Source organism: Eschrichtius robustus, chromosome 9, assembly GCF_028021215.1.
Source record: "Eschrichtius robustus isolate mEscRob2 chromosome 9, mEscRob2.pri, whole genome shotgun sequence".
In the NCBI taxonomy this organism is placed as follows: domain Eukaryota; kingdom Metazoa; phylum Chordata; class Mammalia; order Artiodactyla; family Eschrichtiidae; genus Eschrichtius; species Eschrichtius robustus.
This window is the reverse complement of record NC_090832.1, coordinates 80,419,605-80,707,962: the sequence shown is the minus strand read 5'-3', so window position 1 is coordinate 80,707,962 and position 288,358 is coordinate 80,419,605.

The following is a 288,358-nucleotide window of genomic DNA, read 5'->3' as shown; positions in this document are numbered from 1 at the left end:
CCGCCCATCAGCGTAGCAAGGCTCCCGTTTCTCCATGGCCTGTCCTGCATTTCTGGTTTTGACACTTTATTCAGCATGGCCCTTTTGACCGATGGGAAGCGAGACTTCTTTGTAGCACTGATTTGCCTTTGCAGGTTGCTTGGTTGGCCAATAAGGGCGTATGCGTTTTTTCCTGAATATATTCAGGAAAAAACGCATAGGCCCTTTTTGGCCAAGGGCATCATTGTCGAGGTTTGGCCGCTTTTCCTGTGCTTTAAAGGCGATTCGAATCTCCCTCCTGAAATCTGTTTCCTGCAATTCTGCCTTGCTTTCAAATCCTCTTCGTTGCCTTCCCTCAATATATTTGTGGACGAGAGTTATCATTTATAACTCTGCAGGTTTGTGAATTGCAGTGCCCCTGAGCTCCATTTTTCAACTCGCTTTCTTGGGAGCTGGCCGCAAAAACGCAGGATTGCTTCAGGCCCTATTCTCCTTCCGGGCGGCAGGCTGAGCCTGTGGTTAATTCTTCTTCCTGATGGGAAAATAGAGTGAGCTGTGCCTGTCCCAAGACCTAGAGCTAGTCTCTCATTGGTTCCCCCTCTTCCCGTTCCTCCTCAGGACAAATTGCAACCTGTACGGAACAGGAGGTTAAAGGTGCTGATTCTCCAAGGAGGGAGATTGCTAGGAAAGCGTCTGGAATGGCGAACCCGAGCACAAGGAGATGAGAAATGAGGTGCGTTTTAGAAACCTTTCCCGATCACACGGTGTACCATCTTCTGGGTTTCTCATGCATGTTTTCGATGTAGGAAGGTGCCCTTGAACCTGGAGATTTGGGACCCATGGGATGGGTACCACGCAGTATTATTTTAAAGGGTCTGCGTTTGCTCACCCAACCTCACCAAACCTCTAAGCCCCCAAAGGGGTCCACCCTTATGTCTCAATCAGCTGTGGGTCTAGATATGGTCAATCCAAGTGTCATCACAACCCCTGAACGAATTTTGTAAGAATTTCTCTCTCTTTCACTGTCTTTGCTTCACGGGTTTTTAAAAGTAATTGATTTTTATAATGGGGTTTAGCTGCTTATCACTGCTGTGTTTATGCCGCTTTACACCCACTTGACTCCCTTACAGAGAGATATCAACACATAGGTTTTAAGATTCTTACTAGTCAGATATATTCTTGGGCGGTGAATAGGGGGTGTTGGGTCCCGTTCACTGAGCAAGGAGTAGGTCTTGTCTATTACATATTGGGTTTATGGAACGGTATCTGAGCTAATTTGAAACCCTTGTTTTATGCATCACCCCACCTCACCTTTCCCGTTAAGCAGCCATAGTGTGTTTTCTAAACGTGTGACTCTCTTCTGTTTTGTAATTCAGTTCAAGTGTAGCGGTTTTTACATTCCCTCTATAAGTGATATCTTATGATAAGTGTCTTTTTCTGTGTGACTGATTTCACGTAGAATCGTCGTACCTAAATCCACTCATCATGCTGCTAAGAGCCTTATGACGTAGATTTCATGGCTGAGTGATATTCCATTGTACATAAGGACCACAACTTCTTTATCCATTTTTCTCTTTCCTGGGATATTTAAGGTGTAACGAAGTGGAGGTTGTTGTCAACAGAGCAGCCCTAAACTTTGGGGTGCCTGTGTCTTGCTGATTTTTAGTTTTCCCAATTTATAGGCCCACGAGTGGAAGTGCCCTATGCTCTCTAAGCTGAGTTGTTTAGATATTTCAAGACACACCGTACACCTCTCCACAGTGGCTGTTGGCAATTTACATCCCGCCCATCAGCGTAGCAAGGCTCCCGTTTCTCCATGGCCTGTCCTGCATTTATGCTTTTGACACTTTATTCAGCATGGCCCTTTTGACCGATGGGAAGCGAGACTTCTTTGTAGCGCTGATTTGCCTTTGCATGTTGCTTGGTTGGCCAAAAAGGGCGTATGCGTTTTTTCCTGAATATATTCAGGAAAAACGAATACGCCCTTTTTGGCCAAGGGCATCATTGTCGAGGTTTTGCCGCTTTTCCTGTGCATTAAAGGCGATTCGAATCTCCCTCCTGAAACCTGTTTCCTGCAATTCTGCCTTGCTTTCAAATCCTCTTCGTTGCCTTCCCACAGTATATTTGTGGACGAGAGTTATCATTTATAACTCTGCAGGTTTGTGAATTGCAGTGCCCCTGAGCTCCATTTTTCAACTCGCTTTCTTGGGAGCTGGCCGCAAAAGCGCAGGATTGCTTCAGGCCCTATTCTCCTTCCGGGCGGCAGGCTGAGCCTGTGGTTAATTCCTCTTCCTGATGGGAAAATAGAGTGAGCTGTGCCTGTCCCAAGACCTAGAGCTAGTCTCTCATTGGTTCCCCCTCTTCCCGTTCCTCCTCAGGACAAATTGCAACCTGTACGGAACAGGAGGTTAAAGGTGCTGATTCTCCAAGGAGGGAGATTGCTAGGAAAGCGGCTGGAACGGCGAACCCGAGCACAAGGAGGTGAGAAATGAGGTGCGTTTTAGAAACCATTCCCGATCACACGGTGTACCATCTTCTGGGTTTCTCATGCATGTTTTCGATGTAGGAAGGTGCCCTTGAACCTGGAGATTTGGGACCCATGGGATGGGTACCACGCAGTATTACTTTCAAGGGTCTGCGTTTGCTCACCCAACCTCACCAAACCTCTCAGCCCCAAGAGTGTCCACCCTTATGTCTCAATCAGCTGTGGGTCTAGATATGGTCAACCCAGGTGGCATCACAGCCCCTGAACGAATTTTGTAAGAATTTCTCTCTCTTTCACTGTCTTTGCTTCACGGGTTTTTAAAAGTAATTGATTTTTATAATGGGGTTTAGCTGCTTTTCACTGCTGTGTTTATGCCGCTTTACACCCACTTGAGTCACTTACAGAGAGATATCAACACATAGGTTTTAAGATTATTACTAGTCAGATATATTCTTGGGCGGTGAATAGGGGGTGTTGAGTCCCGTTCACTGAGCAAGGAGTAGGACTTGTCTATTACATATTGGGTTTATGGAACGGTATCTGAGCTAATTTGAAACCCTTGTTTTATGCATCACCCCACCTCACCTTTCCCGATAAGCAGCCATAGTGTGTTTTCTAAACGTGTGACTCTCTTCTGTTTTGTAATGCAGTTCAAGTGTAGCGGTTTTTACATTCCCTCTATAAGTGATATCTTATGATAAGTGTCTTTTTCTGTGTGACTTATTTCACGTAGAATCGTCGTACCTAAATCCACTCATCATGCTGCTACTAGCCTTATGACGTAGATTTCATGGCTGAGTGATATTCCATTGTACATAAGGACCACAACTTCTTTATCCATTTTTCTCTTTCCTGGGATATTTAAGGTGTAACGAAGTGCAGGTTCTTGTCAACAGAGCAGCCCTAAACTTTGGGTTGCCTGTGTCTTGCTGATTTTTAGTTTTCCCAATTTTTACGCCCATGAGTGGAAGTGCTCTATGCTCTCTAAGCTGAGTTTTTTAGATGTTTCAAGACACACCGTACACTTCTCCAGAGTGGCTTTGGGCAATTTACATCCCGCCCATCAGCGTAGCAAGGCTCCCGTTTCTCCATGGCCTGTCCTGCATTTCTGGTTTTGACACTTTATTCAGCATGGCCCTTTTGACCGATGGGAAGCGAGACTTCTTTGTAGCGCTGATTTGCCTTTGCAGGTTGCTTGGTTGGCCAAAAAGGGCGTATGCGTTTTTTCCTGAATATATTCAGGAAAAAACGCATACGCCCTTTTTGGCCAAGGGCATCATTGTCGAGGTTTGGCCGCTTTTCCTGTGCTTTAAAGGCGATTCGAATCTCCCTCCTGAAATCTGTTTCCTGTAATTCTGCCTTGCATTCAAATCCTCTTCGTTGCCTTCCCACAGTATATTTGTGGACGAGAGTTATCATTTATAACTCTGCAGGTTTGTGAATTGCAGTGCCCCTGAGCTCCATTTTTCAACTCGCTTTCTTGGGAGCTGGCCGCAAAAGCGCAGGATTGCTTCAGGCCCTATTCTCCTTCCGGGCGGCAGGCTGAGCCTGTGGTTAATTCTTCTTCCTGATGGGAAAATAGAGTGAGCTGTGCCTGTCCCAAGACCTAGAGCTAGTCTCTCATTGGTTCCCCCTCTTCCCGTTCCTCCTCAGGACAAATTGCAACCTGTACGGAACAGGAGGTTAAAGGTGCTGATTCTCCAAGGAGGGAGATTGCTAGGAAAGCGGCTGGAATGGCGAACCCGAGCACAAGGAGGTGAGAAATGAGGTGCGTTTTAGAAACCTTTCCCGATCACACGGTGTACCATCTTCTGGGTTTCTCATGCATGTTTTCGATGTAAGAAGGTGCCCTTGAAGCTGGAGATTTGGGACCCATGGGATGGGTACCACGCAGTATTACTTTAAAGGGTCTGCGTTTGCTCACCCAACCTCACCAAAGCTCTCAGCCCCAGGAGTGTCCACCCTTATGTCTCAATCAGCTGTGGGTCTAGATATGGTCAATCCAGGTGGCATCACAGCCCCTGAACGAATTTTGTAAGAATTTCTCTCTCTTTCACTGTCTTTGCTTCACGGGTTTTTAAAAGTAATTGATTTTTATAATGGGGTTTAGCTGCTTTTCACTGCTGTGTTTATGCCGCTTTACACCCACTTGAGTCACTTACAGAGAGATATCAACACATAGGTTTTAAGATTCTTACTAGTCAGATATATTCTTGGGCGGTGAATAGGGGGTGCTGAGTCCCGTTCACTGAGCAAGGAGTAGGTCTTGTCTATTACATATTGGGTTTATGGAACGGTATCTGAGCTAATTTGAAACCCTTGTTTTATGCATCACCCCACCTCACCTTTCCCGTTAAGCAGCCATAGTGTGTTTTCTAAACGTGTGACTCTCTTCTGTTTTGTAATTCAGTTCAAGTGTAGCGGTTTTTACATTCCCTCTATAAGTGATATCTTATGATAAGTGTCTTTTTCTGTGTGACGTATTTCACGTAGAATCGTCGTACCTAAATCCACTCATCATGCTGCTACTAGCCTTATGACGTTGATTTCATGGCTGAGTGATATTCCATTGTACATAAGGACCACAACTTCTTTATCCATTTTTCTCTTTCCTGGTATATTTAAGGTGTAACGAAGTGGAGGTTCTTGTCAACAGAGCAGCCCTAAACTTTGGGGTTCCTGTGTCTTGCTGATTTTTAGTTTTCCGAATTTGTATGCCCATGAGTGGAAGTGCCCTATGCTCTGTAAGCTGAGTTTTTTAGATGTTTCAAGACACACCGTACACTTCTCCAGAGTGGCTGTGGGCAATTTACATCCCGCCCATCAGCGTAGCAAGGCTCCCGTTTCTCCATGGCCTGTCCTGCATTTCTGGTTTTGACACTTTATTCAGCATGGCCCTTTTGACCGATGGGAAGCGAGACTTCTTTGTAGCACTGATTTGCCTTTGCAGGTTGCTTGGTTGGCCAATAAGGGCGTATGCGTTTTTTCCTGAATATATTCAGGAAAAAACGCATAGGCCCTTTTTGGCCAAGGGCATCATTGTCGAGGTTTGGCCGCTTTTCCTGTGCTTTAAAGGCGATTCGAATCTCCCTCCTGAAATCTGTTTCCTGCAATTCTGCCTTGCTTTCAAATCCTCTTCGTTGCCTTCCCTCAATATATTTGTGGACGAGAGTTATCATTTATAACTCTGCAGGTTTGTGAATTGCAGTGCCCCTGAGCTCCATTTTTCAACTCGCTTTCTTGGGAGCTGGCCGCAAAAACGCAGGATTGCTTCAGGCCCTATTCTCCTTCCGGGCGGCAGGCTGAGCCTGTGGTTAATTCTTCTTCCTGATGGGAAAATAGAGTGAGCTGTGCCTGTCCCAAGACCTAGAGCTAGTCTCTCATTGGTTCCCCCTCTTCCCGTTCCTCCTCAGGACAAATTGCAACCTGTACGGAACAGGAGGTTAAAGGTGCTGATTCTCCAAGGAGGGAGATTGCTAGGAAAGCGTCTGGAATGGCGAACCCGAGCACAAGGAGATGAGAAATGAGGTGCGTTTTAGAAACCTTTCCCGATCACACGGTGTACCATCTTCTGGGATTCTCATGCATGTTTTCGATGTAGGAAGGTGCCCTTGAACCTGGAGATTTGGGACCCATGGGATGGGTACCACGCAGTATTATTTTAAAGGGTCTGCGTTTGCTCACCCAACCTCACCAAACCTCTAAGCCCCCAAAGGGGTCCACCCTTATGTCTCAATCAGCTGTGGGTCTAGATATGGTCAATCCAAGTGTCATCACAACCCCTGAACGAATTTTGTAAGAATTTCTCTCTCTTTCACTGTCTTTGCTTCACGGGTTTTTAAAAGTAATTGATTTTTATAATGGGGTTTAGCTGCTTATCACTGCTGTGTTTATGCCGCTTTACACCCACTTGACTCCCTTACAGAGAGATATCAACACATAGGTTTTAAGATTCTTACTAGTCAGATATATTCTTGGGCGGTGAATAGGGGGTGTTGGGTCCCGTTCACTGAGCAAGGAGTAGGTCTTGTCTATTACATATTGGGTTTATGGAACGGTATCTGAGCTAATTTGAAACCCTTGTTTTATGCATCACCCCACCTCACCTTTCCCGTTAAGCAGCCATAGTGTGTTTTCTAAACGTGTGACTCTCTTCTGTTCTGTAATTCAGTTCAAGTGTAGCGGTTTTTACATTCCCTCTATAAGTGATATCTTATGATAAGTGTCTTTTTCTGTGTGACTGATTTCACGTAGAATCGTCGTACCTAAATCCACTCATCATGCTGCTAAGAGCCTTATGACGTAGATTTCATGGCTGAGTGATATTCCATTGTACATAAGGACCACAACTTCTTTATCCATTTTTCTCTTTCCTGGGATATTTAAGGTGTAACGAAGTGGAGGTTCTTGTCAACAGAGCAGCCCTAAACTTTGGGGTGCCTGTGTCTTGCTGATTTTTAGTTTTCCCAATTTATAGGCCCACGAGTGGAAGTGCCCTATGCTCTCTAAGCTGAGTTTTTTAGATGTTTCAAGACACACCGTACACCTCTCCAGAGTGGCTGTTGGCAATTTACATCCCGCCCATCAGCGTAGCAAGGCTCCCGTTTCTCCATGGCCTGTCCTGCATTTCTGCTTTTGACACTTTATTCAGCATGGCCCTTTTGACCGATGGGAAGCGAGACTTCTTTGTAGCGCTGATTTGCCTTTGCATGTTGCTTGGTTGGCCAAAAAGGGCGTATGCGTTTTTTCCTGAATATATTCAGGAAAAACGAATACGCCCTTTTTGGCCAAGGGCATCATTGTCGAGGTTTTGCCGCTTTTCCTGTGCATTAAAGGCGATTCGAATCTCCCTCCTGAAACCTGTTTCCTGTAATTCTGCCTTGCTTTCAAATCCTCTTCGTTGCCTTCCCACAGTATATTTGTGGACGAGAGTTATCATTTATAACTCTGCAGGTTTGTGAATTGCAGTGCCCCTGAGCTCCATTTTTCAACTCGCTTTCTTGGGAGCTGGCCGCAAAAGCGCAGGATTGCTTCAGGCCCTATTCTCCTTCCGGGCGGCAGGCTGAGCCTGTGGTTAATTCTTCTTCCTGATGGGAAAATAGAGTGAGCTGTGCCTGTCCCAAGACCTAGAGCTAGTCTCTCATTGGTTCCCCCTCTTCCCGTTCCTCCTCAGGACAAATTGCAACCTGTACGGAACAGGAGGTTAAAGGTGCTGATTCTCCAAGGAGGGAGATTGCTAGGAAAGCGGCTGGAACGGCGAACCCGAGCACAAGGAGGTGAGAAATGAGGTGCGTTTTAGAAACCATTCCCGATCACACGGTGTACCATCTTCTGGGTTTCTCATGCATGTTTTCGATGTAGGAAGGTGCCCTTGAACCTGGAGATTTGGGACCCATGGGATGGGTACCACGCAGTATTACTTTCAAGGGTCTGCGTTTGCTCACCCAACCTCACCAAACCTCTCAGCCCCAAGAGTGTCCACCCTTATGTCTCAATCAGCTGTGGGTCTAGATATGGTCAACCCAGGTGGCATCACAGCCCCTGAACGAATTTTGTAAGAATTTCTCTCTCTTTCACTGTCTTTGCTTCACGGGTTTTTAAAAGTAATTGATTTTTATAATGGGGTTTAGCTGCTTTTCACTGCTGTGTTTATGCCGCTTTACACCCACTTGAGTCACTTACAGAGAGATATCAACACATAGGTTTTAAGATTATTACTAGTCAGATATATTCTTGGGCGGTGAATAGGGGGTGTTGAGTCCCGTTCACTGAGCAAGGAGTAGGACTTGTCTATTACATATTGGGTTTATGGAACGGTATCTGAGCTAATTTGAAACCGTGGTTTTATGCATCACCCCACCTCACCTTTCCCGATAAGCAGCCATAGTGTGTTTTCTAAACGTGTGACTCTCTTCTGTTTTGTAATGCAGTTCAAGTGTAGCGGTTTTTACATTCCCTCTATAAGTGATATCTTATGATAAGTGTCTTTTTCTGTGTGACTTATTTCACGTAGAATCGTCGTACCTAAATCCACTCATCATGCTGCTACTAGCCTTATGACGTAGATTTCATGGCTGAGTGATATTCCATTGTACATAAGGACCACAACTTCTTTATCCATTTTTCTCTTTCCTGGGATATTTAAGGTGTAACGAAGTGCAGGTTCTTGTCAACAGAGCAGCCCTAAACTTTGGGTTGCCTGTGTCTTGCTGATATTTAGTTCTCCCAATTTATACTCCCATGAGTGGAAGTGCCCTATGCTCTCTAAGCTGAGTTTTTTAGATGTTTCAAGACACACCGTACACTTCTCCAGAGTGGGTTTGGGCAATTTACATCCCGCCCATCAGCGTAGCAAGGCTCCCGTTTCTCCATGGCCTGTCCTGCATTTCTGGTTTTGACACTTTATTCAGCATGGCCCTTTTGACCGATGGGAAGCGAGACTTCTTTGTAGCGCTGATTTGCCTTTGCAGGTTGCTTGGTTGGCCAAAAAGGTCGTATGCGTTTTTTCCTGAATATATTCAGGAAAAAACGCATACGACCTTTTTGGCCAAGGGCATCATTGTCGAGGTTTTGCCGCTTTTCCTGTGCTTTAAAGGCGATTCGAATCTCCCTCCTGAAATCTGTTTCCTGCAATTCTGCCTTGCTTTCAAATCCTCTTCGTTGCCTTCCCTCAATATATTTGTGGACGAGAGTTATCATTTATAACTCTGCAGGTTTGTGAATTGCAGTGCCCTTGAGCTCCATTTTTCAACTCGCTTACTTGGGAGCTGGCCGCAAAAGCGCAGGATTGCTTCAGGCCCTATTTTGGTTCCGGGCGGCAGGCTGAGCCTGTGGTTAATTCTTCTTCCTGATGGGAAAATAGAGTGAGCTGTGCCTGTCCCAAGACCTAGAGCTAGTCTCTCATTGGTTCCCCCTCTTCCCGTTCCTCCTCAGGACAAATTGCAACCTGTACGGAACAGGACGTTAAAGGTGCTGATTCTCCAAGGACGGAGATTGCTAGGAAAGCGGCTGGAATGGCGAACCCGAGCACAAGGAGATGAGAAATGAGGTGCGTTTTAGAAACCTTTCCCGATCACACGGTGTACCATCTTCTGGGTTTCTCATGCATGTTTTCGATGTAAGAAGGTGCCCTTGAACCTGGAGATTTGGGACCCATGGGATGGGTACCACGCAGTATTACTTTAAAGGGTCTGCGTTTGCTCACCCAACCTCACCAAAGCTCTCAGCCCCAGGAGTGTCCACCCTTATGTCTCAATCAGCTGTGGGTCTAGATATGGTCAATCCAGGTGGCATCACAGCCCCTGAACGAATTTTGTAAGAATTTCTCTCTCTTTCACTGTCTTTGCTTCACGGGTTTTTAAAAGTAATTGATTTTTATAATGGGGTTTAGCTGCTTTTCACTGCTGTGTTTATGCCGCTTTACACCCACTTGAGTCACTTACAGAGAGATATCAACACATAGGTTTTAAGATTCTTACTAGTCAGATATATTCTTGGGCGGTGAATAGGGGGTGCTGAGTCCCGTTCACTGAGCAAGGAGTAGGTCTTGTCTATTACATATTGGGTTTATGGAACGGTATCTGAGCTAATTTGAAACCCTTGTTTTATGCATCACCCCACCTCACCTTTCCCGTTAAGCAGCCATAGTGTGTTTTCTAAACGTGTGACTCTCTTCTGTTTTGTAATTCAGTTCAAGTGTAGCGGTTTTTACATTCCCTCTATAAGTGATATCTTATGATAAGTGTCTTTTTCTGTGTGACGTATTTCACGTAGAATCGTCGTACCTAAATCCACTCATCATGCTGCTACTAGCCTTATGACGTTGATTTCATGGCTGAGTGATATTCCATTGTACATAAGGACCACAACTTCTTTATCCATTTTTCTCTTTCCTGGTATATTTAAGGTGTAACGAAGTGGAGGTTCTTGTCAACAGAGCAGCCCTAAACTTTGGGGTTCCTGTGTCTTGCTGATTTTTAGTTTTCCGAATTTGTATGCCCATGAGTGGAAGTGCCCTATGCTCTGTAAGCTGAGTTTTTTAGATGTTTCAAGACACACCGTACACCTCTCCAGAGTGGCTGTGGGCAATTTACATCCCGCCCATCAGCGTAGCAAGGCTCCCGTTTCTCCATGGCCTGTCCTGCATTTCTGGTTTTGACACTTTATTCAGCATGGCCCTTTTGACCGATGGGAAGCGAGACTTCTTTGTAGCGCTGATTTGCCTTTGCAGGTTGCTTGGTTGGCCAATAAGGGCGTATGCGTTTTTTCCTGAATATATTCAGGAAAAAACGCATAGGCCCTGTTTGGCCAAGGGCATCATTGTCGAAGTTTGGCCGCTTTTCCTGTGCTTTAAAGGCGATTCGAATCTCCCTCCTGAAATCTGTTTCCTGCAATTCTGCCTTGCTTTCAAATCCTCTTCGTTGCCTTCCCTCAATATATTTGTGGACGAGAGTTATCATTTATAACTCTGCAGGTTTGTGAATTGCAGTGCCCCTGAGCTCCATTTTTCAACTCGCTTTCTTGGGAGCTGGCCGCAAAAGCGCAGGATTGCTTCAGGCCCTATTCTCCTTCCGGGCGGCAGGCTGAGCCTGTGGTTAATTCTTCTTCCTGATGGGAAAATAGAGTGAGCTGTGCCTGTCCCAAGACCTAGAGCTAGTCTCTCATTGGTTCCCCCTCTTCCCGTTCCTCCTCAGGACAAATTGCAACCTGTACGGAACAGGAGGTTAAAGGTGCTGATTCTCCAAGGAGGGAGATTGCTAGGAAAGCGGCTGGAATGGCGAACCCGAGCACAAGGAGATGAGAAATGAGGTGCGTTTTAGAAACCTTTCCCGATCACACGGTGTACCATCTTCTGGGTTTCTCATGCATGTTTTCGATGTAAGAAGGTGCCCTTGAAGCTGGAGATTTGGGACCCATGGGATGGGTACCACGCAGTATTACTTTAAAGGGTCTGCGTTTGCTCACCCAACCTCACCAAAGCTCTCAGCCCCAGGAGTGTCCACCCTTATGTCTCAATCAGCTGTGGGTCTAGATATGGTCAATCCAGGTGACATCACAGCCCCTGAACGAATTTTGTAAGAATTTCTCTCTCTTTCACTGTCTTTGCTTCACGGGTTTTTAAAAGCAATTGATTTTTATAATGGGGTTTAGCTGCTTTTCACTGCTGTGTTTATGCCGCTTTACACCCACTTGAGTCACTTACAGAGAGATATCAACACATAGGTTTTAAGATTCTTACTAGTCAGATATATTCTTGGGCGGTGAATAGGGGGTGCTGAGTCCCGTTCACTGAGCAAGGAGTAGGTCTTGTCTATTACATATTGGGTTTATGGAACGGTATCTGAGCTAATTTGAAACCCTTGTTTTATGCATCACCCCACCTCACCTTTCCCGTTAAGCAGCCATAGTGTGTTTTCTAAACGTGTGACTCTCTTCTGTTTTGTAATTCAGTTCAAGTGTAGCGGTTTTTACATTCCCTCTATAAGTGATATCTTATGATAAGTGTCTTTTTCTGTGTGACGTATTTCACGTAGAATCGTCGTACCTAAATCCACTCATCATGCTGCTACTAGCCTTATGACGTTGATTTCATGGCTGAGTGATATTCCATTGTACATAAGGACCACAACTTCTTTATCCATTTTTCTCTTTCCTGGTATATTTAAGGTGTAACGAAGTGGAGGTTCTTGTCAACAGAGCAGCCCTAAACTTTGGGGTTCCTGTGTCTTGCTGATTTTTAGTTTTCCGAATTTGTATGCCCATGAGTAGAAGTGCCCTATGCTCTGTAAGCTGAGTTTTTTAGATGTTTCAAGACACACCGTACACTTCTCCAGAGTGGCTGTGGGCAATTTACATCCCGCCCATCAGCGTAGCAAGGCTCCCGTTTCTCCATGGCCTGTCCTGCATTTCTGGTTTTGACACTTTATTCAGCATGGCCCTTTTGACCGATGGGAAGCGAGACTTCTTTGTAGCACTGATTTGCCTTTGCAGGTTGCTTGGTTGGCCAATAAGGGCGTATGCGTTTTTTCCTGAATATATTCAGGAAAAAACGCATAGGCCCTTTTTGGCCAAGGGCATCATTGTCGAGGTTTGGCCGCTTTTCCTGTGCTTTAAAGGCGATTCGAATCTCCCTCCTGAAATCTGTTTCCTGCAATTCTGCCTTGCTTTCAAATCCTCTTCGTTGCCTTCCCTCAATATATTTGTGGACGAGAGTTATCATTTATAACTCTGCAGGTTTGTGAATTGCAGTGCCCCTGAGCTCCATTTTTCAACTCGCTTTCTTGGGAGCTGGCCGCAAAAACGCAGGATTGCTTCAGGCCCTATTCTCCTTCCGGGCGGCAGGCTGAGCCTGTGGTTAATTCTTCTTCCTGATGGGAAAATAGAGTGAGCTGTGCCTGTCCCAAGACCTAGAGCTAGTCTCTCATTGGTTCCCCCTCTTCCCGTTCCTCCTCAGGACAAATTGCAACCTGTACGGAACAGGAGGTTAAAGGTGCTGATTCTCCAAGGAGGGAGATTGCTAGGAAAGCGTCTGGAATGGCGAACCCGAGCACAAGGAGATGAGAAATGAGGTGCGTTTTAGAAACCTTTCCCGATCACACGGTGTACCATCTTCTGGGTTTCTCATGCATGTTTTCGATGTAGGAAGGTGCCCTTGAACCTGGAGATTTGGGACCCATGGGATGGGTACCACGCAGTATTATTTTAAAGGGTCTGCGTTTGCTCACCCAACCTCACCAAACCTCTAAGCCCCCAAAGGGGTCCACCCTTATGTCTCAATCAGCTGTGGGTCTAGATATGGTCAATCCAAGTGTCATCACAACCCCTGAACGAATTTTGTAAGAATTTCTCTCTCTTTCACTGTCTTTGCTTCACGGGTTTTTAAAAGTAATTGATTTTTATAATGGGGTTTAGCTGCTTATCACTGCTGTGTTTATGCCGCTTTACACCCACTTGACTCCCTTACAGAGAGATATCAACACATAGGTTTTAAGATTCTTACTAGTCAGATATATTCTTGGGCGGTGAATAGGGGGTGTTGGGTCCCGTTCACTGAGCAAGGAGTAGGTCTTGTCTATTACATATTGGGTTTATGGAACGGTATCTGAGCTAATTTGAAACCCTTGTTTTATGCATCACCCCACCTCACCTTTCCCGTTAAGCAGCCATAGTGTGTTTTCTAAACGTGTGACTCTCTTCTGTTCTGTAATTCAGTTCAAGTGTAGCGGTTTTTACATTCCCTCTATAAGTGATATCTTATGATAAGTGTCTTTTTCTGTGTGACTGATTTCACGTAGAATCGTCGTACCTAAATCCACTCATCATGCTGCTACTAGCCTTATGACGTAGATTTCATGGCTGAGTGATATTCCATTGTACATAAGGACCACAACTTCTTTATCCATTTTTCTCTTTCCTGGGATATTTAAGGTGTAACGAAGTGCAGGTTCTTGTCAACAGAGCAGCCCTAAACTTTGGGTTGCCTGTGTCTTGCTGATTTTTAGTTTTCCCAATTTTTACGCCCATGAGTGGAAGTGCCCTATGCTCTCTAAGCTGAGTTTTTTAGATGTTTCAAGACACACCGTACACTTCTCCAGAGTGGCTTTGGGCAATTTACATCCCGCCCATCAGCGTAGCAAGGCTCCCGTTTCTCCATGGCCTGTCCTGCATTTCTGGTTTTGACACTTTATTCAGCATGGCCCTTTTGACCGATGGGAAGCGAGACTTCTTTGTAGCGCTGATTTGCCTTTGCAGGTTGCTTGGTTGGCCAAAAAGGGCGTATGCGTTTTTTCCTGAATATATTCAGGAAAAAACGCATACGACCTTTTTGGCCAAGGGCATCATTGTCGAGGTTTTGCCGCTTTTCCTGTGCTTTAAAGGCGATTCGAATCTCCCTCCTGAAATCTGTTTCCTGCAATTCTGCCTTGCTTTCAAATCCTCTTCGTTGCCTTCCCTCAATATATTTGTGGACGAGAGTTATCATTTATAACTCTGCAGGTTTGTGAATTGCAGTGCCCTTGAGCTCCATTTTTCAACTCGCTTACTTGGGAGCTGGCCGCAAAAGCGCAGGATTGCTTCAGGCCCTATTTTGGTTCCGGGCGGCAGGCTGAGCCTGTGGTTAATTCTTCTTCCTGATGGGAAAATAGAGTGAGCTGTGCCTGTCCCAAGACCTAGAGCTAGTCTCTCATTGGTTCCCCCTCTTCCCGTTCCTCCTCAGGACAAATTGCAACCTGTACGGAACAGGACGTTAAAGGTGCTGATTCTCCAAGGACGGAGATTGCTAGGAAAGCGGCTGGAATGGCGAACCCGAGCACAAGGAGATGAGAAATGAGGTGCGTTTTAGAAACCTTTCCCGATCACACGGTGTACCATCTTCTGGGTTTCTCATGCATGTTTTCGATGTAAGAAGGTGCCCTTGAACCTGGAGATTTGGGACCCATGGGATGGGTACCACGCAGTATTACTTTAAAGGGTCTGCGTTTGCTCACCCAACCTCACCAAAGCTCTCAGCCCCAGGAGTGTCCACCCTTATGTCTCAATCAGCTGTGGGTCTAGATATGGTCAATCCAGGTGGCATCACAGCCCCTGAACGAATTTTGTAAGAATTTCTCTCTGTTTCACTGTCTTTGCTTCACGGGTTTTTAAAAGTAATTGATTTTTATAATGGGGTTTAGCTGCTTTTCACTGCTGTGTTTATGCCGCTTTACACCCACTTGAGTCACTTACAGAGAGATATCAACACATAGGTTTTAAGATTCTTACTAGTCAGATATATTCTTGGGCGGTGAATAGGGGGTGCTGAGTCCCGTTCACTGAGCAAGGAGTAGGTCTTGTCTATTACATATTGGGTTTATGGAACGGTATCTGAGCTAATTTGAAACCCTTGTTTTATGCATCACCCCACCTCACCTTTCCCGTTAAGCAGCCATAGTGTGTTTTCTAAACGTGTGACTCTCTTCTGTTTTGTAATTCAGTTCAAGTGTAGCGGTTTTTACATTCCCTCTATAAGTGATATCTTATGATAAGTGTCTTTTTCTGTGTGACGTATTTCACGTAGAATCGTCGTACCTAAATCCACTCATCATGCTGCTACTAGCCTTATGACGTTGATTTCATGGCTGAGTGATATTCCATTGTACATAAGGACCACAACTTCTTTATCCATTTTTCTCTTTCCTGGTATATTTAAGGTGTAACGAAGTGGAGGTTCTTGTCAACAGAGCAGCCCTAAACTTTGGGGTTCCTGTGTCTTGCTGATTTTTAGTTTTCCGAATTTGTATGCCCATGAGTGGAAGTGCCCTATGCTCTGTAAGCTGAGTTTTTTAGATGTTTCAAGACACACCGTACACCTCTCCAGAGTGGCTGTGGGCAATTTACATCCCGCCCATCAGCGTAGCAAGGCTCCCGTTTCTCCATGGCCTGTCCTGCATTTCTGGTTTTGACACTTTATTCAGCATGGCCCTTTTGACCGATGGGAAGCGAGACTTCTTTGTAGCGCTGATTTGCCTTTGCAGGTTGCTTGGTTGGCCAATAAGGGTGTATGCGTTTTTTCCTGAATATATTCAGGAAAAAACGCATAGGCCCTGTTTGGCCAAGGGCATCATTGTCGAAGTTTGGCCGCTTTTCCTGTGCTTTAAAGGCGATTCGAATCTCCCTCCTGAAATCTGTTTCCTGCAATTCTGCCTTGCTTTCAAATCCTCTTCGTTGCCTTCCCTCAATATATTTGTGGACGAGAGTTATCATTTATAACTCTGCAGGTTTGTGAATTGCAGTGCCCCTGAGCTCCATTTTTCAACTCGCTTTCTTGGGAGCTGGCCGCAAAAACGCAGGATTGCTTCAGGCCCTATTCTCCTTCCGGGCGGCAGGCTGAGCCTGTGGTTAATTCTTCTTCCTGATGGGAAAATGGAGTGAGCTGTGCCTGTCCCAAGACCTAGAGCTAGTCTCTCATTGGTTCCCCCTCTTCCCGTTCCTCCTCAGGACAAATTGCAACCTGTACGGAACAGGAGGTTAAAGGTGCTGATTCTCCAAGGAGGGAGATTGCTAGGAAAGCGGCTGGAATGGCGAACCCGAGCACAAGGAGATGAGAAATGAGGTGCGTTTTAGAAACCTTTCCCGATCACACGGTGTACCATCTTCTGGGTTTCTCATGCATGTTTTCGATGTAGGAAGGTGCCCTTGAACCTGGAGATTTGGGACCCATGGGATGGGTACCACGCAGTATTACTTTAAAGGGTCTGCGTTTGCTCACCCAAACTCACCAAACCTCTAAGCCCCCAAAGGGGTCCACCCTTATGTCTCAATCAGCTGTGGGTCTAGATATGGTCAATCCAGGTGGCATCACAGCCCCTGAACGAATTTTGTAAGAATTTCTCTCTCTTTCACTGTCTTTGCTTCACGGGTTTTTAAAAGTAATTGATTTTTATAATGGGGTTTAGCTGCTTTTCACTGCTGTGTTTATGCCGCTTTACACCCACTTGAGTCACTTACAGAGAGATATCAACACATAGGTTTTAAGATTCTTACTAGTCAGATATATTCTTGGGCGGTGAATAGGGGGTGCTGAGTCCCGTTCACTGAGCAAGGAGTAGGTCTTGTCTATTACATATTGGGTTTATGGAACGGTATCTGAGCTAATTTGAAACCCTTGTTTTATGCATCACCCCACCTCGCCTTTCCCGTTAAGCAGCCATAGTGTGTTTTCTAAACGTGTGACTCTCTTCTGTTTTGTAATTCAGTTCAAGTGTAGCGGTTTTTACATTCCCTCTATAAGTGATATCTTATGATAAGTGTCTTTTTCTGTGTGACGTATTTCACGTAGAATCGTCGTACCTAAATCCACTCATCATGCTGCTACTAGCCTTATGACGTTGATTTCATGGCTGAGTGATATTCCATTGTACATAAGGACCACAACTTCTTTATCCATTTTTCTCTTTCCTGGTATATTTAAGGTGTAACGAAGTGGAGGTTCTTGTCAACAGAGCAGCCCTAAACTTTGGGGTTCCTGTGTCTTGCTGATTTTTAGTTTTCCGAATTTGTATGCCCATGAGTGGAAGTGCCCTATGCTCTGTAAGCTGAGTTTTTTAGATGTTTCAAGACACACCGTACACTTCTCCAGAGTGGCTGTGGGCAATTTACATCCCGCCCATCAGCGTAGCAAGGCTCCCGTTTCTCCATGGCCTGTCCTGCATTTCTGGTTTTGACACTTTATTCAGCATGGCCCTTTTGACCGATGGGAAGCGAGACTTCTTTGTAGCACTGATTTGCCTTTGCAGGTTGCTTGGTTGGGCAATAAGGGCGTATGCGTTTTTTCCTGAATATATTCAGGAAAAAACGCATAGGCCCTTTTTGGCCAAGGGCATCATTGTCGAGGTTTTGCCGCTTTTCCTGTGCTTTAAAGGCGATTCGAATCTCCCTCCTGAAATCTGTTTCCTGCAATTCTGCCTTGCTTTCAAATCCTCTTCGTTGCCTTCCCTCAATATATTTGTGGACGAGAGTTATCATTTATAACTCTGCAGGTTTGTGAATTGCAGTGCCCCTGAGCTCCATTTTTCAACTCGCTTTCTTGGGAGCTGGCCGCAAAAACGCAGGATTGCTTCAGGCCCTATTCTCCTTCCGGGCGGCAGGCTGAGCCTGTGGTTAATTCTTCTTCCTGATGGGAAAATAGAGTGAGCTGTGCCTGTCCCAAGACCTAGAGCTAGTCTCTCATTGGTTCCCCCTCTTCCCGTTCCTCCTCAGGACAAATTGCAACCTGTACGGAACAGGAGGTTAAAGGTGCTGATTCTCCAAGGAGGGAGATTGCTAGGAAAGCGGCTGGAATGGCGAACCCGAGCACAAGGAGATGAGAAATGAGGTGCGTTTTAGAAACCTTTCCCGATCACACGGTGTACCATCTTCTGGGTTTCTCATGCATGTTTTCGATGTAAGAAGGTGCCCTTGAAGCTGGAGATTTGGGACCCATGGGATGGGTACCACGCAGTATTACTTTAAAGGGTCTGCGTTTGCTCACCCAACCTCACCAAACCTCTAAGCCCCAGGAGTGTCCACCCTTATGTCTCAATCAGCTGTGGGTCTAGATATGGTCAATCCAGGTGGCATCACAGCCCCTGAACGAATTTTGTAAGAATTTCTCTCTCTTTCACTGTCTTTGCTTCACGGGTTTTTAAAAGTAATTGATTTTTATAATGGGGTTTAGCTGCTTTTCACTGCTGTGTTTATTCCGCTTTACACCCACTTGAGTCACTTACAGAGAGATATCAACACATAGGTTTTAAGATTCTTACTAGTCAGATATATTCTTGGGCGGTGAATAGGGGGTGCTGAGTCCCGTTCACTGAGCAAGGAGTAGGTCTTGTCTATTACATATTGGGTTTATGGAACGGTATCTGAGCTAATTTGAAACCCTTGTTTTATGCATCACCCCACCTCACCTTTCCCGTTAAGCAGCCATAGTGTGTTTTCTAAACGTGTGACTCTCTTCTGTTTTGTAATTCAGTTCAAGTGTAGCGGTTTTTACATTCCCTCTATAAGTGATATCTTATGATAAGTGTCTTTTTCTGTGTGACGTATTTCACGTAGAATCGTCGTACCTAAATCCACTCATCATGCTGCTACTAGCCTTATGACGTTGATTTCATGGCTGAGTGATATTCCATTGTACATAAGGACCACAACTTCTTTATCCATTTTTCTCTTTCCTGGTATATTTAAGGTGTAACGAAGTGGAGGTTCTTGTCAACAGAGCAGCCCTAAACTTTGGGGTTCCTGTGTCTTGCTGATTTTTAGTTTTCCGAATTTGTATGCCCATGAGTGGAAGTGCCCTATGCTCTGTAAGCTGAGTTTTTTAGATGTTTCAAGACACACCGTACACTTCTCCAGAGTGGCTGTGGGCAATTTACATCCCGCCCATCAGCGTAGCAAGGCTCCCGTATCTCCATGGCCTGTCCTGCATTTCTGGATTTGACACTTTATTCAGCATGGCCCTTTTGACCGATGGGAAGCGAGACTTCTTTGTAGCACTGATTTGCCTTTGCAGGTTGCTTGGTTGGCCAATAAGGGCGTATGCGTTTTTTCCTGAATATATTCAGGAAAAAACGCATAGGCCCTTTTTGGCCAAGGGCATCATTGTCGAGGTTTGGCCGCTTTTCCTGTGCTTTAAAGGCGATTCGAATCTCCCTCCTGAAATCTGTTTCCTGCAATTCTGCCTTGCTTTCAAATCCTCTTCGTTGCCTTCCCTCAATATATTTGTGGACGAGAGTTATCATTTATAACTCTGCAGGTTTGTGAATTGCAGTGCCCCTGAGCTCCATTTTTCAACTCGCTTTCTTGGGAGCTGGCCGCAAAAACGCAGGATTGCTTCAGGCCCTATTCTCCTTCCGGGCGGCAGGCTGAGCCTGTGGTTAATTCTTCTTCCTGATGGGAAAATAGAGTGAGCTGTGCCTGTCCCAAGACCTAGAGCTAGTCTCTCATTGGTTCCCCCTCTTCCCGTTCCTCCTCAGGACAAATTGCAACCTGTACGGAACAGGAGGTTAAAGGTGCTGATTCTCCAAGGAGGGAGATTGCTAGGAAAGCGTCTGGAATGGCGAACCCGAGCACAAGGAGATGAGAAATGAGGTGCGTTTTAGAAACCTTTCCCGATCACACGGTGTACCATCTTCTGGGTTTCTCATGCATGTTTTCGATGTAGGAAGGTGCCCTTGAACCTGGAGATTTGGGACCCATGGGATGGGTACCACGCAGTATTATTTTAAAGGGTCTGCGTTTGCTCACCCAACCTCACCAAACCTCTAAGCCCCCAAAGGGGTCCACCCTTATGTCTCAATCAGCTGTGGGTCTAGATATGGTCAATCCAAGTGTCATCACAACCCCTGAACGAATTTTGTAAGAATTTCTCTCTCTTTCACTGTCTTTGCTTCACGGGTTTTTAAAAGTAATTGATTTTTATAATGGGGTTTAGCTGCTTATCACTGCTGTGTTTATGCCGCTTTACACCCACTTGACTCCCTTACAGAGAGATATCAACACATAGGTTTTAAGATTCTTACTAGTCAGATATATTCTTGGGCGGTGAATAGGGGGTGTTGGGTCCCGTTCACTGAGCAAGGAGTAGGTCTTGTCTATTACATATTGGGTTTATGGAACGGTATCTGAGCTAATTTGAAACCCTTGTTTTATGCATCACCCCACCTCACCTTTCCCGTTAAGCAGCCATAGTGTGTTTTCTAAACGTGTGACTCTCTTCTGTTCTGTAATTCAGTTCAAGTGTAGCGGTTTTTACATTCCCTCTATAAGTGATATCTTATGATAAGTGTCTTTTTCTGTGTGACTGATTTCACGTAGAATCGTCGTACCTAAATCCACTCATCATGCTGCTAAGAGCCTTATGACGTAGATTTCATGGCTGAGTGATATTCCATTGTACATAAGGACCACAACTTCTTTATCCATTTTTCTCTTTCCTGGGATATTTAAGGTGTAACGAAGTGGAGGTTGTTGTCAACAGAGCAGCCCTAAACTTTGGGGTGCCTGTGTCTTGCTGATTTTTAGTTTTCCCAATTTATAGGCCCACGAGTGGAAGTGCCCTATGCTCTCTAAGCTGAGTTTTTTAGATGTTTCAAGACACACCGTACACCTCTCCAGAGTGGCTGTTGGCAATTTACATCCCGCCCATCAGCGTAGCAAGGGTCCCGTTTCTCCATGGCCTGTCCTGCATTTCTGCTTTTGACACTTTATTCAGCATGGCCCTTTTGACCGATGGGAAGCGAGACTTCTTTGTAGCGCTGATTTGCCTTTGCATGTTGCTTGGTTGGCCAAAAAGGGCGTATGCGTTTTTTCCTGAATATATTCAGGAAAAACGAATACGCCCTTTTTGGCCAAGGGCATCATTGTCGAGGTTTTGCCGCTTTTCCTGTGCATTAAAGGCGATTCGAATCTCCCTCCTGAAACCTGTTTCCTGTAATTCTGCCTTGCTTTCAAATCCTCTTCGTTGCCTTCCCACAGTATATTTGTGGACGAGAGTTATCATTTATAACTCTGCAGGTTTGTGAATTGCAGTGCCCCTGAGCTCCATTTTTCAACTCGCTTTCTTGGGAGCTGGCCGCAAAAGCGCAGGATTGCTTCAGGCCCTATTCTCCTTCCGGGCGGCAGGCTGAGCCTGTGGTTAATTCTTCTTCCTGATGGGAAAATAGAGTGAGCTGTGCCTGTCCCAAGACCTAGAGCTAGTCTCTCATTGGTTCCCCCTCTTCCCGTTCATCCTCAGGACAAATTGCAACCTGTACGGAACAGGAGGTTAAAGGTGCTGATTCTCCAAGGAGGGAGATTGCTAGGAAAGCGGCTGGAATGGCGAACCCGAGCACAAGGAGATGAGAAATGAGGTGCGTTTTAGAAACCTTTCCCGATCACACGGTGTACCATCTTCTGGGTTTCTCATGCATGTTTTCGATGTAAGAAGGTGCCCTTGAAGCTGGAGATTTGGGACCCATGGGATGGGTACCACGCAGTATTACTTTAAAGGGTCTGCGTTTGCTCACCCAACCTCACCAAAGCTCTCAGCCCCAGGAGTGTCCACCCTTATGTCTCAATCAGCTGTGGGTCTAGATATGGTCAATCCAGGTGACATCACAGCCCCTGAACGAATTTTGTAAGAATTTCTCTCTCTTTCACTGTCTTTGCTTCACGGGTTTTTAAAAGCAATTGATTTTTATAATGGGGTTTAGCTGCTTTTCACTGCTGTGTTTATGCCGCTTTACACCCACTTGAGTCACTTACAGAGAGATATCAACACATAGGTTTTAAGATTCTTACTAGTCAGATATATTCTTGGGCGGTGAATAGGGGGTGCTGAGTCCCGTTCACTGAGCAAGGAGTAGGTCTTGTCTATTACATATTGGGTTTATGGAACGGTATCTGAGCTAATTTGAAACCCTTGTTTTATGCATCACCCCACCTCACCTTTCCCGTTAAGCAGCCATAGTGTGTTTTCTAAACGTGTGACTCTCTTCTGTTTTGTAATTCAGTTCAAGTGTAGCGGTTTTTACATTCCCTCTATAAGTGATATCTTATGATAAGTGTCTTTTTCTGTGTGACGTATTTCACGTAGAATCGTCGTACCTAAATCCACTCATCATGCTGCTACTAGCCTTATGACGTTGATTTCATGGCTGAGTGATATTCCATTGTACATAAGGACCACAACTTCTTTATCCATTTTTCTCTTTCCTGGTATATTTAAGGTGTAACGAAGTGGAGGTTCTTGTCAACAGAGCAGCCCTAAACTTTGGGGTTCCTGTGTCTTGCTGATTTTTAGTTTTCCGAATTTGTATGCCCATGAGTGGAAGTGCCCTATGCTCTGTAAGCTGAGTTTTTTAGATGTTTCAAGACACACCGTACACCTCTCCAGAGTGGCTGTGGGCAATTTACATCCCGCCCATCAGCGTAGCAAGGCTCCCGTTTCTCCATGGCCTGTCCTGCATTTCTGGTTTTGACACTTTATTCAGCATGGCCCTTTTGACCGATGGGAAGCGAGACTTCTTTGTAGCGCTGATTTGCCTTTGCAGGTTGCTTGGTTGGCCAATAAGGGTGTATGCGTTTTTTCCTGAATATATTCAGGAAAAAACGCATAGGCCCTGTTTGGCCAAGGGCATCATTGTCGAAGTTTGGCCGCTTTTCCTGTGCTTTAAAGGCGATTCGAATCTCCCTCCTGAAATCTGTTTCCTGCAATTCTGCCTTGCTTTCAAATCCTCTTCGTTGCCTTCCCTCAATATATTTGTGGACGAGAGTTATCATTTATAACTCTGCAGGTTTGTGAATTGCAGTGCCCCTGAGCTCCATTTTTCAACTCGCTTTCTTGGGAGCTGGCCGCAAAAACGCAGGATTGCTTCAGGCCCTATTCTCCTTCCGGGCGGCAGGCTGAGCCTGTGGTTAATTCTTCTTCCTGATGGGAAAATGGAGTGAGCTGTGCCTGTCCCAAGACCTAGAGCTAGTCTCTCATTGGTTCCCCCTCTTCCCGTTCCTCCTCAGGACAAATTGCAACCTGTACGGAACAGGAGGTTAAAGGTGCTGATTCTCCAAGGAGGGAGATTGCTAGGAAAGCGGCTGGAATGGCGAACCCGAGCACAAGGAGATGAGAAATGAGGTGCGTTTTAGAAACCTTTCCCGATCACACGGTGTACCATCTTCTGGGTTTCTCATGCATGTTTTCGATGTAGGAAGGTGCCCTTGAACCTGGAGATTTGGGACCCATGGGATGGGTACCACGCAGTATTACTTTAAAGGGTCTGCGTTTGCTCACCCAAACTCACCAAACCTCTAAGCCCCCAAAGGGGTCCACCCTTATGTCTCAATCAGCTGTGGGTCTAGATATGGTCAATCCAGGTGGCATCACAGCCCCTGAACGAATTTTGTAAGAATTTCTCTCTCTTTCACTGTCTTTGCTTCACGGGTTTTTAAAAGTAATTGATTTTTATAATGGGGTTTAGCTGCTTTTCACTGCTGTGTTTATGCCGCTTTACACCCACTTGAGTCACTTACAGAGAGATATCAACACATAGGTTTTAAGATTCTTACTAGTCAGATATATTCTTGGGCGGTGAATAGGGGGTGCTGAGTCCCGTTCACTGAGCAAGGAGTAGGTCTTGTCTATTACATATTGGGTTTATGGAACGGTATCTGAGCTAATTTGAAACCCTTGTTTTATGCATCACCCCACCTCACCTTTCCCGTTAAGCAGCCATAGTGTGTTTTCTAAACGTGTGACTCTCTTCTGTTTTGTAATTCAGTTCAAGTGTAGCGGTTTTTACATTCCCTCTATAAGTGATATCTTATGATAAGTGTCTTTTTCTGTGTGACGTATTTCACGTAGAATCGTCGTACCTAAATCCACTCATCATGCTGCTACTAGCCTTATGACGTTGATTTCATGGCTGAGTGATATTCCATTGTACATAAGGACCACAACTTCTTTATCCATTTTTCTCTTTCCTGGTATATTTAAGGTGTAACGAAGTGGAGGTTCTTGTCAACAGAGCAGCCCTAAACTTTGGGGTTCCTGTGTCTTGCTGATTTTTAGTTTTCCGAATTTGTATGCCCATGAGTGGAAGTGCCCTATGCTCTGTAAGCTGAGTTTTTTAGATGTTTCAAGACACACCGTACACTTCTCCAGAGTGGCTGTGGGCAATTTACATCCCGCCCATCAGCGTAGCAAGGCTCCCGTTTCTCCATGGCCTGTCCTGCATTTCTGGTTTTGACACTTTATTCAGCATGGCCCTTTTGACCGATGGGAAGCGAGACTTCTTTGTAGCACTGATTTGCCTTTGCAGGTTGCTTGGTTGGGCAATAAGGGCGTATGCGTTTTTTCCTGAATATATTCAGGAAAAAACGCATAGGCCCTTTTTGGCCAAGGGCATCATTGTCGAGGTTTTGCCGCTTTTCCTGTGCTTTAAAGGCGATTCGAATCTCCCTCCTGAAATCTGTTTCCTGCAATTCTGCCTTGCTTTCAAATCCTCTTCGTTGCCTTCCCTCAATATATTTGTGGACGAGAGTTATCATTTATAACTCTGCAGGTTTGTGAATTGCAGTGCCCCTGAGCTCCATTTTTCAACTCGCTTTCTTGGGAGCTGGCCGCAAAAACGCAGGATTGCTTCAGGCCCTATTCTCCTTCCGGGCGGCAGGCTGAGCCTGTGGTTAATTCTTCTTCCTGATGGGAAAATAGAGTGAGCTGTGCCTGTCCCAAGACCTAGAGCTAGTCTCTCATTGGTTCCCCCTCTTCCCGTTCCTCCTCAGGACAAATTGCAACCTGTACGGAACAGGAGGTTAAAGGTGCTGATTCTCCAAGGAGGGAGATTGCTAGGAAAGCGGCTGGAATGGCGAACCCGAGCACAAGGAGATGAGAAATGAGGTGCGTTTTAGAAACCTTTCCCGATCACACGGTGTACCATCTTCTGGGTTTCTCATGCATGTTTTCGATGTAAGAAGGTGCCCTTGAAGCTGGAGATTTGGGACCCATGGGATGGGTACCACGCAGTATTACTTTAAAGGGTCTGCGTTTGCTCACCCAACCTCACCAAACCTCTAAGCCCCAGGAGTGTCCACCCTTATGTCTCAATCAGCTGTGGGTCTAGATATGGTCAATCCAGGTGGCATCACAGCCCCTGAACGAATTTTGTAAGAATTTCTCTCTCTTTCACTGTCTTTGCTTCACGGGTTTTTAAAAGTAATTGATTTTTATAATGGGGTTTAGCTGCTTTTCACTGCTGTGTTTATTCCGCTTTACACCCACTTGAGTCACTTACAGAGAGATATCAACACATAGGTTTTAAGATTCTTACTAGTCAGATATATTCTTGGGCGGTGAATAGGGGGTGCTGAGTCCCGTTCACTGAGCAAGGAGTAGGTCTTGTCTATTACATATTGGGTTTATGGAACGGTATCTGAGCTAATTTGAAACCCTTGTTTTATGCATCACCCCACCTCACCTTTCCCGTTAAGCAGCCATAGTGTGTTTTCTAAACGTGTGACTCTCTTCTGTTTTGTAATTCAGTTCAAGTGTAGCGGTTTTTACATTCCCTCTATAAGTGATATCTTATGATAAGTGTCTTTTTCTGTGTGACGTATTTCACGTAGAATCGTCGTACCTAAATCCACTCATCATGCTGCTACTAGCCTTATGACGTTGATTTCATGGCTGAGTGATATTCCATTGTACATAAGGACCACAACTTCTTTATCCATTTTTCTCTTTCCTGGTATATTTAAGGTGTAACGAAGTGGAGGTTCTTGTCAACAGAGCAGCCCTAAACTTTGGGGTTCCTGTGTCTTGCTGATTTTTAGTTTTCCGAATTTGTATGCCCATGAGTGGAAGTGCCCTATGCTCTGTAAGCTGAGTTTTTTAGATGTTTCAAGACACACCGTACACTTCTCCAGAGTGGCTGTGGGCAATTTACATCCCGCCCATCAGCGTAGCAAGGCTCCCGTATCTCCATGGCCTGTCCTGCATTTCTGGATTTGACACTTTATTCAGCATGGCCCTTTTGACCGATGGGAAGCGAGACTTCTTTGTAGCACTGATTTGCCTTTGCAGGTTGCTTGGTTGGCCAATAAGGGCGTATGCGTTTTTTCCTGAATATATTCAGGAAAAAACGCATAGGCCCTTTTTGGCCAAGGGCATCATTGTCGAGGTTTGGCCGCTTTTCCTGTGCTTTAAAGGCGATTCGAATCTCCCTCCTGAAATCTGTTTCCTGCAATTCTGCCTTGCTTTCAAATCCTCTTCGTTGCCTTCCCTCAATATATTTGTGGACGAGAGTTATCATTTATAACTCTGCAGGTTTGTGAATTGCAGTGCCCCTGAGCTCCATTTTTCAACTCGCTTTCTTGGGAGCTGGCCGCAAAAACGCAGGATTGCTTCAGGCCCTATTCTCCTTCCGGGCGGCAGGCTGAGCCTGTGGTTAATTCTTCTTCCTGATGGGAAAATAGAGTGAGCTGTGCCTGTCCCAAGACCTAGAGCTAGTCTCTCATTGGTTCCCCCTCTTCCCGTTCCTCCTCAGGACAAATTGCAACCTGTACGGAACAGGAGGTTAAAGGTGCTGATTCTCCAAGGAGGGAGATTGCTAGGAAAGCGTCTGGAATGGCGAACCCGAGCACAAGGAGATGAGAAATGAGGTGCGTTTTAGAAACCTTTCCCGATCACACGGTGTACCATCTTCTGGGTTTCTCATGCATGTTTTCGATGTAGGAAGGTGCCCTTGAACCTGGAGATTTGGGACCCATGGGATGGGTACCACGCAGTATTATTTTAAAGGGTCTGCGTTTGCTCACCCAACCTCACCAAACCTCTAAGCCCCCAAAGGGGTCCACCCTTATGTCTCAATCAGCTGTGGGTCTAGATATGGTCAATCCAAGTGTCATCACAACCCCTGAACGAATTTTGTAAGAATTTCTCTCTCTTTCACTGTCTTTGCTTCACGGGTTTTTAAAAGTAATTGATTTTTATAATGGGGTTTAGCTGCTTATCACTGCTGTGTTTATGCCGCTTTACACCCACTTGACTCCCTTACAGAGAGATATCAACACATAGGTTTTAAGATTCTTACTAGTCAGATATATTCTTGGGCGGTGAATAGGGGGTGTTGGGTCCCGTTCACTGAGCAAGGAGTAGGTCTTGTCTATTACATATTGGGTTTATGGAACGGTATCTGAGCTAATTTGAAACCCTTGTTTTATGCATCACCCCACCTCACCTTTCCCGTTAAGCAGCCATAGTGTGTTTTCTAAACGTGTGACTCTCTTCTGTTCTGTAATTCAGTTCAAGTGTAGCGGTTTTTACATTCCCTCTATAAGTGATATCTTATGATAAGTGTCTTTTTCTGTGTGACTGATTTCACGTAGAATCGTCGTACCTAAATCCACTCATCATGCTGCTAAGAGCCTTATGACGTAGATTTCATGGCTGAGTGATATTCCATTGTACATAAGGACCACAACTTCTTTATCCATTTTTCTCTTTCCTGGGATATTTAAGGTGTAACGAAGTGGAGGTTGTTGTCAACAGAGCAGCCCTAAACTTTGGGGTGCCTGTGTCTTGCTGATTTTTAGTTTTCCCAATTTATAGGCCCACGAGTGGAAGTGCCCTATGCTCTCTAAGCTGAGTTTTTTAGATGTTTCAAGACACACCGTACACCTCTCCAGAGTGGCTGTTGGCAATTTACATCCCGCCCATCAGCGTAGCAAGGCTCCCGTTTCTCCATGGCCTGTCCTGCATTTCTGCTTTTGACACTTTATTCAGCATGGCCCTTTTGACCGATGGGAAGCGAGACTTCTTTGTAGCGCTGATTTGCCTTTGCATGTTGCTTGGTTGGCCAAAAAGGGCGTATGCGTTTTTTCCTGAATATATTCAGGAAAAACGAATACGCCCTTTTTGGCCAAGGGCATCATTGTCGAGGTTTTGCCGCTTTTCCTGTGCATTAAAGGCGATTCGAATCTCCCTCCTGAAACCTGTTTCCTGTAATTCTGCCTTGCTTTCAAATCCTCTTCGTTGCCTTCCCACAGTATATTTGTGGACGAGAGTTATCATTTATAACTCTGCAGGTTTGTGAATTGCAGTGCCCCTGAGCTCCATTTTTCAACTCGCTTTCTTGGGAGCTGGCCGCAAAAGCGCAGGATTGCTTCAGGCCCTATTCTCCTTCCGGGCGGCAGGCTGAGCCTGTGGTTAATTCTTCTTCCTGATGGGAAAATAGAGTGAGCTGTGCCTGTCCCAAGACCTAGAGCTAGTCTCTCATTGGTTCCCCCTCTTCCCGTTCATCCTCAGGACAAATTGCAACCTGTACGGAACAGGAGGTTAAAGGTGCTGATTCTCCAAGGAGGGAGATTGCTAGGAAAGCGGCTGGAATGGCGAACCCGAGCACAAGGAGATGAGAAATGAGGTGCGTTTTAGAAACCTTTCCCGATCACACGGTGTACCATCTTCTGGGTTTCTCATGCATGTTTTCGATGTAAGAAGGTGCCCTTGAAGCTGGAGATTTGGGACCCATGGGATGGGTACCACGCAGTATTACTTTAAAGGGTCTGCGTTTGCTCACCCAACCTCACCAAAGCTCTCAGCCCCAGGAGTGTCCACCCTTATGTCTCAATCAGCTGTGGGTCTAGATATGGTCAATCCAGGTGACATCACAGCCCCTGAACGAATTTTGTAAGAATTTCTCTCTCTTTCACTGTCTTTGCTTCACGGGTTTTTAAAAGCAATTGATTTTTATAATGGGGTTTAGCTGCTTTTCACTGCTGTGTTTATGCCGCTTTACACCCACTTGAGTCACTTACAGAGAGATATCAACACATAGGTTTTAAGATTCTTACTAGTCAGATATATTCTTGGGCGGTGAATAGGGGGTGCTGAGTCCCGTTCACTGAGCAAGGAGTAGGTCTTGTCTATTACATATTGGGTTTATGGAACGGTATCTGAGCTAATTTGAAACCCTTGTTTTATGCATCACCCCACCTCACCTTTCCCGTTAAGCAGCCATAGTGTGTTTTCTAAACGTGTGACTCTCTTCTGTTTTGTAATTCAGTTCAAGTGTAGCGGTTTTTACATTCCCTCTATAAGTGATATCTTATGATAAGTGTCTTTTTCTGTGTGACGTATTTCACGTAGAATCGTCGTACCTAAATCCACTCATCATGCTGCTACTAGCCTTATGACGTTGATTTCATGGCTGAGTGATATTCCATTGTACATAAGGACCACAACTTCTTTATCCATTTTTCTCTTTCCTGGTATATTTAAGGTGTAACGAAGTGGAGGTTCTTGTCAACAGAGCAGCCCTAAACTTTGGGGTTCCTGTGTCTTGCTGATTTTTAGTTTTCCGAATTTGTATGCCCATGAGTGGAAGTGCCCTATGCTCTGTAAGCTGAGTTTTTTAGATGTTTCAAGACACACCGTACACTTCTCCAGAGTGGCTGTGGGCAATTTACATCCCGCCCATCAGCGTAGCAAGGCTCCCGTTTCTCCATGGCCTGTCCTGCATTTCTGGTTTTGACACTTTATTCAGCATGGCCCTTTTGACCGATGGGAAGCGAGACTTCTTTGTAGCACTGATTTGCCTTTGCAGGTTGCTTGGTTGGCCAATAAGGGCGTATGCGTTTTTTCCTGAATATATTCAGGAAAAAACGCATAGGCCCTTTTTGGCCAAGGGCATCATTGTCGAGGTTTGGCCGCTTTTCCTGTGCTTTAAAGGCGATTCGAATCTCCCTCCTGAAATCTGTTTCCTGCAATTCTGCCTTGCTTTCAAATCCTCTTCGTTGCCTTCCCTCAATATATTTGTGGACGAGAGTTATCATTTATAACTCTGCAGGTTTGTGAATTGCAGTGCCCCTGAGCTCCATTTTTCAACTCGCTTTCTTGGGAGCTGGCCGCAAAAACGCAGGATTGCTTCAGGCCCTATTCTCCTTCCGGGCGGCAGGCTGAGCCTGTGGTTAATTCTTCTTCCTGATGGGAAAATAGAGTGAGCTGTGCCTGTCCCAAGACCTAGAGCTAGTCTCTCATTGGTTCCCCCTCTTCCCGTTCCTCCTCAGGACAAATTGCAACCTGTACGGAACAGGAGGTTAAAGGTGCTGATTCTCCAAGGAGGGAGATTGCTAGGAAAGCGTCTGGAATGGCGAACCCGAGCACAAGGAGATGAGAAATGAGGTGCGTTTTAGAAACCTTTCCCGATCACACGGTGTACCATCTTCTGGGTTTCTCATGCATGTTTTCGATGTAGGAAGGTGCCCTTGAACCTGGAGATTTGGGACCCATGGGATGGGTACCACGCAGTATTATTTTAAAGGGTCTGCGTTTGCTCACCCAACCTCACCAAACCTCTAAGCCCCCAAAGGGGTCCACCCTTATGTCTCAATCAGCTGTGGGTCTAGATATGGTCAATCCAAGTGTCATCACAACCCCTGAACGAATTTTGTAAGAATTTCTCTCTCTTTCACTGTCTTTGCTTCACGGGTTTTTAAAAGTAATTGATTTTTATAATGGGGTTTAGCTGCTTATCACTGCTGTGTTTATGCCGCTTTACACCCACTTGACTCCCTTACAGAGAGATATCAACACATAGGTTTTAAGATTCTTACTAGTCAGATATATTCTTGGGCGGTGAATAGGGGGTGTTGGGTCCCGTTCACTGAGCAAGGAGTAGGTCTTGTCTATTACATATTGGGTTTATGGAACGGTATCTGAGCTAATTTGAAACCCTTGTTTTATGCATCACCCCACCTCACCTTTCCCGTTAAGCAGCCATAGTGTGTTTTCTAAACGTGTGACTCTCTTCTGTTCTGTAATTCAGTTCAAGTGTAGCGGTTTTTACATTCCCTCTATAAGTGATATCTTATGATAAGTGTCTTTTTCTGTGTGACTGATTTCACGTAGAATCGTCGTACCTAAATCCACTCATCATGCTGCTAAGAGCCTTATGACGTAGATTTCATGGCTGAGTGATATTCCATTGTACATAAGGACCACAACTTCTTTATCCATTTTTCTCTTTCCTGGGATATTTAAGGTGTAACGAAGTGGAGGTTCTTGTCAACAGAGCAGCCCTAAACTTTGGGGTGCCTGTGTCTTGCTGATTTTTAGTTTTCCCAATTTATAGGCCCACGAGTGGAAGTGCCCTATGCTCTCTAAGCTGAGTTTTTTAGATGTTTCAAGACACACCGTACACCTCTCCAGAGTGGCTGTTGGCAATTTACATCCCGCCCATCAGCGTAGCAAGGCTCCCGTTTCTCCATGGCCTGTCCTGCATTTCTGCTTTTGACACTTTATTCAGCATGGCCCTTTTGACCGATGGGAAGCGAGACTTCTTTGTAGCGCTGATTTGCCTTTGCATGTTGCTTGGTTGGCCAAAAAGGGCGTATGCGTTTTTTCCTGAATATATTCAGGAAAAACGAATACGCCCTTTTTGGCCAAGGGCATCATTGTCGAGGTTTTGCCGCTTTTCCTGTGCATTAAAGGCGATTCGAATCTCCCTCCTGAAACCTGTTTCCTGTAATTCTGCCTTGCTTTCAAATCCTCTTCGTTGCCTTCCCACAGTATATTTGTGGACGAGAGTTATCATTTATAACTCTGCAGGTTTGTGAATTGCAGTGCCCCTGAGCTCCATTTTTCAACTCGCTTTCTTGGGAGCTGGCCGCAAAAGCGCAGGATTGCTTCAGGCCCTATTCTCCTTCCGGGCGGCAGGCTGAGCCTGTGGTTAATTCTTCTTCCTGATGGGAAAATAGAGTGAGCTGTGCCTGTCCCAAGACCTAGAGCTAGTCTCTCATTGGTTCCCCCTCTTCCCGTTCCTCCTCAGGACAAATTGCAACCTGTACGGAACAGGAGGTTAAAGGTGCTGATTCTCCAAGGAGGGAGATTGCTAGGAAAGCGGCTGGAACGGCGAACCCGAGCACAAGGAGGTGAGAAATGAGGTGCGTTTTAGAAACCATTCCCGATCACACGGTGTAACATCTTCTGGGTTTCTCATGCATGTTTTCGATGTAGGAAGGTGCCCTTGAACCTGGAGATTTGGGACCCATGGGATGGGTACCACGCAGTATTACTTTCAAGGGTCTGCGTTTGCTCACCCAACCTCACCAAACCTCTCAGCCCCAAGAGTGTCCACCCTTATGTCTCAATCAGCTGTGGGTCTAGATATGGTCAACCCAGGTGGCATCACAGCCCCTGAACGAATTTTGTAAGAATTTCTCTCTCTTTCACTGTCTTTGCTTCACGGGTTTTTAAAAGTAATTGATTTTTATAATGGGGTTTAGCTGCTTTTCACTGCTGTGTTTATGCCGCTTTACACCCACTTGAGTCACTTACAGAGAGATATCAACACATAGGTTTTAAGATTATTACTAGTCAGATATATTCTTGGGCGGTGAATAGGGGGTGTTGAGTCCCGTTCACTGAGCAAGGAGTAGGACTTGTCTATTACATATTGGGTTTATGGAACGGTATCTGAGCTAATTTGAAACCGTGGTTTTATGCATCACCCCACCTCACCTTTCCCGATAAGCAGCCATAGTGTGTTTTCTAAACGTGTGACTCTCTTCTGTTTTGTAATGCAGTTCAAGTGTAGCGGTTTTTACATTCCCTCTATAAGTGATATCTTATGATAAGTGTCTTTTTCTGTGTGACTTATTTCACGTAGAATCGTCGTACCTAAATCCACTCATCATGCTGCTACTAGCCTTATGACGTAGATTTCATGGCTGAGTGATATTCCATTGTACATAAGGACCACAACTTCTTTATCCATTTTTCTCTTTCCTGGGATATTTAAGGTGTAACGAAGTGCAGGTTCTTGTCAACAGAGCAGCCCTAAACTTTGGGTTGCCTGTGTCTTGCTGATTTTTAGTTTTCCCAATTTTTACGCCCATGAGTGGAAGTGCCCTATGCTCTCTAAGCTGAGTTTTTTAGATGTTTCAAGACACACCGTACACTTCTCCAGAGTGGCTTTGGGCAATTTACATCCCGCCCATCAGCGTAGCAAGGCTCCCGTTTCTCCATGGCCTGTCCTGCATTTCTGGTTTTGACACTTTATTCAGCATGGCCCTTTTGACCGATGGGAAGCGAGACTTCTTTGTAGCGCTGATTTGCCTTTGCAGGTTGCTTGGTTGGCCAAAAAGGTCGTATGCGTTTTTTCCTGAATATATTCAGGAAAAAACGCATACGACCTTTTTGGCCAAGGGCATCATTGTCGAGGTTTTGCCGCTTTTCCTGTGCTTTAAAGGCGATTCGAATCTCCCTCCTGAAATCTGTTTCCTGCAATTCTGCCTTGCTTTCAAATCCTCTTCGTTGCCTTCCCTCAATATATTTGTGGACGAGAGTTATCATTTATAACTCTGCAGGTTTGTGAATTGCAGTGCCCTTGAGCTCCATTTTTCAACTCGCTTACTTGGGAGCTGGCCGCAAAAGCGCAGGATTGCTTCAGGCCCTATTTTGGTTCCGGGCGGCAGGCTGAGCCTGTGGTTAATTCTTCTTCCTGATGGGAAAATAGAGTGAGCTGTGCCTGTCCCAAGACCTAGAGCTAGTCTCTCATTGGTTCCCCCTCTTCCCGTTCCTCCTCAGGACAAATTGCAACCTGTACGGAACAGGACGTTAAAGGTGCTGATTCTCCAAGGACGGAGATTGCTAGGAAAGCGGCTGGAATGGCGAACCCGAGCACAAGGAGATGAGAAATGAGGTGCGTTTTAGAAACCTTTCCCGATCACACGGTGTACCATCTTCTGGGTTTCTCATGCATGTTTTCGATGTAAGAAGGTGCCCTTGAACCTGGAGATTTGGGACCCATGGGATGGGTACCACGCAGTATTCCTTTAAAGGGTCTGCGTTTGCTCACCCAACCTCACCAAAGCTCTCAGCCCCAGGAGTGTCCACCCTTATGTCTCAATCAGCTGTGGGTCTAGATATGGTCAATCCAGGTGGCATCACAGCCCCTGAACGAATTTTGTAAGAATTTCTCTCTCTTTCACTGTCTTTGCTTCACGGGTTTTTAAAAGTAATTGATTTTTATAATGGGGTTTAGCTGCTTTTCACTGCTGTGTTTATGCCGCTTTACACCCACTTGAGTCACTTACAGAGAGATATCAACACATAGGTTTTAAGATTCTTACTAGTCAGATATATTCTTGGGCGGTGAATAGGGGGTGCTGAGTCCCGTTCACTGAGCAAGGAGTAGGTCTTGTCTATTACATATTGGGTTTATGGAACGGTATCTGAGCTAATTTGAAACCCTTGTTTTATGCATCACCCCACCTCACCTTTCCCGTTAAGCAGCCATAGTGTGTTTTCTAAACGTGTGACTCTCTTCTGTTTTGTAATTCAGTTCAAGTGTAGCGGTTTTTACATTCCCTCTATAAGTGATATCTTATGATAAGTGTCTTTTTCTGTGTGACGTATTTCACGTAGAATCGTCGTACCTAAATCCACTCATCATGCTGCTACTAGCCTTATGACGTTGATTTCATGGCTGAGTGATATTCCATTGTACATAAGGACCACAACTTCTTTATCCATTTTTCTCTTTCCTGGTATATTTAAGGTGTAACGAAGTGGAGGTTCTTGTCAACAGAGCAGCCCTAAACTTTGGGGTTCCTGTGTCTTGCTGATTTTTAGTTTTCCGAATTTGTATGCCCATGAGTGGAAGTGCCCTATGCTCTGTAAGCTGAGTTTTTTAGATGTTTCAAGACACACCGTACACCTCTCCAGAGTGGCTGAGGGCAATTTACATCCCGCCCATCAGCGTAGCAAGGCTCCCGTTTCTCCATGGCCTGTCCTGCATTTCTGGTTTTGACACTTTATTCAGCATGGCCCTTTTGACCGATGGGAAGCGAGACTTCTTTGTAGCGCTGATTTGCCTTTGCAGGTTGCTTGGTTGGCCAATAAGGGCGTATGCGTTTTTTCCTGAATATATTCAGGAAAAAACGCATAGGCCCTGTTTGGCCAAGGGCATCATTGTCGAAGTTTGGCCGCTTTTCCTGTGCTTTAAAGGCGATTCGAATCTCCCTCCTGAAATCTGTTTCCTGCAATTCTGCCTTGCTTTCAAATCCTCTTCGTTGCCTTCCCTCAATATATTTGTGGACGAGAGTTATCATTTATAACTCTGCAGGTTTGTGAATTGCAGTGCCCCTGAGCTCCATTTTTCAACTCGCTTTCTTGGGAGCTGGCCGCAAAAACGCAGGATTGCTTCAGGCCCTATTCTCCTTCCGGGCGGCAGGCTGAGCCTGTGGTTAATTCTTCTTCCTGATGGGAAAATGGAGTGAGCTGTGCCTGTCCCAAGACCTAGAGCTAGTCTCTCATTGGTTCCCCCTCTTCCCGTTCCTCCTCAGGACAAATTGCAACCTGTACGGAACAGGAGGTTAAAGGTGCTGATTCTCCAAGGAGGGAGATTGCTAGGAAAGCGGCTGGAATGGCGAACCCGAGCACAAGGAGATGAGAAATGAGGTGCGTTTTAGAAACCTTTCCCGATCACACGGTGTACCATCTTCTGGGTTTCTCATGCATGTTTTCGATGTAGGAAGGTGCCCTTGAACCTGGAGATTTGGGACCCATGGGATGGGTACCACGCAGTATTACTTTAAAGGGTCTGCGTTTGCTCACCCAAACTCACCAAAACTCTCAGCCCCCAAAGGGGTCCACCCTTATGTCTCAATCAGCTGTGGGTCTAGATATGGTCAATCCAGGTGGCATCACAGCCCCTGAACGAATTTTGTAAGAATTTCTCTCTCTTTCACTGTCTTTGCTTCACGGGTTTTTAAAAGTAATTGATTTTTATAATGGGGTTTAGCTGCTTTTCACTGCTGTGTTTATGCCGCTTTACAGCCACTTGAGTCCCTTACAGAGAGATATCAACACATAGGTTTTAAGATTCTTACTAGTCAGATATATTCTTGGGCGGTGAATAGGGGGTGTTGGGTCCCGTTCACTGAGCAAGGAGTAGGTCTTGTCTATTACATATTGGGTTTATGGAACGGTATCTGAGCTAATTTGAAACCCTTGTTTTATGCATCACCCCACCTCACCTTTCCCGTTAAGCAGCCATAGTGTGTTTTCTAAACGTGTGACTCTCTTCTGTTCTGTAATTCAGTTCAAGTGTAGCGGTTTTTACATTCCCTCTATAAGTGATATCTTATGATAAGTGTCTTTTTCTGTGTGACTGATTTCACGTAGAATCGTCGTACCTAAATCCACTCATCATGCTGCTAAGAGCCTTATGACGTAGATTTCATGGCTGAGTGATATTCCATTGTACATAAGGACCACAACTTCTTTATCCATTTTTCTCTTTCCTGGGATATTTAAGGTGTAACGAAGTGGAGGTTGTTGTCAACAGAGCAGCCCTAAACTTTGGCGTGCCTGTGTCTTGCTGATTTTTAGTTTTCCCAATTTATAGGCCCACGAGTGGAAGTGCCCTATGCTCTGTAAGCTGAGTTTTTTAGATGTTTCAAGACAAACCGTACACCTCTCCAGAGTGGCTGTTGGCAATTTACATCCCGCCCATCAGCGTAGCAAGGCTCCCGTTTCTCCATGGCCTGTCCTGCATTTCTGGTTTTGACACTTTATTCAGCATGGCCCTTTTGACCGATGGGAAGAGAGACTTCTTTGTAGCGCTGATTTGCCTTTGCATGTTGCTTGGTTGGCCAAAAAGGGCGTATGCGTTTTTTCCTGAATATATTCAGGAAAAACGAATACGCCCTTTTTGGCCAAGGGCATCATTGTCGAGGTTTTGCCGCTTTTCCTGTGCATTAAAGGCGATTCGAATCTCCCTCCTGAAACCTGTTTCCTGCAATTCTGCCTTGCTTTCAAATCCTCTTCGTTGCCTTCCCACAGTATATTTGTGGACGAGAGTTATCATTTATAACTCTGCAGGTTTTGAATTGCAGTGCCCCTGAGCTCCATTTTTCAACTCGCTTTCTTGGGAGCTGGCCGCAAAAGCGCAGGATTGCTTCAGGCCCTATTCTGCTTCCGGGCGGCAGTCTGAGCCTGTGGTTAATTCTTCTTCCTGATGGGAAAATAGAGTGAGCTGTGCCTGTCCCAAGACCTAGAGCTAGTCTCTCATTGGTTCCCCCTCTTCCCGTTCCTCCTCAGGACAAATTGCAACCTGTACGGAACAGGAGGTTAAAGGTGCTGATTCTCCAAGGAGGGAGATTGCTAGGAAAGTGGCTGGAATGGCGAACCCGAGCACAAGGAGGTGAGAAATGAGGTGCGTTTTAGAAACCATCCCCGATCACACGGTGTACCATCTTCTGGGTTTCTCATGCATGTTTTCGATGTAGGAAGGTGCCCTTGAACCTGGAGATTTGGGACCCATGGGATGGGTACCACGCAGTATTATTTTAAAGGGTCTGCGTTTGCTCACCCAACCTCACCAAACCTCTAAGCCCCCAAAGGGGTCCACCCTTATGTCTCAATCAGCTGTGGGTCTAGATATGGTCAATCCAAGTGTCATCACAACCCCTGAACGAATTTTGTAAGAATTTCTCTCTCTTTCACTGTCTTTGCTTCACGGGTTTTTAAAAGTAATTGATTTTTATAATGGGGTTTAGCTGCTTATCACTGCTGTGTTTATGCCGCTTTACACCCACTTGACTCCCTTACAGAGAGATATCAACACATAGGTTTTAAGATTCTTACTAGTCAGATATATTCTTGGGCGGTGAATAGGGGGTGTTGGGTCCCGTTCACTGAGCAAGGAGTAGGTCTTGTCTATTACATATTGGGTTTATGGAACGGTATCTGAGCTAATTTGAAACCCTTGTTTTATGCATCACCCCACCTCACCTTTCCCGTTAAGCAGCCATAGTGTGTTTTCTAAACGTGTGACTCTCTTCTGTTCTGTAATTCAGTTCAAGTGTAGCGGTTTTTACATTCCCTCTATAAGTGATATCTTATGATAAGTGTCTTTTTCTGTGTGACTGATTTCACGTAGAATCGTCGTACCTAAATCCACTCATCATGCTGCTAAGAGCCTTATGACGTAGATTTCATGGCTGAGTGATATTCCATTGTACATAAGGACCACAACTTCTTTATCCATTTTTCTCTTTCCTGGGATATTTAAGGTGTAACGAAGTGGAGGTTCTTGTCAACAGAGCAGCCCTAAACTTTGGGGTGCCTGTGTCTTGCTGATTTTTAGTTTTCCCAATTTATAGGCCCACGAGTGGAAGTGCCCTATGCTCTCTAAGCTGAGTTTTTTAGATGTTTCAAGACACACCGTACACCTCTCCAGAGTGGCTGTTGGCAATTTACATCCCGCCCATCAGCGTAGCAAGGCTCCCGTTTCTCCATGGCCTGTCCTGCATTTCTGCTTTTGACACTTTATTCAGCATGGCCCTTTTGACCGATGGGAAGCGAGACTTCTTTGTAGCGCTGATTTGCCTTTGCATGTTGCTTGGTTGGCCAAAAAGGGCGTATGCGTTTTTTCCTGAATATATTCAGGAAAAACGAATACGCCCTTTTTGGCCAAGGGCATCATTGTCGAGGTTTTGCCGCTTTTCCTGTGCATTAAAGGCGATTCGAATCTCCCTCCTGAAACCTGTTTCCTGTAATTCTGCCTTGCTTTCAAATCCTCTTCGTTGCCTTCCCACAGTATATTTGTGGACGAGAGTTATCATTTATAACTCTGCAGGTTTGTGAATTGCAGTGCCCCTGAGCTCCATTTTTCAACTCGCTTTCTTGGGAGCTGGCCGCAAAAGCGCAGGATTGCTTCAGGCCCTATTCTCCTTCCGGGCGGCAGGCTGAGCCTGTGGTTAATTCTTCTTCCTGATGGGAAAATAGAGTGAGCTGTGCCTGTCCCAAGACCTAGAGCTAGTCTCTCATTGGTTCCCCCTCTTCCCGTTCCTCCTCAGGACAAATTGCAACCTGTACGGAACAGGAGGTTAAAGGTGCTGATTCTCCAAGGAGGGAGATTGCTAGGAAAGCGGCTGGAACGGCGAACCCGAGCACAAGGAGGTGAGAAATGAGGTGCGTTTTAGAAACCATTCCCGATCACACGGTGTAACATCTTCTGGGTTTCTCATGCATGTTTTCGATGTAGGAAGGTGCCCTTGAACCTGGAGATTTGGGACCCATGGGATGGGTACCACGCAGTATTACTTTCAAGGGTCTGCGTTTGCTCACCCAACCTCACCAAACCTCTCAGCCCCAAGAGTGTCCACCCTTATGTCTCAATCAGCTGTGGGTCTAGATATGGTCAACCCAGGTGGCATCACAGCCCCTGAACGAATTTTGTAAGAATTTCTCTCTCTTTCACTGTCTTTGCTTCACGGGTTTTTAAAAGTAATTGATTTTTATAATGGGGTTTAGCTGCTTTTCACTGCTGTGTTTATGCCGCTTTACACCCACTTGAGTCACTTACAGAGAGATATCAACACATAGGTTTTAAGATTATTACTAGTCAGATATATTCTTGGGCGGTGAATAGGGGGTGTTGAGTCCCGTTCACTGAGCAAGGAGTAGGACTTGTCTATTACATATTGGGTTTATGGAACGGTATCTGAGCTAATTTGAAACCGTGGTTTTATGCATCACCCCACCTCACCTTTCCCGATAAGCAGCCATAGTGTGTTTTCTAAACGTGTGACTCTCTTCTGTTTTGTAATGCAGTTCAAGTGTAGCGGTTTTTACATTCCCTCTATAAGTGATATCTTATGATAAGTGTCTTTTTCTGTGTGACTTATTTCACGTAGAATCGTCGTACCTAAATCCACTCATCATGCTGCTACTAGCCTTATGACGTAGATTTCATGGCTGAGTGATATTCCATTGTACATAAGGACCACAACTTCTTTATCCATTTTTCTCTTTCCTGGGATATTTAAGGTGTAACGAAGTGCAGGTTCTTGTCAACAGAGCAGCCCTAAACTTTGGGTTGCCTGTGTCTTGCTGATTTTTAGTTTTCCCAATTTTTACGCCCATGAGTGGAAGTGCCCTATGCTCTCTAAGCTGAGTTTTTTAGATGTTTCAAGACACACCGTACACTTCTCCAGAGTGGCTTTGGGCAATTTACATCCCGCCCATCAGCGTAGCAAGGCTCCCGTTTCTCCATGGCCTGTCCTGCATTTCTGGTTTTGACACTTTATTCAGCATGGCCCTTTTGACCGATGGGAAGCGAGACTTCTTTGTAGCGCTGATTTGCCTTTGCAGGTTGCTTGGTTGGCCAAAAAGGTCGTATGCGTTTTTTCCTGAATATATTCAGGAAAAAACGCATACGACCTTTTTGGCCAAGGGCATCATTGTCGAGGTTTTGCCGCTTTTCCTGTGCTTTAAAGGCGATTCGAATCTCCCTCCTGAAATCTGTTTCCTGCAATTCTGCCTTGCTTTCAAATCCTCTTCGTTGCCTTCCCTCAATATATTTGTGGACGAGAGTTATCATTTATAACTCTGCAGGTTTGTGAATTGCAGTGCCCTTGAGCTCCATTTTTCAACTCGCTTACTTGGGAGCTGGCCGCAAAAGCGCAGGATTGCTTCAGGCCCTATTTTGGTTCCGGGCGGCAGGCTGAGCCTGTGGTTAATTCTTCTTCCTGATGGGAAAATAGAGTGAGCTGTGCCTGTCCCAAGACCTAGAGCTAGTCTCTCATTGGTTCCCCCTCTTCCCGTTCCTCCTCAGGACAAATTGCAACCTGTACGGAACAGGACGTTAAAGGTGCTGATTCTCCAAGGACGGAGATTGCTAGGAAAGCGGCTGGAATGGCGAACCCGAGCACAAGGAGATGAGAAATGAGGTGCGTTTTAGAAACCTTTCCCGATCACACGGTGTACCATCTTCTGGGTTTCTCATGCATGTTTTCGATGTAAGAAGGTGCCCTTGAACCTGGAGATTTGGGACCCATGGGATGGGTACCACGCAGTATTCCTTTAAAGGGTCTGCGTTTGCTCACCCAACCTCACCAAAGCTCTCAGCCCCAGGAGTGTCCACCCTTATGTCTCAATCAGCTGTGGGTCTAGATATGGTCAATCCAGGTGGCATCACAGCCCCTGAACGAATTTTGTAAGAATTTCTCTCTCTTTCACTGTCTTTGCTTCACGGGTTTTTAAAAGTAATTGATTTTTATAATGGGGTTTAGCTGCTTTTCACTGCTGTGTTTATGCCGCTTTACACCCACTTGAGTCACTTACAGAGAGATATCAACACATAGGTTTTAAGATTCTTACTAGTCAGATATATTCTTGGGCGGTGAATAGGGGGTGCTGAGTCCCGTTCACTGAGCAAGGAGTAGGTCTTGTCTATTACATATTGGGTTTATGGAACGGTATCTGAGCTAATTTGAAATCCTTGTTTTATGCATCACCCCACCTCACCTTTCCCGTTAAGCAGCCATAGTGTGTTTTCTAAACGTGTGACTCTCTTCTGTTTTGTAATTCAGTTCAAGTGTAGCGGTTTTTACATTCCCTCTATAAGTGATATCTTATGATAAGTGTCTTTTTCTGTGTGACGTATTTCACGTAGAATCGTCGTACCTAAATCCACTCATCATGCTGCTACTAGCCTTATGACGTTGATTTCATGGCTGAGTGATATTCCATTGTACATAAGGACCACAACTTCTTTATCCATTTTTCTCTTTCCTGGTATATTTAAGGTGTAACGAAGTGGAGGTTCTTGTCAACAGAGCAGCCCTAAACTTTGGGGTTCCTGTGTCTTGCTGATTTTTAGTTTTCCGAATTTGTATGCCCATGAGTGGAAGTGCCCTATGCTCTGTAAGCTGAGTTTTTTAGATGTTTCAAGACACACCGTACACCTCTCCAGAGTGGCTGAGGGCAATTTACATCCCGCCCATCAGCGTAGCAAGGCTCCCGTTTCTCCATGGCCTGTCCTGCATTTCTGGTTTTGACACTTTATTCAGCATGGCCCTTTTGACCGATGGGAAGCGAGACTTCTTTGTAGCGCTGATTTGCCTTTGCAGGTTGCTTGGTTGGCCAATAAGGGCGTATGCGTTTTTTCCTGAATATATTCAGGAAAAAACGCATAGGCCCTGTTTGGCCAAGGGCATCATTGTCGAAGTTTGGCCGCTTTTCCTGTGCTTTAAAGGCGATTCGAATCTCCCTCCTGAAATCTGTTTCCTGCAATTCTGCCTTGCTTTCAAATCCTCTTCGTTGCCTTCCCTCAATATATTTGTGGACGAGAGTTATCATTTATAACTCTGCAGGTTTGTGAATTGCAGTGCCCCTGAGCTCCATTTTTCAACTCGCTTTCTTGGGAGCTGGCCGCAAAAACGCAGGATTGCTTCAGGCCCTATTCTCCTTCCGGGCGGCAGGCTGAGCCTGTGGTTAATTCTTCTTCCTGATGGGAAAATGGAGTGAGCTGTGCCTGTCCCAAGACCTAGAGCTAGTCTCTCATTGGTTCCCCCTCTTCCCGTTCCTCCTCAGGACAAATTGCAACCTGTACGGAACAGGAGGTTAAAGGTGCTGATTCTCCAAGGAGGGAGATTGCTAGGAAAGCGGCTGGAATGGCGAACCCGAGCACAAGGAGATGAGAAATGAGGTGCGTTTTAGAAACCTTTCCCGATCACACGGTGTACCATCTTCTGGGTTTCTCATGCATGTTTTCGATGTAGGAAGGTGCCCTTGAACCTGGAGATTTGGGACCCATGGGATGGGTACCACGCAGTATTACTTTAAAGGGTCTGCGTTTGCTCACCCAAACTCACCAAAACTCTCAGCCCCCAAAGGGGTCCACCCTTATGTCTCAATCAGCTGTGGGTCTAGATATGGTCAATCCAGGTGGCATCACAGCCCCTGAACGAATTTTGTAAGAATTTCTCTCTCTTTCACTGTCTTTGCTTCACGGGTTTTTAAAAGTAATTGATTTTTATAATGGGGTTTAGCTGCTTTTCACTGCTGTGTTTATGCCGCTTTACAGCCACTTGAGTCCCTTACAGAGAGATATCAACACATAGGTTTTAAGATTCTTACTAGTCAGATATATTCTTGGGCGGTGAATAGGGGGTGTTGGGTCCCGTTCACTGAGCAAGGAGTAGGTCTTGTCTATTACATATTGGGTTTATGGAACGGTATCTGAGCTAATTTGAAACCCTTGTTTTATGCATCACCCCACCTCACCTTTCCCGTTAAGCAGCCATAGTGTGTTTTCTAAACGTGTGACTCTCTTCTGTTCTGTAATTCAGTTCAAGTGTAGCGGTTTTTACATTCCCTCTATAAGTGATATCTTATGATAAGTGTCTTTTTCTGTGTGACTGATTTCACGTAGAATCGTCGTACCTAAATCCACTCATCATGCTGCTAAGAGCCTTATGACGTAGATTTCATGGCTGAGTGATATTCCATTGTACATAAGGACCACAACTTCTTTATCCATTTTTCTCTTTCCTGGGATATTTAAGGTGTAACGAAGTGGAGGTTGTTGTCAACAGAGCAGCCCTAAACTTTGGCGTGCCTGTGTCTTGCTGATTTTTAGTTTTCCCAATTTATAGGCCCACGAGTGGAAGTGCCCTATGCTCTGTAAGCTGAGTTTTTTAGATGTTTCAAGACAAACCGTACACCTCTCCAGAGTGGCTGTTGGCAATTTACATCCCGCCCATCAGCGTAGCAAGGCTCCCGTTTCTCCATGGCCTGTCCTGCATTTCTGGTTTTGACACTTTATTCAGCATGGCCCTTTTGACCGATGGGAAGAGAGACTTCTTTGTAGCGCTGATTTGCCTTTGCATGTTGCTTGGTTGGCCAAAAAGGGCGTATGCGTTTTTTCCTGAATATATTCAGGAAAAACGAATACGCCCTTTTTGGCCAAGGGCATCATTGTCGAGGTTTTGCCGCTTTTCCTGTGCATTAAAGGCGATTCGAATCTCCCTCCTGAAACCTGTTTCCTGCAATTCTGCCTTGCTTTCAAATCCTCTTCGTTGCCTTCCCACAGTATATTTGTGGACGAGAGTTATCATTTATAACTCTGCAGGTTTTGAATTGCAGTGCCCCTGAGCTCCATTTTTCAACTCGCTTTCTTGGGAGCTGGCCGCAAAAGCGCAGGATTGCTTCAGGCCCTATTCTGCTTCCGGGCGGCAGTCTGAGCCTGTGGTTAATTCTTCTTCCTGATGGGAAAATAGAGTGAGCTGTGCCTGTCCCAAGACCTAGAGCTAGTCTCTCATTGGTTCCCCCTCTTCCCGTTCCTCCTCAGGACAAATTGCAACCTGTACGGAACAGGAGGTTAAAGGTGCTGATTCTCCAAGGAGGGAGATTGCTAGGAAAGTGGCTGGAATGGCGAACCCGAGCACAAGGAGGTGAGAAATGAGGTGCGTTTTAGAAACCATCCCCGATCACACGGTGTACCATCTTCTGGGTTTCTCATGCATGTTTTCGATGTAGGAAGGTGCCCTTGAACCTGGAGATTTGGGACCCATGGGATGGGTACCACGCAGTATTACTTTCAAGGGTCTGCGTTTGCTCACCCAACCTCACCAAAACTCTCAGCCCCAAGAGTGTCCACCCTTATGTCTCAATCAGCTGTGGGTCTAAATATGGTCAACCCAGGTGGCATCACAGCCCCTGAACGAATTTTGTAAGAATTTCTCTCTCTTTCACTGTCTTTGCTTCACGGGTTTTTAAAAGTAATTGATTTTTATAATGGGGTTTAGCTGCTTTTCACTGCTGTGTTTATGCCGCTTTACACCCACTTGAGTCACTTACAGAGAGATATCAACACATAGGTTTTAAGATTATTACTAGTCAGATATATTCTTGGGCGGTGAATAGGGGGGGTGAGTCCCGTTCACTGAGCAAGGAGTAGGACTTGTCTATTACATATTGGGTTTATGGAACGGTATCTGAGCTAATTTGAAACCCTTGTTTTATGCATCACCCCACCTCACCTTTCCCGTTAAGCAGCCATAGTGTGTTTTCTAAACGTGTGACTCTCTTCTGTTCTGTAATTCAGTTCAAGTGTAGCGGTTTTTACATTCCCTCTATAAGTGATATCTTATGATAAGTGTCTTTTTCTGTGTGACTGATTTCACGTAGAATCGTCGTACCTAAATCCACTCATCATGCTGCTAAGAGCCTTATGACGTAGATTTCATGGCTGAGTGATATTCCATTGTACATAAGGACCACAACTTCTTTATCCATTTTTCTCTTTCCTGGGATATTTAAGGTGTAACGAAGTGGAGGTTGTTGTCAACAGAGCAGCCCTAAACTTTGGGGTGCCTGTGTCTTGCTGATTTTTAGTTTTCCCAATTTATAGGCCCACGAGTGGAAGTGCCCTATGCTCTCTAAGCTGAGTTTTTTAGATGTTTCAAGACACACCGTACACCTCTCCAGAGTGGCTGTTGGCAATTTACATCCCGCCCATCAGCGTAGCAAGGCTCCCGTTTCTCCATGGCCTGTCCTGCATTTCTGCTTTTGACACTTTATTCAGCATGGCCCTTTTGACCGATGGGAAGCGAGACTTCTTTGTAGCGCTGATTTGCCTTTGCATGTTGCTTGGTTGGCCAAAAAGGGCGTATGCGTTTTTTCCTGAATATATTCAGGAAAAACGAATACGCCCTTTTTGGCCAAGGGCATCATTGTCGAGGTTTTGCCGCTTTTCCTGTGCATTAAAGGCGATTCGAATCTCCCTCCTGAAACCTGTTTCCTGTAATTCTGCCTTGCTTTCAAATCCTCTTCGTTGCCTTCCCACAGTATATTTGTGGACGAGAGTTATCATTTATAACTCTGCAGGTTTGTGAATTGCAGTGCCCCTGAGCTCCATTTTTCAACTCGCTTTCTTGGGAGCTGGCCGCAAAAGCGCAGGATTGCTTCAGGCCCTATTCTCCTTCCGGGCGGCAGGCTGAGCCTGTGGTTAATTCTTCTTCCTGATGGGAAAATAGAGTGAGCTGTGCCTGTCCCAAGACCTAGAGCTAGTCTCTCATTGGTTCCCCCTCTTCCCGTTCCTCCTCAGGACAAATTGCAACCTGTACGGAACAGGAGGTTAAAGGTGCTGATTCTCCAAGGAGGGAGATTGCTAGGAAAGCGGCTGGAACGGCGAACCCGAGCACAAGGAGGTGAGAAATGAGGTGCGTTTTAGAAACCATTCCCGATCACACGGTGTACCATCTTCTGGGTTTCTCATGCATGTTTTCGATGTAGGAAGGTGCCCTTGAACCTGGAGATTTGGGACCCATGGGATGGGTACCACGCAGTATTACTTTCAAGGGTCTGCGTTTGCTCACCCAACCTCACCAAACCTCTCAGCCCCAAGAGTGTCCACCCTTATGTCTCAATCAGCTGTGGGTCTAGATATGGTCAACCCAGGTGGCATCACAGCCCCTGAACGAATTTTGTAAGAATTTCTCTCTCTTTCACTGTCTTTGCTTCACGGGTTTTTAAAAGTAATTGATTTTTATAATGGGGTTTAGCTGCTTTTCACTGCTGTGTTTATGCCGCTTTACACCCACTTGAGTCACTTACAGAGAGATATCAACACATAGGTTTTAAGATTATTACTAGTCAGATATATTCTTGGGCGGTGAATAGGGGGTGTTGAGTCCCGTTCACTGAGCAAGGAGTAGGACTTGTCTATTACATATTGGGTTTATGGAACGGTATCTGAGCTAATTTGAAACCGTGGTTTTATGCATCACCCCACCTCACCTTTCCCGATAAGCAGCCATAGTGTGTTTTCTAAACGTGTGACTCTCTTCTGTTTTGTAATGCAGTTCAAGTGTAGCGGTTTTTACATTCCCTCTATAAGTGATATCTTATGATAAGTGTCTTTTTCTGTGTGACTTATTTCACGTAGAATCGTCGTACCTAAATCCACTCATCATGCTGCTACTAGCCTTATGACGTAGATTTCATGGCTGAGTGATATTCCATTGTACATAAGGACCACAACTTCTTTATCCATTTTTCTCTTTCCTGGGATATTTAAGGTGTAACGAAGTGCAGGTTCTTGTCAACAGAGCAGCCCTAAACTTTGGGTTGCCTGTGTCTTGCTGATTTTTAGTTTTCCCAATTTTTACGCCCATGAGTGGAAGTGCCCTATGCTCTCTAAGCTGAGTTTTTTAGATGTTTCAAGACACACCGCACACTTCTCCAGAGTGGCTTTGGGCAATTTACATCCCGCCCATCAGCGTAGCAAGGCTCCCGTTTCTCCATGGCCTGTCCTGCATTTCTGGTTTTGACACTTTATTCAGCATGGCCCTTTTGACCGATGGGAAGCGAGACTTCTTTGTAGCGCTGATTTGCCTTTGCAGGTTGCTTGGTTGGCCAAAAAGGTCGTATGCGTTTTTTCCTGAATATATTCAGGAAAAAACGCATACGACCTTTTTGGCCAAGGGCATCATTGTCGAGGTTTTGCCGCTTTTCCTGTGCTTTAAAGGCGATTCGAATCTCCCTCCTGAAATCTGTTTCCTGCAATTCTGCCTTGCTTTCAAATCCTCTTCGTTGCCTTCCCTCAATATATTTGTGGACGAGAGTTATCATTTATAACTCTGCAGGTTTTGAATTGCAGTGCCCCTGAGCTCCATTTTTCAACTCGCTTTCTTGGGAGCTGGCCGCAAAAGCGCAGGATTGCTTCAGGCCCTATTCTGCTTCCGGGCGGCAGTCTGAGCCTGTGGTTAATTCTTCTTCCTGATGGGAAAATAGAGTGAGCTGTGCCTGTCCCAAGACCTAGAGCTAGTCTCTCATTGGTTCCCCCTCTTCCCGTTCCTCCTCAGGACAAATTGCAACCTGTACGGAACAGGAGGTTAAAGGTGCTGATTCTCCAAGGAGGGAGATTGCTAGGAAAGCGGCTGGAATGGCGAACCCGAGCACAAGGAGGTGAGAAATGAGGTGCGTTTTAGAAACCATCCCCGATCACACGGTGTACCATCTTCTGGGTTTCTCATGCATGTTTTCGATGTAGGAAGGTGCCCTTGAACCTGGAGATTTGGGACCCATGGGATGGGTACCACGCAGTATTACTTTCAAGGGTCTGCGTTTGCTCACCCAACCTCACCAAAACTCTCAGCCCCAAGAGTGTCCACCCTTATGTCTCAATCAGCTGTGGGTCTAAATATGGTCAACCCAGGTGGCATCACAGCCCCTGAACGAATTTTGTAAGAATTTCTCTCTCTTTCACTGTCTTTGCTTCACGGGTTTTTAAAAGTAATTGATTTTTATAATGGGGTTTAGCTGCTTTTCACTGCTGTGTTTATGCCGCTTTACACCCACTTGAGTCACTTACAGAGAGATATCAACACATAGGTTTTAAGATTATTACTAGTCAGATATATTCTTGGGCGGTGAATAGGGGGGGTGAGTCCCGTTCACTGAGCAAGGAGTAGGCCTTGTCTATTACATATTGGGTTTATGGAACGGTATCTGAGCTAATTTGAAACCCTTGTTTTATGCATCACCCCACCTCACCTTTCCCGTTAAGCAGCCATAGTGTGTTTTCTAAACGTGTGACTCTCTTCTGTTCTGTAATTCAGTTCAAGTGTAGCGGTTTTTACATTCCCTCTATAAGTGATATCTTATGATAAGTGTCTTTTTCTGTGTGACTGATTTCACGTAGAATCGTCGTACCTAAATCCACTCATCATGCTGCTAAGAGCCTTATGACGTAGATTTCATGGCTGAGTGATATTCCATTGTACATAAGGACCACAACTTCTTTATCCATTTTTCTCTTTCCTGGGATATTTAAGGTGTAACGCAGTGGAGGTTGTTGTCAACAGAGCAGCCCTAAACTTTGGGGTGCCTGTGTCTTGCTGATTTTTAGTTTTCCCAATTTATAGGCCCACGAGTGGAAGTGCCCTATGCTCTCTAAGCTGAGTTTTTTAGATGTTTCAAGACACACCGTACACCTCTCCAGAGTGGCTGTTGGCAATTTACATCCCGCCCATCAGCGTAGCAAGGCTCCCGTTTCTCCATGGCCTGTCCTGCATTTCTGCTTTTGACACTTTATTCAGCATGGCCCTTTTGACCGATGGGAAGAGAGACTTCTATGTAGCGCTGATTTGCCTTTGCATGTTGCTTGGTTGGCCAAAAAGGGCGTATGCGTTTTTTCCTGAATATATTCAGGAAAAACGAATACGCCCTTTTTGGCCAAGGGCATCATTGTCGAGGTTTTGCCGCTTTTCCTGTGCATTAAAGGCGATTCGAATCTCCCTCCTGAAACCTGTTTCCTGTAATTCTGCCTTGCTTTCAAATCCTCTTCGTTGCCTTCCCACAGTATATTTGTGGACGAGAGTTATCATTTATAACTCTGCAGGTTTGTGAATTGCAGTGCCCCTGAGCTCCATTTTTCAACTCGCTTTCTTGGGAGCTGGCCGCAAAAGTGCAGGATTGCTTCAGGCCCTATTCTCCTTCCGGGCGGCAGGCTGAGCCTGTGGTTAATTCTTCTTCCTGATGGGAAAATAGAGTGAGCTGTGCCTGTCCCAAGACCTAGAGCTAGTCTCTCATTGGTTCCCCCTCTTCCCGTTCCTCCTCAGGACAAATTGCAACCTGTACGGAACAGGAGGTTAAAGGTGCTGATTCTCCAAGGAGGGAGATTGCTAGGAAAGCGGCTGGAACGGCGAACCCGAGCACAAGGAGGTGAGAAATGAGGTGCGTTTTAGAAACCATTCCCGATCACACGGTGTACCATCTTCTGGGTTTCTCATGCATGTTTTCGATGTAGGAAGGTGCCCTTGAACCTGGAGATTTGGGACCCATGGGATGGGTACCACGCAGTATTACTTTCAAGGTTCTGCGTTTGCTCACCCAACCTCACCAAACCTCTCAGCCCCAAGAGTGTCCACCCTTATGTCTCAATCAGCTGTGGGTCTAGATATGGTCAACCCAGGTGGCATCACAGCCCCTGAACGAATTTTGTAAGAATTTCTCTCTCTTTCACTGTCTTTGCTTCACGGGTTTTTAAAAGTAATTGATTTTTATAATGGGGTTTAGCTGCTTTTCACTGCTGTGTTTATGCCGCTTTACACCCACTTGAGTCACTTACAGAGAGATATCAACACATAGGTTTTAAGATTATTACTAGTCAGATATATTCTTGGGCGGTGAATAGCGGGTGTTGAGTCCCGTTCACTGAGCAAGGAGTAGGACTTGTCTATTACATATTGGGTTTATGGAACGGTATCTGAGCTAATTTGAAACCGTGGTTTTATGCATCACCCCACCTCACCTTTCCCGATAAGCAGCCATAGTGTGTTTTCTAAACGTGTGACTCTCTTCTGTTTTGTAATGCAGTTCAAGTGTAGCGGTTTTTACATTCCCTCTATAAGTGATATCTTATGATAAGTGTCTTTTTCTGTGTGACTTATTTCACGTAGAATCGTCGTACCTAAATCCACTCATCATGCTGCTACTAGCCTTATGACGTAGATTTCATGGCTGAGTGATATTCCATTGTACATAAGGACCACAACTTCTTTATCCATTTTTCTCTTTCCTGGGATATTTAAGGTGTAACGAAGTGCAGGTTCTTGTCAACAGAGCAGCCCTAAACTTTGGGTTGCCTGTGTCTTGCTGATTTTTAGTTTTCCCAATTTTTACGCCCATGAGTGGAAGTGCCCTATGCTCTCTAAGCTGAGTTTTTTAGATGTTTCAAGACACACCGTACACTTCTCCAGAGTGGCTTTGGGCAATTTACATCCCGCCCATCAGCGTAGCAAGGCTCCCGTTTCTCCATGGCCTGTCCTGCATTTCTGGTTTTGACACTTTATTCAGCATGGCCCTTTTGACCGATGGGAAGCGAGACTTCTTTGTAGCGCTGATTTGCCTTTGCAGGTTGCTTGGTTGGCCAAAAAGGTCGTATGCGTTTTTTCCTGAATATATTCAGGAAAAAACGCATACGACCTTTTTGGCCAAGGGCATCATTGTCGAGGTTTTGCCGCTTTTCCTGTGCTTTAAAGGCGATTCGAATCTCCCTCCTGAAATCTGTTTCCTGCAATTCTGCCTTGCTTTCAAATCCTCTTCGTTGCCTTCCCTCAATATATTTGTGGACGAGAGTTATCATTTATAACTCTGCAGGTTTGTGAATTGCAGTGCCCTTGAGCTCCATTTTTCAACTCACTTACTTGGGAGCTGGCCGCAAAAGCGCAGGATTGCTTCAGGCCCTATTTTGGTTCCGGGCGGCAGGCTGAGCCTGTGGTTAATTCTTCTTCCTGATGGGAAAATAGAGTGAGCTGTGCCTGTCCCAAGACCTAGAGCTAGTCTCTCATTGGTTCCCCCTCTTCCCGTTCCTCCTCAGGACAAATTGAAACCTGTACGGAACAGGACGTTAAAGGTGCTGATTCTCCAAGGACGGAGATTGCTAGGAAAGCGGCTGGAATGGCGAACCCGAGCACAAGGAGATGAGAAATGAGGTGCGTTTTAGAAACCTTTCCCGATCACACGGTGTACCATCTTCTGGGTTTCTCATGCATGTTTTCGATGTAAGAAGGTGCCCTTGAACCTGGAGATTTGGGACCCATGGGATGGGTACCACGCAGTATTACTTTAAAGGGTCTGCGTTTGCTCACCCAACCTCACCAAAGCTCTCAGCCCCAGGAGTGTCCACCCTTATGTCTCAATCAGCTGTGGGTCTAGATATGGTCAATCCAGGTGGCATCACAGCCCCTGAACGAATTTTGTAAGAATTTCTCTCTCTTTCACTGTCTTTGCTTCACGGGTTTTTAAAAGTAATTGATTTTTATAATGGGGTTTAGCTGCTTTTCACTGCTGTGTTTATGCCGCTTTACACCCACTTGAGTCACTTACAGAGAGATATCAACACATAGGTTTTAAGATTCTTACTTGTCAGATATATTCTTGGGCGGTGAATAGGGGGTGCTGAGTCCCGTTCACTGAGCAAGGAGTAGGTCTTGTCTATTACATATTGGGTTTATGGAACGGTATCTGAGCTAATTTGAAACCCTTGTTTTATGCATCACCCCACCTCACCTTTCCCGTTAAGCAGCCATAGTGTGTATTCTAAACGTGTGACTCTCTTCTGTTTTGTAATTCAGTTCAAGTGTAGCGGTTTTTACATTCCCTCTATAAGTGATATCTTATGATAAGTGTCTTTTTCTGTGTGACGTATTTCACGTAGAATCGTCGTACCTAAATCCACTCATCATGCTGCTACTAGCCTTATGACGTTGATTTCATGGCTGAGTGATATTCCATTGTACATAAGGACCACAACTTCTTTATCCATTTTTCTCTTTCCTGGTATATTTAAGGTGTAACGAAGTGGAGGTTCTTGTCAACAGAGCAGCCCTAAACTTTGGGGTTCCTGTGTCTTGCTGATTTTCAGTTTTCCGAATTTGTATGCCCATGAGTGGAAGTGCCCTATGCTCTGTAAGCTGAGTTTTTTAGATGTTTCAAGACACACCGTACACCTCTCCAGAGTGGCTGTGGGCAATTTACATCCCGCCCATCAGCGTAGCAAGGCTCCCGTTTCTCCATGGCCTGTCCTGCATTTCTGGTTTTGACACTTTATTCAGCATGGCCCTTTTGACCGATGGGAAGCGAGACTTCTTGTAGCGCTGATTTGCCTTTGCAGGTTGCTTGGTTGGCCAATAAGGGCGTATGCGTTTTTTCCTGAATATATTCAGGAAAAAACGCATAGGCCCTGTTTGGCCAAGGGCATCATTGTCGAGGTTTGGCCGCTTTTCCTGTGCTTTAAAGGCGATTCGAATCTCCCTCCTGAAATCTGTTTCCTGCAATTCTGCCTTGCTTTCAAATCCTCTTCGTTGCCTTCCCTCAATATATTTGTGGACGAGAGTTATCATTTATAACTCTGCAGGTTTGTGAATTGCAGTGCCCCTGAGCTCCATTTTTCAACTCGCTTTCTTGGGAGCTGGCCGCAAAAACGCAGGATTGCTTCAGGCCCTATTCTCCTTCCGGGCGGCAGGCTGAGCCTGTGGTTAATTCTTCTTCCTGATGGGAAAATAGAGTGAGCTGTGCCTGTCCCAAGACCTAGAGCTAGTCTCTCATTGGTTCCCCCTCTTCCCGTTCCTCCTCAGGACAAATTGCAACCTGTACGGAACAGGAGGTTAAAGGTGCTGATTCTCCAAGGAGGGAGATTGCTAGGAAAGCGGCTGGAATGGCGAACCCGAGCACAAGGAGATGAGAAATGAGGTGCGTTTTAGAAACCTTTCCCGATCACACGGTGTACCATCTTCTGGGTTTCTCATGCATGTTTTCGATGTAGGAAGGTGCCCTTGAACCTGAAGATTTGGGACCCATGGGATGGGTACCACGCAGTATTACTTTAAAGGGTCTGCGTTTGCTCACCCACACTCACCAAACCTCTAAGCCCCCAAAGGGGTCCACCCTTATGTCTCAATCAGCTGTGGGTCTAGATATGGTCAATCCAGGTGGCATCACAGCCCCTGAACGAATTTTGTAAGAATTTCTCTCTCTTTCACTGTCTTTGCTTCACGGGTTTTTAAAAGTAATTGATTTTTATAATGGGGTTTAGCTGCTTTTCACTGCTGTGTTTATGCCGCTTTACACCCACTTGAGTCCCTTACAGAGAGATATCAACACATAGGTTTTAAGATTCTTACTAGTCAGATATATTCTTGGGCGGTGAATAGGGGGTGTTGGGTCCCGTTCACTGAGCAAGGAGTAGGTCTTGTCTATTACATATTGGGTTTATGGAACGGTATCTGAGCTAATTTGAAACCCTTGTTTTATGCATCACCCCACCTCACCTTTCCCGTTAAGCAGCCATAGTGTGTTTTCTAAACGTGTGACTCTCTTCTGTTCTGTAATTCAGTTCAAGTGTAGCGGTTTTCACATTCCCTCTATAAGTGATATCTTATGATAAGTGTCTTTTTCTGTGTGACTGATTTCACGTAGAATCGTCGTACCTAAATCCACTCATCATGCTGCTAAGAGCCTTATGACGTAGATTTCATGGCTGAGTGATATTCCATTGTACATAAGGACCACAACTTCTTTATCCATTTTTCTCTTTCCTGGGATATTTAAGGTGTAACGAAGTGGAGGTTGTTGTAAACAGAGCAGCCCTAAACTTTGGGGTGCCTGTGTCTTGCTGATTTTTAGTTTTCCCAATTTATAGGCCCACGAGTGGAAGTGCCCTATGCTCTGTAAGCTGAGTTTTTTAGATGTTTCAAGACAAACCGTACACCTCTCCAGAGTGGCTGTTGGCAATTTACATCCCGCCCATCAGCGTAGCAAGGCTCCCGTTTCTCCATGGCCTGTCCTGCATTTCTGGTTTTGACACTTTATTCAGCATGGCCCTTTTGACCGATGGGAAGAGAGACTTCTTTGTAGCGCTGATTTGCCTTTGCATGTTGCTTGGTTGGCCAAAAAGGGCGTATGCGTTTTTTCCTGAATATATTCAGGAAAAACGAATACGCCCTTTTTGGCCAAGGGCATCATTGTCGAGGTTTTGCCGCTTTTCCTGTGCATTAAAGGCGATTCGAATCTCCCTCCTGAAACCTGTTTCCTGCAATTCTGCCTTGCTTTCAAATCCTCTTCGTTGCCTTCCCACAGTATATTTGTGGACGAGAGTTATCATTTATAACTCTGCAGGTTTGTGAATTGCAGTGCCCCTGAGCTCCATTTTTCAACTCGCTTTCTTGGGAGCTGGCCGCAAAAGCGCAGGATTGCTTCAGGCCCTATTCTGCTTCCGGGCGGCAGTCTGAGCCTGTGGTTAATTCTTCTTCCTGATGGGAAAATAGAGTGAGCTGTGCCTGTCCCAAGACCTAGAGCTAGTCTCTCATTGGTTCCCCCTCTTCCCGTTCCTCCTCAGGACAAATTGCAACCTGTACGGAACAGGAGGTTAAAGGTGCTGATTCTCCAAGGAGGGAGATTGCTAGGAAAGCGGCTGGAATGGCGAACCCGAGCACAAGGAGGTGAGAAATGAGGTGCGTTTTAGAAACCATCCCCGATCACACGGTGTACCATCTTCTGGGTTTCTCATGCATGTTTTCGATGTAGGAAGGTGCCCTTGAACCTGGAGATTTGGGACCCATGGGATGGGTACCACGCAGTATTACTTTCAAGGGTCTGCGTTTGCTCACCCAACCTCACCAAAACTCTCAGCCCCAAGAGTGTCCACCCTTATGTCTCAATCAGCTGTGGGTCTAAATATGGTCAACCCAGGTGGCATCACAGCCCCTGAACGAATTTTGTAAGAATTTCTCTCTCTTTCACTGTCTTTGCTTCACGGGTTTTTAAAAGTAATTGATTTTTATAATGGGGTTTAGCTGCTTTTCACTGCTGTGTTTATGCCGCTTTACACCCACTTGAGTCACTTACAGAGAGATATCAACACATAGGTTTTAAGATTATTACTAGTCAGATATATTCTTGGGCGGTGAATAGGGGGGGTGAGTCCCGTTCACTGAGCAAGGAGTAGGACTTGTCTATTACATATTGGGTTTATGGAACGGTATCTGAGCTAATTTGAAACCCTGGTTTTATGCATCACCCCACCTCACCTTTCCCGTTAAGCAGCCATAGTGTGTTTTCTAAACGTGTGACTCTCTTCTGTTTTGTAATGCAGTTCAAGTGTAGCGGTTTTTACATTCCCTCTATAAGTGATATCTTATGATAAGTGTCTTTTTCTGTGTGACTTATTTCACGTAGAATCGTCGTACCTAAATCCACTCATCATGCTGCTACTAGCCTTATGACGTAGATTTCATGGCTGAGTGATATTCCATTGTACATAAGGACCACAACTTCTTTATCCATTTTTCTCTTTCCTGGGATATTTAAGGTGTAACAAAGTGCAGGTTCTTGTCAACAGAGCAGCCCTAAACTTTGGGGTGCCTGTGTCTTGCTGATTTTTAGTTTTCCCAATTTATACGCCCACGAGTGGAAGTGCCCTATGCTCTCTAAGCTGAGTTTTTTAGATGTTTCAAGACACACCGTACACCTCTCCAGAGTGGCTGTTGGCAATTTACATCCCACCCATCAGCGTAGCAAGGCTCCCGATTCTCCATGGCCTGTCCTGCATTGCTGGTTTTGACACTTTATTCAGCATGGCCCTTTTGACCGATGAGAAGCGAAACTTTTTGTAGCGCTAATTTGCCTTTCCAGGTTGCTTGGTTGGCCAAAAAGGGCGTATGCGTTTTTTCCTGAATATATTCAGGAAAAAACGCATTCGCCCTTTTTGGCCAAGGGTATCATTGTCGAGGTTTTGCCGCTGTTCCTGTGCTTTAAAGGCGGTTCTAATCTCCCTCCTGAAATCTGTTTCCTGCAATTCTGCCTTGCTTTCAAATCCTCTTCGTTGCCTTCCCACAGTATATTTGTGGACGAGAGTTATCATTTATAACTCTGCAGGTTTGTGAATTGCAGTGCCCCTGAGCTCCATTTTTCAACTCGCTTTCTTGGGAGCTGGCCGCAAAAGCGCAGGATTGCTTCAGGCCCTATTCTGCTTCCGGGCGGCAGTCTGAGCCTGTGGTTAATTCTTCTTCCTGATGGGAAAATAGAGTGAGCTGTGCCTGTCCCAAGACCTAGAGCTAGTCTCTCATTGGTTCCCCCTCTTCCCGTTCCTCCTCAGGACAAATTGCAACCTGTACGGAACAGGAGGTTAAAGGTGCTGATTCTCCAAGGAGGGAGATTGCTAGGAAAGCGGCTGGAATGGCGAACCCGAGCACAAGGAGGTGAGAAATGAGGTGCGTTTTAGAAACCATCCCCGATCACACGGTGTACCATCTTCTGGGTTTCTCATGCATGTTTTCGATGTAGGAAGGTGCCCTTGAACCTGGAGATTTGGGACCCATGGGATGGGTACCACGCAGTATTACTTTCAAGGGTCTGCGTTTGCTCACCCAACCTCACCAAAACTCTCAGCCCCAAGAGTGTCCACCCTTATGTCTCAATCAGCTGTGGGTCTAAATATGGTCAACCCAGGTGGCATCACAGCCCCTGAACGAATTTTGTAAGAATTTCTCTCTCTTTCACTGTCTTTGCTTCACGGGTTTTTAAAAGTAATTGATTTTTATAATGGGGTTTAGCTGCTTTTCACTGCTGTGTTTATGCCGCTTTACACCCACTTGAGTCACTTACAGAGAGATATCAACACATAGGTTTTAAGATTATTACTAGTCAGATATATTCTTGGGCGGTGAATAGGGGGGGTGAGTCCCGTTCACTGAGCAAGGAGTAGGACTTGTCTATTACATATTGGGTTTATGGAACGGTATCTGAGCTAATTTGAAACCCTGGTTTTATGCATCACCCCACCTCACCTTTCCCGTTAAGCAGCCATAGTGTGTTTTCTAAACGTGTGACTCTCTTCTGTTTTGTAATGCAGTTCAAGTGTAGCGGTTTTTACATTCCCTCTATAAGTGATATCTTATGATAAGTGTCTTTTTCTGTGTGACTTATTTCACGTAGAATCGTCGTACCTAAATCCACTCATCATGCTGCTACTAGCCTTATGACGTAGATTTCATGGCTGAGTGATATTCCATTGTACATAAGGACCACAACTTCTTTATCCATTTTTCTCTTTCCTGGGATATTTAAGGTGTAACAAAGTGCAGGTTCTTGTCAACAGAGCAGCCCTAAACTTTGGGGTGCCTGTGTCTTGCTGATTTTTATTTTTCCCAATTTATACGCCCACGAGTGGAAGTGCCCTATGCTCTCTAAGCTGAGTTTTTTAGATGTTTCAAGACACACCGTACACCTCTCCAGAGTGGCTGTTGGCAATTTACATCCCACCCATCAGCGTAGCAAGGCTCCCGATTCTCCATGGCCTGTCCTGCATTGCTGGTTTTGACACTTTATTCAGCATGGCCCTTTTGACCGATTAGAAGCGAAACTTTTTGTAGCGCTAATTTGACTTTCCAGGTTGCTTGGTTGGCCAAAAAGGGCGTATGCGTTTTTTCCTGAATATATTCAGGAAAAAACGCATTCGCCCTTTTTGGCCAAGGGTATCATTGTCGAGGTTTTGCCGCTGTTCCTGTGCTTTAAAGGCGATTCTAATCTCCCTCCTGAAATCTGTTTCCTGCAATTCTGCCTTGCTTTCAAATCCTCTTCGTTGCCTTCCCTCAATATATTTGTGGACGAGAGTTATCATTTATAACTCTGCAGGTTTGTGAATTGCAGTGCCCCTGAGCTCCATTTTTCAACTCGCTTTCTTGGGAGCTGGCTGCAAAAGCGCAGGATTGCTTCAGGACCTATTCTGCTTCCGGGCGGCCGGCTGAGCCTGTGGTTAATTCTTCTTTCTGATGGGAAAATAGAGTGTCCTCTGCCTGTGTCAAAACCTAGAGCTACTCTCTCATTGGTTCCCCCTCTTCCCGTTCATCCTCAGGACAAATTGTAACTTGTACGGAATAGGAGGTTAAAGGTGCTGATTCTCCAAGGAGGGAGTTTGCTAGGAAAGCGGCTGGAATGGCGAACCCGAGCACAAGGAGATGAGAAATGACGTGCGTTTTCGAAACCTTCCCGATCACACGGTGTACCATCTTCTGGGTTTCTCATGCATGTTTTCGATGTAGGAAGATGCCCTTGAACCTGGAGATTTGGGACCCATGGGATGGGTACCACGCAGTATTACTTTAAAGGGTCTGAGTTTGCTCACCCAACCTCACCAAACCTCTCAGCCCCAGGAGTGTCCACCCTTATGTCTCAATCAGCTCTGGGTCTAGATATGGTCAACCCAGGTGGCATCACAGCCCCTGAACGAATTTTGTAAGAATTTCTCTCTCTTTCACTGTCTTTGTTTCACGGGATTTTAAAAATAATTGATTTTTATAATGGGGTTTAGCTGCTTTTCAGAGCTCTGTGTATGCCGCTTTACACCCACTTGCCTCACTTACAGAGAGATTTCAATACATAGGTTTTAAGATTCTTACTAGTCAGATATATTCTTGGGCGGTGAATAGGGGGTGTTGAGTCCCATTCACTGAGCAAGGAGTAGGTCTTGTCTATTACATATTGGGTTCATGGAACGGTATCTGAGCTAATGTGAAACCCTGGTTTTATGCATCACCCCACCTCAGCTTTCCCGTTAAGCAGCCATAGTGTGTTTTCTAAACGTGTGACTCTCTTCTGTTTTGTAATTCAGTTCAAGTGTAGCGGTTTTTACATTCCCTCTATAAGTGATATCTTATGATAAGTGTCTTTTTCTGTGTGACTTATTTCACGTAGAATCGTCGTACCTAAATCCACTCATCATGCTGCTACTAGACTTATGACGTTGATTTCATGGCTGAGTGATATTCCATTGTACATAAGGACCACAACTTCTTTATCCATTTTTCTCTTTCCTGGGATATTTAAGGTGTAACGAAGTGGAGGTTCTTGCCAACAGAGCAGCCCTAAACTTTGGGGTGCCTGTGTCTTGCTGATTTTTAGTTTTCCCAATTTATGCACCCATGAGTGGAAGTGCCCCATGCTCTCTAAGCTGAGTTTTTTAGATGTTTCAGGACACACCGTACACTACTCCAGAGTGGCTGTGGGCAATTTACATCCCGCCCATCAGCGTAGCAAGGCTCCCGTTTCTCCATGGCCTGTCCTGCATTACTGGCTTTGACACTTTTTTCAGCATGGCCCTTTTGACCGATGGGAAGCGAGACTTCTTTGTAGCGCTGATTTGCCTTTCCAGGTTGCTTGGTTGGCCAAAAAGGGCGTATGCGTTTTTTCCTGAATATATTCAGGAAAAAACGCATACGCCCTTTTTGACCAAGGGCATCATTGTGGAGGTTTTGCCGCTTTTCCTGTGCTTTAAAGGCGATTCGAATCTCCCTCCTGAAATCTGTTTCCTGCAATTCTGCCTTGCTTTCAAATCCTCTTCGTTGCCTTCCCTCAATATATTTGTGGACGAGAGTTATCATTTATAACTCTGCAGGTTTGTGAATTGCAGTGCCCCTGAGCTCCATTTTTCAACTCGCTTTCTTGGGAGCTGGCCGCAAAAGCGCAGGATTGCTTCAGGCCCTTTTCTGCTTCCGGGCGGCAGGCTGAGCCTGTGGTTAATTCTTCTTTCTGATGGGAAAATAGAGTGACCTGTGCCTGTCCCAAGACCTAGAGCTAGTCTCTCATTGGTTCTCCCTCTTCCCGTTCATCCTCAGGAAAAATTGCAACCTGTACGGAACAGGAGGTTAAAGGTGCTGATTCTCCAAGATGGGAGATTCCTAGGAAAGCGGCTGGAATGGCGAACCTGAGCACAAGGAGGTGAGAAATGAGGTTCGTTTTAGAAACCTTTCCCTATCACACGGTGTACCATCTTCTGGGTTTCTCATGCATGTTTTCGATGTAGGAAGGTGCCCTTGAACCTGGAGATTTGGGACCCACGGGATGGGTACCAAGCAGTATTGCTTTAAAGGGTCTGCGTTTGCTCACCCAACCTCACCAAACCTCTCAGCCCCAAGAGTGTCCACCCTTATGTCTCAGTCAGCTGTGGGTCTAGATATGGTCAACCCAGGTGGCATCACAGCCCCTGAACGAATTTTGTAAGAATTTCTCTCTCTTTCACTGCCTTTGTTTCACGGGTTTTTAAAAGTACTTGATTTTTATAATGGGGTTTAGCTGCTTTTCAGTGCTGTGTTTATGACGCTTTACCCCCACGTGACTCACTTACAGAGAGATTTCAATACATAGGTTTTAAGATTCTTACTAGTCAGATATATTCTTGGGCGGTGAATAGGGGGTGTTGAGTCCCGTTCACTGAGCAAGGAGTAGGTCTTGTCTATTACAAATTGGGTTTATGGAACGGTATCTGAGCTAATCTGAAACCCTGGTTTTATGCATCACCCCACCTCACCTTTCCTGTTAAGCAGCCATAGTGTGTTTTCTAAACGTGTGACTCTCTTCTGTTTTGTAATTCAGTTCAAGTGTAGCGGTTTTTACATTCCCTCTATAAGTGATATCTTATGATAAGTGTCTTTTTCTGTGTGACTTATTTCACTTAGAATCTTCATACCTAAATCCACTCATCATGCTGCACCGAGCCTTATGACGTTGATTTCATGGCTGAGTGATATTCCATTGTACGTAAGGAACACAACTTATTAATCCATTTTGCTCTTTCCTTAGATATTTAAGGTGTAACGAAGTGGAGGTTCTTGTCAACAGAGCAGCCCTAAACATTGGGGTGCCTGTGTCTTGCTGATTTTTAGTTATCCCAATTTATACGCCCATGAATGGAAGTGCCCTATGCTCTCTAAGCTGAGTTTTTTAGATGTTTCAAGACACACGGTACACCTCTCCAGAGTAGCTGTTGGCAATTTACATCCCGCCCATCAGCGTAGCAAGGCTTCTATTTCTCCATGGCCTGTCCTGCATTTCTGGTTTTGACACTTTAACAGCATTGCCCTTTTGACCGATGGGAAGCGAGACTTATTTGTAGCGCTGATTTGCCTTTCCAGGTTGCTTGGTTGGCCAAAAAGGGCGTATGCGTTTTTTCCTGAATATATTCAGGACAAAACGCATACGCCCTTTTTGGCCATGGGCATCATTGTGGAGGTTTTGCCGCTTTTCCTGTGCTTTAAAGGCGATTCGAATCTCCCTCCTGAAATCTGTTTCCTGCAATTCTGCCTTGCTTTCAAATCCTCTTCGTTGCCTTCCCTCAATATATTTGTGGACGAGAGTTATCATTTATAACTCTGCAGGTTTGTGAATTGCAGTGCCCCTGAGCTCCATTTTTCAACTCGCTTTCTTGGGAGCTGGCCGCAAAAGCGCAGGATTGCTTCAGGCCCTATTTTGGTTCCGGGCGGCAGGCTGAGCCTGTGGTTAATTCTTCTTTCTGATGGGAAAATAGAGTGACCTGTGCCTGTCCCAAGACCTAGAGCTAGTCTCTCATTGGTTCCCCCTCTTCCCGTTCATCCTCAGGACAAATTGCAACCTGTACGGAACAGGAGGTTAAAGGTGCTGATTCTCCAAGGAGGGAGATTGCTAGGAAAGCGGCTGGAATGGCAAACCCGAGCACAAGGAGATGAGAAATGAGGTGCGTTTTAGAAACCTTTCCCGAGCACACGGTGTACCATCTTCTGGGATTCTCATGCATGTTTTCGATGTAGGAAGGTGCCCTTGAACCTGGAGATTTGGGACCCATGGGATGGGTACCACGCAGTATTACTTTCAAGGGTCTGCGTTTGCTCACCCAACCTCACCAAACCTCTCAGCCCCAAAAGTGTCCACCCTTATGTCTCAATCAGCTGTGTGTCTAGATATGGTCAATCCAGGTGGCATCACAGCCTCTGAACGAATTTTGTAAGAATTTCTCTCTCTTTCACTGTCTTTGCTTCACGGGTTTTTAAAAGTAATTGATTTTTATAATTGGGTTTAGCTGCTTTTCAGAGCTGTGTGTATGCCGCTTCACACCCCCTTGCCTCACTTACAGAGAGATTTCAATACATAGGTTTTAAGATTCTTACTAGTCAGATATATTCTTGGGCGGTGAATAGGGGGTGTTGAGTCCCGTTCACTGAGCAAGGAGTAGGTCTTGTCTATTACATATTGGGTTTATGGAACGGTATCTGAGCTAATTTGAAACCCTGGTTTTATGCATCACCCCACCTCACCTTTCCCGTTAAGCAGCCATAGTGTGTTTTCTAAACGTGTGACTCTCTTCTGTTTTGTAATTCAGTTCAAGTGTAGCGGTTTTTACATTCCCTCTATAAGTGATATCTTATGATAAGTGTCTTTTTCTGTGTGACTTATTTCACGTAGAATCGTCGTACCTAAATCCACTCATCATGCTGCACCGAGCCTTATGATGTTGATTTCATGGCTGAGTGATATTCCATTGTATATAAGGACCACAACTTCTTTATCCATTTTTCTCTTTCCTGGGATATTTAAGGTGTAACGAAGTGCAGTTTCTTGTCAACAGAGCAGCCCTAAACTTTGGGGTGCCTGTGTCTTGCTGATTTTTAGTTTTCCCAATTTATATGCCCATGAGTGGAAGTGCCCTATGCTCTCTAAGCTGAGTTTTCTAGATGTTTCAAGACACACCGTACACCTCTCCAGAGTGGCTGTTGGCAATTTACATCCCGCCCATCAGCGTAGCAAGGCTCCCGTTTCTCCATGGCCTGTCCTGCATTGCTGGTTTTGACCCTTTATTCAGCATGGCCCTTTTGACCGATGGGAAGCGAGACTTCTTTGTAGCGCTGATTTGCCTTTCCAGGTTGCTTGGTTGGCCAAAAAGGGCGTATGCGTTTTTTCCTGAATATATTCAGGAAAAAACGCATACGCCCTTTTTGGCCAAGGGCATCATTGTCGAGCTTTTGCTGCTTTTCCTGTGCTTTAAAGGCGATTCGAATCTCCCTCCTGAAATCTGTTTCCCGCAATTCTGCCTTGCTTTCAAATCCTCTTCGTTGCCTTCCCTCAATATATTTGTGGACGAGAGTTATCATTTATAACTCTGCAGGTTTGTGAATTGCAGTGCCTCTGAGCTCCATTTTTCAACTCGCTTTCTTGGGAGCTGGCCGCAAAAGCGCAGGATTGCTTCAGGCCCTTTTCTGCTTCCGGGCGGCAGGCTGAGCCTGTGGTTAATTCTTCTTTCTGATGGGAAAATAGAGTGACCTGTGCCTGTCCCAAGACCTAGAGCTAGTCTCTCATTGGTTCTCCCTCTTCCCGTTCATCCTCAGGAAAAATTGCCACCTGTACGGAACAGGAGGTTAAAGGTGCTGATTCTCCAAGATGGGAGATTCCTAGGAAAGCGGCTGGAATGGCGAACCTGAGCACAAGGAGGTGAGAAATGAGGTTCGTTTTAGAAACCTTTCCCGATCACACGGTGTACCATCTTCTGGGTTTCTCATGCATGTTTTCGATGTAGGAAGGTGCCCTTGAACCTGGAGATTTGGGACCCACGGGATGGGTACCAAGCAGTATTGCTTTAAAGGGTCTGCGTTTGCTCACCCAACCTCACCAAACCTCTCAGCCCCAAGAGTGTCCACCCTTATGTCTCAATCAGCTGTGGGTCTAGATATGGTCAACCCAGGTGGCATCACAGCCCCTGAACGAATTTTGTAAGAATTTCTCTCTCTTTCACTGCCTTTGTTTCACGGGTTTTTAAAAGTACTTGATTTTTATAATGGGGTTTAGCTGCTTTTCAGTGCTGTGTTTATGACGCTTTACCCCCACGTGACTCACTTACAGAGAGATTTCAATACATAGGTTTTAAGATTCTTACTAGTCAGATATATTCTTGGGCGGTGAATAGGGGGTGTTGAGTCCCGTTCACTGAGCAAGGAGTATGTCTTGTCTATTACAAATTGGGTTTATGGAACGGTATCTGAGCTAATCTGAAACCCTGGTTTTATGCATCACCCCACCTCACCTTTCCTGTTAAGCAGCCATAGTGTGTTTTCTAAACGTGTGACTCTCTTCTGTTTTGTAATTCAGTTCAAGTGTAGCGGTTTTTACATTCCCTCTATAAGTGATATCTTATGATAAGTGTCTTTTTCTGTGTGACTTATTTCACGTAGAATCTTCATACCTAAATCCACTCATCATGCTGCACCGAGCCTTATGACGTTGATTTCATGGCTGAGTGATATTCCATTGTACGTAAGGACCACAACTTATTTATTAATTTTTCTCTTTCCTGAGATATTTAAGGTGTAACGAAGTGGAGGTTCTTGTCAACAAAGCAGCCCTAAACATTGGGGTGCCTGTGTCTTGCTGATTTTTAGTTATCCCAATTTATACGCCCATGAGTGGAAGTGCCCTATGCTCTCTAAGCTGAGTTTTTTAGATGTTTCAAGACACACCGTACACCTCTCCAGAGTGGCTGTTGGCAATTTACATCCCGCCCATCAGCGTAGCAAGGCTTCCATTTCTCCATGGCCTGTCCTGCATTTCTGGTTTTGACACTTTAACAGCATTGCCCTTTTGACCGATGGGAAGCGAGACTTCTTTGTAGCGCTGATTTGCCTTTGCAGGTTGCTTGGTTGGCCAAAAAGGGCGTATGCGTTTTTTCCTGAATATATTCAGGAAAAAACGCTTACGCCCTTTTTGGCCATGGGCATCATTGTGGAGGTTTTGCCGCTTTTCCTGTGCTTTAAAGGCGATTCGAATCTCCCTCCTGAAATCTGTTTCCTGCAATTCTGCCTTGCTTTCAAATCCTCTTCGTTGCCTTCCCTCAATATATTTGTGGACGAGAGTTATCATTTATAACTCTGCAGGTTTGTGAATTGCAGTGCCCCTGAGCTCCATTTTTCAACACGCTTTCTTGGGAGCTGGCCGCAAAAGCGCAGGATTGCTTCAGGCCCTATTTTGGTTCCGGGCGGCAGGCTGAGCCTGTGGTTAATTCTTTTTTCTGATGGGAAAATAGAGTGACCTGTGCCTGTCCCAAGACCTAGAGCTAGTCTCTCATTGGTTCCCCCTCTTCCCGTTCATCCTCAGGACAAATAGCAACCTGTACGGAACAGGAGGTTAAAGGTGCTGATTCTCCAAGGAGGGAGATTGCTAGGAAAGCGGCTGGAATGGCGAACCCGAGCACAAGGAGATGAGAAATGAGGTGCGTTTTAGAAACCTTTCCCGATCACACGGTGTACCATCTTCTGGGATTCTCATGCATGTTTTCGATGTAGGAAGGTGCCCTTGAACCTGGAGATTTGGGACCCATGGGATGGGTACCACGCAGTATTACTTTCAAGGGTCTGCGTTTGCTCACCCAACCTCACCAAAACTCTCAACCCCAAAAGTGTCCACCCTTATGTCTCAATCAGCTGTGTGTCTAGATATGGTCAATCCAGGTGGCATCACAGCCCCTGAACGAATTTTGTAAGAATTTCTCTCTCTTTCACTGTCTTTGCTTCACGGGTTTTTAAAAGTAATTGATTTTTATAATGGGGTTTAGCTGCTTTTCAGAGCTGTGTGTATGCCGCTTTACACCCACTTGCCTCACTTACAGAGAGATTTCAATACATAGGTTTTAAGATTCTTACTAGTCAGATATATTCTTGGGCGGTGAATAGGGGGTGTTGAGTCCCGTTCACTGAGCAAGGAGTAGGTCTTGTCTATTACATATTGGGTTTATGGAACGGTATCTGAGCTAATTTGAAACCCCGGTTTTATGCATCACCGCACCTCACCTTTCCCGTTAAGCAGCCATAGTGTGTTTTCTAAACGTGTGACTCTCTTCTGTTTTGTAATTCAGTTCAAGTGTAGCGGTTTTTACATTCCCTCTATAAGTGATATCTTATGATAAGTGTCTTTTTCTGTGTGACTTATTTCACGTAGAATCGTCGTACCTATATCCACTCATCATGCTGCTACGAGCCTTTTGACGTAGATTTCATGGCTGAGTGATATTCCATTGTACATAAGGACCACAACTTCTTTATCCATTTTTCTCTTTCCTGGGATATTTACGGTGTAACGAAGTGGAGGTTCTTGTCAACAGAGCAGCCGTAAACATTGGGGTGCCTGTGTCTTGTTGATTTTTAGTTTTCCCAATTTATACGCCCATGAATGGAAGTGCCCTATGCTCTCTAAGCTGAGTTTTCTAGATGTTTCAAGACACACCGTTCACCTCTCCAGAGTGGCTGTTGGCAATTTACATCCCGCCCATCAGCGTAGCAAGGCTCCAGTTTCTCCATGGCCTGTCCTGCATTGTTGGTTTTGACATTTTATTCAGCATGGCCCTTTTGACCAATGGGAAGCGAGACTTCTTTGTAGCGCTGATTTGCCTTTCCAGGTTGCTTGGTTGGCCAAAAAGGGCGTATGCGTTTTTTCCTGAATATATTCAGGAAAAAACGCATACGCCCTTTTTGGCCAAGGGCATCATTGTCGAGCTTTTGCTGCTTTTCCTGTCCTTTAAAGGCGATTCGAATCTCCCTCCTGAAATCTGTTTCCTGCAATTCTGCCTTGCTTTCAAATTCTCTTCGTTGCCTTCCCTCAATATATTTGTGGACGAGAGTTATCATTTATAACTCTGCAGGTTTGTGAATTGCAGTGCCCCTGAGCTCCATTTTTCAACTCGCTTTCTTGGGAGCTGGCCGCAAAAGCGCAGGATTGCTTCAGGCCCTATTCTGCTTCCGGGCGGCAGGCTGAGCCTGTGGTTAATTCTTCTTTCTGATGGGAAAGTAGAGTGACCTGTGCCTGTCCCAAGACCTAGAGCTAGTCTCTCATTGGTTCCCCCTCTTCCCGTTCATCCTCAGGACAAATTGCAACCTGTACGGAACAGGAGGTTAAAGGTGCTGATTCTCCAAGGAGGGAGATTACTAGGAAAGCGGCTGGAATGGCGAACCCGAGCACAAGGAGGTGAGAAATGACGTGCGCTTTAGAAACCTTTCCCGATCACACGGTGTACCATCTTCTGGGTTTCTCATGCATGTTTTCGATGTAGGAAGGTGCCCTTGAACCTGGAGATTTGGGACCCATGGGATGGGTACCACTCAGTATTACTTTCAAGGGTCTGCGTTTGCTCACCCAAAGTCACCAAACCTCTCAGCCCCAAAAGTGTCCACCCTTATGTCTCAATCAGCTGTGTGTCTAGATATGGTCAATCCAGGTGGCATCACAGCCTCTGAACGAATTTTGTAAGAATTTCTCTCTCTTTCACTGTCTTTGCTTCACGGGTTTTTAAAAGTAATTGATTTTTATAATGGGGTTTAGCTGCTTTTCAGAGCTGTGTGTATGCCACTTTACACCCACGTGACTCACTTACAGAGAGATTTCAATACATAGGTTTTAAGATTCTTACTGGTCAGATATATTCTTGGGCGGTGAATAGGGGGTGTTGAGTCCCGTTCACTGAGCAAGGAGTAGGTCTTGTCTATTACATATTGGGTTTATGGAACGGTATCTGAGCTAATTTGAAACCCTGGTTTTATGCATCACCCCACCTCACCTTTCCCGTTAAGCAGCCATAGTGTGTTTTCTAAACGTGTGACTCTCTTCTGTTTTGTAATTCAGTTCAAGTGTAGCGGTTTTTTCATTCTATCTATAAGTGATATCTTATGATAAGTGTCTTTTTCTGTGTGACTTATTTCACGTAGAATCGTCGTACCTAAATTCACTCATCATGCTGCTACGAGCCTTATGACGTTGATTTCATGGCTGAGTGATATTCCATTGTACATAAGGACCACAACTTCTTTATTCATTTTTCTCTTTCCTGGGATATTTAAGGTGTAACGAAGTGGAGGTTCTTGTCAACAGAGCAGCCCTAAAGTTTGGGGTGCCTGTGTCTTGCTGATTTTTAGTTTTCCCAATTTATACGCCCATGAGTGGAAGTGCCCTATGCTCTCTAAGCTGAGTTTTTTAGATGTTTCAAGACACACCGTACACCTCTCCAGAGTGGCTGTTGGCAATTTACATCCCGCCCATCAGCGTAGCAAGGCTCCCGTTCCTCCATGGCCTGTCCTGCATTTCTGGTTTTGACACTTTATTCAGCATGGCCCTTTTGACCGATGGGAAGCGAGCCTTCTTTGTAGCGCTGATTTGCCTTTCCAGGTTGCTTGGTTGGCCAAAAAGGGCGTATGCGTTTTTTCCTGAATATATTCAGGAAAAAACGCATACGCCCTTTTTGGCCAAGGGCATCATTGTCGAGGTTTTGCTGCTTTTCCTGTGCTTTAAAGGCGATTCGAATCTCCCTCCTGAAATCTGTTTCCTGCAATTCTGCCTTGCATTCAAATCCTCTTCGTTGCCTTCCCTCAGTATATTTGTGGACGAGAGTTATCATTTATAACTCTGCAAGTTTGGGAATTGCAGTGCCCCTGAGCTCCATTTTTCAACTCGCTTTCTTGGGAGCTGGCCGCAAAAGCGCAGGATTGCTTCAGGCCCTATTCTGCTTCCGGGCGCCCTGCTGAGCCTGTGGTTAATTCTTCTTTCTGATGGGAAAATAGAGTGACCTGTGACAGTCCCAACACCTAGAGCTAGTCTCTCATTGGTTCCCCCTCTTCCCGTTCATCCTCAGGGCAAATTGCAACCTGTACGGAACAGGAGGTTAAAGGTGCTGATTCTCCAAGGAGGGAGATTGCTAGGAAAGCGGCTGGAACGGCGAACACGAGCACAAGGATGTGAGAAATGAGGTGCGTTTTAGAAACCTTTCCCGATCACACGGTGTACCATCTTCTGGGTTTCTCATGCATGTTTTCGATGTAGGAAGGTGCCCTTGAACCTGGAGATTTGGGACCCATGGGATGGGTACCACGCAGTATTACTTTCAAGGGTCTGCGTTTGCTCACCCAACCTCACCAAAACTCTCAGCCCCAAGAGTGTCCACCCTTATGTCTCAATCAGCTGTGGGTCTAGATATGGTCAACCCAGGTGGCATCACAGCCCCTGAACGAATTTTGTAAGAATTTCTCTCTCTTTCACTGTCTTTGCTTAACGGGTTTTTAAAAGTAATTGATTTTTATAATGGGGTTTAGCTGCTTTTCACTGCTGTGTTTATGCCGCTTTACACCCACCTGAGTCACTTACAGAGAGATTTCAATACATAGGTTTTAAGATTCTTACTAGTCAGATATATTCTTGGGCGGTGAATAGGGGGTGTTGAGTCCCGTTCACTGAGCAAGGAGTAGGACTTGTCTATTACATATTGGGTTTATGGAACGGTATCTGAGCTAATTTGAAACCCTGGTTTTATGCGTCACCCCACCTCACCTTTCCCGTTAAGCAGCCATAGTGTGTTTTCTAAACGTGTGACTCTCTTCTGTTTTGTAATGCAGTTCAAGTGTAGCGGTTTTTACATTCCCTCTATAAGTGATATCTTATGATAAGTGTCTTTTTCTGTGTGACTTATTTCACGTAGAATCGTCGTACCTAACTCCACTCATCATGCTGCTACTAGCCTTATGACGTAGATTTCATGGCTGAGTGATATTCCATTGTACATAAGGACCACAACTTCTTTATCCATTTTTCTCTTTCCTGGGATATTTAAGGTGTAACGAAGTGGAGGTTCTTGTCAACAGAGCAGCCCTAAACTTTGGGGTGCCTGTGTCTTGCTGATTTTTAGTTTTCCCAATTTATACGCCCATGAGTGGAAGTGCCCTATGCTCTCTAAGCTGAGTTTTTTAGATGTTTCAAGACACACCGTACACCTCTCCAGAGTGGCTGTTGGCAATTTACATCCCGCCCATCAGCGTAGCAAGGCTCCCGTTTCTCCATGGCCTGTCCTGCATTGCTGGTTTTGACACTTTATTCAGCATGGCCGTTTTGACCGATGGGAAGCGAGACTTCTTTGTAGCGCTGATTTGCCTTTGCAGGTTGCTTGGTTGGCCAAAAAGGGCGTATGCGTTTTTTCCTGAATATATTAAGGAAAATCACATAAGTCCTTTTTGGCCAAGGGCATCATTGTCGAGGTTTTGCCGCTTTTCTTGTGCTTTAAAGGCGATTCGAATCTCCCTCCTGAAACCTGTTTCCTGCAATTCTGCCTTGCATTCAAATCCTCTTCGTTGCCTTCCCTCAGTATATTTGTGGACGAGAGTTATCATTTATAACTCTGCAGGTTTGGGAATTGCAGTGCCCCTGAGCTCCATTTTTCAAATCGCTTTCTTGGGAGTTGGCCGCAAAAGCGCAGGATTGCTTCAGGCCCTATTCTGCTTCCGGGCGCCCTGCTGAGCCTGTGGTTAATTCTTCTTTCTGATGGGAAAATAGAGTGACCTGTGACTGTCCCAACACCTAGAGCTAGTCTCTCATTGGTTCCCCCTCTTCCCGTTCATCCTCAGGGCAAATTGCAACCTGTACGGAATAGGAGGTTAAAGGTGCTGATTCTCCAAGGAGGGAGATTGCTAGGAAAGCGGCTGGAACGGCGAACCCGAGCACAAGGAGATGAGAAATGAGGTGCGTTTTAGAAACCATTCCCGATCACACGGTGTACCATCTTCTGGGTTTCTCATGCATGTTTTCGATGTAGGAAGGTGCCCTTGAACCTGGAGATTTGGGACCCATGGGATGGGTACCACGCAGTATTACTTTCAAGGGTCTGCGTTTGCTCACCCAACCTCACCAAGCCTCTCAGCCCCAAGAGTGTCCACCTTTATGTCTCAGTCACCTGTGGGTCTAGATATGGCCAATCCAGGTGGCATCACAGCCCCTGAACGAATTTTGTAAGAATTTCTCTCTCTTTCACTGTCTTTGTTTCACGGGTTTTTAAAAGTAATTGATTTTTATAATGGGGTTTAGCCGCTTTTTAGTGCTGTGTTTATGCCGCTTTACACCCACGTGACTCACTTACAGAGAGATTTCAATACATAGGTTTTAAGATTCCTACTAATCAGATATATTCTTGGGCGGCGAATAGGGGGTGTTGAGGCCCGTTCACTGAGCAAGGAGTAGGCCTTGTCTATTACATATTGGGTTTATGGAACGGTATCTGAGCTAATTTGAAACCCTGGTTTTATGCATCACCCCACCTCACCTTTCCCGTTAAGCAGCCATAGTGTGTTTTCTAAACGTGTGACTCTCTTCTGTTTTGTAATTCAGTTCAAGTGTAGCGGTTTTTACATTCCCTCTATCAGTGATATATTATGATAAGTGTCTTTTTCTATTTGACTTATTTCACGTCGAATCGTCATACCTAAATCCACTCATCATGCTGCTACTACCCTTATGACGTTGATTTCATGGCTGAGTGATATTCCATTGTACATAAGGACCACAACTTCTTTATCCATTTTTCTCTTTCCTGGGATATTTAAGGTGTAGCGAAGTGGAGGTTCTTGTCAACAGAGCAGCCGTAAACATTGGGGTGCCTGTGTCTTGCTGATTTTTAGTTTTCCCAATTTATACGCCGATGAGTGGAAGTGCCCTATGCTCTCTAAGCTGAGTTTTTTAGATGTTTCAAGACACACCGTACACCTCTCCAGAGTGGCTGTTGGCAATTTACATCCCGCCCATCAGCATAGCAAGGCTCCCGTTTCTCCATGGCCTGTCCTGCATTGCTGGTTTTGACCCTTTATTCAGCATGGCCCTTTTGACCGATGGGAAGCGAGACTTCTTTGTAGCGCTGATTTGCCTTTCCAGGTTGCTTGGTTGGCCAAAAAGGGCGTATGCGTTTTTTCCTGAATATATTCAGGAAAAAACGCATACGCCCTTTTTGGCCAAGGGCATCATTGTCGAGCTTTTGCTGCTTTTCCTGTGCTTTAAAGGCGATTCGAATCTCCCTCCTGAAATCTGTTTCCCGCAATTCTGCCTTGCTTTCAAATCCTCTTCGTTGCCTTCCCTCAATATATTTGTGGACGAGAGTTATCATTTATAACTCTGCAGGTTTGTGAATTGCAGTGCCCCTGAGCTCCATTTTTCAACTCGCTTTCTTGGGAGCTGGCCGCAAAAGCGCAGGATTGCTTCAGGCCCTTTTCTGCTTCCGGGCGGCAGGCTGAGCCTGTGGTTAATTCTTCTTTCTGATGGGAAAATAGAGTGACCTGTGCCTGTCCCAAGACCTAGAGCTAGTCTCTCATTGGTTCTCCCTCTTCCCGTTCATCCTCAGGACAAATTGCCACCTGTACGGAACAGGAGGTTAAAGGTGCTGATTCTCCAAGATGGGAGATTCCTAGGAAAGCGGCTGGAATGGCGAACCTGAGCACAAGGAGGTGAGAAATGAGGTTCGTTTTAGAAACCTTTCCTGATCACACGGTGTACCATCTTCTGGGTTTCTCATGCATGTTTTCGATGTAGGAAGGTGCCCTTGAACCTGGAGATTTGGGACCCACGTGATGGGTACCAAGCAGTATTGCTTTAAAGGGTCTGCGTTTGCTCACCCAACCTCACCAAACCTCTCAGCCCCAAGAGTGTCCACCCTTATGTCTCAATCAGCTGTGGGTCTAGATATGGTCAACCCAGGTGGCATCACAGCCCCTGAACGAATTTTGTAAGAATTTCTCTCTCTTTCACTGCCTTTGTTTCACGGGTTTTTAAAAGTACTTGATTTTTATAATGGGGTTTAGCTGCTTTTCAGTGCTGTGTTTATGACGCTTTACCCCCACGTGACTCACTTACAGAGAGATTTCAATACATAGGTTTTAAGATTCTTACTAGTCAGATATATTCTTGGGCGGTGAATAGGGGGTGTTGAGTCCCGTTCACTGTGCAAGGAGTAGGTCTTGTCTATTACAAATTGGGTTTATGGAACGGTATCTGAGCTAATCTGAAACCCTGGTTTTATGCATCACCCCACCTCACCTTTCCTGTTAAGCAGCCATAGTGTGTTTTCTAAACGTGTGACTCTCTTCTGTTTTGTAATTCAGTTCAAGTGTAGCGGTTTTTACATTCCCTCTATAAGTGATATCTTATGATAAGTGTCTTTTTCTGTGTGACTTATTTCACGTAGAATCTTCATACCTAAATCCACTCATCATGCTGCACCGAGCATTATGACGTTGATTTCATGTCTGAGTGATATTCCATTGTACGTAAGGACCACAACTTATTTATTAATTTTTCTCTTTCCTGAGATATTTAAGGTGTAACGAAGTGGAGGTTATTGTCAACAAAGCAGCCCTAAACATTGGGGTGCCTGTGTCTTGCTGATTTTTAGTTATCCCAATTTATACGCCCATGAGTGGAAGTGCCCTATGCTCTCTAAGCTGAGTTTTTTAGATGTTTCAAGACACACCGTACACCTCTCCAGAGTGGCTGTTGGCAATTTACATCCCGCCCATCAGCGTAGCAAGGCTTCCATTTCTCCATGGCCTGTCCTGCATTTCTGGTTTTGACACTTTAACAGCATTGCCCTTTTGACCGATGGGAAGCGAGACTTCTTTGTAGCGCTGATTTGCCTTTCCAGGTTGCTTGGTTGGCCAAAAAGGGCGTATGCGTTTTTTCCTGAATATATTCAGGAAAAAACGCTTACGCCCTTTTTGGCCATGGGCATCATTGTGGAGGTTTTGCCGCTTTTCCTGTGCTTTAAATGCGATTCGAATCTCCCTCCTGAAATCTGTTTCCTGCAATTCTGCCTTGCTTTCAAATCCTCTTCGTTGCCTTCCCTCAATATATTTGTGGACGAGAGTTATCATTTATAACTCTGCAGGTTTGTGAATTGCAGTGCCCCTGAGCTCCATTTTTCAACTCGCTTTCTTGGGAGCTGGCCGCAAAAGCGCAGGATTGCTTCAGGCCCTATTTTGGTTCCGGGCGGCAGGCTGAGCCTGTGGTTAATTCTTTTTTCTGATGGGAAAATAGAGTGACCTGTGCCTGTCCCAAGACCTAGAGCTAGTCTCTCATTGGTTCCCCCTCTTCCCGTTCATCCTCAGGACAAATAGCAACCAGTACGGAACAGGAGGTTAAAGGTGCTGATTCTCCAAGGAGGGAGATTGCTAGGAAAGCGGCTGGAATGGCGAACCCGAGCACAAGGAGATGAGAAATGAGGTGCGTTTTAGAAACCTTTCCCGATCACACGGTGTACCATCTTCTGGGTTTCTCATGCATGTTTTCGATGTAGGAAGGTGCCCTTGAACCTGGAGATTTGGGACCCATGGGATGGGTACCACGCAGTATTACTTTCAAGGGTCTGCGTTTGCTCACCCAACCTCACCAAAACTCTCAACCCCAAAAGTGTCCACCCTTATGTCTCAATCAGCTGTGTGTCTAGATATGGTCAATCCAGGTGGCATCACAGCCCCTGAACGAATTTTGTAAGAATTTCTCTCTCTTTCACTGTCTTTGCTTCACGGGTTTTTAAAAGTAATTGATTTTTATAATGGGGTTTAGCTGCTTTTCAGAGCTGTGTGTATGCCGCTTTACACCCACTTGCCTCACTTACAGAGAGATTTCAATACATAGGTTTTAAGATTCTTACTAGTCAGATATATTCTTGGGCGGTGAATAGGGGGTGTTGAGTCCCGTTCACTGAGCAAGGAGTAGGTCTTGTCTATTACATATTGGGTTTATGGAACGGTATCTGAGCTAATTTGAAACCCCGGTTTTATGCATCACCGCACCTCACCTTTCCCGTTAAGCAGCCATAGTGTGTTTTCTAAACGTGTGACTCTCTTCTGTTTTGTAATTCAGTTCAAGTGTAGCGGTTTTTACATTCCCTCTATAAGTGATATCTTATGATAAGTGTCTTTTTCTGTGTGACTTATTTCACGAAGAATCGTCGTACCTATATCCACTCATCATGCTGCTACGAGCCTTTTGACGTAGATTTCATGGCTGAGTGATATTCCATTGTACATAAGGACCACAACTTCTTTATCCATTTTTCTCTTTCCTGGGATATTTACGGTGTAACGAAGTGGAGGTTCTTGTCAACAGAGCAGCCGTAAACATTGGGGTGCCTGTGTCTTGTTGATTTTTAGTTTTCCCAATTTATACGCCCATGAATGGAAGTGCCCTATGCTCTCTAAGCTGAGTTTTCTAGATGTTTCAAGACACACCGTTCACCTCTCCAGAGTGGCTGTTGGCAATTTACATCCCGCCCATCAGCGTAGCAAGGCTCCAGTTTCTCCATGGCCTGTCCTGCATTGTTGGTTTTGACATTTTATTCAGCATGGCCCTTTTGACCGATGGGAAGCGAGACTTCTTTGTAGCGCTGATTTGCCTTTCCAGGTTGCTTGGTTGGCCAAAAAGGGCGTATGCGTTTTTTCCTGAATATATTCAGGAAAAAACGCATACGCCCTTTTTGGCCATGGGCATCATTGTCGAGCTTTTGCTGCTTTTCCTGTCCTTTAAAGGCGATTCGAATCTCCCTCCTGAAATCTGTTTCCTGCAATTCTGACTTGCTTTCAAATCCTCTTCGTTGCCTTCCCTCAATATATTTGTGGACGAGAGTTATCATTTATAACTCTGCAGGTTTGTGAATTGCAGTGCCCCTGAGCTCCATTTTTCAACTCGCTTTCTTGGGAGCTGGCCGCAAAAGCGCAGGATTGCTTCAGGCCCTATTCTGCTTCCGGGCGGCAGGCTGAGCCTGTGGTTAATTCTTCTTTCTGATGGGAAAGTAGAGTGACCTGTGCCTGTCCCAAGACCTAGAGCTAGTCTCTCATTGGTTCCCCCTCTTCCCGTTCATCCTCAGGACAAATTGCAACCTGTACGGAACAGGAGGTTAAAGGTGCTGATTCTCCAAGGAGGGAGATTACTAGGAAAGCGGCTGGAATGGCGAACCGGAGCACAAGGAGGTGAGAAATGACGTGCGTTTTAGAAACCTTTCCCGATCACACGGTGTACCATCTTCTGGGTTTCTCATGCATGTTTTCGATGTAGGAAGGTGCCCTTGAACCTGGAGAATTGGGACCCATGGGATGGGTACCACGCAGTATTACTTTCAAGGGTCTGCGTTTGCTCACCCAAAGTCACCAAACCTCTCAGCCCCAAAAGTGTCCACCCTTATGTCTCAATCAGCTGTGTGTCTAGATATGGTCAATCCAGGTGGCATCACAGCCTCTGAACGAATTTTGTAAGAATTTCTCTCTCTTTCACTGTCTTTGCTTCACGGGTTTTTAAAAGTAATTGATTTTTATAATGGGGTTTAGCTGCTTTTCAGAGCTGTGTGTATGCCACTTTACACCCACGTGACTCACTTACAGAGAGATTTCAATACATAGGTTTTAAGATTCTTACTAGTCAGATATATTCTTGGGCGGTGAATAGGGGGTGTTGAGTCCCGTTCACTGAGCAAGGAGTAGGTCTTGTCTATTACATATTGGGTTTATGGAACGGTATCTGAGCTAATTTGAAACCCTGGTTTTATGCATCACCCCACCTCACCTTTCCCGTTAAGCAGCCATAGTGTGTTTTCTAAACGTGTGACTCTCTTCTGTTTTGTAATTCAGTTCAAGTGTAGCGGTTTTTTCATTCTATCTATAAGTGATATCTTATGATAAGTGTCTTTTTCTGTGTGACTTATTTCACGTAGAATCGTCGTACCTAAATTCACTCATCATGCTGCTACGAGCCTTATGACGTTGATTTCATGGCTGAGTGATATTCCATTGTATATAAGGACCACAACTTCTTTATTCATTTTTCTCTTTCCTGGGATATTTAAGGTGTAACGAAGTGGAGGTTCTTGTCAACAGAGCAGCCCTAAAGTTTGGGGTGCCTGTGTCTTGCTGATTTTTAGTTTTCCCAATTTATACGCCCATGAGTGGAAGTGCCCTATGCTCTCTAAGCTGAGTTTTTTAGATGTTTCAAGACACACCGTACACCTCTCCAGAGTGGCTGTTGGCAATTTACATCCCGCCCATCAGCGTAGCAAGGCTCCCGTTTCTCCATGCCCTGTCCTGCATTTCTGGTTTTGACACTTTATTCAGCATGGCCCTTTTGACCGATGGGAAGCGAGACTTCTTTGTAGCGCTGATTTGCCTTTCCAGGTTGCTTGGTTGGCCAAAAAGGGCGTATGCGTTTTTTCCTGAATATATTCAGGAAAAAACGCATACGCCCTTTTTGGCCAAGGGCATCATTGTCGAGGTTTTGCTGCTTTTCCTGTGCTTTAAAGGCGATTCGAATCTCCCTCCTGAAATCTGTTTCCTGCAATTCTGCCTTGCATTCAAATCCTCTTCGTTGCCTTCCCTCAGTATATTTGTGGACGAGAGTTATCATTTATAACTCTGCAAGTTTGGGAATTGCAGTGCCCCTGAGCTCCATTTTTCAACTCGCTTTCTTGGGAGCTGGCCGCAAAAGCGCAGGATTGCTTCAGGCCCTATTCTGCTTCCGGGCGCCCTGCTGAGCCTGTGGTTAATTCTTCTTTCTGATGGGAAAATAGAGTGACCTGTGACAGTCCCAACACCTAGAGCTAGTCTCTCATTGGTTCCCCCTCTTCCCGTTCATCCTCAGGGCAAATTGCAACCTGTACGGAACAGGAGGTTAAAGGTGCTGATTCTCCAAGGAGGGAGATTGCTAGGAAAGCGGCTGGAACGGCGAACACGAGCACAAGGATGTGAGAAATGAGGTGCGTTTTAGAAACCTTTCCCGATCACACGGTGTACCATCTTCTGGGTTTCTCATGCATGTTTTCGATGTAGGAAGGTGCCCTTGAACCTGGAGATTTGGGACCCATGGGATGGGTACCACGCAGTATTACTTTCAAGGGTCTGCGTTTGCTCACCCAACCTCACCAAAACTCTCAGCCCCAAGAGTGTCCACCCTTATGTCTCAATCAGCTGTGGGTCTAGATATGGTCAACCCAGGTGGCATCACAGCCCCTGAACGAATTTTGTAAGAATTTCTCTCTCTTTCACTGTCTTTGCTTAACGGGTTTTTAAAAGTAATTGATTTTTATAATGGGGTTTAGCTGCTTTTCACTGCTGTGTTTATGCCGCTTTACACCCACTTGAGTCACTTACAGAGAGATTTCAATACATAGGTTTTAAGATTCTTACTAGTCAGATATATTCTTGGGCGGTGAATAGGGGGTGTTGAGTCCCGTTCACTGAGCAAGGAGTAGGACTTGTCTATTACATATTGGGTTTATGGAACGGTATCTGAGCTAATTTGAAACCCTGGTTTTATGCGTCACCCCACCTCACCTTTCCCGTTAAGCAGCCATAGTGTGTTTTCTAAACGTGTGACTCTCTTCTGTTTTGTAATGCAGTTCAAGTGTAGCGGTTTTTACATTCCCTCTATAAGTGATATCTTATGATAAGTGTCTTTTTCTATTTGACTTATTTCACGTCGAATCGTCATACCTAAATCCACTCATCATGCTGCTACTACCCTTATGACGTTGATTTCATGGCTGAGTGATATTCCATTGTACATAAGGACCACAACTTCTTTATCCATTTTTCTCTTTCCTGGGATATTTAAGGTGTAGTGAAGTGGAGGTTCTTGTCAACAGAGCAGCCGTAAACATTGGGGTGCCTGTGTCTTGCTGATTTTTAGTTTTCCCAATTTATACGCCGATGAGTGGAAGTGCCCTATGCTCTCTAAGCTGAGTTTTTTAGATGTTTCAAGACACACCGTACACCTCTCCAGAGTGGCTGTTGGCAATTTACATCCCGCCCATCAACGTAGCAAGGCTCCCGTTTCTCCATGGCCTGTCCTGCATTGCTGGTTTTGACCCTTTATTCAGCATGGCCCTTTTGACCGATGGGAAGCAAGACTTCTTTGTAGCGCTGATTTGCCTTTCCAGGTTGCTTGGTTGGCCAAAAAGGGCGTATGCGTTTTTTCCTGAATATATTCAGGAAAAAACGCATACGCCCTTTTTGGCCAAGGGCATCATTGTCGAGCTTTTGCTGCTTTTCCTGTGCTTTAAAGGCGATTCGAATCTCCCTCCTGAAATCTGTTTCCCGCAATTCTGCCTTGCTTTCAAATCCTCTTCGTTGCCTTCCCTCAATATATTTGTGGACGAGAGTTATCATTTATAACTCTGCAGGTTTGTGAATTGCAGTGCCCCTGAGCTCCATTTTTCAACTCGCTTTCTTGGGAGCTGGCCGCAAAAGCGCAGGATTGCTTCAGGCCCTTTTCTGCTTCCGGGCGGCAGGCTGAGCCTGTGGTTAATTCTTCTTTTTGATGGGAAAATAGAGTGACCTGTGCCTGTCCCAAGACCTAGAGCTAGTCTCTCATTGGTTCTCCCTCTTCCCGTTCATCCTCAGGACAAATTGCCACCTGTACGGAACAGGAGGTTAAAGGTGCTGATTCTCCAAGATGGGAGATTCCTAGGAAAGCGGCTGGAATGGCGAACCTGAGCACAAGGAGGTGAGAAATGAGGTTCGTTTTAGAAACCTTTCCTGATCACACGGTGTACCATCTTCTGGGTTTCTCATGCATGTTTTCGATGTAGGAAGGTGCCCTTGAACCTGGAGATTTGGGACCCACGGGATGGGTACCAAGCAGTATTGCTTTAAAGGGTCTGCGTTTGCTCACCCAACCTCACCAAACCTCTCAGCCCCAAGAGTGTCCACCCTTATGTCTCAATCAGCTGTGGGTCTAGATATGGTCAACCCAGGTGGCATCACAGCCCCTGAACGAATTTTGTAAGAATTTCTCTCTCTTTCACTGCCTTTGTTTCACGGGTTTTTAAAAGTACTTGATTTTTATAATGGGGTTTAGCTGCTTTTCAGTGCTGTGTTTATGACGCTTTACCCCCACGTGACTCACTTACAGAGAGATTTCAATACATAGGTTTTAAGATTCTTACTAGTCAGATATATTCTTGGGCGGTGAATAGGGGGTGTTGAGTCCCGTTCACTGTGCAAGGAGTAGGTCTTGTCTATTACAAATTGGGTTTATGGAACGGTATCTGAGCTAATCTGAAACCCTGGTTTTATGCATCACCCCACCTCACCTTTCCTGTTAAGCAGCTATAGTGTGTTTTCTAAACGTGTGACTCTCTTCTGTTTTGTAATTCAGTTCAAGTGTAGCGGTTTTTACATTCCCTCTATAAGTGATATCTTATGATAAGTGTCTTTTTCTGTGTGACTTATTTCACGTAGAATCTTCATACCTAAATCCACTCATCATGCTGCACCGAGCCTTATGACGTTGATTTCATGGCTGAGTGATATTCCATTGTACGTAAGGACCACAACTTATTTATTAATTTTTCTCTTTCCTGAGATATTTAAGGTGTAACGAAGAGGAGGTTATTGTCAACAAAGCAGCCCTAAACATTGGGGTGCCTTTGTCTTGCTGATTTTTAGTTATCCCAATTTATACGCCCATGAGTGGAAGTGCCCTATGCTCTCTAAGCTGAGTTTTTTAGATGTTTCAAGACACACCGTACACCTCTCCAGAGTGGCTGTTGGCAATTTACATCCCGCCCATCAGCGTAGCAAGGCTTCCATTTCTCCATGGCCTGTCCTGCATTTCTGGTTTTGACACTTTAACAGCATTGCCCTTTTGACCGATGGGAAGCGAGACTTCTTTGTAGCGCTGATTTGCCTTTCCAGGTTGCTTGGTTGGCCAAAAAGGGCGTATGCGTTTTTTCCTGAATATATTCAGGAAAAAACGCTTACGCCCTTTTTGGCCATGGGCATCATTGTGGAGGTTTTGCCGCTTTTCCTGTGCTTTAAAGGCGATTCGAATCTCCCTCCTGAAATCTGTTTCCTGCAATTCTGCCTTGCTTTCAAATCCTCTTCGTTGCCTTCCCTCAATATATTTGTGGACGAGAGTTATCATTTATAACTCTGCAGGTTTGTGAATTGCAGTGCCCCTGAGCTCCATTTTTCAACTCGCTTTCTTGGGAGCTGGCCGCAAAAGCGCAGGATTGCTTCAGGCCCTATTTTGGTTCCGGGCGGCAGGCTGAGCCTGTGGTTAATTCTTTTTTCTGATGGGAAAATAGAGTGACCTGTGCCTGTCCCAAGACCTAGAGCTAGTCTCTCATTGGTTCCCCCTCTTCCCGTTCATCCTCAGGACAAATAGCAACCTGTACGGAACAGGAGGTTAAAGGTGCTGATTCTCCAAGGAGGGAGATTGCTAGGAAAGCGGCTGGAATGGCGAACCCGAGCACAAGGAGATGAGAAATGAGGTGCGTTTTAGAAACCTTTCCCGATCACACGGTGTACCATCTTCTGGGATTCTCATGCATGTTTTCGATGTAGGAAGGTGCCCTTGAACCTGGAGATTTGGGACCCATGGGATGGGTACCACGCAGTATTACTTTCAAGGGTCTGCGTTTGCTCACCCAACCTCACCAAAACTCTCAACCCCAAAAGTGTCCACCCTTATGTCTCAATCAGCTGTGTGTCTAGATATGGTCAATCCAGGTGGCATCACAGCCCCTGAACGAATTTTGTAAGAATTTCTCTCTCTTTCACTGTCTTTGCTTCACGGGTTTTTAAAAGTAATTGATTTTTATAATGGGGTTTAGCTGCTTTTCAGAGCTGTGTGTATGCCGCTTTACACCCACTTGCCTCACTTACAGAGAGATTTCAATACATAGGTTTTAAGATTCTTACTAGTCAGATATATTCTTGGGCGGTGAATAGGGGGTGTTGAGTCCCGTTCACTGAGCAAGGAGTAGGTCTTGTCTATTACATATTGGGTTTATGGAACGGTATCTGAGCTAATTTGAAACCCCGGTTTTATGCATCACCGCACCTCACCTTTCCCGTTAAGCAGCCATAGTGTGTTTTCTAAACGTGTGACTCTCTTCTGTTTTGTAATTCAGTTCAAGTGTAGCGGTTTTTACATTCCCTCTATAAGTGATATCTTATGATAAGTGTCTTTTTCTGTGTGACTTATTTCACGTAGAATCGTCGTACCTATATCCACTCATCATGCTGCTACGAGCCTTTTGACGTAGATTTCATGGCTGAGTGATATTCCATTGTACATAAGGACCACAACTTCTTTATCCATTTTTCTCTTTCCTGGGATATTTACGGTGTAACGAAGTGGAGGTTCTTGTCAACAGAGCAGCCGTAAACATTGGGGTGCCTGTGTCTTGTTGATTTTTAGTTTTCCCAATTTATACGCCCATGAATGGAAGTGCCCTATGCTCTCTAAGCTGAGTTTTCTAGATGTTTCAAGACACACCGTTCACCTCTCCAGAGTGGCTGTTGGCAATTTACATCCCGCCCATCAGCGTAGCAAGGCTCCAGTTTCTCCATGGCCTGTCCTGCATTGTTGGTTTTGACATTTTATTCAGCATGGCCCTTTTGACCGATGGGAAGCGAGACTTCTTTGTAGCGCTGATTTGCCTTTCCAGGTTGCTTGGTTGGCCAAAAAGGGCGTATGCGTTTTTTCCTGAATATATTCAGGAAAAAACGCATACGCCCTTTTTGGCCAAGGGCATCATTGTCGAGCTTTTGCTGCTTTTCCTGTCCTTTAAAGGCGATTCGAATCTCCCTCCTGAAATCTGTTTCCTGCAATTCTGACTTGCTTTCAAATCCTCTTCGTTGCCTTCCCTCAATATATTTGTGGACGAGAGTTATCATTTATAACTCTGCAGGTTTGTGAATTGCAGTGCCCCTGAGCTCCATTTTTCAACTCGCTTTCTTGGGAGCTGGCCGCAAAAGCGCAGGATTGCTTCAGGCCCTATTCTGCTTCCGGGCGGCAGGCTGAGCCTGTGGTTAATTCTTCTTTCTGATGGGAAAGTAGAGTGACCTGTGACTGTCCCAACACCTAGAGCTAGTCTCTCATTGGTTCCCCCTCTTCCCGTTCATCCTCAGGGCAAATTGCAACCTGTACGGAACAGGAGGTTAAAGGTGCTGATTCTCCAAGGAGGGAGATTGCTAGGAAAGCGGCTGGAACGGCGAACCCGAGCACAAGGAGGTGAGAAATGAGGTGCGTTTTAGAAACCATTCCCGATCACACGGTGTACCATCTTCTGGGTTTCTCATGCATGTTTTCGATGTAGGAAGGTGCCCTTGAACCTGGAGATTTGGGACCCATGGGATGGGTACCACGCAGTATTACTTTCAAGGTTCTGCATTTGCTCACCCAACCTCACCAAACCTCTCAGCCCCAAGAGTGTCCACCCCTATGTCTCAATCAGCTGTGGGTATAGATATGGTCAATCCTGGTGGCATCACAGCCTCTGAACGAATTTTGTAAGAATTTCTCTCTCTTTCACTGTCTTTGTTTCACGGGTTTTTAAAAGTAATTGATTTTTATAATGGGGTTTAGCCGCTTTTTAGTGCTGTGTTTATGCCGCTTTACACCCACGTGACTCACTTACAGAGAGATTTCAATACATAGGTTTTAAGATTCCTACTAATCAGATATATTCTTGGGCGGCGAATAGGGGGTGTTGAGGCCCGTTCACTGAGCAAGGAATAGGTCTTGTCTATTACATATTGGGTTTATGGAACGGTATCTGAGCTAATTTGAAACCCTTGTTTTATGCATCACCCCACCTCACCTTTCCCGTTAAGCAGCCATAGTGTGTTTTCTAAACGTGTGACTCTCTTCTGTTTTGTAATTCAGTTCAAGTGTAGCGGTTTTTACATTCCCTCTATAAGTGATATCTTATGATAAGTGTCTTTTTCTGTGTGACTTATTTCACGAAGAATCGTCGTACCTAAATTCACTCATCATGCTGCTACTAGCCTTATGACGTTGATTTCATGGCTGAGTGATATTCCATTGTACATAAGGACCACAACTTCTTTATCCATTTATCTCTTTCCTGGGATATTTAAGTTGTAACGAAGTGGAGGTTCTTGTCAACAGAGCAGCCCTAAACTTTGGGGTGCCTGTGTCTTGCTGATTTTTAGTTTTCCCAATTTATACGCCCATGAGTGGAAGTGCCCTATGCTCTCTAAGCTGAGTTTTTCAGATGTTTCAGGACACACCGTACACCTCTCCAGAGTGGCTGTTGGCAATTTACATCGCGCCCATCAGCGTAGCAAGGCTCCCGTTTCTCCATGGCCTGTCCTGCATTTCTGGTTTTGACACTTTATTCAGCATGGCCCTTTTGACCGATGGAAGTGAGACTTCTTTGTAGTACTGATTAGCCTGTCCGGCTTGCTTGGTTGGCCAAAAGGGGCGTATGCGTTTTTTCCTGAATATATTCAGGAAAAAACGCATACGCCCTTTTCGGCCAAGTGCAGCATTGTCGATGTTTTGCCGTTTTTCATGTGCTTTAAATGCGATTCGAATCTACCTCCTGAAATCTGTTTCCTGCAATGTTGCCTTGCTTTCAAATCGTCTTCCTTGCCTCCCCTCAATATATTTGTGGATGAGAGTGATCATTTATAACTCTGCAGGTTAGTGAATTGCAGTGCCCCTGAGCTCCATTTTTCAACTCGCTTTTTTCGGAGGTGGCCACATAACCGCAGGATTGCTTCAGGCCCTATTCTGGTTCGGGCGTCAGGCTGAGCCTGTGGTTAACTCTTCTTTCTGATGGGAAAATAGAGTGACGTGTGCCTGTCCCAACACCTAGAGCTAGTCTCTCATTGGTTCCCCCTCTTCCCATTCATCCTAAGAACAAATTGCAACCCGTACGAGACAGGAAGTTAAAGGTGCTGATTCTCCCGTAGGGAGATTGTTACTAAAGCGGCTGGAATGGCGAACCCGAGCACAAGGAGATGAGAAATGTGGTGCGTTTCAGAAACCTTTCCCGGTCACACTGTATACCATCCACTAAGTTTCCCATGCATTTTTTCACTGTAGGAAGATTCCCTTGAACCTGGAGATTTGGGACCCTTAGAATGGGTACCACACAGTATTACTTTAAAGGGTCTGTGTTTCCTCACCCAACCTCACCAATCCTCTCAGCCCCAAGAGTGTCCAGCCTTATGTCTAATCCAGCTGTGGGTCTAGATATGGTCAGTCCAGGTTGCTTCACTGACCCTGAAAGAAATATGTACGAATTTCTCCCTCTTTCACTCTCTTTGTTGGGTTTTTTTTTTTGTAACTGTGTTTAGCTGATTTTCACTGCTGTGTTTATGCCGCTTTACACCCACTTAATTAACTTACAAAGCTATATCAATACATAGGTTTTAAGATTCTTACTAGTCAGATATATTCTTGTGCCTTGAATAGGGTGTGTAGAGTCCAGTTCACTTAGAAAGGAGTAGGGCTTGTCTGCTACAATTGTGGTTTATGGAACGCTATCTGTGCTAATTTCAAACCCTTGTTTTATGTCTCACGCCACCTCACGTTTCCTGTTAAGCAGCCATAGTTTGTTTTCTAAATGTGTGACTCTGTTCTGTTTTGCAGTACAGGTCATGTGTAGCGATTTTTACATTACCTCTATAAGTTATATCTTATGATAAGTGCCTTTTTCTGTGTGACTTATTTCACTTAGACACATCGTACGTAAATCCACTCAGCCTTCTTCTACTAGTCTTATGACATTGATTTCATGGCTGAGTCATATTCCATTATACGTAAGTACCACAACTTCTTTATCCATTTTTCTCTTTCCTGGGATATTTAAGAGGTACTGAAGTGGAGGTTCTTGTAAACAGAGCAGCCCTAAACTTTGGGGTGCCCTTGTCTTGTTGATTTTTTAGATTTCCCATTGTATACACCTATGAGTGGAAGTGCCCTATGCTCTCTAGCTGTGTTTTTTTAGATGTTTCAGGAAACACCATATCCGATTGACCATTGGCAGTTTTCATCCCGCCCGTCAGCCTAACAATGCTCCCTTTTCTCCCTGGCCTGTCCTGCCTGCATGTCTGTTTTTTACACTTTTTTAGGACGGCCCTTTTGACCTATGGGAAGTGAGACTTCTTTGTAGTGCTGATTTTCCTTTCCGGGTTGCTTGGTTGGCCAAAAAGGGCGTATGCGTTTTTTTCCTAAATATATTCAGAAAAAAACGCATACGCCCTTTTTGGCCAAGTGCATCATTGTCGACGTTTTCCCGCTTTTCATGTGCTTTAAAGACGATTCGTATCTTCCTCCTGCAATCTGTTTCCTGCAATTCTGCCTTGCTTTCAAATACTGTTCGTTGCCTCCCCTTAGTATATTCTTGGATGAGAGTTGTCATTTATAACCCTGCAAGTTTGTGAATTACAGTGACCCTGAGCTACATTTTTCAAATGGCTTTTTTGGGAGCTGGCTGCAAAACCGCAGGATTGCTTCAGGCACTATTCTGGTTCCATGGGGCAGGCTGAGCCTGTCATTAATTCTTCTTCCTGATGGGAAATTAGAGTGACGTGTGCCTGTCCCAACACCTAGAGCTAGTCTCTCATGGGTTCCCCCTCATCCAGTTCATCCTCAGGACAAATTGCAAACTGTACGGAACAGGAGGTTAAAGGTGCTGATTCTCCAAGGAGGGAGATTGCTAGGAAAGAGGCTGGAATGGCGAACCCTAGCACAAGGAGATGAGAAATGAGGTGCGTTTTAGAAACCTTTCCCGATCACACGGTGTACCATCTTCTGGGTTTCTCATGCATGTTTTCGATGTAGGAAGGTGCCCTTGAACCTGGAGATTTGGGACCCATGGGATGGGTACCACGCAGCATTACTTTCAAGGGTCTGCGTTTGCTCACCCAACCTCACCAAACCTCTCAGCCCCAAGAGTGTCCACCCTTACGTCTCAATCAGCTGTGGGTCTAGATATGGTCAACCCAGGTGGCATCACAGCCCCTGAAAGAATTTTGTAAGAATTTCTCTCTCTTTCACTGTCTTTGTTTCACGGGTTTTTTAAAGTAATTGATTTTTATAATGGGGTTTAGCTGCTTTTCAGTGCTGTGTTTATGACGCTTTACCCCCACGTGACTCACTTACAGAGAGATTTCAATACATAAGTTTTAAAATTCTTACTAGTCATATATATTCTTGGGCGGTGAATAGGGGGTGTTCAGTCCCGTTTATTGAGCAAGGAGTAGGTCTTGTCTATTACATATTGGGTTTATGGAACGGTATCTGAGCTAATTTGAAACCCCGGTTTTATGCATCACCGCACCTCACCTTTCCCGTTAAGCAGCCATAGTGTGTTTTCTAAACGTGTGACTCTCTTCTGTTTTGTAATTCAGTTCAAGTGTAGCGGTTTTTACATTCCCTCTATCAGTGATATATTATGATAAGTGTCTTTTTCTATTTGACTTATTTCACGTCGAATCGTCATACCTAAATCCACTCATCATGCTGCTACTACCCTTATGACGTTGATTTCATGGCTGAGTGATATTCCATTGTACATAAGGACCACAACTTCTTTATCCATTTTTCTCTTTCCTGGGATATTTAAGGTGTAACGAAGTGGAGGTTCTTGTCAACAGAGCAGCCGTAAACATTGGGGTGCCTGTGTCTTGCTGATTTTTAGTTTTCCCAATTTATACGCCGATGAGTGGAAGTGCCCTATGCTCTCTAAGCTGAGTTTTTTAGATGTTTCAAGACACACCGTACACCTCTCCAGAGTGGCTGTTGGCAATTTACATCCCGCCCATCAGCGTAGCAAGGCTCCCATTTCTCCATGGCCTGTCCTGCATTTCTGGTTTTGACACTTTAACAGCATGGCCCTTTTGACCGATGGGAAGCGAGACTTCTTTGTAGCGCTGATTTGCCTTTCCAGGTTGCTTGGTTGGCCAAAAAGGGCGTATGCGTTTTTTCCTGAATATATTCAGGAAAAAACGCATACGCCCTTTTTGGCCATGGGCATCATTGTGGAGGTTTTGCCGCTTTTCCTGTGCTTTAAAGGCGATTCGAATCTCCCTCCTGAAATCTGTTTCCTGCAATTCTGCCTTGCTTTCAAATCCTCTTCGTTGCCTTCCCTCAATATATTTGTGGACGAGAGTTATCATTTATAACTCTGCAGGTTTGTGAATTGCAGTGCCCCTGAGCTCCATTTTTCAACTCGCTTTCTTGGGAGCTGGCCGCAAAAGCGCAGGATTGCTTCAGGCCCTATTTTGGTTCCGGGAGGCAGGCTGAGCCTGTGGTTAATTCTTCTTTCTGATGGGAAAGTAGAGTGACCTGTGCCTGTCCGAAGACCTAGAGCTAGTCTCTCATTGGTTCCCCCTCTTCCCGTTCATCCTCAGGACAAATTGGAACCTGTACGGAACAGGAGGTTAAAGGTGCTGATTCTCCAAGGAGGGAGATTGCTAGGAAAGCGGCTGGAATGGCGAACCCGAGCACAAGGAGATGAGAAATGAGGTGCGTTTTAGAAACCTTTCCCGATCACACGGTGTACCATCTTCTGGGTTTCTCATGCATGTTTTCGATGTAGGAAGGTGCCCTTGAACCTGGAGATTTGGGACCCATGGGATGGGTACCACGCAGTATTACTTTAAAGGGTCTGCGTTTGCTCACCCAACCTCACCAAACCTCTCAACCCCAAAAGTGTCCACCCTTATGTCTCAATCAGCTGTGTGTCTAGATATGGTCAATCCAGGTGGCATCACAGCCCCTGAACGAATTTTGTAAGAATTTCTCTCTCTTTCACTGTCTTTGCTTCACGGGTTTTTAAAAGTAATTGATTTTTATAATGGGGTTTAGCTGCTTTTCAGAGCTGTGTGTATGCCGCTTTACACCCACTTGCCTCACTTACAGAGAGATTTCAGTACATAGGTTTTAAGATTCTTACTAGTCAGATATATTCTTGGGCGGTGAATAGGGGGTGTTGAGTCCCGTTCACTGAGCAAGGAGTAGGTCTTGTCTATTACATATTGGGTTTATGGAACGGTATCTGAGCTAATTTGAAACCCCGGTTTTATGCATCACCGCACCTCACCTTTCCCGTTAAGCAGCCATAGTGTGTTTTCTAAACGTGTGACTCTCTTCTGTTTTGTAATTCAGTTCAAGTGTAGCGGTTTTTACATTCCCTCTATAAGTGATATCTTATGATAAGTGTCTTTTTCTGTGTGACTTATTTCACGTAGAATCGTCGTACCTATATCCACTCATCATGCTGCTACGAGCCTTTTGACGTAGATTTCATGGCTGAGTGATATTCCATTGTACATAAGGACCACAACTTCTTTATCCATTTTTCTCTTTCCTGGGATATTTAAGGTGTAACGAATTGGAGGTTCTTGTCAACAGAGCAGCCGTAAATATTGGGGTGCCTGTGTCTTGTTGATTTTAATTTTCCCAATTTATACGCCCATGAATGGAAGTGCCCTATGCTCTCTAAGCTGAGTTTTCTAGATGTTTCAAGACACACCGTACACCTCTCCAGAGTGGCTGTTGGCAATTTACATCCCGCCCATCAGCGTAGCAAGGCTCCAGTTTCTCCATGGCCTGTCCTGCATTGTTGGTTTTGACACTTTATTCAGCATGGCCCTTTTAACCGATGGGAAGCGAGACTTCTTTGTAGCGCTGATTTGCCTTTCCAGGTTGCTTGGTTGGCCAAAAAGGGCGTATGCGTTTTTTCCTGAATATATTCAGGAAAAAACGCATACGCCCTTTTTGGCCAAGGGCATCATTGTCGAGCTTTTGCTGCTTTTCCTGTGCTTTAAAGGCGATTCGAATCTCCCTCCTGAAATCTGTTTCCTGCAATTCTGCCTTGCTTTCAAATCCTCTTCGTTGCCTTCCCTCAATATATTTGTGGACGAGAGTTATCATTTATAACTCTGCAGGTTTGTGAATTGCAGTGCCCCTGAGCTCCATTTTTCAACTCGCTTTCTTGGGAGCTGGCCGCAAAAGCGCAGGATTGCTTCAGGCCCTATTCTGCTTCCGGGCGGCAGGCTGAGCCTGTGGTTAATTCTTCTTTCTGATGGGAAAGTAGAGTGACCTGTGCCTGTCCCAAGACCTAGAGCTAGTCTCTCATTGGTTCCCCCTCTTCCCGTTCATCCTCAGGACAAATTGCAACCTGTACGGAACAGGAGGTTAAAGGTGCTGATTCTCCAAGGAGGGAGATTACTAGGAAAGCGGCTGGAATGGCGAACCCGAGCACAAGGAGGTGAGAAATGAGGTGCGTTTTAGAAACCTTTCCCGATCACACGGTGTACCATCTTCTGGGTTTCTCATGCATGTTTTCGATGTAGGAAGGTGCCCTTGAACCTGGAGATTTGGGACCCATGGGATGGGTACCACGCAGTATTACTTTCAAGGGTCTGCGTTTGCTCACCCAACCTCACCAAACCTCTCAGCCCCAAGAGTGTCCACCCTTATGTCTCAATCAGCTGTGGGTCTAGATATGGTCAACCCAGGTGGCATCACAGCCCTTGAACGAATTTTGTAAGAATTTCTCTCTCTTTCACTGTCTTTGCTTCACGGGTTTTTAAAAGTAATTGATTTTTATAATGGGGTTTAGCTGCTTTTCACTGCTGTGTTTATGCCGCTTTACACCCACTTGAGTCACTTACAGAGAGATTTCAATACATAGGTTTTAAGATTCTTACTAGTCAGATATATTCTTGGGCGGTGAATAGGGGGTGTTGAGTCCCGTTCACTGAGCAAGGAGTAGGACTTGTCTATTACATATTGGGTTTATGGAACGGTATCTGAGCTAATTTGAAACCCTGGTTTTATGCGTCACCCCACCTCACCTTTCCCGTTAAGCAGCCATAGTGTGTTTTCCAAACGTGTGACTCTCTTCTGTTTTGTAATGCAGTTCAAGTGTAGCGGTTTTTACATTCCCTCTATAAGTGATATCTTATGATAAGTGTGTTTTTCTGTGTGACTTATTTCACGTAGAATCGTCGTACCTAAATCCACTCATCATGCTGCTACTAGCCTTATGACGTAGATTTCATGGCTGAGTGATATTCCATTGTAGATAAGGACCACAACTTCTTTATCCATTTTTCTCTTTCCTGGGATATTTAAGGTGTAACGAAGTGGAGGTTCTTGTTAACAGAGCAGCCCTAAACTTTGGGGTGCCTGTGTCTTGCTGATTTTTAGTTTTCCCAATTTATACGCCCATGAGTGGAAGTGCCCTATGCTCTCTAAGCTGAGTTTTTTAGATGTTTCAAGACACACCGTACACCTCTCCAGAGTGGCTGTTGGCAATTTACATCCCGCCCATCAGCGTAGCAAGGCTCCCGTTTCTCCATGGCCTGTCCTGCATTGCTGGTTTTGACACTTTATTCAGCATGGCCCTTTTGACCGATGGGAAGCGAGACTTCTTTGTAGCGCTGATTTGCCTTTGCAGGTTGCTTGGTTGGCCAAAAAGGGCGTATGCGTTTTTTCCTGAATATATTAAGGAAAATCACATAAGTCCTTTTTGGCCAAGGGCATCATTGTCGAGGTTTTGCCGCTTTTCTTGTGCTTTAAAGGCGATTCGAATCTCCCTCCTGAAACCTGTTTCCTGCAATTCTGCCTTGCATTCAAATCCTCTTCGTTGCCTTCCCTCAGTATATTTGTGGACGAGAGTTATCATTTATAACTCTGCAGGTTTGGGAATTGCAGTGCCCCTGAGCTCCATTTTTCAAATCGCTTTCTTGGGAGTTGGCCGCAAAAGCGCAGGATTGCTTCAGGCCCTATTCTGCTTCCGGGCGCCAGGCTGAGCCTGTGGTTAATTCTTCTTTCTGATGGGAAAATAGAGTGACCTGTGACTGTCCCAACACCTAGAGCTAGTCTCTCATTGGTTCCCCCTCTTCCCGTTCATCCTCAGGGCAAATTGCAACCTGTACGGAACAGGAGGTTAAAGGTGCTGATTCTCCAAGGAGGGAGATTGCTAGGAAAGCGGCTGGAACGGCGAACCCGAGCACAAGGAGGTGAGAAATGAGGTGCGTTTTAGAAACCATTCCCGATCACACGGTGTACCATCTTCTGGGTTTCTCATGCATGTTTTCGATGTAGGAAGGTGCCCTTGAACCTGGAGATTTGGGACCCATGGGATGGGTACCACGCAGTATTACTTTCAAGGGTCTGCGTTTGCTCACCCAACCTCACCAAGCCTCTCAGCCCCAAGAGTGTCCACCTTTATGTCTCAGTCAACTGTGGGTCTAGATATGGCCAATCCAGGTGGCATCACAGCCCCTGAACGAATTTTGTAAGAATTTCTCTCTCTTTCACTGTCTTTGTTTCACGGGTTTTTAAAAGTAATTGATTTTTATAATGGGGTTTAGCCGCTTTTTAGTGCTGTGTTTATGCCGCTTTACACCCACGTGACTCACTTACAGAGAGATTTCAATACATAGGTTTTAAGATTCCTACTAATCAGATATATTCTTGGGCGGCGAATAGGGGGTGTTGAGGCCCGTTCACTGAGCAAGGAGTAGGTCTTGTCTATTACATATTGGGTTTATGGAACGGTATCTGAGCTAATTTGAAACCCTTGTTTTATGCATCACCCCACCTCACCTTTCCCGTTAAGCAGCCATAGTGTGTTTTCTAAACGTGTGACTCTCTTCTGTTTTGTAATTCAGTTCAAGTGTAGCGGTTTTTACATTCCCTCTATAAGTGATATCTTATGATAAGTGTCTTTTTCTGTGTGACTTATTTCACGAAGAATCGTCGTACCTAAATCCACTCATCATGCTGCTACTAGCCTTATGACGTTGATTTCATGGCTGAGTGATATTCCATTGTACATAAGGACCACAACTTCTTTATCCATTTATCTCTTTCCTGGGATATTTAAGTTGTAACGAAGTGGAGGTTCTTGTCAACAAAGCAGCCCTAAACTTTGGGGTGCCTGTGTCTTGCTGATTTTTAGTTTTCCCAATTTATACGCCCATGAGTGGAAGTGCCCTATGCTCTCTAAGCTGAGTTTTTCAGATGTTTCAGGACACACCGTACACCTCTCCAGAGTGGCTGTTGGCAATTTACATCCCGCCCATCAGCGTAGCAAGGCTCCCGTTTCTCCAGGGCCTGTCCTGCATTTCTGGTTTTGACACTTTATTCAGCATGGCCCTTTTGACCGATGGAAGTGAGACTTCTTTGTAGTACTGATTAGCCTGTCCGGCTTGCTTGGTTGGCCAAAAAGGGCGTATGCGTTTTTTCCTGAATATATTCAGGAAAAAACGCATACGCCCTTTTCGGCCAAGTGCAGCATTGTCGATGTTTTGCCATTTTTCATGTGCTTTAAATGCGATTCGAATCTACCTCCTGAAATCTGTTTCCTGCAATTCTGCCTTGCTTTCAAATCCTCTTCGTTGCCTTCCCTCAATATATTTGTGGACGAGAGTTATCATTTATAACTCTGCAGGTTAGTGAATTGCAGTGCCCCTGAGCTCCATTTTTCAACTCGCTTTTTTCGGAGCTGGCCACATAACCGCAGGATTGCTTCAGGCCCTATTCTGGTTCCGGGGTCAGGCTGAGCCTGTGGTTAACTCTTCTTTCTGATGGGAAAATAGAGTGACGTGTGCGTGTCCCAACACCTAGAGCTAGTCTCTCATTGGTTCCCCCTCTTCCCATTCATCCTAAGAACAAATTGCAACCCGTACGAGACAGGAAGTTAAAGGTGCTGATTCTCCCGTAGGGAGATTGTTACTAAAGCGGCTGGAATGGCGAACCCGAGCACAAGGAGATGAGAAATGTGGTGCGTTTCAGAAACCTTTCCCGGTCACACTGTATACCATCCACTAAGTTTCCCATGCATTTTTTCACTGTAGGAAGATTCCCTTGAACCTGGAGATTTGGGACCCTTAGAATGGGTACCACACAGTATTACTTTAAAGGGTCTGTGTTTCCTCACCCAACCTCACCAATCCTCTCAGCCCCAAGAGTGTCCAGCCTTATGTCTAATCCAGCTGTGGGTCTAGATATGGTCAGTCCAGGTTGCTTCACTGACCCTGAAGGAAATATGTACGAATTTCTCCCTCTTTCACTCTCTTTGTTGGGTTTTTTTTTTGTAACTGTGTTTAGCTGATTTTCACTGCTGTGTTTATGCCGCTTTACACCCACTTAATTAACTTACAAAGCTATATCAATACATAGGTTTTAAGATTCTTACTAGTCAGATATATTCTTGTGCCTTGAATAGGGTGTGTAGAGTCCAGTTCACTTAGAAAGGAGTAGGGCTTGTCTGCTACAATTGTGGTTTATGGAACGCTATCTGTGCTAATTTCAAACCCTTGTTTTATGTCTCACGCCACCTCACGTTTCCTGTTAAGCAGCCATAGTTTGTTTTCTAAATGTGTGACTCTGTTCTGTTTTGCAGTACAGGTCATGAGTAGCGATTTTTGCATTACCTCTATAAGTTATATCTTATGATAAGTGCCTTTTTCTGTGTGACTTATTTCACTTAGACACATCGTACGTAAATCCACTCAGCCTTCTTCTACTAGTCTTATGACATTGATTTCATGGCTGAGTCATATTCCATTATACGTAAGTACCACAACTTCTTTATCCATTTTTCTCTTTCCTGGGATATTTAAGAGGTACTGAAGTGGAGGTTCTTGTAAACAGAGCAGCCCTAAACTTTGGGGTGCCCTTGTCTTGTTGATTTTTTAGATTTCCCATTGTATACACCTATGAGTGGAAGTGCCCTATGCTCTCTAGCTGTGTTTTTTTAGATGTTTCAGGAAACACCATATCCGAGTGACCATTGGCAGTTTTCATCCCGCCCGTCAGCCTAACAAGGCTCCCTTTTCTCCCTGGCCTGTCCTGCCTGCATGTCTGTTTTTTACACTTTTTTAGGACGGCCCTTTTGACCTATGGGAAGTGAGACTTCTTTGTAGTACTGATTTTCCTTTCCGGGTTGCTTGGTTGGCCAAAAAGGGCGTATGCGTTTTTTTCCTAAATATATTCAGAAAAAAACGCATACGCCCTTTTTGGCCAAGTGCATCATTGTCGACGTTTTCCCGCTTTTCATGTGCTTTAAAGACGATTCGTATCTTCCTCCTGCAATCTGTTTCCTGCAATTCTGCCTTGCTTTCAAATACTGTTCGTTGCCTCCCCTTAGTATATTCTTGGATGAGAGTTGTCATTTATAACCCTGCAAGTTTGTGAATTACAGTGACCCTGAGCTACATTTTTCAAATGGCTTTTTTGGGAGCTGGCTGCAAAACCGCAGGATTGCTTCAGGCACTATTCTGGTTCCATGGGGCAGGCTGAGCCTGTCATTAATTCTTCTTCCTGATGGGAAATTAGAGTGACGTGTGCCTGTCCCAACACCTAGAGCTAGTCTCTCATGGGTTCCCCCTCATCCAGTTCATCCTCAGGACAAATTGCAACCTGTACGGAACAGGAGGTTAAAGGTGCTGATTCTCCAAGGAGGGAGATTGCTAGGAAAGAGGCTGGAATGGCGAACCCTAGCACAAGGAGATGAGAAATGAGGTGCGTTTTAGAAACATTTCCCGATCACACGGTGTACCATCTTCTGGGTTTCTCATGCATGTTTTCGATGTAGGAAGGTGCCCTTGAACCTGGAGATTTGGGACCCATGGGATGGGTACAACGCAGTATTACTTTCAAGGGTCTGCGTTTGCTCACCCAACCTCACCAAACCTCTCAACCCCAAAAGTGTCCACCCTTATGTCTCAATCAGCAATGGGTCTAGATATGGTCAATCCAGGTGGCATCACAGCCCCTGAACGAATTTTGTAAGAATTTCTCTCACTTTCACTGTCTTTGTTTCACGGGTTTTTAAAAGTAATTGATTTTTATAATGGGGTTTAGCTGCTTTGCACTGCTGTGTTTATGCCGCTTTACACCCACTTGAGTCACTTACAGAGAGATATCAACACATAGGTTTTAAGATTCTTACTAGTCAGATATATTCTTCGGCGGTGAATAGGGGGTGTTGAGTCCCGTTCACTGAGTAAGGAGTAGGCCTTGTCTATTACATATTGGGTTTATGGAACGGTATCTGAGCTAATTTGAAACCCTGGTTTTATGCATCACCCCACCTCACCTTTCCCGTTAAGCAGCCATAGTGTGTTTTCTAAACGTGTGACTCTCTTCTGTTTTGTAATTCAGTTCAAGTGTAGCGGTTTTTAAAATTCCCTCTATCAGTGATATATTATGATAAGTGTCTTTTTCTGCGTGACTTATTTCACGTCGAATCGTCATACCTAAATCCACTCATCATGCTGCACCGAGCCTTATGACGTTGATTTCATGGCTGAGTGATATTCCATTGTACATAAGGACCACAACTTCTTTATCCATTTTTCTCTTTCCTGGGATATTTAAGGTGTAACGAAGTGGAGGTTCTTGTCAACAGAGCAGCCCTAAACTTTGGGGTGCCTGTGTCTTGCTGATTTTTAGTTTTCCCAATTTATACGCCCATGAGTGGAAGTGCCCTATGCTCTCTAACCTGAGTTTTTTAGATGTTTCAACACACACCGTACACCTCTCCAGAGTGGCTGTTGGCAATTTACATCCCGCCCATCAGCGTAGCAAGGCTCCCATTTCTCCATTGCCCGTCCTGCATTTCTGGTTTTGACACTTTAACAGCATGGCCCTTTTGACCGATGGGAAGCGAGACTTCTTTGTAGCGCTGATTTGCCTTTCCAGGTTGCTTGGTTGGCCAAAAAGGGCGTATGCGTTTTTTCCTGAATATATTCAGGAAAAAACGCATACGCCCTTTTTGGCCAAGGGCATCATTGTCGAGCTTTTGCTGCTTTTCCTGTGCTTTAAAGGCGATTCGAATCTCCCTCCTGAAATCTGTTTCCCGCAATTCTGCCTTGCTTTCAAATCCTCTTCGTTGCCTTACCTCAGTATATTTGCGGACGAGAGTTATCATTTATAACTCTGCAGGTTTGTGAATTGCAGTGCCCCTGAGCTCCATTTTTCAACTCGCTTTCTTGGGAGCTGGCCGCAAAAGCGCAGGATTGCTTCAGGCCCTATTCTGCTTCCGGGCGGCAGGCTGAGCCTGTGGTTAATTCTTCTTTCTGATGGGAAAATAGAGTGACCTGTGCCTGTCCCAAGACCTAGAGCTAGTCTCTCATTGGTTCCCCCTCTTCCCGTTCATCCTCAGGAGAAATTGGAACCTGTACGGAACAGGAGGTTAAAGGTGCTGATTCTCCAAGATGGGAGATTCCTAGGAAAGCGGCTGGAATGGCGAACCTGAGCACAAGGAGGTGAGAAATGAGGTTCGTTTTAGAAACCTTTCCCGATCACACGGTGTACCATCTTCTGGGTTTCTCATGCATGTTTTCGATGTAGGAAGGTGCCCTTGAACCTGGAGATTTGGGACCCACGGGATGGGTACCAAGCAGTATTGCTTTAAAGGGTCTGCGTTTGCTCACCCAACCTCACCAAACCTCTCAGCCCCAAGAGTGTCCACCCTTATGTCTCAATCAGCTGTGGGTCTAGATATGGTCAACCCAGGTGGCATCACAGCCCCTGAACGAATTTTGTAAGAATTTCTCTCTCTTTCACTGCCTTTGTTTCACGGGTTTTTAAAAGTACTTGATTTTTATAATGGGGTTTAGCTGCTTTTCAGTGCTGTGTTTATTATGCTTTACCCCCACGTGACTCACTTACAGAGAGATTTCAATACATAGGTTTTAAGATTCTTACTAGTCAGATATATTCTTGGGCGGTGAATAGGGGGTGTTGAGTCCCGTTCACTGAGCAAGGAGTACGTCTTGTCTATTACATATTGGGTTTATGGAACGGTATCTGAGCTAATCTGAAACCCTGGTTTTATGCATCACCCCACCTCACCTTTCCTGTTAAGCAGCCATAGTGTGTTTTCTAAACGTGTGACTCTCTTCTGTTTTGTAATTCAGTTCAAGTGTAGCGGTTTTTACATTCCCTCTATAAGTGATATCTTATGATAAGTGTCTTTTTCTGTGTGACTTATTTCACGTAGAATCGTCATACCTAAATCCACTCATCATGCTGCACCGAGCCTTATGACGTTGATTTCATGGCTGAGTGATATTCCATTGTACATAAGGACCACAACTTATTTATCCATTTTTCTCTTTCCTGGGATATTTGAGGTGTAACGAAGTGGAGGTTCTTGTCAACAGAGCAGCCGTAAACTTTGGGGTGCCTGTGTCTTGCTGATTTTTAGTTATCCCAATTTATACGCCCATGAGTGGAAGTGCCCTATGCTCTCTAAGCTGAGTTTTTTAGGTGTTTCAAGACACACCGTACACCTCTCCAGAGTGGCTGTTGGCAATTTACATCCCGCCCATCAGCGTAGCAAGGCTTCCATTTCTCCATGGCCTGTCCTGCATTTCTGGTTTTGACACTTTAACAGCATTGCCCTTTTGACCGATGAGAAGCGAGACTTCTTTGTAGCGATGATTTGCCTTTCAAGGTTGCTTGGTTGGCCAAAAAGGGCGTATGCGTTTTTTCCTGAATATATTCAGGAAAAAACGCATACGCCCTTTTTGGCCATGGGCATCATTGTGGAGGTTTTGCCGCTTTTCCTATGCTTTAAAGGCGATTCGAATCTCCCTCCTGAAATCTGTTTCCTGCAATTCTGCCTTGCTTTCAAATCCTCTTCGTTGCCTTCCCTCAATATATTTGTGGACGAGAGTTATCATTTATAACTCTGCAGGTTTGTGAATTGCAGTGCCCCTGAGCTCCATTTTTCAACTCGCTTTCTTGGGAGCTGGCCGCAAAAGCGCAGGATTGCTTCAGGCCCTATTCTGCTTCCGGGCGGCAGGCTGAGCCTGTGGTTAATTCTTCTTTCTGATGGGAAAATAGAGTGACCTGTGCCTGTCCCAAGACCTAGAGCTAGTCTCTCATTGGTTCCCCCTCTTCCCGTTCATCCTCAGGACAAATTGCAACCTGTACGGAACAGGAGGTTAAAGGTGCTGATTCTCCAAGATGGGAGATTCCTAGGAAAGCGGCTGGAATGGCGAACCTGAGCACAAGGAGGTGAGAAATGAGGTTCGTTTTAGAAACCTTTCCCGATCACACGGTGTACCATCTTCTGGGTTTCTCATGCATGTTTTCGATGTAGGAAGGTGCCCTTGAACCTGGAGATTTGGGACCCACGGGATGGGTACCAAGCAGTATTGCTTTAAAGGGTCTGCGTTTGCTCACACAACCTCACCAAACCTCTCAGCCCCAAGAGGGTCCACCCTTATGTCTCAATCAGCTGTGGGTCTAGATATGGTCAACCCAGGTGGCATCACAGCCCCTGAACGAATTTTGTAAGAATTTCTCTCTCTTTCACTGACTTTGTTTCACGGGTTTTTAAAAGTACTTGATTTTTATAATGGGGTTTAGCTGCTTTTCAGTGCTGTGTTTATGACGCTTTACCCCCACGTGACTCACTTACAGAGAGATTTCAATACATAGGTTTTAAGATTCTTAATAGTCAGATATATTCTTGGGCGGTGAATAGGGGGTGTTGAGTCCCGTTAACTGAGCAAGGAGTACATCTTGTCTATTACATATTGGGTTTATGGAACGGTATCTGAGCTAATCTGAAACCCTGGTTTTATGCATCACCCCACCTCACCTTTCCTGTTAAGCAGCCATAGTGTGTTTTCTAAACGTGTGACTCTCTTCTGTTTTGTAATTCAGTTCAAGTGTAGCGGTTTTTACATTCCCTCTATAAGTGATATCTTATGGTAAGTGTCTTTTTCTGTGTGACTTATTTCACGTAGAATCGTCATACCTAAATCCACTAATCATGCTGCACCGAGCCTTATGACGTTGATTTCATGGCTGAGTGATATTCCATTGTACATAAGGACCACAACTTATTTATCCATTTTTCTCTTTCCTGGGATATTTAAGGTGTAACGAAGTGGAGGTTCTTGTCAACAGAGCAGCCCTAAACATTGGGGTGCCTGTGTCTTGCTGATTTTTAGTTATCCCAATTTATACGCCCATGAGTGGAAGTGCCCTATGCTCTCTAAGCTGAGTTTTTTAGATGTTTCAAGACACACCGTACACCTCTCCAGAGTGGCTGTTGGCAATTTACATCCCGCCCATCAGCGTAGCAAGGCTTCCATTTCTCCATGGCCTGTCCTGCATTTCTGGTTTTGACACTTTAACAGCATTGCCCTTTTGACCGATGGGAAGCGAGACTTCTTTGTAGCGCTGATTTGCCTTTGCATGTTGCTTGGTTGGCCAAAAAGGGCGTATGCGTTTTTTCCTGAATATATTCAGGAAAAACGAATACGCCCTTTTTGGCCAAGGGCATCATTGTCGAGGTTTTGCCGCTTTTCCTCTGCTTTAAAGGCGATTCGAATCTCCCTCCTGAAATCTGTTTCCTGCAATTCTGCCTTGCTTTCAAATTCTCTTCGTTGCCTTCCCTCAATATATTTGTGGACGAGAGTTATCATTTATAACTCTGCAGGTTTGTGAATTGCAGTGCCCCTGAGCTCCATTTTTCAACTCGCTTTCTTGGGAGCTGGCCGCAAAAGCACAGGATTGCTTCAGGCCCTATTCTGCTTCCGGGCGGCAGGCTGAGCCTGTGGTTAATTCTTCTTTCTGATGGGAAAATAGAGTGAGCTGTGCCTGTCCCAAGACCTAGAGCTAGTCTCTCATTGGTTCCCCCTCTTCCCGTTCCTCCTCAGGACAAATTGCAACCTGTACGGAACAGGAGGTTAAAGGTGCTGATTCTCCAAGGAGGGAGATTGCTAGGAAAGCGGCTGGAATGGCGAACCCGAGCACAAGGAGGTGAGAAATGAGGTGCCTTTTAGAAAACTTTCCCGATCACACGGTGTACCATCTTCTGGGTTTCTCATGCATGTTTTCGATGTAGGAAGATGCCCTTGAACCTGGAGATTTGGGACCCATGGGATGGGTACCACGCAGTATTACTTTCAAGGTTCTGCGTTTGCTCACCCAACCTCACCAAACCTCTCAAACCCAAAAGTGTCCACCCTTATGTCTCAATCAGCTGTGTGTCTAGATATGGTCAATCCAGTTGGCATCACAGCCTCTGAACGAATTTTGTAAGAATTTCTCTCTCTTTCACTGTCTTTGCTTCACGGGTTTTTAAAAGTAATTGATTTTTATAATGGGGTTTAGCTGCTTTTCAGAGCTGTGTGTATGCCGCTTTACACCCACTTGCCTCACTTACAGAGAGATTTCAATACATAGGTTTTAAGATTCTTACTAGTTAGATATATTCTTGGGCGGTGAATAGGGGGTGTTGAGTCCCGTTCACTGAGCAAGGAGTAGGTCTTGTCTATTACATATTGGGTTTATGGAACGGTATCTGAGCTAATTTGAGACCCTGGTTTTATGCATCACCCCACCTCACCTTTCCCAATAAGCAGCCATAGTGTGTTTTCTAAACTTGTGACTCTCTTCTGTTTTGTAATTCAGTTCAAGTGTAGCGGTTTTTACATTCCCTCTATAAGTGATATCTTATGATAAGTGTCTTTTTCTGTGTGACTTATTTCACGTAGAATCGTCGTACCTAAATCCACTCATCATGCTGCACCGAGCCTTATGACGTTGATTTCATGGCTGAGTGATAATCCATTGTACATAAGGACCACAACTTCTTTATCCATTTTTCTCTTTCCTGGGATATTTAAGGTGTAACGAAGTGGAGTTTCTTTTCAACCGAGCAGCCCTAAACTTTGGGGTGCCTGTGTCTTGCTGATTTTCAGTTTTCCCAATTTATATACCCATGAGTGGAAGTGCCCTATGCTCTCTAAGCTGAGTTTTCTAGATGTTTCAAGACACACCGTACACCTCTCCAGAGTGGCTGTTGGCAATTTACATCCCGCCCATCAGCGTAGCAAGGCTCCCGTTTCTCCATGACCTATCCTGCATTTCTGGTTTTGACACTTTATTCAGCATGGCCCTTTTGACCGATGGGAAACGAGACTTCTTTGTAGCGCTGATTTGCCTTTCCAGGTTGCTTGGTTGGCCAAAAAGGGCGTATGCGTTTTTTCCTGAATATATTCAGGAAAAAACGCATACGCCCTTTTTGGCCAAGGGCATCATTGTCGAGGTTTTGCCGCTTTTCCTCTGCTTTAAAGGCGATTCGAATCTCCCTCCTGAAATCTGTTTCCTGCAATTCTGCCTTGCTTTCAAATCCTCTTCGTTGCCTTCCCTCAATATATTTGTGGACGAGAGTTATCATTTATAACTCTGCAGGTTTGTGAATTGCAGTGCCCCTGAGCTCCATTTTTCAACTCGCTTTCTTGGGAGCTGGCCGCAAAAGCACAGGATTGCTTCAGGCCCTATTCTGCTTCCGGGCGGCAGGCTGAGCCTGTGGTTAATTCTTCTTTCTGATGGGAAAATAGAGTGAGCTGTGCCTGTCCCAAGACCTAGAGCTAGTCTCTCATTGGTTCCCCCTCTTCCCGTTCCTCCTCAGGACAAATTGCAACCTGTACGGAACAGGAGGTTAAAGGTGCTGATTCTCCAAGGAGGGAGATTGCTAGGAAAGCGGCTGGAATGGCGAACCCGAGCACAAGGAGGTGAGAAATGAGGTGCCTTTTAGAAAACTTTCCCGATCACACGGTGTACCATCTTCTGGGTTTCTCATGCATGTTTTCGATGTAGGAAGATGCCCTTGAACCTGGAGATTTGGGACCCATGGGATGGGTACCACGCAGTATTACTTTCAAGGTTCTGCGTTTGCTCACCCAACCTCACCAAACCTCTCAAACCCAAAAGTGTCCACCCTTATGTCTCAATCAGCTGTGTGTCTAGATATGGTCAATCCAGTTGGCATCACAGCCTCTGAACGAATTTTGTAAGAATTTCTCTCTCTTTCACTGTCTTTGCTTCACGGGTTTTTAAAAGTAATTGATTTTTATAATGGGGTTTAGCTGCTTTTCAGAGCTGTGTGTATGCCGCTTTACACCCACTTGCCTCACTTACAGAGAGATTTCAATACATAGGTTTTAAGATTCTTACTAGTTAGATATATTCTTGGGCGGTGAATAGGGGGTGTTGAGTCCCGTTCACTGAGCAAGGAGTAGGTCTTGTCTATTACATATTGGGTTTATGGAACGGTATCTGAGCTAATTTGAGACCCTGGTTTTATGCATCACCCCACCTCACCTTTCCCAATAAGCAGCCATAGTGTGTTTTCTAAACTTGTGACTCTCTTCTGTTTTGTAATTCAGTTCAAGTGTAGCGGTTTTTACATTCCCTCTATAAGTGATATCTTATGATAAGTGTCTTTTTCTGTGTGACTTATTTCACGTAGAATCGTCGTACCTAAATCCACTCATCATGCTGCACCGAGCCTTATGACGTTGATTTCATGGCTGAGTGATAATCCATTGTACATAAGGACCACAACTTCTTTATCCATTTTTCTCTTTCCTGGGATATTTAAGGTGTAACGAAGTGGAGTTTCTTTTCAACCGAGCAGCCCTAAACTTTGGGGTGCCTGTGTCTTGCTGATTTTCAGTTTTCCCAATTTATATACCCATGAGTGGAAGTGCCCTATGCTCTCTAAGCTGAGTTTTCTAGATGTTTCAAGACACACCGTACACCTCTCCAGAGTGGCTGTTGGCAATTTACATCCCGCCCATCAGCGTAGCAAGGCTCCCGTTTCTCCATGACCTATCCTGCATTGCTGGTTTTGACACTTTATTCAGCATGGCCCTTTTGACCGATGGGAAACGAGACTTCTTTGTAGCGCTGATTTGCCTTTCCAGGTTGCTTGGTTGGCCAAAAAGGGCGTATGCGTTTTTTCCTGAATATATTCAGGAAAAAACGCATACGCCCTTTTTGGCCAAGGGCATCATTGTCGAGGTTTTGCCGCTTTTCCTGTGCTTTAAAGGCGATTCGAATCTCCCTCCTAAAATCTGTTTCCCGCAATTCGGCCTTGCTTTCAAATCCTCTTCGTTGCCTTCCCTCAATATATTTGTGGACGAGAGTTATCATTTATAACTCTGCAGGTTTGTGAATTGCAGTGCCCCTGAGCTCCATTTTTCAACTCGCTTTCTTGGGAGCTGGCCGCAAAAGCGCAGGATTGCTTCAGGCCCTATTCTGCTTCCGGGCGGCAGGCAGCGCCTGTGGTAAATTCTTCTTTCTGATGGGAAAATAGAGTGACCTGTGCCTGTCCCAAGACCTAGAGCTAGTCTCTCATTGGTTCCCCCTCTTCCCGTTCATCCTCAGGACAAATTGCAACCTGTACGGAACAGGAGGTTAAAGGTGCTGATTCTCCAAGGAGGGAGATTGCTAGGAAAGCGGCTGGAATGGCGAACCCGAGCACAAGGAGATGAGAAATGAGGTGCGTTTTAGAAACCTTTCCCGATCACACGGTGTACCATCTTCTGGGATTCTCATGCATGTTTTCGATGTAGGAAGGTGCCCTTGAACCTGGAGATTTGGGACCCACGGGATGGGTACCACGCAGTATTACTTTCAAGGGTCTGCGTTTGCTCACCCAACCTCACCAAACCTCTCAACCCCAAAAGTGTCCACCCTTATGTCTCAATCAGCTGTGTGTCTAGATATGGTCAACCCAGGTGGCATCACAGCCCCTGAACGAATTTTGTAAGAATTTCTCTCTCTTTCACTGTCTTTGCTTCACGGGTTTGTAAAAGTAATTGATTTTTATAATGGGGTTTAGCTGCTTTTCAGAGCTGTGTGTATGCCGCTTTACACCCACTTGCCTCACTTACAGAGAGATTTCAATACATAGGTTTTAAGATTCTTACTAGTCAGATATATTCTTGGGCGGTGAATAGGGGGTGTTGAGTCCCGTTCACTGAGCAAGGAGTAGGTCTTGTCTATTACATATTGGGTTTATGGAACGATATCTGAGCTAATTTGAGACCCTGGTTTTATGCATCACCCCACCTCACCTTTCCCGTTAAGCAGCCATAGTGTGTTTTCTAAATTTGTGACACTCTTCTGTTTTGTAATTCAGTTCAAGTGTAGCGGTTTTTACATTCCCTCTATAAGTGATATCTTATGATAAGTGTCTTTTTCTGTGTGACTTATTTCACGTAGAATCGTCGTACCTAAATCCACTCATCATGCTGCACCGAGCCTTATGACGTTGATTTCATGGCTGAGTGATATTCCATTGTACATAAGGACCACAACTTATTTATCCATTTTTCTCTTTCCTGGGATATTTAAGGTATAACGAAGTGGAGGTTCTTGTCAACAGAGCAGCCGTAAACATTGGGGTGCCTGTGTCTTGCTGATTTTTAGTTTTCCCAATTTATACGCCCATGAGTGGAAGTGCCCTATGCTCTCTAAGCTGAGTTTTTTAGATGTTTCAAGACACACCGTACACCTCTCCAGAGTGGCTGTTGGCAATTTACATCCCGCCCATCAGCGTAGCAAGGCTCCCATTTCTCCATGGCCTGTCCTGCATTTCTGGTTTTCACACTTTAACAGCATGGCCCTTTTGACCGATGGGAAGCGAGACTTCTTTGTAGCGCTGATTTGCCTTTCCAGGTTGCTTGGTTGGCCAAAAAGGGCGTATGCGTTTTTTCCTGAATATATTCAGGAAAAAACGCATACGCCCTTTTTGGCCATGGGCATCATTGTGGAGGTTTTGCCGCTTTTCCTGTGCTTTAAAGGCGATTCGAATCTCCCTCCTGAAATCTGTTTCCTGCAATTCTGCCTTGCTTTCAAATCCTCTTCGTTGCCTTCCCTCAATATATTTGTGGACGAGAGTTATCATTTATAACTCTGCAGGTTTGTGAATTGCAGTGCCCCTGAGCTCCATTTTTCAACTCGCTTTCTTGGGAGCTGGCCGCAAAAGCGCAGGATTGCTTCAGGCCCTATTCTGCTTCCGGGCGGCAGGCTGAGCCTGTGGTTAATTCTTCTTTCTGATGGGAAAATAGAGTGACCTGTGCCTGTCCCAAGACCTAGAGCTAGTCTCTCATTGGTTCCCCCTCTTCCCGTTCATCCTCAGGACAAATTGCAACCTGTACGGAACAGGAGGTTAAAGGTGCTGATTCTCCAAGGAGGGAGATTGCTAGGAAAGCGGCTGGAATGGCGAACCCGAGCACAAGGAGGTGAGAAATAAGGTGCGTTTTAGAAACCTTTCCCGATCAAACGGTCTACCATCTTCTGGGTTTCTTATGCATGTTTTTGATGTAGGAAGGTGCCCTTGAACCTGGAGATTTGGGCCCCATTGGATGGGTACCACGCAGTATTACTTTCAAGGGTCTGCGTTTGCTCACCCAACCTCACCAAACCTCTCAGCCCCAAAAGTGTCCACCCTTATGTCTCAATCAGCTGTGTGTCTAGATATGGTCAATCCAGGTGGCATCACAGCCTCTGAACGAATTTTGTAAGAATTTCTCTCTCTTTCACTGTCTTTGTTTCACGGGTTTTTAAACGTAATTGATTTTTATAATGGGGTTTAGCTGCTTTTCAGAGCTGTGTGTATGCCGCTTTACACCCACTTGCCTCACTTACAGAGAGATTTCAATACATAGGTTTTAAGATTCTTACTAGTCAGATATATTCTTGGGCGGTGAATAGGGGGTGTTGAGTCCCGTTCACTGAGCAAGGAGTAGGTCTTGTCTATTACATATTGGGTTTATGGAACGGTATCTGAGCTAATTTGAAACCCTGGTTTTATGCATCACCCCACCTCACCTTTCCCGTTAAGCAGCCATAGTGTGTTTTCTAAACTTGTGACTCTCTTCTGTTTTGTAATACAGTTCAAGTGTAGCGGTTTTTACATTCACTCTATAAGTGATATCTTATGATAAGTGTCTTTTTCTGTGTGACTTATTTCACGTAGAATCGTCGTACCTAAATCCACTCATCATGCTGCACCGAGCCTTATGACGTTGATTTCATGGCTGAGTGATATTCCATTGTACGTAAGGACCACAACTTCTTTATCAATTTTTCTCTTTCCAGGAATATTTAAGGTGTAACGAAGTGGAGTTTCTTGTCAACAGAGCAGCCCTAAACTTTGGGGTGCCTGTGTCTTGCTGATTTTTAGTTTTCCCAATTTATATGCCCATGAGTGGAAGTGCCCTATGCTCTCTAAGCTGAGTTTTCTAGATGTTTCAAGACACACCGTACACCTCTCCAGAGTGGCTGTGGGCAATTTACATCCCGCCCATCAGCGTAGCAAGGCTCCCGTTTCTCCATGGCCTGTCCTGCATTGCTGGTTTTGACACTTTATTCAGCATGGCCCTTTTGACCGATGGGAAGCGAGACTTCTTTGTAGCGCTGATTTGCCTTTCCAGGTTGCTTGGTTGGCCAAAAAGGGCGTATGCGTTTTTTCCTGAATATATTCAGGAAAAAACGCATACGCCCTTTTTGGCCAAGGGCATCATTGTCGAGCTTTTTCTGCTTTTCCTGTGCTTTAAAGGCGATTCGAATCTCCCTCCTGAAATCTGTTTCCTGCAATTCTGCCTTGCTTTCAAATCCTTTTCGTTGCCTTCCCTCAATATATTTGTGGACGAGAGTTATCATTTATAACTCTGCAGGTTTGTGAATTGCAGTGCCCCTGAGCTCCATTTTTCAACTCGCTTTCTTGGGAGCTGGCCGCAAAAGCGCAGGATTGCTTCAGGCCCTATTCTGCTTCCGGGCGGCAGGCTGAGCCTGTGGTTAATTCTTCTTTCTGATGGGAAAATAGAGTGACCTGTGCCTGTCCCAATACCTAGAGCTAGTCTCTCATTGGTTCCCCCTCTTCCCGTTCCTCCTCAGGACAAATTGCAACCTGTACGGAACAGGAGGTTAAAGGTGCTGATTCTCCAAGATGGGAGATTCCTAGGAAAGCGGCTGGAATGGCGAACCCGAGCACAAGGAGGTGAGAAATGAGATTCGTTTTAGAAACCTTTCCCGATCACACGGTGTACCATCTTCTGGGTTTCTCATGCATGTTTTCGATGTAGGAAGGTGCCCTTGAACCTGGAGATTTGGGACCCACGGGATGGGTACCAAGCAGTATTGCTTTAAAGGGTCTGCGTTTGCTCACCCAACCTCACCAAATCTCTCAGCCCCAAGAGTGTCCACCCTTATGTCTCAATCAGCTGTGGGTCTAGATATGGTCAACCCAGGTGGCATCACAGCCCCTGAACGAATTTTGTAAGAATTTCTCTCTCTTTCACTGCCTTTGTTTCACGGGTTTTTAAAAGTACTTGATTTTTATAATGGGGTTTAGCTGCTTTTCAGAGCTGTGTGTATGCCGCTTTACACCCACTTGCCTCACTTACAGAGAGATTTCAATACATAGGTTTTAAGATTCTTACTAGTCAGATATATTCTTGGGCGGTGAATAGGGGGTGTTGAGTCCCGTTCACTGAGCAAGGAGTACGTCTTGTCTATTACATATTTGGTTTATGGAACGGTATCTGAGCTAATCTGAATCCCTGTTTTTATGCATCATCCCACCTCACCTTTCCTGTTAAGCAGCCATAGTGTGTTTTCTAAACTTGTGACTCTCTTCTGTTTTGTAATTCAGTTCAAGTGTAGCGGTTTTTACATTCCCTCTATAAGTGATATCTTATGGTAAGTGTCTTTTTCTGTGTGACTTATTTCACGTAGAATCGTCGTACCTAAATCCACTCATCATGCTGCACCGAGCCTTATGACGTTGATTTCATGGCTGAGTGATATTCCATTGTACATAAGGACCACAACTTATTTATCCATTTTTCTCTTTCCTGGGATATTTAAGGTGTAACGAAGTGGAGGTTCTTGTCAACAGGGCAGCCGTAAACATTGGGGTGCCTGTGTCTTGCTGATTTTTAGTTATCCCAATTTATACGCCCATGAGTGGAAGTGCCCTATGCTCTCTAAGCTGAGTTTTTTAGATGTTTCAAGACACACCGTACACCTCTCCAGAGTGGCTGTTGGCAATTTACATCCCGCCCATCAGCGTAGCAAGGCTCCCGTTTCTCCATGGCCTGTCCTGCATTTCTGGTTTTGACACTTTAACAGCATTGCCCTTTTGACCGGTGAGAAGCGAGACTTCTTTGTAGCGCGGATTTGCCTTTCCAGGTTGCTTGGTTGGCCAAAAAGGGCGTATGCGTTTTTTCCTGAATATATTCAGGAAAAAACGCATACGCCCTTTTTGTCCATGGGCATCATTGTGGAGGTTTTGCCGCTTTTCCTATGCTTTAAAGGCGATTCGAATCTCCCTCCTGAAATCTGTTTCCTGCAATTCTGCCTTGCTTTCAAATCCTCTTCGTTGCCTTCCCTCAATATATTTGTGGACGAGAGTTATCATTTATAACTCTGCAGGTTTGTGAATTGCAGTGCCCCTGAGCTCCATTTTTCAACTCGCTTTCTTGGGAGCTGGCCGCAAAAGCGCAGGATTGCTTCAGGCCCTATTCTGCTTCCGGGCGGCAGGCTGAGCCTGTGGTTAATTCTTCTTTCTGATGGGAAAATAGAGTGACCTGTGCCTGTCCCAAGACCTAGAGCTAGTCTCTCATTGGTTCCCCCTCTTTCCGTTCATCCTCAGGACAAATTGCAACCTGTACGGAACAGGAGGTTAAAGGTGCTGATTCTCCAAGATGGGAGATTCCTAGGAAAGCGGCTGGAATGGCGAACCTGAGCACAAGGAGGTGAGAAATGAGGTTCGTTTTAGAAACCTTTCCCGATCACACGGTGTACCATCTTCTGGGTTTCTCATGCATGTTTTCGATGTAGGAAGGTGCCCTTGAACCTGGAGATTTGGGACCCACGGGATGGGTACCAAGCAGTATTGCTTTAAAGGGTCTGCGTTTGCTCACCCAACCTCACCAAAACTCTCAGCCCCAAGAGTGTCCACCCTTATGTCTCAATCAGCTTTGGGTCTAGATATGGTCAACCCAGGTGGCATCACAGCCCCTGAACGAATTTTGTAAGAATTTCTCTCTCTTTCACTGTCTTTGCTTCATGGGTTTTTAAAAGTAATTGATTTTTATAATGGGGTTTAGCTGCTTTTCAGTGCTGTGTGTATGCCGCTTTACACCCACTTGCCTCACTTACAGAGAGATTTCAATACATAGGTTTTAAGATTCTTACTAGTTAGATATATTCTTGGGCGGTGAATAGGGGGTGTTGAGTCCCGTTCACTGAGCAAGGAGTAGGTCTTGTCTATTACATATTGGGTTTATGGAACGGTATCTGAGCTAATTTGAAACCCTGGTTTTATGCATCACCCCACCTCACCTTTCCCGTTAAGCAGCCATAGTGTGTTTTCTAAACTTGTGACTCTCTTCTGTTTTGTAATTCAGTTCAAGTGTAGCGGTTTTTACATTCCCTCTATAAGTGATATCTTATGATAAGTGTCTTTTTCTGTGTGACTTATTTCACGTAGAATCGTCGTACCTAAATCCACTCATCATGCTGCACCGAGCCTTATGACGTTGATTTCATGGCTGAGTGATAATCCATTGTACATAAGGACCACAACTTCTTTATCCATTTTTCTCTTTCCTGGGATATTTAAGGTGTAACGAAGTGGAGTTTCTTGTCAACCGAGCAGCCCTAAACTTTGGGGTGCCTGTGTCTTGCTGATTTTCAGTTTTCGCAATTTATATACCCATGAGTGGAAGTGCCCTATGCTCTCTAAGCTGAGTTTTCTAGATGTTTCAAGACACACCGTACACCTCTCCAGAGTGGCTGTTGGCAATTTACATCACGCCCATCAGCGTAGCAAGGCTCTCGTTTCTCCATGGCCTGTCCTGCATTGCTGGTTTTGACACTTTATTCAGCATGGCCCTTTTGACCGATGGGAAGCGAAACTTCTTTGTAGCGCTGATTTGCCTTTCCAGGTTGCTTGGTTGGCCAAAAAGGGCGTATGCGTTTTTTCCTGAATATATTCAGGAAAAAACGCATACGCCCTTTTTGGCCAAGGGCATCATTGTCGAGGTTTTGCCGCTTTTCCTGTGCTTTAAAGGCGATTCGAATCTCCCTCCTAAAATCTGTTTCCCGCAATTCGGCCTTGCTTTCAAATCCTCTTCGTTGCCTTCCCTCAATATATTTGTGGACGAGAGTTATCATTTATAACTCTGCAGGTTTGTGAATTGCAGTGCCCCTGAGCTCCATTTTTCAACTCGCTTTCTTGGGAGCTGGCCGCAAAAGCGCAGGATTGCTTCAGGCCCTATTCTGCTTCCGGGCGGCAGGCAGCGCCTGTGGTAAATTCTTCTTTCTGATGGGAAAATAGAGTGACCTGTGCCTGTCCCAAGACCTAGAGCTAGTCTCTCATTGGTTCCCCCTCTTCCCGTTCATCCTCAGGACAAATTGCAACCTGTACGGAACAGGAGGTTAAAGGTGCTGATTCTCCAAGGAGGGAGATTGCTAGGAAAGCGGCTGGAATGGCGAACCCGAGCACAAGGAGATGAGAAATGAGGTGCGTTTTAGAAACCTTTCCCGATCACACGGTGTACCATCTTCTGGGATTCTCATGCATGTTTTCGATGTAGGAAGGTGCCCTTGAACCTGGAGATTTGGGACCCATGGGATGGGTACCACGCAGTATTACTTTCAAGGGTCTGCGTTTGCTCACCCAACCTCACCAAACCTCTCAACCCCAAAAGTGTCCACCCTTATGTCTCAATCAGCTGTGTGTCTAGATATGGTCATTCCAGGTGGCATCACAGCCTCTGAACGAATTTTGTAAGAATTTCTCTCTCTTTCACTGTCTTTGCTTCACGGGTTTTTAAAAGTAATTGATTTTTATAATGGGGTTTAGCTGCTTTTCAGAGCTGTGTGTATGCCGCTTTACACCCACTTGCCTCACTTACAGAGAGATTTCAATACATAGGTTTTAAGATTCTTACTAGTCAGATATATTCTTGGGCGGTGAATAGGGGGTGTTGAGTCCCGTTCACTGAGCAAGGAGTAGGTCTTGTCTATTACATATTGGGTTTATGGAACGGTATCTGATCTAATTTGTGACCCTGGTTTTATGCATCACCCCACCTCACCTTTCCCGTTAAGCAGCCATAGTGTGTTTTCTAAACTTGTGACACTCTTCTGTTTTGTAATTCAGTTCAAGTGTAGCGGTTTTTACATTCCCTCTATAAGTGATATCTTATGATAAGTGTCTTTTTCTGTGTGACTTATTTCACGTAGAATCGTCGTACCTAAATCCACTCATCATGCTGCACCGAGACTTATGACGTTGATTTCATGGCTGAGTGATATTCCATTGTACATAAGGACCACAACTTATTTATCCATTTTTCTCTTTCCTGGGATATTTAAGGTGTAACGAAGTGGAGGTTCTTGTCAACAGAGCAGCCGTAAACATTGGGGTGCCTGTGTCTTGCTGATTTTTAGTTTTCCCAATTTATACGCCCATGAGTGGAAGTGCCCTATGCTCTCTAAGCTGAGTTTTTTAGATGTTTCAAGACACACCGTACACCTCTCCAGAGTGGCTGTTGGCAATTTACATCCCGCCCATCAGCGTAGCAAGGCTCCCATTTCTCCATGGCCTGTCCTGCATTTCTGGTTTTCACACTTTAACAGCATGGCCCTTTTGACCGATGGGAAGCGAGACTTCTTTGTAGCGCTGATTTGCCTTTCCAGGTTGCTTGGTCGGCCAAAAAGGGCGTATGCGTTTTTTCCTGAATATATTCAGGAAAAAACGCATACGCCCTTTTTGGCCATGGGCATCCTTGTGGAGGTTTTGCCGGTTTTCCTGTGCTTTAAGGGCGATTCGAATCTCCCTCCTGAAATCTGTTTCCCGCAATTCTGCCTTGCTTTCAAATCCTCTTCGTTGCCTTCCCTCAATATATTTGTGGACGAGAGTTATCATTTATAACTCTGCAGGTTTGTGAATTGCAGTGCCCCTGAGCTCCATTTTTCAACTCGCTTTCTTGGGAGCTGGCCGCAAAAGCGCAGGATTGCTTCAGGCCCTATTCTGCTTCCGGGCGGCAGTCTGAGCCTGTGGTTAATTCTTCTTTCTGATGGGAAAATAGAGTGACCTGTGCCTGTCCCAAGACCTAGAGCTAGTCTCTCATTGGTTCCCCCTCTTCCCGTTCATCCTCAGGACAAATTGCAACCTGTACGGAACAGGAGGTTAAAGGTGCTGATTCTCCAAGATGGGAGATTGCTAGGAAAGCGGCTGGAATGGCGAACCCGAGCACAAGGAGGTGAGAAATGAGGTTCGTTTTAGAAACCTTTCCCGATCACACGGTGTACCATCTTCTGGGTTTCTCATGCATGTTTTCGATGTAAGAAGTTGCCCTTGAACCTGGAGATTTGGGACCCACGGGATGGGTACCAAGCAGTATTGCTTTAAAGGGTCTGCGTTTGCTCACCCAACCTCACCAAACCTCTCAGCCCCAAGAGTGTCCACCTTTATGTCTCAATCAGCTGTGGGTCTAGATATGGTCAATCCAGGTGGCATCACAGCCCCTGAACGAATTTTGTAAGAATTTCTCTCTCTTTCACTGCCTTTGTTTCACGGGTTTTTAAAAGTACTTGATTTTTATAATGGGGTTTAGCTGCTTTTCAGTGCTGTGTTTATGACGCTTTACCCCCACGTGACTCACTTACAGAGAGATTTCAATACATAGGTTTTAAGATTCTTACTAGTCAGATATATTCTTGGGCGGTGAATAGGGGGTGTTGAGTCCCGTTCACTGAGCAAGGAGTAGGTCTTGTCTATTACATATTGGGTTAATGGAATGGTATCTGAGCTAATCTGAAACCCTGGTTTTATGCATCACCCCACCTCACCTTTCCCGTTAAGCAGCCATAGTGTGTTTTCTAAACGTGTGACTCTCTTCTGTTTTGTAATTCAGTTCAAGTGTAGCGGTTTTTACATTCTCTCTATAAGTGATATCTTATGATAAGTGTCTTTTTCTGTGTGACTTATTTCACGTCGAATCGTCATACCTAAATCCACTCATCATGCTGCACCGAGCCTTATGACGTTGATTTCATGGCTGAGTGATATTCCATTGTACGTAAGGACCACAACTTATTTATCCATTTTTCTCTTTCCTGGGATATTTAAGGTGTAACGAAGTGGAGGTTCTTGTCAACAGAGCAGCCGTAAACATTGGGGTGCCTGTGTCTTGCTGATTTTTAGTTTTCCCAATTTATATGCCCATGAGTGGAAGTGCCCTATGCTCTCTAAACTGAGTTTTTTAGATGTTTCAAGACACACCGTACACCTCTCCAGAGTGGCTGTTTTCAATTTACATCCCGCCCATCAGCGTAGCAAGGCTCCCATTTCTCCACGGCCCGTCCTGCATTTCTGGTTTTGACACTTTAACAGCATTGCCCTTTTGAACGATGGGAAGCGAGACTTCTTTGTAGCGCTGATTTGCCTTTCCAGGTTGCTTGGTTGGCCAAAAAGGGCGTATGCGTTTTTTCCTGAATATATTCAGAAAAAAACGCATACGCCCTTTTTGGCCAAGGGCATCATTGTCGAGGTTTTGCCGCTTTTCCTGTGCTTTAAAGGCGATTCGAATCTCCCTCCTGAAATCTGTTTCCTGCAATTCTGCCTTGCTTTCAAATCCTCTTCGTTGCCTTCCCTCAATATATTTGTTGACGAGAGTTATCATTTATAACTCTGCAGGTTTGTGAATTGCAGTGCCCCTGAGCTCCATTTTTCAACTCGCTTTCTTGGGAGCTGGCCGCAAAAGCGCAGGATTGCTTCAGGCCCTATTCGGCTTCCGGGCGGCAGGCTGAGCCTGTGGTTAATTCTTCTTTCTGATGGGAAAATAGAGTGACCTGTGCCTGTCCCAAGACCTAGAGCTAGTCTCTCATTGGTTCCCCCTCTTCCCGTTCATCCTCAGGACAAATTGCAACCTGTACGGAACAGGAGGTTAAAGGTGCTGATTCTCCAAGGAGGGAGATTGCTAGGAAAGCGGCTGGAATGGCGAACCCGAGCACAAGGAGGTGAGAAATCAGGTGCGTTTTAGAAACCTTTCCCGATCACACGGTGTACCATCTTCTGGGTTTCTCATGCATGTTTTCGATGTAGGAAGGTGCCCTTGAACCTGGAGATTTGGGACCCATGGGATGGGTACCACGCAGTATTACTTTCAAGGGTCTGCGTTTGCTCACCGAACCTCACCAAAAGTCTCAGCCCCAAGAGTGTCCACCCTTATGTGTCAATCAGTTGTGGGTCTAGATATGGTCAACCCAGGTGGGATCACAGCCCCTGAACGAATTTTGTAAGAATTTCTCTGTCTTTCACTGTCTTTGTTTCACGGGTTTTTAAAAGTAATTGATTTTTATAATGGGGTTTAGCTGCTTTTCAGTGCTGTGTTTTGGACGCTTTACACCCACTTGACTCTCTTACAGAGATATTTCAATACATAGGTTTTAAGATTCTTACTAGTCAGATATATTCTTGGGCGGTGAATAGGGGGTGTTGAGTCCCGTTCACAGAGCAAGGAGTAGGTCTTGTCTATTACATATTGGGTTTATGGAACGGTATCTGAGCTAATTTGAAACCCCGGTTTTATGCATCACCGCACCTCACCTTTCCCGTTAAGCAGCCATAGTGTGTTTTCTAAACGTGTGACTCTCTTCTGTTTTGTAATTCAGTTCAAGTGTAGCGGTTTTTACATTCCCTCTATAAGTGATATCTTATGATAAATGTCTTTTTCTGTGTGACTTATTTCACGTAGAATCGTCGTACCTATATCCACTCATCATGCTGCTACGAGCCTTTTGACGTAGATTTCATGGCTGAGTGATATTCCATTGTACATAAGGACCACAACTTCTTTATCCATTTTTCTCTTTCCTGGGATATTTGAGGTATAACGAAGTGGAGGTTCTTGTCAACAGAGCAGCCGTAAACATTGGGGTGCCTGTGTCTTGTTGATTTTTAGTTTTCCCAATTTATACGCCCATGAATGGAAGTGCCCTATGCTCTCTAAGCTGAGTTTTCTACATGTTTCAAGACACACCGTACACCTCTCCAGAGTGGCTGTTGGCAATTTACATCCCGCCCATCAGCGTAGCAAGGCTCCCGTTTCTCCATGGCCTGTCCTGCATTGTTGGTTTTGATACTTTATTCAGCATGGCCCTTTTGACCGATCGGAAGCGAGACTTCTTTGTAGCGCTGATTTGCCTTTCCAGGTTGCTTGGTTGGCCAAAAAGGGCGTATGCGTTTTTTCCTGAATATATTCAGGAAAAAACGCATACGCCCTTTTTGGCCAAGGGCATCATTGTCGAGCTTTTGCTGCTTTTCCTGTGCTTTAAAGGCGATTCGAATCTCCCTCCTGAAATCTGTTTCCTGCAATTCTGCCTTGCTTTCAAATCCTCTTCGTTGCATTCCCTCAATATATTTGTGGACGAGAGTTATCATTTATAACTCTGCAGGTTTGTGAACTGCAGTGCCCCTGAGCTCCATTTTTCCACTCGTTTTCTTGGGAGCTGGCCGCAAAAGCGCAGGATTGCTTCAGGCCCTATTCTGCTTCCGGGCGGCAGGCTGAGCCTGTGGTTAATTCTTCTTTCTGATGGGAAAGTAGAGTGACCTGTGCCTGTCCCAAGACCTAGAGCTAGTCTCTCATTGGTTCCCCCTCTTCCCGTTCATCCTCAGGACAAATTGCAACCTGTACGGAACAGGAGGTTAAAGGTGCTGATTCTCCAAGGAGGGAGATTGCTAGGAAAGCGGCTGGAATGGCGAACCCGAGCACAAGGAGGTGAGAAATGAGGTGCGTTTTAGAAACCTTTCCCGATCACACGGTGTACCATCTTCTGGGTTTCTCATGCATGTTTTCGATGTAGGAAGGTGCCCTTGAACCTGGAGATTTGGGACCCATGGGATGGGTACCACGCAGTATTACTTTCAAGGGTCTGCATTTGCTCACCCAACGTCACCAAACCTGTCAGCCCCAAAAGTGTCCACCCTTATGTCTCAATCAGCTGTGTGTCTAGATATGGTCAATCCAGGTGGCATCACAGCCTCTGAACGAATTTTGTAAGAATTTCTCTCTCTTTCACTGTCTTTGCTTCACGGGTTTTTAAAAGAAATTGATTTTTATAATGGGGTTTAGCTGCTTTTCAGAGCTGTGTGTATGCCGTTTACACGCACTTGCCTCACTTACAGAGAGATTTCAATACATAGGTTTTAAGATTCTTACTAGTCAGATATATTCTTGGGCGGTGAATAGGGGGTGTTGAGTCCCGTTCACTGAGCAAGGAGTAGGTCTTGTCTATTACATATTGGGTTTATGGAACGGTATCTGAGCTAATTTGAAACCCTGGTTTTATGCATCACCCCACCTCACCTTTCCCGTTAAGCAGCCATAGTGTGTTTTCTAAACTTGTGACTCTCTTCTGTTTTGTAATACAGTTCAAGTGTAGCGGTTTTTACATTCACTCTATAAGTGATATCTTATGATAAGTGTCTTTTTCTGTGTGACTTATTTCACGTAGAATCGTCGTACCTAAATCCACTCATCATGCTGCACCGAGCCTTATGACGTTGATTTCATGGCTGAGTGATATTCCATTGTACATAAGGACCACAACTTCTTTATCAATTTTTCTCTTTCCAGGAATATTTAAGGTGTAACGAAGTGGAGTTTCTTGTCAACAGAGCAGCCCTAAACTTTGGGGTGCCTGTGTCTTGCTGATTTTTAGTTTTCCCAATTTATATGCCCATGAGTGGAAGTGCCCTATGCTCTCTAAGCTGAGTTTTCTAGATGTTTCAAGACACACCGTACACCTCTCCAGAGTGGCTGTGGGCAATTTACATCCCGCCCATCAGCGTAGCAAGGCTCCCGTTTCTCCATGGCCTGTCCTGCATTGCTGGTTTTGACACTTTATTCAGCATGGCCCTTTTGACCGATGGGAAGCGAGACTTCTTTGTAGCGCTGATTTGCCTTTCCAGGTTGCTTGGTTGGCCAAAAAGGGCGTATGCGTTTTTTCCTGAATATATTCAGGAAAAAACGCATACGCCCTTTTTGGCCAAGGGCATCATTGTCGAGCTTTTTCTGCTTTTCCTGTGCTTTAAAGGCGATTCGAATCTCCCTCCTGAAATCTGTTTCCTGCAATTCTGCCTTGCTTTCAAATCCTTTTCGTTGCCTTCCCTCAATATATTTGTGGACGAGAGTTATCATTTATAACTCTGCAGGTTTGTGAATTGCAGTGCCCCTGAGCTCCATTTTTCAACTCGCTTTCTTGGGAGCTGGCCGCAAAAGCGCAGGATTGCTTCAGGCCCTATTCTGCTTCCGGGCGGCAGGCTGAGCCTGTGGTTAATTCTTCTTTCTGATGGGAAAATAGAGTGACCTGTGCCTGTCCCAATACCTAGAGCTAGTCTCTCATTGGTTCCCCCTCTTCCCGTTCCTCCTCAGGACAAATTGCAACCTGTACGGAACAGGAGGTTAAAGGTGCTGATTCTCCAAGATGGGAGATTCCTAGGAAAGCGGCTGGAATGGCGAACCCGAGCACAAGGAGGTGAGAAATGAGATTCGTTTTAGAAACCTTTCCCGATCACACGGTGTACCATCTTCTGGGTTTCTCATGCATGTTTTCGATGTAGGAAGGTGCCCTTGAACCTGGAGATTTGGGACCCACGGGATGGGTACCAAGCAGTATTGCTTTAAAGGGTCTGCGTTTGCTCACCCAACCTCACCAAATCTCTCAGCCCCAAGAGTGTCCACCCTTATGTCTCAATCAGCTGTGGGTCTAGATATGGTCAACCCAGGTGGCATCACAGCCCCTGAACGAATTTTGTAAGAATTTCTCTCTCTTTCACTGCCTTTGTTTCACGGGTTTTTAAAAGTACTTGATTTTTATAATGGGGTTTAGCTGCTTTTCAGAGCTGTGTGTATGCCGCTTTACACCCACTTGCCTCACTTACAGAGAGATTTCAATACATAGGTTTTAAGATTCTTACTAGTCAGATATATTCTTGGGCGGTGAATAGGGGGTGTTGAGTCCCGTTCACTGAGCAAGGAGTACGTCTTGTCTATTACATATTGGGTTTATGGAACGGTATCTGAGCTAATCTGAATCCCTGTTTTTATGCATCACCCCACCTCACCTTTCCTGTTAAGCAGCCATAGTGTGTTTTCTAAACTTGTGACTCTCTTCTGTTTTGTAATTCAGTTCAAGTGTAGCGGTTTTTACATTCCCTCTATAAGTGATATCTTATGATAAGTGTCTTTTTCTGTGTGACGTATTTCACGTAGAATCGTCGTACCTAAATCCACTCATCATGCTGCACCGAGCCTTATGACGTTGATTTCATGGCTGAGTGATATTCCATTGTACATAAGGACCACAACTTCTTTATCCATTTTTCTCTTTCCTGGGATATTTAAGGTGTAACGAAGTGGAGGTTCTTGTCAACAGGGCAGCCGTAAACATTGGGGTGCCTGTGTCTTGCTGATTTTTAGTTATCCCAATTTATACGCCCATGAGTGGAAGTGCCCTATGCTCTCTAAGCTGAGTTTTTTAGATGTTTCAAGACACACCGTACACCTCTCCAGAGTGGCTGTTGGCAATTTACATCCCGCCCATCAGCGTAGCAAGGCTCCCGTTTCTCCATGGCCTGTCCTGCATTTCTGGTTTTGACACTTTAACAGCATTGCCCTTTTGACCGGTGAGAAGCGAGACTTCTTTGTAGCGCGGATTTGCCTTTCCAGGTTGCTTGGTTGGCCAAAAAGGGCGTATGCGTTTTTTCCTGAATATATTCAGGAAAAAACGCATACGCCCTTTTTGTCCATGGGCATCATTGTGGAGGTTTTGCCGCTTTTCCTATGCTTTAAAGGCGATTCGAATCTCCCTCCTGAAATCTGTTTCCTGCAATTCTGCCTTGCTTTCAAATCCTCTTCGTTGCCTTCCCTCAATATATTTGTGGACGAGAGTTATCATTTATAACTCTGCAGGTTTGTGAATTGCAGTGCCCCTGAGCTCCATTTTTCAACTCGCTTTCTTGGGAGCTGGCCGCAAAAGCGCAGGATTGCTTCAGGCCCTATTCTGCTTCCGGGCGGCAGGCTGAGCCTGTGGTTAATTCTTCTTTCTGATGGGAAAATAGAGTGACCTGTGCCTGTCCCAAGACCTAGAGCTAGTCTCTCATTGGTTCCCCCTCTTTCCGTTCATCCTCAGGACAAATTGCAACCTGTACGGAACAGGAGGTTAAAGGTGCTGATTCTCCAAGATGGGAGATTCCTAGGAAAGCGGCTGGAATGGCGAACCTGAGCACAAGGAGGTGAGAAATGAGGTTCGTTTTAGAAACCTTTCCCGATCACACGGTGTACCATCTTCTGGGTTTCTCATGCATGTTTTCGATGTAGGAAGGTGCCCTTGAACCTGGAGATTTGGGACCCACGGGATGGGTACCAAGCAGTATTGCTTTAAACGGTCTGCGTTTGCTCACCCAACCTCACCAAAACTCTCAGCCCCAAGAGTGTCCACCCTTATGTCTCAATCAGCTTTGGGTCTAGATATGGTCAACCCAGGTGGCATCACAGCCCCTGAACGAATTTTGTAAGAATTTCTCTCTCTTTCACTGTCTTTGCTTCATGGGTTTTTAAAAGTAATTGATTTTTATAATGGGGTTTAGCTGCTTTTCAGTGCTGTGTGTATGCCGCTTTACACCCACTTGCCTCACTTACAGAGAGATTTCAATACATAGGTTTTAAGATTCTTACTAGTTAGATATATTCTTGGGCGGTGAATAGGGGGTGTTGAGTCCCGTTCACTGAGCAAGGAGTAGGTCTTGTCTATTACATATTGGGTTTATGGAACGGTATCTGAGCTAATTTGAGACCCTGGTTTTATGCATCACCCCACCTCACCTTTCCCGTTAAGCAGCCATAGTGTGTTTTCTAAACTTGTGACTCTCTTCTGTTTTGTAATTCAGTTCAAGTGTAGCGGTTTTTACATTCCCTCTATAAGTGATATCTTATGATAAGTGTCTTTTTCTGTGTGACTTATTTCACGTAGAATCGTCGTACCTAAATCCACTCATCATGCTGCACCGAGCCTTATGACGTTGATTTCATGGCTGAGTGATAATCCATTGTACATAAGGACCACAACTTCTTTATCCATTTTTCTCTTTCCTGGGATATTTAAGGTGTAACGAAGTGGAGTTTCTTGTCAACCGAGCAGCCCTAAACTTTGGGGTGCCTGTGTCTTGCTGATTTTCAGTTTTCGCAATTTATATACCCATGAGTGGAAGTGCCCTATGCTCTCTAAGCTGAGTTTTCTAGATGTTTCAAGACACACCGTACACCTCTCCAGAGTGGCTGTTGGCAATTTACATCACGCCCATCAGCGTAGCAAGGCTCTCGTTTCTCCATGGCCTGTCCTGCATTGCTGGTTTTGACACTTTATTCAGCATGGCCCTTTTGACCGATGGGAAGCGAAACTTCTTTGTAGCGCTGATTTGCCTTTCCAGGTTGCTTGGTTGGCCAAAAAGGGCGTATGCGTTTTTTCCTGAATATATTCAGGAAAAAACGCATACGCCCTTTTTGGCCAAGGGCATCATTGTCGAGGTTTTGCCGCTTTTCCTGTGCTTTAAAGGCGATTCGAATCTCCCTCCTAAAATCTGTTTCCCGCAATTCGGCCTTGCTTTCAAATCCTCTTCGTTGCCTTCCCTCAATATATTTGTGGACGAGAGTTATCATTTATAACTCTGCAGGTTTGTGAATTGCAGTGCCCCTGAGCTCCATTTTTCAACTCGCTTTCTTGGGAGCTGGCCGCAAAAGCGCAGGATTGCTTCAGGCCCTATTCTGCTTCCGGGCGGCAGGCAGCGCCTGTGGTAAATTCTTCTTTCTGATGGGAAAATAGAGTGACCTGTGCCTGTCCCAAGACCTAGAGCTAGTCTCTCATTGGTTCCCCCTCTTCCCGTTCATCCTCAGGACAAATTGCAACCTGTACGGAACAGGAGGTTAAAGGTGCTGATTCTCCAAGGAGGGAGATTGCTAGGAAAGCGGCTGGAATGGCGAACCCGAGCACAAGGAGATGAGAAATGAGGTGCGTTTTAGAAACCTTTCCCGATCACACGGTGTACCATCTTCTGGGATTCTCATGCATGTTTTCGATGTAGGAAGGTGCCCTTGAACCTGGAGATTTGGGACCCATGGGATGGGTACCACGCAGTATTACTTTCAAGGGTCTGCGTTTGCTCACCCAACCTCACCAAACCTCTCAACCCCAAAAGTGTCCACCCTTATGTCTCAATCAGCTGTGTGTCTAGATATGGTCATTCCAGGTGGCATCACAGCCTCTGAACGAATTTTGTAAGAATTTCTCTCTCTTTCACTGTCTTTGCTTCACGGGTTTTTAAAAGTAATTGATTTTTATAATGGGGTTTAGCTGCTTTTCAGAGCTGTGTGTATGCCGCTTTACACCCACTTGCCTCACTTACAGAGAGATTTCAATACATAGGTTTTAAGATTCTTACTAGTCAGATATATTCTTGGGCGGTGAATAGGGGGTGTTGAGTCCCGTTCACTGAGCAAGGAGTAGGTCTTGTCTATTACATATTGGGTTTATGGAACGGTATCTGATCTAATTTGTGACCCTGGTTTTATGCATCACCCCACCTCACCTTTCCCGTTAAGCAGCCATAGTGTGTTTTCTAAACTTGTGACACTCTTCTGTTTTGTAATTCAGTTCAAGTGTAGCGGTTTTTACATTCCCTCTATAAGTGATATCTTATGATAAGTGTCTTTTTCTGTGTGACTTATTTCACGTAGAATCGTCGTACCTAAATCCACTCATCATGCTGCACCGAGACTTATGACGTTGATTTCATGGCTGAGTGATATTCCATTGTACATAAGGACCACAACTTATTTATCCATTTTTCTCTTTCCTGGGATATTTAAGGTGTAACGAAGTGGAGGTTCTTGTCAACAGAGCAGCCATAAACATTGGGGTGCCTGTGTCTTGCTGATTTTTAGTTTTCCCAATTTATACGCCCATGAGTGGAAGTGCCCTATGCTCTCTAAGCTGAGTTTTTTAGGTGTTTCAAGACACACCGTACACCTCTCCAGAGTGGCTGTTGGCAATTTACATCCCGCCCATCAGCGTAGCAAGGCTCCCATTTCTCCATGGCCTGTCCTGCATTTCTGGTTTTCACACTTTAACAGCATGGCCCTTTTGACCGATGGGAAGCGAGACTTCTTTGTAGCGCTGATTTGCCTTTCCAGGTTGCTTGGTCGACCAAAAAGGGCGTATGCGTTTTTTCCTGAATATATTCAGGAAAAAACGCATACGCCCTTTTTGGCCATGGGCATCCTTGTGGAGGTTTTGCCGGTTTTCCTGTGCTTTAAGGGCGATTCGAATCTCCCTCCTGAAATCTGTTTCCCGCAATTCTGCCTTGCTTTCAAATCCTCTTCGTTGCCTTCCCTCAATATATTTGTGGACGAGAGTTATCATTTATAACTCTGCAGGTTTGTGAATTGCAGTGCCCCTGAGCTCCATTTTTCAACTCGCTTTCTTGGGAGCTGGCCGCAAAAGCGCAGGATTGCTTCAGGCCCTATTCTGCTTCCGGGCGGCAGTCTGAGCCTGTGGTTAATTCTTCTTTCTGATGGGAAAATAGAGTGACCTGTGCCTGTCCCAAGACCTAGAGCTAGTCTCTCATTGGTTCCCCCTCTTCCCGTTCATCCTCAGGACAAATTGCAACCTGTACGGAACAGGAGGTTAAAGGTGCTGATTCTCCAAGATGGGAGATTGCTAGGAAAGCGGCTGGAATGGCGAACCCGAGCACAAGGAGGTGAGAAATGAGGTTCGTTTTAGAAACCTTTCCCGATCACACGGTGTACCATCTTCTGGGTTTCTCATGCATGTTTTCGATGTAAGAAGTTGCCCTTGAACCTGGAGATTTGGGACCCACGGGATGGGTACCAAGCAGTATTGCTTTAAAGGGTCTGCGTTTGCTCACCCAACCTCACCAAACCTCTCAGCCCCAAGAGTGTCCACCTTTATGTCTCAATCAGCTGTGGGTCTAGATATGGTCAATCCAGGTGGCATCACAGCCCCTGAACGAATTTTGTAAGAATTTCTCTCTCTTTCACTGCCTTTGTTTCACGGGTTTTTAAAAGTACTTGATTTTTATAATGGGGTTTAGCTGCTTTTCAGTGCTGTGTTTATGACGCTTTACCCCCACGTGACTCACTTACAGAGAGATTTCAATACATAGGTTTTAAGATTCTTACTAGTCAGATATATTCTTGGGCGGTGAATAGGGGGTGTTGAGTCCCGTTCACTGAGCAAGGAGTAGGTCTTGTCTATTACATATTGGGTTAATGGAATGGTATCTGAGCTAATCTGAAACCCTGGTTTTATGCATCACCCCACCTCACCTTTCCCGTTAAGCAGCCATAGTGTGTTTTCTAAACGTGTGACTCTCTTCTGTTTTGTAATTCAGTTCAAGTGTAGCGGTTTTTACATTCTCTCTATAAGTGATATCTTATGATAAGTGTCTTTTTCTGTGTGACTTATTTCACGTCGAATCGTCATACCTAAATCCACTCATCATGCTGCACCGAGCCTTATGACGTTGATTTCATGGCTGAGTGATATTCCATTGTACGTAAGGACCACAACTTATTTATCCATTTTTCTCTTTCCTGGGATATTTAAGGTGTAACGAAGTGGAGGTTCTTGTCAACAGAGCAGCCGTAAACATTGGGGTGCCTGTGTCTTGCTGATTTTTAGTTTTCGCAATTTATATGCCCATGAGTGGAAGTGCCCTATGCTCTCTAAGCTGAGTTTTTTAGATGTTTCAAGACACACCGTACACCTCTCCAGAGTGGCTGTTTTCAATTTACATCCCGCCCATCAGCGTAGCAAGGCTCCCATTTCTCCACGGCCCGTCCTGCATTTCTGGTTTTGACACTTTAACAGCATTGCCCTTTTGAACGATGGGAAGCGAGACTTCTTTGTAGCGCTGATTTGCCTTTCCAGGTTGCTTGGTTGGCCAAAAAGGGCGTATGCGTTTTTTCCTGAATATATTCAGAAAAAAACGCATACGCCCTTTTTGGCCAAGGGCATCATTGTCGAGGTTTTGCCGCTTTTCCTGTGCTTTAAAGGCGATTCGAATCTCCCTCCTGAAATCTGTTTCCTGCAATTCTGCCTTGCTTTCAAATCCTCTTCGTTGCCTTCCCTCAATATATTTGTGGACGAGAGTTATCATTTATAACTCTGCAGGTTTGTGAATTGCAGTGCCCCTGAGCTCCATTTTTCAACTCGCTTTCTTGGGAGCTGGCCGCAAAAGCGCAGGATTGCTTCAGGCCCTATTCGGCTTCCGGGCGGCAGGCTGAGCCTGTGGTTAATTCTTCTTTCTGATGGGAAAATAGAGTGACCTGTGCCTGTCCCAAGACCTAGAGCTAGTCTCTCATTGGTTCCCCCTCTTCCCGTTCATCCTCAGGACAAATTGCAACCTGTACGGAACAGGAGGTTAAAGGTGCTGATTCTCCAAGGAGGGAGATTGCTAGGAAAGCGGCTGGAATGGCGAACCCGAGCACAAGGAGGTGAGAAATCAGGTGCGTTTTAGAAACCTTTCCCGATCACACGGTGTACCATCTTCTGGGTTTCTCATGCATGTTTTCGATGTAGGAAGGTGCCCTTGAACCTGGAGATTTGGGACCCATGGGATGGGTACCACGCAGTATTACTTTCAAGGGTCTGCGTTTGCTCACCGAACCTCACCAAAAGTCTCAGCCCCAAGAGTGTCCACCCTTATGTGTCAATCAGTTGTGGGTCTAGATATGGTCAACCCAGGTGGGATCACAGCCCCTGAACGAATTTTGTAAGAATTTCTCTGTCTTTCACTGTCTTTGTTTCACGGGTTTTTAAAAGTAATTGATTTTTATAATGGGGTTTAGCTGCTTTTCAGTGCTGTGTTTTGGACGCTTTACACCCACTTGACTCTCTTACAGAGATATTTCAATACATAGGTTTTAAGATTCTTACTAGTCAGATATATTCTTGGGCGGTGAATAGGGGGTGTTGAGTCCCGTTCACAGAGCAAGGAGTAGGTCTTGTCTATTACATATTGGGTTTATGGAACGGTATCTGAGCTAATTTGAAACCCCGGTTTTATGCATCACCGCACCTCACCTTTCCCGTTAAGCAGCCATAGTGTGTTTTCTAAACGTGTGACTCTCTTCTGTTTTGTAATTCAGTTCAAGTGTAGCGGTTTTTACATTCCCTCTATAAGTGATATCTTATGATAAATGTCTTTTTCTGTGTGACTTATTTCACGTAGAATCGTCGTACCTATATCCACTCATCATGCTGCTACGAGCCTTTTGACGTAGATTTCATGGCTGAGTGATATTCCATTGTACATAAGGACCACAACTTCTTTATCCATTTTTCTCTTTCCTGGGATATTTGAGGTGTAACGAAGTGGAGGTTCTTGTCAACAGAGCAGCCGTAAACATTGGGGTGCCTGTGTCTTGTTGATTTTTAGTTTTCCCAATTTATACGCCCATGAATGGAAGTGCCCTATGCTCTCTAAGCTGAGTTTTCTACATGTTTCAAGACACACCGTACACCTCTCCAGAGTGGCTGTTGGCAATTTACATCCCGCCCATCAGCGTAGCAAGGCTCCCGTTTCTCCATGGCCTGTCCTGCATTGTTGGTTTTGATACTTTATTCAGCATGGCCCTTTTGACCGATCGGAAGCGAGACTTCTTTGTAGCGCTGATTTGCCTTTCCATGTTGCTTGGTTGGCCAAAAAGGGCGTATGCGTTTTTTCCTGAATATATTCAGGAAAAAACGCATACGCCCTTTTTGGCCAAGGGCATCATTGTCGAGCTTTTGCTGCTTTTCCTGTGCTTTAAAGGCGATTCGAATCTCCCTCCTGAAATCTGTTTCCTGCAATTCTGCCTTGCTTTCAAATCCTCTTCGTTGCATTCCCTCAATATATTTGTGGACGAGAGTTATCATTTATAACTCTGCAGGTTTGTGAATTGCAGTGCCCCTGAGCTCCATTTTTCCACTCGTTTTCTTGGGAGCTGGCCGCAAAAGCGCAGGATTGCTTCAGGCCCTATTCTGCTTCCGGGCGGCAGGCTGAGCCTGTGGTTAATTCTTCTTTCTGATGGGAAAGTAGAGTGACCTGTGCCTGTCCCAAGACCTAGAGCTAGTCTCTCATTGGTTCCCCCTCTTCCCGTTCATCCTCAGGACAAATTGCAACCTGTACGGAACAGGAGGTTAAAGGTGCTGATTCTCCAAGGAGGGAGATTGCTAGGAAAGCGGCTGGAATGGCGAACCCGAGCACAAGGAGGTGAGAAATGAGGTGCGTTTTAGAAACCTTTCCCGATCACACGGTGTACCATCTTCTGGGTTTCTCATGCATGTTTTCGATGTAGGAAGGTGCCCTTGAACCTGGAGATTTGGGACCCATGGGATGGGTACCACGCAGTATTACTTTCAAGGGTCTGCATTTGCTCACCCAACGTCACCAAACCTGTCAGCCCCAAAAGTGTCCACCCTTATGTCTCAATCAGCTGTGTGTCTAGATATGGTCAATCCAGGTGGCATCACAGCCTCTGAACGAATTTTGTAAGAATTTCTCTCTCTTTCACTGTCTTTGCTTCACGGGTTTTTAAAAGTAATTGATTTTTATAATGGGGTTTAGCTGCTTTTCAGAGCTGTGTGTATGCCGTTTACACGCACTTGCCTCACTTACAGAGAGATTTCAATACATAGGTTTTAAGATTCTTACTAGTCAGTTATATTCTTGGGCGGTGAATAGGGGGTGTTGAGTCCCGTTCACTGAGCAAGGAGTAGGTCTTGTCTATTACATTTTGGGTTTATGGAACGGTATCTGAGCTAATTTGAAACCCCGGTTTTATGCATCACCCCACCTCACCTTTCCCGTTAAGCAGCCATAGTGTGTTTTCTAAACGTGTGACTCTCTTCTGTTTTGTAATTCAGTTCAAGTGTAGCGGTTTTTACATTCTCTCTATAAGTGATATCTTATGATAAGTGTCTTTTTCTGTGTGACTTATTTCACGTAGAATCGTCGTACCTAAATTCACTCATCATGCTGCTACGAGCCTTATGACGTTGATTTCATGGCTGAGTGATATTCCATTGTACATAAGGACCAGAAATTCTTTATCCATTTTTCTCTTTCCTGGGATATTTAAGGTGTAACGAAGTGGAGGTTCTTGTCAACAGAGCAGCCCTAAAGTTTGGGGTGCCTGTGTCTTGCTGATTTTTAGTTTTCCCAATTTATACGCCCATGAGTGGAAGTGCCCTATGCTCTCTAAGCTGAGTTTTTTAGATGTTTCAAGACACACCGTACACATCTCCAGAGTGGCTGTTGGCAATTTACATCCCGCCCATCAGCGTAGCAAGGCTCCCGTTTCTCCATGGCCTGTCCTGCATTGCTGGTTTTGACACTTTATTCAGCATGGCCCTTTTGACCGATGGGAAGCGAGACTTCTTTGTAGCGCTGATTTGCCTTTCCAGGTTGCTTGTTTGGCCAAAAAGGGCGTAAGCGTTTTTTCCTGAATATATTCAGGAAAAAACGCATACGCCCTTTTTGGCCAAGGGCATCATTATCGAGCTTTTGCTGCTTTTCCTGTGCTTTAAAGGCGATTCGAATCTCCCTCCTGAAATCTGTTTCCCGCAATTCTGCCTTGCTTTGAAATCCTCTTCGTTGCCTTCCCTCAATATATTTGTGGACGAGAGTTATCATTTATAACTCTGCAGGTTTGTGAATTGCAATGCCCCTGAGCTCCATTTTTCAACTCGCTTTCTTGGGAGCTGGCCGCAAAAGCGCAGGATTGCTTCAGGCCCTATTCTGCTTCCGGGCGGCAGGATGAGCCTTTGGTTAATTCTTCTTTCTGATGGGAAAGTAGAGTGACCTGTGCCTGTCCCAAGACCTAGAGCTAGTCTCTCATTGGTTCCCCCTCTTCCCGTTCATCCTCAGGACAAATTGCAACCTGTACGGAACAGGAGGTTAAAGGTGCTGATTCTCCAAGATGGGAGTTTGCTAGGAAAGCGGCTGGAATGGCGAACCCGAGCACAAGGAGGTGAGAAATGAGTTGCGTTTTAGAAACCTTTCCCGATCACACGGTGTACCATCTTCTGGGTTTCTCATGCATGTTTTCGATGTAGGAAGGTGCCCTTGAACCTGGAGATTTGGGACCCACGGGATGGGTGCCTCGCAGTATTGCTTTAAAGGGTCTGCGTTTGCTCACCCAACCTCACCAAACCTCTTAGCCCCAAGAGTGTCCACCCTTATGTCTCAATCAGCTGTGGGTCTAGATATGGTCAACCCAGGTGGCATCACAGCCCCTGAACGAATTTTGTAAGAATTTCTCTCTCTTTCACTGCCTTTGTTTCACGGGTTTTTAAAAGTACTTGATTTTTATAATGGGGTTTAGCTGCTTTTCAGTGCTGTGTTTATGACGCTTTACCCCCACGTGACTCACTTACAGAGAGATTTCAATACATAGTTTTTAAGATTCTTACTAGTCAGATATATTCTTGGGCGGTGAATAGGGGGTGTTGAGTCCTGTTCATTGAGCAAGGAGTAGGTCTTGTCTATTACATATTGGGTTTATTGAACGATATCTGAGCTAATTTGAAACCCTGGTTTTATGCATCACCCCACCTCACCTTTCCCGTTAAGCAGCCATAGTGTGTTTTCTAAACGTGTGACTCTCTTCTGTTTTGTAATTCAGTTCAAGTGTAGCGGTTTTTACATTCTCTCTATAAGTGATATCTTATGATAAGTGTCTTTTTCTGTGTGACTTATTTCACGTAGAATCGTCATACCTAAATCCACTCATCATGCTGCACCGAGCCTTATGACGTTGATTTCATGGTTGAGTGATATTCCATTGTACATAAGGACCACAACTTATTTTTCCATTTTTTCTCTTTCCTGGGATATTTAAGGTGTAAGAAAGTTGAGGTTCTTGTCAAGAGAGCAGCCCTAAACGTTGGGGTGCCTGTGTCTTGCTGATTTTTAGTTTTCCCAATTTATACGCCCATGAGTGGAAGTGCCCTATGCTCTCTAAGCTGAGTTTTTTAGATATTTCAAGACACACCGTACACCTCTCCAGAGTGGCTGTTGGCAATTTACATCCCGCCCATCAGCGTAGCAAGGCTCCCGTTTCTCCATGGCCTGTCCTGCATTGCTGGTTTTGACACATTATTCAGCATGGCCCTTTTGACCGATGGGAAGCGAGACTTCTTTGTAGCGCTGATTTGCCTTTCCAGGTTGCTTGGTTGGCCAAAAAGGGCGTATGCGTTTTTTCCTGAATATATTCAGGAAAAAACGCATACGCCCTTTTTGGCCAAGGGCATCATTGTCGAGGTTTGTCCGCTTTTCCTGTGCTTTAAAGGCGATTCGAATCTCCCTCCTGAAATCTGTTTCCTGCAATTCTGCCTTGCTTTCAAATCCTCTTCGTTGCCTTCCCTCAATATATTTGTGGACGAGAGTTATCATTTATAACTCTGCAGGTTTGTGAATTGCAGTGCCCCTGAGCTCCATTTTTCAACTCGCTTTCTTGGGAGCTGGCCGCAAATGCGCAGGATTGCTTCAGGCCCTATTCGGCTTACAGGCGGCAGGCTGAGCCTATGGTTAATTCTTCATTCTGATGGGAAAATAGAGTGACCTGTGCCTGTCCCAAGACCTAGAGCTAGTCTCTCATTGGTTCCCCCTCTTCCCGTTCATCCTCAGGACAAATTGCAACCTGTACGGAATAGGAGGTTAAAGGTGCTGATTCTCCAAGGAGGGAGATTGCTAGGAAAGCGGCTGGAATGGCGAACCCGAGCACAAGGAGGTGAGAAATGAGGTGCCTTTTAGAAACCTTTCCCGATCACACGGTGTACCATCTTCTGGGTTTCTCATGCATGTTTTCGATGTAGGAAGGTGCCCTTGAACCTGGAGATTTGGGACCCATGGGATGGGTACCACGCAGCATTACTTTCAAGGGTCTGTGTTTGCTCACCCAACCTCACCAAACCTCTCAGCCCCAAGAGTGTCCACCCTTACGTCTCAATCAGCTGTGGGTCTAGATATGGTCAACCCAGGTGGCATCACAGCCCCTGAACGAATTTTGTAAGAATTTCTCTCTCTTTCACTGTCTTTGTTTCACGGGTTTTTAAAAGTAATTGATTTTTATAATGGGGTTTAGCTGCTTTTCAGTGCTGTGTTTATGACGCTTTACACCCACTTGACTCACATACAGAGAGATTTCAATACTTAGGTTTTAAGATTCTTATTAGTCAGATATATTTTTGAGCGGTGAATAGGGTGTGTTGAGTCCCGTTTACTGAGAAAGGAGTAGGTCTTTTCTATTACATATTGGGTTTATGGAATGGTATCTGAGCTAATTTGAAACCCCGGTTTTATGCATCACCGCACCTCACCTTTCCCGTTAAGCAGCCATAGTGTGTTTTCTAAACGTGTGACTCTCTTCTGTTTTGTAATTCAGTTCAAGTGTAGCGGTTTTTACATTCCCTCTATAAGTGATATCTTATGATAAGTGTCTTTTTCTGTGTGACTTATTTCACGTAGAATCGTCGTACCTATATCCACTCATCATGCTGCTACGAGCCTTTTGACGTAGATTTCATGGCTGAGTGATATTCCATTGTACATAAGGACCACAACTTCTTTATCCATTTTTCTCTTTCCTGGGATATTTAAGGTGTAACGAAGTGGAGGTTCTTGTCAACAGAGCAGCTGTAAACATTGGGGTGCCTGTGTCTTGTTGATTTTTAATTTTCCCAATTTATACGCCCATGAGTGGAAGTGCCCTATGCTCTCTAAGCTGAGTTTTCTACATGTTTCAAGACACACCGTACACCTCTCCAGAGTGGCTGTTGGCAATTTACATCCCGCCCATCAGCGTAGCAAGGCTCCCGTTTCTCCATGGCCTGTCCTGCATTGCTGGTTTTGACACTTTATTCAGCATGGCCCTTTTGACCAATGGGAAGTGAGACTTCTTTGTAGCGCTGATTTGCCTTTGCAGGTTGCTTGGTTGGCCAAAAAGGGCGTATGCGTTTTTTTCTGAATATATTCAGGAAAAAACGCATACGCCCTTTTTGGCCAAGGGCATCATTGTCGAGGTTTTGCCGCTTTTCCTGTGCTTTAAAGGCGATTCGAATCTCCCTCCTGAAATCTGTTTCCTACAATTCTGCCTTGCTTTCAAATCCTCTTCGTTGCCTTCCCTCAATATATTTGTGGACGAGAGTTATCATTTATAACTCTGCAGGTTTGTGAATTGCAGTGCCCCTGAGCTCCATTTTTCAACTCGCTTTCTTGGGAGCTGGCCGCAAAAGCACAGGATTGCTTCAGGCCCTATTCTGCTTCCGGGCGGCAGGCTGAGCCTGTGGTTAATTCTTCTTTCTGATGGGAAAATAGAGTGACCTGTGCCTGTCCCAAGACCTAGAGCTAGTCTCTCATTGGTTCCCCCTCTTCCCGTTCATCCTCAGGACAAATAGCAAACTGTACGGAACAGGAGGTTAAAGGTGTTGATTCTCCAAGGAGGGTGATTGCTAGGAAAGCGGCTGGAATGGCGAACCCGAGCACAAGGAGGTGAGAAATGAGGTGCGTTTTAGAAACCTTTCCCGATCACACGGTGTACCATCTTCTGGGTTTCTCATGCATGTTTTCGATGTAGGAAGGTGCCCTTGAACCTGGAGATTTGGGACCCATGGGATGGGTACCACGCAGTATTACTTTCAAGGGTCTGCGTTTGCTCACCCAACCTCACCAAACGTCTCAGCCCCAAGAGTGTCCACCCTTATGTGTCAATCAGCTGTGGGTCTAGATATGGTCAACCCAGGTGGCATCACAGCCCCTGAAAGAATTTTGTAAGAATTTCTCTCTCTTTCACTGTCTTTGTTTCACGGGTTTTTTAAAGTAATTGATTTTTATAATGGGGTTTAGCTGCTTTTCTGTGCTGTGTTTATGACGCTTTACACCCACTTGACTCACATACAGAGAGATTTCAATACTTAGGTTTTAAGATTCTTACTAGTCAGATATATTTTTGAGCGGTGAATAGGGGGTGTTGAGTCCCGTTTACTGAGCAAGGAGTAGGTCTTGTCTATTACATATTGGGTTTATGGAACGGTATCTGAGCTAATTTGAAACCCCGGTTTTATGCATCACCCCACCTCACCTTTCCCGTTAAGCAGCCATAGTGTGTTTTCTAAACGTGTGACTCTCTTCTGTTTTGTAATTCAGTTCAAGTGTAGCGGTTTTTACATTCTCTCTATAAGTGATATCTTATGATAAGTGTCTTTTTCTGTGTGACTTATTTCACGTAGAATCGTCGTACCTATATCCACTCATCATGCTGCTACGAGCCTTTTGACGTAGATTTCATGGCTGAGTGATATTCCATTGTACATAAGGACCACAACTTCTTTATCCATTTTTCTCTTTCCTGGGATATTTAAGGTGTAACGAAGTGGAGGTTCTTGTCAACAGAGCAGCCGTAAACATTGGGGTGCCTGTGTCTTGTTGATTTTTAGTTTTCCCAATTTATACGCCCATGAGTGGAAGTGCCCTATGCTCTCTAAGCTGAGTTTTTTAGATGTTTCAAGACACACCGTACACCTCTCCAGAGTGGCTGTTGGCAATTTACATCCCGCCCATCAGCGTAGCAAGGCTCCCGTTTCTCCATGGCCTGTCCTGCATTGCTGGTTTTGACACTTTATTCAGCATGGCCCTTTTGACCGATGGGAAGCGAGACTTCTTTGTAGCGCTGATTTGCCTTTCCAGGTTGCTTGGTTGGCCAAAAAGGGCGTATGCGTTTTTTCCTGAATATATTCAGGAAAAAACGCATACGCCCTTTTTGGCCAAGGGCATCATTGTCGAGGTTTTGCCGCTTTTCCTGTGCTTTAAAGGCGATTCGAATCTCCCTCCTGAAATCTGTTTCCTGCAATTCTGCCTTGCTTTCAAATCCTCTTCGTTGCCTTCCCTCAATATATTTGTGGACGAGAGTTATTATTTATAACTCTGCAGGTTTGTGAATTGCAGTGCCCCTGAGCTCCATTTTTCAACTCGCTTTCTTGGGAGCTGGCCGCAAAAGCGCAGGATTGCTTCAGGCCCTATTCTGCTTCCGGGCGGCAGGCTGAGCCTGTGGTTAATTCTTCTTTCTGATGGGAAAATAGAGTGACCTGTGCCTGTCCCAAGACCTAGAGCTAGTCTCTCATTGGTTCCCCCTCTTCCCGTTCATCCTCAGGACAAATTGCAACCTGTACGGAATAGGAGGTTAAAGGTGCTGATTCTCCAAGGAGGGAGATTGCTAGGAAAGCGGCTGGAATGGCGAACCCGAGCACAAGGAGGTGAGAAATGAGGTGCCTTTTAGAAACCTTTCCCGATCACACGGTGTACCATCTTCTGGGTTTCTCATGCATGTTTTCGATGTAGGAAGGTGCCCTTGAACCTGGAGATTTGGGACCCATGGGATGGGTACCACGCAGCATTACTTTCAAGGGTCTGCGTTTGCTCACGCAACCTCACCAAACCTCTCAGCCCCAAGAGTGTCCACCCTTATGTCTCAATCAGCTGTGGGTCTAGATATGGTCAACCCAGGTGGCATCACAGCCCCTGAAAGAATTTTGTAAGAATTTCTCTCTCTTTCACTGTCTTTGTTTCACGGGTTTTTTAAAGTAATTGATTTTTATAATGGGGTTTAGCTGCTTTTCAGTGCTGTGTTTATGACACTTTACCCCCACGTGACTCACTTACAGAGAGATTTCAATACATAGGTTTTAAGATTCTTACTAGTCAGATATATTCTTGGGCGGTGAATAGGGGGTGTTCAGTCCCGTTCATTGAGCAAGGAGTAGGTCTTGTCTATTACATATTGGGTTTATGGAACGGTATCTGAGCTAATTTGAAACCCCGGTTTTATGCATCACCCCACCTCACATTTCCCGTTAAGCAGCCATAGTGTGTTTTCTAAACGTGTGACTCTCTTCTGTTTTGTAATTCAGTTCAAGTGTAGCGGTTTTTACATTCTCTCTATAAGTGATATCTTATGATAAGTGTCTTTTTCTGTGTGACTTATTTCACGTAGAATCGTCATACCTAAATCCACTCATCATGCTGCACCGAGCCTTATGACGTTGATTTCATGGTTGAGTGATATTCCATTGTACATAAGGACCACAACTTCTTTATCCATTTTTCTCTTTCCTGGGATATTTAAGGTGTAAGGAAGTGTAGGTTCTTGTCAACAGAGCAGCCCTAAACTTTGGGGTGCCTGTGTCTTGCTGATTTTTAGTTTTCCCAATTTATACGCCCATGAGTGGAAGTGCCCTATGCTCTCTAAGCTGAGTTTTTTAGATATTTCAAGACACACCGTACACCTCTCCAGAGTGGCTGTTGGCAATTTACATCCCGCCCATCAGCGTAGCAAGGCTCCCGTTTCTCCATGGCCTGTCCTGCATTGCTGGTTTTGACACTTTATTCAGCATGGCCCTTTTGACCGATGGGAAGCGAGACTTCTTTGTAACGCTGATTTGCCTTTCCAGGTTGCTTGGTTGGCCAAAAAGGGCGTATGCGTTTTTTCCTGAATATATTCAGGAAAAAACGCATACGCCCTTTTTGGCCAAGGGCATCATTGTCGAGGTTTTGCCGCTTTTCCTCTGCTTTAAAGGCGATTCGAATCTCCCTCCTGAAATCTGTTTCCTGCAATTCTGCCTTGCTTTCAAATCCTCTTCGTTGCCTTCCCTCAATATATTTGTGGACGAGAGTTATCATTTATAACTCTGCAGGTTTGTGAATTGCAGTGCCCCTGAGCTCCATTTTTCAACTCGCTTTCTTGGGAGCTGGCCGCAAAAGCGCAGGATTGCTTCAGGCCCTATTCTGCTTCCGGGCGGCAGGCTGAGCCTGTGGTTAATTCTTCTTTCTGATGGGAAAATAGAGTGACCTGTGCCTGTCCCAAGACCTAGAGCTAGTCTCTCATTGGTTCCCCCTCTTCCCGTTCATCCTCAGGACAAATTGCAACCTGTACGGAATAGGAGGTTAAAGGTGCTGATTCTCCAAGGAGGGAGATTGCTAGGAAAGCGGCTGGAATGGCGAACCCGAGCACAAGGAGGTGAGAAATGAGGTGCCTTTTAGAAACCTTTCCCGATCACACGGTGTACCATCTTCTGGGTTTCTCATGCATGTTTTCGATGTAGGAAGGTGACCTTGAACCTGGAGATTTGGGACCCATGGGATGGGTACCACGCAGCATTACTTTCAAGGGTCTGCGTTTGCTCACCCAACCTCACCAAACCTCTCAGCCCCAAGAGTGTCCACCCTTACGTCTCAATCAGCTGTGGGTCTAGATATGGTCAACCCAGGTGGCATCACAGCCCCTGAAAGAATTTTGTAAGAATTTCTCTCTCTTTCACTGTCTTTGTTTCACGGGTTTTTAAAAGTAATTGATTTTTATAATGGGTTTTAGCTGCTTTTCAGTGCTGTGTTTATGACGCTTTACACCCACTTGACTCACATACAGAGAGATTTCAATACATAGGTTTTAAGATTCTTACTAGTCAGATATATTTTTGTGCGGTGAATAGGGGGTGTTGAGTCCCGTTTACTGAGCAAGGAGTAGGTCTTGTCTATTACATATTGGGTTTATGGAACGGTATCTGAGCTAATTTGAAACCCCGGTTTTATGCATCACCGCACCTCACCTTTCCCGTTAAGCAGCCATAGTGTGTTTTCTAAACGTGTGACTCTCTTCTGTTTTGTAATTCAGTTCAAGTGTAGCGGTTTTTACATTCCCTCTATAAGTGATATCTTATGATAAGTGTCTTTTTCTGTGTGACTTATTTCACGTAGAATCGTCGTACCTATATCCACTCATCATGCTGCTACGAGCCCTTTGACGTAGATTTCATGGCTGAGTGATATTCCATTGTACATAAGGACCACAACTTCTTTATCCATTTTTCTCTTTCCTGGGATATTTAAGGTGTAAGGAAGTGGAGGTTCTTGTCAACAGAGCAGCCCTAAACGTTGGGGTGCCTGTGTCTTGCTGATTTTTAGTTTTCCCAATTTATACGCCCATGAGTGGAAGTGCCCTATGCTCTCTAAGCTGAGTTTTTTAGATATTTCAAGACACACCGTACACCTCTCCAGAGTGGCTGTTGGCAATTTACATCCCGCCCATCAGCGTAGCAAGGCTCCCGTTTCTCCATGGCCTGTCCTGCATTGCTGGTTTTGACACTTTATTCAGCATGGCCCTTTTGACCGATGGGAAGCGAGACTTCTTTGTAGCGCTGATTTGCCTTTCCAGGTTGCTTGGTTGGCCAAAAAGGGCGTATGCGTTTTTTCCTGAATATATTCAGGAAAAAACGCATACGCCCTTTTTGGCCAAGGGCATCATTGTCGAGGTTTTGCCGCTTTTCCTCTGCTTTAAAGGCGATTCGAATCTCCCTCCTGAAATCTGTTTCCTGCAATTCTGCCTTGCTTTCAAATCCTCTTCGTTGCCTTCCCTCAATATATTTGTGGACGAGAGTTATCATTTATAACTCTGCAGGTTTGTGAATTGCAGTGCCCCTGAGCTCCATTTTTCAACTCGCTTTCTTGGGAGCTGGCCGCAAAAGCGCAGGATTGCTTCAGGCCCTATTCTGCTTCCGGGCGGCAGGCTGAGCCTGTGGTTAATTCTTCTTTCTGATGGGAAAATAGAGTGACCTGTGCCTGTCCCAAGACCTAGAGCTAGTCTCTCATTGGTTCCCCCTCTTCCCGTTCATCCTCAGGACAAATTGCAACCTGTACGGAATAGGAGGTTAAAGGTGCTGATTCTCCAAGGAGGGAGATTGCTAGGAAAGCGGCTGGAATGGCGAACCCGAGCACAAGGAGGTGAGAAATGAGGTGCCTTTTAGAAACCTTTCCCGATCACACGGTGTACCATCTTCTGGGTTTCTCATGCATGTTTTCGATGTAGGAAGGTGACCTTGAACCTGGAGATTTGGGACCCATGGGATGGGTACCACGCAGCATTACTTTCAAGGGTCTGCGTTTGCTCACCCAACCTCACCAAACCTCTCAGCCCCAAGAGTGTCCACCCTTACGTCTCAATCAGCTGTGGGTCTAGATATGGTCAACCCAGGTGGCATCACAGCCCCTGAAAGAATTTTGTAAGAATTTCTCTCTCTTTCACTGTCTTTGTTTCACGGGTTTTTAAAAGTAATTGATTTTTATAATGGGTTTTAGCTGCTTTTCAGTGCTGTGTTTATGACGCTTTACACCCACTTGACTCACATACAGAGAGATTTCAATACATAGGTTTTAAGATTCTTACTAGTCAGATATATTTTTGTGCGGTGAATAGGGGGTGTTGAGTCCCGTTTACTGAGCAAGGAGTAGGTCTTGTCTATTACATATTGGGTTTATGGAACGGTATCTGAGCTAATTTGAAACCCCGGTTTTATGCATCACCGCACCTCACCTTTCCCGTTAAGCAGCCATAGTGTGTTTTCTAAACGTGTGACTCTCTTCTGTTTTGTAATTCAGTTCAAGTGTAGCGGTTTTTACATTCCCTCTATAAGTGATATCTTATGATAAGTGTCTTTTTCTGTGTGACTTATTTCACGTAGAATCGTCGTACCTATATCCACTCATCATGCTGCTACGAGCCCTTTGACGTAGATTTCATGGCTGAGTGATATTCCATTGTACATAAGGACCACAACTTCTTTATCCATTTTTCTCTTTCCTGGGATATTTAAGGTGTAAGGAAGTGGAGGTTCTTGTCAACAGAGCAGCCCTAAACGTTGGGGTGCCTGTGTCTTGCTGATTTTTAGTTTTCCCAATTTATACGCCCATGAGTGGAAGTGCCCTATGCTCTCTAAGCTGAGTTTTTTAGATATTTCAAGACACACCGTACACCTCTCCAGAGTGGCTGTTGGCAATTTACATCCCGCCCATCAGCGTAGCAAGGCTCCCGTTTCTCCATGGCCTGTCCTGCATTGCTGGTTTTGACACTTTATTCAGCATGGCCCTTTTGACCGATGGGAAGCGAGACTTCTTTGTAGCGCTGATTTGCCTTTCCAGGTTGCTTGGTTGGCCAAAAAGGGCGTATGCGTTTTTTCCTGAATATATTCAGGAAAAAACGCATACGCCCTTTTTGGCCAAGGGCATCATTGTCGAGGTTTTGCCGCTTTTCCTCTGCTTTAAAGGCGATTCGAATCTCCCTCCTGAAATCTGTTTCCTGCAATTCTGCCTTGCTTTCAAATCCTCTTCGTTGCCTTCCCTCAATATATTTGTGGACGAGAGTTATCATTTATAACTCTGCAGGTTTGTGAATTGCAGTGCCCCTGAGCTCCATTTTTCAACTCGCTTTCTTGGGAGCTGGCCGCAAAAGCGCAGGATTGCTTCAGGCCCTATTCTGCTTCCGGGCGGCAGGCTGAGCCTGTGGTTAATTCTTCTTTCTGATGGGAAAATAGAGTGACCTGTGCCTGTCCCAAGACCTAGAGCTAGTCTCTCATTGGTTCCCCCTCTTCCCGTTCATCCTCAGGACAAATTGCAACCTGTACGGAATAGGAGGTTAAAGGTGCTGATTCTCCAAGGAGGGAGATTGCTAGGAAAGCGGCTGGAATGGCGAACCCGAGCACAAGGAGGTGAGAAATGAGGTGCCTTTTAGAAACCTTTCCCGATCACACGGTGTACCATCTTCTGGGTTTCTCATGCATATTTTCGATGTAGGAAGGTGCCCTTGAACCTGGAGATTTGGGACCCATGGGATGGGTACCACGCAGCATTACTTTCAAGGGTCTGCGTTTGCTCACCCAACCTCACCAAACCTCTCAGCCCCAAGAGTGTCCACCCTTACGTCTCAATCAGCTGTGGGTCTAGATATGGTCAACCCAGGTGGCATCACAGCCCCTGAAAGAATTTTGTAAGAATTTCTCTCTCTTTCACTGTCTTTGTTTCACGGGTTTTTAAAAGTAATTGATTTTTATAATGGGGTTTAGCTGCTTTTCAGTGCTGTGTTTATGACGCTTTACACCCACTTGACTCACATACAGAGAGATTTCAATACATAGGTTTTAAGATTCTTACTAGTCAGATATATTTTTGAGCGGTGAATAGGGGGTGTTGAGTCCCGTTTACTGAGCAAGGAGTAGGTCTTGTCTATTACATATTGGGTTTATGGAACGTTATCTGAGCTAATTTGAAACCCCGGTTTTATGCATCACCGCACCTCACCTTTCCCGTTAAGCAGCCATAGTGTGTTTTCTAAACGTGTGACTCTCTTCTGTTTTGTAATTCAGTTCAAGTGTAGCGGTTTTTACATTCCCTCTATAAGTGATATCTTATGATAAGTGTCTTTTTCTGTGTGACTTATTTCACGTAGAATCGTCGTACCTATATCCACTCATCATGCTGCTACGAGCCTTTTGACGTAGATTTCATGGCTGAGTGATATTCCATTGTACATAAGGACCACAACTTCTTTATCCATTTTTCTCTTTCCTGGGATATTTAAGGTGTAACGAAGTGAAGGTTCATGTCAACAGAGCAGCCGTAAACATCGGTGTGCCTGTCTCTTGTTGATTTTTAGTTTTCCCAATTTATACGCCCATGAGTGGAAGTGCCCTATGCTCTCTAAGCTGAGTTTTTTAGATGTTTCAAGACACACCGTACACCTCTCCAGAGTGGCTGTTGGCAATTTACATCCCACCCATCAGCGTAGCAAGGCTCCCGTTTCTCCATGGCCTGTCCTGCATTGTTGGTTTTGACACTTTATTCAGCATGGCCCTTTTGACCGATGGGAAGCGAAACTTCTTTGTAGCGCTGATTTGCCTTTCCAGGTTGCTTGTTTGGCCAAAAAGGGCGTATGCGTTTTTTCCTGAATATATTCAGGAAAAAACGCATACGCCCTTTTTGGCCAAGGGCATCATTGTCGAGCTTTTGCTGCTTTTCCTGTGCTTTAAAGGCGATTCGAATCTCCCTCCTGAAATCTGTTTCCCGCAATTCTGCCTTGCTTTGAAATCCTCTTCGTTGCCTTCCCTCAATATATTTGTGGACGAGAGTTATCATTTATAACTCTGCAGGTTTGTGAATTGCAGTGCCCCTGAGCTCCATTTTTCAACTCGCTTTCTTGGGAGCTGGCCGCAAAAGCGCAGGATTGCTTCAGGCCCTATTCTGCTTCCGGGCGGCAGGCTGAGCCTGTGGTTAATTCTTCTTTCTGATGGGAAAATAGAGTGACCTGTGCCTGTCCCAAGACCTAGAGCTAGTCTCTCATTGGTTCCCCCTCTTCCCGTTCATCCTCAGGACAAATTGCAACCTGTACGGAACAGGAGGTTAAAGGTGCTGATTCTCCAAGGAGGGAGATTGCTAGGAAAGCGGCTGGAATGGCGAACCCGAGCACAAGGAGGTGAGAAATGTGGTGCGTTTTAGAAACCTTTCCCGATCACACGGTGTACCATCTTCTGGGTTTCTCATGCATGTTTTCGATGTAGGAAGGTACCCTTGAACCTGGAGATTTGGGACCCATGGGATGGGTACCACGCAGCATTACTTTCAAGGGTCTGCGTTTGCTCACCCAACCTCACCAAACCTCTCAGCCCCAAGAGTGTCCACCCTTATGTCTCAATCAGCTGTGGGCCTAGATATGGTCAACCCAGGTGGCATCACAGCCCCTGAAAGAATTTTGTAAGAATTTCTCTCTCTTTCACTGTCTTTGTTTCACGGGTTTTTAAAAGTAATTGATTTTTATAATGGGGTTTAGCTGCTTTTCAGTGCTGTGTTTATGACGCTTTACACCCACTTGACTCACATACAGAGAGATTTCAATACTTAGGTTTTAAGATTCTTACTAGTCAGATATATTTTTGAGCGGTGAATAGGGGGTGTTGAGTCCCGTTTACTGAGCAAGGAGTAGGTCTTGTCTATTACATAATGGGTTTATGGAACGGTATCTGAGCTAATTTGAAACCCCGGTTTTATGCATCACCCCACCTCACCTTTCCCGTTAAGCAGCCATAGTGTGTTTTCTAAACGTGTGACTCTCTTCTGTTTTGTAATTCAGTTCAAGTGTAGCGGTTTTTACATTCTCTCTATAAGTGATATCTTATGATAAGTGTATTTTTCTGTGTGACTTATTTCACGTAGAATCGTCATACCTAAATCCACTCATCATGCTGCACCGAGCCTTATGACGTAGATTTCATGGCTGAGTGATATTCCATTGTACATAAGGACCACAACTTCTTTATCCATTTTTCTCTTTCCTGGGATATTTAAGGTGTAAGGAAGTGGAGGTTCTTGTCAACAGAGCAGCCGTAAACATCGGGGTGCCTGTGTCTTGCTGATTTTTAGTTTTCCCAATTTATACGCCCATGAGTGGAAGTGCCCTATGCTCTCTAAGCTGAGTTTTTTAGATGTTTCAAGACACACCGTACACCTCTCCAGAGTGGCTGTTGGCAATTTACATCCCGCCCATCAGCGTAGCAAGGCTCCCGTTTCTCCATGGCCTGTCCTGCATTGCTGGTTTTGACACTTTATTCAGCATGGCCCTTTTGACCGATGGGAAGCGAGACTTCTTTGTAGCGCTGATTTGCCTTTCCAGGTTGCTTGGTTGGCCAAAAAGGGCGTATGCGTTTTTTCCTGAATATATTCAGGAAAAAACGCATACGCCCTTTTTGGCCAAGGGCATCATTGTCGAGGTTTTGCCGCTTTTCCTCTGCTTTAAAGGCGATTCGAATCTCCCTCCTGAAATCTGTTTCCTGCAATTCTGCCTTGCTTTCAAATCCTCTTCGTTGCCTTCCCTCAATATATTTGTGGACGAGAGTTATCATTTATAACTCTGCAGGTTTGTGAATTGCAGTGCCCCTGAGCTCCATTTTTCAACTCGCTTTCTTGGGAGCTGGCCGCAAAAGCGCAGGATTGCTTCAGGCCCTATTCTGCTTCCAGGCGGCAGGCTGAGCCTGTGGTTAATTCTTCTTTCTGATGGGAAAATAGAGTGACCTGTGCCTGTCCCAAGACCTAGAGCTAGTCTCTCATTGGTTCCCCCTCTTCCTGTTCATCCTCAGGACAAATTGCAACCTGTACGGAATAGGAGGTTAAAGGTGCTGATTCTCCAAGGAGGGAGATTGCTAGGAAAGCGGCTGGAATGGCGAACCCGAGCACAAGGAGGTGAGAAATGAGGTGACTTTTAGAAACCTTTCCCGATCACACGGTGTACCATCTTCTGGGTTTCTCATGCATGTTTTCGATGTAGGAAGATGCCCTTGAACCTGGAGATTTGGGACCCATGGGATGGGTACCACGCAGCATTACTTTCAAGGGTCTGCGTTTGCTCACCCAACCTCACCAAACCTCTCAGCCCCAAGAGTGTCCACCCTTACGTCTCAATCAGCTGTGGGTCTAGATATGGTCAACCCAGGTGGCATCACAGCCCCTGAAAGAATTTTGTAAGAATTTCTCTCTCTTTCACTGTCTTTGTTTCACGGGTTTTTAAAAGTAATTGATTTTTATAATGGGGTTTAGCTGCTTTTCAGTGCTGTGTTTATGACGCTTTACACCCACTTGACTCACATACAGAGAGATTTCAATACATAGGTTTTAAGATTCTTACTAGTCAGATATATTTTTGAGCGGTGAATAGGGGGTGTTGAGTCCCGTTTACTGAGCAAGGAGTAGGTCTTGTCTATTACATATTGGGTTTATGCAACGGTATCTGAGCTAATTTGAAACCCCGGTTTTATGCATCACCGCACCTCACCTTTCCCGTTAAGCAGCCATAGTGTGTTTTCTAAACGTGTGACTCTCTTCTGTTTTGTAATTCAGTTCAAGTGTAGCGGGTTTTACATTCCCTCTCTAAGTGATATCTTATGATAAGTGTCTTTTTCTGTGTGACTTATTTCACGTAGAATCGTCGTACCTATATCCACTCATCATGCTGCTACGAGCCTTTTGACGTAGATTTCATGGCTGAGTGATATTCCATTTTACATAAGGACCACAACTTCTTTATCCATTTTTCTCTTTCCTGGGATATTTAAGGTGTAACGAAGTGGAGGTTCTTGTCAACAGAGCAGCCGTAAACATCGGGGTGCCTGTGTCTTGTTGATTTTTAGTTTTCCCAATTTATACGCCCATGAGTGGAAGTGCCCTATGCTCTCTAAGCTGAGTTTTCTAGATGTTTCAAGACACACCGTACACCTCTCCAGAGTGGCTGTTGGCAATTTACATCCCGCCCATCAGCGTAGCAAGGCTCCCGTTTCTCCATGGCCTGTCCTGCATTGTTGGTTTTGACACTTTATTCAGCATGGCCCTTTTGACCGATGGGAAGCGAGACTTCTTTGTAGCGCTGATTTGCCTTTCCAGGTTGCTTGTTTGGCCAAAAAGGGCGTATGCGTTTTTTCCTGAATATATTCAGGAAAAAACGCATACGCCCTTTTTGGCCAAGGGCATCATTGTCGAGCTTTTGCTGCTTTTCCTGTGCTTTAAAGGCGATTCGAATCTCCCTCCTGAAATCTGTTTCCCGCAATTCTGCCTTGCTTTGAAATCCTCTTCGTTGCCTTCCCTCAATATATTTGTGGACGAGAGTTATCATTTATAACTCTGCAGGTTTGTGAATTGCAGTGCCCCTGAGCTCCATTTTTCAACTCGCTTTCTTGGGAGCTGGCCGCAAAAGCGCAGGATTGCTTCAGGCCCTATTCTGCTTCCGGGCGGCAGGCTGAGCCTGTGGTTAATTCTTCTTTCTGATGGGAAAATAGAGTGACCTGTGCCTGTCCCAAGACCTAGAGCTAATCTCTCATTGGTTCCCCCTCTTCCCGTTCATCCTCAGGACAAATTGCAACCTGTACGGAACAGGAGGTTAAAGGTGCTGATTCCCCAAGGAGGGAGATTGCTAGGAAAGCGGCTGGAATGGCGAACCCGAGCACAAGGAGGTGAGAAATGTGGTGCGTTTTAGAAACATTTCCCGATCACACGGTGTACCATCTTCTGGGTTTCTCATGCATGTTTTCGATGTAGGAAGGTACCCTTGAACCTGGAGATTTGGGACCCATGGGATGGGTACCACGCAGCATTACTTTCAAGGGTCTGCGTTTGCTCACCCAACCTCACCAAACCTCTCAGCCCCAAGAGTGTCCACCCTTATGTCTGAATCAGCTGTGGGCCTAGATATGGTCAACCCAGGTGGCATCACAGCCCCTGAAAGAATTTTGTAAGAATTTCTCTCTCTTTCACTGTCTTTGTTTCACGGGTTTTTAAAAGTAATTGATTTTTATAATGGGGTTTAGCTGCTTTTTAGTGCTGTGTTTATGACGCTTTACACCCACTTGACTCACATACAGAGAGATTTCAATACTTAGGTTTTAAGATTCTTACGAGTCAGATATATTTTTGAGCGGTGAATAGGGGGTGTTGAGTCCCGTTTACTGAGCAAGGAGTAGGTCTTGTCTATTACATAATGGGTTTATGGAACGGTATCTGAGCTAATTTGAAACCCCGGTTTTATGCATCACCGCACCTCACCTTTCCCGTTAAGCAGCCATAGTGTGTTTTCTAAACGTGTGACTCTCTTCTGTTTTGTAATTCAGTTCAAGTGTAGCGGTTTTTACATTCCCTCTCTAAGTGATATCTTATGATAAGTGTCTTTTTCTGTGTGATTTATTTCACGTAGAATCGTCGTACCTATATCCACTCATCATGCTGCTACGAGCCTTTTGACGTAGATTTCATGGCTGAGTGATATTCCATTGTACATTAGGACCACAACTTCTTTATCCATTTTTCTCTTTCCTGGGATATTTAAGGTGTAAGGAAGTGGAGGTTCTTGTCAACAGAGCAGCCCTAAACTTTGGGGTGCCTGTGTCTTGCTGATTTTTAGTTTTCCCAATTTATACGCCCATGAGTGGAAGTGCCCTATGCTCTCTAAGCTGAGTTTTTTAGATGTTTCAAGACACACCGTACACCTCTCCAGAGTGGCTGTTGGCAATTTACATCCCGCCCATCAGCGTAGCAAGGCTCCCGTTTCTCCATGGCCTGTCCTGCATTGCTGGTTTTGACACTTTATTCAGCATGGCCCTTTTGACCGATGGGAAGCGAGACTTCTTTGTAGCGCTGATTTGCCTTTCCAGGTTGCTTGGTTGGCCAAAAAGGGCGTATGCGTTTTTTCCTGAATATATTCAGGAAAAAACGCATACGCCCTTTTTGGCCAAGGGCATCATTGTCGAGGTTTTGCCGCTTTTCCTCTGCTTTAAAGGCGATTCGAATCTCCCTCCTGAAATCTGTTTCCTGCAATTCTGCCTTGCTTTCAAATCCTCTTCGTTGCCTTCCCTCAATATATTTGTGGACGAGAGTTATCATTTATAACTCTGCAGGTTTGTGAATTGCAGTGCCCCTGAGCTCCATTTTTCAACTCGCTTTCTTGGGAGCTGGCCGCAAAAGCGCAGGATTGCTTCAGGCCCTATTCTGCTTCCGGGCGGCAGGCTGAGCCTGTGGTTAATTCTTCTTTCTGATGGGAAAATAGAGTGACCTGTGCCTGTCCCAAGACCTAGAGCTAGTCTCTCATTGGTTCCCCCTCTTCCCGTTCATCCTCAGGACAAATTGCAACCTGTACGGAATAGGAGGTTAAAGGTGCTGATTCTCCAAGGAGGGAGATTGCTAGGAAAGCGGCTGGAATGGCGAACCCGAGCACAAGGAGGTGAGAAATGAGGTGCCTTTTAGAAACCTTTCCCGATCACACGGTGTACCATCTTCTGGGTTTCTCATGCATGTTTTCGATGTAGGAAGGTGCCCTTGAACCTGGAGATTTGGGACCCATGGGATGGGTACCACGCAGCATTACTTTCAAGGGTCTGCCTTTGCTCACCCAACCTCACCAAACCTCTCAGCCCCAAGAGTGTCCACCCTTAGGTCTCAATCAGCTGTGGGTCTAGATATGGTCAACCCAGGTGGCATCACAGCCCCTGAAAGAATTTTGTAAGAATTTCTCTCTCTTTCACTGTCTTTGTTTCACGGGTTTTTAAAAGTAATTGATTTTTATAATGGGGTTTAGCTGCTTTTCATTGCTGTGTTTATGACGCTTTACACCCACTTGACTCACATACAGAGAGATTTCAATACATAGGTTTTAAGATTCTTACTAGTCAGATATATTCTTGGGCGGTGAATAGGGGGTGTTCAGTCCCGTTCATTGAGCAAGGAGTAGGTCTTGTCTATTACATATTGGGTTTATGGAACGGTATCTGAGCTAATTTGAAACCCCGGTTTTATGCATCACCCCACCTCACCTTTCCCGTTAAGCAGCCATAGTGTGTTTTCTAAACGTGTGACTCTCTTCTGTTTTGTAATTCAGTTCAAGTGTAGCGGTTTTTACATTCTCTCTATAAGTGATATCTTATGATAAGTGTCTTTTTCTGTGTGACTTATTTCACGTAGAATCGTCATACCTAAATCCACTCATCATGCTGCACCGAGCCTTATGACGTTGATTTCATGGTTGAGTGATATTCCATTGTACATAAGGACCACAACTTCTTTATCCATTTTTCTCTTTCCTGGGATATTTAAGGTGTAAGGAAGTGGAGGTTCTTGTCAACAGAGCAGCCCTAAACTTTGGGGTGCCTGTGTCTTGCTGATTTTTAGTTTTCCCAATTTATACGCCCATGAGTGGAAGTGCCCTATGCTCTCTAAGCTGAGTTTTTTAGATATTTCAAGACACACCGTACACCTCTCCAGAGTGGCTGTTGGCAATTTACATCCCGCCCATCAGCGTAGCAAGGCTCCCGTTTCTCCATGGCCTGTCCTGCATTGCTGGTTTTGACACTTTATTCAGCATGGCCCTTTTGACCGATGGGAAGCGAGACTTCTTTGTAGCGCTGATTTGCCTTTCCAGGTTGCTTGGTTGGCCAAAAAGGGCGTATGCGTTTTTTCCTGAATATATTCAGGAAAAAACGCATACGCCCTTTTTGGCCAAGGGCATCATTGTCGAGGTTTTGCCGCTTTTCCTCTGCTTTAAAGGCGATTCGAATCTCCCTCCTGAAATCTGTTTCCTGCAATTCTGCCTTGCTTTCAAATCCTCTTCGTTGCCTTCCCTCAATATATTTGTGGACGAGAGTTATCATTTATAACTCTGCAGGTTTGTGAATTGCAGTGCCCCTGAGCTCCATTTTTCAACTCGCTTTCTTGGGAGCTGGCCGCAAAAGCGCAGGATTGCTTCAGGCCCTATTCTGCTTCCGGGCGGCAGGCTGAGCCTGTGGTTAATTCTTCTTTCTGATGGGAAAATAGAGTGACCTGTGCCTGTCCCAAGACCTAGAGCTAGTCTCTCATTGGTTCCCCCTCTTCCTGTTCATCCTCAGGACAAATTGCCACCTGTACGGAATAGGAGGTTAAAGGTGCTGATTCTCCAAGGAGGGAGATTGCTAGGAAAGCGGCTGGAATGGCGAACCCGAGCACAAGGAGGTGAGAAATGAGGTGCCTTTTAGAAACCTTTCCCGATCACACGGTGTACCATCTTCTGGGTTTCTCATGCATGTTTTCGATGTAGGAAGGTGCCCTTGAACATGGAGATTTGGGACCCATGGGATGGGTACCACGTAGCATTACTTTCAAGGGTCTGTGTTTGCTCACCCAACCTCATGAAACCTCTCAGCCCCAAGAGTGTCCACCCTTACGTCTCAATCAGCTGTGGGTCTAGATATGGTCAACCCAGGTGGCATCACAGCCCCTGAAAGAATTTTGTAAGAATTTCTCTCTCTTTCACTGTCTTTGTTTCACGGGTTTTTAAAAGTAATTGATTTTTATAATGTGGTTTAGCTGCTTTTCATTGCTGTGTTTATGACGCTTTACACCCACTTGACTCACATACAGAGAGATTTCAATACATAGGTTTTAAGATTCTTACTAGTCAGATATATTCTTGGGCGGTGAATAGGGGGTGTTCAGTCCCGTTCATTGAGCAAGGAGTAGGTCTTGTCTATTACATATTGGGTTTATGGAACGGTATCTGAGCTAATTTGAAACCCCGGTTTTATGCATCACCCCACCTCACCTTTCCCGTTAAGCAGCCATAGTGTGTTTTCTAAACGTGTGACTCTCTTCTGTTTTGTAATTCAGTTCAAGTGTAGCGGTTTTTACATTCTCTCTATAAGTGATATCTTATGATAAGTGTCTTTTTCTGTGTGACTTATTTCACGTAGAATCGTCATACCTAAATCCACTCATCATGCTGCACCGAGCCTTATGACGTTGATTTCATGGTTGAGTGATATTCCATTGTACATAAGGACCACAACTTCTTTATCCATTTTTCTCTTTCCTGGGATATTTAAGGTGTAAGGAAGTGGAGGTTCTTGTCAACAGAGCAGCCCTAAACTTTGGGGTGCCTGTGTCTTGCTGATTTTTAGTTTTCCCAATTTATACGCCCATGAGTGGAAGTGCCCTATGCTCTCTAAGCTGAGTTTTTTAGATATTTCAAGACACACCGTACACCTCTCCAGAGTGGCTGTTGGCAATTTACATCCCGCCCATCAGCGTAGCAAGGCTCCCGTTTCTCCATGGCCTGTCCTGCATTGCTGGTTTTGACACTTTATTCAGCATGGCCCTTTTGACCGATGGGAAGCGAGACTTCTTTGTAGCGCTGATTTGCCTTTCCAGGTTGCTTGGTTGGCCAAAAAGGGCGTATGCGTTTTTTCCTGAATATATTCAGGAAAAAACGCATACGCCCTTTTTGGCCAAGGGCATCATTGTCGAGGTTTTGCCGCTTTTCCTCTGCTTTAAAGGCGATTCGAATCTCCCTCCTGAAATCTGTTTCCTGCAATTCTGCCTTGCTTTCAAATCCTCTTCGTTGCCTTCCCTCAATATATTTGTGGACGAGAGTTATCATTTATAACTCTGCAGGTTTGTGAATTGCAGTGCCCCTGAGCTCCATTTTTCAACTCGCTTTCTTGGGAGCTGGCCGCAAAAGCGCAGGATTGCTTCAGGCCCTATTCTGCTTCCGGGCGGCAGGCTGAGCCTGTGGTTAATTCTTCTTTCTGATGGGAAAATAGAGTGACCTGTGCCTGTCCCAAGACCTAGAGCTAGTCTCTCATTGGTTCCCCCTCTTCCTGTTCATCCTCAGGACAAATTGCCACCTGTACGGAATAGGAGGTTAAAGGTGCTGATTCTCCAAGGAGGGAGATTGCTAGGAAAGCGGCTGGAATGGCGAACCCGAGCACAAGGAGGTGAGAAATGAGGTGCCTTTTAGAAACCTTTCCCGATCACACGGTGTACCATCTTCTGGGTTTCTCATGCATGTTTTCGATGTAGGAAGGTGCCCTTGAACATGGAGATTTGGGACCCATGGGATGGGTACCACGTAGCATTACTTTCAAGGGTCTGTGTTTGCTCACCCAACCTCATGAAACCTCTCAGCCCCAAGAGTGTCCACCCTTACGTCTCAATCAGCTGTGGGTCTAGATATGGTCAACCCAGGTGGCATCACAGCCCCTGAAAGAATTTTGTAAGAATTTCTCTCTCTTTCACTGTCTTTGTTTCACGGGTTTTTAAAAGTAATTGATTTTTATAATGTGGTTTAGCTGCTTTTCATTGCTGTGTTTATGACGCTTTACACCCACTTGACTCACATACAGAGAGATTTCAATACATAGGTTTTAAGATTCTTACTAGTCAGAAATATTTTTGAGCGGTGAATAGGGGGTGTTGAGTCCCGTTTACTGAGCAAGGAGTAGGTCTTGTCTATTACATATTGGGTTTATGGAACGGTATCTGAGCTAATTTGAAACCCCGGTTTTATGCATCACCGCACCTCACCTTTCCCGTTAAGCAGCCATAGTGTGTTTTCTAAACGTGTGACTCTCTTCTGTTTTGTAATTCAGTTCAAGTGTAGCGGTTTTTACATTCCCTCTATAAGTGATATCTTATGATAAGTGTCTTTTTGTGTGTGACTTATTTCACGTAGAATCGTCGTACCTATATCCACTCATCATGCTGCTACGAGCCTTTTGACGTAGATTTCATGGCTGAGTGATATTCCATTGTACATAAGGACCACAACTTCTTTATCCATTTTTCTCTTTCCTGGGATATTTAAGGTGTAAGGAAGTGGAGGTTCTTGTCAACAGAGCAGCCCTAAACTTTGGGGTGCCTGTGTCTTGCTGATTTTTAGTTTTCCCAATTTATACGCCCATGAGTGGAAGTGCCCTATGCTCTCTAAGCTGAGTTTTTTAGATATTTCAAGACACACCGTACACCTCTCCAGAGTGGCTGTTGGCAATTTACATCCCGCCCATCAGCGTAGCAAGGCTCCCGTTTCTCCATGGCCTGTCCTGCATTGCTGGTTTTGACACTTTATTCAGCATGGCCCTTTTGACCGATGGGAAGCGAGACTTCTTTGTAGCGCTGATTTGCCTTTCCAGGTTGCTTGGTTGGCCAAAAAGGGCGTATGCGTTTTTTCCTGAATATATTCAGGAAAAAACGCATACGCCCTTTTTGGCCAAGGGCATCATTGTCGAGGTTTTGCCGCTTTTCCTCTGCTTTAAAGGCGATTCGAATCTCCCTCCTGAAATCTGTTTCCTGCAATTCTGCCTTGCTTTCAAATCCTCTTCGTTGCCTTCCCTCAATATATTTGTGGACGAGAGTTATCATTTATAACTCTGCAGGTTTGTGAATTGCAGTGCCCCTGAGCTCCATTTTTCAACTCGCTTTCTTGGGAGCTGGCCGCAAAAGCGCAGGATTGCTTCAGGCCCTATTCTGCTTCCGGGCGGCAGGCTGAGCCTGTGGTTAATTCTTCTTTCTGATGGGAAAATAGAGTGACCTGTGCCTGTCCCAAGACCTAGAGCTAGTCTCTCATTGGTTCCCCCTCTTCCCGTTCATCCTCAGGACAAATTGCAACCTGTACGGAATAGGAGGTTAAAGGTGCTGATTCTCCAAGGAGGGAGATTGCTAGGAAAGCGGCTGGAATGGCGAACCCGAGCACAAGGAGGTGAGAAATGAGGTGCCTTTTAGAAACCTTTCCCGATCACACGGTGTACCATCTTCTGGGTTTCTCATGCATGTTTTCGATGTAGGAAGGTGCCCTTGAACCTGGAGATTTGGGACCCATGGGATGGGTACCACGCAGCATTACTTTCAAGGGTCTGCGTTTGCTCACCAAACCTCTCAGCCCCAAGAGTGTCCACCCTTACGTCTCAATCAGCTGTGGGTCTAGATATGGTCAACCCAGGTGGCATCACAGCCCCTGAAAGAATTTTGTAAGAATTTCTCTCTCTTTCACTGTCTTTGTTTCACGGGTTTTTAAAAGTAATTGATTTTTATAATGGGGTTTAGCTGCTTTTCAGTGCTGTGTTTATGATGCTTTACACCCACTTGACTCACATACAGAGAGATTTCAATACATAGGTTTTAAGATTCTTACTAGTCAGAAATATTTTTGAGCGGTGAATAGGGGGTGTTGAGTCCCGTTTACTGAGCAAGGAGTAGGTCTTGTCTATTACATATTGGGTTTATGGAACGGTATCTGAGCTAATTTGAAACCCCGGTTTTATGCATCACCGCACCTCACCTTTCCCGTTAAGCAGCCATAGTGTGTTTTCTAAACGTGTGACTCTCTTCTGTTTTGTAATTCAGTTCAAGTGTAGCGGTTTTTACATTCCCTCTCTAAGTGATATCTTATGATAAGTGTCTTTTTCTTTGTGATTTATTTCACGTAGAATCGTCGTACCTATATCCACTCATCATGCTGCTACGGGCCTTTTGACGTAGATTTCATGGCTGAGTGATATTCCATTGTACATAAGGACCACAACTTCTTTATCCATTTTTCTCTTTCCTGGGATATTTAAGGTGTAAGGAAGTGGAGGTTCTTGTCAACAGAGCAGCCCTAAACTTTGGGGTGCCTGTGTCTTGCTGATTTTTAGTTTTCCCAATTTATACGCCCATGAGTGGAAGTGCCCTATGCTCTCTAAGCTGAGTTTTTTAGATGTTTGAAGACATACCGTACACCTCTCCAGAGTGGCTGTTGGCAATTTACATCCCGCCCATCAGCGTAGCAAGGCTCCCGTTTCTCCATGGCCTGTCCTGCATTGCTGGTTTTGACACTTTATTCAGCATGGCCCTTTTGACCGATGGGAAGCGAGACTTCTTTGTAGCGCTGATTTGCCTTTCCAGGTTGCTTGGTTGGCCAAAAAGGGCGTATGCGTTTTTTCCTGAATATATTCAGGAAAAAACGCATACGCCCTTTTTTGCCAAGGGCATCATTGTCGAGGTTTTGCCGCTTTTCCTCTGCTTTAAAGGCGATTCGAATCTCCCTCCTGAAATCTGTTTCCTGCAATTCTGCCTTGCTTTCAAATCCTCTTCGTTGCCTTCCCTCAATATATTTGTGGACGAGAGTTATCATTTATAACTCTGCAGGTTTGTGAATTGCAGTGCCCCTGAGCTCCATTTTTCAACTCGCTTTCTTGGGAGCTGGCCGCAAAAGCGCAGGATTGCTTCAGGCCCTATTCTGCTTCCGGGCGGCAGGCTGAGCCTGTGGTTAATTCTTCTTTCTGATGGGAAAATAGAGTGACCTGTGCCTGTCCCAAGACCTAGAGCTAGTCTCTCATTGGTTCCCCCTCTTCCCGTTCATCCTCAGGACAAATTGCAACCTGTACGGAATAGGAGGTTAAAGGTGCTGATTCTCCAAGGAGGGAGATTGCTAGGAAAGCGGCTGGAATGGCGAACCCGAGCACAAGGAGGTGAGAAATGAGGTGCCTTTTAGAAACCTTTCCCGATCACACGGTGTACCATCTTCTGGGTTTCTCATGCATGTTTTCGATGTAGGAAGGTGCCCTTGAACCTGGAGATTTGGGACCCATGGGATGGGTACCACGTAGCATTACTTTCAAGGGTCTGCGTTTGCTCACCCAACCTCACCAAACCTCTCAGCCCCAAGAGTGTCCACCCTTACGTCTCAATCAGCTGTGGGTCTAGATATGGTCAACCCAGGTGGCATCACAGCCCCTGAAAGAATTTTGTAAGAATTTCTCTCTCTTTCACTGTCTTTGTTTCACGGGTTTTTAAAAGTAATTGATTTTTATAATGGGGTTTAGCTGCTTTTCAGTGCTGTGTTTATGACGCTTTACACCCACTTGACTCACATACAGAGAGATTTCAATACATAGGTTTTAAGATTCTTACTAGTCAGAAATATTTTTGAGCGGTGAATAGGGGGTGTTGAGTCCCGTTTACTGAGCAAGGAGTAGGTCTTGTCTATTACATATTGGGTTTATGGAACGGTATCTGAGCTAATTTGAAACCCCGGTTTTATGCATCACCGCACCTCACCTTTCCCGTTAAGCAGCCATAGTGTGTTTTCTAAACGTGTGACTCTCTTCTGTTTTGTAATTCAGTTCAAGTGTAGCGGTTTTTACATTCCCTCTATAAGTGATATCTTATGATAAGTGTCTTTTTCTGTGTGACTTATTTCACGTAGAATCGTCGTACCTATATCCACTCATCATGCTGCTACGAGCCCTTTGACGTAGATTTCATGGCTGAGTGATATTCCATTGTACATAAGGACCACAACTTCTTTATCCATTTTTCTCTTTCCTGGGATATTTAAGGTGTAAGGAAGTGGAGGTTCTTGTCAACAGAGCAGCCCTAAACTTTGGGGTGCCTGTGTCTTGCTGATTTTTAGTTTTCCCAATTTATACGCCCATGAGTGGAAGTGCCCTATGCTCTCTAAGCTGAGTTTTTTAGATATTTCAAGACACACCGTACACCTCTCCAGAGTGGCTGTTGGCAATTTACATCCCGCCCATCAGCGTAGCAAGGCTCCCGTTTCTCCATGGCCTGTCCTGCATTGCTGGTTTTGACACTTTATTCAGCATGGCCCTTTTGACCGATGGGAAGCGAGACTTCTTTGTAGCGCTGATTTGCCTTTCCAGGTTGCTTGGTTGGCCAAAAAGGGCGTATGCGTTTTTTCCTGAATATATTCAGGAAAAAACGCATACGCCCTTTTTGGCCAAGGGCATCATTGTCGAGGTTTTGCCGCTTTTCCTCTGCTTTAAAGGCGATTCGAATCTCCCTCCTGAAATCTGTTTCCTGCAATTCTGCCTTGCTTTCAAATCCTCTTCGTTGCCTTCCCTCAATATATTTGTGGACGAGAGTTATCATTTATAACTCTGCAGGTTTGTGAATTGCAGTGCCCCTGAGCTCCATTTTTCAACTCGCTTTCTTGGGAGCTGGCCGCAAAAGCGCAGGATTGCTTCAGGCCCTATTCTGCTTCCGGGCGGCAGGCTGAGCCTGTGGTTAATTCTTCTTTCTGATGGGAAAATAGAGTGACCTGTGCCTGTCCCAAGACCTAGAGCTAGTCTCTCATTGGTTCCCCCTCTTCCCGTTCATCCTCAGGACAAATTGCAACCTGTACGGAATAGGAGGTTAAAGGTGCTGATTCTCCAAGGAGGGAGATTGCTAGGAAAGCGGCTGGAATGGCGAACCCGAGCACAAGGAGGTGAGAAATGAGGTGCCTTTTAGAAACCTTTCCCGATCACACGGTGTACCATCTTCTGGGTTTCTCATGCATGTTTTCGATGTAGGAAGGTGCCCTTGAACCTGGAGATTTGGGACCCATGGGATGGGTACCACGCAGCATTACTTTCAAGGGTCTGCGTTTGCTCACCCAACCTCACCAAACCTCTCAGCCCCAAGAGTGTCCACCCTTACGTCTCAATCAGCTGTGGGTCTAGATATGGTCAACCCAGGTGGCATCACAGCCCCTGAAAGAATTTTGTAAGAATTTCTCTCTCTTTCACTGTCTTTGTTTCACGGGTTTTTAAAAGTAATTGATTTTTATAATGGGGTTTAGCTGCTTTTCAGTGCTGTGTTTATGACGCTTTACACCCACTTGACTCACATACAGAGAGATTTCAATACATAGGTTTTAAGATTCTTACTAGTCAGAAATATTTTTGAGCGGTGAATAGGGGGTGTTGAGTCCCGTTTACTGAGCAAGGAGTAGGTCTTGTCTATTACATATTGGGTTTATGGAACGGTATCTGAGCTAATTTGAAACCCCGGTTTTATGCATCACCGCACCTCACCTTTCCCGTTAAGCAGCCATAGTGTGTTTTCTAAACGTGTGACTCTCTTCTGTTTTGTAATTCAGTTCAAGTGTAGCGGTTTTTACATTCCCTCTATAAGTGATATCTTATGATAAGTGTCTTTTTGTGTGTGACTTATTTCACGTAGAATCGTCGTACCTATATCCACTCATCATGCTGCTACGAGCCTTTTGACGTAGATTTCATGGCTGAGTGATATTCCATTGTACATAAGGACCACAACTTCTTTATCCATTTTTCTCTTTCCTGGGATATTTAAGGTGTAAGGAAGTGGAGGTTCTTGTCAACAGAGCAGCCCTAAACTTTGGGGTGCCTGTGTCTTGCTGATTTTTAGTTTTCCCAATTTATACGCCCATGAGTGGAAGTGCCCTATGCTCTCTAAGCTGAGTTTTTTAGATATTTCAAGACACACCGTACACCTCTCCAGAGTGGCTGTTGGCAATTTACATCCCGCCCATCAGCGTAGCAAGGCTCCCGTTTCTCCATGGCCTGTCCTGCATTGCTGGTTTTGACACTTTATTCAGCATGGCCCTTTTGACCGATGGGAAGCGAGACTTCTTTGTAGCGCTGATTTGCCTTTCCAGGTTGCTTGGTTGGCCAAAAAGGGCGTATGCGTTTTTTCCTGAATATATTCAGGAAAAAACGCATACGCCCTTTTTGGCCAAGGGCATCATTGTCGAGGTTTTGCCGCTTTTCCTCTGCTTTAAAGGCGATTCGAATCTCCCTCCTGAAATCTGTTTCCTGCAATTCTGCCTTGCTTTCAAATCCTCTTCGTTGCCTTCCCTCAATATATTTGTGGACGAGAGTTATCATTTATAACTCTGCAGGTTTGTGAATTGCAGTGCCCCTGAGCTCCATTTTTCAACTCGCTTTCTTGGGAGCTGGCCGCAAAAGCGCAGGATTGCTTCAGGCCCTATTCTGCTTCCGGGCGGCAGGCTGAGCCTGTGGTTAATTCTTCTTTCTGATGGGAAAATAGAGTGACCTGTGCCTGTCCCAAGACCTAGAGCTAGTCTCTCATTGGTTCCCCCTCTTCCCGTTCATCCTCAGGACAAATTGCAACCTGTACGGAATAGGAGGTTAAAGGTGCTGATTCTCCAAGGAGGGAGATTGCTAGGAAAGCGGCTGGAATGGCGAACCCGAGCACAAGGAGGTGAGAAATGAGGTGCCTTTTAGAAACCTTTCCCGATCACACGGTGTACCATCTTCTGGGTTTCTCATGCATGTTTTCGATGTAGGAAGGTGCCCTTGAACCTGGAGATTTGGGACCCATGGGATGGGTACCACGCAGCATTACTTTCAAGGGTCTGCGTTTGCTCACCAAACCTCTCAGCCCCAAGAGTGTCCACCCTTACGTCTCAATCAGCTGTGGGTCTAGATATGGTCAACCCAGGTGGCATCACAGCCCCTGAAAGAATTTTGTAAGAATTTCTCTCTCTTTCACTGTCTTTGTTTCACGGGTTTTTAAAAGTAATTGATTTTTATAATGGGGTTTAGCTGCTTTTCAGTGCTGTGTTTATGACGCTTTACACCCACTTGACTCACATACAGAGAGATTTCAATACATAGGTTTTAAGATTCTTACTAGTCAGATATATTTTTGAGCGGTGAATAGGGGGTGTTGAGTCCCGTTTACTGAGCAAGGAGTAGGTCTTGTCTATTACATATTGGGTTTATGGAACGGTATCTGAGCTAATTTGAAACCCCGGTTTTATGCATCACCGCACCTCACCTTTCCCGTTAAGCAGCCATAGTGTGTTTTCTAAACGTGTGACTCTCTTCTGTTTTGTAATTCAGTTCAAGTGTAGCGGTTTTTACATTCCCTCTATAAGTGATATCTTATGATAAGTGTCTTTTTCTGTGTGACTTATTTCACGTAGAATCGTCGTACCTATATCCACTCATCATGCTGCTACGAGCCTTTTGACGTAGATTTCATGGCTGAGTGATATTCCATTTTACATAAGGACCACAACTTCTTTATCCATTTTTCTCTTTCCTGGGATATTTAAGGTGTAACGAAGTGGAGGTTCTTGTCAACAGAGCAGCCGTAAACATCGGGGTGCCTGTGTCTTGTTGATTTTTAGTTTTCCCAATTTATACGCCCATGAGTGGAAGTGCCCTATGCTCTCTAAGCTGAGTTTTCTAGATGTTTCAAGACACACCGTACACCTCTCCAGAGTGGCTGTTGGCAATTTACATCCCGCCCATCAGCGTAGCAAGGCTCCCGTTTCTCCATGGCCTGTCCTGCATTGTTGGTTTTGACACTTTATTCAGCATGGCCCTTTTGACCGATGGGAAGCGAGACTTCTTTGTAGCGCTGATTTGCCTTTCCAGGTTGCTTGTTTGGCCAAAAAGGGCGTATGCGTTTTTTCCTGAATATATTCAGGAAAAAACGCATACGCCCTTTTTGGCCAAGGGCATCATTGTCGAGCTTTTGCTGCTTTTCCTGTGCTTTAAAGGCAATTCGAATCTCCCTCCTGAAATCTGTTTCCCGCAATTCTGCCTTGCTTTGAAATCCTCTTCGTTGCCTTCCCTCAGTATATTTGTGGACAAGAGTTATCATTTATAACTCTGCAGGTTTGTGAATTGCAGTGCCCCTGAGCTCCATTTTTCAACTCGCTTTCTTGGGAGCTGGCCGCAAAAGCGCAGGATTGCTTCAGGCCCTATTCTGCTTCCGGGCGGCAGGCTGAGCCTGTGGTTAATTCTTCTTTCTGATGGGAAAATAGAGTGACCTGTGCCTGTCCCAAGACCTAGAGCTAATCTCTCATTGGTTCCCCCTCTTCCCGTTCATCCTCAGGACAAATTGCAACCTGTACGGAACAGGAGGTTAAAGGTGCTGATTCTCCAAGGAGGGAGATTGCTAGGAAAGCGGCTGGAATGGCGAACCCGAGCACAAGGAGGTGAGAAATGTGGTGCGTTTTAGAAACCTTTCCCGATCACACGGTGTACCATCTTCTGGGTTTCTCATGCATGTTTTCGATGTAGGAAGGTACCCTTGAACCTGGAGATTTGGGACCCATGGGATGGGTACCACGCAGCATTACTTTCAAGGGTCTGCCTTTGCTCACCCAACCTCACCAAACCTCTCAGCCCCAAGAGTGTCCACCCTTATGTCTCAATCAGCTGTGGGCCTAGATATGGTCAACCCAGGTGGCATCACAGCCCCTGAACGAATTTTGTAAGAATTTCTCTCTCTTTCACTGTCTTTGTTTCACGGGTTTTTAAAAGTAATTGATTTTTATAATGGGGTTTAGCTGCTTTTTAGTGCTGTGTTTATGACGCTTTACACCCACTTGACTCACATACAGAGAGATTTCAATACTTAGGTTTTAAGATTCTTACGAGTCAGATATATTTTTGGGCGGTGAATAGGGGGTGTTGGGGCCCGGTTACTGAGCAAGGAGTAGGTCTTGTCTATTACATAATGGGTTTATGGAACGGTATCTGAGCTAATTTGAAACCCCGGTTTTATGCATCACCGCACCTCACCTTTCCCGTTAAGCAGCCATAGTGTGTTTTCTAAACGTGTGACTCTCTTCTGTTTTGTAATTCAGTTCAAGTGTAGCGGTTTTTACATTCCCTCTCTAAGTGATATCTTATGATAAGTGTCTTTTTCTGTGTGATTTATTTCACGTAGAATCGTCGTACCTATATCCACTCATCATGCTGCTACGAGCCTTTTGACGTAGATTTCATGGCTGAGTGATATTCCATTGTACATAAGGACCACAACTTCTTTATCCATTTTTCTCTTTCCTGGGATATTTAAGGTGTAAGGAAGTGGAGGTTCTTGTCAACAGAGCAGCCCTAAACTTTGGGGTGCCTGTGTCTTGCTGATTTTTAGTTTTCCCAATTTATACGCCCATGAGTGGAAGTGCCCTATGCTCTCTAAGCTGAGTTTTTTAGATGTTTCAAGACACACCGTACACCTCTCCAGAGTGGCTGTTGGCAATTTACATCCCGCCCATCAGCGTAGCAAGGCTCCCGTTTCTCCATGGCCTGTCCTGCATTGCTGGTTTTGACACTTTATTCAGCATGGCCCTTTTGACCGATGGGAAGCGAGACTTCTTTGTAGCGCTGATTTGCCTTTCCAGGTTGCTTGGTTGGCCAAAAAGGGCGTATGCGTTTTTTCCTGAATATATTCAGGAAAAAACGCATACGCCCTTTTTGGCCAAGGGCATCATTGTCGAGGTTTTGCCGCTTTTCCTCTGCTTTAAAGGCGATTCGAATCTCCCTCCTGAAATCTGTTTCCTGCAATTCTGCCTTGCTTTCAAATCCTCTTCGTTGCCTTCCCTCAATATATTTGTGGACGAGAGTTATCATTTATAACTCTGCAGGTTTGTGAATTGCAGTGCCCCTGAGCTCCATTTTTCAACTCGCTTTCTTGGGAGCTGGCCGCAAAAGCGCAGGATTGCTTCAGGCCCTATTCTGCTTCCGGGCGGCAGGCTGAGCCTGTGGTTAATTCTTCTTTCTGATGGGAAAATAGAGTGACCTGTGCCTGTCCCAAGACCTAGAGCTAGTCTCTCATTGGTTCCCCCTCTTCCCGTTCATCCTCAGGACAAATTGCAACCTGTACGGAATAGGAGGTTAAAGGTGCTGATTCTCCAAGGAGGGAGATTGCTAGGAAAGCGGCTGGAATGGCGAACCCGAGCACAAGGAGGTGAGAAATGAGGTGCCTTTTAGAAACCTTTCCCGATCACACGGTGTACCATCTTCTGGGTTTCTCATGCATGTTTTCGATGTAGGAAGGTGCCCTTGAACCTGGAGATTTGGGACCCATGGGATGGGTACCACGTAGCATTACTTTCAAGGGTCTGCGTTTGCTCACCCAACCTCACCAAACCTCTCAGCCCCAAGAGTGTCCACCCTTACGTCTCAATCAGCTGTGGGTCTAGATATGGTCAACCCAGGTGGCATCACAGCCCCTGAACGAATTTTGTAAGAATTTCTCTCTCTTTCACTGTCTTTGTTTCACGGGTTTTTAAAAGTAATTGATTTTTATAATGGGGTTTAGCTGCTTTTCAGTGCTGTGTTTATGACGCTTTACACCCACTTGACTCACATACAGAGAGATTTCAATACATAGGTTTTAAGATTCTTACTAGTCAGAAATATTTTTGAGCGGTGAATAGGGGGTGTTGAGTCCCGTTTACTGAGCAAGGAGTAGGTCTTGTCTATTACATATTGGGTTTATGGAACGGTATCTGAGCTAATTTGAAACCCCGGTTTTATGCATCACCGCACCTCACCTTTCCCGTTAAGCAGCCATAGTGTGTTTTCTAAACGTGTGACTCTCTTCTGTTTTGTAATTCAGTTCAAGTGTAGCGGTTTTTACATTCCCTCTATAAGTGATATCTTATGATAAGTGTCTTTTTCTGTGTGACTTATTTCACGTAGAATCGTCGTACCTATATCCACTCATCATGCTGCTACGAGCCTTTTGACGTAGATTTCATGGCTGAGTGATATTCCATTGTACATAAGGACCACAACTTCTTTATCCATTTTTCTCTTTCCTGGGATATTTAAGGTGTAAGGAAGTGGAGGTTCTTGTCAACAGAGCAGCCCTAAACTTTGGGGTGCCTGTGTCTTGCTGATTTTTAGTTTTCCCAATTTATACGCCCATGAGTGGAAGTGCCCTATGCTCTCTAAGCTGAGTTTTTTAGATATTTCAAGACACACCGTACACCTCTCCAGAGTGGCTGTTGGCAATTTACATCCCGCCCATCAGCGTAGCAAGGCTCCCGTTTCTCCATGGCCTGTCCTGCATTGCTGGTTTTGACACTTTATTCAGCATGGCCCTTTTGACCGATGGGAAGCGAGACTTCTTTGTAGCGCTGATTTGCCTTTCCAGGTTGCTTGGTTGGCCAAAAAGGGCGTATGCGTTTTTTCCTGAATATATTCAGGAAAAAACGCATACGCCCTTTTTGGCCAAGGGCATCATTGTCGAGGTTTTGCCGCTTTTCCTCTGCTTTAAAGGCGATTCGAATCTCCCTCCTGAAATCTGTTTCCTGCAATTCTGCCTTGCTTTCAAATCCTCTTCGTTGCCTTCCCTCAATATATTTGTGGACGAGAGTTATCATTTATAACTCTGCAGGTTTGTGAATTGCAGTGCCCCTGAGCTCCATTTTTCAACTCGCTTTCTTGGGAGCTGGCCGCAAAAGCGCAGGATTGCTTCAGGCCCTATTCTGCTTCCGGGCGGCAGGCTGAGCCTGTGGTTAATTCTTCTTTCTGATGGGAAAATAGAGTGACCTGTGCCTGTCCCAAGACCTAGAGCTAGTCTCTCATTGGTTCCCCCTCTTCCCGTTCATCCTCAGGACAAATTGCAACCTGTACGGAATAGGAGGTTAAAGGTGCTGATTCTCCAAGGAGGGAGATTGCTAGGAAAGCGGCTGGAATGGCGAACCCGAGCACAAGGAGGTGAGAAATGAGGTGCCTTTTAGAAACCTTTCCCGATCACACGGTGTACCATCTTCTGGGTTTCTCATGCATGTTTTCGATGTAGGAAGGTGCCCTTGAACCTGGAGATTTGGGACCCATGGGATGGGTACCACGCAGCATTACTTTCAAGGGTCTGCGTTTGCTCACCCAACCTCACCAAACCTCTCAGCCCCAAGAGTGTCCACCCTTACGTCTCAATCAGCTGTGGGTCTAGATATGGTCAACCCAGGTGGCATCACAGCCCCTGATAGAATTTTGTAAGAATTTCTCTCTCTTTCACTGTCTTTGTTTCACGGGTTTTTAAAAGTAATTGATTTTTATAATGGGGTTTAGCTGCTTTTCAGTGCTGTGTTTATGACGCTTTACACCCACTTGACTCACATACAGAGAGATTTCAATACATAGGTTTTAAGATTCTTACTAGTCAGAAATATTTTTGAGCGGTGAATAGGGGGTGTTGAGTCCCGTTTACTGAGCAAGGAGTAGGTCTTGTCTATTACATATTGGGTTTATGGAACGGTATCTGAGCTAATTTGAAACCCCGGTTTTATGCATCACCGCACCTCACCTTTCCCGTTAAGCAGCCATAGTGTGTTTTCTAAACGTGTGACTCTCTTCTGTTTTGTAATTCAGTTCAAGTGTAGCGGTTTTTACATTCCCTCTATAAGTGATATCTTATGATAAGTGTCTTTTTCTGTGTGACTTATTTCACGTAGAATCGTCGTACCTATATCCACTCATCATGCTGCTACGAGCCTTTTGACGTAGATTTCATGGCTGAGTGATATTCCATTGTACATAAGGACCACAACTTCTTTATCCATTTTTCTCTTTCCTGGGATATTTAAGGTGTAAGGAAGTGGAGGTTCTTGTCAACAGAGCAGCCCTAAACTTTGGGGTGCCTGTGTCTTGCTGATTTTTAGTTTTCCCAATTTATACGCCCATGAGTGGAAGTGCCCTATGCTCTCTAAGCTGAGTTTTTTAGATATTTCAAGACACACCGTACACCTCTCCAGAGTGGCTGTTGGCAATTTACATCCCGCCCATCAGCGTAGCAAGGCTCCCGTTTCTCCATGGCCTGTCCTGCATTGCTGGTTTTGACACTTTATTCAGCATGGCCCTTTTGACCGATGGGAAGCGAGACTTCTTTGTAGCGCTGATTTGCCTTTCCAGGTTGCTTGGTTGGCCAAAAAGGGCGTATGCGTTTTTTCCTGAATATATTCAGGAAAAAACGCATACGCCCTTTTTGGCCAAGGGCATCATTGTCGAGGTTTTGCCGCTTTTCCTCTGCTTTAAAGGCGATTCGAATCTCCCTCCTGAAATCTGTTTCCTGCAATTCTGCCTTGCTTTCAAATCCTCTTCGTTGCCTTCCCTCAATATATTTGTGGACGAGAGTTATCATTTATAACTCTGCAGGTTTGTGAATTGCAGTGCCCCTGAGCTCCATTTTTCAACTCGCTTTCTTGGGAGCTGGCCGCAAAAGCGCAGGATTGCTTCAGGCCCTATTCTGCTTCCGGGCGGCAGGCTGAGCCTGTGGTTAATTCTTCTTTCTGATGGGAAAATAGAGTGACCTGTGCCTGTCCCAAGACCTAGAGCTAGTCTCTCATTGGTTCCCCCTCTTCCCGTTCATCCTCAGGACAAATTGCAACCTGTACGGAATAGGAGGTTAAAGGTGCTGATTCTCCAAGGAGGGAGATTGCTAGGAAAGCGGCTGGAATGGCGAACCCGAGGACAAGGAGGTGAGAAATGAGGTGCCTTTTAGAAACCTTTCCCGATCACACGGTGTACCATCTTCTGGGTTTCTCATGCATGTTTTCGATGTAGGAAGGTGCCCTTGAACCTGGAGATTTGGGACCCATGGGATGGGTACCACGCAGCATTACTTTCAAGGGTCTGCGTTTGCTCACCCAACCTCACCAAACCTCTCAGCCCCAAGAGTGTCCACCCTTACGTCTCAATCAGCTGTGGGTCTAGATATGGTCAACCCAGGTGGCATCACAGCCCCTGAAAGAATTTTGTAAGAATTTCTCTCTCTTTCACTGTCTTTGTTTCACGGGTTTTTAAAAGTAATTGATTTTTATAATGGGGTTTAGCTGCTTTTCAGTGCTGTGTTTATGACGCTTTACACCCACTTGACTCACATACAGAGAGATTTCAATACATAGGTTTTATGATTCTTACTAGTCAGAAATATTTTTGAGCGGTGAATAGGGGGTGTTCAGTCCCTTTTACTGAGCAAGGAGTAGGTCTTGTCTATTACATATTGGGTTTATGGAACGGTATCTGAGCTAATTTGAAACCCCGGTTTTATGCATCACCGCACCTCACCTTTCCCGTTAAGCAGCCATAGTGTGTTTTCTAAACGTGTGACTCTCTTCTGTTTTGTAATTCAGTTCAAGTGTAGCGGTTTTTACATTCCCTCTATAAGTGATATCTTATGATAAGTGTCTTTTTCTGTGTGACTTATTTCACGTAGAATCGTCGTACCTGTATCCACTCATCATGCTGCTACGAGCCTTTTGACGTAGATTTCATGGCTGAGTGATATTCCATTGTACATAAGGACCACAACTTCTTTATCCATTTTTCTCTTTCCTGGGATATTTAAGGTGTAAGGAAGTCGAGGTTCTTGTCAACAGAGCAGCCCTAAACTTTGGGGTGCCTGTGTCTTGCTGATTTTTAGTTTTCCCAATTTATACGCCCATGAGTGGAAGTGCCCTATGCTCTCTAAGCTGAGTTTTTTAGATATTTCAAGACACACCGTACACCTCTCCAGAGTGGCTGTTGGCAATTTACATCCCGCCCATCAGCGTAGCAAGGCTCCCGTTTCTCCATGGCCTGTCCTGCATTGCTGGTTTTGACACTTTATTCAGCATGGCCCTTTTGACCGATGGGAAGCGAGACTTCTTTGTAGCGCTGATTTGCCTTTCCAGGTTGCTTGGTTGGCCAAAAAGGGCGTATGCGTTTTTTCCTGAATATATTCAGGAAAAAACGCATACGCCCTTTTTGGCCAAGGGCATCATTGTCGAGGTTTTGCCGCTTTTCCTCTGCTTTAAAGGCGATTCGAATCTCCCTCCTGAAATCTGTTTCCTGCAATTCTGCCTTGCTTTCAAATCCTCTTCGTTGCCTTCCCTCAATATATTTGTGGACGAGAGTTATCATTTATAACTCTGCAGGTTTGTGAATTGCAGTGCCCCTGAGCTCCATTTTTCTACTCGCTTTCTTGGGAGCTGGCCGCAAAAGCGCAGGATTGCTTCAGGCCCTATTCTGCTTCCGGGCGGCAGGCGGAGCCTGTGGTTAATTCTTCTTTCTGATGGGAAAATAGAGTGACCTGTGCCTGTCCCAAGACCTAGAGCTAGTCTCTCATTGGTTCCCCCTCTTCCCGTTCATCCTCAGGACAAATTGCAACCTGTACGGAACAGGAGGTTAAAGGTGCTGAATCTCCAAGGAGGGAGATTGCTAGGAAAGCGGCTGGAATGGCGAACCCGAGCACAAGGAGGTGAGAAATGAGGTGCCTTTTAGAAACCTTTCCCGATCACACGGTGTACCATCTTCTGGGTTTCTCATGCATGTTTTCGATGTAGGAAGGTGCCCTTGAACCTGGAGATTTGGGACCCATGGGATGGGTACCACGCAGCATTACTTTCAAGGGTCTGCGTTTGCTCACCCAACCTCACCAAACCTCTCAGCCCCAAGAGTGTCCACCCTTACGTCTCAATCAGCTGTGGGTCTAGATATGGTCAACCCAGGTGGCATCACAGCCCCTGAAAGAATTTTGTAAGAATTTCTCTCTCTTTCACTGTCTTTGTTTCACGGGTTTTTAAAAGTAATTGATTTTTATAATGGGGTTTAGCTGCTTTTCAGTGCTGTGTTTATGACGCTTTACACCCACTTGACTCACATACAGAGAGATTTCAATACATAGGTTTTAAGATTCTTACTAGTCAGATATATTTTTGAGCGGTGAATAGGGGGTGTTGAGTCCCGTTTACTGAGCAAGGAGTAGGTCTTGTCTATTACATATTGGGTTTATGGAACGGTATCTGAGCTAATTTGAAACCCCGGTTTTATGCATCACCGCACCTCACCTTTCCCGTTAAGCAGCCATAGTGTGTTTTCTAAACGTGTGACTCTCTTCTGTTTTGTAATTCAGTTCAAGTGTAGCGGTTTTTACATTCCCTCTATAAGTGATATCTTATGATAAGTGTCTTTTTCTGTGTGACTTATTTCACGTAGAATCGTCGTACCTATATCCACTCATCATGCTGCTACGAGCCTTTTGACGTAGATTTCATGGCTGAGTGATATTCCATTGTACATAAGGACCACAACTTCTTTATCCATTTTTCTCTTTCCTGGGATATTTAAGGTGTAAGGAAGTGGAGGTTCTTGTCAACAGAGCAGCCCTAAACTTTGGGGTGCCTGTGTCTTGCTGATTTTTAGTTTTCCCAATTTATACGCCCATGAGTGGAAGTGCCCTATGCTCTCTAAGCTGAGTTTTTTAGATATTTCAAGACACACCGTACACCTCTCCAGAGTGGCTGTTGGCAATTTACATCCCGCCCATCAGCGTAGCAAGGCTCCCGTTTCTCCATGGCCTGTCCTGCATTGCTGGTTTTGACACTTTATTCAGCATGGCCCTTTTGACCGATGGGAAGCGAGACTTCTTTGTAGCGCTGATTTGCCTTTCCAGGTTGCTTGGTTGGCCAAAAAGGGCGTATGCGTTTTTTCCTGAATATATTCAGGAAAAAACGCATACGCCCTTTTTGGCCAAGGGCATCATTGTCGAGGTTTTGCCGCTTTTCCTCTGCTTTAAAGGCGATTCGAATCTCCCTCCTGAAATCTGTTTCCTGCAATTCTGCCTTGCTTTCAAATCCTCTTCGTTGCCTTCCCTCAATATATTTGTGGACGAGAGTTATCATTTATAACTCTGCAGGTTTGTGAATTGCAGTGCCCCTGAGCTCCATTTTTCAACTCGCTTTCTTGGGAGCTGGCCGCAAAAGCGCAGGATTGCTTCAGGCCCTATTCTGCTTCCGGGCGGCAGGCTGAGCCTGTGGTTAATTCTTCTTTCTGATGGGAAAATAGAGTGACCTGTGCCTGTCCCAAGACCTAGAGCTAGTCTCTCATTGGTTCCCCCTCTTCCCGTTCATCCTCAGGACAAATTGCAACCTGTACGGAATAGGAGGTTAAAGGTGCTGATTCTCCAAGGAGGGAGATTGCTAGGAAAGCGGCTGGAATGGCGAACCCGAGCACAAGGAGGTGAGAAATGAGGTGCCTTTTAGAAACCTTTCCCGATCACACGGTGTACCATCTTCTGGGTTTCTCATGCATGTTTTCGATGTAGGAAGGTGCCCTTGAACCTGGAGATTTGGGACCCATGGGATGGGTACCACGCAGCATTACTTTCAAGGGTCTGCGTTTGCTCACCCAACCTCACCAAACCTCTCAGCCCCAAGAGTGTCCACCCTTACGTCTCAATCAGCTGTGGGTCTAGATATGGTCAACCCAGGTGGCATCACAGCCCCTGAAAGAATTTTGTAAGAATTTCTCTCTCTTTCACTGTCTTTGTTTCACGGGTTTTTAAAAGTAATTGATTTTTATAATGGGGTTTAGCTGCTTTTCAGTGCTGTGTTTATGACGCTTTACCCCCACGTGACTCACTTACAGAGAGATTTCAATACATAGGTTTTAAGATTCTTACTAGTCAGATATATTCTTGGGCGGTGAATAGGGGGTGTTGAGTCCCGTTTACTGAGCAAGGAGTAGGTCTTGTCTATTACATATTGGGTTTATGGAACGGTATCTGAGCTAATTTGAAACCCCGGTTTTATGCATCACCGCACCTCACCTTTCCCGTTAAGCAGCCATAGTGTGTTTTCTAAACGTGTGACTCTCTTCTGTTTTGTAATTCAGTTCAAGTGTAGCGGTTTTTACATTCCCTCTCTCAGTGATATCTTATGATGAGTGTCTTTCTCTGTGTGACTTATTTCACGTAGAATCGTCGTACCTATATCCACTCATCATGCTGCTACGAGCCTTTTGACGTAGATTTCATGGCTGAGTGATATTCCATTGTACATAAGGACCACAACTTCTTTATCCATTTTTCTCTTTCCTGGGATATTTAAGGTGTAACGAAGTGGAGGTTCTTGTCAACAGAGCAGCCATAAACATTGGGGTGCCTGTGTCTTGTTGATTTTTAGTTTTCCCAATTTATACGCCCATGAGTGGAAGTGCCCTATGCTCTCTAAGCTGAGTTTTCTAGATGTTTCAAGACACACCGTACACCTCTCCAGAGTGGCTGTTGGCAATTTACATCCCGCCCATCAGCGTAGCAAGGCTCCCGTTTCTCCATGGCCTGTCCTGCATTGTTGGTTTTGACACTTTATTCAGCATGGCCCTTTTGACCGATGGGAAGCGAGACTTCTTTGTAGCGCTGATTTGCCTTTCCAGGTTGCTTGTTTGGCCAAAAAGGGCGTATGCGTTTTTTTCCTGAATATATTCAGGAAAAAACGTATACGCCCTTTTTGGCCAAGGGCCTCATTGTCGAGGTTTTGCCGCTTTTCCTCTGCTTTAAAGGCGATTCGAATCTCCCTCCTGAAATCTGTTTCCTGCAATTCTGCCTTGCTTTCAAATCCTCTTCGTTGCCTTCCCTCAATATATTTGTGGACGAGAGTTATCATTTATAACTCTGCAGGTTTGTGAATTGCAGTGCCCCTGAGCTCCATTTTTCAACTCGCTTTCTTGGGAGCTGGCCGCAAAAGCGCAGGATTGCTTCAGGCCCTATTCTGCTTCCGGGCGGCAGGCTGAGCCTGTGGTTAATTCTTCTTTCTGATGGGAAAATAGAGTGACCTGTGCCTGTCCCAAGACCTAGAGCTAGTCTCTCATTGGTTCCCCCTCTTCCCGTTCATCCTCAGGACAAATTGCAACCTGTACGGAATAGGAGGTTAAAGGTGCTGATTCTCCAAGGAGGGAGATTGCTAGGAAAGCGGCTGGAATGGCGAACCCGAGCACAAGGAGGTGAGAAATGAGGTGCCTTTTAGAAACCTTTCCCGATCACACGGTGTACCATCTTCTGGGTTTCTCATGCATGTTTTCGATGTAGGAAGGTGCCCTTGAACCTGGAGATTTGGGACCCATGGGATGGGTACCACGCAGCATTACTTTCAAGGGTCTGCGTTTGCTCACCCAACCTCACCAAACCTCTCAGCCCCAAGAGTGTCCACCCTTACGTCTCAATCAGCTGTGGGTCTAGATATGGTCAACCCAGGTGGCATCACAGCCCCTGAAAGAATTTTGTAAGAATTTCTCTCTCTTTCACTGTCTTTGTTTCACGGGTTTTTAAAAGTAATTGATTTTTATAATGGGGTTTAGCTGCTTTTCAGTGCTGTGTTTATGACGCTTTACACCCACTTGACTCACATACAGAGAGATTTCAATACATAGGTTTTATGATTCTTACTAGTCAGAAATATTTTTGAGCGGTGAATAGGGGGTGTTCAGTCCCTTTTACTGAGCAAGGAGTAGGTCTTGTCTATTACATATTGGGTTTATGGAACGGTATCTGAGCTAATTTGAAACCCCGGTTTTATGCATCACCGCACCTCACCTTTCCCGTTAAGCAGCCATAATGTGTTTTCTAAACGTGTGACTCTCTTCTGTTTTGTAATTCAGTTCAAGTGTAGCGGTTTTTACATTCCCTCTCTAAGTGATATCTTATGATAAGTGTCTTTTTCTGTGTGACTTATTTCACGTAGAATCGTCGTACCTATATCCACTCATCATGCTGCTACGAGCCTTTTGACGTAGATTTCATGGCTGAGTGATATTCCATTGTACATAAGGACCACAACTTCTTTATCCATTTTTCTCTTTCCTGGGATATTTAAGGTGTAAGGAAGTCGAGGTTCTTGTCAACAGAGCAGCCCTAAACTTTGGGGTGCCTGTGTCTTGCTGATTTTTAGTTTTCCCAATTTATACGCCCATGAGTGGAAGTGCCCTATGCTCTCTAAGCTGAGTTTTTTAGATATTTCAAGACACACCGTACACCTCTCCAGAGTGGCTGTTGGCAATTTACATCCCGCCCATCAGCGTAGCAAGGCTCCCGTTTCTCCATGGCCTGTCCTGCATTGCTGGTTTTGACACTTTATTCAGCATGGCCCTTTTGACCGATGGGAAGCGAGACTTCTTTGTAGCGCTGATTTGCCTTTCCAGGTTGCTTGGTTGGCCAAAAAGGGCGTATGCGTTTTTTCCTGAATATATTCAGGAAAAAACGCATACGCCCTTTTTGGCCAAGGGCATCATTGTCGAGGTTTTGCCGCTTTTCCTCTGCTTTAAAGGCGATTCGAATCTCCCTCCTGAAATCTGTTTCCTGCAATTCTGCCTTGCTTTCAAATCCTCTTCGTTGCCTTCCCTCAATATATTTGTGGACGAGAGTTATCATTTATAACTCTGCAGGTTTGTGAATTGCAGTGCCCCTGAGCTCCATTTTTCAACTCGCTTTCTTGGGAGCTGGCCGCAAAAGCGCAGGATTGCTTCAGGCCCTATTCTGCTTCCGGGCGGCAGGCTGAGCCTGTGGTTAATTCTTCTTTCTGATGGGAAAATAGAGTGACCTGTGCCTGTCCCAAGACCTAGAGCTAGTCTCTCATTGGTTCCCCCTCTTCCCGTTCATCCTCAGGACAAATTGCAACCTGTACGGAATAGGAGGTTAAAGGTGCTGATTCTCCAAGGAGGGAGATTGCTAGGAAAGCGGCTGGAATGGCGTACCCGAGCACAAGGAGGTGAGAAATGAGGTGCCTTTTAGAAACCTTTCCCGATCACACGGTGTACCATCTTCTGGGTTTCTCATGCATGTTTTCGATGTAGGAAGGTGCCCTTGAACCTGGAGATTTGGGACCCATGGGATGGGTACCACGCAGCATTACTTTCAAGGGTCTGCGTTTGCTCACCCAACCTCACCAAACCTCTCAGCCCCAAGAGTGTCCACCCTTACGTCTCAATCAGCTGTGGGTCTAGATATGGTCAACCCAGGTGGCATCACAGCCCCTGAAAGAATTTTGTAAGAATTTCTCTCTCTTTCACTGTCTTTGTTTCACGGGTTTTTTAAAGTAATTGATTTTTATAATGGGGTTTAGCTGCTTTTCAGTGCTGTGTTTATGACGCTTTACCCCCACGTGACTCACTTACAGAGAGATTTCAATACATAGGTTTTAAGATTCTTACTAGTCAGATATATTCTTGGGCGGTGAATAGGGGGTGTTGAGTCCCGTTTACTGAGCAAGGAGTAGGTCTTGTCTATTACATATTGGGTTTATGGAACGGTATCTGAGCTAATTTGAAACCCCGGTTTTATGCATCACCGCACCTCACCTTTCCCGTTAAGCAGCCATAGTGTGTTTTCTAAACGTGTGACTCTCTTCTGTTTTGTAATTCAGTTCAAGTGTAGCGGTTTTTACATTCCCTCTCTAAGTGATATCTTATGATGAGTGTCTTTCTCTGTGTGACTTATTTCACGTAGAATCGTCGTACCTATATCCACTCATCATGCTGCTACGAGCCTTTTGACGTAGATTTCATGGCTGAGTGATATTCCATTGTACATAAGGACCACAACTTCTTTATCCATTTTTCTCTTTCCTGGGATATTTAAGGTGTAACGAAGTGGAGGTTCTTGTCAACAGAGCAGCCATAAACATTGGGGTGCCTGTGTCTTGTTGATTTTTAGTTTTCCCAATTTATACGCCCATGAGTGGAAGTGCCCTATGCTCTCTAAGCTGAGTTTTCTAGATGTTTCAAGACACACCGTACACCTCTCCAGAGTGGCTGTTGGCAATTTACATCCCGCCCATCAGCGTAGCAAGGCTCCCGTTTCTCCATGGCCTGTCCTGCATTGTTGGTTTTGACACTTTATTCAGCATGGCCCTTTTGACCGATGGGAAGCGAGACTTCTTTGTAGCGCTGATTTGCCTTTCCAGGTTGCTTGTTTGGCCAAAAAGGGCGTATGCGTTTTTTTCCTGAATATATTCAGGAAAAAACGTATACGCCCTTTTTGGCCAAGGGCCTCATTGTCGAGGTTTTGCCGCTTTTCCTCTGCTTTAAAGGCGATTCGAATCTCCCTCCTGAAATCTGTTTCCTGCAATTCTGCCTTGCTTTCAAATCCTCTTCGTTGCCTTCCCTCAATATATTTGTGGACGAGAGTTATCATTTATAACTCTGCAGGTTTGTGAATTGCAGTGCCCCTGAGCTCCATTTTTCAACTCGCTTTCTTGGGAGCTGGCCGCAAAAGCGCAGGATTGCTTCAGGCCCTATTCTGCTTCCGGGCGGCAGGCTGAGCCTGTGGTTAATTCTTCTTTCTGATGGGAAAATAGAGTGACCTGTGCCTGTCCCAAGACCTAGAGCTAGTCTCTCATTGGTTCCCCCTCTTCCCGTTCATCCTCAGGACAAATTGCAACCTGTACGGAATAGGAGGTTAAAGGTGCTGATTCTCCAAGGAGGGAGATTGCTAGGAAAGCGGCTGGAATGGCGAACCCGAGCACAAGGAGGTGAGAAATGAGGTGCCTTTTAGAAACCTTTCCCGATCACACGGTGTACCATCTTCTGGGTTTCTCATGCATGTTTTCGATGTAGGAAGGTGCCCTTGAACCTGGAGATTTGGGACCCATGTGATGGGTACCACGCAGTATTACTTTCAAGGGTCTGCGTTTGCTCACCCAACCTCACCAAACCTCTCAGCCCCAAGAGTGTCCACCCTTATGTGTCAATCAGCTGTGGGTCTAGATATGGTCAACCCAGGTGGCATCACAGCCCCTGAAAGAATTTTGTAAGAATTTCTCTCTCTTTCACTGTCTTTGTTTCACGGGTTTTTTAAAGTAATTGATTTTTATAATGGGGTTTAGCTGCTTTTCAGTGCTGTGTTTATGACACTTTACCCCCACGTGACTCACTTACAGAGAGATTTCAATACATAGGTTTTAAGATTCTTACTAGTCAGATATATTCTTGGGCGGTGAATAGGGGGTGTTCAGTCCCGTTCATTGAGCAAGGAGTAGGTCTTGTCTATTACATATTGGGTTTATGGAACGGTATCTGAGCTAATTTGAAACCCCGGTTTTATGCAACACCCCACCTCACCTTTCCCGTTAAGCAGCCATAGTTTGTTTTCTAAACGTGTGACTCTCTTCTGTTTTGTAATTCAGTTCAAGTGTAGCGGTTTTTACATTCCCTCTATAAGTGATATCTCATGATAAGTGTCTTTTTCTGTGTGACTTATTTCACGTAGAATCGTCATACCTAAATCCACTCACCATGCTGCACCGAGCCTTATGACGTTGATTTCATGGTTGAGTGATATTCCATTGTACATAAGGACCACAACTTCTTTATCCATTTTTCTCTTTCCTAGGATATTTAAGGTGTAAGGAAGTGGAGGTTCTTGTCAACAGAGCAGCCCTAAACTTTGGGGTGCCTGTGTCTTGCTGATTTTTAGTTTTCCCAATTTATACGCCCATGAGTGGAAGTGCCCTATGCTCTCTAAGCTGAGTTTTTTAGATATTTCAAGACACACCGTACACCTCTCCAGAGTGGCTGTTGGCAATTTACATCCCGCCCATCAGTGTAGCAAGGCTCCCGTTTCTCCATGGCCTGTCCTGCATTGCTGGTTTTGACACTTTATTCAGCATGGCCCTTTTGACCGATGGGAAGCGAGACTTCTTTGTAGCGCTGATTTGCCTTTCCAGGTTGCTTGGTTGGCCAAAAAGGGCGTATGCGTTTTTTCCTGAATATATTCAGGAAAAAACGCATACGCCCTTTTTGGCCAAGGGCATCATTGTCGAGGTTTTGCCGCTTTTCCTCTGCTTTAAAGGCGATTCGAATCTCCCTCCTGAAATCTGTTTCCTGCAATTCTGCCTTGCTTTCAAATCCTCTTCGTTGCCTTCCCTCAATATATTTGTGGACGAGAGTTATCATTTATAACTCTGCAGGTTTGTGAATTGCAGTGCCCCTGAGCTCCATTTTTCAACTCGCTTTCTTGGGAGCTGGCCGCAAAAGCGCAGGATTGCTTCAGGCCCTATTCTGCTTCCGGGCGGCAGGCTGAGCCTGTGGTTAATTCTTCTTTCTGATGGGAAAATAGAGTGACCTGAGCCTGTCCCAAGACCTAGAGCTAGTCTCTCATTGGTTCCCCCTCTTCCCGTTCATCCTCAGGACAAATTGCAACCTGTACGGAATAGGAGGTTAAAGGTGCTGATTCTCCAAGGAGGGAGATTGCTAGGAAAGCGGCTGGAATGGCGAACCTGAGCACAAGGAGGTGAGAAATGAGGTGCCTTTTAGAAACCTTTCCCGATCACACGGTGTACCATCTTCTGGGTTTCTCATGCATGTTTTCGATGTAGGAAGGTGCCCTTGAACCTGGAGATTTGGGACCCATGGGATGGGTACCACGCAGCATTACTTTCAAGGGTCTGCGTTTGCTCACCCAACCTCACCAAACCTCTCAGCCCCAAGAGTGTCCACCCTTACGTCTCAATCAGCTGTGGGTCTAGATATGGTCAACCCAGGTGGCATCACAGCCCCTGAAAGAATTTTGTAAGAATTTCTCTCTCTTTCACTGTCTTTGTTTCACGGGTTTTTAAAAGTAATTGATTTTTATAATGGGGTTTAGCTGCTTTTCAGTGCTGTGTTTATGACGCTTTACACCCACGTGACTCACATACAGAGAGATTTCAATACATAGGTTTTAAGATTCTTACTAGTCAGATATATTTTTGAGCGGTGAATAGGGGGTGTTGAGTCCCGTTCACTGAGCAAGCTGTAGGTCTTGTCTATTACATATTGGGTTTATGGAACGGTATCTGAGCTAATTTGAAACCCCGGTTTTATGCATCACCGCACCTCACCTTTCCCGTTAAGCAGCCATAGTGTGTTTTCTAAACGTGTGACTCTCTTCTGTTTTGTAATTCAGTTCAAGTGTAGCGGTTTTTACATTCCCTCTATAAGTGATATCTTATGATAAGTGTCTTTTTCTGTGTGACTTATTTCACGTAGAATCGTCGTACCTATATCCACTCATCATGCTGCTACGAGCCTTTTGACGTAGATTTCATGGCTGAGTGATATTCCATTGTACATAAGGACCACAACTTCTTTATCCATTTTTCTCTTTCCTGGGATATTTAAGGTGTAACGAAGTGGAGGTTCTTGTCAACAGAGCAGCCGTAAACATTGGGGTGCCTCTGTCTTGTTGATTTTTAGTTTTCCCAATTTATACGCCCATGAGTGGAAGTGCCCTATGCTCTCTAAGCTGAGTTTTCTAGATGTTTCAAGACACACCGTACACCTCTCCAGAGTGGCTGTTGGCAATTTACATCCCGCCCATCAGCGTAGCAAGGCTCCCGTTTCTCCATGGCCTGTCCTGCATTGCTGGTTTTGACACTTTATTCAGCATGGCCCTTTTAACCGATGGGAGGCGAGACTTCTTTGTAGCGCTGATTTGCCTTTCCAGTTTGCTTGGTTGGCCAAAAATGGCGTATGCGTTTTTCCTGAATATATTCAGGAAAAAACGCATACGCCCTTTTTGGCCAAGGGCATCATTGTCGAGGTTTTGCCGCTTTTCCTCTGCTTTAAAGGCGATTCGAATCTCCCTCCTGAAATCTGTTTCCTGCAATTCTGCCTTGCTTTCAAATCCTCTTCGTTGCCTTCCCTCAATATATTTGTGGACGAGAGTTATCATTTATAACTCTGCAGGTTTGTGAATTGCAGTGCCCCTGAGCTCCATTTTTCAACTCGCTTTCTTGGGAGCTGGCCGCAAAAGCGCAGGATTGCTTCAGGCCCTATTCTGCTTCCGGGCGGCAGGCTGAGCCTGTGGTTAATTCTTCTTTCTGATGGGAAAATAGAGTGACCTGTGCCTGTCCCAAGACCTAGAGCTAGTCTCTCATTGGTTCCCCCTCTTCCCGTTCATCCTCAGGACAAATTGCAACCTGTACGGAATAGGAGGTTAAAGGTGCTGATTCTCCAAGGAGGGAGATTGCTAGGAAAGCGGCTGGAATGGCGAACCCGAGCACAAGGAGGTGAGAAATGAGGTGCGTTTTAGAAACCTTTCCCGATCACACGGTGTACCATCTTCTGGATTTCTCATGCATGTTTTCGATGTAGGAAGGTGCCCTTGAACCTGGAGATTTGGGACCCATGGGATGGGTACCACGCAGCATTACTTTCAAGGGTCTGCGTTTGCTCACCCAACCTCACCAAACCTCTCAGCCCCAAGAGTGTCCACCCTTACGTCTCAATCAGCTATGGGTCTAGATATGGTCAACCCAGGTGGCATCACAGCCCCTGAAAGAATTTTGTAAGAATTTCTCTCTCTTTCACTGTCTTTGTTTCACGGGTTTTTAAAAGTAATTGATTTTTATAATGGGGTTTAGCTGCTTTTCAGTGCTGTGTTTATGACGCTTTACACCCACTTGACTCACATACAGAGAGATTTCAATACATAGGTTTTAAGATTCTTACTAGTCAGAAATATTTTTGAGCGGTGAATAGGGGGTGTTGAGTCCCGTTTACTGAGCAAGGAGTAGGTCTTGTCTATTACATATTGGGTTTATTGAACGGTATCTGAGCTAATTTGAAACCCCGGTTTTATGCATCACCGCACCTCACCTTTCCCGTTAAGCAGCCATAGTGTGTTTTCTAAACGTGTGACTCTCTTCTGTTTTGTAATTCAGTTCAAGTGTAGCGGTTTTTACATTCCCTCTATAAGTGATATCTTATGATAAGTGTCTTTTTCTGTGTGACTTATTTCACGTAGAATCGTCGTACCTATATCCACTCATCATGCTGCTACGAGCCTTTTGACGTAGATTTCATGGCTGAGTGATATTCCATTGTACATAAGGACCACAAATTCTCTATCCATTTTTCTCTTTCCTGGGATATTTAAGGTGTAACGAAGTGGAGGTTCTTGTCAACAGAGCAGCCGTAAACATTGGGGTGCCTGTGTCTTGTTGATTTTTAGTTTTCCCAATTTATACGCCCATGAGTGGAAGTGCCCTATGCTCTCTAAGCTGTGTTTTCTAGATGTTTCAAGACACACCGTACACCTCTCCAGAGTGGCTGTTGGCAATTTACATCCCGCCCATCAGCGTAGCAAGGCTCCCGTTTCTCCATGGCCTGTCCTGCATTGTTGGTTTTGACACTTTATTCAGCATGGCCCTTTTGACCGATGGGAAGCGAGACTTCTTTGTAGCGCTGATTTGCCTTTCCAGGTTGCTTGTTTGGCCAAAAAGGGCGTATGCGTTTTTTTCCTGAATATATTCAGGAAAAAACGCATACGCCCTTTTTGGCCAAGGGCATCATTGTCGAGCTTTTGCTGCTTTTCATGTGCTTTAAAGGCGATTCGAATCTCCCTCCTGAAATATGTTTCCCGCAATTCTGCCTTGCTTTGAAATCCTCTTCGTTGCCTTCCCTCAATATATTTGTGGACGAGAGTTATCATTTATAACTCTGCAGGTTTGTGAATTGCAGTGCCCCTGAGCTCCATTTTTCTACTCGCTTTCTTGGGAGCTGGCCGCAAAAGCGCAGGATTGCTTCAGGCCCTATTCTGCTTCCGGGCGGCAGGCTGAGCCTGTGGTTAATTCTTCTTTCTGATGGGAAAATAGAGTGACCTGTGCCTGTCCCAAGACCTAGAGCTAATCTCTCATTGGTTCCCCCTCTTCCCGTTCATCCTCAGGACAAATTGCAACCTGTACGGAACAGGAGGTTAAAGGTGCTGATTCTCCAAGGAGGGAGATTGCTAGGAAAGCGGCTGGAATGGCGAACCCGAGCACAAGGAGGTGAGAAATGAGGTGCCTTTTAGAAACCTTTCCCGATCACACGGTGTACCATCTTCTGGATTTCTCATGCATGTTTTCGATGTAGGAAGGTGCCCTTGAACCTGGAGATTTGGGACCCATGGGATGGGTACCACGCAGCATTACTTTCAAGGGTCTGCGTTTGCTCACCCAACCTCACCAAACCTCTCAGCCCCAAGAGTGTCCACCCTTACGTCTCAATCAGCTATGGGTCTAGATATGGTCAACCCAGGTGGCATCACAGCCCCTGAAAGAATTTTGTAAGAATTTCTCTCTCTTTCACTGTCTTTGTTTCACGGGTTTTTAAAAGTAATTGATTTTTATAATGGGGTTTAGCTGCTTTTCAGTGCTGTGTTTATGACGCTTTACACCCACTTGACTCACATACAGAGAGATTTCAATACATAGGTTTTAAGATTCTTACTAGTCAGAAATATTTTTGAGCGGTGAATAGGGGGTGTTGAGTCCCGTTTACTGAGCAAGGAGTAGGTCTTGTCTATTACATATTGGGTTTATTGAACGGTATCTGAGCTAATTTGAAACCCCGGTTTTATGCATCACCGCACCTCACCTTTCCCGTTAAGCAGCCATAGTGTGTTTTCTAAACGTGTGACTCTCTTCTGTTTTGTAATTCATTTCAAGTGTAGCGGTTTTTACATTCCCTCTATAAGTGATATCTTATGATAAGTGTCTTTTTCTGTGTGACTTATTTCACGTAGAATCGTCGTACCTATATCCACTCATCATGCTGCTACGAGCCTTTTGACGTAGATTTCATGGCTGAGTGATATTCCATTGTACATAAGGACCACAACTTCTCTATCCATTTTTCTCTTTCCAGGGATATTTAAGGTGTAACGAAGTGGAGGTTCTTGTCAACAGAGCAGCCGTAAACATTGGGGTGCCTGTGTCTTGTTGATTTTTAGTTTTCCCAATTTATACGCCCATGAGTGGAAGTGCCCTATGCTCTCTAAGCTGTGTTTTCTAGATGTTTCAAGACACACCGTACACCTCTCCAGAGTGGCTGTTGGCAATTTACATCCCGCCCATCAGCGTAGCAAGGCTCCCGTTTCTCCATGGCCTGTCCTGCATTGTTGGTTTTGACACTTTATTCAGCATGGCCCTTTTGACCGATGGGAAGCGAGACTTCTTTGTAGCGCTGCTTTGCCTTTCCAGGTTGCTTGTTTGGCCAAAAAGGGCGTATGCGTTTTTTCCTGAATATATTCAGGAAAAAACGCATACGCCCTTTTTGGCCAAGGGCATCATTGTCGAGCTTTTGCTGCTTTTCCTGTGCTTTAAAGGCGATTCGAATCTCCCTCCTGAAATCTGTTTCCCGCAATTCTGCCTTGCTTTGAAATCCTCTTCGTTGCCTTCCCTCAATATATTTGTGGACGAGAGTTATCATTTATAACTCTGCAGGTTTGTGAATTGCAGTGCCCCTGAGCTCCATTTTTCAACTCGCTTTCTTGGGAGCTGGCCGCAAAAGCACAGGATTGCTTCAGGCCCTATTCTGCTTCCGGGCCGCAGGCTGAGCCTGTGGTTAATTCTTCTTTCTGATGGGAAAATAGAGTGACCTGTGCCTGTCCCAAGACCTAGAGCTAATCTCTCATTGGTTCCCCCTCTTCCCGTTCATCCTCAGGACAAATTGCAACCTGTACGGAACAGGAGGTTAAAGGTGCTGATTCTCCAAGGAGGGAGATTGCTAGGAAAGCGGCTGGAATGGCGAACCCGAGCACAAGGAGATGAGAAATGAGGTGCGTTTTAGAAACCTTTCCCGATCACACGGTGTACCATCTTCTGGGTTTCTCATGCATGTTTTCGATGTAGGAAGGTGCCCTTGAACCTGGAGATTTGGGACCCACGGGATGGGTACCACGCAGTATTGCTTTAAAGGGTCTGCGTTTGCTCACCCAACCTCACCAAAACTCTTAGCCCCAAGAGTGTCCACCCTTATGTCTCAATCAGCTGTGGGTCTAGATATGGTCAACCCAGGTGGCATCACAGCCCCTGAACGAATTTTGTAAGAATTTCTCTCTCTTTCACTGCCTTTGTTTCACGGGTTTTTAAAAGTAATTGATTTTTATAATGGGGTTTAGCTGCTTTTCAGTGCTGTGTTTATGACGCTTTACCCCCACGTGACTCACTTACAGAGAGATTTCAATACATAGGTTTTAAAATTCTTACTAGTCAGATATATTCTTGGGTGGTGAATAGGGGGTGTTGAGTCCCGTTCATTGAGCAAGGAGTAGGTCTTGTCTATTACATATTGGGTTTATGGAACGGTATCTGAGCTAATTTGAAACCCTGGTTTTATGCATCACCCCACCTCACCTTTCCCGTTAAGCAGCCATAGTGTGTTTTCTAAACGTGTGACTCTCTTCTGTTTTGTAATTCAGTTCAAGTGTAGCGGTTTTTACATTCTCTCTATAAGTGATATCTTATGATAAGTGTCTTTTTCTGTGTGACTTATTTCACGTAGAATCGTCATAACTAAATCCACTCATCATGCTGCACCGAGCCTTATGACGTTGATTTCATGGTTAAGTGATATTCCATTGTACATAAGGACCACAACTTCTTTATCCATTTTTCTCTTTCCTGGGATATTTAAGGTGTAAGGAAGTGGAGTTTCTTGTCAACAGAGCAGCCCTAAACTTTGGGGTGCCTGTGTCTTGCTGATTTTTAGTTTTCCCAATTTATACGCCCACGAGGGGAAGTGCCCTAAGCTCTCTAAGCTGAGTTTTTTAGATATTTCAAGACACACCGTACACCTCTCCAGAGTGGCTGTTGGCAATTTACATCCCGCCCATCAGCGTAGCAAGGCTCCCGTTTCTCCATGGCCTGTCCTGCATTGCTGGTTTTGACACTTTATTCAGCATGGCCCTTTTGACCGATGGGAAGCGAGACTTCTTTGTAGCGCTGATTTGCCTTTCCAGGTTGCTTGGTTGGCCAAAAAGGGCGTATGCGTTTTTTCCTGAATATATTCAGGAAAAAACGCATACGCCCTTTTTGGCCAAGGGCATCATTGTCGAGGTTTTGCCGCTTTTCCTCTGCTTTAAAGGCGATTCGAATCTCCCTCCTGAAATCTGTTTCCTGCAATTCTGCCTTGCTTTCAAATCCTCTTCGTTGCCTTCCCTCAATATATTTGTGGACGAGAGTTATCATTTATAACTCTGCAGGTTTGTGAATTGCAGTGCCCCTGAGCTCCATTTTTCAACTCGCTTTCTTGGGAGCTGGCCGCAAAAGCGCAGGATTGCTTCAGGCCCTATTCTGCTTCCGGGCGGCAGGCTGAGCCTGTGGTTAATTCTTCTTTCTGATGGGAAAATAGAGTGACCTGTGCCTGTCCCAAGACCTAGAGCTAGTCTCTCATTGGTTCCCCCTCTTCCCGTTCATCCTCAGGACAAATTGCAACCTGTACGGAATAGGAGGTTAAAGGTGCTGATTCTCCAAGGAGGGAGATTGCTAGGAAAGCGGCTGGAATGGCGAACCCGAGCACAAGGAGGTGAGAAATGAGGTGCCTTTTAGAAACCTTTCCCGATCACACGGTGTACCATCTTCTGGGTTTCTCATGCATGTTTTCGATGTAGGAAGGTGCCCTTGAACCTGGAGATTTGGGACCCATGGGATGGGTACCACGCAGCATTACTTTCAAGGGTCTGCGTTTGCTCACCCAACCTCACCAAACCTCTCAGCCCCAAGAGTGTCCACCCTTACGTCTCAATCAGCTGTGGGTCTAGATATGGTCAACCCAGGTGGCATCACAGCCCCTGAAAGAATTTTGTAAGAATTTCTCTCTCTTTCACTGTCTTTGTTTCACGGGTTTTTTAAAGTAATTGATTTTTATAATGGGGTTTAGCTGCTTTTCAGTGCTGTGTTTATGACGCTTTACCCCCACGTGACTCACTTACAGAGAGATTTCAATACATAGGTTTTAAGATTCTTACTAGTCAGATATATTCTTGGGCGGTGAATAGGGGGTGTTGAGTCCCGTTTACTGAGCAAGGAGTAGGTCTTGTCTATTACATATTGGGTTTATGGAACGGTATCTGAGCTAATTTGAAACCCCGGTTTTATGCATCACCGCACCTCACCTTTCCCGTTAAGCAGCCATAGTGTGTTTTCTAAACGTGTGACTCTCTTCTGTTTTGTAATTCAGTTCAAGTGTAGCGGTTTTTACATTCCCTCTCTAAGTGATATCTTATGATGAGTGTCTTTCTCTGTGTGACTTATTTCACGTAGAATCGTCGTACCTATATCCACTCATCATGCTGCTACGAGCCTTTTGACGTAGATTTCATGGCTGAGTGATATTCCATTGTACATAAGGACCACAACTTCTGTATCCATTTTTCTCTTTCCTGGGATATTTAAGGTGTAACGAAGTGGAGATTCTTGCCAACAGAGCAGCCCTAAATTTTGGGGTGCCTGTGTCTTGCTGATTTTTAGTTTTCCCAATTTATACGCCCATGAGTGGAAGTGCCCTATGCTCTCTAAGCTGAGTTTTCTAGATGTTTCAAGACACACCGTACACCTCTCCAGAGTGGCTGTTGGCAATTTACATCCCGCCCATCAGCGTAGCAAGGCTCCCGTTTCTCCATGGCCTGTCCTGCATTGTTGGTTTTGACACTTTATTCAGCATGGCCCTTTTGACCGATGGGAAGCGAGACTTCTTGGTAGCGCTGATTTGCCTTTCCAGGTTGCTTGTTTGGCCAAAAAGGGCGTATGCGTTTTTTTCCTGAATATATTCAGGAAAAAACGTATACGCCCTTTTTGGCCAAGGGCATCATTGTCGAGGTTTTGCCGCTTTTCCTCTGCTTTAAAGGCGATTCGAATCTCCCTCCTGAAATCTGTTTCCTGCAATTCTGCCTTGCTTTCAAATCCTCTTCGTTGCCTTCCCTCAATATATTTGTGGACGAGAGTTATCATTTATAACTCTGCAGGTTTGTGAATTGCAGTGCCCCTGAGCTCCATTTTTCAACTCGCTTTCTTGGGAGCTGGCCGCAAAAGCGCAGGATTGCTTCAGGCCCTATTCTGCTTCCGGGCGGCAGGCTGAGCCTGTGGTTAATTCTTCTTTCTGATGGGAAAATAGAGTGACCTGTGCCTGTCCCAAGACCTAGAGCTAGTCTCTCATTGGTTCCCCCTCTTCCCGTTCATCCTCAGGACAAATTGCAACCTGTACGGAATAGGAGGTTAAAGGTGCTGATTCTCCAAGGAGGGAGATTGCTAGGAAAGCGGCTGGAATGGCGAACCCGAGCACAAGGAGGTGAGAAATGAGGTGCGTTTTAGAAACCTTTCCCGATCACACGGTATACCATCTTCTGGGTTTCTCATGCATGTTTTCCATGTAGGAAGGTGCCCTTGAACCTGGAGATTTGGGACCCATGTGATGGGTACCACGCAGTATTACTTTCAAGGGTCTGCGTTTGCTCACCCAACCTCACCAAACCTCTCAGCCCCAAGAGTGTCCACCCTTATGTGTCAATCAGCTGTGGGTCTAGATATGGTCAACCCAGGTGGCATCACAGCCCCTGAAAGAATTTTGTAAGAATTTCTCTCTCTTTCACTGTCTTTGTTTCACGGGTTTTTTAAAGTAATTGATTTTTATAATGGGGTTTAGCTGCTTTTCAGTGCTGTGTTTATGACACTTTACCCCCACGTGACTCACTTACAGAGAGATTTCAATACATAGGTTTTAAGATTCTTACTAGTCAGATATATTCTTGGGCGGTGAATAGGGGGTGTTCAGTCCCGTTCATTGAGCAAGGAGTAGGTCTTGTCTATTACATATTGGGTTTATGGAACGGTATCTGAGCTAATTTGAAACCCCGGTTTTATGCAACACCCCACCTCACCTTTCCCGTTAAGCAGCCATAGTTTGTTTTCTAAACGTGTGACTCTCTTCTGTTTTGTAATTCAGTTCAAGTGTAGCGGTTTTTACATTCCCTCTATAAGTGATATCTTATGATAAGTGTCTTTTTCTGTGTGACTTATTTCACGTAGAATCGTCATACCTAAATCCACTCACCATGCTGCACCGAGCCTTATGACGTTGATTTCATGGTTGAGTGATATTCCATTGTACATAAGGACCACAACTTCTTTATCCATTTTTCTCTTTCCTAGGATATTTAAGGTGTAAGGAAGTGGAGGTTCTTGTCAACAGAGCAGCCCTAAACTTTGGGGTGCCTGTGTCTTGCTGATTTTTAGTTTTCCCAATTTATACGCCCATGAGTGGAAGTGCCCTATGCTCTCTAAGCTGAGTTTTTTAGATATTTCAAGACACACCGTACACCTCTCCAGAGTGGCTGTTGGCAATTTACATCCCGCCCATCAGTGTAGCAAGGCTCCCGTTTCTCCATGGCCTGTCCTGCATTGCTGGTTTTGACACTTTATTCAGCATGGCCCTTTTGACCGATGGGAAGCGAGACTTCTTTGTAGCGCTGATTTGCCTTTCCAGGTTGCTTGGTTGGCCAAAAAGGGCGTATGCGTTTTTTCCTGAATATATTCAGGAAGAAACGCATACGCCCTTTTTGGCCAAGGGCATCATTGTCGAGGTTTTGCCGCTTTTCCTCTGCTTTAAAGGCGATTCGAATCTCCCTCCTGAAATCTGTTTCCTGCAATTCTGCCTTGCTTTCAAATCCTCTTCGTTGCCTTCCCTCAATATATTTGTGGACGAGAGTTATCATTTATAACTCTGCAGGTTTGTGAATTGCAGTGCCCCTGAGCTCCATTTTTCAACTCGCTTTCTTGGGAGCTGGCCGCAAAAGCGCAGGATTGCTTCAGGCCCTATTCTGCTTCCGGGCGGCAGGCTGAGCCTGTGGTTAATTCTTCTTTCTGATGGGAAAATAGAGTGACCTGAGCCTGTCCCAAGACCTAGAGCTAGTCTCTCATTGGTTCCCCCTCTTCCCGTTCATCCTCAGGACAAATTGCAACCTGTACGGAATAGGAGGTTAAAGGTGCTGATTCTCCAAGGAGGGAGATTGCTAGGAAAGCGGCTGGAATGGCGAACCTGAGCACAAGGAGGTGAGAAATGAGGTGCCTTTTAGAAACCTTTCCCGATCACACGGTGTACCATCTTCTGGGTTTCTCATGCATGTTTTCGATGTAGGAAGGTGCCCTTGAACCTGGAGATTTGGGACCCATGGGATGGGTACCACGCAGCATTACTTTCAAGGGTCTGCGTTTGCTCACCCAACCTCACCAAACCTCTCAGCCCCAAGAGTGTCCACCCTTACGTCTCAATCAGCTGTGGGTCTAGATATGGTCAACCCAGGTGGCATCACAGCCCCTGAAAGAATTTTGTAAGAATTTCTCTCTCTTTCACTGTCTTTGTTTCACGGGTTTTTAAAAGTAATTGATTTTTATAATGGGGTTTAGCTGCTTTTCAGTGCTGTGTTTATGACGCTTTACACCCACGTGACTCACATACAGAGAGATTTCAATACATAGGTTTTAAGATTCTTACTAGTCAGATATATTTTTGAGCGGTGAATAGGGGGTGTTGAGTCCCGTTCACTGAGCAAGCTGTAGGTCTTGTCTATTACATATTGGGTTTATGGAACGGTATCTGAGCTAATTTGAAACCCCGGTTTTATGCATCACCGCACCTCACCTTTCCCGTTAAGCAGCCATAGTGTGTTTTCTAAACGTGTGACTCTCTTCTGTTTTGTAATTCAGTTCAAGTGTAGCGGTTTTTACATTCCCTCTCTAAGTGATATCTTATGATGAGTGTCTTTCTCTGTGTGACTTATTTCACGTAGAATCGTCGTACCTATATCCACTCATCATGCTGCTACGAGCCTTTTGACGTAGATTTCATGGCTGAGTGATATTCCATTGTACATAAGGACCACAACTTCTGTATCCATTTTTCTCTTTCCTGGGATATTTAAGGTGTAACGAAGTGGAGATTCTTGCCAACAGAGCAGCCCTAAATTTTGGGGTGCCTGTGTCTTGCTGATTTTTAGTTTTCCCAATTTATACGCCCATGAGTGGAAGTGCCCTATGCTCTCTAAGCTGAGTTTTCTAGATGTTTCAAGACACACCGTACACCTCTCCAGAGTGGCTGTTGGCAATTTACATCCCGCCCATCAGCGTAGCAAGGCTCCCGTTTCTCCATGGCCTGTCCTGCATTGTTGGTTTTGACACTTTATTCAGCATGGCCCTTTTGACCGATGGGAAGCGAGACTTCTTGGTAGCGCTGATTTGCCTTTCCAGGTTGCTTGTTTGGCCAAAAAGGGCGTATGCGTTTTTTTCCTGAATATATTCAGGAAAAAACGTATACGCCCTTTTTGGCCAAGGGCATCATTGTCGAGGTTTTGCCGCTTTTCCTCTGCTTTAAAGGCGATTCGAATCTCCCTCCTGAAATCTGTTTCCTGCAATTCTGCCTTGCTTTCAAATCCTCTTCGTTGCCTTCCCTCAATATATTTGTGGACGAGAGTTATCATTTATAACTCTGCAGGTTTGTGAATTGCAGTGCCCCTGAGCTCCATTTTTCAACTCGCTTTCTTGGGAGCTGGCCGCAAAAGCGCAGGATTGCTTCAGGCCCTATTCTGCTTCCGGGCGGCAGGCTGAGCCTGTGGTTAATTCTTCTTTCTGATGGGAAAATAGAGTGACCTGTGCCTGTCCCAAGACCTAGAGCTAGTCTCTCATTGGTTCCCCCTCTTCCCGTTCATCCTCAGGACAAATTGCAACCTGTACGGAATAGGAGGTTAAAGGTGCTGATTCTCCAAGGAGGGAGATTGCTAGGAAAGCGGCTGGAATGGCGAACCCGAGCACAAGGAGGTGAGAAATGAGGTGCGTTTTAGAAACCTTTCCCGATCACACGGTATACCATCTTCTGGGTTTCTCATGCATGTTTTCCATGTAGGAAGGTGCCCTTGAACCTGGAGATTTGGGACCCATGTGATGGGTACCACGCAGTATTACTTTCAAGGGTCTGCGTTTGCTCACCCAACCTCACCAAACCTCTCAGCCCCAAGAGTGTCCACCCTTATGTGTCAATCAGCTGTGGGTCTAGATATGGTCAACCCAGGTGGCATCACAGCCCCTGAAAGAATTTTGTAAGAATTTCTCTCTCTTTCACTGTCTTTGTTTCACGGGTTTTTTAAAGTAATTGATTTTTATAATGGGGTTTAGCTGCTTTTCAGTGCTGTGTTTATGACACTTTACCCCCACGTGACTCACTTACAGAGAGATTTCAATACATAGGTTTTAAGATTCTTACTAGTCAGATATATTCTTGGGCGGTGAATAGGGGGTGTTCAGTCCCGTTCATTGAGCAAGGAGTAGGTCTTGTCTATTACATATTGGGTTTATGGAACGGTATCTGAGCTAATTTGAAACCCCGGTTTTATGCAACACCCCACCTCACCTTTCCCGTTAAGCAGCCATAGTTTGTTTTCTAAACGTGTGACTCTCTTCTGTTTTGTAATTCAGTTCAAGTGTAGCGGTTTTTACATTCCCTCTATAAGTGATATCTTATGATAAGTGTCTTTTTCTGTGTGACTTATTTCACGTAGAATCGTCATACCTAAATCCACTCACCATGCTGCACCGAGCCTTATGACGTTGATTTCATGGTTGAGTGATATTCCATTGTACATAAGGACCACAACTTCTTTATCCATTTTTCTCTTTCCTAGGATATTTAAGGTGTAAGGAAGTGGAGGTTCTTGTCAACAGAGCAGCCCTAAACTTTGGGGTGCCTGTGTCTTGCTGATTTTTAGTTTTCCCAATTTATACGCCCATGAGTGGAAGTGCCCTATGCTCTCTAAGCTGAGTTTTTTAGATATTTCAAGACACACCGTACACCTCTCCAGAGTGGCTGTTGGCAATTTACATCCCGCCCATCAGTGTAGCAAGGCTCCCGTTTCTCCATGGCCTGTCCTGCATTGCTGGTTTTGACACTTTATTCAGCATGGCCCTTTTGACCGATGGGAAGCGAGACTTCTTTGTAGCGCTGATTTGCCTTTCCAGGTTGCTTGGTTGGCCAAAAAGGGCGTATGCGTTTTTTCCTGAATATATTCAGGAAGAAACGCATACGCCCTTTTTGGCCAAGGGCATCATTGTCGAGGTTTTGCCGCTTTTCCTGTGCTTTAAAGGCGATTCGAATCTCCCTCCTGAAATCTGTTTCCTGCAATTCTGCCTTGCTTTCAAATCCTCTTCGTTGCCTTCCCTCAATATATTTGTGGACGAGAGTTATCATTTATAACTCTGCAGGTTTGTGAATTGCAGTGCCCCTGAGCTCCATTTTTCAACTCGCTTTCTTGGGAGCTGGCCGCAAAAGCGCAGGATTGCTTCAGGCCCTATTCTGCTTCCGGGCGGCAGGCTGAGCCTGTGGTTAATTCTTCTTTCTGATGGGAAAATAGAGTGACCTGAGCCTGTCCCAAGACCTAGAGCTAGTCTCTCATTGGTTCCCCCTCTTCCCGTTCATCCTCAGGACAAATTGCAACCTGTACGGAATAGGAGGTTAAAGGTGCTGATTCTCCAAGGAGGGAGATTGCTAGGAAAGCGGCTGGAATGGCGAACCTGAGCACAAGGAGGTGAGAAATGAGGTGCCTTTTAGAAACCTTTCCCGATCACACGGTGTACCATCTTCTGGGTTTCTCATGCATGTTTTCGATGTAGGAAGGTGCCCTTGAACCTGGAGATTTGGGACCCATGGGATGGGTACCACGCAGCATTACTTTCAAGGGTCTGCGTTTGCTCACCCAACCTCACCAAACCTCTCAGCCCCAAGAGTGTCCACCCTTACGTCTCAATCAGCTGTGGGTCTAGATATGGTCAACCCAGGTGGCATCACAGCCCCTGAAAGAATTTTGTAAGAATTTCTCTCTCTTTCACTGTCTTTGTTTCACGGGTTTTTAAAAGTAATTGATTTTTATAATGGGGTTTAGCTGCTTTTCAGTGCTGTGTTTATGACGCTTTACACCCACGTGACTCACATACAGAGAGATTTCAATACATAGGTTTTAAGATTCTTACTAGTCAGATATATTTTTGAGCGGTGAATAGGGGGTGTTGAGTCCCGTTCACTGAGCAAGCTGTAGGTCTTGTCTATTACATATTGGGTTTATGGAACGGTATCTGAGCTAATTTGAAACCCCGGTTTTATGCATCACCGCACCTCACCTTTCCCGTTAAGCAGCCATAGTGTGTTTTCTAAACGTGTGACTCTCTTCTGTTTTGTAATTCAGTTCAAGTGTAGCGGTTTTTACATTCCCTCTATAAGTGATATCTTATGATAAGTGTCTTTTTCTGTGTGACTTATTTCACGTAGAATCGTCGTACCTATATCCACTCATCATGCTGCTACGAGCCTTTTGACGTAGATTTCATGGCTGAGTGATATTCCATTGTACATAAGGACCACAACTTCTTTATCCATTTTTCTCTTTCCTGGGATATTTAAGGTGTAACGAAGTGGAGGTTCTTGTCAACAGAGCAGCCGTAAACATTGGGGTGCCTCTGTCTTGTTGATTTTTAGTTTTCCCAATTTATACGCCCATGAGTGGAAGTGCCCTATGCTCTCTAAGCTGAGTTTTCTAGATGTTTCAAGACACACCGTACACCTCTCCAGAGTGGCTGTTGGCAATTTACATCCCGCCCATCAGCGTAGCAAGGCTCCCGTTTCTCCATGGCCTGTCCTGCATTGTTGGTTTTGACACTTTATTCAACATGGCCCTTTTGACCGATGGGAAGCGAGACTTCTTGGTAGCGCTGATTTGCCTTTCCAGGTTGCTTGTTTGGCCAAAAAGGGCGTATGCGTTTTTTTCCTGAATATATTCAGGAAAAAACGTATACGCCCTTTTTGGCCAAGGGCATCATTGTCGAGGTTTTGCCGCTTTTCCTCTGCTTTAAAGGCGATTCGAATCTCCCTCCTGAAATCTGTTTCCTGCAATTCTGCCTTGCTTTCAAATCCTCTTCGTTGCCTTCCCTCAATATATTTGTGGACGAGAGTTATCATTTATAACTCTGCAGGTTTGTGAATTGCAGTGCCCCTGAGCTCCATTTTTCAACTCGCTTTCTTGGGAGCTGGCCGCAAAAGCGCAGGATTGCTTCAGGCCCTATTCTGCTTCCGGGCGGCAGGCTGAGCCTGTGGTTAATTCTTCTTTCTGATGGGAAAATAGAGTGACCTGTGCCTGTCCCAAGACCTAGAGCTAGTCTCTCATTGGTTCCCCCTCTTCCCGTTCATCCTCAGGACAAATTGCAACCTGTACGGAATAGGAGGTTAAAGGTGCTGATTCTCCAAGGAGGGAGATTGCTAGGAAAGCGGCTGGAATGGCGAACCCGAGCACAAGGAGGTGAGAAATGAGGTGCGTTTTAGAAACCTTTCCCGATCACACGGTATACCATCTTCTGGGTTTCTCATGCATGTTTTCCATGTAGGAAGGTGCCCTTGAACCTGGAGATTTGGGACCCATGTGATGGGTACCACGCAGTATTACTTTCAAGGGTCTGCGTTTGCTCACCCAACCTCACCAAACCTCTCAGCCCCAAGAGTGTCCACCCTTATGTGTCAATCAGCTGTGGGTCTAGATATGGTCAACCCAGGTGGCATCACAGCCCCTGAAAGAATTTTGTAAGAATTTCTCTCTCTTTCACTGTCTTTGTTTCACGGGTTTTTTAAAGTAATTGATTTTTATAATGGGGTTTAGCTGCTTTTCAGTGCTGTGTTTATGACACTTTACCCCCACGTGACTCACTTACAGAGAGATTTCAATACATAGGTTTTAAGATTCTTACTAGTCAGATATATTCTTGGGCGGTGAATAGGGGGTGTTCAGTCCCGTTCATTGAGCAAGGAGTAGGTCTTGTCTATTACATATTGGGTTTATGGAACGGTATCTGAGCTAATTTGAAACCCCGGTTTTATGCAACACCCCACCTCACCTTTCCCGTTAAGCAGCCATAGTTTGTTTTCTAAACGTGTGACTCTCTTCTGTTTTGTAATTCAGTTCAAGTGTAGCGGTTTTTACATTCCCTCTATAAGTGATATCTTATGATAAGTGTCTTTTTCTGTGTGACTTATTTCACGTAGAATCGTCATACCTAAATCCACTCACCATGCTGCACCGAGCCTTATGACGTTGATTTCATGGTTGAGTGATATTCCATTGTACATAAGGACCACAACTTCTTTATCCATTTTTCTCTTTCCTAGGATATTTAAGGTGTAAGGAAGTGGAGGTTCTTGTCAACAGAGCAGCCCTAAACTTTGGGGTGCCTGTGTCTTGCTGATTTTTAGTTTTCCCAATTTATACGCCCATGAGTGGAAGTGCCCTATGCTCTCTAAGCTGAGTTTTTTAGATATTTCAAGACACACCGTACACCTCTCCAGAGTGGCTGTTGGCAATTTACATCCCGCCCATCAGTGTAGCAAGGCTCCCGTTTCTCCATGGCCTGTCCTGCATTGCTGGTTTTGACACTTTATTCAGCATGGCCCTTTTGACCGATGGGAAGCGAGACTTCTTTGTAGCGCTGATTTGCCTTTCCAGGTTGCTTGGTTGGCCAAAAAGGGCGTATGCGTTTTTTCCTGAATATATTCAGGAAGAAACGCATACGCCCTTTTTGGCCAAGGGCATCATTGTCGAGGTTTTGCCGCTTTTCCTCTGCTTTAAAGGCGATTCGAATCTCCCTCCTGAAATCTGTTTCCTGCAATTCTGCCTTGCTTTCAAATCCTCTTCGTTGCCTTCCCTCAATATATTTGTGGACGAGAGTTATCATTTATAACTCTGCAGGTTTGTGAATTGCAGTGCCCCTGAGCTCCATTTTTCAACTCGCTTTCTTGGGAGCTGGCCGCAAAAGCGCAGGATTGCTTCAGGCCCTATTCTGCTTCCGGGCGGCAGGCTGAGCCTGTGGTTAATTCTTCTTTCTGATGGGAAAATAGAGTGACCTGAGCCTGTCCCAAGACCTAGAGCTACTCTCTCATTGGTTCCCCCTCTTCCCGTTCATCCTCAGGACAAATTGCAACCTGTACGGAATAGGAGGTTAAAGGTGCTGATTCTCCAAGGAGGGAGATTGCTAGGAAAGCGGCTGGAATGGCGAACCTGAGCACAAGGAGGTGAGAAATGAGGTGCCTTTTAGAAACCTTTCCCGATCACACGGTGTACCATCTTCTGGGTTTCTCATGCATGTTTTCGATGTAGGAAGGTGCCCTTGAACCTGGAGATTTGGGACCCATGGGATGGGTACCACGCAGCATTACTTTCAAGGGTCTGCGTTTGCTCACCCAACCTCACCAAACCTCTCAGCCCCAAGAGTGTCCACCCTTACGTCTCAATCAGCTGTGGGTCTAGATATGGTCAACCCAGGTGGCATCACAGCCCCTGAAAGAATTTTGTAAGAATTTCTCTCTCTTTCACTGTCTTTGTTTCACGGGTTTTTAAAAGTAATTGATTTTTATAATGGGGTTTAGCTGCTTTTCAGTGCTGTGTTTATGACGCTTTACACCCACGTGACTCACATACAGAGAGATTTCAATACATAGGTTTTAAGATTCTTACTAGTCAGATATATTTTTGAGCGGTGAATAGGGGGTGTTGAGTCCCGTTCACTGAGCAAGCTGTAGGTCTTGTCTATTACATATTGGGTTTATGGAACGGTATCTGAGCTAATTTGAAACCCCGGTTTTATGCATCACCGCACCTCACCTTTCCCGTTAAGCAGCCATAGTGTGTTTTCTAAACGTGTGACTCTCTTCTGTTTTGTAATTCAGTTCAAGTGTAGCGGTTTTTACATTCCCTCTATAAGTGATATCTTATGATAAGTGTCTTTTTCTGTGTGACTTATTTCACGTAGAATCGTCGTACCTATATCCACTCATCATGCTGCTACGAGCCTTTTGACGTAGATTTCATGGCTGAGTGATATTCCATTGTACATAAGGACCACAACTTCTTTATCCATTTTTCTCTTTCCTGGGATATTTAAGGTGTAACGAAGTGGAGGTTCTTGTCAACAGAGCAGCCGTAAACATTGGGGTGCCTCTGTCTTGTTGATTTTTAGTTTTCCCAATTTATACGCCCATGAGTGGAAGTGCCCTATGCTCTCTAAGCTGAGTTTTCTAGATGTTTCAAGACACACCGTACACCTATCCAGAGTGGCTGTTGGCAATTTACATCCCGCCCATCAGCGTAGCAAGGCTCCCGTTTCTCCATGGCCTGTCCTGCATTGCTGGTTTTGACACTTTATTCAGCATGGCCCTTTTAACCGATGGGAAGCGAGACTTCTTTGTAGCGCTGATTTGCCTTTCCAGTTTGCTTGGTTGGCCAAAAAGGGCGTATGCGTTTTTTCCTGAATATATTCAGGAAAAAACGCATACGCCCTTTTTGGCCAAGGGCATCATTGTCGAGGTTTTGCCGCTTTTCCTCTGCTTTAAAGGCGATTCGAATCTCCCTCCTGAAATCTGTTTCCTGCAATTCTGCCTTGCTTTCAAATCCTCTTCGTTGCCTTCCCTCAATATATTTGTGGACGAGAGTTATCATTTATAACTCTGCAGGTTTGTGAATTGCAGTGCCCCTGAGCTCCATTTTTCAACTCGCTTTCTTGGGAGCTGGCCGCAAAAGCGCAGGATTGCTTCAGGCCCTATTCTGCTTCCGGGCGGCAGGCTGAGCCTGTGGTTAATTCTTCTTTCTGATGGGAAAATAGAGTGACCTGTGCCTGTCCCAAGACCTAGAGCTAGTCTCTCATTGGTTCCCCCTCTTCCCGTTCATCCTCAGGACAAATTGCAACCTGTACGGAATAGGAGGTTAAAGGTGCTGATTCTCCAAGGAGGGAGATTGCTAGGAAAGCGGCTGGAATGGCGAACCCGAGCACAAGGAGGTGAGAAATGAGGTGCGTTTTAGAAACCTTTCCCGATCACACGGTGTACCATCTTCTGGATTTCTCATGCATGTTTTCGATGTAGGAAGGTGCCCTTGAACCTGGAGATTTGGGACCCATGGGATGGGTACCACGCAGCATTACTTTCAAGGGTCTGCGTTTGCTCACCCAACCTCACCAAACCTCTCAGCCCCAAGAGTGTCCACCCTTACGTCTCAATCAGCTATGGGTCTAGATATGGTCAACCCAGGTGGCATCACAGCCCCTGAAAGAATTTTGTAAGAATTTCTCTCTCTTTCACTGTCTTTGTTTCACGGGTTTTTAAAAGTAATTGATTTTTATAATGGGGTTTAGCTGCTTTTCAGTGCTGTGTTTATGACGCTTTACACCCACTTGACTCACATACAGAGAGATTTCAATACATAGGTTTTAAGATTCTTACTAGTCAGAAATATTTTTGAGCGGTGAATAGGGGGTGTTGAGTCCCGTTTACTGAGCAAGGAGTAGGTCTTGTCTATTACATATTGGGTTTATTGAACGGTATCTGAGCTAATTTGAAACCCCGGTTTTATGCATCACCGCACCTCACCTTTCCCGTTAAGCAGCCATAGTGTGTTTTCTAAACGTGTGACTCTCTTCTGTTTTGTAATTCAGTTCAAGTGTAGCGGTTTTTACATTCCCTCTATAAGTGATATCTTATGATAAGTGTCTTTTTCTGTGTGACTTATTTCACGTAGAATCGTCGTACCTATATCCACTCATCATGCTGCTACGAGCCTTTTGACGTAGATTTCATGGCTGAGTGATATTCCATTGTACATAAGGACCACAACTTCTCTATCCATTTTTCTCTTTCCTGGGATATTTAAGGTGTAACGAAGTGGAGGTTCTTGTCAACAGAGCAGCCGTAAACATTGGGGTGCCTGTGTCTTGTTGATTTTTAGTTTTCCCAATTTATACGCCCATGAGTGGAAGTGCCCTATGCTCTCTAAGCTGTGTTTTCTAGATGTTTCAAGACACACCGTACACCTCTCCAGAGTGGCTGTTGGCAATTTACATCCCGCCCATCAGCGTAGCAAGGCTCCCGTTTCTCCATGGCCTGTCCTGCATTGTTGGTTTTGACACTTTATTCAGCATGGCCCTTTTGACCGATGGGAAGCGAGACTTCTTTGTAGCGCTGATTTGCCTTTCCAGGTTGCTTGTTTGGCCAAAAAGGGCGTATGCGTTTTTTTCCTGAATATATTCAGGAAAAAACGCATACGCCCTTTTTGGCCAAGGGCATCATTGTCGAGCTTTTGCTGCTTTTCATGTGCTTTAAAGGAGATTCGAATCTCCCTCCTGAAATCTGTTTCCCGCAATTCTGCCTTGCTTTGAAATCCTCTTTGTTGCCTTCCCTCAATATATTTGTGGACGAGAGTTATCATTTATAACTCTGCAGGTTTGTGAATTGCAGTGCCCCTGAGCTCCATTTTTCTACTCGCTTTCTTGGGAGCTGGCCGCAAAAGCGCAGGATTGCTTCAGGCCCTATTCTGCTTCCGGGCGGCAGGCTGAGCCTGTGGTTAATTCTTCTTTCTGATGGGAAAATAGAGTGACCTGTGCCTGTCCCAAGACCTAGAGCTAATCTCTCATTGGTTCCCCCTCTTCCCGTTCATCCTCAGGACAAATTGCAACCTGTACGGAACAGGAGGTTAAAGGTGCTGATTCTCCAAGGAGGGAGATTGCTAGGAAAGCGGCTGGAATGGCGAACCCGAGCACAAGGAGGTGAGAAATGAGGTGCCTTTTAGAAACCTTTCCCGATCACACGGTGTACCATCTTCTGGATTTCTCATGCATGTTTTCGATGTAGGAAGGTGCCCTTGAACCTGGAGATTTGGGACCCATGGGATGGGTAGCACGCAGCATTACTTTCAAGGGTCTGCGTTTGCTCACCCAACCTCACCAAACCTCTCAGCCCCAAGAGTGTCCACCCTTACGTCTCAATCAGCTATGGGTCTAGATATGGTCAACCCAGGTGGCATCACAGCCCCTGAAAGAATTTTGTAAGAATTTCTCTCTCTTTCACTGTCTTTGTTTCACGGGTTTTTAAAAGTAATTGATTTTTATAATGGGGTTTAGCTGCTTTTCAGTGCTGTGTTTATGACGCTTTACACCCACTTGACTCACATACAGAGAGATTTCAATACATAGGTTTTAAGATTCTTACTAGTCAGAAATATTTTTGAGCGGTGAATAGGGGGTGTTGAGTCCCGTTTACTGAGCAAGGAGTAGGTCTTGTCTATTACATATTGGGTTTATTGAACGGTATCTGAGCTAATTTGAAACCCCGGTTTTATGCATCACCGCACCTCACCTTTCCCGTTAAGCAGCCATAGTGTGTTTTCTAAACGTGTGACTCTCTTCTGTTTTGTAATTCAGTTCAAGTGTAGCGGTTTTTACATTCCCTCTATAAGTGATATCTTATGATAAGTGTCTTTTTCTGTGTGACTTATTTCACGTAGAATCGTCGTACCTATATCCACTCATCATGCTGCTACGAGCCTTTTGACGTAGATTTCATGGCTGAGTGATATTCCATTGTACATAAGGACCACAACTTCTCTATCCATTTTTCTCTTTCCAGGGATATTTAAGGTGTAACGAAGTGGAGGTTCTTGTCAACAGAGCAGCCGTAAACATTGGGGTGCCTGTGTCTTGTTGATTTTTAGTTTTCCCAATTTATACGCCCATGAGTGGAAGTGCCCTATGCTCTCTAAGCTGTGTTTTCTAGATGTTTCAAGACACACCGTACACCTCTCCAGAGTGGCTGTTGGCAATTTACATCCCGCCCATCAGCGTAGCAAGGCTCCCGTTTCTCCATGGCCTGTCCTGCATTGTTGGTTTTGACACTTTATTCAGCATGGCCCTTTTGACCGATGGGAAGCGAGACTTCTTTGTAGCGCTGCTTTGCCTTTCCAGGTTGCTTGTTTGGCCAAAAAGGGCGTATGCGTTTTTTCCTGAATATATTCAGGAAAAAACGCATACGCCCTTTTTGGCCAAGGGCATCATTGTCGAGCTTTTGCTGCTTTTCCTGTGCTTTAAAGGCGATTCGAATCTCCCTCCTGAAATCTGTTTCCTGCAATTCTGCCTTGCTTTGAAATCCTCTTCGTTGCCTTCCCTCAATATATTTGTGGACGAGAGTTATCATTTATAACTCTGCAGGTTTGTGAATTGCAGTGCCCCTGAGCTCCATTTTTCAACTCGCTTTCTTGGGAGCTGGCCGCAAAAGCACAGGATTGCTTCAGGCCCTATTCTGCTTCCGGGCCGCAGGCTGAGCCTGTGGTTAATTCTTCTTTCTGATGGGAAAATAGAGTGACCTGTGCCTGTCCCAAGACCTAGAGCTAATCTCTCATTGGTTCCCCCTCTTCCCGTTCATCCTCAGGACAAATTGCAACCTGTACGGAACAGGAGGTTAAAGGTGCTGATTCTCCAAGGAGGGAGATTGCTAGGAAAGCGGCTGGAATGGCGAACCCGAGCACAAGGAGATGAGAAATGAGGTGCGTTTTAGAAACCTTTCCCGATCACACGGTGTACCATCTTCTGGGTTTCTCATGCATGTTTTCGATGTAGGAAGGTGCCCCTGAACCTGGAGATTTGGGACCCACGGGATGGGTACCACGCAGTATTGCTTTAAAGGGTCTGCGTTTGCTCACCCAACCTCACCAAAACTCTTAGCCCCAAGAGTGTCCACCCTTATGTCTCAATCAGCTGTGGGTCTAGATATGGTCAACCCAGGTGGCATCACAGCCCCTGAACGAATTTTGTAAGAATTTCTCTCTCTTTCACTGCCTTTGTTTCACGGGTTTTTAAAAGTAATTGATTTTTATAATGGGGTTTAGCTGCTTTTCAGTGCTGTGTTTATGACGCTTTACCCCCACGTGACTCACTTACAGAGAGATTTCAATACATAGGTTTTAAAATTCTTACTAGTCAGATATATTCTTGGGCGGTGAATAGGGGGTGTTGAGTCCCGTTCATTGAGCAAGGAGTAGGTCTTGTCTATTACATATTGGGTTTATGGAACGGTATCTGAGCTAATTTGAAACCCTGGTTTTATGCATCACCCCACCTCACCTTTCCCGTTAAGCAGCCATAGTGTGTTTTCTAAACGTGTGACTCTCTTCTGTTTTGTAATTCAGTTCAAGTGTAGCGGTTTTTACATTCTCTCTATAAGTGATATCTTATGATAAGTGTCTTTTTCTGTGTGACTTATTTCACGTAGAATCGTCATAACTAAATCCACTCATCATGCTGCACCGAGCCTTATGACGTTGATTTCATGGTTAAGTGATATTCCATTGTACATAAGGACCACAACTTCTTTATCCATTTTTCTCTTTCCTGGGATATTTAAGGTGTAAGGAAGTGGAGTTTCTTGTCAACAGAGCAGCCCTAAACTTTGGGGTGCCTGTGTCTTGCTGATTTTTAGTTTTCCCAATTTATACGCCCACGAGTGGAAGTGCCCTAAGCTCTCTAAGCTGAGTTTTTTAGATATTTCAAGACACACCGTACACCTCTCCAGAGTGGCTGTTGGCAATTTACATCCCGCCCATCAGCGTAGCAAGGCTCCCGTTTCTCCATGGCCTGTCCTGCATTGCTGGTTTTGACACTTTATTCAGCATGGCCCTTTTGACCGATGGGAAGCGAGACTTCTTTGTAGCGCTGATTTGCCTTTCCAGGTTGCTTGGTTGGCCAAAAAGGGCGTATGCGTTTTTTCCTGAATATATTCAGGAAAAAACGCATACGCCCTTTTTGGCCAAGGGCATCATTGTCGAGGTTTTGCCGCTTTTCCTCTGCTTTAAAGGCGATTCGAATCTCCCTCCTGAAATCTGTTTCCTGCAATTCTGCCTTGCTTTCAAATCCTCTTCGTTGCCTTCCCTCAATATATTTGTGGACGAGAGTTATCATTTATAACTCTGCAGGTTTGTGAATTGCAGTGCCCCTGAGCTCCATTTTTCAACTCGCTTTCTTGGGAGCTGGCCGCAAAAGCGCAGGATTGCTTCAGGCCCTATTCTGCTTCCGGGCGGCAGGCTGAGCCTGTGGTTAATTCTTCTTTCTGATGGGAAAATAGAGTGACCTGTGCCTGTCCCAAGACCTAGAGCTAGTCTCTCATTGGTTCCCCCTCTTCCCGTTCATCCTCAGGACAAATTGCAACCTGTACGGAATAGGAGGTTAAAGGTGCTGATTCTCCAAGGAGGGAGATTGCTAGGAAAGCGGCTGGAATGGCGAACCCGAGCACAAGGAGGTGAGAAATGAGGTGCCTTTTAGAAACCTTTCCCGATCACACGGTGTACCATCTTCTGGGTTTCTCATGCATGTTTTCGATGTAGGAAGGTGCCCTTGAACCTGGAGATTTGGGACCCATGGGATGGGTACCACGCAGCATTACTTTCAAGGGTCTGCGTTTGCTCACCCAACCTCACCAAACCTCTCAGCCCCAAGAGTGTCCACCCTTACGTCTCAATCAGCTGTGGGTCTAGATATGGTCAACCCAGGTGGCATCACAGCCCCTGAAAGAATTTTGTAAGAATTTCTCTCTCTTTCACTGTCTTTGTTTCACGGGTTTTTTAAAGTAATTGATTTTTATAATGGGGTTTAGCTGCTTTTCAGTGCTGTGTTTATGACGCTTTACCCCCACGTGACTCACTTACAGAGAGATTTCAATACATAGGTTTTAAGATTCTTACTAGTCAGATATATTCTTGGGCGGTGAATAGGGGGTGTTGAGTCCCGTTTACTGAGCAAGGAGTAGGTCTTGTCTATTACATATTGGGTTTATGGAACGGTATCTGAGCTAATTTGAAACCCCGGTTTTATGCATCACCCCACCTCACCTTTCCCGTTAAGCAGCCATAGTGTGTTTTCAAACGTGTGACTCTCTTCTGTTTTGTAATTCAGTTCAAGTGTAGCAGTTTTTACATTCTCTCTATAAGTGATATCTTATGATAAGTGTCTTTTTCTGTGTGACTTATTTCACGTAGAATCGTCATACCTAAATCCACTCATCATGCTGCACCGAGCCTTATGACGTTGATTTCATGGTTGAGTGATATTCCATTGTACATAAGGACCACAACTTCTTTATCCATTTTTTCTCTTTCCTGGGATATTTAAGGTGTAAGGAAGTGGAGCTTCTTGTCAACAGAGCAGCCCTAAGCTTTGGGGTGCCTGTGTCTTGCTGATTTTTAGTTTTCCCAATTTATACGCCCATGAGTGGAAGTGCCTTATGCTCTCTAAGCTGAGTTTTTTAGATATTTCAAGACACACCGTACACCTCTCCAGAGTGGCTGTTGGCAATTTACATCCCGGCCATCAGTGTAGCAAGGCTCCCGTTTCTCCATGGCCTGTCCTGCATTGCTGGTTTTGACACTTTATTCAGCATGGCCCTTTTGACCGATGGGAAGCGAGACTTCTTTGTAGCGCTGATTTGCCTTTCCAGGTTGCTTGGTTGGCCAAAAAGGGCGTATGCGTTTTTTTCTGAATATATTCAGGAAAAAACGCATACGCCCTTTTTGGCCAAGGGCATCATTGTTGAGGTTTTGCCGCTTTTCCTGTGCTTTAAAGGCGATTCGAATCTCCCTCCTGAAATCTGTTTCCTACAATTCTGCCTTGCTTTCAAATCCTCTTCGTTGCCTTCCCTCAATATATTTGTGGACGAGAGTTATCATTTATAACTCTGCAGGTTTGTGAATTGCAGTGCCCCTGAGCTCCATTTTTCAACTCGCTTTCTTGGGAGCTGGCCGCAAAAGCACAGGATTGCTTCAGGCCCTATTCTGCTTCCGGGCGGCAGGCTGAGCCTGTGGTTAATTCTTCTTTCTGATGGGAAAATAGAGTGACCTGTGCCTGTCCCAAGACCTAGAGCTAGTCTCTCATTGGTTCCCCCTCTTCCCGTTCATCCTCAGGACAAATTGCAAACTGTACGGAACAGGAGGTTAAAGGTGCTGATTCTCCAAGGAGGGAGATTGCTAGGAAAGCGGCTGGAATGGCGAACCCGAGCACAAGGAGGTGAGAAATGAGGTGCGTTTTAGAAACCTTTCCCGATCACACGGTGTACCATCTTCTGGGTTTCTCATGCATGTTTTCGATGTAGGAAGGTGCCCTTGAACCTGGAGATTTGGGACCCATGGGATGGGTACCACGCAGTATTACTTTCAAGGGTCTGCGTTTGCTCACCCAACCTCACCAAACGTCTCAGCCCCAAGAGTGTCCACCCTTATGTGTCAATCAGCTGTGGGTCTAGATATGGTCAACCCAGGTGGCATCACAGCCCCTGAAAGAATTTTGTAAGAATTTCTCTCTCTTTCACTGTCTTTGTTTCACGGGTTTTTTAAAGTAATTGATTTTTATAATGGGGTTTAGCTGCTTTTCTGTGCTGTGTTTATGACGCTTTACACCCACTTGACTCACATACAGAGAGATTTCAATACTTAGGTTTTAAGATTCTTACTAGTCAGATATATTTTTGAGCGGTGAATAGGGGGTGTTGAGTCCCGTTTACTGAGCAAGGAGTAGGTCTTGTCTATTACATATTGGGTTTATGGAACGGTATCTGAGCTAATTTGAAACCCCGGTTTTATGCATCACCGCACCTCACCTTTCCCGTTAAGCAGCCATAGTGTGTTTTCTAAACGTGTGACTCTCTTCTGTTTTGTAATTCAGTTCAAGTGTAGCGGTTTTTACATTCTCTGTATAAGTGATATCTTATGATAAGTGTCTTTTTCTGTGTGACTTATTTCACGTAGAATCGTCGTACCTATATCCACTCATCATGCTGCTACGAGCCTTTTGACGTAGATTTCATGGCTGAGTGATATTCCATTGTACATAAGGACCACAACTTCTTTATCCATTTTTCTCTTTCCTGGGATATTTAAGGTGTAACGAAGTGGAGGTTCTTGTCAACAGAGCAGCCGTAAACATTGGGGTGCCTGTGTCTTGTTGATTTTTAGTTTTCCCAATTTATACGCCCATGAGTGGAAGTGCCCTATGCTCTCTAAGCTGAGTTTTCTAGATGTTTCAAGACACACCGTACACCTCTCCAGAGTGGCTGTTGGCAATTTACATCCCGCCCATCAGCGTAGCAATGCTCCCGTTTCTCCATGGCCTGTCCTGCATTGCTGGTTTTGACACTTTATTCAGCATGGCCCTTTTGACCGATGGGAAGCGAGACTTCTTTGTAGCGCTGATTTGCCTTTCCAGGTTGCTTGGTTGGCCAAAAAGGGCGTATGCGTTTTTTCCTGAATATATTCAGGAAAAAACGCATACGCCCTTTTTGGCCAAGGGCATCATTGTCGAGGTTTTGCCGCTTTTCCTGTGCTTTAAAGGCGATTCGAATCTCCCTCCTGAAATCTGTTTCCTACAATTCTGCCTTGCTTTCAAATCCTCTTCGTTGCCTTCCCTCAATATATTTGTGGACGAGAGTTATCATTTATAACTCTGCAGGTTTGTGAATTGCAGTGCCCCTGAGCTCCATTTTTCAACTCGCTTTTTTGGGAGCTGGCCGCAAAAGCACAGGATTGCTTCAGGCCCTATTCTGCTTCCGGGCGGCAGGCTGAGCCTGTGGTTAATTCTTCTTTCTGATGGGAAAATAGAGTGACCTGTGCCTGTCCCAAGACCTAGAGCTAGTCTCTCATTGGTTCCCCCTCTTCCCGTTCATCCTCAGGACAAATTGCAAACTGTACGGAACAGGAGGTTAAAGGTGCTGATTCTCCAAGGAGGGAGATTGCTAGGAAAGCGGCTGGAATGGCGAACCCGAGCACAAGGAGGTGAGAAATGAGGTGCGTTTTAGAAACCTTTCCCGATCACACGGTGTACCATCTTCTGGGTTTCTCATGCATGTTTTCGATGTAGGAAGGTGCCCTTGAACCTGGAGATTTGGGACCCATGGGATGGGTACCACGCAGTATTACTTTCAAGGGTCTGCGTTTGCTCACCCAACCTCACCAAACGTCTCAGCCCCAAGAGTGTCCACCATTATGTGTCAATCAGCTGTGGGTCTAGATATGGTCAACCCAGGTGGCATCACAGCCCCTGAAAGAATTTTGTAAGAATTTCTCTCTCTTTCACTGTCTTTGTTTCACGGGTTTTTTAAAGTAATTGATTTTTATAATGGGGTTATCTGCTTTTCTGTGCTGTGTTTATGACGCTTTACACCCACTTGACTCACATACAGAGAGATTTCAATACTTAGGTTTTAAGATTCTTACTAGTCAGATATATTTTTGAGCGGTGAATAGGGGGTGTTGAGTCCCGTTTACTGAGCAAGGAGTAGGTCTTGTCTATTACATATTCGGTTTATGGAACGGTATCTGAGCTAATTTGAAACCCCGGTTTTATGCATCACCGCACCTCACCTTTCCCGTTAAGCAGCCATAGTGTGTTTTCTAAACGTGGGACTCTCTTCTGTTTTGTAATTCAGTTCAAGTGTAGCGGTTTTTACATTCTCTGTATAAGTGATATCTTATGATAAGTGTCTTTTTCTGTGTGACTTATTTCACGTAGAATCGTCGTACCTATATCCACTCATCATGCTGCTACGTGCCTTTTGACGTAGATTTCATGGCTGAGTGATATTCCATTGTACATAAGGACCACAACTTCTTTATCCATTTTTCTCTTTCCTGGGATATTTAAGGTGTAACGAAGTGGAGGTTCTTGTCAACAGAGCAGCCGTAAACATTGGGGTGCCTGTGTCTTGTTGATTTTTAGTTTTCCCAATTTATACGCCCATGAGTGGAAGTGCCCTATGCTCTCTAAGCTGAGTTTTCTAGATGTTTCAAGACACACCGTACACCTCTCCAGAGTGGCTGTTGGCAATTTACATCCCGCCCATCAGCGTAGCAAGGCTCCCGTTTCTCCATGGCCTGTCCTGCATTGCTGGTTTTGACACTTTATTCAGCTTGGCCCTTTTGACCGATGGGAAGCGAGACTTCTTTGTAGCGCTGATTTGCCTTTCCAGGTTGCTTGGTTGGCCAAAAAGGGCGTATGCGTTTTTTCCTGAATATATTCAGGAAAAAACGCATACGCCCCTTTTGGCCAAGGGCATGATTGTCGAGGTTTTGCCGCTTTTCCTGTGCTTTAAAGGCGATTCGAATCTCCCTCCTGAAATCTGTTTCCTGCAATTCTGCCTTGCTTTCAAATCCTCTTCGTTGCCTTCCGTCAATATATTTGTGGACGAGAGTTATCATTTATAACTCTGCAGGTTTGTGAATTGCAGTGCCCCTGAGCTCCATTTTTCAACTCGCTTTCTTGGGAGCTGGCCGCAAAAGCGCAGGATTGCTTCAGGCCCTATTCTGCTTCCGGGCGGCAGGCTGAGCCTGTGGTTAATTCTTCTTTCTGATGGGAAAATAGAGTGACCTGTGCCTGTCCCAAGACCTAGAGCTAGTCTCTCATTGGTTCCCCCTCTTCCCGTTCATCCTCAGGACAAATTGCAACCTGTACGGAATAGGAGGTTAAAGGTGCTGATTCTCCAAGGAGGGAGATTGCTAGGAAAGCGGCTGGAATGGCGAACCCGAGCACAAGGAGGTGAGAAATGAGGTGCCTTTTAGAAACCTTTCCCGATCACACGGTGTACCATCTTCTGGGTTTCTCATGCATGTTTTCGATGTAGGAAGGTGCCCTTGAACCTGGAGATTTGGGACCCATGGGATGGGTACCACGCAGCATTACTTTCAAGGGTCTGCGTTTGCTCACCCAACCTCACCAAACCTCTGAGCCCCAAGAGTGTCCACCCTTACGTCTCAATCAGCTGTGGGTCTAGATATGGTCAACCCAGGTGGCATCACAGCCCCTGAAAGAATTTTGTAAGAATTTCTCTCTCTTTCACTGTCTTTGTTTCACGGGTTTTTTAAAGTAATTGATTTTTATAATGGGGTTTAGCTGCTTTTCAGTGCTGTGTTTATGACGCTTTACCCCCACGTGACTCACTTACAGAGAGATTTCAATACATAGGTTTTAAGATTCTTACTAGTCAGATATATTCTTGGGCGGTGAATAGGGGGTGTTCAGTCCCGTTCATTGAGCAAGGAGTAGGTCTTGTCTATTACATATTGGGTTTATGGAACGGTATCTGAGCTAATTTGAAACCCCGGTTTTATGCATCACCCCACCTCACCTTTCCCGTTAAGCAGCCATAGTGTGTTTTCTAAACGTGTGACTCTCTTCTGTTTTGTAATTCAGTTCAAGTGTAGCGGTTTTTACATTCTCTCTATAAGTGATATCTTATGATAAGTGTCTTTTTCTGTGTGACTTATTTCACGTAGAATCGTCATACCTAAATCCACTCATCATGCTGCACCGAGCCTTATGACGTTGATTTCATGGTTGAGTGATATTCCATTGTACATAAGGACCACAACTTCTTTATCCATTTTTCTCTTTCCTGGGATATTTAAGGTGTAAGGAAGTGGAGGTTCTTGTCAACAGAGCAGCCCTAAACTTTGGGGTGCCTGTGTCTTGCTGATTTTTAGTTTTCCCAATTTATACGCCGATGAGTGGAAGTGCCCTATTCTCTCTAAGCTGAGTTTTTTAGATATTTCAAGACACACCGTACACCTCTCCAGAGTGGCTGTTGGCAATTTACATCCCGCCCATCAGCGTAGCAAGGCTCCCGTTTCTCCATGGCCTGTCCTGCATTGCTGGTTTTGACTCTTTATTCAGCATGGCCCTTTTGACCGATGGGAAGCGAGACTTCTTTGTAGCGCTGATTTGCCTTTCCAGGTTGCTTGGTTGGCCAAAAAGGGCGTATGCGTTTTTTCCTGAATATATTCAGGAAAAAACGCATACGCCCTTTTTGGCCAAGGGCATCATTGTCGAGGTTTTGCCGCTTTTCCTCTGCTTTAAAGGCGATTCGAATCTCCCTCCTGAAATCTGTTTCCTGCAATTCTGCCTTGCTTTCAAATCCTCTTCGTTGCCTTCCCTCAATATATTTGTGGACGAGAGTTAGCATTTATAACTCTGCAGGTTTGTGAATTGCAGTGCCCCTGAGCTCCATTTTTCAACTCGCTTTCTTGGGAGCTGGCCGCAAAAGCGCAGGATTGCTTCAGGCTCTATTCTGCTTCCGGGCGGCAGGCTGAGCCTGTGGTTAATTCTTCTTTCTGATGGGAAAATAGAGTGACCTGTGCCTGTCCCAAGACCTAGAGCTAGTCTCTCATTGGTTCCCCCTCTTCCCGTTCATCCTCAGGACAAATTGCAACCTGTACGGAATAGGAGGTTAAAGGTGCTGATTCTCCAAGGAGGGAGATTGCTAGGAAAGCAGCTGGAATGGCGAACCCGAGCACAAGGAGGTGAGAAATGAGGTGCGTTTTAGAAACCTTTCCCGATCACACGGTGTACCATCTTCTGGGTTTCTCATGCATGTTTTCGATGTAGGAAGGTGCCCTTGAACCTGGAGATTTGGGACCCATGGGATGGGTACCACGCAGCATTACTTTCAAGGGTCTGCGTTTGCTCACCCCACCTCACCAAACCTCTCAGCCCCAAGAGTGTCCACCCTTACGTCTCAATCAGCTGTGGGTCTAGATATGGTCAACCCAGGTGGCATCACAGCCCCTGAAAGAATTTTGTAAGAATTTCTCTCTCTTTCACTGTCTTTGTTTCACGGGTTTTTAAAAGTAATTGATTTTTATAATGGGGTTTAGCTGCTTTTCAGTGCTGTGTTTATGACGCTTTACACCCACTTGACTCACATACAGAGAGATTTCAATACATAGGTTTTAAGATTCTTACTAGTCAGATATATTTTTGAGCGGTGAATAGGGGGTGTTGAGTCCCGTTTACTGAGCAAGGAGTAGGTCTTGTCTATTACATATTGGGTTTATGGAACGGTATCTGAGCTAATTTGAAACCCCGGTTTTATGCATCACCGCACCTCACCTTTCCCGTTAAGCAGCCATAGTGTGTTTTCTAAACGTGTGACTCTCTTCTGTTTTGTAATTCAGTTTAAGTGTAGCGGTTTTTACATTCCCTCTATAAGTGATATCTTATGATAAGTGTCTTTTTCTGTGTGACTTATTTCACGTAGAATCGTCGTACCTATATCCACTCATCATGCTGCTATGAGCCTTTTGACGTAGATTTCATGGCTGAGTGATATTCCATTGTACATAAGGACCACAACTTCTTTATCCATTTTTCTCTTTCCTGGGATATTTAAGGTGTAAGGAAGTGGAGGTTCTTGTCAACAGAGCAGCCCTAAACTTTGGGGTGCCTGTGTCTTGCTGATTTTTAGTTTTCCCAATTTATACGCCCATGAGTGGAAGTGCCCTATGCTCTCTAAGCTGAGTTTTTTAGATATTTCAAGACACACCGTACACCTCTCCAGAGTGGCTGTTGGCAATTTACATCCCGCCCATCAGCGTAGCAAGGCTCCCGTTTCTCCATGGCCTGTCCTGCATTGCTGGTTTTGACACTTTATTCAGCATGGCCCTTTTGACCGATGGGAAGCGAGACTTCTTTGTAGCGCTGATTTGCCTTTCCAGGTTGCTTGGTTGGCCAAAAAGGGCGTATGCGTTTTTTCCTGAATATATTCAGGAAAAAACGCATACGCCCTTTTTGGCCAAGGGCATCATTGTCGAGGTTTTGCCGCTTTTCCTCTGCTTTAAAGGCGATTCGAATCTCCCTCCTGAAATCTGTTTCCTGCAATTCTGCCTTGCTTTCAAATCCTCTTCGTTGCCTTCCGTCAATATATTTGTGGACGAGAGTTATCATTTATAACTCTGCAGGTTTGTGAATTGCAGTGCCCCTGAGCTCCATTTTTCAACTCGCTTTCTTGGGAGCTGGCCGCAAAAGCGCAGGATTGCTTCAGGCCCTATTCTGCTTCCGGGCGGCAGGCTGAGCCTGTGGTTAATTCTTCTTTCTGATGGGAAAATAGAGTGACCTGTGCCTGTCTCAAGACCTAGAGCTAGTCTCTCATTGGTTCCCCCTCTTCCCGTTCATCCTCAGGACAAATTGCAACCTGTACGGAATAGGAGGTTAAAGGTGCTGATTCTCCAAGGAGGGAGATTGCTAGGAAAGCGGCTGGAATGGCGAACCCGAGCACAAGGAGGTGAGAAATGAGGTGCCTTTTAGAAACCTTTCCCGATCACACGGTGTACCATCTTCTGGGTTTCTCATGCATGTTTTCGATGTAGGAAGGTGCCCTTGAACCTGGAGATTTGGGACCCATGGGATGGGTACCACGCAGCATTACTTTCAAGGGTCTGCGTTTGCTCACCCAACCTCACCAAACCTCTGAGCCCCAAGAGTGTCCACCCTTACGTCTCAATCAGCTGTGGGTCTAGATATGGTCAACCCAGGTGGCATCACAGCCCCTGAAAGAATTTTGTAAGAATTTCTCTCTCTTTCACTGTCTTTGTTTCACGGGTTTTTTAAAGTAATTGATTTTTATAATGGGGTTTAGCTGCTTTTCAGTGCTGTGTTTATGACGCTTTACCCCCACGTGACTCACTTACAGAGAGATTTCAATACATAGGTTTTAAGATTCTTACTAGTCAGATATATTCTTGGGCGGTGAATAGGGGGTGTTCAGTCCCGTTCATTGAGCAAGGAGTAGGTCTTGTCTATTACATATTGGGTTTATGGAACGGTATCTGAGCTAATGTGAAACCCCGGTTTTATGCATCACCCCACCTCACCTTTCCCGTTAAGCAGCCATAGTGTGTTTTCTAAACGTGTGACTCTCTTCTGTTTTGTAATTCAGTTCAAGTGTAGCGGTTTTTACATTCTCTCTATAAGTGATATCTTATGATAAGTGTCTTTTTCTGTGTGACTTATTTCACGTAGAATCGTCATACCTAAATCCACTCATCATGCTGCACCGAGCCTTATGACGTTGATTTCATGGTTGAGTGATATTCCATTGTACATAAGGACCACAACTTCTTTATCCATTTTTCTCTTTCCTGGGATATTTAAGGTGTAAGGAAGTGGAGGTTCTTGTCAACAGAGCAGCCCTAAACTTTGGGGTGCCTGTGTCTTGCTGATTTTTAGTTTTCCCAATTTATACGCCGATGAGTGGAAGTGCCCTATTCTCTCTAAGCTGAGTTTTTTAGATATTTCAAGACACACCGTACACCTCTCCAGAGTGGCTGTTGGCAATTTACATCCCGCCCATCAGCGTAGCAAGGCTCCCGTTTCTCCATGGCCTGTCCTGCATTGCTGGTTTTGACTCTTTATTCAGCATGGCCCTTTTGACCGATGGGAAGCGAGACTTCTTTGTAGCGCTGATTTGCCTTTCCAGGTTGCTTGGTTGGCCAAAAAGGGCGTATGCGTTTTTTCCTGAATATATTCAGGAAAAAACGCATACGCCCTTTTTGGCCAAGGGCATCATTGTCGAGGTTTTGCCGCTTTTCCTCTGCTTTAAAGGCGATTCGAATCTCCCTCCTGAAATCTGTTTCCTGCAATTCTGCCTTGCTTTCAAATCCTCTTCGTTGCCTTCCCTCAATATATTTGTGGACGAGAGTTAGCATTTATAACTCTGCAGGTTTGTGAATTGCAGTGCCCCTGAGCTCCATTTTTCAACTCGCTTTCTTGGGAGCTGGCCGCAAAAGCGCAGGATTGCTTCAGGCTCTATTCTGCTTCCGGGCGGCAGGCTGAGCCTGTGGTTAATTCTTCTTTCTGATGGGAAAATAGAGTGACCTGTGCCTGTCCCAAGACCTAGAGCTAGTCTCTCATTGGTTCCCCCTCTTCCCGTTCATCCTCAGGACAAATTGCAACCTGTACGGAATAGGAGGTTAAAGGTGCTGATTCTCCAAGGAGGGAGATTGCTAGGAAAGCAGCTGGAATGGCGAACCCGAGCACAAGGAGGTGAGAAATGAGGTGCGTTTTAGAAACCTTTCCCGATCACACGGTGTACCATCTTCTGGGTTTCTCATGCATGTTTTCGATGTAGGAAGGTGCCCTTGAACCTGGAGATTTGGGACCCATGGGATGGGTACCACGCAGCATTACTTTCAAGGGTCTGCGTTTGCTCACCCCACCTCACCAAACCTCTCAGCCCCAAGAGTGTCCACCCTTACGTCTCAATCAGCTGTGGGTCTAGATATGGTCAACCCAGGTGGCATCACAGCCCCTGAAAGAATTTTGTAAGAATTTCTCTCTCTTTCACTGTCTTTGTTTCACGGGTTTTTAAAAGTAATTGATTTTTATAATGGGGTTTAGCTGCTTTTCAGTGCTGTGTTTATGACGCTTTACACCCACTTGACTCACATACAGAGAGATTTCAATACATAGGTTTTAAGATTCTTACTAGTCAGATATATTTTTGAGCGGTGAATAGGGGGTGTTGAGTCCCGTTTACTGAGCAAGGAGTAGGTCTTGTCTATTACATATTGGGTTTATGGAACGGTATCTGAGCTAATTTGAAACCCCGGTTTTATGCATCACCGCACCTCACCTTTCCCGTTAAGCAGCCATAGTGTGTTTTCTAAACGTGTGACTCTCTTCTGTTTTGTAATTCAGTTTAAGTGTAGCGGTTTTTACATTCCCTCTATAAGTGATATCTTATGATAAGTGTCTTTTTCTGTGTGACTTATTTCACGTAGAATCGTCGTACCTATATCCACTCATCATGCTGCTATGAGCCTTTTGACGTAGATTTCATGGCTGAGTGATATTCCATTGTACATAAGGACCACAACTTCTTTATCCATTTTTCTCTTTCCTGGGATATTTAAGGTGTAAGGAAGTGGAGGTTCTTGTCAACAGAGCAGCCCTAAACTTTGGGGTGCCTGTGTCTTGCTGATTTTTAGTTTTCCCAATTTATACGCCCATGAGTGGAAGTGCCCTATGCTCTCTAAGCTGAGTTTTTTAGATATTTCAAGACACACCGTACACCTCTCCAGAGTGGCTGTTGGCAATTTACATCCCGCCCATCAGCGTAGCAAGGCTCCCGTTTCTCCATGGCCTGTCCTGCATTGCTGGTTTTGACACTTTATTCAGCATGGCCCTTTTGACCGATGGGAAGCGAGACTTCTTTGTAGCGCTGATTTGCCTTTCCAGGTTGCTTGGTTGGCCAAAAAGGGCGTATGCGTTTTTTCCTGAATATATTCAGGAAAAAACGCATACGCCCTTTTTGGCCAAGGGCATCATTGTCGAGGTTTTGCCGCTTTTCCTCTGCTTTAAAGGCGATTCGAATCTCCCTCCTGAAATCTGTTTCCTGCAATTCTGCCTTGCTTTCAAATCCTCTTCGTTGCCTTCCCTCAATATATTTGTGGACGAGAGTTATCATTTATAACTCTGCAGGTTTGTGAATTGCAGTGCCCCTGAGCTCCATTTTTCAACTCGCTTTCTTGGGAGCTGGCCGCAAAAGCGCAGGATTGCTTCAGGCCCTATTCTGCTTCCGGGCGGCAGGCTGAGCCTGTGGTTAATTCTTCTTTCTGATGGGAAAATAGAGTGACCTGTGCCTGTCCCAAGACCTAGAGCTAGTCTCTCATTGGTTCCCCCTCTTCCCGTTCATCCTCAGGACAAATTGCAACCTGTACGGAATAGGAGGTTAAAGGTGCTGATTCTCCAAGGAGGGAGATTGCTAGGAAAGCGGCTGGAATGGCGAACCCGAGCACAAGGAGGTGAGAAATGAGGTGCCTTTTAGAAACCTTTCCCGATCACACGGTGTACCATCTTCTGGGTTTCTCATGCATGTTTTCGATGTAGGAAGGTGCCCTTGAACCTGGAGATTTGGGACCCATGGGATGGGTACCACGCAGCATTACTTTCAAGGGTCTGCGTTTGCTCACCCAACCTCACCAAACCTCTCAGCCCCAAGAGTGTCCACCCTTACGTCTCAATCAGCTGTGGGTCTAGATATGGTCAACCCAGGTGGCATCACAGCCCCTGAAATAATTTTGTAAGAATTTCTCTCTCTTTCACTGTCTTTGTTTCACGGGTTTTTAAAAGTAATTGATTTTTATAATGGGGTTTAGCTGCTTTTCAGTGCTGTGTTTATGACGCTTTACACCCACTTGACTCACATACAGAGAGATTTCAATACATAGGTTTTAAGATTCTTACTAGTCAGATATATTTTTGAGCGGTGAATAGGGGGTGTTGAGTCCCGTTCACTGAGCAAGGAGTAGGTCTTGTCTATTACATATTGGGTTTATGGAACGGTATCTGAGCTAATTTGAAACCCCGGTTTTATGCATCACCGCACCTCACCTTTCCCGTTAAGCAGCCATAGTGTGTTTTCTAAACGTGTGACTCTCTTCTGTTTTGTAATTCAGTTCAAGTGTAGCGATTTTTACATTCTCTCTATAAGTGATATCTTATGATAAGTGTCTTTTTCTGTGTGACTTATTTCACGTAGAATCGTCATACCTAAATCCACTCATCATGCTGCACCGAGCCTTATGACGTTGATTTCATGGTTGAGTGATATTCCATTGTACATAAGGACCACAACTTATTTATCCATTTTTTCTCTTTCCTGGGATATTTAAGGTGTAAGGAAGTGGAGCTTCTTGTCAACAGAGCAGCCGTAAACATTGGGGTGCCTGTGTCTTGTTGATTTTTAGTTTTCCCAATTTATACGCCCATGAGTGGAAGTGCCCTATGCTCTCTAAGCTGAGTTTTCTAGATGTTTCAAGACACACCGTACACCTCTCCAGAGTGGCTGTTGGCAATTTACATCCCGCCCATCAGCGTAGCAAGGCTCCCGTTTCTCCATGGCCTGTCCTGCATTTCTGGTTTTGACACTTTATTCAGCATGGCCCTTTTGACCGATGGGAAGCGAGACTTCTTTGTAGCGCTGATTTGCCTTTGCAGGTTGCTTGGTTGGCCAAAAAGGGCGTATGCCTTTTTTCCTGAATATATTCAGAAAAAACGCATACGCCCTTTTTGGCCAAGGGCATCATTGTCGAGCTTTTGCTGCTTTTCCTGTGCTTTAAAGGCGATTCGAATCTCCCTCCTGAAATCTGTTTCCCGCAATTCTGCCTTGCTTTGAAATCCTCTTCGTTGCCTTCCCTCAATATATTTGTGGACGAGAGTTATCATTTATAACTCTGCAGGTTTGTGAATTGCAGTGCCCCTGAGCTCCATTTTTCAACTCGCTTTCTTGGGAGCTGGCCGCAAAAGCGCAGGATTGCTTCAGGCCCTATTCTGCTTCCGGGCGGCAGGCTGAGCCTGTGGTTAATTCTTCTTTCTGATGGGAAAATAGAGTGACCTGTGCCTGTCCCAAGACCTAGAGCTAATCTCTCATTGGTTCCCCCTCTTCCCGTTCATCCTCAGGACAAATTGCAACCTGTACGGAACAGGAGGTTAAAGGTGCTGATTCTCCAAGGAGGGAGATTGCTAGGAAAGCGGCTGGAATGGCGAACCCGAGCACAAGGAGGTGAGAAATGAGGTGCCTTTTAGAAACCTTTCCCGATCACACGGTGTACCATCTTCTGGGTTTCTCATGCATGTTTTCGATGTAGGAAGGTGCCCTTGAACCTGGAGATTTGGGACCCACGGGATGGGTACCACGCAGTATTGCTTTAAAGGGTCTGCGTTTGCTCACCCAACCTCACCAAACCTCTCAGCCCCAAGAGTGTCCACCCTTATGTCTCAATCAGCTGTGGGTCTAGATATGTTCAACCCAGGTGGCATCACAGCCCCTGAACGAATTTTGTAAGAATTTCTCTCTCTTTCACTGCCTTCGTTTCACGGGTTTTTAAAAGTAATTGATTTTTATAATGGGGTTTAGCTGCTTTTCAGTGCTGTGTTTATGACGCTTTACCCCCACGTGACTCACTTACAGAGAGATTTCAATACATAGGTTTTAAGATTCTTACTAGTCAGATATATTCTTGGGCGGTGAATAGGGGGTGTTGAGTCCCGTTCATTGAGCAAGGAGTAGGTCTTGTCTATTACATATTGGGTTTATGGAACGGTATCTGAGCTAATTTGAAACCCCGGTTTTATGCATCACCGCACCTCACCTTTCCCGTTAAGCAGCCATAGTGTGTTTTCTAAACGTGTGACTCTCTTCTGTTTTGTAATTCATTTCAAGTGTAGCGGTTTTTACATTCCCTCTCTAAGTGATATCTTATGATAAGTGTCTTTTTCTGTGTGACTTATTTCACGTAGAATCGTCGTACCTATATCCACTCATCATGCTGCTACGAGCCTTTTGACGTAGATTTCATGGCTGAGTGATATTCCATTGTACATAAGGACCACAACTTCTTTATCCATTTTTCTCTTTCCTGGGATATTTAAGGTGTAACGAAGTGGAGGTTCTTGTCAACAGAGCAGCCGTAAACATTGGGGTGCCTGTGTCTTGTTGATTTTTAGTTTTCCCAATTTATACGCCGATGAGTGGAAGTGCCCTATTCTCTCTAAGCTGAGTTTTTTAGATATTTCAAGACACACCGTACACCTCTCCAGAGTGGCTGTTGGCAATTTACATCCCGCCCATCAGCGTAGCAAGGCTCCCGTTTCTCCATGGCCTGTCCTGCATTGCTGGTTTTGACTCTTTATTCAGCATGGCCCTTTTGACCGATGGGAAGCGAGACTTCTTTGTAGCGCTGATTTGCCTTTCCAGGTTGCTTGGTTGGCCAAAAAGGGCGTATGCGTTTTTTCCTGAATATATTCAGGAAAAAACGCATACGCCCTTTTTGGCCAAGGGCATCATTGTCGAGGTTTTGCCGCTTTTCCTCTGCTTTAAAGGCGATTCGAATCTCCCTCCTGAAATCTGTTTCCTGCAATTCTGCCTTGCTTTCAAATCCTCTTCGTTGCCTTCCCTCAATATATTTGTGGACGAGAGTTAGCATTTATAACTCTGCAGGTTTGTGAATTGCAGTGCCCCTGAGCTCCATTTTTCAACTCGCTTTCTTGGGAGCTGGCCGCAAAAGCGCAGGATTGCTTCAGGCTCTATTCTGCTTCCGGGCGGCAGGCTGAGCCTGTGGTTAATTCTTCTTTCTGATGGGAAAATAGAGTGACCTGTGCCTGTCCCAAGACCTAGAGCTAGTCTCTCATTGGTTCCCCCTCTTCCCGTTCATCCTCAGGACAAATTGCAACCTGTACGGAATAGGAGGTTAAAGGTGCTGATTCTCCAAGGAGGGAGATTGCTAGGAAAGCAGCTGGAATGGCGAACCCGAGCACAAGGAGGTGAGAAATGAGGTGCGTTTTAGAAACCTTTCCCGATCACACGGTGTACCATCTTCTGGGTTTCTCATGCATGTTTTCGATGTAGGAAGGTGCCCTTGAACCTGGAGATTTGGGACCCATGGGATGGGTACCACGCAGCATTACTTTCAAGGGTCTGCGTTTGCTCACCCCACCTCACCAAACCTCTCAGCCCCAAGAGTGTCCACCCTTACGTCTCAATCAGCTGTGGGTCTAGATATGGTCAACCCAGGTGGCATCACAGCCCCTGAAAGAATTTTGTAAGAATTTCTCTCTCTTTCACTGTCTTTGTTTCACGGGTTTTTAAAAGTAATTGATTTTTATAATGGGGTTTAGCTGCTTTTCAGTGCTGTGTTTATGACGCTTTACACCCACTTGACTCACATACAGAGAGATTTCAATACATAGGTTTTAAGATTCTTACTAGTCAGATATATTTTTGAGCGGTGAATAGGGGGTGTTGAGTCCCGTTTACTGAGCAAGGAGTAGGTCTTGTCTATTACATATTGGGTTTATGGAACGGTATCTGAGCTAATTTGAAACCCCGGTTTTATGCATCACCGCACCTCACCTTTCCCGTTAAGCAGCCATAGTGTGTTTTCTAAACGTGTGACTCTCTTCTGTTTTGTAATTCAGTTTAAGTGTAGCGGTTTTTACATTCCCTCTATAAGTGATATCTTATGATAAGTGTCTTTTTCTGTGTGACTTATTTCACGTAGAATCGTCGTACCTATATCCACTCATCATGCTGCTATGAGCCTTTTGACGTAGATTTCATGGCTGAGTGATATTCCATTGTACATAAGGACCACAACTTCTTTATCCATTTTTCTCTTTCCTGGGATATTTAAGGTGTAAGGAAGTGGAGGTTCTTGTCAACAGAGCAGCCCTAAACTTTGGGGTGCCTGTGTCTTGCTGATTTTTAGTTTTCCCAATTTATACGCCCATGAGTGGAAGTGCCCTATGCTCTCTAAGCTGAGTTTTTTAGATATTTCAAGACACACCGTACACCTCTCCAGAGTGGCTGTTGGCAATTTACATCCCGCCCATCAGCGTAGCAAGGCTCCCGTTTCTCCATGGCCTGTCCTGCATTGCTGGTTTTGACACTTTATTCAGCATGGCCCTTTTGACCGATGGGAAGCGAGACTTCTTTGTAGCGCTGATTTGCCTTTCCAGGTTGCTTGGTTGGCCAAAAAGGGCGTATGCGTTTTTTCCTGAATATATTCAGGAAAAAACGCATACGCCCTTTTTGGCCAAGGGCATCATTGTCGAGGTTTTGCCGCTTTTCCTCTGCTTTAAAGGCGATTCGAATCTCCCTCCTGAAATCTGTTTCCTGCAATTCTGCCTTGCTTTCAAATCCTCTTCGTTGCCTTCCGTCAATATATTTGTGGACGAGAGTTATCATTTATAACTCTGCAGGTTTGTGAATTGCAGTGCCCCTGAGCTCCATTTTTCAACTCGCTTTCTTGGGAGCTGGCCGCAAAAGCGCAGGATTGCTTCAGGCCCTATTCTGCTTCCGGGCGGCAGGCTGAGCCTGTGGTTAATTCTTCTTTCTGATGGGAAAATAGAGTGACCTGTGCCTGTCTCAAGACCTAGAGCTAGTCTCTCATTGGTTCCCCCTCTTCCCGTTCATCCTCAGGACAAATTGCAACCTGTACGGAATAGGAGGTTAAAGGTGCTGATTCTCCAAGGAGGGAGATTGCTAGGAAAGCGGCTGGAATGGCGAACCCGAGCACAAGGAGGTGAGAAATGAGGTGCCTTTTAGAAACCTTTCCCGATCACACGGTGTACCATCTTCTGGGTTTCTCATGCATGTTTTCGATGTAGGAAGGTGCCCTTGAACCTGGAGATTTGGGACCCATGGGATGGGTACCACGCAGCATTACTTTCAAGGGTCTGCGTTTGCTCACCCAACCTCACCAAACCTCTCAGCCCCAAGAGTGTCCACCCTTACGTCTCAATCAGCTGTGGGTCTAGATATGGTCAACCCAGGTGGCATCACAGCCCCTGAAATAATTTTGTAAGAATTTCTCTCTCTTTCACTGTCTTTGTTTCACGGGTTTTTAAAAGTAATTGATTTTTATAATGGGGTTTAGCTGCTTTTCAGTGCTGTGTTTATGACGCTTTACACCCACTTGACTCACATACAGAGAGATTTCAATACATAGGTTTTAAGATTCTTACTAGTAAGATATATTTTTGAGCGGTGAATAGGGGGTGTTGAATCCCGTTCACTGAGCAAGGAGTAGGTCTTGTCTATTACATATTGGGTTTATGGAACGGTATCTGAGCTAATTTGAAACCCCGGTTTTATGCATCACCGCACCTCACCTTTCCCGTTAAGCAGCCATAGTGTGTTTTCTAAACGTGTGACTCTCTTCTGTTTTGTAATTCAGTTCAAGTGTAGCGGTTTTTACATTCTCTCTATAAGTGATATCTTATGATAAGTGTCTTTTTCTGTGTGACTTATTTCACGTAGAATCGTCATACCTAAATCCACTCATCATGCTGCACCGAGCCTTATGACGTTGATTTCATGGTTGAGTGATATTCCATTGTACATAAGGACCACAACTTATTTATCCATTTTTTCTCTTTCCTGGGATATTTAAGGTGTAAGGAAGTGGAGCTTCTTGTCAACAGAGCAGCCGTAAACATTGGGGTGCCTGTGTCTTGTTGATTTTTAGTTTTCCCAATTTATACGCCCATGAGTGGAAGTGCCCTATGCTCTCTAAGCTGAGTTTTCTAGATGTTTCAAGACACACCGTACACCTCTCCAGAGTGGCTGTTGGCAATTTACATCCCGCCCATCAGCGTAGCAAGGCTCCCGTTTCTCCATGGCCTGTCCTGCATTTCTGGTTTTGACACTTTATTCAGCATGGCCCTTTTGACCGATGGGAAGCGAGACTTCTTTGTAGCGCTGATTTGCCTTTGCAGGTTGCTTGGTTGGCCAAAAAGGGCGTATGCCTTTTTTCCTGAATATATTCAGAAAAAACGCATACGCCCTTTTTGGCCAAGGGCATCATTGTCGAGCTTTTGCTGCTTTTCCTGTGCTTTAAAGGCGATTCGAATCTCCCTCCTGAAATCTGTTTCCCGCAATTCTGCCTTGCTTTGAAATCCTCTTCGTTGCCTTCCCTCAATATATTTGTGGACGAGAGTTATCATTTATAACTCTGCAGGTTTGTGAATTGCAGTGCCCCTGAGCTCCATTTTTCAACTCGCTTTCTTGGGAGCTGGCCGCAAAAGCGCAGGATTGCTTCAGGCCCTATTCTGCTTCCGGGCGGCAGGCTGAGCCTGTGGTTAATTCTTCTTTCTGATGGGAAAATAGAGTGACCTGTGCCTGTCCCAAGACCTAGAGCTAATCTCTCATTGGTTCCCCCTCTTCCCGTTCATCCTCAGGACAAATTGCAACCTGTACGGAACAGGAGGTTAAAGGTGCTGATTCTCCAAGGAGGGAGATTGCTAGGAAAGCGGCTGGAATGGCGAACCCGAGCACAAGGAGGTGAGAAATGAGGTGCCTTTTAGAAACCTTTCCCGATCACACGGTGTACCATCTTCTGGGTTTCTCATGCATGTTTTCGATGTAGGAAGGTGCCCTTGAACCTGGAGATTTGGGACCCACGGGATGGGTACCACGCAGTATTGCTTTAAAGGGTCTGCGTTTGCTCACCCAACCTCACCAAACCTCTCAGCCCCAAGAGTGTCCACCCTTATGTCTCAATCAGCTGTGGGTCTAGATATGGTCAACCCAGGTGGCATCACAGCCCCTGAACGAATTTTGTAAGAATTTCTCTCTCTTTCACTGCCTTCGTTTCACGGGTTTTTAAAAGTAATTGATTTTTATAATGGGGTTTAGCTGCTTTTCAGTGCTGTGTTTATGACGCTTTACCCCCACGTGACTCACTTACAGAGAGATTTCAATACATAGGTTTTAAGATTCTTACTAGTCAGATATATTCTTGGGCGGTGAATAGGGGGTGTTGAGTCCCGTTCATTGAGCAAGGAGTAGGTCTTGTCTATTACATATTGGGTTTATGGAACGGTATCTGAGCTAATTTGAAACCCCGGTTTTATGCATCACCGCACCTCACCTTTCCCGTTAAGCAGCCATAGTGTGTTTTCTAAACGTGTGACTCTCTTCTGTTTTGTAATTCATTTCAAGTGTAGCGGTTTTTACATTCCCTCTCTAAGTGATATCTTATGATAAGTGTCTTTTTCTGTGTGACTTATTTCACGTAGAATCGTCGTACCTATATCCACTCATCATGCTGCTACGAGCCTTTTGACGTAGATTTCATGGCTGAGTGATATTCCATTGTACATAAGGACCACAACTTCTTTATCCATTTTTCTCTTTCCTGGGATATTTAAGGTGTAACGAAGTGGAGGTTCTTGTCAACAGAGCAGCCGTAAACATTGGGGTGCCTGTGTCTTGTTGATTTTTAGTTTTCCCAATTTATACGCCCATGAGTGGAAGTGCCCTATGCTCTCTAAGCTGAGTTTTCCAGATGTTTCAAGACACACCATACACCTCTCCAGAGTGGCTGTTGGCAATTTACATCCCGCCCATCAGCGTAGCAAGGCTCCCGTTTCTCCATGGCCTGTCCTGCATTGTTGGTTTTGACACTTTATTCAGCATGGCCCTTTTGACCGATGGGAAGCGAGACTTCTTTGTAGCGCTGATTTGCCTTTCCAGGTTGCTTGTTTGGCCAAAAAGGGCGTATGCGTTTTTTCCTGAATATATTCAGAAAAAACGCGTACGCCCTTTTTGGCCAAGGGCATCATTGTCGAGCTTTTGCTGCTTTTCCTGTGCTTTAAAGGCGATTCGAATCTCCCTCCTGAAATCTGTTTCCCGCAATTCTGCCTTGCTTTGAAATCCTCTTCGTTGCCTTCCCTCAATATATTTGTGGACGAGAGTTATCATTTATAACTCTGCAGGTTTGTGAATTGCAGTGCCCCTGAGCTCCATTTTTCAACTCGCTTTCTTGGGAGCTGGCCGCAAAAGCGCAGGATTGCTTCAGGCCCTATTCTGCTTCCTGGCGGCAGGCTGAGCCTGTGGTTAATTCTTCTTTCTGATGGGAAAATAGAGTGACCTGTGCCTGTCCCAAGACCTAGAGCTAATATCTCATTGGTTCCCCCTCTTCCCGTTCATCCTCAGGACAAATTGCAACCTGTACGGAACAGGAGGTTAAAGGTGCTGATTCTCCAAGGAGGGAGATTGCTAGGAAAGCGGCTGGAATGGCGAACCCGAGCACAAGGAGGTGAGAAATGAGGTGCGTTTTAGAAACCTTTCCCGATCACACGGTGTACCATCTTCTGGGTTTCTCATGCATGTTTTCGATGTAGGAAGGTGCCCTTGAACCTGGAGATTTGGGACCCACGGGATGGGTACCACGCAGTATTGCTTTAAAGGGTCTGCGTTTGCTCACCCAACCTCACCAAACCTCTTAGCCCCAAGAGTGTCCACCCTTATGTCTCAATCAGCTGTGGGTCTAGATATGGTGAACCCAGGTGGCATCACAGCCCCTGAACGAATTTTGTAAGAATTTCTCTCTCTTTCACTGCCTTCGTTTCACGGGTTTTTAAAAGTAATTGATTTTTATAATGGGGTTTAGCTGCTTTTCAGTGCTGTGTTTATGACGCTTTACCCCCACGTGACTCACTTACAGAGAGATTTCAATACATAGGTTTTAAGATTCTTACTAGTCAGATATATTCTTGGGCGGTGAATAGGGGGTGTTGAGTCCCGTTCATTGAGCAAGGAGTAGGTCTTGTCTATTACATATTGGGTTTATGGAACGGTATCTGAGCTAATTTGAAACCCTGGTTTTATGCATCACCCCACCTCACCTTTCCCGTTAAGCAGCCATAGTGTGTTTTCTAAACGTGTGACTCTCTTCTGTTTTGTAATTCAGTTCAAGTGTAGCGGTTTTTACATTCTCTCTATAAGTGATATCTTATGATAAGTGTCTTTTTCTGTGTGACTTATTTCACGTAGTATCGTCATACCTAATCCACTCATCAGGCTGCACCGAGCCTTATGACGTTGATTTCATGGTTAAGTGATATTCCATTGCACATAAGGACCACAACTTATTTATCCATTTTTTCTCTTTCCTGGGATATTTAAGGTGTAACGAAGTGGAGGTTCTTGTCAACAGAGCAGCCCTAATCTTTGGGGTGCCTGTGTCTTGCTGACTTTTAGTTTTCCCAATTTATACGCCCATGAGTGGTAGTGCCCTATGCTCTCTAAGCTGAGTTTTTTAGATGTTTCAAGACACACCGTACACCTCTCCAGAGTGGCTGTTGGCAATTTACATCCCGCCCATCAGCGTAGCAAGGCTCCCGTTTCTCCATGGTCTGTTCTGCATTGCTGGTTTTGACACTTTATTCAGCATGGCCCTTTTGACCGATGGGAAGCGAGACTTCTTTGTAGCGCTGATTTGCCTTTCCAAGTTGCTTGGTTGGCCAAAAAGGGCGTATGCGTTTTTTCCTGAATATATTCAGGAAAAAACGCATACGCCCTTTTTGGCCAAGGGCATCATTGTCGAGGTTTTGCCGCTTTTCCTGTGCTTTAAAGGCGATTCGAATCTCCCTCCTGAAATCTGTTTCCTGCAATTCTGCCTTGCTTTCAAATCCTCTTCGTTGCCTTCCCTCAGTATATTTGTGGACGAGAGTTATCATTTATAACTCTGCAGGTTTGTGAATTGCAGTGCCCCTGAGCTCCATTTTTCAACTCGCTTTCTTGGGAGCTGGCCGCAAAAGCGCAGGATTGCTTCAGGCCCTATTCTGCTTCCGGGCGGCAGGCTGAGCCTGTGGTTAATTCTTCTTTCTGATGGGAAAATAGAGTGACCTGTGCCTGTCCCAAGACCTAGAGCTAGTCTCTCATTGGTTCCCCCTCTTCCCGTTCCTCCTCAGGACAAATTGCAACCTGTACGGAGTAGGAGGATAAAGGTGCTGATTCTCCAAGGAGGGAGATTGCTAGGAAAGCGGCTGGAATGGCGAACCCGAGCACAAGGAGGTGAGAAATGAGGTGCCTTTTAGAAACCTTTCCCGATCACACGGTGTACCATCTTCTGGGATTCTCATGCATGTTTTCGATGTAGGAAGGTGCCCTTGAACCTGGAGATTTGGGACCCATGGGATGGGTACCACGCAGCATTACTTTCAAGGGTCTGCGTTTGCTCACCCAACCTCACCAAACCTCTCAGCCCCAAGAGTGTCCACCCTTACGTCTCAATCTGCTGTGGGCCTAGATATGGTCAACCCAGGTGGCATCACAGCCCCTGAAAGAATTTTGTAAGAATTTCTCTCTCTTTCACTGTCTTTGTTTCACGGGTTTTTAAAAGTAATTGATTTTTATAATGGGGTTTAGCTGCTTTTCAGTGCTGTGTTTATGACGCTTTACACCCACTTGACTCACATACAGAGAGATTTCAATACTTAGGTTTTAAGATTCTTACTAGTCAGATATATTTTTGAGCGGTGAATAGGGGGTGTTGAGTCCCGTTTACTGAGCAAGGAGTAGGTCTTGTCTATTACGTATTGGGTTTATGGAACGGTATCTGAGCTAATTTGAAACCCCGGTTTTATGCATCACCGCACCTCACCTTTCCCGTTAAGCAGCCATAGTGTGTTTTCTAAACGTGTGACTCTCTTCTGTTTTGTAATTCAGTTCAAGTGTAGCGGTTTTTACATTCCCTCTCTAAGTGATATCTTATGATAAGTGTCTTTTTCTGTGTGACTTATTTCACGTAGAATCGTCGTACCTATATCCACTCATCATGCTGCTACGAGCCTTTTGCCGTAGATTTCATGGCTGAGTGATATTCCATTGTACATAAGGACCACAACTTCTTTATCCATTTTTCTCTTTCCTGGGATATTTAAGGTGTAAGGAAGTGGAGGTTCTTGTCAACAGAGCAGCCCTAAACTTTGGGGTGCCTGTGTCTTGCTGATTTTTAGTTTTCCCAATTTATACGCCCATGAGTGGAAGTGCCCTATGCTCTCTAAGCTGAGTTTTTTAGATATTTCAAGACACACCGTACACCTCTCCAGAGTGGCTGTTGGCAATTTACATCCCGCCCATCAGCGTAGCAAGGCTCCCGTTTCTCCATGGCCTGTCCTGCATTGCTGGTTTTGAAACTTTATTCAGCATGGCCCTTTTGACCGATGGGAAGCGAGACTTCTTTGTAGCGCTGATTTGCCTTTCCAGGTTGCTTGGTTGGCCAAAAAGGGCGTATGCGTTTTTTCCTGAATATATTCAGGAAAAAACGCATACGCCCTTTTTGGCCAAGGGCATCATTGTCGAGGTTTTGCCGCTTCTCCTCTGCTTTAAAGGCGATTCGAATCTCCCTCCTGAAATCTGCTTCCTGCAATTCTGCCTTGCTTTCAAATCCTCTTCGTTGCCTTCCCTCAATATATTTGTGGACGAGAGTTATCATTTATAACTCTGCAGGTTTGTGAATTGCAGTGCCCCTGAGCTCCATTTTTCAACTCGCTTTCTTGGGAGCTGGCCGCAAAAGCGCAGGATTGCTTCAGGCCCTATTCTGCTTCCGGGGGGCAGGCTGAGCCTGTGGTTAATTCTTCTTTCTGATGGGAAAATAGAGTGACCTGTGCCTGTCCCAAGACCTAGAACTAGTCTCTCATTGGTTCCCCCTCTTCCCGTTCATCCTCAGGACAAATTGCAACCTGTACGGAATAGGAGGTTAAAGGTGCTGATTCTCCAAGGAGGGAGATTGCTAGGAAAGCGGCTGGAATGGCGAACCCGAGCACAAGGAGGTGAGAAATGAGGTGCCTTTTAGAAACCTTTCCCGATCACACGGTGTACCATCTTCTGGGTTTCTCATGCATGTTTTCGATGTAGGAAGGTGCCCTTGAACCTGGAGATTTGGGACCCATGGGATGGGTACCACGCAGCATTACTTTCAAGGGTCTGCGTTTGCTCACCCAACCTCACCAAACCTCTCAGCCCCAAGAGTGTCCACCCTTACGTCTCAATCAGCTGTGGGCCTAGATATGGTCAACCCAGGTGGCATCACAGCCCCTGAAAGAATTTTGTAAGAATTTCTCTCTCTTTCACTGTCTTTGTTTCACGGGTTTTTAAAAGTAATTGATTTCATAATGGGGTTTAGCTGCTTTTCAGTGCTGTGTTTATGACGCTTTACCCCCACGTGACTCACTTACAGAGAGATTTCAATACATAGGTTTTAAGATTCTTACTAGTCAGATATATTCTTGGGCGGTGAATAGGGGGTGTTGAGTCCCGTTCATTGAGCAAGGAGTAGGTCTTGTCTATTACATATTGGGTTTATGGAACGGTATCTGAGCTAATTTGAAACCCCGGTTTTATGCATCACCGCACCTCACCTTTCCCGTTAAGCAGCCATAGTGTGTTTTCTAAACGTGTGACTCTCTTCTGTTTTGTAATTCATTTCAAGTGTAGCGGTTTTTACATTCCCTCTCTAAGTGATATCTTATGATAAGTGTCTTTTTCTGTGTGACTTATTTCACGTAGAATCGTCGTACCTATATCCACTCATCATGCTGCTACGAGCCTTTTGACGTAGATTTCATGGCTGAGTGATATTCCATTGTACATAAGGACCACAACTTCTTTATCCATTTTTCTCTTTCCTGGGATATTTAAGGTGTAACGAAGTGGAGGTTCTTGTCAACAGAGCAGCCGTAAACATTGGGGTGCCTGTGTCTTGTTGATTTTTAGTTTTCCCAATTTATACGCCCATGAGTGGAAGTGCCCTATGCTCTCTAAGCTGAGTTTTCCAGATGTTTCAAGACACACCATACACCTCTCCAGAGTGGCTGTTGGCAATTTACATCCCGCCCATCAGCGTAGCAAGGCTCCCGTTTCTCCATGGCCTGTCCTGCATTGTTGGTTTTGACACTTTATTCAGCATGGCCCTTTTGACCGATGGGAAGCGAGACTTCTTTGTAGCGCTGATTTGCCTTTCCAGGTTGCTTGTTTGGCCAAAAAGGGCGTATGCGTTTTTTCCTGAATATATTCAGAAAAAACGCGTACGCCCTTTTTGGCCAAGGGCATCATTGTCGAGCTTTTGCTGCTTTTCCTGTGCTTTAAAGGCGATTCGAATCTCCCTCCTGAAATCTGTTTCCCGCAATTCTGCCTTGCTTTGAAATCCTCTTCGTTGCCTTCCCTCAATATATTTGTGGACGAGAGTTATCATTTATAACTCTGCAGGTTTGTGAATTGCAGTGCCCCTGAGCTCCATTTTTCAACTCGCTTTCTTGGGAGCTGGCCGCAAAAGCGCAGGATTGCTTCAGGCCCTATTCTGCTTCCTGGCGGCAGGCTGAGCCTGTGGTTAATTCTTCTTTCTGATGGGAAAATAGAGTGACCTGTGCCTGTCCCAAGACCTAGAGCTAATCTCTCATTGGTTCCCCCTCTTCCCGTTCATCCTCAGGACAAATTGCAACCTGTACGGAACAGGAGGTTAAAGGTGCTGATTCTCCAAGGAGGGAGATTGCTAGGAAAGCGGCTGGAATGGCGAACCCGAGCACAAGGAGGTGAGAAATGAGGTGCGTTTTAGAAACCTTTCCCGATCACACGGTGTACCATCTTCTGGGTTTCTCATGCATGTTTTCGATGTAGGAAGGTGCCCTTGAACCTGGAGATTTGGGACCCACGGGATGGGTACCACGCAGTATTGCTTTAAAGGGTCTGCGTTTGCTCACCCAACCTCACCAAACCTCTTAGCCCCAAGAGTGTCCACCCTTATGTCTCAATCAGCTGTGGGTCTAGATATGGTGAACCCAGGTGGCATCACAGCCCCTGAACGAATTTTGTAAGAATTTCTCTCTCTTTCACTGCCTTCGTTTCACGGGTTTTTAAAAGTAATTGATTTTTATAATGGGGTTTAGCTGCTTTTCAGTGCTGTGTTTATGACGCTTTACCCCCACGTGACTCACTTACAGAGAGATTTCAATACATAGGTTTTAAGATTCTTACTAGTCAGATATATTCTTGGGCGGTGAATAGGGGGTGTTGAGTCCCGTTCATTGAGCAAGGAGTAGGTCTTGTCTATTACATATTGGGTTTATGGAACGGTATCTGAGCTAATTTGAAACCCTGGTTTTATGCATCACCCCACCTCACCTTTCCCGTTAAGCAGCCATAGTGTGTTTTCTAAACGTGTGACTCTCTTCTGTTTTGTAATTCAGTTCAAGTGTAGCGGTTTTTACATTCTCTCTATAAGTGATATCTTATGATAAGTGTCTTTTTCTGTGTGACTTATTTCACGTAGTATCGTCATACCTAATCCACTCATCAGGCTGCACCGAGCCTTATGACGTTGATTTCATGGTTAAGTGATATTCCATTGCACATAAGGACCACAACTTATTTATCCATTTTTTCTCTTTCCTGGGATATTTAAGGTGTAACGAAGTGGAGGTTCTTGTCAACAGAGCAGCCCTAATCTTTGGGGTGCCTGTGTCTTGCTGACTTTTAGTTTTCCCAATTTATACGCCCATGAGTGGTAGTGCCCTATGCTCTCTAAGCTGAGTTTTTTAGATGTTTCAAGACACACCGTACACCTCTCCAGAGTGGCTGTTGGCAATTTACATCCCGCCCATCAGCGTAGCAAGGCTCCCGTTTCTCCATGGTCTGTTCTGCATTGCTGGTTTTGACACTTTATTCAGCATGGCCCTTTTGACCGATGGGAAGCGAGACTTCTTTGTAGCGCTGATTTGCCTTTCCAAGTTGCTTGGTTGGCCAAAAAGGGCGTATGCGTTTTTTCCTGAATATATTCAGGAAAAAACGCATACGCCCTTTTTGGCCAAGGGCATCATTGTCGAGGTTTTGCCGCTTTTCCTGTGCTTTAAAGGCGATTCGAATCTCCCTCCTGAAATCTGTTTCCTGCAATTCTGCCTTGCTTTCAAATCCTCTTCGTTGCCTTCCCTCAGTATATTTGTGGACGAGAGTTATCATTTATAACTCTGCAGGTTTGTGAATTGCAGTGCCCCTGAGCTCCATTTTTCAACTCGCTTTCTTGGGAGCTGGCCGCAAAAGCGCAGGATTGCTTCAGGCCCTATTCTGCTTCCGGGCGGCAGGCTGAGCCTGTGGTTAATTCTTCTTTCTGATGGGAAAATAGAGTGACCTGTGCCTGTCCCAAGACCTAGAGCTAGTCTCTCATTGGTTCCCCCTCTTCCCGTTCCTCCTCAGGACAAATTGCAACCTGTACGGAGTAGGAGGATAAAGGTGCTGATTCTCCAAGGAGGGAGATTGCTAGGAAAGCGGCTGGAATGGCGAACCCGAGCACAAGGAGGTGAGAAATGAGGTGCCTTTTAGAAACCTTTCCCGATCACACGGTGTACCATCTTCTGGGATTCTCATGCATGTTTTCGATGTAGGAAGGTGCCCTTGAACCTGGAGATTTGGGACCCATGGGATGGGTACCACGCAGCATTACTTTCAAGGGTCTGCGTTTGCTCACCCAACCTCACCAAACCTCTCAGCCCCAAGAGTGTCCACCCTTACGTCTCAATCTGCTGTGGGCCTAGATATGGTCAACCCAGGTGGCATCACAGCCCCTGAAAGAATTTTGTAAGAATTTCTCTCTCTTTCACTGTCTTTGTTTCACGGGTTTTTAAAAGTAATTGATTTTTATAATGGGGTTTAGCTGCTTTTCAGTGCTGTGTTTATGACGCTTTACACCCACTTGACTCACATACAGAGAGATTTCAATACTTAGGTTTTAAGATTCTTACTAGTCAGATATATTTTTGAGCGGTGAATAGGGGGTGTTGAGTCCCGTTTACTGAGCAAGGAGTAGGTCTTGTCTATTACGTATTGGGTTTATGGAACGGTATCTGAGCTAATTTGAAACCCCGGTTTTATGCATCACCGCACCTCACCTTTCCCGTTAAGCAGCCATAGTGTGTTTTCTAAACGTGTGACTCTCTTCTGTTTTGTAATTCAGTTCAAGTGTAGCGGTTTTTACATTCCCTCTCTAAGTGATATCTTATGATAAGTGTCTTTTTCTGTGTGACTTATTTCACGTAGAATCGTCGTACCTATATCCACTCATCATGCTGCTACGAGCCTTTTGCCGTAGATTTCATGGCTGAGTGATATTCCATTGTACATAAGGACCACAACTTCTTTATCCATTTTTCTCTTTCCTGGGATATTTAAGGTGTAAGGAAGTGGAGGTTCTTGTCAACAGAGCAGCCCTAAACTTTGGGGTGCCTGTGTCTTGCTGATTTTTAGTTTTCCCAATTTATACGCCCATGAGTGGAAGTGCCCTATGCTCTCTAAGCTGAGTTTTTTAGATATTTCAAGACACACCGTACACCTCTCCAGAGTGGCTGTTGGCAATTTACATCCCGCCCATCAGCGTAGCAAGGCTCCCGTTTCTCCATGGCCTGTCCTGCATTGCTGGTTTTGAAACTTTATTCAGCATGGCCCTTTTGACCGATGGGAAGCGAGACTTCTTTGTAGCGCTGATTTGCCTTTCCAGGTTGCTTGGTTGGCCAAAAAGGGCGTATGCGTTTTTTCCTGAATATATTCAGGAAAAAACGCATACGCCCTTTTTGGCCAAGGGCATCATTGTCGAGGTTTTGCCGCTTCTCCTCTGCTTTAAAGGCGATTCGAATCTCCCTCCTGAAATCTGCTTCCTGCAATTCTGCCTTGCTTTCAAATCCTCTTCGTTGCCTTCCCTCAATATATTTGTGGACGAGAGTTATCATTTATAACTCTGCAGGTTTGTGAATTGCAGTGCCCCTGAGCTCCATTTTTCAACTCGCTTTCTTGGGAGCTGGCCGCAAAAGCGCAGGATTGCTTCAGGCCCTATTCTGCTTCCGGGGGGCAGGCTGAGCCTGTGGTTAATTCTTCTTTCTGATGGGAAAATAGAGTGACCTGTGCCTGTCCCAAGACCTAGAACTAGTCTCTCATTGGTTCCCCCTCTTCCCGTTCATCCTCAGGACAAATTGCAACCTGTACGGAATAGGAGGTTAAAGGTGCTGATTCTCCAAGGAGGGAGATTGCTAGGAAAGCGGCTGGAATGGCGAACCCGAGCACAAGGAGGTGAGAAATGAGGTGCCTTTTAGAAACCTTTCCCGATCACACGGTGTACCATCTTCTGGGTTTCTCATGCATGTTTTCGATGTAGGAAGGTGCCCTTGAACCTGGAGATTTGGGACCCATGGGATGGGTACCACGCAGCATTACTTTCAAGGGTCTGCGTTTGCTCACCCAACCTCACCAAACCTCTCAGCCCCAAGAGTGTCCACCCTTACGTCTCAATCAGCTGTGGGCCTAGATATGGTCAACCCAGGTGGCATCACAGCCCCTGAAAGAATTTTGTAAGAATTTCTCTCTCTTTCACTGTCTTTGTTTCACGGGTTTTTAAAAGTAATTGATTTCATAATGGGGTTTAGCTGCTTTTCAGTGCTGTGTTTATGACGCTTTACACCCACTTGACTCACATACAGAGAGATTTCAATACATAGGTTTTAAGATTCTTACTAGTCAGATATATTTTTGAGCGGTGAATAGGGGGTGTTGAGTCCCGTTTACTGAGCAAGGAGTAGGTCTTGTCTATTACATATTGGGTTTATGGAACGGTATCTGAGCTAATTTGAAACCCCGGTTTTATGCATCACCGCACCTCACCTTTCCCGTTAAGCAGCCATAGTGTGTTTTCTAAACGTGTGACTCTCTTCTGTTTTGTAATTCAGTTCAAGTGTAGCGGTTTTTACATTCCCTCTATAAGTGATATCTTATGATAAGTGTCTTTTTCTGTGTGACTTATTTCACGTAGAATCGTCGTACCTATATCCACTCATCATGCTGCTACGAGCCTTTTGACGTAGATTTCATGGCTGAGCGATATTCCATTGTACATAAGGACCACAACTTCTTTATCCATTTTTCTCTTTCCTGGGATATTTAAGGTGTAAGGAAGTGGAGGTTCTTGTCAACAGAGCAGCCCTAAACTTTGGGGTGCCTGTGTCTTGCTGATTTTTAGTTTTCCCAATTTATACGCCCATGAGTGGAAGTGCCCTATGCTCTCTAAGCTGAGTTTTTTAGATATTTCAAGACACACCGTACACCTCTCCAGAGTGGCTGTTGGCAATTTACATCCCGCCCATCAGCATAGCAAGGCTCCCGTTTCTCCATGGCCTGTCCTGCATTGCTGGTTTTGACACTTTATTCAGCATGGCCCTTTTGACCGATGGGAAGCGAGACTTCTTTGTAGCGCTGATTTGCCTTTCCAGGTTGCTTGGTTGGCCAAAAAGGGCGTATGCGTTTTTTCCTGAATATATTCAGGAAAAAACGCATACGCCCTTTTTGGCCAAGGGCATCATTGTCGAGGTTTTGCCGCTTTTCCTCTGCTTTAAAGGCGATTCGAATCTCCCTCCTGAAATCTGTTTCCTGCAATTCTGCCTTGCTTTCAAATCCTCTTCGTTGCCTTCCCTCAATATATTTGTGGACGAGAGTTATCATTTATAACTCTGCAGGTTTGTGAATTGCAGTGCCCCTGAGCTCCATTTTTCAACTCGCTTTCTTGGGAGCTGGCCGCAAAAGCGCAGGATTGCTTCAGGCCCTATTCTGCTTCCGGGCGGCAGGCTGAGCCTGTGGTTAATTCTTCTTTCTGATGGGAAAATAGAGTGACCTGTGCCTGTCCCAAGACCTAGAGCTAGTCTCTCATTGGTTCCCCCTCTTCCCGTTCATCCTCAGGACAAATTGCAACCTGTACGGAATAGGAGGTTAAAGGTGCTGATTCTCCAAGGAGGGAGATTGCTAGGAAAGCGGCTGGAATGGCGAACCCGAGCACAAGGAGGTGAGAAATGAGGTGCCTTTTAGAAACCTTTCCCGATCACACGGTGTACCATCTTCTGGGTTTCTCATGCATGTTTTCGATGTAGGAAGGTGCCCTTGAACCTGGAGATTTGGGACCCATGGGATGGGTACCACGCAGCATTACTTTCAAGGGTCTGCGTTTGCTCACCCAACCTCACCAAACCTCTCAGCCCCAAGAGTGTCCACCCTTACGTCTCAATCAGCTGTGGGTCTAGATATGGTCAACCCAGGTGGCATCACAGCCCCTGAAATAATTTTGTAAGAATTTCTCTCTCTTTCACTGTCTTTGTTTCACGGGTTTTTAAAAGTAATTGATTTTTATAATGGGGTTTAGCTGCTTTTCAGTGCTGTGTTTATGACGCTTTACACCCACTTGACTCACATACAGAGAGATTTCAATACATAGGTTTTAAGATTCTTACTAGTCAGATATATTTTTGAGCGGTGAATAGGGGGTGTTGAGTCCCGTTCACTGAGCAAGGAGTAGGTCTTGTCTATTACATATTGGGTTTATGGAACGGTATCTGAGCTAATTTGAAACCCCGGTTTTATGCATCACCGCACCTCACCTTTCCCGTTAAGCAGCCATAGTGTGTTTTCTAAACGTGTGACTCTCTTCTGTTTTGTAATTCAGTTCAAGTGTAGCGGTTTTTACATTCTCTCTATAAGTGATATCTTATGATAAGTGTCTTTTTCTGTGTGACTTATTTCACGTAGAATCGTCATACCTAAATCCACTCATCATGCTGCACCGAGCCTTATGACGTTGATTTCATGGTTGAGTGATATTCCATTGTACATAAGGACCACAACTTATTTATCCATTTTTTCTCTTTCCTGGGATATTTAAGGTGTAAGGAAGTGGAGCTTCTTGTCAACAGAGCAGCCGTAAACATTGGGGTGCCTGTGTCTTGTTGATTTTTAGTTTTCCCAATTTATACGCCCATGAGTGGAAGTGCCCTATGCTCTCTAAGCTGAGTTTTCTAGATGTTTCAAGACACACCGTACACCTCTCCAGAGTGGCTGTTGGCAATTTACATCCCGCCCATCAGCGTAGCAAGGCTCCCGTTTCTCCATGGCCTGTCCTGCATTTCTGGTTTTGACACTTTATTCAGCATGGCCCTTTTGACCGATGGGAAGCGAGACTTCTTTGTAGCGCTGATTTGCCTTTGCAGGTTGCTTGGTTGGCCAAAAAGGGCGTATGCCTTTTTTCCTGAATATATTCAGAAAAAACGCATACGCCCTTTTTGGCCAAGGGCATCATTGTCGAGCTTTTGCTGCTTTTCCTGTGCTTTAAAGGCGATTCGAATCTCCCTCCTGAAATCTGTTTCCCGCAATTCTGCCTTGCTTTGAAATCCTCTTCGTTGCCTTCCCTCAATATATTTGTGGACGAGAGTTATCATTTATAACTCTGCAGGTTTGTGAATTGCAGTGCCCCTGAGCTCCATTTTTCAACTCGCTTTCTTGGGAGCTGGCCGCAAAAGCGCAGGATTGCTTCAGGCCCTATTCTGCTTCCGGGCGGCAGGCTGAGCCTGTGGTTAATTCTTCTTTCTGATGGGAAAATAGAGTGACCTGTGCCTGTCCCAAGACCTAGAGCTAATCTCTCATTGGTTCCCCCTCTTCCCGTTCATCCTCAGGACAAATTGCAACCTGTACGGAACAGGAGGTTAAAGGTGCTGATTCTCCAAGGAGGGAGATTGCTAGGAAAGCGGCTGGAATGGCGAACCCGAGCACAAGGAGGTGAGAAATGAGGTGCCTTTTAGAAACCTTTCCCGATCACACGGTGTACCATCTTCTGGGTTTCTCATGCATGTTTTCGATGTAGGAAGGTGCCCTTGAACCTGGAGATTTGGGACCCACGGGATGGGTACCACGCAGTATTGCTTTAAAGGGTCTGCGTTTGCTCACCCAACCTCACCAAACCTCTCAGCCCCAAGAGTGTCCACCCTTACGTCTCAATCAGCTGTGGGTCTAGATATGGTCAACCCAGGTGGCATCACAGCCCCTGAAATAATTTTGTAAGAATTTCTCTCTCTTTCACTGTCTTTGTTTCACGGGTTTTTAAAAGTAATTGATTTTTATAATGGGGTTTAGCTGCTTTTCAGTGCTGTGTTTATGACGCTTTACACCCACTTGACTCACATACAGAGAGATTTCAATACATAGGTTTTAAGATTCTTACTAGTCAGATATATTTTTGAGCGGTGAATAGGGGGTGTTGAGTCCCGTTCACTGAGCAAGGAGTAGGTCTTGTCTATTACATATTGGGTTTATGGAACGGTATCTGAGCTAATTTGAAACCCCGGTTTTATGCATCACCGCACCTCACCTTTCCCGTTAAGCAGCCATAGTGTGTTTTCTAAACGTGTGACTCTCTTCTGTTTTGTAATTCATTTCAAGTGTAGCGGTTTTTACATTCCCTCTCTAAGTGATATCTTATGATAAGTGTCTTTTTCTGTGTGACTTATTTCACGTAGAATCGTCGTACCTATATCCACTCATCATGCTGCTACGAGCCTTTTGACGTAGATTTCATGGCTGAGTGATATTCCATTGTACATAAGGACCACAACTTCTTTATCCATTTTTCTCTTTCCTGGGATATTTAAGGTGTAACGAAGTGGAGGTTCTTGTCAACAGAGCAGCCGTAAACATTGGGGTGCCTGTGTCTTGTTGATTTTTAGTTTTCCCAATTTATACGCCGATGAGTGGAAGTGCCCTATTCTCTCTAAGCTGAGTTTTTTAGATATTTCAAGACACACCGTACACCTCTCCAGAGTGGCTGTTGGCAATTTATATCCCGCCCATCAGCGTAGCAAGGCTCCCGTTTCTCCATGGCCTGTCCTGCATTGCTGGTTTTGACTCTTTATTCAGCATGGCCCTTTTGACCGATGGGAAGCGAGACTTCTTTGTAGCGCTGATTTGCCTTTCCAGGTTGCTTGGTTGGCCAAAAAGGGCGTATGCGTTTTTTCCTGAATATATTCAGGAAAAAACGCATACGCCCTTTTTGGCCAAGGGCATCATTGTCGAGGTTTTGCCGCTTTTCCTCTGCTTTAAAGGCGATTCGAATCTCCCTCCTGAAATCTGTTTCCTGCAATTCTGCCTTGCTTTCAAATCCTCTTCGTTGCCTTCCCTCAATATATTTGTGGACGAGAGTTAGCATTTATAACTCTGCAGGTTTGTGAATTGCAGTGCCCCTGAGCTCCATTTTTCAACTCGCTTTCTTGGGAGCTGGCCGCAAAAGCGCAGGATTGCTTCAGGCTCTATTCTGCTTCCGGGCGGCAGGCTGAGCCTGTGGTTAATTCTTCTTTCTGATGGGAAAATAGAGTGACCTGTGCCTGTCCCAAGACCTAGAGCTAGTCTCTCATTGGTTCCCCCTCTTCCCGTTCATCCTCAGGACAAATTGCAACCTGTACGGAATAGGAGGTTAAAGGTGCTGATTCTCCAAGGAGGGAGATTGCTAGGAAAGCAGCTGGAATGGCGAACCCGAGCACAAGGAGGTGAGAAATGAGGTGCGTTTTAGAAACCTTTCCCGATCACACGGTGTACCATCTTCTGGGTTTCTCATGCATGTTTTCGATGTAGGAAGGTGCCCTTGAACCTGGAGATTTGGGACCCATGGGATGGGTACCACGCAGCATTACTTTCAAGGGTCTGCGTTTGCTCACCCCACCTCACCAAACCTCTCAGCCCCAAGAGTGTCCACCCTTACGTCTCAATCAGCTGTGGGTCTAGATATGGTCAACCCAGGTGGCATCACAGCCCCTGAAAGAATTTTGTAAGAATTTCTCTCTCTTTCACTGTCTTTGTTTCACGGGTTTTTAAAAGTAATTGATTTTTATAATGGGGTTTAGCTGCTTTTCAGTGCTGTGTTTATGACGCTTTACACCCACTTGACTCACATACAGAGAGATTTCAATACATAGGTTTTAAGATTCTTACTAGTCAGATATATTTTTGAGCGGTGAATAGGGGGTGTTGAGTCCCGTTTACTGAGCAAGGAGTAGGTCTTGTCTATTACATATTGGGTTTATGGAACGGTATCTGAGCTAATTTGAAACCCCGGTTTTATGCATCACCGCACCTCACCTTTCCCGTTAAGCAGCCATAGTGTGTTTTCTAAACGTGTGACTCTCTTCTGTTTTGTAATTCAGTTTAAGTGTAGCGGTTTTTACATTCCCTCTATAAGTGATATCTTATGATAAGTGTCTTTTTCTGTGTGACTTATTTCACGTAGAATCGTCGTACCTATATCCACTCATCATGCTGCTATGAGCCTTTTGACGTAGATTTCATGGCTGAGTGATATTCCATTGTACATAAGGACCACAACTTCTTTATCCATTTTTCTCTTTCCTGGGATATTTAAGGTGTAAGGAAGTGGAGGTTCTTGTCAACAGAGCAGCCCTAAACTTTGGGGTGCCTGTGTCTTGCTGATTTTTAGTTTTCCCAATTTATACGCCCATGAGTGGAAGTGCCCTATGCTCTCTAAGCTGAGTTTTTTAGATATTTCAAGACACACCGTACACCTCTCCAGAGTGGCTGTTGGCAATTTACATCCCGCCCATCAGCGTAGCAAGGCTCCCGTTTCTCCATGGCCTGTCCTGCATTGCTGGTTTTGACACTTTATTCAGCATGGCCCTTTTGACCGATGGGAAGCGAGACTTCTTTGTAGCGCTGATTTGCCTTTCCAGGTTGCTTGGTTGGCCAAAAAGGGCGTATGCCTTTTTTCCTGAATATATTCAGAAAAAACGCATACGCCCTTTTTGGCCAAGGGCATCATTGTCGAGCTTTTGCTGCTTTTCCTGTGCTTTAAAGGCGATTCGAATCTCCCTCCTGAAATCTGTTTCCCGCAATTCTGCCTTGCTTTGAAATCCTCTTCGTTGCCTTCCCTCAATATATTTGTGGACGAGAGTTATCATTTATAACTCTGCAGGTTTGTGAATTGCAGTGCCCCTGAGCTCCATTTTTCAACTCGCTTTCTTGGGAGCTGGCCGCAAAAGCGCAGGATTGCTTCAGGCCCTATTCTGCTTCCGGGCGGCAGGCTGAGCCTGTGGTTAATTCTTCTTTCTGATGGGAAAATAGAGTGACCTGTGCCTGTCCCAAGACCTAGAGCTAATCTCTCATTGGTTCCCCCTCTTCCCGTTCATCCTCAGGACAAATTGCAACCTGTACGGAACAGGAGGTTAAAGGTGCTGATTCTCCAAGGAGGGAGATTGCTAGGAAAGCGGCTGGAATGGCGAACCCGAGCACAAGGAGGTGAGAAATGAGGTGCCTTTTAGAAACCTTTCCCGATCACACGGTGTACCATCTTCTGGGTTTCTCATGCATGTTTTCGATGTAGGAAGGTGCCCTTGAACCTGGAGATTTGGGACCCACGGGATGGGTACCACGCAGTATTGCTTTAAAGGGTCTGCGTTTGCTCACCCAACCTCACCAAACCTCTCAGCCCCAAGAGTGTCCACCCTTATGTCTCAATCAGCTGTGGGTCTAGATATGGTCAACCCAGGTGGCATCACAGCCCCTGAACGAATTTTGTAAGAATTTCTCTCTCTTTCACTGCCTTCGTTTCACGGGTTTTTAAAAGTAATTGATTTTTATAATGGGGTTTAGCTGCTTTTCAGTGCTGTGTTTATGACGCTTTACCCCCACGTGACTCACTTACAGAGAGATTTCAATACATAGGTTTTAAGATTCTTACTAGTCAGATATATTCTTGGGCGGTGAATAGGGGGTGTTGAGTCCCGTTCATTGAGCAAGGAGTAGGTCTTGTCTATTACATATTGGGTTTATGGAACGGTATCTGAGCTAATTTGAAACCCCGGTTTTATGCATCACCGCACCTCACCTTTCCCGTTAAGCAGCCATAGTGTGTTTTCTAAACGTGTGACTCTCTTCTGTTTTGTAATTCATTTCAAGTGTAGCGGTTTTTACATTCCCTCTCTAAGTGATATCTTATGATAAGTGTCTTTTTCTGTGTGACTTATTTCACGTAGAATCGTCGTACCTATATCCACTCATCATGCTGCTACGAGCCTTTTGACGTAGATTTCATGGCTGAGTGATATTCCATTGTACATAAGGACCACAACTTCTTTATCCATTTTTCTCTTTCCTGGGATATTTAAGGTGTAACGAAGTGGAGGTTCTTGTCAACAGAGCAGCCGTAAACATTGGGGTGCCTGTGTCTTGTTGATTTTTAGTTTTCCCAATTTATACGCCCATGAGTGGAAGTGCCCTATGCTCTCTAAGCTGAGTTTTCTAGATGTTTCAAGACACACCATACACCTCTCCAGAGTGGCTGTTGGCAATTTACATCCCGCCCATCAGCGTAGCAAGGCTCCCGTTTCTCCATGGCCTGTCCTGCATTGTTGGTTTTGACACTTTATTCAGCATGGCCCTTTTGACCGATGGGAAGCGAGACTTCTTTGTAGCGCTGATTTGCCTTTCCAGGTTGCTTGTTTGGCCAAAAAGGGCGTATGCGTTTTTTCCTGAATATATTCAGAAAAAACGCGTACGCCCTTTTTGGCCAAGGGCATCATTGTCGAGCTTTTGCTGCTTTTCCTGTGCTTTAAAGGCGATTCGAATCTCCCTCCTGAAATCTGTTTCCCGCAATTCTGCCTTGCTTTGAAATCCTCTTCGTTGCCTTCCCTCAATATATTTGTGGACGAGAGTTATCATTTATAACTCTGCAGGTTTGTGAATTGCAGTGCCCCTGAGCTCCATTTTTCAACTCGCTTTCTTGGGAGCTGGCCGCAAAAGCGCAGGATTGCTTCAGGCCCTATTCTGCTTCCTGGCGGCAGGCTGAGCCTGTGGTTAATTCTTCTTTCTGATGGGAAAATAGAGTGACCTGTGCCTGTCCCAAGACCTAGAGCTAATCTCTCATTGGTTCCCCCTCTTCCCGTTCATCCTCAGGACAAATTGCAACCTGTACGGAACAGGAGGTTAAAGGTGCTGATTCTCCAAGGAGGGAGATTGCTAGGAAAGCGGCTGGAATGGCGAACCCGAGCACAAGGAGGTGAGAAATGAGGTGCGTTTTAGAAACCTTTCCCGATCACACGGTGTACCATCTTCTGGGTTTCTCATGCATGTTTTCGATGTAGGAAGGTGCCCTTGAACCTGGAGATTTGGGACCCACGGGATGGGTACCACGCAGTATTGCTTTAAAGGGTCTGCGTTTGCTCACCCAACCTCACCAAACCTCTTAGCCCCAAGAGTGTCCACCCTTATGTCTCAATCAGCTGTGGGTCTAGATATGGTGAACCCAGGTGGCATCACAGCCCCTGAACGAATTTTGTAAGAATTTCTCTCTCTTTCACTGCCTTCGTTTCACGGGTTTTTAAAAGTAATTGATTTTTATAATGGGGTTTAGCTGCTTTTCAGTGCTGTGTTTATGACGCTTTACCCCCACGTGACTCACTTACAGAGAGATTTCAATACATAGGTTTTAAGATTCTTACTAGTCAGATATATTCTTGGGCGGTGAATAGGGGGTGTTGAGTCCCGTTCATTGAGCAAGGAGTAGGTCTTGTCTATTACATATTGGGTTTATGGAACGGTATCTGAGCTAATTTGAAACCCTGGTTTTATGCATCACCCCACCTCACCTTTCCCGTTAAGCAGCCATAGTGTGTTTTCTAAACGTGTGACTCTCTTCTGTTTTGTAATTCAGTTCAAGTGTAGCGGTTTTTACATTCTCTCTATAAGTGATATCTTATGATAAGTGTCTTTTTCTGTGTGACTTATTTCACGTAGTATCGTCATACCTAATCCACTCATCAGGCTGCACCGAGCCTTATGACGTTGATTTCATGGTTAAGTGATATTCCATTGCACATAAGGACCACAACTTATTTATCCATTTTTTCTCTTTCCTGGGATATTTAAGGTGTAACGAAGTGGAGGTTCTTGTCAACAGAGCAGCCCTAATCTTTGGGGTGCCTGTGTCTTGCTGACTTTTAGTTTTCCCAATTTATACGCCCATGAGTGGTAGTGCCCTATGCTCTCTAAGCTGAGTTTTTTAGATGTTTCAAGACACACCGTACACCTCTCCAGAGTGGCTGTTGGCAATTTACATCCCGCCCATCAGCGTAGCAAGGCTCCCGTTTCTCCATGGTCTGTTCTGCATTGCTGGTTTTGACACTTTATTCAGCATGGCCCTTTTGACCGATGGGAAGCGAGACTTCTTTGTAGCGCTGATTTGCCTTTCCAAGTTGCTTGGTTGGCCAAAAAGGGCGTATGCGTTTTTTCCTGAATATATTCAGGAAAAAACGCATACGCCCTTTTTGGCCAAGGGCATCATTGTCGAGGTTTTGCCGCTTTTCCTGTGCTTTAAAGGCGATTCGAATCTCCCTCCTGAAATCTGTTTCCTGCAATTCTGCCTTGCTTTCAAATCCTCTTCGTTGCCTTCCCTCAGTATATTTGTGGACGAGAGTTATCATTTATAACTCTGCAGGTTTGTGAATTGCAGTGCCCCTGAGCTCCATTTTTCAACTCGCTTTCTTGGGAGCTGGCCGCAAAAGCGCAGGATTGCTTCAGGCCCTATTCTGCTTCCGGGCGGCAGGCTGAGCCTGTGGTTAATTCTTCTTTCTGATGGGAAAATAGAGTGACCTGTGCCTGTCCCAAGACCTAGAGCTAGTCTCTCATTGGTTCCCCCTCTTCCCGTTCCTCCTCAGGACAAATTGCAACCTGTACGGAGTAGGAGGATAAAGGTGCTGATTCTCCAAGGAGGGAGATTGCTAGGAAAGCGGCTGGAATGGCGAACCCGAGCACAAGGAGGTGAGAAATGAGGTGCCTTTTAGAAACCTTTCCCGATCACACGGTGTACCATCTTCTGGGATTCTCATGCATGTTTTCGATGTAGGAAGGTGCCCTTGAACCTGGAGATTTGGGACCCATGGGATGGGTACCACGCAGCATTACTTTCAAGGGTCTGCGTTTGCTCACCCAACCTCACCAAACCTCTCAGCCCCAAGAGTGTCCACCCTTACGTCTCAATCTGCTGTGGGCCTAGATATGGTCAACCCAGGTGGCATCACAGCCCCTGAAAGAATTTTGTAAGAATTTCTCTCTCTTTCACTGTCTTTGTTTCACGGGTTTTTAAAAGTAATTGATTTTTATAATGGGGTTTAGCTGCTTTTCAGTGCTGTGTTTATGACGCTTTACACCCACTTGACTCACATACAGAGAGATTTCAATACTTAGGTTTTAAGATTCTTACTAGTCAGATATATTTTTGAGCGGTGAATAGGGGGTGTTGAGTCCCGTTTACTGAGCAAGGAGTAGGTCTTGTCTATTACGTATTGGGTTTATGGAACGGTATCTGAGCTAATTTGAAACCCCGGTTTTATGCATCACCGCACCTCACCTTTCCCGTTAAGCAGCCATAGTGTGTTTTCTAAACGTGTGACTCTCTTCTGTTTTGTAATTCAGTTCAAGTGTAGCGGTTTTTACATTCCCTTTCTAAGTGATATCTTATGATAAGTGTCTTTTTCTGTGTGACTTATTTCACGTAGAATCGTCGTACCTATATCCACTCATCATGCTGCTACGAGCCTTTTGCCGTAGATTTCATGGCTGAGTGATATTCCATTGTACATAAGGACCACAACTTCTTTATCCATTTTTCTCTTTCCTGGGATATTTAAGGTGTAAGGAAGTGGAGGTTCTTGTCAACAGAGCAGCCCTAAACTTTGGGGTGCCTGTGTCTTGCTGATTTTTAGTTTTCCCAATTTATACGCCCATGAGTGGAAGTGCCCTATGCTCTCTAAGCTGAGTTTTTTAGATATTTCAAGACACACCGTACACCTCTCCAGAGTGGCTGTTGGCAATTTACATCCCGCCCATCAGCGTAGCAAGGCTCCCGTTTCTCCATGGCCTGTCCTGCATTGCTGGTTTTGACACTTTATTCAGCATGGCCCTTTTGACCGATGGGAAGCGAGACTTCTTTGTAGCGCTGATTTGCCTTTCCAGGTTGCTTGGTTGGCCAAAAAGGGCGTATGCGTTTTTTCCTGAATATATTCAGGAAAAAAACGCATACGCCCTTTTTGGCCAAGGGCATCATTGTCGAGGTTTTGCCGCTTTTCCTCTGCTTTAAAGGCGATTCGAATCTCCCTCCTGAAATCTGTTTCCTGCAATTCTGCCTTGCTTTCAAATCCTCTTCGTTGCCTTCCCTCAATATATTTGTGGACGAGAGTTATCGTTTATAACTGGGCAGGTTTGTGAATTGCAGTGCCCCTGAGCTCCATTTTTCAACTCGCTTTCTTGGGAGCTGGCCGCAAAAGCACAGGATTGCTTCAGGCCCTATTCTGCTTCCGGGCGGCAGGCTGAGCCTGTGGTTAATTCTTCTTTCTGATGGGAAAATAGAGTGACCTGTGCCTGTCCCAAGACCTAGAGCTAGTCTCTCATTGGTTCCCCCTCTTCCCGTTCATCCTCAGGACAAATTGCAACCTGTACGGAACAGGAGGTTAAAGGTGCTGATTCTCCAAGGAGGGAGATTGCTAGGAAAGCGGCTGGAATGGCGAACCCGAGCACAAGGAGGTGAGAAATGAGGTGCCTTTTAGAAACCTTTCCCGATCACACGGTGTACCATCTTCTGGGATTCTCATGCATGTTTTCGATGTAGGAAGGTGCCCTTGAACCTGGAGATTTGGGACCCATAGGATGGGTACCACGCAGCATTACTTTCAAGGGTCTGCGTTTGCTCACCCAACCTCACCAAACCTCTCAGCCCCAAGAGTGTCCACCCTTACGTCTCAATCTGCTGTGGGCCTAGATATGGTCAACCCAGGTGGCATCACAGCCCCTGAAAGAATTTTGTAAGAATTTCTCTCTCTTTCACTGTCTTTGTTTCACGGGTTTTTAAAAGTAATTGATTTTTATAATGGGGTTTAGCTGCTTTTCAGTGCTGTGTTTATGACGCTTTACACCCACTTGACTCACATACAGAGAGATTTCAATACTTAGGTTTTAAGATTCTTACTAGTCAGATATATTTTTGAGCGGTGAATAGGGGGTGTTGAGTCCCGTTTACTGAGCAAGGAGTAGGTCTTGTCTATTACGTATTGGGTTTATGGAACGGTATCTGAGCTAATTTGAAACCCCGGTTTTATGCATCACCGCACCTCACCTTTCCCGTTAAGCAGCCATAGTGTGTTTTCTAAACGTGTGACTCTCTTCTGTTTTGTAATTCAGTTCAAGTGTAGCGGTTTTTACATTCCCTCTCTAAGTGATATCTTATGATAAGTGTCTTTTTCTGTGTGACTTATTTCACGTAGAATCGTCGTACCTATATCCACTCATCATGCTGCTACGAGCCTTTTGCCGTAGATTTCATGGCTGAGTGATATTCCATTGTACATAAGGACCACAACTTCTTTATCCATTTTTCTCTTTCCTGGGATATTTAAGGTGTAAGGAAGTGGAGGTTGTTGTCAACAGAGCAGCCCTAAACTTTGGGGTGCCTGTGTCTTGCTGATTTTTAGTTTTCCCAATTTATACGCCCATGAGTGGAAGTGCCCTATGCTCTCTAAGCTGAGTTTTTTAGATATTTCAAGACACACCGTACACCTCTCCAGAGTGGCTGTTGGCAATTTACATCCCGCCCATCAGCGTAGCAAGGCTCCCGTTTCTCCATGGCCTGTCCTGCATTGCTGGTTTTGACACTTTATTCAGCATGGCCCTTTTGACCGATGGGAAGCGAGACTTCTTTGTAGCGCTGATTTGCCTTTCCAGGTTGCTTGGTTGGCCAAAAAGGGCGTATGCGTTTTTTCCTGAATATATTCAGGAAAAAAACGCATACGCCCTTTTTGGCCAAGGGCATCATTGTCGAGGTTTTGCCGCTTTTCCTCTGCTTTAAAGGCGATTCGAATCTCCCTCCTGAAATCTGTTTCCTGCAATTCTGCCTTGCTTTCAAATCCTCTTCGTTGCCTTCCCTCAATATATTTGTGGACGAGAGTTATCATTTATAACTGGGCAGGTTTGTGAATTGCAGTGCCCCTGAGCTCCATTTTTCAACTCGCTTTCTTGGGAGCTGGCCGCAAAAGCACAGGATTGCTTCAGGCCCTATTCTGCTTCCGGGCGGCAGGCTGAGCCTGTGGTTAATTCTTCTTTCTGATGGGAAAATAGAGTGACCTGTGCCTGTCCCAAGACCTAGAGCTAGTCTCTCATTGGTTCCCCCTCTTCCCGTTCATCCTCAGGACAAATTGCAACCTGTACGGAACAGGAGGTTAAAGGTGCTGATTCTCCAAGGAGGGAGATTGCTAGGAAAGCGGCTGGAATGGCGAACCCGAGCACAAGGAGGTGAGAAATGAGGTGCGTTTTAGAAACCTTTCCCGATCACACGGTATACCATCTTCTGGGTTTCTCATGCATGTTTTCGATGTAGGATGGTGCCCTTGAACCTGGAGATTTGGGACCCATGTGATGGGTACCACGCAGTATTACTTTCAAGGGTCTGTGTTTGCTCACCCAACCTCACCAAACCTCTCAGCCCCAAGAGTGTCCACCCTTATGTGTCAATCAGCTGTGGGTCTAGATATGGTCAACCCAGGTGGCATCACAGCCCCTGAAAGAATTTTGTAAGAATTTCTCTCTCTTTCACTGTCTTTGTTTCACGGGTTTTTTAAAGTAATTGATTTTTATAATGGGGTTTAGCTGCTTTTCAGTGCTGTGTTTATGACGCTTTACCCCCACGTGACTCACTTACAGAGAGATTTCAATACATAGGTTTTAAGATTCTTACTAGTCAGATATATTCTTGGGCGGTGAATAGGGGGTGATCAGTCCCGTTCATTGAGCAAGGAGTAGGTCTTGTCTATTACATATTGGGTTTATGGAACGGTATCTGAGCTAATTTGAAACCCCGGTTTTATGCATCACCCCACCTCACCTTTCCCGTTAAGCAGCCATAGTGTGTTTTCTAAACGTGTGACTCTCTTCTGTTTTGTAATTCAGTTCAAGTGTAGCGGTTTTTACATTCCCTCTATAAGTGATATCTTATGATAAGTGTCTTTTTCTGTGTGACTTATTTCACGTAGAATCGTCATACCTAAATCCACTCATCATGCTGCACCGAGCCTTATGACGTTGATTTCATGGTTGAGTGATATTCCATCGTACATAAGAACCACAACTTCTTTATCCATTTTTCTCTTTCCTGGGATATTTAAGGTGTAAGGAAGTGGAGGTTCTTGTCAACAGAGCAGCCCTAAACTTTGGGGTGCCTGTGTCTTGCTGATTTTTAGTTTTCCCAATTTATACGCCCATGAGTGGAAGTGCCCTATGCTCTCTAAGCTGAGTTTTTTAGATATTTCAAGACACACCGTACACCTCTCCAGAGTGGCTGTTGGCAATTTACATCCCGCCCATCAGCGTAGCAAGGCTCCCGTTTCTCCATGGCCTGTCCTGCATTGCTGGTTTTGACACTTTATTCAGCATGGCCCTTTTGACCGATGGGAAGCGAGACTTCTTTGTAGCGCTGATTTGCCTTTCCAGGTTGCTTGGTTCGCCAAAAAGGGCGTATGCGTTTTTTCCTGAATATATTCAGGAAAAAACGCATACGCCCTTTTTGGCCAAGGGCATCATTGTCGAGGTTTTGCCGCTTTTCCTCTGCTTTAAAGGCGATTCGAATCTCCCTCCTGAAATCTGTTTCCTGCAATTCTGCCTTGCTTTCAAATCCTCTTCGTTGCCTTCCCTCAATATATTTGTGGACGAGAGTTATCATTTATAACTCTGCAGGTTTGTGAATTGCAGTGCCCCTGAGCTCCATTTTTCAACTCGCTTTCTTGGGAGCTGGCCGCAAAAGCGCAGGATTGCTTCAGGCCCTATTCTGCTTCCGGGCGGCAGGCTGAGCCTGTGGTTAATTCTTCTTTCTGATGGGAAAATAGAGTGACCTGTGCCTGTCCCAAGACCTAGAGCTAGTCTCTCATTGGTTCCCCCTCTTCCCGTTCATCCTCAGGACAAATTGCAACCTGTACGGAATAGGAGGTTAAAGGTGCTGATTCTCCAAGGAGGGAGATTGCTAGGAAAGCGGCTGGAATGGCGAACCCGAGCACAAGGAGGTGAGAAATGAGGTGCCTTTTAGAAACCTTTCCCGATCACACGGTGTACCATCTTCTGGGTTTCTCATGCATGTTTTCGATGTAGGAAGGTGCCCTTGAACCTGGAGATTTGGGACCCATGGGATGGGTACCACGCAGCATTACTTTCAAGGGTCTGCGTTTGCTCACCCAACCTCACCAAACCTCTCAGCCCCAAGAGTGTCCACCCTTACGTCTCAATCAGCTGTGGGTCTAGATATGGTCAACCCAAGTGGCATCACAGCCCCTGAAAGAATTTTGTAAGAATTTCTCTCTCTTTCACTGTCTTTGTTTCACGGGTTTTTAAAAGTAATTGATTTTTATAATGGGGTTTAGCTGCTTTTCAGTGCTGTGTTTATGACGCTTTACACCCACTTGACTCACATACAGAGAGATTTCAATACATAGGTTTTAAGATTCTTACTAGTCAGATATATTTTTGAGCGGTGAATAGGGGGTGTTGAGTCCCGTTTACTGAGCAAGGAGTAGGTCTTGTCTATTACATATTGGGTTTATGGAACGGTATCTGAGCTAATTTGAAACCCCGGTTTTATGCATCACCGCACCTCACCTTTCCCGTTAAGCAGCCATAGTGTGTTTTCTAAACGTGTGACTCTCTTCTGTTTTGTAATTCAGTTCAAGTGTAGCGGTTTTTACATTCCCTCTCTAAGTGATATCTTATGATAAGTGTCTTTTTCTGTGTGACTTATTTCACGTAGAATCGTCGTACCTATATCCACTCATCATGCTGCTACGAGCCTTATGACGTAGATTTCATGGCTGAGTGATATTCCATTGTACATAAGGACCACAACTTCTTTATCCATTTTTCTCTTTCCTGGGATATTTAAGGTGTAAGGAAGTGGAGGTTGTTGTCAACAGAGCAGCCCTAAACTTTGGGGTGCCTGTGTCTTGCTGATTTTTAGTTTTCTCAATTTATACGCCCATGAGTGGAAGTGCCCTATGCTCTCTAAGCTGAGTTTTTTAGATATTTCAAGACACACCGTACACCTCTCCAGAGTGGCTGTTGGCAATTTACATCCCGCCCATCAGCGTAGCAAGGCTCCCGTTTCTCCATGGCCTGTCCTGCATTGCTGGTTTTGACACTTTATTCAGCATGGCCCTTTTGACCGATGGGAAGCGAGACTTCTTTGTAGCGCTGATTTGCCTTTCCAGGTTGCTTGGTTGGCCAAAAAGGGCGTATGCGTTTTTTCCTGAATATATTCAGGAAAAAACGCATACGCCCTTTTTGGCCAAGGGCATCATTGTCGAGGTTTTGCCGCTTTTCCTCTGCTTTAAAGGCGATTCGAATCTCCCTCCTGAAATCTGTTTCCTGCAATTCTGCCTTGCTTTCAAATCCTCTTCGTTGCCTTCCCTCAATATATTTGTGGACGAGAGTTATCATTTATAACTCTGCAGGTTTGTGAATTGCAGTGCCCCTGAGCTCCATTTTTCAACTCGCTTTCTTGGGAGCTGGCCGCAAAAGCGCAGGATTGCTTCAGGCCCTATTCTGCTTCCGGACGGCAGGCTGAGCCTGTGGTTAATTCTTCTTTCTGATGGGAAAATAGAGTGACCTGTGCCTGTCCCAAGACCTAGAGCTAGTCTCTCATTGGTTCCCCCTCTTCCCGTTCATCCTCAGGACAAATTGCAACCTGTACGGAATAGGTGGTTAAAGGTGCTGATTCTCCAAGGAGGGAGATTGCTAGGAAAGCGGCTGGAATGGCGAACCCGAGCACAAGGAGGTGAGAAATGAGGTGCCTTTTAGAAACCTTTCCCGATCACACGGTGTACCATCTTCTGGGTTTCTCATGCATGTTTTCGATGTAGGAAGGTGCCCTTGAACCTGGAGATTTGGGACCCATGGGATGGGTACCACGCAGCATTACTTTCAAGGGTCTGCGTTTGCTCACCCAACCTCACCAAACGTCTCAGCCCCAAGAGTGTCCACCATTATGTGTCAATCAGCTGTGGGTCTAGATATGGTCAACCCAGGTGGCATCACAGCCCCTGAAAGAATTTTGTAAGAATTTCTCTCTCTTTCACTGTCTTTGTTTCACGGGTTTTTAAAAGTAATTGATTTTTATAATGGGGTTTAGCTGCTTTTCAGTGCTGTGTTTATGACGCTTTACACCCACTTGACTCACATACAGAGAGATTTCAATACATAGGTTTTAAGATTCTTACTAGTCAGATATATTTTTGAGCGGTGAATAGGGGGTGTTGAGTCCCGTTTACTGAGCAAGGAGTAGGTCTTGTCTATTACATATTGGGTTTATGGAACGGTATCTGAGCTAATTTGAAACCCCGGTTTTATGCATCACCGCACCTCACCTTTCCCGTTAAGCAGCCATAGTGTGTTTTCTAAACGTGTGACTCTCTTCTGTTTTGTAATTCAGTTCAAGTGTAGCGGTTTTTACATTCCCTCTATAAGTGATATCTTATGATAAGTGTCTTTTTCTGTGTGACTTATTTCACGTAGAATCGTCGTACCTATATCCACTCATCATGCTGCTACGAGCCTTTTGACGTAGATTTCATGGCTGAGTGATATTCCATTGTACATAAGGACCACAACTTCTTTATCCATTTTTCTCTTTCCTGGGATATTTAAGGTGTAAGGAAGTGGAGGTTCTTGTCAACAGAGCAGCCCTAAACTTTGGGGTGCCTGTGTCTTGCTGATTTTTAGTTTTCCCAATTTATACGCCCATGAGTTGAAGTGCCCTATGCTCTCTAAGCTGAGTTTTTTAGATATTTCAAGACACACCGTACACCTCTCCAGAGTGGCTGTTGGCAATTTACATCCCGCCCATCAGCGTAGCAAGGCTCCCGTTTCTCCATGGCCTGTCCTGCATTGCTGGTTTTGACACTTTATTCAGCATGGCCCTTTTGACCGATGGGAAGCGAGACTTCTTTGTAGCGCTGATTTGCCTTTCCAGGTTGCTTGGTTGGCCAAAAAGGGCGTATGCGTTTTTTCCTGAATATATTCAGGAAAAAACGCATACGCCCTTTTTGGCCAAGGGCATCATTGTCGAGGTTTTGCCGCTTCTCCTCTGCTTTAAAGGCGATTCGAATCTCCCTCCTGAAATCTGTTTCCTGCAATTCTGCCTTGCTTTCAAATCCTCTTCGTTGCCTTCCCTCAATATATTTGTGGACGAGAGTTATCATTTATAACTCTGCAGGTTTGTGAATTGCAGTGCCCCTGAGCTCCATTTTTCAACTCGCTTTCTTGGGAGCTGGCCGCAAAAGCGCAGGATTGCTTCAGGCCCTATTCTGCTTCCGGGCGGCAGGCTGAGCCTGTGGTTAATTCTTCTTTCTGATGGGAAAATAGAGTGACCTGTGCCTGTCCCAAGACCTAGAGCTAGTCTCTCATTGGTTCCCCCTCTTCCCGTTCATCCTCAGGACAAATTGCAACCTGTACGGAATAGGAGGTTAAAGGTGCTGATTCTCCAAGGAGGGAGATTGCTAGGAAAGCGGCTGGAATGGCGAACCCGAGCACAAGGAGGTGAGAAATGAGGTGCCTTTTAGAAACCTTTCCCGATCACACGGTGTACCATCTTCTGGGTTTCTCATGCATGTTTTCGATGTAGGAAGGTGCCCTTGAACCTGGAGATTTGGGACCCATGGGATGGGTACCACGCAGCATTACTTTCAAGGGTCTGCGTTTGCTCACCCAACCTCACCAAACCTCTCAGCCCCAAGAGTGTCCACCCTTACGTCTCAATCAGCTGTGGGTCTAGATATGGTCAACCCAGGTGGCATCACAGCCCCTGAAAGAATTTTGTAAGAATTTCTCTCTCTTTCACTGTCTTTGTTTCACGGGTTTTTTAAAGTAATTGATTTTTATAATGGGGTTTAGCTGCTTTTCAGTGCTGTGTTTATGACGCTTTACACCCACTTGACTCACATACAGAGAGATTTCAATACATAGGTTTTAAGATTCTTACTAGTCAGATATATTTTTGAGCGGTGAATAGGGGGTGTTGAGTCCCGTTTACTGAGCAAGGAGTAGGTCTTGTCTATTACATATTGGGTTTATGGAACGGTATCTGAGCTAATTTGAAACCCCGGTTTTATGCATCACCGCACCTCACCTTTCCCGTTAAGCAGCCATAGTGTGTTTTCTAAACGTGTGACTCTCTTCTGTTTTGTAATTCAGTTCAAGTGTAGCGGTTTTTACATTCCCTCTCTAAGTGATATCTTATGATAAGTGTCTTTTTCTGTGTGACTTATTTCACGTAGAATCGTCGTACCTATATCCACTCATCATGCTGCTACGAGCCTTATGACGTAGATTTCATGGCTGAGTGATATTCCATTGTACATAAGGACCACAACTTCTTTATCCATTTTTCTCTTTCCTGGGATATTTAAGGTGTAAGGAAGTGGAGGTTCTTGTCAACAGAGCAGCCCTAAACTTTGGGGTGCCTGTGTCTTGCTGATTTTTAGTTTTCCCAATTTATACGCCCATGAGTGGAAGTGCCCTATGCTCTCTAAGCTGAGTTTTTTAGATATTTCAAGACACACCGTACACCTCTCCAGAGTGGCTGTTGGCAATTTACATCCCGCCCATCAGCGTAGCAAGGCTCCCTTTTCTCCATGGCCTGTCCTGCATTGCTGGTTTTGACACTTTATTCAGCATGGCCCTTTTGACCGATGGGAAGCGAGACTTCTTTGTAGCGCTGATTTGCCTTTCCAGGTTGCTTGGTTGGCCAAAATGGGCGTATGCGTTTTTTCCTGAATATATTCAGGAAAAAAACGCATACGCCCTTTTTGGCCAAGGGCATCATTGTCGAGGTTTTGCCGCTTTTCCTCTGCTTTAAAGGCGATTCGAATCTCCCTCCTGAAATCTGTTTCCTGCAATTCTGCCTTGCTTTCAAATCCTCTTCGTTGCCTTCCCTCAATATATTTGTGGACGAGAGTTATCATTTATAACTGGGCAGGTTTGTGAATTGCAGTGCCCCTGAGCTCCATTTTTCAACTCGCTTTCTTGGGAGCTGGCAGCAAAAGCGCAGGATTGCTTCAGGCCCTATTCTGCTTCCGGGCGGCAGGCTGTGCCTGTGGTTAATTGTTCTTCCTGATGGGAAAATAGAGTGACCTGTGCCTGTCCCAAGACCTAGAGCTAGTCTCTCATTGGTTCCCCCTCTTCCCGTTCATCCTCAGGACAAATTGCAACCTGTACGGAACAGGAGGTTAAAGGTGCTGATTCTCCAAGGAGGGAGATTGCTAGGAAAGCGGCTGGAATGGCGAACCCGAGCACAAGGAGGTGAGAAATGAGGTGCGTTTTAGAAACCTTTCCCGATCACACGGTATACCATCTTCTGGGTTTCTCATGCATGTTTTCGATGTAGGATGGTGCCCTTGAACCTGGAGATTTGGGACCCATGTGATGGGTACCACGCAGTATTACTTTCAAGGGTCTGCGTTTGCTCACCCAACCTCACCAAACCTCTCAGCCCCAAGAGTGTCCACCCTTATGTGTCAATCAGCTGTGGGTCTAGATATGGTCAACCCAGGTGGCATCACAGCCCCTGAAAGAATTTTGTAAGAATTTCTCTCTCTTTCACTGTCTTTGTTTCACGGGTTTTTTAAAGTAATTGATTTTTATAATGGGGTTTAGCTGCTTTTCAGTGCTGTGTTTATGACGCTTTACCCCCACGTGACTCACTTACAGAGAGATTTCAATACATAGGTTTTAAGATTCTTACTAGTCAGATATATTCTTGGGCGTTGAATAGGGGGTGATCAGTCCCGTTCATTGAGCAAGGAGTAGGTCTTGTCTATTACATATTGGGTTTATGGAACGGTATCTGAGCTAATTTGAAACCCCGGTTTTATGCATCACCCCACCTCACCTTTCCCGTTAAGCAGCCATAGTGTGTTTTCTAAACGTGTGACTCTCTTCTGTTTTGTAATTCAGTTCAAGTGTAGCGGTTTTTACATTCCCTCTATAAGTGATATCTTATGATAAGTGTCTTTTTCTGTGTGACTTATTTCACGTAGAATCGTCATACCTAAATCCACTCATCATGCTGCACCGAGCCTTATGACGTTGATTTCATGGTTGAGTGATATTCCATCGTACATAAGAACCACAACTTCTTTATCCATTTTTCTCTTTCCTGGGATATTTAAGGTGTAAGGAAGTGGAGGTTCTTGTCAACAGAGCAGCCCTAAACTTTGGGGTGCCTGTGTCTTGCAGATTTTTAGTTTTCCCAATTTATACGCCCATGAGTGGAAGTGCCCTATGCTCTCTAAGCTGAGTTTTTTAGATATTTCAAGACACACCGTACACCTCTCCAGAGTGGCTGTTGGCAATTTACATCCCGCCCATCAGCGTAGCAAGGCTCCCGTTTCTCCATGGCCTGTCCTGCATTGCTGGTTTTGACACTTTATTCAGCATGGCCCTTTTGACCGATGGGAAGCGAGACTTCTTTGTAGCGCTGATTTGCCTTTCCAGGTTGCTTGGTTGGCCAAAAAGGGCGTATGCGTTTTTTCCTGAATATATTCAGGAAAAAACGCATACGCCCTTTTTGGCCAAGGGCATCATTGTCGAGGTTTTGCCGCTTTTCCTCTGCTTTAAAGGCGATTCGAATCTCCCTCCTGAAATCTGTTTCCTGCAATTCTGCCTTGCTTTCAAATCCTCTTCGTTGCCTTCCCTCAATATATTTGTGGACGAGAGTTATCATTTATAACTCTGCAGGTTTGTGAATTGCAGTGCCCCTGAGCTCCATTTTTCAACTCGCTTTCTTGGGAGCTGGCCGCAAAAGCGCAGGATTGCTTCAGGCCCTATTCTGCTTCCGGGCGGCAGGCTGAGCCTGTGGTTAATTCTTCTTTCTGATGGGAAAATAGAGTGACCTGTGCCTGTCCCAAGACCTAGAGCTAATCTCTCATTGGTTCCCCCTCTTCCCGTTCATCCTCAGGACAAATTGCAACCTGTACGGAATAGGAGGTTAAAGGTGCTGATTCTCCAAGGAGGGAGATTGCTAGGAAAGTGGCTGGAATGGCGAACCCGAGCACAAGGAGGTGAGAAATGAGGTGCCTTTTAGAAACCTTTCCCGATCACACGGTGTACCATCTTCTGGGTTTCTCATGCATGTTTTCGATGTAGGAAGGTGCCCTTGAACCTGGAGATTTGGGACCCATGGGATGGGTACCACGCAGCATTACTTTCAAGGGTCTGCGTTTGCTCACCCAACCTCACCAAACCTCTCAGCCCCAAGAGTGTCCACCCTTACGTCTCAATCAGCTGTGGGTCTAGATATGGTCAACCCAGGTGGCATCACAGCCCCTGAAAGAATTTTGTAAGAATTTCTCTCTCTTTCACTGTCTTTGTTTCACGGGTTTTTAAAAGTAATTGATTTTTATAATGGGGTTTAGCTGCTTTTCAGTGCTGTGTTTATGACGCTTTACAGCCACTTGACTCACATACAGAGAGATTTCAATACATAGGTTTTAAGATTCTTACTAGTCAGATATATTTTTGAGCGGTGAATAGGGGGTGTTGAGTCCCGTTTACTGAGCAAGGAGTAGGTCTTGTCTATTACATATTGGGTTTATGGAACGGTATCTGAGCTAATTTGAAACCCCGGTTTTATGCATCACCGCACCTCACCTTTCCCGTTAAGCAGCCATAGTGTGTTTTCTAAACGTGTGACTCTCTTCTGTTTTGTAATTCAGTTCAAGTGTAGCGGTTTTTACATTCCCTCTATAAGTGATATCTTATGATAAGTGTCTTTTTCTGTGTGACTTATTTCACGTAGAATCGTCGTACCTATATCCACTCATCATGCTGCTACGAGCCTTATGACGTAGATTTCATGGCTGAGTGATATTCCATTGTACATAAGGACCACAACTTCTTTATCCATTTTTCTCTTTCCTGGGATATTTAAGGTGTAAGGAAGTGGAGGTTCTTGTCAACAGAGCAGCCCTAAACTTTGGGGTGCCTGTGTCTTGCTGATTTTTAGTTTTCCCAATTTATACGCCCATGAGTGGAAGTGCCCTATGCTCTCTAAGCTGAGTTTTTTAGATATTTCAAGACACACCGTACACCTCTCCAGAGTGGCTGTTGGCAATTTACATCCCGCCCATCAGCGTAGCAAGGCTCCCGTTTCTCCATGGCCTGTCCTGCATTGCTGGTTTTGACACTTTATTCAGCATGGCCCTTTTGACCGATGGGAAGCGAGACTTCTTTGTAGCGCTGATTTGCCTTTCCAGGTTGCTTGGTTGGCCAAAAAGGGCGTTTGCGTTTTTTCCTGAATATATTCAGGAAAAAACGCATACGCCCTTTTTGGCCAAGGGCATCATTGTCGAGGTTTTGCCGCTTTTCCTCTGCTTTAAATGCGATTCGAATCTCCCTCCTGAAATCTGTTTCCTGCAATTCTGCCTTGCTTTCAAATCCTCTTCGTTGCCTTCCCTCAATATATTTGTGGACGAGAGTTATCATTTATAACTCTGCAGGTTTGTGAATTGCAGTGCCCCTGAGCTCCATTTTTCAACTCGCTTTCTTGGGAGCTGGCCGCAAAAGCGCAGGATTGCTTCAGGCCCTATTCTGCTTCCGGGCGGCAGGCTGAGCCTGTGGTTAATTCTTCTTTCTGATGGGAAAATAGAGTGACCTGTGCCTGTCCCAAGACCTAGAGCTAGTCTCTCATTGGTTCCCCCTCTTCCCGTTCATCCTCAGGACAAATTGCAACCTGTACGGAATAGGAGGTTAAAGGTGCTGATTCTCCAAGGAGGGAGATTGCTAGGAAAGCGGCTGGAATGGCGAACCCGAGCACAAGGAGGTGAGAAATGAGGTGCCTTTTAGAAACCTTTCCCGATCACACGGTGTACCATCTTCTGGGTTTCTCATGCATGTTTTCGATGTAGGAAGGTGCCCTTGAACCTGGAGATTTGGGACCCATGGGATGGGTACCACGCAGCATTACTTTCAAGGGTCTGCGTTTGCTCACCCAACCTCACCAAACCTCTCAGCCCCAAGAGTGTCCACCCTTACGTCTCAATCAGCTGTGGGTCTAGATATGGTCAACCCAGGTGGCATCACAGCCCCTGAAAGAATTTTGTAAGAATTTCTCTCTCTTTCACTGTCTTTGTTTCACGGGTTTTTAAAAGTAATTGATTTTTATAATGGGGTTTAGCTGCTTTTCAGTGCTGTGTTTATGACGCTTTACACCCACTTGACTCACATACAGAGAGATTTCAATACATAGGTTTTAAGATTCTTACTAGTCAGATATATTTTTGAGCGGTGAATAGGGGGTGTTGAGTCCCGTTTACTGAGCAAGGAGTAGGTCTTGTCTATTACATATTGGGTTTATGGAACGGTATCTGAGCTAATTTGAAACCCCGGTTTTATGCATCACCGCACCTCACCTTTCCCGTTAAGCAGCCATAGTGTGTTTTCTAAACGTGTGACTCTCTTCTGTTTTGTAATTCAGTTCAAGTGTAGCGGTTTTTACATTCCCTCTCTAAGTGATATCTTATGATAAGTGTCTTTTTCTGTGTGACTTATTTCACGTAGAATCGTCGTACCTATATCCACTCATCATGCTGCTACGAGCCTTATGACGTAGATTTCATGGCTGAGTGATATTCCATTGTACATAAGGACCACAACTTCTTTATCCATTTTTCTCTTTCCTGGGATATTTAAGGTGTAAGGAAGTGGAGGTTGTTGTCAACAGAGCAGCCCTAAACTTTGGGGTGCCTGTGTCTTGCTGATTTTTAGTTTTCCCAATTTATACGCCCATGAGTGGAAGTGCCCTATGCTCTCTAAGCTGAGTTTTTTAGATATTTCAAGACACACCGTACACCTCTCCAGAGTGGCTGTTGGCAATTTACATCCCGCCCATCAGCGTAGCAAGGCTCCCGTTTCTCCATGGCCTGTCCTGCATTGCTGGTTTTGACACTTTATTCAGCATGGCCCTTTTGACCGATGGGAAGCGAGACTTCTTTGTATCGCTGATTTGCCTTTCCAGGTTGCTTGGTTGGCCAAAAAGGGCGTATACGTTTTTTCCTGAATATATTCAGGAAAAAACGCATACGCCCTTTTTGGCCAAGGGCATCATTGTCGAGGTTTTGCCGCTTTTCCTCTGCTTTAAAGGCGATTCGAATCTCCCTCCTGAAATCTGTTTCCTGCAATTCTGCCTTGCTTTCAAATCCTCTTCGTTGCCTTCCCTCAATATATTTGTGGACGAGAGTTATCATTTATAACTCTGCAGGTTTGTGAATTGCAGTGCCCCTGAGCTCCATTTTTCAACTCGCTTTCTTGGGAGCTGGCCGCAAAAGCGCAGGATTGCTTCAGGCCCTATTCTGCTTCCGGGCGGCAGGCTGAGCCTGTGGTTAATTCTTCTTTCTGATGGGAAAATAGAGTGACCTGTGCCTGTCCCAAGACCTAGAGCTAGTCTCTCATTGGTTCCCCCTCTTCCCGTTCATCCTCAGGACAAATTGCAACCTGTACGGAATAGGAGGTTAAAGGTGCTGATTCTCCAAGGAGGGAGATTGCTAGGAAAGCGGCTGGAATGGCGAACCCGAGCACAAGGAGGTGAGAAATGAGGTGCCTTTTAGAAACCTTTCCCGATCACACGGTGTACCATCTTCTGGGTTTCTCATGCATGTTTTCGATGTAGGAAGGTGCCCTTGAACCTGGAGGTTTGGGACCCATGGGATGGGTACCACGCAGCATTACTTTCAAGGGTCTGCGTTTGCTCACCCAACCTCACCAAACCTCTCAGCCCCAAGAGTGTCCACCCTTACGTCTCAATCAGCTGTGGGTCTAGATATGGTCAACCCAGGTGGCATCACAGCCCCTGATAGAATTTTGTAAGAATTTCTCTCTCTTTCACTGTCTTTGTTTCACAGGTTTTTAAAAGTAATTGATTTTTATAATGGGGTTTAGCTGCTTTTCAGTGCTGTGTTTATGACGCTTTACACCCACTTGACTCACATACAGAGAGATTTCAATACATAGGTTTTAAGATTCTTACTAGTCAGATATATTTTTGAGCGGTGAATAGGGGGTGTTGAGTCCCGTTTACTGAGCAAGGAGTAGGTCTTGTCTATTACATATTGGGTTTATGGAACGGTATCTGAGCTAATTTGAAACCCCGGTTTTATGCATCACCGCACCTCACCTTTCCCGTTAAGCAGCCATAGTGTGTTTTCTAAACGTGTGACTCTCTTCTGTTTTGTAATTCAGTTCAAGTGTAGCGGTTTTTACATTCCCTCTCTAAGTGATATCTTATGATAAGTGTCTTTTTCTGTGTGACTTATTTCACGTAGAATCGTCGTACCTATATCCACTCATCATGCTGCTACGAGCCTTATGACGTAGATTTCATGGCTGAGTGATATTCCATTGTACATAAGGACCACAACTTCTTTATCCATTTTTCTCTTTCCTGGGATATTTAAGGTGTAAGGAAGTGGAGGTTGTTGTCAACAGAGCAGCCCTAAACTTTGGGGTGCCTGTGTCTTGCTGATTTTTAGTTTTCCCAATTTATACGCCCATGAGTGGAAGTGCCCTATGCTCTCTAAGCTGAGTTTTTTAGATATTTCAAGACACACCGTACACCTCTCCAGAGTGGCTGTTGGCAATTTACATCCCGCCCATCAGCGTAGCAAGGCTCCCGTTTCTCCATGGCCTGTCCTGCATTGCTGGTTTTTACACTTTATTCAGCATGGCCCTTTTGACCGATGGGAAGCGAGACTTCTTTGTAGCGCTGATTTGCCTTTGCAGGTTGCTTGGTTGGCCAAATGGGTGTATGCGTTTTTTTCTGAATATATTCAGGAAAAAACGCATACGCCCTTTTTGGCCAAGGGCATCATTGTCGAGGTTTTGCCGCTTTTCCTGTGCTTTAAAGGCGATTCGAATCTCCCTCCTGAAATCTGTTTCCTACAATTCTGCCTTGCTTTCAAATCCTCTTCGTTGCCTTCCCTCAATATATTTGTGGACGAGAGTTATCATTTATAACTCTGCAGGTTTGTGAATTGCAGTGCCCCTGAGCTCCATTTTTCAACTCGCTTTCTTGGGAGCTGGCCGCAAAAGCACAGGATTGCTTCAGGCCCTATTCTGCTTCCGGGCGGCAGGCTGAGCCTGTGGTTAATTCTTCTTTCTGATGGGAAAATAGAGTGACCTGTGCCTGTCCCAAGACCTAGAGCTAGTCTCTCATTGGTTCCCCCTCTTCCCGTTCATCCTCAGGACAAATTGCAACCTGTACGGAACAGGAGGTTAAAGGTGCTGATTCTCCAAGGAGGGAGATTGCTAGGAAAGCGGCTGGAATGGCGAACCCGAGCACAAGGAGGTGAGAAATGAGGTGCGTTTTAGAAACCTTTCCCGATCACACGGTATACCATCTTCTGGGTTTCTCATGCATGTTTTCGATGTAGGAAGGTGCCCTTGAACCTGGAGATTTGGGACCCATGTGATGGGTACCACGCAGTATTACTTTCAAGGGTCTGCGTTTGCTCACCCAACCTCACCAAACCTCTCAGCCCCAAGAGTGTCCACCCTTATGTGTCAATCAGCTGTGGGTCTAGATATGGTCAACCCAGGTGGCATCACAGCCCCTGAAAGAATTTTGTAAGAATTTCTCTCTCTTTCACTGTCTTTGTTTCACGGGTTTTTTAAAGTAATTGATTTTTATAATGGGGTTTAGCTGCTTTTCAGTGCTGTGTTTATGACGCTTTACCCCCACGTGACTCACTTACAGAGAGATTTCAATACATAGGTTTTAAGATTCTTACTAGTCAGATATATTCTTGGGCGGTGAATAGGGGGTGTTCAGTCCCGTTCATTGAGCAAGGAGTAGGTCTTGTCTATTACATATTGGGTTTATGGAACGGTATCTGAGCTAATTTGAAACCCCGGTTTTATGCATCACCGCACCTCACCTTTCCCGTTAAGCAGCCATAGTGTGTTTTCTAAACGTGTGACTCTCTTCTGTTTTGTAATTCAGTTCAAGTGTAGCGGTTTTTACATTCCCTCTATAAGTGATATCTTATGATAAGTGTCTTTTTCTGTGTGACTTATTTCACGTAGAATCGTCGTACCTATATCCACTCATCATGCTGCTACGAGCCTTATGACGTAGATTTCATGGCTGAGTGATATTCCATTGTACATAAGGACCACAACTTCTTTATCCATTTTTCTCTTTCCTGGGATATTTAAGGTGTAAGGAAGTGGAGGTTCTTGTCAACAGAGCAGCCCTAAACTTTGGGGTGCCTGTGTCTTGCTGATTTTTAGTTTTCCCAATTTATACGCCCATGAGTGGAAGTGCCCTATGCTCTCTAAGCTGAGTTTTTTAGATATTTCAAGACACACCGTACACCTCTCCAGAGTGGCTGTTGGCAATTTACATCCCGCCCATCAGCGTAGCAAGGCTCCCGTTTCTCCATGGCCTGTCCTGCATTGCTGGTTTTGACACTTTATTCAGCATGGCCCTTTTGACCGATGGGAAGCGAGACTTCTTTGTAGCGCTGATTTGCCTTTGCAGGTTGCTTGGTTGGCCAAAAAGGGTGTATGCGTTTTTTTCTGAATATATTCAGGAAAAAACGCATACGCCCTTTTTGGCCAAGGGCATCATTGTCGAGGTTTTGCCGCTTTTCCTCTGCTTTAAAGGCGATTCGAATCTCCCTCCTGAAATCTGTTTCCTGCAATTCTGCCTTGCTTTCAAATCCTCTTCGTTGCCTTCCCTCAATATATTTGTGGACGAGAGTTATGATTTATAACTCTGCAGGTTTGTGAATTGCAGTGCCCCTGAGCTCCATTTTTCAACTCGCTTTCTTGGGAGCTGGCCGCAAAAGCGCAGGATTGCTTCAGGCCCTATTCTGCTTCCGGGCGGCAGGCTGAGCCTGTGGTTAATTCTTCTTTCTGATGGGAAAATAGAGTGACCTGTGCCTGTCCCAAGACCTAGAGCTAGTCTCTCATTGGTTCCCCCTCTTCCCGTTCATCCTCAGGACAAATTGCAACCTGTACGGAATAGGAGGTTAAAGGTGCTGATTCTCCAAGGAGGGAGATTGCTAGGAAAGCGGCTGGAATGGCGAACCCGAGCACAAGGAGGTGAGAAATGAGGTGCCTTTTAGAAACCTTTCCCGATCACACGGTGTACCATCTTCTGGGTTTCTCATGCATGTTTTCGATGTAGGAAGGTGCCCTTGAACCTGGAGGTTTGGGACCCATGGGATGGGTACCACGCAGCATTACTTTCAAGGGTCTGCGTTTGCTCACCCAACCTCACCAAACCTCTCAGCCCCAAGAGTGTCCACCCTTACGTCTCAATCAGCTGTGGGTCTAGATATGGTCAACCCAGGTGGCATCACAGCCCCTGAAAGAATTTTGTAAGAATTTCTCTCTCTTTCACTGTCTTTGTTTCACGGGTTTTTAAAAGTAATTGATTTTTATAATGGGGTTTAGCTGCTTTTCAGTGCTGTGTTTATGACGCTTTACACCCACTTGACTCACATACAGAGAGATTTCAATACATAGGTTTTAAGATTCTTACTAGTCAGATATATTTTTGAGCGGTGAATAGGGGGTGTTGAGTCCCGTTTACTGAGCAAGGAGTAGGTCTTGTCTATTACATATTGGGTTTATGGAACGGTATCTGAGCTAATTTGAAACCCCGGTTTTATGCATCACCGCACCTCACCTTTCCCGTTAAGCAGCCATAGTGTGTTTTCTAAACGTGTGACTCTCTTCTGTTTTGTAATTCAGTTCAAGTGTAGCGGTTTTTACATTCCCTCTCTAAGTGATATCTTATGATAAGTGTCTTTTTCTGTGTGACTTATTTCACGTAGAATCGTCGTACCTATATCCACTCATCATGCTGCTACGAGCCTTATGACGTAGATTTCATGGCTGAGTGATATTCCATTGTACATAAGGACCACAACTTCTTTATCCATTTTTCTCTTTCCTGGGATATTTAAGGTGTAAGGAAGTGGAGGTTGTTGTCAACAGAGCAGCCCTAAACTTTGGGGTGCCTGTGTCTTGCTGATTTTTAGTTTTCCCAATTTATACGCCCATGAGTGGAAGTGCCCTATGCTCTCTAAGCTGAGTTTTTTAGATATTTCAAGACACACCGTACACCTCTCCAGAGTGGCTGTTGGCAATTTACATCCCGCCCATCAGCGTAGCAAGGCTCCCGTTTCTCCATGGCCTGTCCTGCATTGCTGGTTTTGACACTTTATTCAGCATGGCCCTTTTGACCGATGGGAAGCGAGACTTCTTTGTAGCGCTGATTTGCCTTTGCAGGTTGCTTGGTTGGCCAAAAAGGGTGTATGCGTTTTTTTCTGAATATATTCAGGAAAAAACGCATACGCCCTTTTTGGCCAAGGGCATCATTGTCGAGGTTTTGCCGCTTTTCCTCTGCTTTAAAGGCGATTCGAATCTCCCTCCTGAAATCTGTTTCCTACAATTCTGCCTTGCTTTCAAATCCTCTTCGTTGCCTTCCCTCAATATATTTGTGGACGAGAGTTATCATTTATAACTCTGCAGGTTTGTGAATTGCAGTGCCCCTGAGCTCCATTTTTCAACTCGCTTTCTTGGGAGCTGGCCGCAAAAGCACAGGATTGCTTCAGGCCCTATTCTGCTTCCGGGCGGCAGGCTGAGCCTGTGGTTAATTCTTCTTTCTGATGGGAAAATAGAGTGACCTGTGCCTGTCCCAAGACCTAGAGCTAGTCTCTCATTGGTTCCCCCTCTTCCCGTTCATCCTCAGGACAAATTGCAACCTGTACGGAACAGGAGGTTAAAGGTGCTGATTCTCCAAGGAGGGAGATTGCTAGGAAAGCGGCTGGAATGGCGAACCCGAGCACAAGGAGGTGAGAAATGAGGTGCGTTTTAGAAACCTTTCCCGATCACACGGTATACCATCTTCTGGGTTTCTCATGCATGTTTTGGATGTAGGAAGGTGCCCTTGAACCTGGAGATTTGGGACCCATGTGATGGGTACCACGCAGTATTACTTTCAAGGGTCTGCGTTTGCTCACCCAACCTCACCAAACCTCTCAGCCCCAAGAGTGTCCACCCTTATGTGTCAATCAGCTGTGGGTCTAGATATGGTCAACCCAGGTGGCATCACAGCCCCTGAAAGAATTTTGTAAGAATTTCTCTCTCTTTCACTGTCTTTGTTTCACGGGTTTTTTAAAGTAATTGATTTTTATAATGGGGTTTAGCTGCTTTTCAGTGCTGTGTTTATGACGCTTTACCCCCACGTGACTCACTTACAGAGAGATTTCAATACATAGGTTTTAAGATTCTTACTAGTCAGATATATTCTTGGGCGGTGAATAGGGGGTGTTCAGTCCCGTTCATTGAGCAAGGAGTAGGTCTTGTCTATTACATATTGGGTTTATGGAACGGTATCTGAGCTAATTTGAAACCCCGGTTTTATGCATCACCCCACCTCACCTTTCCCGTTAAGCAGCCATAGTGTGTTTTCTAAACGTGTGACTCTCTTCTGTTTTGTAATTCAGTTCAAGTGTAGCGGTTTTTACATTCCCTCTATAAGTGATATCTTATGATAAGTGTCTTTTTCTGTGTGACTTATTTCACGTAGAATCGTCGTACATATATCCACTCATCATGCTGCTACGAGCCTTATGACGTAGATTTCATGGCTGAGTGATATTCCATTGTACATAAGGACCACAACTTCTTTATCCATTTTTCTCTTTCCTGGGATATTTAAGGTGTAAGGAAGTGGAGGTTGTTGTCAACAGAGCAGCCCTAAACTTTGGGGTGCCTGTGTCTTGCTGATTTTTAGTTTTCCCAATTTATACGCCCATGAGTGGAAGTGCCCTATGCTCTCTAAGCTGAGTTTTTTAGATATTTCAAGACACACCGTACACCTCTCCAGAGTGGCTGTTGGCAATTTACATCCCGCCCATCAGCGTAGCAAGGCTCCCGTTTCTCCATGGCCTGTCCTGCATTGCTGGTTTTGACACTTTATTCAGCATGGCCCTTTTGACCGATGGGAAGCGAGACTTCTTTGTAGCGCTGATTTGCCTTTCCAGGTTGCTTGGTTGGCCAAAAAGGGCGTATGCGTTTTTTCCTGAATATATTCAGGAAAAAACGCATACGCCCTTTTTGGCCAAGGGCATCATTGTCGAGGTTTTGCCGCTTTTCCTCTGCTTTAAAGGCGATTCGAATCTCCCTCCTGAAATCTGTTTCCTGCAATTCTGCCTTGCTTTCAAATCCTCTTCGTTGCCTTCCCTCAATATATTTGTGGACGAGAGTTATCATTTATAACTCTGCAGGTTTGTGAATTGCAGTGCCCCTGAGCTCCATTTTTCAACTCGCTTTCTTGGGAGCTGGCCGCAAAAGCGCAGGATTGCTTCAGGCCCTATTCTGCTTCCGGGCGGCAGGCTGAGCCTGTGGTTAATTCTTCTTTCTGATGGGAAAATAGAGTGACCTGTGCCTGTCCCAAGACCTAGAGCTAGTCTCTCATTGGTTCCCCCTCTTCCCGTTCATCCTCAGGACAAATTGCAACCTGTACGGAATAGGAGGTTAAAGGTGCTGATTCTCCAAGGAGGGAGATTGCTAGGAAAGCGGCTGGAATGGCGAACCCGAGCACAAGGAGGTGAGAAATGAGGTGCCTTTTAGAAACCTTTCCCGATCACACGGTGTACCATCTTCTGGGTTTCTCATGCATGTTTTCGATGTAGGAAGGTGCCCTTGAACATGGAGATTTGGGACCCATGGGATGGGTACCACGCAGCATTACTTTCAAGGGTCTGCGTTTGCTCACCCAACCTCACCAAACCTCTCAGCCCCAAGAGTGTCCACCCTTACGTCTCAATCAGCTGTGGGTCTAGATATGGTCAACCCAGGTGGCATCACAGCCCCTGAAAGAATTTTGTAAGAATTTCTCTCTCTTTCACTGTCTTTGTTTCACGGGTTTTTAAAAGTAATTGATTTTTATAATGGGGTTTAGCTGCTTTTCAGTGCTGTGTTTATGACGCTTTACAGCCACTTGACTCACATACAGAGAGATTTCAATACATAGGTTTTAAGATTCTTACTAGTCAGATATATTTTTGAGCGGTGAATAGGGGGTGTTGAGTCCCGTTTACTGAGCAAGGAGTAGGTCTTGTCTATTACATATTGGGTTTATGGAACGGTATCTGAGCTAATTTGAAACCCCGGTTTTATGCATCACCCCACCTCACCTTTCCCGTTAAGCAGCCATAGTGTGTTTTCTAAACGTGTGACTCTCTTCTGTTTTGTAATTCAGTTCAAGTGTAGCGGTTTTTACATTCCCTCTCTAAGTGATATCTTATGATAAGTGTCTTTTTCTGTGTGACTTATTTCACGTAGAATCGTCGTACCTATATCCACTCATCATGCTGCTACGAGCCTTATGACGTAGATTTCATGGCTGAGTGATATTCCATTGTACATAAGGACCACAACTTCTTTATCCATTTTTCTCTTTCCTGGGATATTTAAGGTGTAAGGAAGTGGAGGTTGTTGTCAACAGAGCAGCCCTAAACTTTGGGGTGCCTGTGTCTTGCTGATTTTTAGTTTTCCCAATTTATACGCCCATGAGTGGAAGTGCCCTATGCTCTCTAAGCTGAGTTTTTTAGATATTTCAAGACACACCGTACACCTCTCCAGAGTGGCTGTTGGCAATTTACATCCCGCCCATCAGCGTAGCAAGGCTCCCGTTTCTCCATGGCCTGTCCTGCATTGCTGGTTTTGACACTTTATTCAGCATGGCCCTTTTGACTGATGGGAAGCGAGACTTCTTTGTATCGTTGATTTGCCTTTCCAGGTTGCTTGGTTGGCCAAAGGGCGTATGCGTTTTTTCCTGAATATATTCAGGAAAAAACGCATACGCCCTTTTTGGCCAAGGGCATCATTGTCGAGGTTTTGCCGCTTTTCCTCTGCTTTAAAGGCGATTCGAATCTCCCTCCTGAAATCTGTTTCCTACAATTCTGCCTTGCTTTCAAATCCTCTTCGTTGCCTTCCCTCAATATATTTGTGGACGAGAGTTATCATTTATAACTCTGCAGGTTTGTGAATTGCAGTGCCCCTGAGCTCCATTTTTCAACTCGCTTTCTTGGGAGCTGGCCGCAAAAGCACAGGATTGCTTCAGGCCCTATTCTGCTTCCGGGCGGCAGGCTGAGCCTGTGGTTAATTCTTCTTTCTGATGGGAAAATAGAGTGACCTGTGCCTGTCCCAAGACCTAGAGCTAGTCTCTCATTGGTTCCCCCTCTTCCCGTTCATCCTCAGGACAAATTTCAACCTGTACGGAACAGGAGGTTAAAGGTGCTGATTCTCCAAGGAGGGAGATTGCTAGGAAAGCGGCTGGAATGGCGAACCCGAGCACAAGGAGGTGAGAAATGAGGTGCGTTTTAGAAACCTTTCCCGATCACACGGTATACCATCTTCTGGGTTTCTCATGCATGTTTTCGATGTAGGAAGGTGCCCTTGAACCTGGAGATTTGGGACCCATGGGATGGGTACCACGCAGTATTACTTTCAAGGGTCTGCGTTTGCTCACCCAACCTCACCAAACCTCTCAGCCCCAAGAGTGTCCACCCTTATGTGTCAATCAGCTGTGGGTCTAGATATGGTCAACCCAGGTGGCATCACAGCCCCTGAAAGAATTTTGTAAGAATTTCTCTCTCTTTCACTGTCTTTGTTTCACGGGTTTTTTAAAGTAATTGATTTTCATAATGGGGTTTAGCTGCTTTTCAGTGCTGTGTTTATGACGCTTTACAGCCACTTGACTCACATACAGAGAGATTTCAATACATAGGTTTTAAGATTCTTACTAGTCAGATATATTTTTGAGCGGTGAATAGGGGGTGTTGAGTCCCGTTTACTGAGCAAGGAGTAGGTCTTGTCTATTACATATTGGGTTTATGGAACGGTATCTGAGCTAATTTGAAACCCCGGTTTTATGCATCACCGCACCTCACCTTTCCCGTTAAGCAGCCATAGTGTGTTTTCTAAACGTGTGACTCTCTTCTGTTTTGTAATTCAGTTCAAGTGTAGCGGTTTTTACATTCCCTCTCTAAGTGATATCTTATGATAAGTGTCTTTTTCTGTGTGACTTATTTCACGTAGAATCGTCGTACCTATATCCACTCATCATGCTGCTACGAGCCTTATGACGTAGATTTCATGGCTGAGTGATATTCCATTGTACATAAGGACCACAACTTCTTTATCCATTTTTCTCTTTCCTGGGATATTTAAGGTGTAAGGAAGTGGAGGTTGTTGTCAACAGAGCAGCCCTAAACTTTGGGGTGCCTGTGTCTTGCTGATTTTTAGTTTTCCCAATTTATACGCCCATGAGTGGAAGTGCCCTATGCTCTCTAAGCTGAGTTTTTTAGATATTTCAAGACACACCGTACACCTCTCCAGAGTGGCTGTTGGCAATTTACATCCCGCCCATCAGCGTAGCAAGGCTCCCGTTTCTCCATGGCCTGTCCTGCATTGCTGGTTTTGACACTTTATTCAGCATGGCCCTTTTGACTGATGGGAAGCGAGACTTCTTTGTATCGTTGATTTGCCTTTCCAGGTTGCTTGGTTGGCCAAAGGGCGTATGCGTTTTTTCCTGAATATATTCAGGAAAAAACGCATACGCCCTTTTTGGCCAAGGGCATCATTGTCGAGGTTTTGCCGCTTTTCCTCTGCTTTAAAGGCGATTCGAATCTCCCTCCTGAAATCTGTTTCCTACAATTCTGCCTTGCTTTCAAATCCTCTTCGTTGCCTTCCCTCAATATATTTGTGGACGAGAGTTATCATTTATAACTCTGCAGGTTTGTGAATTGCAGTGCCCCTGAGCTCCATTTTTCAACTCGCTTTCTTGGGAGCTGGCCGCAAAAGCACAGGATTGCTTCAGGCCCTATTCTGCTTCCGGGCGGCAGGCTGAGCCTGTGGTTAATTCTTCTTTCTGATGGGAAAATAGAGTGACCTGTGCCTGTCCCAAGACCTAGAGCTAGTCTCTCATTGGTTCCCCCTCTTCCCGTTCATCCTCAGGACAAATTGCAACCTGTACGGAACAGGAGGTTAAAGGTGCTGATTCTCCAAGGAGGGAGATTGCTAGGAAAGCGGCTGGAATGGCGAACCCGAGCACAAGGAGGTGAGAAATGAGGTGCGTTTTAGAAACCTTTCCCGATCACACGGTATACCATCTTCTGGGTTTCTCATGCATGTTTTCGATGTAGGAAGGTGCCCTTGAACCTGGAGATTTGGGACCCATGGGATGGGTACCACGCAGTATTACTTTCAAGGGTCTGCGTTTGCTCACCCAACCTAACCAAACCTCTCAGCCCCAAGAGTGTCCACCCTTATGTGTCAATCAGCTGTGGGTCTAGATATGGTCAACCCAGGTGGCATCACAGCCCCTGAAAGAATTTTGTAAGAATTTCTCTCTCTTTCACTGTCTTTGTTTCACGGGTTTTTTAAAGTAATTGATTTTCATAATGGGGTTTAGCTGCTTTTCAGTGCTGTGTTTATGACGCTTTACCCCCACGTGACTCACTTACAGAGAGATTTCAATACATAGGTTTTAAGATTCTTACTAGTCAGATATATTCTTGGGCGGTGAATAGGGGGTGTTCAGTCCCGTTCATTGAGCAAGGAGTAGGTCTTGTCTATTACATATTGGGTTTATGGAACGGTATCTGAGCTAATTTGAAACCCCGGTTTTATGCATCACCCCACCTCACCTTTCCCGTTAAGCAGCCATAGTGTGTTTTCTAAACGTGTGACTCTCTTCTGTTTTGTAATTCAGTTCAAGTGTAGCGGTTTTTACATTCCCTCTATAAGTGATATCTTATGATAAGTGTCTTTTTCTGTGTGACTTATTTCACGTAGAATCGTCGTACATATATCCACTCATCATGCTGCTACGAGCCTTATGACGTAGATTTCATGGCTGAGTGATATTCCATTGTACATAAGGACCACAACTTCTTTATCCATTTTTCTCTTTCCTGGGATATTTAAGGTGTAAGGAAGTGGAGGTTGTTGTCAACAGAGCAGCCCTAAACTTTGGGGTGCCTGTGTCTTGCTGATTTTTAGTTTTCCCAATTTATACGCCCATGAGTGGAAGTGCCCTATGCTCTCTAAGCTGAGTTTTTTAGATATTTCAAGACACACCGTACACCTCTCCAGAGTGGCTGTTGGCAATTTACATCCCGCCCATCAGCGTAGCAAGGCTCCCGTTTCTCCATGGCCTGTCCTGCATTGCTGGTTTTGACACTTTATTCAGCATGGCCCTTTTGACCGATGGGAAGCGAGACTTCTTTGTAGCGCTGATTTGCCTTTCCAGGTTGCTTGGTTGGCCAAAAAGGGCGTATGCGTTTTTTCCTGAATATATTCAGGAAAAAACGCATACGCCCTTTTTGGCCAAGGGCATCATTGTCGAGGTTTTGCCGCTTTTCCTCTGCTTTAAAGGCGATTCGAATCTCCCTCCTGAAATCTGTTTCCTGCAATTCTGCCTTGCTTTCAAATCCTCTTCGTTGCCTTCCCTCAATATATTTGTGGACGAGAGTTATCATTTATAACTCTGCAGGTTTGTGAATTGCAGTGCCCCTGAGCTCCATTTTTCAACTCGCTTTCTTGGGAGCTGGCCGCAAAAGCGCAGGATTGCTTCAGGCCCTATTCTGCTTCCGGGCGGCAGGCTGAGCCTGTGGTTAATTCTTCTTTCTGATGGGAAAATAGAGTGACCTGTGCCTGTCCCAAGACCTAGAGCTAGTCTCTCATTGGTTCCCCCTCTTCCCGTTCATCCTCAGGACAAATTGCAACCTGTACGGAATAGGAGGTTAAAGGTGCTGATTCTCCAAGGAGGGAGATTGCTAGGAAAGCGGCTGGAATGGCGAACCCGAGCACAAGGAGGTGAGAAATGAGGTGCCTTTTAGAAACCTTTCCCGATCACACGGTGTACCATCTTCTGGGTTTCTCATGCATGTTTTCGATGTAGGAAGGTGCCCTTGAACATGGAGATTTGGGACCCATGGGATGGGTACCACGCAGCATTACTTTCAAGGGTCTGCGTTTGCTCACCCAACCTCACCAAACCTCTCAGCCCCAAGAGTGTCCACCCTTACGTCTCAATCAGCTGTGGGTCTAGATATGGTCAACCCAGGTGGCATCACAGCCCCTGAAAGAATTTTGTAAGAATTTCTCTCTCTTTCACTGTCTTTGTTTCACGGGTTTTTAAAAGTAATTGATTTTTATAATGGGGTTTAGCTGCTTTTCAGTGCTGTGTTTATGACGCTTTACAGCCACTTGACTCACATACAGAGAGATTTCAATACATAGGTTTTAAGATTCTTACTAGTCAGATATATTTTTGAGCGGTGAATAGGGGGTGTTGAGTCCCGTTTACTGAGCAAGGAGTAGGTCTTGTCTATTACATATTGGGTTTATGGAACGGTATCTGAGCTAATTTGAAACCCCGGTTTTATGCATCACCGCACCTCACCTTTCCCGTTAAGCAGCCATAGTGTGTTTTCTAAACGTGTGACTCTCTTCTGTTTTGTAATTCAGTTCAAGTGTAGCGGTTTTTACATTCCCTCTCTAAGTGATATCTTATGATAAGTGTCTTTTTCTGTGTGACTTATTTCACGTAGAATCGTCGTACCTATATCCACTCATCATGCTGCTACGAGCCTTATGACGTAGATTTCATGGCTGAGTGATATTCCATTGTACATAAGGACCACAACTTCTTTATCCATTTTTCTCTTTCCTGGGATATTTAAGGTGTAAGGAAGTGGAGGTTGTTGTCAACAGAGCAGCCCTAAACTTTGGGGTGCCTGTGTCTTGCTGATTTTTAGTTTTCCCAATTTATACGCCCATGAGTGGAAGTGCCCTATGCTCTCTAAGCTGAGTTTTTTAGATATTTCAAGACACACCGTACACCTCTCCAGAGTGGCTGTTGGCAATTTACATCCCGCCCATCAGCGTAGCAAGGCTCCCGTTTCTCCATGGCCTGTCCTGCATTGCTGGTTTTGACACTTTATTCAGCATGGCCCTTTTGACTGATGGGAAGCGAGACTTCTTTGTATCGTTGATTTGCCTTTCCAGGTTGCTTGGTTGGCCAAAGGGCGTATGCGTTTTTTCCTGAATATATTCAGGAAAAAACGCATACGCCCTTTTTGGCCAAGGGCATCATTGTCGAGGTTTTGCCGCTTTTCCTCTGCTTTAAAGGCGATTCGAATCTCCCTCCTGAAATCTGTTTCCTACAATTCTGCCTTGCTTTCAAATCCTCTTCGTTGCCTTCCCTCAATATATTTGTGGACGAGAGTTATCATTTATAACTCTGCAGGTTTGTGAATTGCAGTGCCCCTGAGCTCCATTTTTCAACTCGCTTTCTTGGGAGCTGGCCGCAAAAGCACAGGATTGCTTCAGGCCCTATTCTGCTTCCGGGCGGCAGGCTGAGCCTGTGGTTAATTCTTCTTTCTGATGGGAAAATAGAGTGACCTGTGCCTGTCCCAAGACCTAGAGCTAGTCTCTCATTGGTTCCCCCTCTTCCCGTTCATCCTCAGGACAAATTGCAACCTGTACGGAACAGGAGGTTAAAGGTGCTGATTCTCCAAGGAGGGAGATTGCTAGGAAAGCGGCTGGAATGGCGAACCCGAGCACAAGGAGGTGAGAAATGAGGTGCGTTTTAGAAACCTTTCCCGATCACACGGTATACCATCTTCTGGGTTTCTCATGCATGTTTTCGATGTAGGAAGGTGCCCTTGAACCTGGAGATTTGGGACCCATGGGATGGGTACCACGCAGTATTACTTTCAAGGGTCTGCGTTTGCTCACCCAACCTAACCAAACCTCTCAGCCCCAAGAGTGTCCACCCTTATGTGTCAATCAGCTGTGGGTCTAGATATGGTCAACCCAGGTGGCATCACAGCCCCTGAAAGAATTTTGTAAGAATTTCTCTCTCTTTCACTGTCTTTGTTTCACGGGTTTTTTAAAGTAATTGATTTTCATAATGGGGTTTAGCTGCTTTTCAGTGCTGTGTTTATGACGCTTTACCCCCACGTGACTCACTTACAGAGAGATTTCAATACATAGGTTTTAAGATTCTTACTAGTCAGATATATTCTTGGGCGGTGAATAGGGGGTGTTCAGTCCCGTTCATTGAGCAAGGAGTAGGTCTTGTCTATTACATATTGGGTTTATGGAACGGTATCTGAGCTAATTTGAAACCCCGGTTTTATGCATCACCCCACCTCACCTTTCCCGTTAAGCAGCCATAGTGTGTTTTCTAAACGTGTGACTCTCTTCTGTTTTGTAATTCAGTTCAAGTGTAGCGGTTTTTACATTCCCTCTATAAGTGATATCTTATGATAAGTGTCTTTTTCTGTGTGACTTATTTCACGTAGAATCGTCGTACATATATCCACTCATCATGCTGCTACGAGCCTTATGACGTAGATTTCATGGCTGAGTGATATTCCATTGTACATAAGGACCACAACTTCTTTATCCATTTTTCTCTTTCCTGGGATATTTAAGGTGTAAGGAAGTGGAGGTTGTTGTCAACAGAGCAGCCCTAAACTTTGGGGTGCCTGTGTCTTGCTGATTTTTAGTTTTCCCAATTTATACGCCCATGAGTGGAAGTGCCCTATGCTCTCTAAGCTGAGTTTTTTAGATATTTCAAGACACACCGTACACCTCTCCAGAGTGGCTGTTGGCAATTTACATCCCGCCCATCAGCGTAGCAAGGCTCCCGTTTCTCCATGGCCTGTCCTGCATTGCTGGTTTTGACACTTTATTCAGCATGGCCCTTTTGACCGATGGGAAGCGAGACTTCTTTGTAGCGCTGATTTGCCTTTCCAGGTTGCTTGGTTGGCCAAAAAGGGCGTATGCGTTTTTTCCTGAATATATTCAGGAAAAAACGCATACGCCCTTTTTGGCCAAGGGCATCATTGTCGAGGTTTTGCCGCTTTTCCTCTGCTTTAAAGGCGATTCGAATCTCCCTCCTGAAATCTGTTTCCTGCAATTCTGCCTTGCTTTCAAATCCTCTTCGTTGCCTTCCCTCAATATATTTGTGGACGAGAGTTATCATTTATAACTCTGCAGGTTTGTGAATTGCAGTGCCCCTGAGCTCCATTTTTCAACTCGCTTTCTTGGGAGCTGGCCGCAAAAGCGCAGGATTGCTTCAGGCCCTATTCTGCTTCCGGGCGGCAGGCTGAGCCTGTGGTTAATTCTTCTTTCTGATGGGAAAATAGAGTGACCTGTGCCTGTCCCAAGACCTAGAGCTAGTCTCTCATTGGTTCCCCCTCTTCCCGTTCATCCTCAGGACAAATTGCAACCTGTACGGAATAGGAGGTTAAAGGTGCTGATTCTCCAAGGAGGGAGATTGCTAGGAAAGCGGCTGGAATGGCGAACCCGAGCACAAGGAGGTGAGAAATGAGGTGCCTTTTAGAAACCTTTCCCGATCACACGGTGTACCATCTTCTGGGTTTCTCATGCATGTTTTCGATGTAGGAAGGTGCCCTTGAACATGGAGATTTGGGACCCATGGGATGGGTACCACGCAGCATTACTTTCAAGGGTCTGCGTTTGCTCACCCAACCTCACCAAACCTCTCAGCCCCAAGAGTGTCCACCCTTACGTCTCAATCAGCTGTGGGTCTAGATATGGTCAACCCAGGTGGCATCACAGCCCCTGAAAGAATTTTGTAAGAATTTCTCTCTCTTTCACTGTCTTTGTTTCACGGGTTTTTAAAAGTAATTGATTTTTATAATGGGGTTTAGCTGCTTTTCAGTGCTGTGTTTATGACGCTTTACAGCCACTTGACTCACATACAGAGAGATTTCAATACATAGGTTTTAAGATTCTTACTAGTCAGATATATTTTTGAGCGGTGAATAGGGGGTGTTGAGTCCCGTTTACTGAGCAAGGAGTAGGTCTTGTCTATTACATATTGGGTTTATGGAACGGTATCTGAGCTAATTTGAAACCCCGGTTTTATGCATCACCGCACCTCACCTTTCCCGTTAAGCAGCCATAGTGTGTTTTCTAAACGTGTGACTCTCTTCTGTTTTGTAATTCAGTTCAAGTGTAGCGGTTTTTACATTCCCTCTCTAAGTGATATCTTATGATAAGTGTCTTTTTCTGTGTGACTTATTTCACGTAGAATCGTCGTACCTATATCCACTCATCATGCTGCAAGAGCCTTATGACGTAGATTTCATGGCTGAGTGATATTCCATTGTACATAAGGACCACAACTTCTTTATCCATTTTTCTCTTTCCTGGGATATTTAAGGTGTAAGGAAGTGGAGGTTCTTGTCAACAGAGCAGCCCTAAACTTTGGGGTGCCTGTGTCTTGCTGATTTTTAGTTTTCCCAATTTATACGCCCATGAGTGGAAGTGCCCTATGCTCTCTAAGCTGAGTTTTTTAGATATTTCAAGACACACCGTACACCTCTCCAGAGTGGCTGTTGGCAATTTACATCCCGCCCATCAGCGTAGCAAGGCTCCCGTTTCTCCATGGCCTGTCCTGCATTGCTGGTTTTGACACTTTATTCAGCATGGCCCTTTTGACCGATGGGAAGCGAGACTTCTTTGTAGCGCTGATTTGCCTTTCCAGGTTGCTTGGTTGGCCAAAAAGGGCGTATGCGTTTTTTCCTGAATATATTCAGGAAAAAACGCATACGCCCTTTTTGGCCAAGGGCATCATTGTCGAGGTTTTGCCGCTTTTCCTCTGCTTTAAAGGCGATTCGAATCTCCCTCCTGAAATCTGTTTCCTGCAATTCTGCCTTGCTTTCAAATCCTCTTCGTTGCCTTCCCTCAATATATTTGTGGACGAGAGTTATCATTTATAACTCTGCAGGTTTGTGAATTGCAGTGCCCCTGAGCTCCATTTTTCAACTCGCTTTCTTGGGAGCTGGCCGCAAAAGCGCAGGATTGCTTCAGGCCCTATTCTGCTTCCGGGCGGCAGGCTGAGCCTGTGGTTAATTCTTCTTTCTGATGGGAAAATAGAGTGACCTGTGCCTGTCCCAAGACCTAGAGCTAGTCTCTCATTGGTTCCCCCTCTTCCCGTTCATCCTCAGGACAAATTGCAACCTGTACGGAATAGGAGGTTAAAGGTGCTGATTCTCCAAGGAGGGAGATTGCTAGGAAAGCGGCTGGAATGGCGAACCCGAGCACAAGGAGGTGAGAAATGAGGTGCCTTTTAGAAACCTTTCCCGATCACACGGTGTACCATCTTCTGGGTTTCTCATGCATGTTTTCGATGTAGGAAGGTGCCCTTGAACATGGAGATTTGGGACCCATGGGATGGGTACCACGCAGCATTACTTTCAAGGGTCTGCGTTTGCTCACCCAACCTCACCAAACCTCTCAGCCCCAAGAGTGTCCACCCTTACGTCTCAATCAGCTGTGGGTCTAGATATGGTCAACCCAGGTGGCATCACAGCCCCTGAAAGAATTTTGTAAGAATTTCTCTCTCTTTCACTGTCTTTGTTTCACGGGTTTTTAAAAGTAATTGATTTTTATAATGGGGTTTAGCTGCTTTTCAGTGCTGTGTTTATGACGCTTTACAGCCACTTGACTCACATACAGAGAGATTTCAATACATAGGTTTTAAGATTCTTACTAGTCAGATATATTTTTGAGCGGTGAATAGGGGGTGTTGAGTCCCGTTTACTGAGCAAGGAGTAGGTCTTGTCTATTACATATTGGGTTTATGGAACGGTATCTGAGCTAATTTGAAACCCCGGTTTTATGCATCACCGCACCTCACCTTTCCCGTTAAGCAGCCATAGTGTGTTTTCTAAACGTGTGACTCTCTTCTGTTTTGTAATTCAGTTCAAGTGTAGCGGTTTTTACATTCCCTCTCTAAGTGATATCTTATGATAAGTGTCTTTTTCTGTGTGACTTATTTCACGTAGAATCGTCGTACCTATATCCACTCATCATGCTGCTACGAGCCTTATGACGTAGATTTCATGGCTGAGTGATATTCCATTGTACATAAGGACCACAACTTCTTTATCCATTTTTCTCTTTCCTGGGATATTTAAGGTGTAAGGAAGTGGAGGTTGTTGTCAACAGAGCAGCCCTAAACTTTGGGGTGCCTGTGTCTTGCTGATTTTTAGTTTTCCCAATTTATACGCCCATGAGTGGAAGTGCCCTATGCTCTCTAAGCTGAGTTTTTTAGATATTTCAAGACACACCGTACACCTCTCCAGAGTGGCTGTTGGCAATTTACATCCCGCCCATCAGCGTAGCAAGGCTCCCGTTTCTCCATGGCCTGTCCTGCATTGCTGGTTTTGACACTTTATTCAGCATGGCCCTTTTGACTGATGGGAAGCGAGACTTCTTTGTATCGTTGATTTGCCTTTCCAGGTTGCTTGGTTGGCCAAAGGGCGTATGCGTTTTTTCCTGAATATATTCAGGAAAAAACGCATACGCCCTTTTTGGCCAAGGGCATCATTGTCGAGGTTTTGCCGCTTTTCCTCTGCTTTAAAGGCGATTCGAATCTCCCTCCTGAAATCTGTTTCCTACAATTCTGCCTTGCTTTCAAATCCTCTTCGTTGCCTTCCCTCAATATATTTGTGGACGAGAGTTATCATTTATAACTCTGCAGGTTTGTGAATTGCAGTGCCCCTGAGCTCCATTTTTCAACTCGCTTTCTTGGGAGCTGGCCGCAAAAGCACAGGATTGCTTCAGGCCCTATTCTGCTTCCGGGCGGCAGGCTGAGCCTGTGGTTAATTCTTCTTTCTGATGGGAAAATAGAGTGACCTGTGCCTGTCCCAAGACCTAGAGCTAGTCTCTCATTGGTTCCCCCTCTTCCCGTTCATCCTCAGGACAAATTGCAACCTGTACGGAACAGGAGGTTAAAGGTGCTGATTCTCCAAGGAGGGAGATTGCTAGGAAAGCGGCTGGAATGGCGAACCCGAGCACAAGGAGGTGAGAAATGAGGTGCGTTTTAGAAACCTTTCCCGATCACACGGTATACCATCTTCTGGGTTTCTCATGCATGTTTTCGATGTAGGAAGGTGCCCTTGAACCTGGAGATTTGGGACCCATGGGATGGGTACCACGCAGTATTACTTTCAAGGGTCTGCGTTTGCTCACCCAACCTCACCAAACCTCTCAGCCCCAAGAGTGTCCACCCTTATGAGTCAATCAGCTGTGGGTCTAGATATGGTCAACCCAGGTGGCATCACAGCCCCTGAAAGAATTTTGTAAGAATTTCTCTCTCTTTCACTGTCTTTGTTTCACGGGTTTTTTAAAGTAATTGATTTTCATAATGGGGTTTAGCTGCTTTTCAGTGCTGTGTTTATGACGCTTTACCCCCACGTGACTCACTTACAGAGAGATTTCAATACATAGGTTTTAAGATTCTTACTAGTCAGATATATTCTTGGGCGGTGAATAGGGGGTGTTCAGTCCCGTTCATTGAGCAAGGAGTAGGTCTTGTCTATTACATATTGGGTTTATGGAACGGTATCTGAGCTAATTTGAAACCCCGGTTTTATGCATCACCCCACCTCACCTTTCCCGTTAAGCAGCCATAGTGTGTTTTCTAAACGTGTGACTCTCTTCTGTTTTGTAATTCAGTTCAAGTGTAGCGGTTTTTACATTCCCTCTATAAGTGATATCTTATGATAAGTGTCTTTTTCTGTGTGACTTATTTCACGTAGAATCGTCATACCTAAATCCACTCATCATGCTGCACCGAGCCTTATGACGTTGATTTCATGGTTGAGTGATATTCCATTGTACATAAGGACCACAACTTCTTTATCCATTTTTCTCTTTCCTGGGATATTTAAGGTGTAAGGAAGTGGAGGTTCTTGTCAACAGAGCAGCCCTAAACTTTGGGGTGCCTGTGTCTTGCTGATTTTTAGTTTTCCCAATTTATACGCCCATGAGTGGAAGTGCCCTATGCTCTCTAAGCTGAGTTTTTTAGATATTTCAAGACACACCGTACACCTCTCCAGAGTGGCTGTTGGCAATTTACATCCCGCCCATCAGCGTAGCAAGGCTCCCATTTCTCCATGGCCTGTCCTGCATTGCTGGTTTTGACACTTTATTCAGCATGGCCCTTTTGACCGATGGGAAGCGAGACTTCTTTGTAGCGCTGATTTGCCTTTCCAGGTTGCTTGGTTGGCCAAAAAGGGCGTATGCGTTTTTTCCTGAATATATTCAGGAAAAAACGCATACGCCCTTTTTGGCCAAGGGCATCATTGTCGAGGTTTTGCCGCTTTTCCTGTGCTTTAAAGGCGATTCGAATCTCCCTCCTGAAATCTGTTTCCTGCAATTCTGCCTTGCTTTCAAATCCTCTTCGTTGCCTTCCCTCAATATATTTGTGGACGAGAGTTATCATTTATAACTCTGCAGGTTTGTGAATTGCAGTGCCCCTGAGCTCCATTTTTCAACTCGCTTTCTTGGGAGCTGGCCGCAAAAGCGCAGGATTGCTTCAGGCCCTATTCTGCTTCCGGGCGGCAGGCTGAGCCTGTGGTTAATTCTTCTTTCTGATGGGAAAATAGAGTGACCTGTGCCTGTCCCAAGACCTAGAGCTAGTCTCTCATTGGTTCCCCCTCTTCCCGTTCATCCTCAGGACAAATTGCAACCTGTACGGAATAGGAGGTTAAAGGTGCTGATTCTCCAAGGAGGGAGATTGCTAGGAAAGCGGCTGGAATGGCGAACCCGAGCACAAGGAGATGAGAAATGAGGTGCGTTTTAGAAACCTTTCCCGATCACACGGTGTACCATCTTCTGGGTTTCTCATGCATGTTTTCGATGTAGGAAGGTGCCCTTGAACCTGGAGATTTGGGACCCATGGGATGGGTACCACGCAGCATTACTTTCAAGGGTCTGCGTTTGCTCACCCAACCTCACCAAACCTCTCAGCCCCAAGAGTGTCCACCCTTACGTCTCAATCAGCTGTGGGCCTAGATATGGTCAACCCAGGTGGCATCACAGCCCCTGAAAGAATTTTGTAAGAATTTCTCTCTCTTTCACTGTCTTTGTTTCACGGGTTTTTAAAAGTAATTGATTTTTATAATGGGGTTTAGCTGCTTTTCAGTGCTGTGTTTATGACGCTTTACAGCCACTTGACTCACATACAGAGAGATTTCAATACATAGGTTTTAAGATTCTTACTAGTCAGATATATTTTTGAGCGGTGAATAGGGGGTGTTGAGTCCCGTTTACTGAGCAAGGAGTAGGTCTTGTCTATTACATATTGGGTTTATGGAACGGTATCTGAGCTAATTTGAAACCCCGGTTTTATGCATCACCGCACCTCACCTTTCCCGTTAAGCAGCCATAGTGTGTTTTCTAAACGTGTGACTCTCTTCTGTTTTGTAATTCAGTTCAAGTGTAGCGGTTTTTACATTCCCTCTATAAGTGATATCTTATGATAAGTGTCTTTTTCTGTGTGACTTATTTCACGTAGAATCGTCGTAACTATATCCACTCATCATGCTGCTACGAGCCTTTTGACGTAGATTTCATGGCTGAGTGATATTCCATTGTACATAAGGACCACAACTTCTTTATCCATTTTTCTCTTTCCTGGGATATTTAAGGTGTAACGAAGTGGAGGTTCTTGTCAACAGATCAGCCCTAAACTTTGGGGTGCCTGTGTCTTGCTGATTTTTAGTTTTCCCAATTTATACGCCCATGAGTGGAAGTGCCCTATGCTCTCTAAGCTGAGTTTTTTAGATATTTCAAGACACAACGTACACCTCTCCAGAGTGGCTGTTGGCAATTTACATCCCGCCCATCAGCGTAGCAAGGCTCCCGTTTCTCCATGGCCTGTCCTGCATTGCTGGTTTTGACACTTTATTCAGCATGGCCCTTTTGACCGATGGGAAGCGAGACTTCTTTGTAGCGCTGATTTGCCTTTCCAGGTTGCTTGGTTGGCCAAAAAGGGCGTATGCGTTTTTTTCCTGAATATATTCAGGAAAAAACGCATACGCCCTTTTTGGCCAAGGGCATCATTGTCGAGGTTTTGCCGCTTTTCCTGTGCTTTAAAGGCGATTCGAATCTCCCTCCTGAAATCTGTTTCCTGCAATTCTGCCTTGCTTTCAAATCCTCTTCGTTGCCTTCCCTCAATATATTGGTGGACGAGAGTTATCATTTATAACTCTGCAGGTTTGTGAATTGCAGTGCCCCTGAGCTCCATTTTTCAACTCGCTTTCTTGGGAGCTGGCCGCAAAAGCGCAGGATTGCTTCAGGCCCTATTCTGCTTCCGGGCGGCAGGCTGAGCCTGTGGTTAATTCTTCTTTCTGATGGGAAAATAGAGTGACCTGTGCCTGTCCCAAGACCTAGAGCTAGTCTCTCATTGGTTCCCCCTCTTCCCGTTCATCCTCAGGACAAATTGCAACCTGTACGGAATAGGAGGTTAAAGGTGCTGATTCTCCAAGGAGGGAGATTGCTAGGAAAGCGGCTGGAATGGCGAACCCGAGCACAAGGAGGTGAGAAATGAGGTGCCTTTTAGAAACCTTTCCCGATCACACGGTGTACCATCTTCTGGGTTTCTCCTGCATGTTTTCGATGTAGGAAGGTGCCCTTGAACCTGGAGATTTGGGACCCATGGGATGGGTACCACGCAGCATTACTTTCAAGGGTCTGCGTTTGCTCACCCAACCTCACCAAACCTCTGAGCCCCAAGAGTGTCCACCCTTACGTCTCAATCAGCTGTGGGTCTAGATATGGTCAACCCAGGTGGCATCACAGCCCCTGAAAGAATTTTGTAAGAATTTCTCTCTCTTTCACTGTCTTTGTTTCACGGGTTTTTTAAAGTAATTGATTTTTATAATGGGGTTTAGCTGCTTTTCAGTGCTGTGTTTATGACGCTTTACCCCCACGTGACTCACTTACAGAGAGATTTCAATACATAGGTTTTAAGATTCTTACTAGTCAGATATATTCTTGGGCGGTGAATAGGGGGTGTTCAGTCCCGTTCATTGAGCAAGGAGTAGGTCTTGTCTATTACATATTGGGTTTATGGAACGGTATCTGAGCTAATTTGAAACCCCGGTTTTATGCATCACCCCACCTCACCTTTCCCGTTAAGCAGCCATAGTGTGTTTTCTAAACGTGTGACACTCTTCTGTTTTGTAATTCAGTTCAAGTGTAGCGGTTTTTACATTCTCTCTATAAGTGATATCTTATGATAAGTGTCTTTTTCTGTGTGACTTATTTCACGTAGAATCGTCATACCTAAATCCACTCATCATGCTGCACCGAGCCTTATGACGTTGATTTCATGGTTGAGTGATATTCCATTGTACATAAGGACCACAACTTCTTTATCCATTTTTCTCTTTCCTGGGATATTTAAGGTGTAAGGAAGTGGAGGTTCTTGTCAACAGAGCAGCCCTAAACTTTGGGGTGCCTGTGTCTTGCTGATTTTTAGTTTTCCCAATTTATACGCCGATGAGTGGAAGTGCCCTATTCTCTCTAAGCTGAGTTTTTTAGATATTTCAAGACACACCGTACACCTCTCCAGAGTGGCTGTTGGCAATTTACATCCCGCCCATCAGCGTAGCAAGGCTCCCGTTTCTCCATGGCCTGTCCTGCATTGCTGGTTTTGACTCTTTATTCAGCATGGCCCTTTTGACCGATGGGAAGCGAGACTTCTTTGTAGCGCTGATTTGCCTTTCCAGGTTGCTTGGTTGGCCAAAAAGGGCGTATGCGTTTTTTCCTGAATATATTCAGGAAAAAACGCATACGCCCTTTTTGGCCAAGGGCATCATTGTCGAGGTTTTGCCGCTTTTCCTCTGCTTTAAAGGCGATTCGAATCTCCCTCCTGAAATCTGTTTCCTGCAATTCTGCCTTGCTTTCAAATCCTCTTCGTTGCCTTCCCTCAATATATTTGTGGACGAGAGTTAGCATTTATAACTCTGCAGGTTTGTGAATTGCAGTGCCCCTGAGCTCCATTTTTCAACTCGCTTTCTTGGGAGCTGGCCGCAAAAGCGCAGGATTGCTTCAGGCCCTATTCTGATTCCGGGCGGCAGGCTGAGCCTGTGGTTAATTCTTCTTTCTGATGGGAAAATAGAGTGACCTGTGCCTGTCCCAAGACCTAGAGCTAGTCTCTCATTGGTTCCCCTTCTTCCCGTTCATCCTCAGGACAAATTGCAACCTGTACGGAACAGGAGGTTAAAGGTGCTGATTCTCCAAGGAGGGAGATTGCTAGGAAAGCGGCTGGAATGGCGAACCCGAGCACAAGGAGGTGAGAAATGAGGTGCCTTTTAGAAACCTTTCCCGATCACACGGTGTACCATCTTCTGGGTTTCTCATGCATGTTTTCGATGTAGGAAGGTGCCCTTGAACCTGGAGATTTGGGACCCATGGGATGGGTACCACGCAGCATTACTTTCAAGGGTCTGCGTTTGCTCACCCAACCTCACCAAACCTCTCAGCCCCAAGAGTGTCCACCCTTACGTCTCAATCAGCTGTGGGTCTAGATATGGTCAACCCAGGTGGCATCACAGCCCCTGAAAGAATTTTGTAAGAATTTCTCTCTCTTTCACTGTCTTTGTTTCACGGGTTTTTAAAAGTAATTGATTTTTATAATGGGGTTTAGCTGCTTTTCAGTGCTGTGTTTATGACGCTTTACACCCACTTGACTCACATACAGAGAGATTTCAATACATAGGTTTTAAGATTCTTACTAGTCAGATATATTTTTGAGCGGTGAATAGGGGGTGTTGAGTCCCGTTTACTGAGCAAGGAGTAGGTCTTGTCTATTACATATTGGGTTTATGGAACGGTATCTGAGCTAATTTGAAACCCCGGTTTTATGCATCACCGCACCTCACCTTTCCCGTTAAGCAGCCATAGTGTGTTTTCTAAACGTGTGACTCTCTTCTGTTTTGTAATTCAGTTTAAGTGTAGCGGTTTTTACATTCCCTCTCTAAGTGATATCTTATGATAAGTGTCTTTTTCTGTGTGACTTATTTCACGTAGAATCGTCGTACCTATATCCACTCATCATGCTGCTATGAGCCTTTTGACGTAGATTTCATGGCTGAGTGATATTCCATTGTACATAAGGACCACAACTTCTTTATCCATTTTTCTCTTTCCTGGGATATTTAAGGTGTAAGGAAGTGGAGGTTCTTGTCAACAGATCAGCCCTAAACTTTGGGGTGCCTGTGTCTTGCTGATTTTTAGTTTTCCCAATTTATACGCCCATGAGTGGAAGTGCCCTATGCTCTCTAAGCTGAGTTTTTTAGATATTTCAAGACACACCGTACACCTCTCCAGAGTGGCTGTTGGCAATTTACATCCCGCCCATCAGCGTAGCAAGGCTCCCGTTTCTCCATGGCCTGTCCTGCATTGCTGGTTTTGACACTTTATTCAGCATGGCCCTTTTGACCGATGGGAAGCGAGACTTCTTTGTAGCGCTGATTTGCCTTTCCAGGTTGCTTGGTTGGCCAAAAAGGGCGTATGCGTTTTTTCCTGAATATATTCAGGAAAAAACGCATACGCCCTTTTTGGCCAAGGGCATCATTGTCGAGGTTTTGCCGCTTTTCCTCTGCTTTAAAGGCGATTCGAATCTCCCTCCTGAAATCTGTTTCCTACAATTCTGCCTTGCTTTCAAATCCTCTTCGTTGCCTTCCCTCAATATATTTGTGGACGAGAGTTATCATTTATAACTCTGCAGGTTTGTGAATTGCAGTGCCCCTGAGCTCCATTTTTCAACTCGCTTTCTTGGGAGCTGGCCGCAAAAGCGCAGGATTGCGTCAGGCCCTATTCTGCTTCCGGGCGGCAGGCTGAGCCTGTGGTTAATTCTTCTTTCTGATGGGAAAATAGAGTGACCTGTGCCTGTCCCAAGACCTAGAGCTAGTCTCTCATTGGTTCCCCCTCTTCCCGTTCATCCTCAGGACAAATTGCAACCTGTACGGAATAGGAGGTTAAAGGTGCTGATTCTCCAAGGAGGGAGATTGCTAGGAAAGCGGCTGGAATGGCGAACCCGAGCACAAGGAGGTGAGAAATGAGGTGCCTTTTAGAAACCTTTCCCGATCACACGGTGTACCATCTTCTGGGTTTCTCATGCATGTTTTCGATGTAGGAAGGTACCCTTGAACCTGGAGATTTGGGACCCATGGGATGGGTACCACGCAGCATTACTTTCAAGGGTCTGCGTTTGCTCACCCAACCTCACCAAACCTCTCAGCCCCAAGAGTGTCCACCCTTACGTCTCAATCAGCTGTGGGTCTAGATATGGTCAACCCAGGTGGCATCACAGCCCCTGAAAGAATTTTGTAAGAATTTCTCTCTCTTTCACTGTCTTTGTTTCACGGGTTTTTAAAAGTAATTGATTTTTATAATGGGGTTTAGCTGCTTTTCATTGCTGTGTTTATGACGCTTTACCCCCACGTGAGTCACTTACAGAGAGATTTCAATACATAGGTTTTAAGATTCTTACTAGTCAGATATATTCTTGGGCGGTGAATAGGGGGTGTTGAGTCCCGTTTACTGAGCAAGGAGTAGGTCTTGTCTATTACATATTGGGTTTATGGAACGGTATCTGAGCTAATTTGAAACCTTGGTTTTATGCATCACCGCACCTCACCTTTCCCGTTAAGCAGCCCTAGTGTGTTTTCTAAACGTGTGACTCTCTTCTGTTTTGTAATTCAGTTCAAGTGTAGCGGTTTTTACATTCCCTCTCTAAGTGATATCTTATGATAAGTGTCTTTTTCTGTGTGACTTATTTCACGTAGAATCGTCGTACCTATATCCACTCATCATGCTGCTACGAGCCTTTTGACGTAGATTTCATGGCTGAGTGATATTCCATTGTACATAAGGACCACAACTTCTTTATCCATTTTTCTCTTTCCTGGGATATTTAAGGTGTAACGAAGTGGAGGTTCTTGTCAACAGAGCAGCCCTAAACATTGGGGTGCCTGTGTCTTGTTGATTTTTAGTGTTCCCAATTTATACGCCCGTGAGTGGAAGTGCCCTATGCTCTCTAAGCTGAGTTTTCTAGATGTTTCAAGACACACCGTACACCTCTCCAGAGTGGCTGTTTGCAATTTACATCCCGCCCATCAGCGTAGCAAGGCTCCCGTTTCTCCATGGCCTGTCCTGCATTGTTGGTTTTGACACTTTATTCAGCATGGCCCTTTTGACCGATGGGAAGCGAGACTTCTTTGTAGCGCTGATTTGCCTTTCCAGGTTGCTTGTTTGGCCAAAAAGGGCGTATGCGTTTTTTCCTGAATATATTCAGAAAAAACGCATACGCCCTTTTTGGCCAAGGGCATCATTGTCGAGCTTTTGCCGCTTTTCCTGTGCTTTAAAGGCGATTCGAATCTCCCTCCTGAAACCTGTTTCCTGCAATTCTGCCTTGCTTTCAAATCCTCTTCGTTGCCTTTCCTCAGTATATTTGTGGACGAGAGTTATCATTTATAACTCTGCAGGTTTGTGAATTGCAGTGCCCCTGAGCTCCATTTTTCAACTCGCTTTCTTGGGAGCTGGCCGCAAAAGCGCAGGATTGCTTCAGGCCCTATTCTGCTTCCTGGCGGCAGGCTGAGCCTGTGGTTAATTCTTCTTTCTGATGGGAAAATAGAGTGACCTGTGCCTGTCCCAAGACCTAGAGCTAATCTCTCATTGGTTCCCCCTCTTCCCGTTCATCCTCAGGACAAATTGCAACCTGTACGGAACAGGAGGTTAAAGGTGCTGATTCTCCAAGGAGGGAGATTGCTAGGAAAGCGGCTGGAATGGCTAACCCGAGCACAAGGAGGTGAGAAATGAGGTGCGTTTTAGAAACCTTTCCCGATCACACGGTGTACCATCTTCTGGATTTCTCATGCATGTTTTCGATGTAGGAAGGTGCCCTTGAACCTGGAGATTTGGGACCCACGGGATGGGTACCACGCAGTATTGCTTTAAAGGGTCTGCGTTTGCTCACCCAATCTCACCAAACCTCTTAGCCCCAAGAGTGTCCACCCTTATGTCTCAATCAGCTGTGGGTCTAGATATGGTCAACCCAGGTGGCATCACAGCCCCTGAACGAATTTTGTAAGAATTTCTCTCTCTTTCACTGCCTTCGTTTCACGGGTTTTTAAAAGTAATTGATTTTTATAATGGGGTTTAGCTGCTTTTCAGTGCTGTGTTTATGACGCTTTACCCCCACGTGACTCACTTACAGAGAGATTTCAATACATAGGTTTTAAGATTCTTACTAGTCAGATATATTCTTGGGCGGTGAATAGGGGGTGTTGAGTCCCGTTCATTGAGCAAGGAGTAGGTCTTGTCTATTACATATTGGGTTTATGGAACGGTATCTGAGCTAATTTGAAACCCTGGTTTTATGCATCACCCCACCTCACCTTTCCCGTTAAGCAGCCATAGTGTGTTTTCTAAACGTGTGACTCTCTTCTGTTTTGTAATTCAGTTCAAGTGTAGCGGTTTTTACATTCTCTCTATAAGTGATATCTTATGATAAGTGTCTTTTTCTGTGTGACTTATTTCACGTAGTATCGTCATACCTAATCCACTCATCAGGCTGCACCGAGCCTTATGACGTTGATTTCATGGTTAAGTGATATTCCATTGTACATAAGGACCACAACTTATTTATCCATTTTTTCTCTTTCCTGGGATATTTAAGGTGTAACGAAGTGGAGGTTCTTGTCAACAGAGCAGCCCTAATCTTTGGGGTGCCTGTGTCTTGCTGACTTTTAGTTTTCCCAATTTATACGCCCATGAGTGGAAGTGCCCTATGCTCTCTAACCTGAGTTTTTTAGATGTTTCAAGACACACCGTACACCTCTCCAGAGTGGCTGTTGGCAATTTACATCCCGCCCATCAGCGTAGCAAGGCTCCCGTTTCTCCATGGCCTGTCCTGCATTGTTGGTTTTGACACTTTATTCAGCATGGCCCTTTTGACCGATGGGAAGCGAGACTTCTTTGTAGCGCTGATTTGCCTTTCCAGGTTGCTTGGTTGGCCAAAAAGGGCGTATGCGTTTTTTCCTGAATATATTCAGGAAAAAACGCATACGCCCTTTTTGGCCAAGGGCATCATTGTCGAGGTTTTGCCGCTTTTCCTCTGCTTTAAAGGCGATTCGAATCTCCCTCCTGAAATCTGTTTCCTGCAATTCTGCCTTGCTTTCAAATCCTCTTCGTTGCCTTCCCTCAATATATTTGTGGACGAGAGTTAGCATTTATAACTCTGCAGGTTTGTGAATTGCCGTGCCCCTGAGCTCCATTTTTCAACTCGCTTTCTTGGGAGCTGGCCGCAAAAGCGCAGGATTGCTTCAGGCCCTATTCTGCTTCCGGGCGGCAGGCTGAGCCTGTGGTTAATTCTTCTTTCTGATGGGAAAATAGAGTGACCTGTGCCTGTCCCAAGACCTAGAGCTAGTCTCTCATTGGTTCCCCCTCTTCCCGTTCATCCTCAGGACAAATTGCAACCTGTACGGAATAGGAGGTTAAAGGTGCTGATTCTCCAAGGAGGGAGATTGCTAGGAAAGCGGCTGGAATGGCGAACCCGAGCACAAGGAGGTGAGAAATGAGGTGCCTTTTAGAAACCTTTCCCGATCACACGGTGTACCATCTTCTGGGTTTCTCATGCATGTTTTCGATGTAGGAAGGTGCCCTTGAACCTGGAGATTTGGGACCCATGGGATGGGTACCACGCAGCATTACTTTCAAGGGTCTGCGTTTGCTCACCCAACCTCACCAAACCTCTCAGCCCCAAGAGTGTCCACCCTTACGTCTCAATCAGCTGTGGGTCTAGATATGGTCAACCCAGGTGGCATCACAGCCCCTGAAAGAATTTTGTAAGAATTTCTCTCTCTTTCACTGTCTTTGTTTCACGGGTTTTTAAAAGTAATTGATTTTTATAATGGGGTTTAGCTGCTTTTCATTGCTGTGTTTATGACGCTTTACCCCCACGTGACTCACTTACAGAGAGATTTCAATACATAGGTTTTAAGATTCTTACTAGTCAGATATATTCTTGGGCGGTGAATAGGGGGTGTTGAGTCCCGTTTACTGAGCAAGGATTAGGTCTTGTCTATTACATATTGGGTTTATGGAACGGTATCTGAGCTAATTTGAAACCTTGGTTTTATGCATCACCGCACCTCACCTTTCCCGTTAAGCAGCCCTAGTGTGTTTTCTAAACGTGTGACTCTCTTCTGTTTTGTAATTCAGTTCAAGTGTAGCGGATTTTACATTCCCTCTCTAAGTGATATCTTATGATAAGTGTCTTTTTCTGTGTGACTTATTTCACGTAGAATCGTCGTACCTATATCCACTCATCATGCTGCTACGAGCCTTTTGACGTAGATTTCATGGCTGAGTGATATTCCATTGTACATAAGGACCACAACTTCTTTATCCATTTTTCTCTTTCCTGGGATATTTAAGGTGTAACGAAGTGGAGGTTCTTGTCAACAGAGCAGCCGTAAACATTGGGGTGCCTGTGTCTTGTTGATTTTTAGTTTTCCCAATTTATACGCCCGTGAGTGGAAGTGCCCTATGCTCTCTAAGCTGAGTTTTCTAGATGTTTCAAGACACACCGTACACCTCTCCAGAGTGGCTGTTGGCAATTTACATCCCGCCCATCAGCGTAGCAAGGCTCCCGTTTCTCCATGGCCTGTCCTGCATTGTTGGTTTTGACACTTTATTCAGCATGGCCCTTTTGACCGATGGGAAGCGAGACTTCTTTGTAGCGCTGATTTGCCTTTCCAGGTTGCTTGTTTGGCCAAAAAGGGCGTATGCGTTTTTTCCTGAATATATTCAGAAAAAACGCATACGCCCTTTTTGGCCAAGGGCATCATTGTCGAGCTTTTGCTGCTTTTCCTGTGCTTTAAAGGCGATTCGAATCTCCCTCCTGAAATCTGTTTCCCGCAATTCTGCCTTGCTTTGAAATCCTCTTCGTTGCCTTCCCTCAATATATTTGTGGACGAGAGTTATCATTTATAACTCTGCAGGTTTGTGAATTGCAGTGCCCCTGAGCTCCATTTTTCAACTCGCTTTCTTGGGAGCTGGCCGCAAAAGCGCAGGATTGCTTCAGGCCCTATTCTGCTTCCTGGCGGCAGGCTGAGCCTGTGGTTAATTCTTCTTTCTGATGGGAAAATAGAGTGACCTGTGCCTGTCCCAAGACCTAGAGCTAATCTCTCATTGGTTCCCCCTCTTCCCGTTCATCCTCAGGACAAATTGCAACCTGTACGGAACAGGAGGTTAAAGGTGCTGATTCTCCAAGGAGGGAGATTGCTAGGAAAGCGGCTGGAATGGCGAACCCGAGCACAAGGAGGTGAGAAATGAGGTGCGTTTTAGAAACCTTTCCCGATCACACGGTGTACCATCTTCTGGATTTCTCATGCATGTTTTCGATGTAGGAAGGTGCCCTTGAACCTGGAGATTTGGGACCCACGGGATGGGTACCACGCAGTATTGCTTTAAAGGGTCTGCGTTTGCTCACCCAATCTCACCAAACCTCTTAGCCCCAAGAGTGTCCACCCTTATGTCTCAATCAGCTGTGGGTCTAGATATGGTCAACCCAGGTGGCATCACAGCCCCTGAACGAATTTTGTAAGAATTTCTCTCTCTTTCACTGCCTTCGTTTCACGGGTTTTTAAAAGTAATTGATTTTTATAATGGGGTTTAGCTGCTTTTCAGTGCTGTGTTTATGACGCTTTACCCCCACGTGACTCACTTACAGAGAGATTTCAATACATAGGTTTTAAGATTCTTACTAGTCAGATATATTCTTGGGCGGTGAATAGGGGGTGTTGAGTCCCGTTCATTGAGCAAGGAGTAGGTCTTGTCTATTACATATTGGGTTTATGGAACGGTATCTGAGCTAATTTGAAACCCTGGTTTTATGCATCACCCCACCTCACCTTTCCCGTTAAGCAGCCATAGTGTGTTTTCTAAATGTGTGACTCTCTTCTGTTTTGTAATTCAGTTCAAGTGTAGCGGTTTTTACATTCTCTCTATAAGTGATATCTTATGATAAGTGTCTTTTTCTGTGTGACTTATTTCACGTAGTATCGTCATACCTAATCCACTCATCAGGCTGCACCGAGCCTTATGACGTTGATTTCATGGTTAAGTGATATTCCATTGTACATAAGGACCACAACTTATTTATCCATTTTTTCTCTTTCCTGGGATATTTAAGGTGTAAC